Raw genomic sequence first — 235,944 nt, 5'->3', positions numbered from 1 at the left:
AGCCTTCCAGAAATAGATGCCACAGTGGTTGAGTCTCTCCCTACACCTACTCTGCATGGATAACCTATCCCTAGGAAGAACAGACGATGGTTACTTTTAAATGACACCCCCAAAGGACTGCAGTTTGATAACAGCTCTCCTGCTTGTACCCCTAATCTTTGATCACACTCTCAACCCCCATCTTCCCATGGGCCTCTCCTACCCAGAGCCCAGTCCTCTAGATTATAATCTCTCAAATGCTTTGGGCAATAACTTGGGTGGTCACATTGAGAAAATGCCCTGTTTTTGTTTGTTGGTTTCCACACATAACTTATTCAACTGGACAGTACTAACTCTGATTGAAGAGCTGTGGAGACTGGATTTAGCCCAGAGATCAGGAATAGACCCCACTTATACTGACAAGTTGACAGGGATACAGCAGTGCCATGCAGAGACCCCTTCCCTTCCCATAAAACACTCTGGAGCTTGGCTGTCCTTCATCAACTGGCACAAAATAGCAGGTAGCTCCCCACCAGAACTAGAAACCCTGCCTCTCTTCAGTCTCTACTACCTCCCGAGAATAATTTGCTGGTGGTAGCATGGCTGGTCTCCCTAATGGACTTTGTGTCAACCTGTTTCTATGTAGTTAGTTCCTCTTCAAGACAGCATCCAGGCACGAGAGAAGGTAGAGATGGTGGCTGTGTTTAGAGATGACTGTCTTGGGGCTGCCCACTTCCCCCACTGATGCTCCTGGACACTGAGTACCATAGAAAGAGGAGCTCCAGAGAGCAGGGGACTTCATTCAGCACTATTGCAACCATGCCTGTTGGGGGTCCCTCCTGGAGACCTTTATCTGAAGGACTTCATCAGCAAAGTGCAAAGTGCTCCAGCAAATAGCATGCACTGTGAAACCACTGTGTCCAGAGACAATCTGGCACCCAGCAATCAAAAGCATCTTCATTCACTGTCTTAGCTAGGGTTACTATGGCTACGGTGAAACACCATGACTAAAAGCAAGATGGGAAGGAAAAGGTTTATTTGGCTTACACTTCCACATCACAGTTCATCATCAAAGGAAAGTCGGGGCAGGAACCTGGAGATAGAAGCTGATGCAGAGGCCATGGAGGGGAGCTACTTAATATCTTACTTCCCATGGCTTGATCAGCCTGCTTTCTCATAGAACCCAGGACCACCAAACCAGGGATGGCACCACCCACAATGGGTTGGACCCACCCACATCAATCACTAATTAAGAAAATGTGCTATTATAGGCTTGCCTACAGTCCAGTATTATGGAGGCATTTTCTCAACTGGGGTTCCCGCCTCTCAAATGACCCTAGCCTGTGCCAAGTTGACTTAAAATCAAGCAGCACACTCAGTCCTCTTGTCTACTTGACACAAAATACTTTTGAAGGCATAACTTTCCCTTTCTTGGTTCATCCCTAAGATTTTAAACGAATATCACAAATACATTACAAACTTAAAAGTCCCACAGTCTTTACCAATTCAAACAGATTAAAAAGTTCAGTCTCTGTCAAAATCCAAAGTCTCTTTTAAAATCTAATTTCTAATTTCTTTTTTTAGATTTTAAATCTAAATCTTCCAGCTGTGGACTACTATAAAGAAAAAAAAAAACACTTTCCTACTTCAAGAGAGAAGAACCAGGGCACGGTTACAATCTGAACAAAGTAAAAACAAACTCCATCAGTGTAAATACTTCAATTTCCAATACCTGGGATTGACTCGTGATTTTCTGGGCTTCTCGAAGGGGCATGACTCACTTCTCCAGCTCTGCCCTCTGCAGCACACACAGCCTGTCTTCTAGGCTCCAGCTGGCTCCACTCCACAGCAGCTTTGCTTTCGGTGGTCATCCCGTGGTACTGGCATCTCCAAAAGGCTGGGGAAAGTGCGCTGTCCCCGATAGCTCTCTTTGTGCACAAGGCCTCAGCTTTCTCCAGGACCCCTCCAATCCCTTGTCTTCTCCACTACTCCATCTGAGGCTTTACCAATAGCCTCTCCTGGCCTCTCCTAGGGCCAAGCCTCAGCATTTCTCCAGGACTCCTTCATACCTTCGAAACCAGTACCACCTGGGTGAGTCTTACAGGTTACCAAGTTCAGCTGCGAGCATGAGGTACAACCTTGGCCCCCTCTGAGCACAGTCTGCGTGTGCTGAGCCTGAGGAGACACTTCCCAGAAAACTTCACCTCAATGATGCTGGTCTCTTCTTAAGCACAGGCGATTCTTTGACTCCAGCAGACCGACATCCATTGTCCCAGAAAAACAAAGGTTTTACTTCTGTGTTTCTGTGTTCTTGCTAATCACAGCTAATTCCTCAGCCCCAGCTGACTAATCACAGATTCTCCATAAGAAATGGCCCAACAGAGTCTTTGCTTCCTTCTGAAACTTCTCAAGCCAGGCCTCCATGGTCTGCAGTAATCTCAGCCTTTTTATCCAACATAACAACCCACTGAGCTTTCGACACTCAGCAACTTTTCTAGCCCCACGCCCTTCCCCAATCCTCAAAATGTCAGTCAGGCCTGTCAGAACAGTTCTCTTCCGTTCTGGTACCAATTTCTGTCTTTGTAGAGTTACCATAGCTATGATGAAATACCATGACAAAAAAACGTTGGGGAGTAAAGGGTTTATACATCCATAGACCATCACTGAAGGAAGCCAGGACAGGAACTTAAGCAGGGCAGGAACCTTGAGGCAGGAGCTGATGCAGAGGCCGTGGAGGGGTGCTGCTTACTGGCTTGCTCAGTCTGTTTTCTCACAAAATCCCGGAGTACCAGCCCAGGGATGGCTCCACCCACAATGGGCTGGGCTCTCCCCCATCAATCACTAATTAAGAAAATGCTCTACAGGCTTGCCTACAGCCTAAGCCAGGCATGTTCTCAATTGAGGTTCCCTCCCCTCAGATGACTCTACTCTGTGTCCAGCTGGCATAAAATTAGCCTGCGTGTTTGCTCTTACTGAAACGTGAGAGCCTGGGTCATCTTATTTTTATCTTTGTTTTGACCAAAGGTAAGATTTTTTTTTTTCAAAATGACACTGTTGGTTGATGATCTGCCTAACTCAGCATTTTTTAAGGCGGGAAGGGTGTATACTTGCGGCATGAAACAGAGCCAACCAGGGCTCCTGTCCATCTGGCCAGGAGTTGGGCCATCTTGGTGCGCACTACAACCAATGGAATCAGAAGCTTCAGGTTCATGGGGTGGGGGCTTCTCTCTGTCTCACTCTTGTGTCTCTTAAGTCTTCTAGCCTAACCTGCTATCACTAGCTGGGGCACCAGGGTGGAACGGAGGCATGGGCAGGTACCTGCTCCTGTCTTGGGGATCCTACACCTCATTTCAGCCTGCATGGGATCTTCTGTTTCTATGCTTTTCCAGGTGGCATGGTCACTCTCTTTCCTTTCTTCCCTTTCTGAGCTGCAACGGTAATGTCTACAGCCTGGGAGCCATGTCTCTTCATGTGACCTTCCCTCCCCAGACTTGCCACCATGACCAAATCTACAAGAAATCTCTAAGGATACTGGTCATGTTGAATTAGTGCTCACCTTAATAACCACATATTCACTTGCTGCTCTAGTCAAGATACTTTTCCCAACTACCATCACTTTGCAAGGTAGAAGGTAGAAGATCATAACACGTGAGTTTAGGTAAACACATTTCAACCCCAGATACTTATGATATAGCCTCACTGGCACCTGGACCTTCCCAGCCATCTCTACCCGCTCACAGTCTACCCTGAGTCAAGCATGCTGCACACTGCTTCCTGCAGTCCCACAATCCCCCAGAAGTTCCTCATTGCCATCTCCTTGTCCACCTAGGAACTCACCTCCCCCCCAGTAAGGATGAACCCTAAGGTTCTCCCTCTCCAGCATTGCCTGGACTCCAGTTGCCCCACCCCACCCCATCTCTCAGTTCATCACCCTGGATGACTTTGCATATGTAGACCTGGGGGTGGGACCTCCTTTCCCACAATGGCCAGCACATCTCACTTTACCTCCCTTCTGACTGGTACCTGGGTAGTCCTCTTTCGACAACAATGTTGATGATAGAAGGAACGGAAAATCACCCCACCCCCATCCCATCCCCCCAAATCATGGAGAAAGGCTTTGGTTTCTCCATCTACTCTTCAGCAGATAGAGTGGAAGCTATTCATCCTGAGGACCAGACGCTGTTCTCTATAGTGCTCACAATTCTGGGCTGTTCTGGGGAGTTACCTGCCAGGGAGGGAAGAGCTGGGGGTGGTGGAGAGGCTGCCCAACTTGCACTCACTTCTTACCTCACCCTTCCTCTGTGTTGTGCAAACCCTCACATTAACCCTGAGATTGCTCTTTCAACTCGTGGAAGCCACGCCTGAAATCACTGCTGTTCCAGAAATGACAAGATGCTGACCCTTTCCGGTCTCAGCTCCTCCACAGAAGCCTGGCTTCACTGAAGGTACCTATGCCTAAAAAAGACTCCGTGTCTGTACTGGTCTGTCCCTTGGAAGATCAATGACCCGGAGGTCATGGGTTTCCTTGGGGTTTATTACTGGCCATGCCAAACAACTGTTTCAATTGCCAAAGTCCAGAAGTTTTGCTCCAACCCAATCTCAAAGTGACCATTTTGTTTGTTTGGTTTGGTTTGGTTTGGTTTGGTTTGGTTTGGTTTGGTATGATTTTGGTTTTACCCGCTGACAACTTGCCTCCCCCTCACACCAGAGATGACTTGATACGAGGCACCAACGAACACGAAGCTCATGGGTGTTTGGTGGCAGGCACACTTCTAAAAAAGAAACGGGAAACTGCAAAGGAGAAATGAAAGATAACGTGGGAAGGACCAGCAACAGGCCGAGGGGCTGAGTGCCTCTCCAGGCACAGAGACGTGGAGAAGGAGCCACAGTGACTGTCGCTATCTCTGGCTGCTGCACTGCCCGCTGAGGCCATACCCACGTGGTGGCTGCTCTGTGAGGAGCGTGGTTCTCCCATCTCCCTTGTTTTCCCAGAAATAAGACACGTCCCCCTGCAGAGAGATGCTTCTCACTGAAAGCGGAAAGCCTTTCCCGCTCGGAATTGGTGCCATGTGCAGGTGGGTTCTCACTCTCCCCTCTGGCAAAAGGCACTAGAACACAGATCAGTTTCTGTTGCCCTCTCTGAGCCCATCTTCTCAGCCTTTCCTCCCTCTCCTCCTCTTCCCCAGCAAAGGGCCTATGCTCTGGGGAGCTGAAAGACAAGAAAAGCTTGAGCCGGTAGCACTTAAAATGCCTCGGGGAGTCCATGCTGCAACACCGCCACACAGAACACATGCCTTGGAGGGAAGAAGCAAGCGGGACGACACGAACCTACTTGGAATTCAAAAACATCAGACTTACTCTTGGCTCTGAGGACAAGCCCCCTCCCCTTCATCCCTGTCATCAAGACAGCTATTTTAGAGGTCACTGTGCGGAAGAACATTGCTTTAATCTCTCCTACACCCAAGCCATAAATATATCTTCTTCGGGAAGGGGGCAAGAAAAGCAATAATGCTGTCTCTTTTCTTTGCAGCAAAAAAAAGCAGCTTTTTATTTTTATGTAAAAGAGTTGTCAAGACACTAATATTTTTCTAGCATTAAAAGTTATTTTTTTATTCTGTTTAATTGTTCATTGAGATTTCAAAACCAAATCTGCCTCCTTTGCCAAATATCTTTGTAATATGTACATTTCCCACTGGCTTATTATAATAGGTTTTCTCATGGGATTCAACCACCCCGGCATCTGCTTTGTTATGATATTATAACAATAATTAACATTTCGCACTTTTACTGTATAGCCAGCCTTTGATCCATATTTTAACAAAAAAAATATAATAACAATGCTCTTTCAGAGAGCATCCTTCATCCCAGAGCCTCAAAACCCTTGGCAGCATCATATTATAACCAGAGAGAGCTGCATTCAGTCCTGAAACCCTCCCTACACCCCATGGGGTCCAGACACAGCAGGCGGCTTCCCTGGGGGAAGGAAGAAGAAAGGTCAGTGAGCTGCCAGGCAGTTCAGAGGGTAGAAGCAAAGTCTGGATGGAAAGGAAATAGGAGAGGAGGGTTCAGCTTTCTGGGTCAAGGATCCCCATTCAGTCCGATTTGCGTTTAAAGAGAATTGAGAGGCACTGAGTTTCCTGGGATGGGGATCTGGACAAATATCACAAGTCTGACTCCGTAGGAAGCAGCCTGTTCCACCGATGCAGATGAGCACCAACTTCCTGCTTGGTCCACATCCCCTAGACAGGACCCAAGAGACAAGACCAGCTGAGAAGTTCCTGAAGCTCCAAAGCTGATGTTCCCTCTCCCTTCCAAGCGCAGTTGGCAACCACTAGGAGGCACTGTTTGTACTCAGGCCAAGAGCGATCCCTGTGCTCAGAGCTTCAGAGAACAGTGACCTTAACTCTCTGGCTTCTTCCTGGGGGCCCTGGCCCCTAACTCTCAGGCTTCCTTACTGACTGAAGGAGTTTAGTTCTTTCTGAGGGTAATGCATTGTGATGACAAGTCAAGAGGGACCAGGGGCCACTCTTAAAGCCAGAAAAGGAGAGTGTTACTATTAGAGAAACATGCGCTGTCTCGGCACTCACCAAGCGCCTGGTAAACAGGGAACACTGCACCTTCTCTTTGGCCTATGAAAAGATGGGCCCGCCATGGCGTACATGATGGAACCAGCATGCTCCCCAAAGAGAAGAAACTCAGAAGGTACCTGGTGTGAGCAGAAACAAGGGCTGCAGTGTGAACAGAAAGGACAGCATGAATCCAGTATGAAGGTGGTACCTCAGCAGTCAAGGTTCCCAGGAGTCACCAGGGTTCCACGGAGCTCACCCTGGGCTGAGAAGCTGAAGGCGGCAACAGCCTTATGAGACGGTGCTATCGCATCCCTTCATAGATAAAGAAATGGAAGCCTGCAAGTTTAAGATTTCCCAGGGCAGGGAGAAGAAAAGGCATGAAAGCAGTGAGGTACACCAGAGTTGTGGGTTTCCACAGCTTCTGATGACATGTATGCAGACTCCAAAATGCTTCAGATATGAGTGAGGGAGAGAAGGAGAAAGAGGGAAGGGAGGATTCGAGGAGGACCGGTGAGGGCAGAAGGAGAGGAGACGGGAGGAAAAGGAAGGACCGGAAGAAGACAGAAGAGGGACGACGGTGCAGGAAGAGTGCTAACAGCACGTTTACGTTCTAGCCACCGGCTGGCTCTCTCTCTGTCTATGCATTGCCATAATGCCAATTCCGTGAGCCCTCACTGTCGTCCCCTATTCGGGGAACAAAATTCCAAGTTAGCTCAACTAGGAGTCATCTCTAGAGAAGACACAGCTGCCTGGAACCATCTCTTGCCCCTCCCATTCTCTGTCAACAAGGACAGAGGGAAAGTGTCAGCGTGTCTGAATTGATTGTGGTGAAGTAGAAGCTGGTCCATCTCCTGTCGGTTCTTCAAGAGATCCAACCCCACACAGCAGCAAAGACACCCCTCTACTGAAAAAAGGGCAAGCATCACGACACGGGTGTTCCCATGATGAAGGCTTCAAGCCAGTCCAGAAAGCAAACACTTGGCTCGATTTTAAAACCAACTTAACCCATCTCTGCACTTCACCGTAGGTATCTCAGTGGGGCCTTCTTTTAGTAGGTTTTTATTTCACGTGCAAATAACAGTAGCAGGGCCTGGCTGAGCAGACAGCCCAAGAGAGCGCCTCTCACAGCACAACACACAGTAGGAAAGGGTTTGGCTCTCCTCCCACGCCTGGAGACTGAGGATGCCCGTTGTGCTGTGCGCTTCCAAAGCTACTGTTCAACTTTTGTTCCTGTTGGTGCGATAAACACCAGGACCCAAAGCAACTTACAGGAGAAAGGGGCTCGTTGCACTTACACTTTGGGTTACACTCCATCACTGGGGGAAGTCAGGGCACATACTTGAAGCAAATATCATGGGAAAAGGTTCTTTGAAGGCTCCCTTCCAGCTTAGCTAGCTTTTTCTTTCTTTTTTGTTTTAAATTTATTTATTTATTAAGGATTTCTGCCTCCTCCCCGTCACCGCCTCCCATTTCCCTCCCCCTCCCCCGATTAAGTCCCTCCCCCTCATCAGCTTGAAGAGCAATCAGGGTTCCCTTACCTGTGGGAAGTCCAAGGACCGCCCACCTCCATCCAGGTTTAGTAAGGTGAGCATCCAAACTGCCTAGGCTCCCCCAAAGCCAGTACGTGCAGTAGGATCAAAAACCCATTGCCATTGTTCTTGAGTTCTCAGTAGTCCATAGGCATCTCCTGAATATTTACCTTCATCAGGCAATGAAAGGAGACAGAGACAGAGACCCACATTGGAGCACCGGACAGAAATCTCAAGGTCCAAATCAGGAGCAGAAGGAGAGGGAGCACGAGCAAGGAACTCAGGACCGCAAGGGGTGCACCCACACACTGAGACAATGGGGATGTTCTATCGGGAATTCACCAAGGCCAGCTGGCCTGGGTCTGAAAAAGCATGGGATAAAACCAGACTAGCTGAACATAGCGGACAATGAGGACTACTTAGCTAGCTTTTTCTATACAGCCCAGGACCACCTGCCCAGGGAATGGTGCTGTCCACAGCGGGCTGAGCCATCCTGTGTTTATATCAATCAAAACAACCTTCCACAAACACACCAACAAATCAGTCTGTACCCCCTCTCAGGTGATTCTAAGGCTGAGCTGCACTGGCGGATGTAACAGTCACCATCCCACACAGCCCTGGCCACTAGGCTCCGCAAATGAAAGTCCACAGCATTGAGAAACTCAAATCCATTGTCTTTTCTTAAAAGTTGGGACAGGAGGCTAAAAGTGTATAAATATGTTAATTTACACCCTGGTGCCAACAGGAGATGCTGAGCCAAGTCTGTTTTCACTGCAAAAAGAATTCTTTTCATTTGTGTGTAAATGATTCCAATACTGCCTGTCCCCGTGGGCTGGGGCCCTAGCTCTCACCCTCCTCAGCTACATGGCCTGACCTCAAATACTTTTTTTTAAAACCATTGTCTTTCTAGAAAAGGAGCTAATCCAATAACAGTGCTGGATCTCAAAAGCTTTACCATAAAAGCAACAGAGGGAATCGAGGATTGTCTAAATAAGAACCATGCGCTCTAGGCACAGCTACGCCGAGAAGGCCAGTCCTAGAAACACATTGGTGATTAATTCAGTCAGAAGAAAAATAAAACCTGCTGCAAACCCGCATGTTGGAATGGAGGTGGTGTCCTGGAACGTGGAGTCCTGAGCCATCAAACATCTGAGCTTCCTGTGTTTGCAGCTCAGATACTCATCCAGATCCTTTGGAGAGGTGTGAAAGTTCTGTCCCCTCCTCGTCAAATGCACACCAGTGACACTGGCTACATACACAGCTGGCAGGGCCTTCCCCAGAGCCTTCCAGGGCTGAGTCCCGTCTTCCTGGCTGAAGAAGGGAAATGAATACACCCGGAGAATACCCAAAGCACCCACTGTCTCTCTGGTTGCTCAGACATCCTATGGGGAAATGCAAACACGTGCATGGTTCGCTCAACTTTCTGGAGTTTCAGAGGGCAAATGCTAGCCAGTGGGAGAAATGAAAGAAAACAGATGAAAGGGAATGAAATGATAAAAGCACGCGAGGCCCAGGCCTTCCTGAGGGTCTGCAGGTAGCTAATGGTTTGCTGGGTAAATAAAGACATTTTCTTCAGTGGTGTCGCCACTGGTACATCACCCGTGTTCCTGCAAATAACCCCCAGCCTGGAACATGAGCCTATAAACCAACCCTAAGGGAATCACTGGGATGCACATACAGACACACACACACACACACACACTCATACACACAGACTCACACAAAAATAAACCCATGAAAGTAAAAGGGGTCTAGTTGGGAGGAAAGGGTTAAAGGGGGTGAGAAAGGGTAGTGGGAAATGACCTTGACTCTGCCCCAAGGCATAGCAACTCCAGTGAAGCCAGAGGACACCCAGTTTTCAGCAGTCGCTACCTGGGTGTATATATAGACCTCAGTATTCTGGTCATCTACATGGCTTGAGATCTGGGGACCCCAACTCCTGACATACTTCCTCAGCAGGTGGTAGATTCAAAGGGCAAGGTGGGGTGAAGGAGGAGGAGGAGGAGGAGGAAGCTCCCCGGCACATGACCTATTAATAAGAAAAACCGTGCAGTGTGAGAGAGGAAAGAGCCTTAAGATATTATTTTGTGGAATGCTACTGCTTCTCTCTCCAGTTCATAGCCCTGGGGAGACTGGAGGAAAGTACAGCTTCTGATCTGAGCCATAACGAACTGGTAAAGGACGCCGCTCCTGGCTATATAACGGCCGCATTAATTCACCAGCCCTGATGTTAAAGCCTCAGCAGAGGCCCTGAGGTGACAGTAGCAACAATTAATATTCTGAAAACGTGGTTCAGAAATAGCCTCACTGCTTACTCTGGTACTGTGAGAGTAAGTTTTGTTCTTGGGCATCTTTATCAATTCTCATAAAAATGCAGTAAATGTGATATGTGTGTGTGTATGATATATATATAATTTACTGCATTATATGTGTATATATACATATGTATGTCTGTTATATATGTATATATGTGCACGTATATGAGATATATGTAATTTACTACATTTATATATGTATATATACATATGTGTGTCTATGTGTATATATGTATATATGATATATATCATTTACTGCATTATATATGTAAGTCTATATATGTGTGTGTGTATAATATATATACACACACATAGAGCAGTTCCTATTTACAAACAAGTACAGTTTCAATTTAATTTCCAATCTCCAACCTGAAAATCACATTGAAAGTAAAAAGACATTTCTATATTATTTTCTTGGCTGTGATGAAGAGATTGGGTGTCTACCTGAGCTTGGCATTTCATCAGCTGGCAGACCCTTATCTGTTAATTCACCCAAAGATTATCCCCCTACCATGACACTATTTCCTCCTCGCAGTAAGAGAAACGCCTTTCCAGTTTGAGAGTTGAGAGACAGCTGCCTGCCCACGATGCAGTTGAACTTGTGTGTGATGAGGTTTACCACACTGTTGGCCCAGTTAACAGAGTCAGTATAGACAGGGCTCCTGTGGGGCTGTTTGAACTTTATAGAACTATGGGGAAAGACATCCTGACCTGCTCAAGAGGCAGCAGGTCAACCACAGTCACGTGGTGTGATTATTCCTTAGAGACGAGGGGGTTTCCGTTCCTGCCTGAGTGTAGTTGGGTTATGTTGAGAGTGGCCTACCAAAAGACATGTTAGAGCCCCAAGTGTAGAGCTGTGCCCTTAGGAGGGTGGTGGAAATCAGTGCCACACCTTCCTGCTTCCAAACTCTGGTCGAGGTCCTATTTTAGAAGTCCCCTACGAGGATTCCGCTTTCCAGGCTACTGACAGTGGCCTCAACAATCTTCCATCAGCCTGCCTTCCCTCTAGAAGGATCAATCACAGTCAAAAACAAGGTCTTTCCCTGGGGCCTCAGCAGGACCCTGTGAACATCATCCAGGACAGAGTGTACCCTGCAGCAACAGGAGACCCCTCGAGATCCTGTGGGCAGAAAGATCAGCATATGTAATAAAACCAGTTTCAAAACTTAAAATCAACCCTGAGGTCTGTCATGATAACCAAGTTATTCTATGCTGCTTACTCTAAGATGAGAAGTCCATGGTTTTGGTTAAAATCTCAGAAGATGGTATGTCTTTCAAGGAGCCATGCATATAGTCAGCATGGAACCTTCTAGGTTGGAGACCCAGGGTACTCTTCCACACAGCTGGATGGACGGAGCACGAGCTTTCTCTCTAGCTCGTCCAGTTTGGCACAGTGGGTATTCTGTCTTAAAAATTCTGGATTTTGCATTAAATTAATTGACTCCGGCAGTTGACTGATGTGGGAGGTGGTGCATCCTGTGAATATGTCTTATTGCCATTGGTTAATAAAGAAGCCGCTTTGGGCCAATAGCTTAACAGAGTAAAGCCAGGCTGAAAGAGATATAGAGTAGGCAGAGTCAGGGAGAAGTCATGTAGCCCCAGAGACAGATGCTGGACCCAGTAGGCCATAGTCACATGGTGATGCACAGATTAATGGAGATGGGTTAGTTTAGGATATAAGAGCTACCAAAAAATGTGCTTAAGCTATTGACCAAACAGTGTCACAAATAATATAGTTTCTGTGTGGTTATTTCTGGGCTGGGCATCCAGGAATGAATGAGCAGCCTCCAACAACAGTTGACATGACAATTTTTCTTTAAAAAAAAAAAATCATTAAACTGTCTTAAAAGAAAAACAACTTCATTTGATGAATGTAATCGAAGTGTCAATTAAAGCACAAATGTGAACACATGCTCTTGCTACAACTCCAGCCCACAGGGAATTGTTTCAGAGCGCACCAACCAATACAGCAACACATTGACTAAGAAAGTCTCATCAGATACACACAGCGTACCTGGGCAGAGCGCTGCACCTGAGTCCTGTAAGCCACGACACAGGAAACTGCTTAAAATTAATAAGTAAGTGAAAGCAAAATCCTCGCAGCTCGTAAGATAATCGCAGAGGGAAGCAGAGCAAAAGCACAGGTTTCGTCCTACGGAAATCCGCTAAGGCCTGCTTTTTCTTTACTTGATGCACAGTCGTAGTACAGGAAAGGAAAACAGAATCATGAGATGACGCCGGCAGCAACCGGCTTCAGGTACCATCTGTATATATTCCTGGCACCATTAATTTGCAATTAACAAGGGCCTTATGTTTTATCCCCTGCAACTCCCTGTCTTGAAGTGTGAGGGAGGGAGCTTAGCGGAAAGGAACATGCAGGTGGGTGGCGAGACTGCTCAACAACAAATAATAGTGAATCACTGGTATGTAAGCTGCTCTCTCCAGCTAATAAAAGGTTGTCTGTGGATGGGAGATGGAATTTTCCATTATGCTAAGACGTGAAACAACCCTTCAAAGTGTAGTCGAATATCATAGAGGTAGATGATACACAGTCCCACTTGGGTCGGGGGACGCCCTTTGCTATACCAGACACAATCCCTGAGAAAAGTCTTGTTGAGTATCCAAGCTCCTCCCCTCATAGAATAGGCAGAGAAGACCCAGATCTTCTGGGAGTGCAGAAAGAGATGCGTGAGGCTAGAACTTCAGTCACCCCTGGGTTCTGAGTCCCAGTCTGTCATCGGTCAGTTGTGGGACCCTAGACCAGCTGCTTAACCGCCCAGTAGGTCCATTCCCTCGCGCATCTAATCATATAAATGTTCACTATGAGGATTTAATAGAAAGATCACAAGGGGTCTGACACAGAGGCGGAGCAAAACTGTGAGTCACTGCGTGTCATGTTCATCAAGAACCCTATGTGGTTACTTCCAAGTGTACTAGGCTTTTCAAAGCACACCAGCCATGTGAGAATAGGCATGGCATCCCTGCCCATTTGACTGAACAGAATGTGGGTGTCCAAGTGACCTCCCGACACTGCTCAGCAAGCCTAGAGATGTGGGCACTGTGCAAACCTGGGCTTAGCCACAAAGGACAAGCTCTCAGGGACAAAAACCTTTACCGGAGGGTCAATGACTTAGGTAACTCTTAACTTCAGTCATATTTATCAGGTTTTCCAAAGAAACAACATGAATTTGGAGTAGGACTTATTTTGTTTCTCATGTATCTATGTATGTACATACATATTCATGTGTACACATGTGTGCTGATGCATGTGCACATGTGTGTGAGTGTGAAGGAGAATATAGAGGAGAGAGGCTGGTATGAGGTGTCCTTCTTAATCCCTTTCTACCTTAGATTTGTGACAGATTCTTTCACTGAACATGGAGTTCATCAGTTCAACTAGACTGGCTACTTCCTCGGGGTTGGCATTAAAGGAGCATGTAGGCCACCCAGCTTTCAGGTCACCATGCTTGCATGGCAAGCATTTTATCATCTTAAGCTGTCTTCCAGATTCTAAGATTGCACATACCAAGAGAATAAAATGTTGAATCACATCACTCTGGGACCTAGAAGTAAGCAGTGGATAGAAACTGATCATTTTTTTTTTTTTGCATGACATTTGCTCATACATGTAGCATCACATGCCTGAGAGAGTTGACTGGGTGTGAAAGCAAAACAATTCATCGTGGGCTAGAAAATCATAGCTTACTGTGACTCAAGAAAACAGAGGTTGCTTCAAGACAAGCCCAGAGCTAAGGATACATACAGCTCAGTGGGGGAGGACCTTCTTAGCAAGTGCAAGGTTTTGGGAACTGCCCCCAGCACTGAAGAATAATAAAATAATTTGTATCAGGTTCTGAACAAGCTGAGGAGTCTCGTCCTTTGGGCATAGATGTAGCTCAGTGGTAGAGTACTTCCGGGGCACGCACATAGCTCCGAGTTCAATCCTCCCCACTGTGATGGTTTAGATGAGACCGGCTCCCGCAGACTCAAATATTTGCTGGCTGAGGCCCCAGGTGGTGAACTGTTTGAGAAGGATTAGAAGGAGTGGCCTTGTTGGAGGAAGTATGTCACTATGGGTGGGCCCTATTCTGTAGACAAAAAGTCTCCACACCCCAGATGTCAATCAATTCCTGCTTAACAACCTGAGACTCCGCACTGGCACATATCTGAGCAAAAGCTTCCAGTTCTGTAAAGGCCGTGAGGAAGACAGGGAAGGCAATGGGTGTGTGTGTGTGTGTGTGTGTGTGTGTGTGTGTGTTTGTGTGTGTGTGTGTGTGTGTCAGTGAAACAATCCTTGAACAAGAAAAGCTAAACACTAGAGGATGCGGAAGGTCTGACTGCAGGTGATGGACACAAGATGTTGTGAAAGGAGATAAAAGTCATTGCTTTTCTAACTCTGTCACGGTGTGTGTTGTTGTTTTGGTGGCGGGTAGGCACATGTAATAATTCAATAGTGAATGTGAAGCTGACTTTGGGAGGGTTATTCTACCTGTACAGAAGTTTAGTCTTTGGGTCTGGTTAATTTCAGCATGTAATGCTTTTTAGTTGCAAGTTTTTTATAATAAAGTTTATAATACAGAAAGAAAATGATTCTTTCTACCAAGCTTTCTTTGTTGTGATAATCTACCACAATAACCATTACACATAATCAATATGAGGGGGATAAAACGTAACGAAACCATCCACAGAGGGATAGAGGGAGAACTCAATAGTTCTCACTAGAAAGAGCTGGAATATGGCCTCTGCTGCTTGATGTCTTTAAAAACTGTGACTACTAGCTCATGACTGCAAGCATCAATATCTTCAGATAAATCATTAACTGACCCAGGAGTTATGAATGAGATTATCTCAACAACGAAACACTGAAATCCCTGTCTCCAGAGCCTTCAATTTGTCTGTATTTGGAAACAAGGTCTACAGAGGTGGTACAGTTAAAATAAATGATCCAGAGTGGGTCTGGATGTGTTGTAATAAGAGCGGCGGGGCTGCATCCCGCCTGGCTAGCTTATGCCCCAAAATAACAACACACAAACTGTATTCATTTAAACACTGCTTGGCCCATTTCTATCTAGCCTCTTCTAGGCTAATTCTCACATATTAATTTAGCCCATTTCTAATCATCTGTGTAGCACCGGTCTTACCGGGAAGATTCTAGCCTACGTCCATCCTGGTCAGAGCTTCATCACGTGCGTCTGCCCGGGAGAGGGGAGCATGGCATCTCTGAGCTCACTTCCTCTTCCTCCCAGCATTCTGTTTTGTTTACTCCACCCACCTATGTTCTAACCAATGAGGCCAAACAGTTTCTTTATTACTTAACCAATGACCTTCCTCTATCATGGATGGAGTGACATTTCAATTGTATTTTAATAAATAAAGATTGCCTGAAGATCTGAGAGTAAACAGTCCCACTGGTCAGCCTTACAGACCAGATTATGGTAACTGACACACACCTTTAATCTCAATAGCCACACTAGTTGCCATAGAAACTGGGACCTGCTTGCCTTTAATGATGATGTTGCATTCCTTTAATCCCAGCCCTAGAATTATAAAATGGGAGGAACCATCTCTCAGACACACAGTCTCATTCTGAGAGATTCTGGGAGGCAGGATCGCCATTTCCGTCTGAGGTCAGAGCCAGTGGCTGGCTGTTTTACTTTTCAGATCTTCAGTTGAACCCCAGTTTCTGACCCTGAGTTTTTATTAATATGCTTCATCTGAAGAGGAGATAACCTGTGTCCTTGCATTAGTCTGGTGCTCTAGAGGATCACAACCCACATAATGAATCTATGTGAAATGGGGATTTATTAGATTGCTTGCACAACATGACCTGGGCAGTCCAACACTGGCTGTCTTCATACTGGAAAGGCTGAGAACCCAAGTCAGTCTATTAGGCTGGATACCATAGCACTCCCAACGATGCTGAAAGCTTGGAAGGATATTCCAGGAGCCACTGGTCTTCAGTTCATACTGGAAGGCAATGAGGCTAAATAAATAAATAAGGTGAGTTTTTCCCCTCTGACTTCCTTCTATTTGGGCTGCTTGACGGGTTACCCATTCTCAGGATGGGTCCTTCCACTTCAAATAATCTGGTTAATAAAATGCCTCCCTGGTCTACCCAGAAGTTTATCTCTTCCAGATCCCACCAAATTAAACCAAGTTTATCCATCGCAGTTCTCACAGGAGGGAACTCGGAGTGCAGGGACAGAGCTGCACAGGGGGATGCTGGTGGATGAGGCAGGAAACCCTCATGGAGATGAAGGCACAGAAGGAGGTGATACCTACAGTCAACAACCACCAGAGACAGCCAAAATGCCACCAGAAGCCAGGCAACAGGTTGCAACTGGTTCCTCCTTGGATTCTTTGGAAAGAAACAAGGTCACTAATCCTTGACCTCTGACTTCCAAACTCCATTCTGTCGCATAGGTGACCCAATCTGTGGTCCATGCAGTGACAGCACTAGCCAACTAACACAAGAGGTTTGCATTCTGGAAATCCATCCTCCTACGTCTAAGCCCAGATCAGTGTGCTCTGAAATCATGTGAGGGGCAGCATCTAGAGCTTTCCCAGGCTCTGCACATCTCTTGGGATTATTATCTCTAGCACTGCCTTTTATAGTCCTAAATTTCCCCTTTGGTTATGGAGTTTTGCTCTGTATTTTGCTTTTGCACATTGCAACCAAATATTGTATTGAAATCTGTCTCATTTCATCTATCGTGACTACCTTAGCTCTTTTAACAAGTTGATTGACAGTCCTTCGATGTCCTTGTTTCCTAACTTCATCCATTTCTTTCTGCCAACTGCTTATTTAAATAATGATTTTTGACCCTTTCTCCTGTTATTTTGTTTCATTGTCGTTATGGCATGTCTGTGCGCGCACACGCACATATGTGCACACGTGCCTAGAAATTGGTTTGTGTGTACAATGATAGTCCACACAAGTCTGAATGAAACCCCTTCCTAGAGGGGTAGAGTTTTGCTCTAATGGACTATCAACCACAAGTCCAGCAAGCCTTGCTTGCTAAAGTCTGTTTCTATCTGGGCTCACATCCTGGAGTTTACCCCTTAATCCCAAAACCGTCCTTTCTGGCACTTCATATAAATATCTGGGCATATTCGGCCAAGTCTTATCCACAAACTGAAGATATCATCTTTCTTGCACATCTATAATCAATTTTATTGAACAGAAAGATTTGTTTAAACACAGGAAACCAAGGTCTATATGTCTATTCCTTTGCCTTTCAAGAACTTACTTCTTCCAGATGCACACAACCTTCTGTGCATCTAAACTCTAAGCTTTCATAGTCATGGCCCTAAAGTCTATTATGATTATGCTTTTAGTGACCAAAATGGATGAGCATTACCTCCTGGAAGACCTAAGAATGCATACCAGGCTGTTCCTCAATTCCTAGAAAGTAAGAGCAATAATACATACCTTGGAATAGAGCTAGAAGAATGAATACAAGACACCCTACAGTGTCTGCCACAGACCCTCTCTTCCCTCAAAAACTCTCAGAAGGCAGCATAAAAGATGCCCCCATTGAGTCAAACCTGTCATCTCTCCCAAGTCCCGCAGGCTGCTCTGAATTCAAACTTAAGTCTATCTATCTCAGCATTGTCGTATTGTGAATGCCAGGACCCCATCTCCCAGCTGGCCTCAAAGTGTTGAGAAGCAACTGTGAACAAAGCTGTCACCTGAAAACCCCACCCACGGAGTGAACTTGCTCTACACTTTCAGTTGCCAGAAAGTGAGCGACCTGTGGAACCAGAGAAGGGGACACTTTGCCCATACACACACACACCCTCAGACATTGACCTGTACTCTGGCCCTCTGGAAAACGGGACTGAGCATGGGGGCTGGAGGGACATATTCTTCGTTCTCAGATCGATGTTGATATAAACAGTTTCTGCAGAGTGACTGCAAACCCAAGAATATTAAACATACCCTCTGGGAGGCTGCATTCGGAACAGGCTCTGAATTTGACGTAAATGAAACTAAATCGCGTTGTTTTTCATCGAGATACGGGGCCAAATAGTTGTTTCAGAATTTGTGCAAGCTTTGAATTAGTTCTGAAAGACACAAATTGAAAAATCTGAGATCCAACAGTTCAGCAGTTACTGAGTGTCTGCTCTACGCTTAATTCTAGGGAGTCAAAAGGATGAATCTGATCCAATTTCAAGGTGGCCCTAAAGAGTAAGGACAATGATACTGTGTAAGGAGCCGGTCAGCAAGGGGCCCACGCGCTTCTCCGCTCCCACATTCCTGTCACCCTGAGACGCACGTGTTGACATGACTCACCATCTTGCCTTCCATAGTATTTGTGTCTGGTGTAAAGTTGGTACCATGGAAGCCCAAGAAGTGACCATTGAGGACAAGGTACCTCGGATAGCTTGTGGAACAGACAGAAGGGGCTGGAAACAAGAAGACTTAATAGCTGACCTCACCATCTCAAAATGACACTTTCAAAGATTGTATTTTTAATATGTGTATGTGCACGAAGGAGAAGCCATACATGACTAAAGGTGCCTGTGAAAGCCAGAAGAGGGCGCTGAGTCTCCTGGAGCTGGGATTATAGGTGGTTGTGAGTCACCCAAAGTGGGCTTAGGGAATGGAACTCAGGTTCTCCCTGAGAGTGGTACACAATCTTCACCTCTGGGCCATCTCCAAGTGAGTCTTGAAAACCAAGCCAACTGTGGCTTTCATTTGTTGTCATTGTCATTTCACCCTTGTGGTCAGGCTCTCTGACCATTGCCACTGACACCAACAGAGAGACTTGTGACTTTAAAAAGCTGTATGTACCCATGGGACAACTGGTAGACATGAACCCTTAGTTTGTCTCAGAGTTCTGGCCCATTCATGACCTACACACACAAAAATGATCAGATCACCCCCAAAACATTCAGGACCAATTTGATTGAGAAAGCTCACCCACTGCAAGCTCACAGAGGCCATTGCCCTGACTCCTAGTATCTAGCTGGGGTACCACCACATCCCAGTCCCCCCACACACACACACACCCTGTGGATGTCAATGGGGAGTTGTTTGGGGAAGACAAAAAACACTCTTCTCGGCTCCTGTCAGAACATTTGCATTTCTGGAAGAATGTCTTTCTTTTTAAGTCTCAGAGAGAGTGAGAAGCCTTTAGAAAAGCTAAAAATATCTGTTAAACAAGAAGGGAACACCCGCCAGCCCGCTGTTCCTTCCAAGTAAAAGGCTCTCGCCAGCCTGGGTGTGAAGTCCTCTGCTGGGCTGCAAGGGCCTGGACGGAGGGAACTGTGTCATCTGCTTGGTTTCTTAGAAATGAAGATACAGGGAGGTGAAGCTGGAGGTAAATAAAGATAGCTAGCGGAAAGCCACGAGTGGCCACCAAGTCGCAGCCACCAGAAGCTGAAAATGGCCTGTGGAGCTCACTGTGTACGCATTCCTCATGCTATACCCAACAAAGCCAAGATAAGAATGGACTGAGACATTCGTCCAGAGCCACCATAGGGAGAACTGCACCTGGTGGGAAGGAAGACCAGGCTACCCTTGCCTGTGGGTCTCACTGTCATACCGGTGTACCCACAGCCCTCAGAGGACTTTACGGAGAGGAGGAAAGAGATAACCCTGACTGAGGGGTGTACTCATTTTTGCTTGAGTTTGCCAGGTAGCCTGGATGGGCCATAGAGACCTGCAGTTAGGATTCAGCTCCCAGGGATCACAGGGACAGACATTTTTAAACACTTGAGGTCTTCCTCTGGCCTATACATGGGTGTATATAGGCATGGGTAGCCTTGAGTGTGTGCATACATGCATGTGTGTGCACATGCAAATACAAACACACCTACTTTCACAGACACATCAAAAATGGTGTTTTACCATTGATCTGGGCATCCCTAACCCATCATATCCAATTATCTTCCCAACTCTAAGTATTAGCAGAAGCCCAAGGAGCCCCCTGCATGTCCGCCCCAGCACTGTTCTAATGTGACAGGGAAACATTTGGAAATGGTGCCCCGGGTCTCACAAAAATGTCAAAAAGGAGAGGCAAGAAGAAAAAGTGACTGTGTGCCCTTACCGGCAGGGCTTATCACTTTTAAGTTCCTCATGGTGGATTGGTTCATGACCCATTTGCTCACTAGGGGCACACGCGCGCGCACACACACACACACCTTAATCCCTGTATCATTGGCTGCCACTGGTTCCCTAAGAAGCTTAACAGGGCATGCTCACTTCAACAAGACCCACTAATAGCTTTACATTCCTCCCCAGCATTACAAGCTCCTATCTCCTAATGAAATCAAGAAATCAAAGGGACAGCAGGAGAGCAAGCAAAGGCACAGCAGAGCCAAGGACACGCTGGGACTCTGCGGAGCCACAGATCACCTGCGAACAATGGTCCAGCCTTAGCTTCCTCTTAGGAAAAGAGAGTTGCATCTCTCGGGGTGAGGCAAACTTCCTTCCACTGTGCTTGAAAAAGGGTAGTGCACCCACGGGGCTGTGATCTGGCTGACACCGAGCATGTTCTCCTCCGTGGGGAGGGTTGCTCAAGTGGCTTTCAGTTGGCTGTCAGTTTACAGTGTCTGGGGCCCAGGTCCTCCTCCGGGTGCTCATGTGACCAGTGCCCGGGACAGAGGCTCAAGGCCAGCTAATGCTCACTTTGCCTCAACCTTTGCAAGAGGCTCGTTCTTCACAAATCTCTCCCTCCTGGTTACACTTCGGTTCTGACTTCCTGGTGTTTTCCTGATTTCCTTAGCCATACAACACATCTGCCGGGTGGCTGCTAGCCACCATCTTTCGTTTCAACTCCCTCCGTAGCACTGTGAGAGGGAACAAGAAAGGTTTATCACAGGGCCCTACCTACTTCCCCTGCCCAGTTCCCCTTCCACCCCCAGCCGCATGCTGCCCTGTCCACCATGAGACCTGGCTAACTGACACTCTCGCATCTCCATCGCCCAAACCAGGGTAACTCCCTCCATTAACCCCTAGCCCTCTGTACCGGTCTCCTGCATTCACCCTTTCGCCCCTCACGGTTGCCATGGTCTCCCATCGACTTCATCCTCTGCACTGGACATCAAGTGACCTGTAGATCGTGTGGTAGACAGACTAGGTACAGATCCAAGCGTGGAACTTAAGGGCAAGCTCAAAACCGGACAGAGACTTGGGACTTAATAGCTTATAGACAGTGTTTGGAGCCTTAGTGAAGACCTTTGGGAAAGTTTGCCTAGAGAAGACTATGGGGCCAAGGACTAAGTTCCATGTGTTCCAAAGTTGATGGGGGAAAAAAATCCCAGGGGGAAAGACAAATTAGCGTCTGACTGAATAATGAACCACCACAGATGTCCACACGCTCATCCTCAGAGCCTGTCACTGTGCTATCTAACAGGGCAAGGGGATTTTGCAGACCTGATCAAATTAAGGGTGCTGAGGCAGGCCTGGTGGCATAAGCTCTGGCAACATGGGAGTCTGAGGCAGGAGGATCCCAGGTTCAAGCCTTCAGTGAGTTGTCGGGTGAGTTCAAGGCCAGCTGGGGAGCTTAGTAAATAAACTTGCCTTAAAAGAAAACCACAAGCAGAGGGTTGAGCGTCCAGGCCAGTTGCAGGGTGCTGGCAGAGCACTGATGAGGCCCTGAGTTCAATGAAATAATAAATAAATAATAAGTAAAATTAAGGGTGTGAATATAGGGACGTATCTGGGGTTGTGTGTGAGGGTTAAAAATAATAGCAACATTCTGAAGTCCCCAGAAAGGTGAGCCAGCATAGACCCTTCTCTCCCGTTGTTTGTGTTAGTGGTCTGGCCACAGTGACTCGAAAGTGCTATAGTCTGTGTGAGCTGAAAATAATGGTAAAGTTCTCTGTAAGGAACCTGGAGAGCCACAGACACACAATGACAATGATGTAAGCGGAAACAGTGGTTGGGGAGGAGAGACGATGTTGGGTCTATACAGAGACTGTTGATAGCAAGAGCGGCATTCCTATAGAATGAGCGCACATAGCAGACTCACGATTCCTGGGGCAGTGTCAAAACATTTTAAACTTAGTTTTCAATGTAACCGTATTTTTAAAATCAATATAAAGCATGGTCATCGGCCATATAAATCTATTATCTTTTTTTACTCTTTAGAGATTCCATTTAATTTAGATGTTCAACTACATTTAATTTCCCGCAGCCTGCATTGCTGACCATATGTTTCTTGAGGGTGGGGTTCTATTTTCACTGCCTCTCCTACCTAATGAACTATTTTACAGCCATGAAAAATGTGGTGAGTTTATTTATATTTAAGCAAAATATGCCACAAAAACTCAATAACTTGCTCCCGGGAGCTTTGCATCATTGATGACAGATGAAGGGGGAGGGGTGCGGGGGACTCAGCAACTTAATCTGATTTTACCATCATAAATATTCAGATCATGTATATTTGTTCCACAAAACAGTGGTTTAAATGGTTTTAATTTATTTTCAATTTTATTGTCTCAACTGTATTTTACAAATCAATTGCTGAAGTAATTTGGTAACATCATCACCCAATAAATGCTGAAGCCTCTCTCTCCTATCTATCTATCTATCTATCTATCTATCTATCTATCTATCTATCTATCTCTGCTCTCTCTCATATATACAACTGGACCACCTAGAAATTCAGCAAACATTGACCAAAGGTAGCTAGGGGAGAAAGGTATTTCTTTCATCTTGCCCCTTACAGTCTTCCTTGAAGGGAAGTCATGGCAGGAACCCCAGGCTGGAACCTAGAGGCAGGAACTAAAGCAGAGGTCACAGAGGGACACTGCTTATTAGCATGTTTCCTCCTTGTTTGCTTAGCTTGCTTTTTATACAACCCAGGACCCAGGGATGGCACTGCCCACATTAGGCTGGGCCCCCCCACATCAGTCATTACTCAATAAAATGCCCCCACAGACATGTCTACAGGCCAATCTGATAGAGGCAATTCATCAAGATCCATAGATGAGGTTCCTTAGGTGACTCTGGTTCATGTCAAATTGACAAACATTGATCAGCGTGGCATCCTCACAATCTAAAGTGGTTGCTATGACAATACCTGCTCCCTACAGCATCCATGTGAGTAAGATGTTAAATCTCAACATTATCAATAATTGGGGGGCTAAGAATTCGCCTCTGGGAATTCCGTGTTGTTGTGTGTAAGGCTGAGTACTCACAGTAGCACTACCTGTGACGGATAAATTAGGGAGTTGGTTTTTTGTTTGTTTGTTTGTTTGTTTTTTCAAGACAGGGTTTCTCTGTGGCTTTGGAGCCTGTCCTGGAACTAGCTCTTGTAGACCAGGATGGCCTCGAATTCACAGAGAACCGCCTGCCTCTGCCTCCCGAGTGCTGGGATTAAAGGCGTGCGCCACAATAGCCTGGCTAAGGAGTTGTTTTAATTCTCAAAATGAGGACACTCTAAGAGGAAGCCAGAAACAGAGGTGAAGAGATCCCTGAAGTCACTGTTGCCTCAAGAGTGACTGGTAAGCTGTTATTTTCTCTCTTTCTAACATTTATGCATTGTGTGTGTATATGCAGGGGCATGAGAGAGTGTGTGTATGTGTGTATATGTGTGTGGGCGTGCATGTGTGTGAGTGTGTGTGTGTACACGTGTGTGTGTGTGTGCATGTGGGGGGTGTATGTATGTGTGCATGTGTGTGCATGTATGTGCACGTGTGTATATGTGTGTGCATGTGTGTGAGTGTGTGTGTGCATGCATGTGTGCGTACATATGTGTGTGCGTGTGTGTGCATGCGTGTGCATGTGTAAACCAAAGGACATCTTTCGGGAGTCATCACTTTCCTTTGACCATGTGGGTCCCATCAGGGCTGGCAACAAACACCATTACCTACTGAGGTATCTCTGGCCCAAGTTGTCATTTTTACAGCCATTGTGAGTAGAATAGAATAGGAGATTCCCATCTCTGGGAATCTGGGGTCCCAGAGGACTTTAGTCTCAGCATTAGGGTATGAGAACAAGCTTCACACTCACACACAAGAGCAGGGTGCTGAGAAGTCGAATCTAGACAAGGAGGCTTTGAAAATTTCTAATAAGGCAGAATTTCCTACCCAAATAAACACTAACTAAAGCAAACTTTCTAACATGAAGTTCCTTGGACTTAGAGCAAAACCCCTCAAGTTCCAGCAGAGGAGGACAAAAGTAGATTATAAAGAAAAAAGCCATTGGGAGCACAGAAGGGAAGAACATAAATGAAACGTGACTGCAGGATTTGTCTACCAAGTTTCAGCGTTTAGTTGTTAGAGAGGGTCTATGGTTACTCTTGCTTGTGATCTGTCCCACCCGAAACCTTATACATTCTACAAACCTCTTCCATTCTGAAGGCCTGGCCTTTCAAACTCTGAAGCCAGCATAGGGTCCCTGGGAATGGATTCTGAGATGCAAAGCTACAAGAAAATCTCTTGGGAATTCCTGTTCCATCTCCCCAGGAGAGAAGAAGACGGATTCAAGCTAAGGAAGATGACTCTGGGGAAGGCCAGACCTCAGAATTCTACAAGACACTCTGGAGCAGGGGAGCCATAAGATCTGCTCCAAGCTGCGAAAGGACCAGGCCTCTCTATCCCTTCAGCAGCCAGAATCTGAACATGGTGCACACTCTGGAAGGAGATTTATGCTCGACTGAGGCGCTTCCTCCTCTCAGTGGAGGGAGCTGAGCTACCAGAGCCTGCCTGTCACCATGGTGCAGTGGGTGTGGAGGCTGTGGAGACAGGTTTGGGGAGATCCCATAGTTTGCACCTGTTTCTTCTAACACATGTGCTCCAGAGGGGAGCAGCTGCTTAGACTCTTGCTGGGAGTAGTTCCCAGAGAGCTCGCAGCTGACTAGCAAAGGCAATTGTGGCCTGCCCGCTGCCATTACCACCCAGCTCTCTCTGATACATGGCATCGTTTCCATAACAAGTTCAAATCCCTGTCCCATGGGCTGGGAACACAGAGCTGTAGATGAAGGGCTTGGCATAGTGCTTAGTGGTTGCAAGGTCAGGGTCAGGGAAGAGACAGGCAAAACCCTGAAACTGGCTGGCCAGTCAGCTTAGCATACTTCCCAAGTGCTAGGCCAATGAGAGATTCTGTCTCAAAATAGAAGGTGGGCATAACCAGTGATGAACCACATCTAAGGTTGTCTTCTGGTTTCCACACTCAGGTGCACACATTTGCGCGTGCACACACACACACACAGAGAGAGAGAGAGAGAGAGAGACAGAGACAGAGACAGAGACAGAGACAGACAGAGACAGAGAGAGACAGACAGAGACAGAGAGACAGAGAGAGAGATTCCCCCTTCCTTCAACTTACACCATGTCTGGTCTAGGACACTTACCTGTGGTCCAGATCATCATTTCTGACTTTTGATTATCCCTTCAATGCTACTTTTCTTCTGCTGTGACCAAACACCTGAAAAAGAAAATAAAGAAACAGTGATGTATGTGGGCTCATGGCATTATACGGAAGGGCAGAACCTTCGTTATGATGGTGGCAAAGACTGCAGTCTATGCTGGCAAGAGTGTAAGGCTGCTGCTAACCAGGAATAGTGGGCAAGATGTGGGGCAGAGATGTTACCTCAAGACCCTCCCACAGTGATCCACTTTTTCCAAAACATTGCCACCACGTGTTCAAATCCATGAGCCTACCGGGGCATTTCATGTTCGGAGCTCAGCAGCTCTCTTCTCAGGCTCTGGTTCCTGTTGTTGGCCATCGTTAGGGGCAGCTGGGGCTGAGGACAGAGAGGAGACACCTGGTATACCAGCTGAGCATAAAATACATCCATCCCTGAACAGGGCATCTTATCCCTAGTGCTTAGGACCAGATCTGTCTGCCAGATGACATCGCCTTTTCTTGCCCACTGGTCATCATCACTGGGATTCTCGGTGACCAGGTGGCTGGAGTAAATTAAACTTCAATGGGACTCTTACTGCATCTTCCTCTGGAGGCCTTGTCCTTGCAGAGACCTGTACCTCCCCACCCACAGTCAGTTGTGGCAGAGGGGAAGGGGCAGATCCTCACGTAGGGCCCTCGGGGCGATGGTGAGCATCACTGGTCCACTAGTCTCCCTTGGTTCCCTGGCCCACGTAATCTCCCTCCCAGGAACACAGCCAATACGGGCATCATGTATACACTGTCCAGCAGGGTAACAGCTACCCTTCATGGGTAACATTCCTGCCTTCCTTTCTTTTCCATTTGCTGTAGTGAAAAATACTCCAGTAGAAGCGCTTTAAAGGAGGAAGGGTTTGTGGCTCACAATTCCAGATTGTAGTTCAGCATGGAGGGGAAGTCCACACAACAGAAACTAGAAGTCATGGGTCACCTCACACTCACAGGCACGAGCAGAGACAGATGACTGAATGGGTCCAAGCTGCTGCTCTCTCCCTCCTTCTTAGACAGTCTACGAACGGAATGGTATCATCCCTGGCTAGGGGTGAAGGGTCCTCTCTTACCAACTAACATAAGGCAATCCTTCATAGACATTCCTAGAGACCCTTCCCCCAGAATGTGTGTCAAGCTGGTGTTTGAAGCTAACCAAGACAATCCCTAGCCTGACACCTCTGCGCCATTTCCAGAAAGCTTTCCCCACATCTTGGTAAGGCTAGCCGTTTCCAGGTAATGCCACAGAGAAACTGTGGATCCTGTGGCCATGTGTCTGCGGCTGTACTTCCCTTGTGATAGAGTGAGTCACTCGGCCCCTGTTCATGGAGAGTGGTGTTAAGGATGCTGTCCCTGCAGGCAGGAAATGTAAACCTATACCAAGACAAGCTGATGACCCCAGTCAAGAGGAGTCTCTATTCCTCACACGTATCCAACTTCCTCCTTGAAGACAGATGTGGAAACTCGGCGTTGTTGGTCTCTGTGGCTGGCAGGTTAGACATTTGGAAGCAACGGTATGTGCAGATAAGGCCTACATAATTGAAGCCTCTACCAGTTACTGATGAAGTCACGCATAGCCTTCCTCTCCGCCACTGGGACACCCAGACCTGTGCTGGGGTGGCTGATGACAGACAAGACGCTATCAGCTGCCAGTCAGCCTGTTTTCTTGATGACTTACTGCCACTTCTGCAGAGGTGGCACACAGATCTTTACACTCTCTGCTCACTTCCAGGGGTTTTTCCCAAGACCGCTTCGCCATCTGCTTTCTATAAGGTTCTGTCTTCAGAGCATTGCACCGACAATCAGGTTTGCTGCAAACCTCTCACACATATAACCTTAGCTCGAGGTACTTCGTTTCTCCTACAAAGAGGATGATCAGATGACCTCCCCAGATATGTGTCCCTGGAGAATTTCTCCTAGCCGCCATCCTTCCAGGCAGTCCTCGGGAGGAGCTGCACGCGGTCCATTTCCACATACACAAATGAGTCAAGCCACCAGCCTCACAGAAGCTGATGGGGATGAGCTTATGGGGAAATACAAGACCAGAGTGGGTGATAGGAGGGATGGACCAACCCTCTGCTACTTCCTTGTTCTCTCTGGCTTGCCTTGTTTCCAGTCCTGGAGAACTAACTTCTCTTTTTGATGGACCCACCCAATCTTTCAATACAGTGATTCTGACAGTTCCCAGTGCAGCCGTGTGCTATTTAACACCCCAAAGTCACATGCGACATCACTGCCACGGCCAAAAGGCATGCCAGGGGCCACTCATCACACGGGTGCTTCTACTTTCCTGAAGCTGATGACTTGGCCCTTCTCCAGAATGCAAGTGGTTATGTTGAGTTATCCTCTAGGCTTGACCACAGCTCCCTTTGGTATCTGTCATGGTTCATATGGGTTGACAGTTTGATACGAGCTAGGACCACCTGGAGACAAACCTCGGGGTATGTCTGCAAAAGCGTTTCGAAATTAATTGAGGTGGGAAGATACACCTTAAAAGTGCCCAGCCCCATTCCCTGTTCTAGTGTCTCTGACTTAGCAGAATGCAGAAAGCAAGCTAGGCACCTGCATTCATCTCACTCTGCCTCCTGACTGCAGACACGATGTGACCAACCGCCTCCTGTTCCACCTGTGATGGCTTCCCTGCCATGGCAGACTGGAAGGCCCAACTGCGAGTCAGAAGATGTCTTTCCTTCCCTGTTTATTTTTCAGTAAAGCAGCTAAGGTGGTGTCCTTCCCTAGTTTCCATACCCTGAGTGCCATTGGGATTCGCCGCATTGTCGCACACCATCCGAACAGAGCTGGACAGCATCCAGATGGCGCTACGGGTAGACTGGTAAAAACAGCAGGCTCCCTGTACCCGCGGTAGGAAGTGGTGCTCTATCCTGATCAGCCTCGGGTTTCCTGGTGACGAAAGAGATTCACAATTTCACAAAACTTTGCAAATATAGAGACCTTGAATTTTCCTCAGGCCTTATCCCACAGAGCATACAATCAAGCCTCTTGGCCACTACTTGCTTCTCTGCTCCAACCACACAATACTCTCATGTTCTAGACAACGATGATGTACAGTATAATGTCCAGACAGCCCCCATGGCTTCAGATGAAAAAATACCAGACTCTATCAAGCATAGAAAGCTATTGGTAATCCCATACTCCCTAGAGACAAAGAAATTTGTCTGTTTTAAAAACTACAGGCACATCATTTAGAAATGCGATCTCTCCCAGTCAAAGACAGATTGCTAGGGCTTTATCTGTTGTGTGGATTCTATGACAAACAAACAATAGATGTTTTAATGACCAAAGTAAGAGAGTTTATGTGAACCTGGAACAAGACCAGACAATTACTCTTTGTTCCAGATCAAGTCAAAAGGCGCTGACCCTCCTTTCTTCAGAGATTTGAACTATCATTGTCTTAGCTTGTTGTGATGAGATATCCAGCAAGAAATGGCTTCCAGAGGGAAGGGTTTCTTTGGGCTTCTAGTCCACAATGGGAAGAAAAGCATGACACTGGGCATGACAGGCTGCTGGTCACATTGCATTCACACCCAGGAAGCAGAAAGTGAACAGGATGTAGGGTGGGGTTACAGGAGCGTAAGGCCTACCCACACCCAGGGATCCACTTCCTCCAGCCAATCTCCACCTCCTAAAAGTTCTATAATCTCCCCAAATGGCACCACCAGCTGGAGATGGAGTGTTGAAACTCCATGAGCCTACAGGGGCCCTCTCACATCCAGGCCACCACAGCCCTGGGCCTGCCAGCTACCGTTTCCCATGTGTTAGCCATGCTGAGCTCATCCTGTCCCATCATGCTCTCCCCTCCATCTTCCCATGTGCAGTGGATCATCAAAACCGTGTTCACTGTCTCTGGATCATCAAAACTGTGTTCACTGTCTCTGGATCATCAAAACCGTGTTCACTGTCTCCGCCCCGGGTGCCGCCGGTGCTAGAAATGGCGGTGTGCAGAGGGCTCCTTAGGACCACCTGGAAGATGTGAGGAAATAAGAACAGCTGAGTGTGGCACCCACTGAGGACATCAGTCAAGTGTTCTCGCGTTCTCCAGAGTGGAAACGCTCACAGTGTTGCCTCGAGCCAGGTGAGGGGCTGAGCTTTACATGGCTGCTTCAGCCAGACCCTAAGCCGGGAAGACCAGGGCCATTCAGGAACTGCAGCAGAGGGTGACAACCGAAATGCAGTAGAAGCAAGCAGGAGTCAGGAATCTGGACTCAGAATAGGAGAGCTAGATAAACCACCCTAGTACTTCCTGCACCCAAAAGAGGGCAGGCTGCTTCCCCTCTAGCACCTCTACAGAGACTGCACAGTTCAAGGCTGTGGAATAGGGGAACAGCAAGGGTTTCAGGATGGCCAGGTTGGAGGGGGAAACTCCCAGCCTTGGTTTTCAGTGAAAACCCATCAGCTCCCTTCATTTCTGAGAGCTCTATCTTTGTTCCGCACCCTCTGCCACCACCCTGACTGTGTCTGTGCTGGGGTCTCACACATCCCTACACTTAGTGCCTAGCCCAGCAGCACCCAGTGAGTCCTGAGCATATAATAAAATCATTGGGCAAGTTACCCATTATGATTACTTACATGGTCAGCTTGACCCTTGCCTGAGGCCTGGTGTCATCACCAGGCAGAGACCAAAGTTCTCAAGGGAAACCTGACCTTCTTAAATAGAGAACCCTGCTAAACCATCCCAATACTAGTACAGTCCCAATGAGCCAGCACCCAGGGGACCCACCCAAAGGTTGCTACATCTGACCTATCCAGAAACCAGCTGGGACCCTGCTTCTGTGGTAAGTGACAGGAAACTAGGGACATACAGAGGTCTTGTCGGAGTTGATAGGGAGGGTCCTGTTGAGGCCAGACCTCAGGTTTCTGTTCCTCCCAGCTCGCAGCCTCTCCTGTGAGTCAGAAATCACAACAAAAGCAAGAGGCAGAAGAGCCGCAGGGGCTGCCCTGAAGGGAAGCCAGGACTACATCAGCCCCCCTGGGCCCACAGTAGGGGAAGTATTGTGGGGGATCTTCCAGTGAGGTGCCAGGGTCATGTAGGGTGGGCATGACTAGGCATTCCTGGAGTTGGGAAAGCTCTTATTTCATGTTCCATGAGAAAGGCAAACTCAGAGGGGTTAGGGTGTACATTGGGCAAAAGCAAATAGACAGACAGACAAGGGCAATGGATTTTGTGTGTCAAAATCTTTACAAACCCTCATTTTGGAACTCTGACTTGCCTACTTACTAATCATGTTGTTTCAATAAGTTTTCTCAGGCTTCCAGAACCTACTTCTACTACCTGTGAAGTGTCAAGGACTTGAGCACTTCCTGCCTCTCAGGTGGGAGGGGAGGCTAGCCAAGTGCACCCCCGCCGCGTCTCAGTTGCTGGGTCAGAGGCTCCAATTCACTGTGTAGAATGGAGCTTGTGATCAGCAGCTACATCCTCCAGAGCTGTCTTTCAACGCTGCCCAGGCAGTCCCACATTCCTAAACCACAAAGCACAAGGGACATACTCTGCCTGGAGGCCAGGACCCTGGGTTCCGGCCTCTGGCCTGCCACAGAGTTGCATTGTGAAGCCTTTAAATGTCACTTTGGAGGAGGGAGATGGCACTGTAATATCTCCTCTTCTGGCCAAATAACTGGATGAGCCACCTGGCAGAAGTTAGCCTCAGGATGGCTCCTCTGCATTGATACAGTCCCACTGGGGGGGGGGGTGTTGATACAGTCCCACTGGGGTGTGTGTTGATACAGTCCCACTGGGGGGGGTGTTGATACAGTCCCACTGGGGGGGGTGTTGATACAGTCCCACTGGGGTGTGTGTTGATACAGTCCCACTGGGGGGGGGTGTTGATACAGTCCCACTGGGGTGTGTGTTGATACAGTCCCACTGGGGGGGGGTGTTGATACAGTCCCACTGGGGGGGGTGTTGATACAGTCCCACTGGGGGGGGGTGTTGATACAGTCCCACTGGGGTGTGTGTTGATACAGTCCCACTGGGGGGGGGTGTTGATACAGTCCCACTGGGGGGTGTGTGTTGATACAGTCCCACTGGGGTGTGTGTTGATACACTTCCACTGGGGGGGGGGTGTTGATACAGTCCCACTGGGGTGTGTGTTGATACACTTCCACTGGGGGGTGTGCGTTGATACAGTCCCACTGGGGGGTGTGCGTTGATACAGTCCCACTGGGGGGTGTGTGTTGATACAGTCCCACTGGGGTGTGTGTTGATACAGTCCCACTGGGGGGGGTGTTGATACAGTCCCACTGGGGGGTGTGTGTTGATACAGTCCCACTGGGGGGTGTTGATACAGTCCCACTGGGGGGTGTGTGTTGATACAGTCCCACTGGGGGGTGTGTGTTGATACAGTCCCACTGGGGTGTGTGTTGATACAGTCCCACTGGCGGGTGTGCGTTGATACAGTCCCACTGGCGGGTGTGCGTTGATACAGTCCCACTGGCGGGTGTGCGTTGATACAGTCCCACTGGGGGGGTGTTGATACAGTCCCACTGGGGGGGTGTTGATACAGTCCCACTGGGGGGGGTGTTAATACAGTCCCACTGGCGGGTGTGCGTTGATACAGTCCCACTGGGGGGGGTGTTGATACAGTCCCACTGGCGGGTGTGCGTTGATACAGTCCCACTGGGGGGGGTGTTGATACAGTCCCACTGGGGGGGGTGTTGATACAGTCCCACTGGGGGGGGTGTTGATACAGTCCCACTGGGGGGGTGTTGATACAGTCCCACTGGCGGGTGTGCGTTGATACAGTCCCACTGGCGGGTGTGCGTTGATACAGTCCCACTGGGGGGGTGTTGATACAGTCCCACTGGGGGGGTGTTGATACAGTCCCACTGGGGGGGGTGTTAATACAGTCCCACTGGCGGGTGTGCGTTGATACAGTCCCACTGGGGGGGGTGTTGATACAGTCCCACTGGGGTGTGTGTTGATACAGTCCCACTGGGGGGGGTGTTGATACAGTCCCACTGGGGGGTGTGTGTTGATACAGTCCCACTGGGGGGTGTTGATACAGTCCCACTGGGGGGTGTGTGTTGATACAGTCCCACTGGGGGGTGTGTGTTGATACAGTCCCACTGGGGTGTGTGTTGATACAGTCCCACTGGCGGGTGTGCGTTGATACAGTCCCACTGGCGGGTGTGCGTTGATACAGTCCCACTGGCGGGTGTGCGTTGATACAGTCCCACTGGGGGGGTGTTGATACAGTCCCACTGGGGGGGTGTTGATACAGTCCCACTGGGGGGGGTGTTAATACAGTCCCACTGGCGGGTGTGCGTTGATACAGTCCCACTGGGGGGGGTGTTGATACAGTCCCACTGGCGGGTGTGCGTTGATACAGTCCCACTGGGGGGGGTGTTGATACAGTCCCACTGGGGGGGGTGTTGATACAGTCCCACTGGGGGGGGTGTTGATACAGTCCCACTGGGGGGGTGTTGATACAGTCCCACTGGCGGGTGTGCGTTGATACAGTCCCACTGGCGGGTGTTAATACAGTCCCACTGGCGGGTGTGTGTTGATACAGTCCCACTGGCGGGTGTGTGTTGATACAGTCCCACTGGGGGGGGTGTTGATACAGTCCCACTGGGGGGGGTGTTAATACAGTCCCACTGGCGGGTGTGCGTTGATACAGTCCCACTGGGGGGGGTGTTGATACAGTCCCACTGGCGGGTGTGTGTTGATACAGTCCCACTGGGGGGGGTGTTGATACAGTCCCACTGGCGGGTGTGTGTTGATACAGTCCCACTGGGGGGGTGTTGATACAGTCCCACTGGCGGGTGTGTGTTGATACAGTCCCACTGGCGGGTGTTGATACAGTCCCACTGGCGGGTGTGCGTTGATACAGTCCCACTGGCGGGTGTGCGTTGATATAGTCCCAACAGTGGGTGTGCAGGGTGTTTCACTTTCACCAGGCTTTCAATTCACAGCTGAGAGGGGGTTTCAGTCCACACTCCTTGATTCAAGGCAAGTGCCCACCTTCTGCAACAACTCTAGAAAGCTAAGCCATTAAGCAAAAGTTCACCTTTTCCCCTCTCTCTGCTCCCTGTCCTGGGCCTCTGTCATTTGTTCCCAACACATCAGCCAGAATGCCCACCCACACCTAAGGACCCCCAAGTGTGGCAATTTTCATGGCCGAGAGGAACTACACTGGAAATTCCCATGGGCCAGGGTTTAATTATGTGAAGGGCATTTTCTGGATCGTCCTAGAGGACAAAATGAGAATAAGTCTTGGAGCGAATGACTCAAAAAGGCCAATATAAACAACGTCCAGTTAAAACCTCCCATGCCATTCCCACTGTGTAGGCATGTCCCCTCAAAAATCTGTCTGCTGTAAGGTGAGGGACAACAGAGGGTGCCTCTGGGCACAGGGTGTGCATACAAAAACTCAGATTTTTACAGCAGACTTCCCATGTATTTTGTTGACCTGGAAGAAATGATAGTATCTCCCCCTAGCCTCAGTTTCTCCATCTGCAAAATGATTGGAGGGAAGATGTACCCAAGGTCTATGCCAGTTTTGAAATCCTGAGAAATTTTCAATGACAGCTCATTCCTGATGGGGCCTGGGGTCAGTTTAAATATCTGATAAAAATGTTAGCCCAACCATGTTTGCAGAATTATCTAGAAAGTTCATGAACATGGGTGAGTGTGTGCCTCACATGTGAGAGAGGATTCAGACATGCCCTGGAGTCTTTCTTAGAAGGTGGGCTAAAGCTTCTCAGTCCTGGAAGATACTGAAGATGAGGTCTTTGGAATTGAAGCAGAAAGGGGGGCAGCAGCTAGGGGGCCAGTAGAAATGGGAAGGCTCCATCTGGAAATCAACACAGTTGTAAACTTTTAAAGACTGGGCCGCAGTTCCATCTTATCCTTGGAAACAAGATGTTCAAGGAGATTCTCGGCTGTGATCAGCCCCATGCTCTGCCTGGGAGGCCAGGTGGAACTACAGAGGCAGGTTCCCAAGGATTGGGAGCCATAAAGGTGGCCAAGGCAGTGGTCTTAGTTCAGCGTTTCCCCCAGATGTTCTAGGTATGTTCCAGAATAAGAAGGAAGCTGGCTGAAGACCAAATCCGATGTTTTTATTCCTTTAAAGGGGTGCCAGGCTAGCTCCAGTTCGTCCTGTCTCTGGAACCAAGGCACCAGGTCAGAGTCAGATAGATCTCTGTTCAGTCCCACTTGCTGAAGTCGCGGAGCAAATGAACTCAGACAGTGGCTCGTGTCAGAGTGTAATTTAAAAATCTACACTTGCCCGAAACATAATCTAATGCAAGAAGAGTTCACAGAGTCCAAAATTCTCTATGTTGAATGCTGCTTGGGCATTTTAAAAAAACAAAATGTAGGAGGGTCGCCAGTCACACATAGTCACAATTTAAATACTGCCCACTCTAAGAAAGGGGAATAGAAAAAGAGAGAGCAACTAAAAACGTCCATGTTATTTAGAAACAAAGTACAATCATCTCAGACATGTGAGCTGTAAAGTGATGCATTGATGAGAATGATCTGCCACCTGGTCACCGGCTCTCAGAATGCACTTTATAGGAATATCTCTTTCCTAAGTCACAGTGCCATGTTGGCAGTCATCGGTACCTATCTGTCCCTAGCATGGTAGTCATGAAGCCATGAGCCCCGAATAGCAGTAAGCATGGAGCCTTCTCCATCTGGACATCAGCGCACTCACCAGGGCTCTGCAGCCCCTCCTAGAATAGCCCCCACCACACCTAGAATGATACTCGTGTGCAGACAACCACAAATGATAAATGCCGTCAACCGCGGCTGCTCAGAGGATCCCGAACCCTGCAGCGTCAAGAACTCAGCTGAGAAACAGGTCAGCGAGCTCCGCTGTGCCACAGTCTTGTTGCTTCAACTCTTCTTTGGAGTTTCCTTTCTAGGTTTCCTCCCCTATAACACTGAGAGCACAGACAAAATGCAATAGCCCCACTTAGCCTCACACCATGCTTCAGAAGGGAAGGGCCTGTAGTTCCTGCCAGCCAGTCTCCACTCACACAGGGAATGAAGTGGTAGACAGTTCTCCAGGCCTTCTTCTCTGAGGGGATCTGAAGTCTAAACAGGAGACCACATGCATGTTACATTTTCTTTCAGACATCTAAGGACTGCACTGGAAACTTGCACTTGGGCCCACTTTGCTTTTCAAAGACTGTCTGCACAAAGGCCTGCTGGGAAATAAAATGGCCTCCTCCAGAGGAAGAAGCCTTAGGAGGACACGACAGCAATGGGGACAGCATAGAGGAGTGTGGGATTGCAACGCGGGCCTTTCTTAGAAGGTGCTGATAGAGAAGCGGGGAGAAGACAATGGGGTAGAGAGGCAGAGGCCCAGCTTCAGGAGGGCTAAGTGACCCCTGGGAGCCAGAGCAGGGGGGCTTTGATGCGAGACTGGCACCCAGAGAGGAAACACTATCCAGAAAATGCTGCTGGTGGTGGCACTTAAGGAATGGGGTCTTGGGAACCTACTAGGGCCCTGATCCCTGACTCTCTTGACTGGGGTGATCTCTTTCTCTCTTCCACCCCTGTATATGTGTACTGCTCTCTGTCTCTCTCTGTTTCTCTATGTGTGTTCCTCTCTGTCATTCTCTCTGTCTCTGTCTCTGTCTCTGTCTCTGTCTCTCTCTCTCTGTGTCCCTCTCTGTGTCTATTTCTCTGTGTCTCACTTTCTGTCTCTGTGTGTCTCTCTGTCTTTCTCTGTGTGTCTGTCTTTGTCTGTCTGTCTCTCTCCCTCCCTCCTTCTCTCCACCCATCCCACCTCACTCTTTTTCTTCTAGAGAAGCATCTTCACCAGCCAGCCCTTTATCCTCCCCCTCCTTGCCTTCACACCCACCGTGCCTGGCTCTTCTGGATGCCTGTCTGGCCTTGGGTGTTGCTCTTATCTCACTGGTCAGACTTCCACCTGTTTGGAATGAGGGTTCTCTGAAGCTGAGTATGACTCTAATTGACAGCTAAACATTCAGTACAGTACACAGCTGGTGAATAATAAAGGCTTAATGTGAAACTAGACATGGTGGTGCACCACATGGGATGCTGAGGCAAGAGGATAAAGAGTTCAAAGTGTGCAGGCCTGGCCCACATAGTAAGACTCTATGTCAAAACAAAAGTCTGATGATAGACTAAATAGATGGATGTATGAATGGATAGATGGATGGGTTAATGAATGGATGGATGAGTGGATGGATGGATGGATGGATGGATGGATGGATGGATGGATGGGTAGATGGATGGATGGGTGAATGGATGGGTGGATGGGTGGATGGATGGGTAGATGGATGGATGGATGGATGGATGGATGGATGGATGGATGGATGGATGGATGGGTGGGTGGATGGATGGATGGGTAGATGGATGGATGGATGGATGGATGGATGGATGGATGGGTAGATGGATGGATGGGTGGATGGATGGATGGGTGGATGGATGAATGGGTAGATGGATGGATGGGTGGATGGATGGATGGATGGGTGGATGGGTGGATGGATGGGTAGATGGGTGGATGGATGGGTAGATGGATGGAGGGATGGGTGGATGGATGAATGGGTAGATGGATGGATGGGTGGATGGGTGGATGGGTGAATGGGTGAGTGAGTGAATGATGGTGATGATCTAGCAAACTTGAAGAAGCAGAGGTGACACAGAAGAGCCCTCATCTGCTGGGCACTTGCCAACACTGCTGTTAGACTGAGGATCGTAGGTCTCACCGAGTAGAAGGACGGGAAATGATCAACCTCTACCCCTCTGAGGAGGCTCGCCCCCCTTCTAAGCACTTCTTTACTTTCGCACATGCCCAGTTCTGTGTCTGTCCTCTGCCCTCTATCTATGTGGCAGAACCGGAAAACAGAGCAAATGTTGACGTGGAGAGGGGGACCCTGACCACTGAGGGCTGTTGCTAGGCTTCCATGGGTAAAGGATAAGACTCCCCTCAGGGAAAGGGCAGGGGGGCCCACAGAACCCGCTCACTCAGGGAAAGCAGGAATGTTCCTCAGAGGACAGGTGAGGTCTGGGTAGGGCCAGAGCAGCTAGCACACTGTGCTCCCACCCATAAGTCACGCAGAAAGGACAGGGATAGCTGTGCCAATGAACAAAATGCAGAAAAAAATCCCTGCAGCAGCCTGCTTGGTGGGGAGAGAGCAACACACAGCTGGAGATGAATCCCAGGAAGGAGCCAGGTGCGGGCGCACAGGGGCTCGCACATTTCATGTTGTCCACAGACATGGATTTTTTTTTAATTTTTTATTGAGAAAAAAAAAGTTTCTGCCTCCTCCCAGCCTCCCATTTCCCTCCCCCTCCTCCCGCTCCTCTCCCCCTCCCCCTACTCCTCTCCCCCTCCCTCTCCAGTCCAAATAGCAATCAGGGTTCCCTGCCCTGTGGAAAGTCCAAGGTCCTCCCCACTCCATCCAGGACTAGGAAGGTGAACATCCAAACTGGCTAGGCTCCCACAAAGCCAGAACATGAAGTAGGATCAAAACCCAGTGCCATTGTCCTTGGCTTCTCATCAGCCCTCATTGTTCGCCACGTTCAGAGAGTCTGGTTTTATCCCATGCTTTTTCAGTCGCAGTCTAGCTGAAACCTCCTAAGCTCAGACTCTCACTGTCATGAGCTCTGAGACTCCGAGCAAGATCTTTAACTTCTCTGTACTTCAGCCCCCCCCATAAAGACTGGGCTAGTGACAGTACTTCGCTGGCAGATTTTCCCTTGGGAACTAGTAAGTTAAGACACACAAAAGGTACAGAATTGTCTCTGGCATTCAGTCAGTACTCTGTGTGTGTCCTATTTGTTATTATCAGATTGTATGCTATTACCATATTGTATGTATCATATTGTATGTTAATATAGGTCACACTCCATTTCATTAAGCAAATGACAGAGCAGCACACTTGCCTAGTTAGTGATGATAAGGTGAACAAAGACAAGTCACTCTTCTCCTCTGTGTAAACCCAGTGGCAGCCAGTATTGGGCAGTGGTAGGGAAGTGTACAGGTGTGTCTGTACTCACGCTGGATAGTGGTAGGTAAGTGTACAGGTGTGTCTGTACTCACGCTGGATAGTGGTAGGGAAGTGTACAGGTGTGTCTGTACTCATGCTGGATGTTCACACGGAAACGGGTTCCAATCATTTGCGAGTATGAAATTGCTTACTTGCAGAGTAAGTGAGAACTGGCCAGCCAAGGCACCTGCGTTTGGGAAGCCTATGAGACATCAGGTCATCCTCCCAGCCCCACCAGCCAGCCTGAGTATGACCTGGTGATAACACATCTCTGGTTGTCAGGTTCCTCGTGCAAAATACCAGGACTTCCGAACAGAAAGGACAATGGAGAAGGATGAGAGTCAGTTTAAGGACACTTGGTGCTGGGTTATGGCCTGGGGTCTAGGGACATGCTTGAGGGTGGGTCAGGCAGCTGTGTAGCTCGTCTGTCTAAACGACATACGGATCAGAAGTCATTTGCCTAGGCTGCTTTGGACGTAGCAGAGTTAGTGGCTGAGTCTAGGCATCTTGACTCTTCAGGAATGGGGCAGGGGGATTACTAAGTTATGCAACTAAACAAGAGAGGCAGGGAGTCTTTCTGCCCCTCTTAGGCCAGTGTGCTAGGCACTTGGCTTCTGTGATTGACAGCAGCACAGCCTTGTGGGGTGGAGTTTTTTTTGATGACGCACAGCCTTGTTCTGGGGTGGAGGGGCTGTGTAGGTGGGGGAGAGTGGCATTCTGATGGCTTTGTGCAATAATTTTCCAAGGCTAACAGAATGCTTTTCTCTTCAAACAAGTCTGATGTCCTTGTGTCCCGTTGCCCTTGAAGCCGATCAGTTGCAAAGACAACTCCGCCACAAGACGATCAGGCCTGTGATGTGCTAGCCAGCAACCCACCCCCAGCCCCGGGCACATTTTTCTTGGCTCAGTTATCAAGTCTGTTTTGAAGTGGTATCTTTCCAAAGCGGTTTCTTTGAAAAGTGGACGTTTCAAAGAATATTTTCGGCTCACATGTCAGCAAACAGCTGTATGGCCATTGAAGTATCTTATCGCATCAGCCATCGGGCTGCCTCTGGTAGCTAGAGGCAATCCAGGGTTATCACGATCTCCAGGTCCTGCTGGTGCAGAGAGGGCCAGCGCCGTAGGTCACTGTGTAAGAGTTCAGCCGTTTCTACTTTCCCATTCCTTCACTACAGAAAGACAGCGAGCTGCAGAGCCAGGCTGCACTCCGTTCTAGAGAGGAAGAAGTCAACTCCTGCCCCAAAGAGGCTTGCAAAGTACAAGGAAAAGCGACATTGTTACTGTCCTCAAGACAAACATGTTCTGAAGAGGATGGGTGGAAGGTATTTAGAAGCTCCAAAGGAGAGATGGGCCATCCGTGGAGCTGGAGAAGGATTCCAAGATGGAGACCTGAAGGCTCACTGGGTCTGTTCTATGTCCCTTGTCTCTAGAAGGTAGCAGCCAGAGGTGTGCCAGAAAGAAAACACCATCATGATGTCCTTAGCGTTACATTCCCACTTAACCCAGAAAATTTCAGACTGCTGATAAACATCACAGTGACATGGCTGAGGAGGAGCTGCCAGCAATCGGCATGTCACCTACAAATATAAGGGACATAGTACCTTCAGGACAATGGATAAAAGTAAAATGACAGTTGGGGAATGGCTAATTTGAAGACTCGGCTTCCTTAGGGAAATTTTCCCAATCCCCAAGAAGAGACTCCCTCTTTGGTGCCCTCATCGGATCCCAGGCATGAGGCTTCAAAGTTTCTTCAAGAGGACTCGTTACCTAGTCTGGCATTTCCACACTGAGCATGAGACATGATTCAGACTGCATGAGTGTGACCCTGGCTCTGTCACCCACTAGCCGTGTGTCCTGGAACCACCGTGCCTCTGTTCCCTCTGTGAAATGAGAAAAGGGGCCGAGTGGAAGAATTAAGCTACATATGGTTATGTGAGCCTCGAACAACATCACGAGCAATGGGCGTGTAGCCATGGATCAGGCCCACAGGGAGTCTGAAATAACTGGGTTGATACCAGCCGGTGCTCACTCTTATGTGGGTAGACCTGCCCGTGTCGACTTGCTCCTGTCTGCAAAAGTGTAGCAAGTGCTGGGCGTACAACAGGGGCTCAGCACCCCCTCTGGAGTGAGACACCCAAAGGTTAAATGGATTGGTAGAAGGCAAAGCTGCTATACTGACTGCTGAGGGATACTGATGGTTGGAGATGGGCCTAACTGGCAGGGCCCAGGGGTCAAATGGAGGGGTGTGGGGGAACTAGGGCAGCAGCAGAAAACCTCCCAGAGTGCCCATAGGCAGTGCCTAGCTTTTGCTATTCTTTTTAGAACACACATCTTCGTTCCACAACCTGTATCAGTCATCTCAGGCTGCTGTACCAAACACACACACACACACACACACACACACACACACACACACACACACACTGGATGGCTTAAGTTGCTAGGCTTTCTTTCTCCTGGTTCTAGAATTCAGAAGCTCAAAATCAAGATGGAATGAAGTGAGTTTCCAGGGGCAGCATGGCTACTGGCTTAGAGAGGGTCTCCTGTTTCCTGGGTTCTCAAACAGCCTCCCTTGGTAGGTAGGTAAAGAAAGAGAGCACCAGAGTTGTTCTGAGGACACAAACCCTCCCGATAAGGCCCTACCCTGAGGGCCTCATTTATCCCTAATTACTTCCTTGGAGACGACAGTTCCAATTCAACGTACCCTGAGGATTAGAGCTTCACTGTAGAACTCAGAGGGGACACCAGCACTCAGCCAGTGGCATCCCCTTGGTTCCATGTGATCTGGCTCTTCGCTCAGGAAGAGCAGCCCTGCCCTTGCTTCTGCTCGATGACGGCAATGTGGAGAGGGGAAGAGGGGAAATGGTTTCCCAGCATGCCTGCTTGGCCATCTGCTCCCAGCCTAGCTGCTAATGGCAACCTCAGTATGTCCACCGTGACCACAACCTGAGGAGCGGCTTCTAAACTGGGGACCTTATTAGCTGCTAACCTGCTATGCTGAGAAAGCGAGGTGGGGCCTTTGAGGGCTGGCCTTTCCATGCAAGTCCCCTCTCTGGGGTTTGTCTGGGCCACTGCACACCCCGAATTTTCTATCTTGCTTCGTTTCTGTCAAGCAATTACTTACAAATTAGCCTCCCAGGGAATACATGAGCAGAGGAGGCAAGCATTACATATGTAAATAATAACAAATGGTTTTCCAGTAAACAGCAGACCTTTCTCCAAATGCCCACTGGCCATTAGGGAACTTGGGGACCTGCCACAGTGACGTCCCTCCAGCTGAGGGCATGGAACTAGCTCCAGGTCACCCTGCCTCCAGAACAGGGGTTGGGGGAGAGGAGCAAGGGAAGCTCATGCCATGAAAATGACCATCAGACTAGCTTACTATACTTGGAAGGCTCATGAAGCAAGGTATCAAAAATCAAGATCCCTGCGTGCTTGGTGGAAAGGGAGTTTCCTTGTGGCTTTATTAAAACTATAGCAACTACTTGCTTTAGAGCATCTACTCTTTTCTCTAGGGATACAGGCTTAGTCTCTGAACAACACAGGCAAGATGTCACCCAGTGGCTACCTTTCTTGGATGGACTTTGAGATTATCTGTGCCCAGTGGAAAGATTACACTTGCCGGCCTCCCTCCCTCCAGGCCTATCCCATGGACCTGTAGCCAGAGAGGCACAAGATGGCTCCCACACAGCTGAGGGACCAAAGAACTTCCAGAAAAGATGCCCAATGCAAACACGGGGAAGAGAGTCAGGTGCTTTTCCCTCTTCCCCTTTCTTGCTCTCTGAATACTGTGTGACATCAAGAACACCCCCACACATAGTTTGAGCAGGAGCTGGTCTCATGATTTAGGCGAGGACAAGGGCTGTACCATCAGAAGAAGGGTGTGGTGACCGTGGAGCGGTCCACCCTGACTGCGGTGACCCATACCAGCAGCAAACACCTCATTTTCAGTCTACCATTGCGCTTTCTCTCTCTCTCTCTCTCTCTCTCTCTCTCTCTCTCTCTCTCTCTCGACACCCTGGACATGGGGTCCAGAGTCCATTAGGTAGTGCTTTGGCGATCTCTTTTTCATTTGATAATTACTTGTGGCTAAAAGCTTCCAAGAGGTAATTCTGTCCCGTGGCATTCCCAAAATAGTTTATATTGTAGCATCAGCCTGAATGTTGTTAAATTCCAAGGGGTCATATCCTGAGCAGGCCTCAGCTTGCTGAAATTTTTGAGTGTCAAAGTTGAGTGTGTGGATTCATCCTCTCCTTTTGGAAGGCTGCGGAGATGGAAATCTTCAAGAGATGTGACTGCAAAAGTACACAAACATGCATGCATGTGTATGTATATGTGCGCATGTGCAGACATATAAGCACACTCAAATGGGTGAGCATGGATACATCTGTGTATGTGTGTGCTGTGTGGGTGTATGCACATGTTCACATGTGAGAGCAAGGCTTTGTGTGTAACTGTGTTCATATATGCATATGTATGCTTGCATCTATGAGCTCTTTTGAATGCCAGCGTGTTGAAGAATAGATACAGCAGAGGGCATGTGTGAGTCTCTGTGGAAAAGTGCAAACAAATTAACACTTCTTAGCCAAAGCCCACGATTCTGTGGTTTTGTTTTTTGTTTGTTTGTTTGTTTGTTTTTAAATCTTGAGACAGGGTTTTTCTGTGTATCCCTGGCTGTCTTGGAGCTTGCTCTGTAGATCAGACTAACCTCAAACTCACAGAGACCCACCTGCCTCTGCCTCCCATATCCTGGGATTAATGGCATGCACCACCACCCATCACCCAGCTCAAAGCCCATGATTCTTAACATTCACATCTTAGCACGAATTTGTCTGCATCTAAGGGCTGTTAAAAACACTCACCACCAAAGCAAAAAAAAAGAAAAAAGAATAGTATAATGGCTCAACTCCATATAATTTTATTATTTCCAATAAAAGCAAAATAAATGTTAAGCATACAACAAAGTGTGATTGAGTTTTTAATGTTTATGTAAGACGCTGTATATAATTAGACTCCCGACGATCCCTAAACTTCGCTTTCTTCCTTGCCTCCAGTTTCAGTGTGAGATGGAAGACACTAGCTTCGTGGCATGGCAATCAGTTCAGAGCGAGAACACCATCTCAGGAAAGGGGAAGCCAATCTTTACACTGCTCCGACAGGTCTTGTATAATCATCTCACTTAGTTGTCCCATTGGTTGGAATGAAATAAAAGCCGGTGTTCTGTGCCTAGAAAACCCACTGCCATGTGCACAGCCCAGAGCAGGCAGCGATCACATGTGTTTCTCTTGAACTTCGCTTTCTCGGGAGTGTGATAGTGGCCTCTGCCTGAAAGTCTGGGACCTGAACTCTTTTGTCAAAAAAAAAAAATGACAATAATTAAAGCAGGCAGCTGCTGCCCCAGCCATAGGACAACCTCTCTGCTCCCTGGAATGTGCTGGAATCACCCTGTCTGTGCTCATCCTGTTCGAATTAGTGGCTCCCTCCCTGTGTCACAGCGATCTGGGCGAGTTCCCATCTATTAGCTGAATTATTCAGATGTTTCCCCACAACGGGCACAGCAGTCACATAACTGGCTCCTAAATCATCAGCGAATTACATTATTGACAATCTGAGCAGATTAATTAAGAAATCTGTCACCATGACACAAAGAGAGCTGGCTCCTTTTCAAGGCAGAGCTGCACCGTCTTCAAGACAGGCACACCTGACCAGATTCCAGAAGAGAAAGAGCGGCCGTCATGGCCCCGGCACCGGCACCATGGCTGGAGACAGTTCCTGCTGGAGTTGGCAGGGGAGGCGAGGGCAGAGAATCCCCGCCTCCGTGATCGGGCAACTGCCCTGTTGGGCAGACTGAAGATGGGAAATATATCCCATATTCGCCATACAGGGAAGTCCTTTTCAGCATGAGCCTCGTTATAAATGTGTGGTAGTGACATCCTAACCCTATGAAGAGGCTGCTTGTCCCCTGAGCTCCCCAAAGCCTTCATGATCTGAGGGTCTAACAGGTTCCAAAGAGCAGAACTAGCCTATGAGAATCTTCCCTGTGGCTCAGCAAAGAGAAAGCAATTTCTATATTCGTCTATTTTTCCTGCACGTAATGAAAGCTTTATTGGTTTCTCCAGAGTCTTGCAACAGAACCCAACATAAACACTAATGAGTAAGTAAATAAACATCAAAATCTGAATAGCACACTTCGGGCCCATTTAACCGAGAAATGGCTTGATAGTCTGCTAGACCCAGCAGCCATAATTTTGCAGGTTGACAGCGGATCCTGTCCATTTTCTAAGATCTGAAACCTTTTAAGGTTTTAATTTTGTTTTAACAAAGCTGTACTCAACCCTTCTGTAACCTGGTGGGTGGCTTGGACCTTCCACCCTGGGCCCAACAACATAGACATCAACAAAGCCTAAGGAAGGGTTGGGAGATCGAGGACATTTGGAGAAACAGTACAGTTGGCAGTGGCTCTAGCAGCCAGCTCATGTGCTGAACGCGGGCTTTCAGCTCAGGCTGACACACTCCCAAGAAGCTTCTGCTCAGGAAGGCAGCAAGGGATTTGGTCAAAGCCATGCATGGGAAAGGGATGCTCTGAAGGCACCCTATGGGGAAGGACCACAGAGAAGGAAGAGGTCCTAGATGCCTGCCTGCGTGCCCAGAACCAACAAGTGTCATCTGAACCAAGCCACATCACTGGAGCCAGAGCAGAGAGAGTGGCTGCAGCTGTAACACCAGCAATGTAACAGGGGCAATGGCTCGACACTGCCTGAAGAAATCTGTGGGGCTGGTACCGCTCTGGCTACCCTGCATGGGCTCATTCAGCCAGGGCGACCGTTTACTGCTTGTAGTTGATGGAAGGGACACGCGCAGGGCTTGGGCTCTGTGGCTGAACTTCGAGAGCCTGTGAGAAGAGGGGAACATGTGACTCTTACACAGCCTGAGATGACATCAGACGGGTCTACTGCCTGGTGAGTGCTACCTTCTGATCCCCTGAAGATGACAGATCGGCGCTCCTCACAGCAGCCAGAGGCGAAGATGCCTAATCTCCCCTACCTGCATCTTGCTTAGAAGTAGGACGCGTCTCAGGTCTGCGGTTTGTCACCGTCTCCATCTCTCACATCTGATCTAGCAGATCCTGGGATAAAACACTGGATGGACTTCAAAACAACACCAAAAACACAGAGATAAACTTCAGAGGGATTTCTTCTTAGGCCAGAGAGGGCCCTGTCTAACCCGCATGATGTGACAGATTAGAAGAATGAAGACAAGGATCATAATTGCACATCACAGGACACTTGCCTGGAAGGAGGGAGCAGGAAAGAGATGACCTTGCCAGACTGGCTCGGACTAGATCAGCGGGCCATGACTGGAAACAGCCAGAGGAGCACGCCTGCCACCGTAAAGGCCTCATGCGCCAGCATCGCGCTCTTGCCATCCTGAAGACCCTGTAGTTCCAGTGACACAGACACCATTTGACTGACACACCCAGGGCTGTGGAACTCATCTTAGGATCAACCTAGGGCTCCAGGCATCCTTCCCCACTGCTCCAGCCTCAGCCAGAGCATCATCTCAGGGAAACTTGACTCATGGGGAGGATTGTCCTTGTGCTAGCGTTGAATGAAATAGCTATGAAATATCTTCTTAGCATTAATATCTGATAATTGTTGCCAACCAACTACACACACATACACACACATCCTTAATTTCCTGCACTCTGCTGAAAGCATTTTGACAAGAAAAAAATGACTTTAACAGCGGTCAAGAAAGACAACATTAACAGTGGGTCATTTGATTTCACCTGGATGCTTAGATTCTGTAACCCCACCCTTTCTAACTGCTCAGATCCCCAAGTCCTGATCAGGTCGTGTGATAGGTCATACCCATCTCCTCACCAAGATTTTGCTGCTAAAAGCATTTCCTCCCTAATGAATTGAAAGAATTTTTGAAAAATGAGAGGCTACTAAATTTTCACAGCCTATATACAGAAAAAAATATTAAGCCCTGGGAACAGAATGAAGATCCTCTTTTGCTTAGTCATATGTTCCAAGTACGGCAGACAGCCTGAGGGACCCCTAAGGCCTCCCCCAGTAGTGGGGACAAGAACTTAGCTCCTCACACAGGAAGCGTGACTACCATAAGCCCTCCCAAGTATACATACAGCCTAAGGCTTTCTGTGGAGGAGATTGGATCCATCCCGAAGGTACTGGGGTTACCTTTAGCCATCCCTGAAGATCACTTTGACCAATATGGGTCATAGATCTTGGGCATTCAAGCTGAGCTCAGCGCTGTGATGCTCATAGTACAAATTTAGTACTAATGTGGTTTTCCATATTTCAGAGTGAAAAGTAAATCCTTAGGAAGTCACCCCCAGGGAAACCAACCACTCAAAGGAAGTATTTCCTTGTCCCTAGAGATTTCTGTCTGCTGTCTCCTTTAGCCCTTTCATAGAGGAGTAACTCTGATCATCTAGATTTGTAGATATAAGAACCAAGGCTCTGCATGCATACATGAGGTGTTTGTCTAACAAACATTCAATGGTTTTTGTCCACTTCACAGAGCAAATACAGTGGTACCCCGAAATGACTACCCCTCACCCAAGACACCTGAAGCAAAGGGATCTGAGACCCCGCCTCGGAGCTACTGAATTAGACTCTCCAAGAGAGTCATAGGACGGAAGTTTACAGCAGAAGGCTTTAAGAGAGCCTGTCCACACTCATGGAGACTGGTGGAGTAAGCAATGACCTCAGGCAGCCCCACTGATGGCTCACACTGACTTTGAAAGGCTCTAACTTCAGAGGCCTCATGTTTTCATCGGTTTGTGCTCATTAACGCTGTGCAGTTAGTTCATCAAAGGCTTTTCTTACTATAACACTGCTTGCCCCATAGTGAGACAGAGGTCACTTATGGTGGTATTGACTTTGCTTTCCTCCATGAGAGGAGAGATGAAGGTATCTTTGAGTATCGAAACTTGTCAAAGACAAGATCATTCCTCTGCGATGAACCCCAAGGGGAATTACATCCTAACAAACGCTCACATTGACAGTTTCCATTGGTGTATGCAGGTGTTCGGCTTTAATGTCCACGGGGAGCACTTGCTCACAGTTCACACAACCCCGGTACACCATACATACTTTATGAGCCTATGTTTTTCTCATCCATAAAATAAATGTCACTGTGCTAACATCCTCCATAAACTGTGTAACCTGCCTGGTAACGCTGGTGTCATATTGGTTGTGTGAGTCTGTTCTATGACATTTAGATAAAGACAGAACTGTCTTATGATGCATTTCTCAGAATGTTTGCCCATCAATCTATCGGACACACACACACAAAGAGAAAAGATGACTCACAACTCAATATTTAATCCTGATTGTCAACTTGATTGAATCCAAAGAGTTCCGAATGCATACACTACAGTTTGGGGAAATGCCTATGAGGTCACTTACAAGGTCCCTCTTAGTAAGACAGCAACCAAAAGGAAAAGCCCTTCCTGCAATGTGAATGGTGCTACCCAATGAGCAAGGGGTGCAGGGAGAACAAAAGTAAGAAGGAGGAGGAAGTGGACACAAGCAAACCCTACTCTTCCTGGACGAGTGTGTCTATGTCTGATTCCATCTTCCAGGGACCTCAGACACCAACTTCTAGATGCTTTCCAGGAAGGGTCAGCCCAGTAACTCTAGATCCTAGATCTTCAGCCCTGGACGGGGTTGAATCATTGGTTGTTCTGGTTCTGTGACTTCCAATGTCTTGACATGAGAAACTTCCGGGTTTTTTGCTTCTCCAGGATGACAAAAACCACTGGGGGACTACCTGTCCCCATTATGTAATCCAATCAAATAAGTGTGTGTGTGTGTGTGTGTGTGTGTGTGTGTGTGTGTGTGTGTGTGTGTTACTGGTTCCATTCCTCTAGTCAACCCTGATAGTAGTTAGGATGTCATTTATGATGCTGAATTCCAAAATTGGGGAGGAGTATTACTTTATTATTCTCTCTCTTTTTTTTTAAGCTTTTCCACAACTACCCCTTGCTATTTGATAAACCCAAATGTGGTCATTTGAATAAAAGTGAACATCAATACAAATGGCTAAGAAAAAGCCACAAATGCAGGGAAACTGACGGTGGAAGCCCCACGGCACAAGGAGCGTTTGCTTCACGTCTGCCTCCCCAGGACTGGGACTATACAATGCTGCCAATACCTGGGTTTTCAGACAGGCTCTGGAGACTGAGACATCGACTCAGACGTTCATGAACATGTGGTGTGCTGGTTTGGATGAGAATGGCCCCCATAGGCTCACATATTTGAACTCTTGGTTGCTGAGCTGTTTTGATGGATTAGAAGGTGTGGCCTTGGTGGAGGAGGGGGTGGGCTTTGAGGTTTCAAAAGCCAAGGCCATTCCCAGTTCATTCTCTTTCTCCCCCACTCCTCCCTTTCTCTCTGCCTTGCACTTGTGGATCACATGTAATCTCGTCTCTTTCTTCTTTTATACAGAACATTTAATCCTTATTTTTGATATTATAATACGACATTTCTCAGTTCCCTTTCCTCCCTCCAAATCCTCCCATCTACCCCTTCTTGCTCTCTTTCAAATCCATGGCCTCTTTTGTTCATTAACTGTTATTACATTGATATATATATATGTGTGTGTGTGTGTGTGTTCCTAAATATAACCTGATCGGCCTGTGTAATTTCTCCGGTGCCATGCCTGCCTGCCTGTTTCCACGCTCCCCACCATGACTGTTACAGACCCACCCTCTGAAACTGTAAGCAAGCCCCCGATTAAATGCTTTCTGGTATAAATTGCCTTGGTCATGGTATTGCTTCATAGCAACAGAACATGGCTAAGACATATGGCAAACATTTTACCAACCGAGCTAAGCTCTCAGCGCTTCTCCCTGGTTTAATATAAAACTATAGAACTATAGACTATTTACTCAGACTGGGAGATCCTTCAAGGGGAACACTGTGCTCCAAGAAGCACTCGGGTCTCTGGGAAGTTGTCTTTTATCCTTATGACCTTAATATATCCAAATGAAACATTTGGTTTTCCCTCACCAAGTTTAATCTTGTTCAGAAACGCTAAAACATAACCATGTCAAATCATAACAACTCTTTATATTAATTATTATTACTCCGTAAAGCTGCTATGCAGAATGTTTTCTAACCCCACACTCCAAATTATAGCAAAACATTGTGTAGAGCTTCTTAATTTATGATTAAAAAGCATGCGGTTCCGGGCATGAAGTCTTGTGTTGATTCTATAACTGAAAAACAGAGCCTCGTCATTTGAGTAGTATTGATGAGCCCCAAAGTGGTCATGTTTGTCAAGTTCATTAACCTTTCAAATTAGGTATTCAAAATGTGTTAATGACAGTGAAACAGTCCATCACATTATTCAATGTAATTTCATGGATATTATGTATAGCTGGTAACATTAGCTGTTGTCTTTACAGCTGTTAGAAAATGTTATACTTTCCAAATCCGTCAGGGAGGTGTGAATACCAAACAGCTAACTCCACAGTCTGAATAATGACCCCTGGCCAGCTCTGAATCTAGATCAGGGCGTGACTACAGCCCCTGACAAGAGGGCTTTGCTCCCTTTGGGGGACAGAGAGCAGGAGAGAACCAAGGAGGAGTTTGAGAAGCCATTCCATTAAATCCCCTTCAGACTGGCATGTGAAATTCAATTACTGCTTAGCAAACAGCCATTACCCATCCCCTTGGAACAGAGCATATTTGCTTCCAGTGACCATGGGATTCGGCACCAGCTCGTCATCGTGGCCAGTGAAGTGCAAGGAGGCAATGGGGATGAGAGGTGCAACTGTGCCCCCTGTGGCTCAGTGACATAGTGGTGCTAGTTCCAAGTCCCACCCAGGCCCGGATCTAAGTCCACTCACACCTAATAGAAACAGCAGAACTCCAGCCCCATCACTGGGAAGCATAATCTTTATCACAGGCCAACTGAGAATTCAAAATGTCTTGTTACACAGCAGCGTTATCAAGGCAATACAGACTAAAGCAGAGGTAGAATTATTTAACTGTTCTAGCTGATCGCTGCTTCCCTGTAGACTAACAAAACTTTCCGAGGGTTGACTCTTGGGTGCTAAATTTTTGCCCCTTTCACTAAAATCATGATATAAATGCCAAGTGGTCATATGTGTCATTCCTTAATGTTCTGTGTGTGCTTCAGTTTCTTCCTAATTCATTTGGCAAATCGGTCACTCGTTCACCTAACTACTCTGCAAAGGGTGCTTAATCCCTAGGACTCATTCACAGCTTCACAGCCTATAAAATGACTAATGCCTAAGCTACTAACATCTTAAGTGGGAAGACAAACTCAGACCATGACCCTGACCCTGCTTGGAAGTACTGTAGTCATTAGCAACATTGAGAAATCTGATTTTATGCCCAGAATCTGTATTAGCTACCAACTGTTAGAAGATCCACATGTCTATCTTGAAAGGGAGCAAAGCCTGCAGTCCCACTAGAGTTTAAAGGAAAACAGATATGAACTTGTGTCTGTGTCGGTGTTTGGGAGCAAGCGTCTTCTGAACTTAGCCAGAACACAAATCTCTTGTCTCATCCCTATTGCAAAAGTCTCTATTGCAAAAGTGCAAAGATGAATTTTCTCTTTCCCGCTTCTCCTAATTTGTTTATAATTTTCAAATTTATGTGTGCACTGATGCTAATTCCTCCCCTTTGGCAATTGTGTAACAGCAGAGATTCGACGCGAAGGTGTTGGAGGGTGACGAAACGGTCTAGTTAGTGAAAGTTAAAGTTAAGGACTGAAAGGGTGGCCTAGCAGGCAGCCTCTCATGCTCTGCAGAGAACAAAGATGGCAGGGAGCAGCCTGGCGCTGCGCTATCAGAACCCAGGCTCTAGAAGCATGAGGTCCAGGCGGTGTGGGAAGTACTTCTGACTGTGGGAAGCAGGCTCCTGGACACCCATGGAAGTCACAAGGTCAGGCCAAGCTGCTGTGTCAGGCCAATTTGCACATCTGGGGTGGGGGCATCAATCTGTCCAAGAGAACCAAAGCTTCTTAAACCAAGCTCCAGAGTCAGAGCAGCTGGAGTGACGGGCTGTCCTAACTCTTGACCTTGTGGGGACAGTCAGTTAAGAGCCTAGAGCTGCTGTGGGCTGCCCTCCCCACACGTGGGATGAGTCACTCCTCCTAGGCAAGAGAGCCATGAATTGCAGATGAGCAGGTGCTGGAACATGGCCTCCTATTGCACACGCGCCTGAGGGGGAGACCCTGAGTGTGCAAGAGCAGTCCCAGCCCAACCCCCACCTCTGCCTACTTACCTTGGAAATGGGAAGTGTCCAGTCCAGCCCCATGTGGAAATTTTCCTTGAGGATGGAAGGAGGCTGGAGTTGGTGGAGGAGTCCAACAGTTCTTGCAGAAGACCAGGGAGAGTTCACACCCATGGCCTCAAAGTTTGTTCCCTGCTTTACACCTGGGGGAGACAAGCCAGGCTTCTGAAGGCTCTTCTTGCTACATTCTGAAGGGATATGCTTGAAGACCACTGGTCTCCACACCAAAAAAAGACAAAGAAGAAAAGAAAAAAAGAAAGAAAGAAAGAAAGAAAGAAAGAAAGAAAGAGAAACAAGGAAGAGAGGAAGGAAGGGAAAGAGAGAAAAGGAAGGGAAAGAGAGAAAAGGAAGAGAGAGAAGGAAAGAAAGAAAGAAAGAGAGAGAGAGAGAAAGAGAGAGGAGGGGGAGGGAGAGAGGGAGGGAGGGAGGGAGGGAAGGAAGGAAGGAAGGAAGAAAGGAAGGAAGGAAGGAAGAAAGAAAGAAAGAAAGAAAGAAAGAAAGAAAGAAAGAAAGAAAGAAACAAAGAATTCTCTAAGTCCCTTATGAGTTAAGGCATGTCTACCCTGACCCTGCACCCCAGTCCTTAAGAGCCAAGTACAGCAGATTAATAGGGCTGGATGTGTACCTTCCCAAGGACTCTAATACCACCTAGACCAGGTCTCCAGAATTCCTGGTCCAGATGTCACCAAACCATGGCCTGAGTCTACCTCTGGTGATACGGAGGCCCAGTAGAGTCTAAGCACAGACGCTAGGGTATTTACGCTGAGGCACAGGCCCTGGAAGTTGGGGGGCATGGAAGGTGCCCTGCTCCCCGCCTCACAAACTCAGTGTCACGTGTTGGCAGGATTCCACAAGGAGTCTGAACTGCCATCAAGGCCAACAGAGGAGGAAAGCTGCTTCTTTACCCAGGGTCTCATTAGCAGTGTGTCATTGTTGACTATTAAGAGACAACAACTATTATGTGAGTCTCCTATGCACTCTCTCCCTGGAGACCGGCAGCGTGTGGGGACATGTCTCTTCTATGCTCACCCTATCTATGACTTTCTACCCTAGCAGACTCTCTTGTCAGTGGGGATGAGGATGTCTCCATGGGTGCTGACTCTCCCGGGCTCCGAACATTTCCTTTCCCCAGCTGTGTATTCCTAGAACACATTGGCCTCACTCTGATAACGGAAAGAACGGGCTTCCAGGAGGCTGTGCTCCACAGTAGACCCTACCAGTCATTTCCTCAGTCATTATGGCCAAATCCTTGTTGAGTATCTGTCCTATGCTGGCTGGGCTATGGAAGGCCAGCAATGAACCAAAGTGTCCCGAACTTCTTCTGACTTAGTGGAAGCCACAGGGCAAACCAGGGAACCTATTGCCCCAGAAACAAGTGCCCAGAATCTGCACACACAGGATGGCTGGCCTACACATTTCTCATGACAGGATAATGAAGCCCCCAGAAGTCCAGAGAGATTAAGATGCCTAAGTGACCTATCAGTCAGGATTTCCACCCAGATCCAGCTGAGGCCAAAACCCACCACTAGATCTGGGATGGTTAATCTCCTAGGAAACAAATCTCTGGGCATGCCTATGAAGAAGTTTCTAGACTGAGTTCATTAAAATTGGAAGACTCGTTCTAAATAGGAGTAACACTTGGAACACAGAACTGAACAAGAGCAGCAAGCTGGGCACAAGCCTCTACCTCTCTGCTTCCTGATTGCAGAGGGAACATGACCAGCTGCCTCATATTCCTGCTGCCCTGCCCTCCCTGACCTTTTGGATGTACCCTCAAACTGTGAGGCAAAACATACACACCCTCAAATTGGGATCCGCAATAAACGCTTCCTGTGTTTTGTTTCCTGTCGAGTATGTGGTCACGCCAGAGAGAAAGATGCCACAAAATCCCTCCTGAGTCAGAGACTAGTATTGGTTCTGGGATAACAGCATTCAGTGGCCACTCTCGCCTCCAAGATACAACAGCTTTCTCTGGCACACTGTTAGGAAGTAGATGTAAAAAAAAAAAAAAAAACACGAGCCTTACATGGTCTCCCGGGCTTAGAATTACAGTTGCTTGGGAGGCTCAAGGCCTGCTTGAGTCACAGACTGAGTTCAAAGTCAGCCTAGGCAACTTAGAGAGGTCCTGTCAGGAAATTCATAACTAGCTCTCAGAATCTATGAAAAAGCCATATGGAAATCTAATGTTTCATATAGATGGAGAAGTTAGGGGGTTGGACTAGACTCACCCTACACAGGAAATTATGATTGTCACAGAAGCCATAGGTTGTCAAATACAAAGGGCAGTGCAGGGGGTGGGATAAACTCCCCTCCAGCTGTTGATCAAGTGACCTCAAAGACCCCTACAGCAATATAGGCTACTGCCATTGCTCTTAGTTTCCCCCCCCCAGAATTTGATGGAAAACTCTACTGCTGGAGACACCACACACGTGGGTGGCAGGACAAGGAGAAGCCACACTAGTACTGAAGCTTCCTCCCTACTAGCCGGCTCTCTCGGCACTGGGTGGTGAGGGGAGGCTGGGGTCGGGGGAGGTAATCAACAGACTTACCCAGCTGTGATACCTATGAACCACAATAATGAACAGGGCGGCGAGGTGTGCTCACACATGCAGCATTGGCAGAGGGGTGTCACAGGGTCAGCAGCCACTTTCTAACGGGATCTAAGGTCCACAAAGAAGGAAACGCATGCCTGGTATTGAAGATCTTACCAAGAACCCATGGATGGGGAATTCATAGGCCCTAGGACGCTGTATCGAATTGTGCTTGCTCTAAATTCATCTCTCTCTACCTAACAGGTGAGCGGTCTCAGTAGAGGAGTTTCTTTGTACAGCAGGTGGGTAAGGCGGAAACTCACAGCTGGCCAAAGTGTGGAAAATACATGACAAACAGGACACCTATCTCGCACCTCTTCCCAAGGCTCAGGGACTGCAGTAGATCAGAACCACAGCAGGGGAGCCAGATGTCAGGGGGAACTGGAACAAAACAGTGCCTTCTGGACAGGACCACTGCACTCATGACCCCACAGCAACTGCGCTTACCTGCACTGGATCAAACCAGTCAACCTTCCCGCATGGAGTGAGAAGGCCTTCATACTCCCCCACCCTTTGCTGAAGAGATGGGGACAGCTGATGGTTTCTGGGGAAGGAAGAATTCATTTTGTAAGGGTGTGGCTCCTAGTAAGTCAACCACACTTCAGTAGAAGGCCCACACCCGGAAGAATATGGATAGCATAATCACAGTTGATGAGTTACTACATTTAATTTTAAAAAAATAAAAGTAAGAAGAGGGCTATAGATGTGGCTCAGTAGAAGAATACTTGTTTGGCATGCACAGGGTCCTAGTAATCCCCAGTACCCATGAAGCAGAACAAAAAAAAAAAAAATAAAGATAGCCTGGTACCAAGGGTAATAGTGGTAGCTTTAAAAAAAAGCAGCTGATAAACAGGAAAGGAGTTTGGGTTTTGAAAATCAACCAGTTTCCTTACTGTGGCTGTATCTAGGTTGTGTATCAAAGAAAACAAAAATAATTCTGGGCACAGAAGAGAGATGGAATATTTCCGCACTCAGCACCAGGCCAGCTTGGCTCCTTCCCAGGCATAGAATTCTGGTGTCTCTTTTTAAAATAATAATAAATAAAATAAAGCAGTTCAACCCCGTGGTGGGTGCCAGCACATGCAACAATGCCTGGGGAGTGGGTGGGAAGTGTGAACATTTGGCAATTACTGACAGCAGCCTTGTTGTGAAGCAAACAGCTGGGAGCATAAGGCAGCCATGCTAACACAGCTGGGCCATACCCACGCCCCCAACCCCCCCCCCATAAGCCTGGGCTCGGCTGTCCACAGAGTCCTCCCCCAACAGACTTGAGAAGCCAGCCAGCACCCACCCAATGCTCCCCATGGGGGTCAGTCCCTGCCCCTCACTTGGATGCTCTCCCAGATCCACCCCGCTCCCCCCCCCCCGACAGCCCAGAAGACCCATACACCTGCTCCCAGACCAGAGGTTCAACTGTCTGTTCATGTTGTCCAGACCACGGACAGGCAACTCAATCCGGTGAAAACCACTAAAAGCCCGACATGCACAAGGTCTGGGGCCTTGCAAAGGAGTGTGGAAATTTCCACGTTCAAACTCTGGCTGGGGAAAGCTGGTGTCTCAGACTCCACCTTACGAGATTCTGGGTACTATACACATTTGGGGGCGGGGGGCGAGCATGACTAGGAACAGGAGTAGCCTCTGATCAGCCGTGGTGCTGAGCAAAGTGCAAGAAGAGCTTGCGGATGTTCAATCATAATCTAAACCTTGTCCCTGATGATGACCTTTGGATGACCTTCCAGGTTCCTTCCTTAATGAGGCTTTACAAAAATCTCAATCCCATCAAAGCGGGGGAGGAGAGCAGGTAGCTGTAAATTATTGGCATTCCCAGGGTCATTTTGTGTGCATGAATGTGCATGCATGTGCCTGTGTGTTCACTTGTGAATATGTACACACACACACCTGCATCTGGGCTTGTGTGTGCATACATGTATATGATACTTATGTGTGTGCGTGTACACATATGTCTGTGTGGCTGAGTGTGTGTTTGTGTGTGCAGGTGTATGACTGAGTGACTTAACCTCTGGGGATCCTGGGTTCCCCGTCTGTAATGAGAATGCTTCTGGACATCAGAGGCTCATCGTGAGAAAGCCGTGGGACACCTGGGTAGAGCACAGGTGCAGGATGTACACACACAGCATGAATTTTCTACCTCTGCACAGATAGCATCAAGGTTCACGGATCCCACAGGAGTGTCTTCTCTGGGTGCTGATAAAGCATACCGCAGGGAAGCAGTCCGCACTGGTACTCAAGCCACAGTGCAGAGCAGCAATGCCCTGGACAGCTGAGGCCTTGGCTGGGGGACAGGCAGACCACCAAGTGCCCTAGAATCTGGGTAGCGTGTGAATGATGCATCAGGAACTGAGCTGGCTGCAAACTGTGGAGGCCAGGGGAACATCTGTGACCAGAAGCAATTGGTGCCAGAAAAGATGGCCCCAGCTGTGCAAGGGTTTCTTCCCTCACACAAATCCTACACCCCTGCTTGCCCTCAACACTCTACCCCTTCACACACCCACTCACCCGGACCGTCCTACCATGTGCTCCCAAGCAAGCTTGCTCTATGGCTATCACTCTGATTTTTACAGCCAAAAGACAGTTATGGAAGCATTTAAGTATATAATGTTATAATGGGGGGAAAATCAGGAAATTTCTCCATGGCAGCAAGTGCTCTTTTCTCTGCCTAGAGGAGGTTTTAGTAGAAAGGTCACCCTGCCTCTTATTCAGACATTGAGCCCTGTATGCTTACGGTCACCCACCACCATAACATTAGCACACCTAGGAGCACGGGGCAGGGCCAGAAGACACTAGCAAAGTGTTGTTATGGAGCCAGTGACATGAGCCCACGGTCCTTTACCCAAAGGGAAGCATTGTCAGCTGGGAGGCGGCTCACCCAGTGTTCTCCTCTCTGGGGGCCCTTCATCATCCTGTCTCTGCCCAATCTGTCTGGATGGAACCCTTTTCTTTTTCTTCAGCAGTTTTAATCTCAGAAACAAGAAGGGACGCATGTACTACATGTGGGTGGGATATATGCCAAAAATAATAAATATTCCAGCTCATCTGCTGCAGAAGCCACACAGATAGTGAATATCTAGCTCTGTCTTCAGTCATGCATAAAGAACATGCATGAAGATCATATGGGTGACCTTGAACCACATGGGCTCCATGATCCACCAGGTAACCCATGATCTGCTGGGTTCTCTGTATGGGAAGTAGGTGCCCCACCATGACACTGTATGGCTATGATCGTGGGTTTTGTATACGTGCATAAATATATGTGTGCATGGTCATGTGTGTGCTTCTGTGTATAACAGATGCATGTGTGCATAGATTTGCATACACCCCTTCATACCCGGATATATTTCTCAGGAAGCCTTCCACTTTTTGTTTGAGACATTCTCTCAAGTTGCATGCCTGCAACTTCAGCAAGTGGGCCAGGCTGGCTGGCGAGAGCTCAAAGGATCTCCCAGTCTCTGCCCACCACCTCTCCATCCCTGCACTATAGAGGCTCGCCATCCTCTGCCCACCACCTCTCCATCCCTGCATTATAGTGGCGTGTCATCATCTGCCCACCACCTCTCCATCCCTGAACTATAGGGGTTCGTCATCACCTGCCTACCTCTCCATCCCTGGGTCTATAAGTGAATGCCATCATGATCAGATTTTACAAGGGTTCTGAGGATCAAACTCAGGCCCTCAGGCTGGCAAAGCGAGTGCTTTATGGACTGAGCCATCTCTGAGCCCTTGACCATGAGTCTAAGATGAAGACGACACAGTGAACAAAGCTATGGAGCCCTCTCATAGCTCATCTCGAAAGTGGGAGGAAACATCTCCACCTCACAGGCTTGCACTGAGGACTAAAGGGATTCATCTGAGAAGGCACTACCTGGTTCCCTAGAATTTGGATATGACTTTCAAGCCAAAGTAAATCTTAATATTTACACACACATGCACACACACATACACTGCACAGCTGTACACCCTCCATGTAATTTTTATCATTATTTTTATGGGGAATGCAAAGGAGAATGAAAACGATATATTTATTAGGTAAGGCTAATGACGGTTAGAGAGGTAATGATGGCAGACTACGAAGCTGGCTTTGTAAAGAAACATCTTTTCTTTACAAACATTCTTTGTAAAGAAAGCACAAAGGCCTGAGTTTGGATTCCCCAGCACCTACATGAAGACCAGGGATAGCAGCACACATCTGTAACCCCAACACTGTGGATCCCACACAGGCAGATTCATGGAAGCTCATTGGATAGTTCATCAAAATGATGAGACTCAGGTTCAGCCAGCAATGCCAGCCTCACCAAACAAGGTGGGAAGTGGCTGAGCAAATAAATGCCTTCAACCCGTGGCCCAAAAACCCTTTGGGGTTCAGATAACCCTTTCCCAGGGCTCACATATCAGATAGCCTGCATACCAGATATTTACATATGAAAATTACACTTATGGAGTGGTGATGAAATACTTTCATGGTTGGTAGAAATGAATAGATGAAGAACTGTATTAAAGAGTCATAGCATTAGGAAGGTTGAGAACCACGGTCCTAGAGGAAGATATTTAATGTTGGTCCATGACCTTCACACAAGTATCCTTATACAAACATACCAGCACACACACACACACACAGAGTGTGTTGACAAGCCCTAAAAACATACATTTCTACACTCGCCCTTTCACAGAACGATGGAACTACATTAGGTAGAAATCTATGCTACTCACCCAGTAGTCAAATAAACCTTCAAGCCCTGAACGTGACTCAGACAATTCAGTAAAAACTAAAAGAAGATAAAAATTTCCCGCGGGCTAACTCAACGGATAGTTTCAGTCTTGAATTTTTAGTTCACAAAATTATTGAAAATGTTCACTTATCCCTCCATCTGTATAATTAACTGAAAGTTAAGAAAACTAGGTCATGCATTCAACAGAATGGAGACTCTGTGACATGAGCCAAGGGTGAAGCAGTCTTGAGACAGCTTGGGTGGGTGGCCTCAATGCCTAAGTGACAAACACACAACCCAGAACACAGTGGATAGAGACATCGACCTTGAAGGGTCGCAAACAGGAAGTGTCCATTTCAAAGATGAGCAGAAGCTAGAGAGGCAGTGAGACTGAGACCACAGAAGCCAAACTGTGCCCTGCCAGAGAGACCTGGCTACAAGTGGCGCTGCAAGCCAGGCGGCCGGAGATAGTTATCTGCTCAGAGTGTGGCCAGCAGTCACCACAGCAAACCCACAACCAGCTGCATACCACAGAAGCATCGCCTCTCAACCACCTCTGTGTGTCCCTTCCTGGAAGACCGAGCCTTGTCTGTCAGACTTGTAAACAAGGTATTTCATACTGCAAGGTGGCAGCCATGTTGATAACTGCCCCAACAATTGAAGGGCATGAATTCTGACAGCCACCCAAAGCTGGGCTAACCATTGCTCTGTTTCTCTCAAAAAGAGAGACAGATAATCCCCACAAAGAAGACACAGTGAATTTATACCAATCTTCACCCACACAGCAGCCATGCCTATGTCTATCAGCATAGGTCAGAAATGACCAAACATTATGGTCTGAGGATCCTTGCACACTTAAACTCTGAGAAATACCAAGGGGAGATATGTACATATGCAGGTTAACACGGGGAGATGCACACGTCCACAGATGTGTGCTTGCACAGAAGCTGGTGATCATCTCAGACATCATTCCCGGGAGCATTGTCTGTTGCTGGATCCTGTTGTCTTCCTCAAGGGAGAGGGTGAAAAGGTGTGACATCAACAGACCCAAACACCGGGAGTCGGTGCTTACAGAAGACTCTATTTAACAGCGAGGAAAAACTTGTATACCCTCCCAGCACCCAGGCTGAGTGACAGTTGACAGTTGACATCTCGTGGTCATCTCTCATTGGCTAGGCACAATCAGGATCTCTGACTGTGTCTATTGCTAAGCACTCAGGAAACACTGCTTGGTAGCCCCTTATTTTTGGCTTGGCACAGACAGGACTTTTGACAGCTCCTGGCAGACTCCAGATTGGCTCCTTTTTGTCTGGTAGGCCTTATCTTTCTACAACTATCCACCCCCTTTTGAGACTGGCTGGCTTACAAGTCCCAGGATCCTCCTGACTCTGCCTTCCTGGAACTGTGATTACAAGCATGCACCTGGCATTTTTATACTGGTTCTGGGGGTTGAACTCAGATCTTCATGTTTGCAAAGTAAGAGAATCCCCCTCCCCCGTGGGGATTGTTAATAACATCTTAGAAATAAAAGCGACATAGAATGGAGAGTAAAAAGCTCACTGTTAAACCAAGCTTCCTGTAGACAAAATGAATAAACAAGACATTTCTGGAAGATTTAGATACAACTTTGAAAAACAAAAGCCAGTACCTTGTTGAAACTCCCTGGGACCATCTAGTGTCCAGCTTGAATAATTCAGAAGGAGGACACTACATATGTGAGTGTCCCCTCCATCATCAGAAACCATCCCACACATGGAAACCAGTGAGATGGAATTAAGGTTGAAAAGCTGACAGAGGCTTACAGGGATTCATCCCAAACTCTTGTGTGTCTCCCCTGGATCAAGCTATTTCCCTGAAACAGATTGTTCCAGTCTCCCTGGCCTCCTGCCCTGACTACTCAAAGGTGAACAGTTCCTAGCATCATACTCCAAAACGATCTTTCTTTGGTCGTTGTTCCTCTCCACAACATTGTGTTAGCAGTGAACAGGGCCATCACACAGGGAGCCTCAATTCAGAGCCTACAGCTTTAAAATGCCCGAAGCACAATGCAGTGGCGGAGCTAGTCCCTGAACATGGACATCCTGGTATGTGTTAACCTCCTCCAGGGCTGGAATCATGACTCGTCCATGTGGCCTTAGGGTTACATGGTCCTGTGATGTAGATAGCTTCTTTTGTTTGTAGAGTTGTCTGATAAACATAGGCAATATATACAGAATATACATGTATGCAACTGAATAAGCTGTCTGCTTTAAATTGACTTCTTTTTCAACTACATTAGAGTGAAAGTGTACGGAAATTATGGTTGATACTGATCTCATAAGGACAATGAAAAGTTTTCAGGAAAGCATTCTAGTGTTCCTTCTCCTTTACATGTTTCTTTTATACATAGCATGATGATGGTGGTGAAGATGGTGAAGGTGACGATTATGACGTGATGATGATGATGGTGGTGGTGGTGAAGAGAGTGAAGGTGATGATTATGATGTGATGATGATAATGACGGTGATGGTGTTGATGATGATGATGGTAGTGAAGATGGTGAAGGTGATGATTATGATGTGATGGTGATGGTGTTGATGATGGTAGTGGATGGTGATGGTGTTGATGATGATGATAGTGGTGGTGGTGATCGTGATGGTGTTGAAAGTGATGATGTTGATGATGATGGTGATGGTGTTGATGATGATGGTGGTGGTGGTAGTGGTGGTGATGATCGTGATGGTGTTGAAAGTGATGATGTTGATAATGATGGTGATGGTGGTGATGTTGATGATGGCAGTGATGATGGGATAATGGTGGTGGTAATGATGATGACGATGATGGTGATAGTGATGATGGTGGTAATGATGTTGATTGTGGTGGTGACGATATTGATAGTGGTAGTAATGACAATGATTCACAGATAGCGTATTTGAACCCTTCTATTTGCCAGTTCCCTCCCACCCACTCACTCCCCACCCCCAATTTTGTAAAATAATGTCTCACTATCTTGCTAGGTTGTCCTTAAACTCACAATCCTCCTACCTCAGCCTCACAAGTATTGGGATTATAGATGGGTGCCACCATACCTGACCTATTGTCATGCATTATTTCAACACATTTATGTTCACTTGTGCTGTCTGTTGTTAGCCTAGACTTTCTTTTATAAACTAGCCAAGTATGTTTGACTTGAGAATAAATATAGAAAAAAAATTAGGCATAGAGGAAGAGGGCACTCAAAATCCTAAAATAAAAACAATATGAACAGAGCATTTTGCCAATACCTTAAGATGAACATTTCCTTGGTTGTGATAACTAATCTCACCTTAGTGAGATCTAGAAGTACCTGGGAGATGGATCTTTTCAAATGCCTGTGGAGTATTATCTTAACTGGGTTTTTTGAGATGGGAAAGGCTGCCCACTGTGGGTGGCACCATTCCCTGTGCTAGGGTCTCTCTGCTCCCTGACTAGGAACCACAGCAACTAGAAAAGCAGCTAAGACCCTGGCTACTGTCCAGAGGGTTCCACAGGAGGGAAAGGCTATCAACTCATCTTCAGTTAAATTCTTGGGTACCAGAAGCCCTTCAACAGAAAGCGCACCTTAGATGGAGGTGAGATTGCTTCAGAGAGATTGGAAGCTTGTCAATGAGCCAGGTACCCATGCTTGTGACCCCCCCGCCATGAGTCAACATTATTATCAGTGCTGACAGAAGAGAGGGGAGAATACTGGGGCTCCCTAACAACTAACTATCATTTCTTGAATATTTCTAAACCTAGAAAGAAAACAGATTATACCTACAAAAGAAAGATAGAGGGGAAAAGAAAAAGATGATTCATCTCGAAAAAAAAAAACCCTCACCCTTCATTTCCTACTGTGAGGCGTTTGCTGCGCCCTTGCTGTGATCGACTCTGTTATTTTAATGTCATCATTCTTTCTCTTTTCTCTCTTTGATCCAGAGATTAGCGGAGCGTATTCTATGTGTTTCCCACATCCTGCCCACATCCTTTTATCTAAATGTCTTCAAGGTCTCAAAATGAGGTACCAGCAACTTTTCTAAAACACCTTTGTCTCTTTCTTAGCCAGCCTTTCTGGAAATATCTTTTGTCACTGCAGATGGCATAAGCATTTTCTTCCGCTCAGCAAATGTTAGACAGGGTGACAGGAGGGCTCAGAGCTCAGCAGGCAGCAGCCCTTGCCCTCAGGATGCTTGTGTTCTTGTTGCGGGATCAGCTAATAGAAAAGATAACACCGGGATCAGGAAGCAACACATGCTCTAAAGAACTCACCAAGCACAACAGTTTAGCCCAGAATTCTGTTTCACAGGACGGTCTAGATGCAGAATGGGGAGAAAGAACAAAGCACGTGACAGGCTGTAGCAAGAGCATGCCAGAAGAGATGGAAACTACAGAAACACTCTGAGCGAGGGACCAAGTTTGGCGTATTCAAAACATCTGAGATTCAAATATGGATGAAGTACATAACAAACCCTCCAGAACAGGATGGAGCAGGGAAACAGGCTGTGGGCAGATCTTTCAGGGACTCACGAGTGTGGAGTCCACAGCAGAGCCATGGAAGCAGGAGCTATCTTAAGCCATGTAGGAATGAATAACGACTTATCTTGATTGTTTGGCCAACGCTGCTGAGAAAAAAATGGTCCTAGGTCCAACTTCTGCCATTAGGGAATCAACAACACCAATGCCCTATTGGTTATGGGAAGTTAGAGGGAGCCATTGGGACATAATAGTCAAACTTCCATTTTTAATGTATTTCTGATCCCCCCCCCACACACACACATACAAAAAAATAGCTCTAGGCTCCCACTCAGTTTTGGCATATATTAAAAATCTGTTTGGAAGCAAACTGTTTTTTAAAGTGCCTTTGGTTTTAATTAGTTTAGCATTTTAATTTTAAGAAAGGACAAGAAGCCTCAATAAGAAGCATCTTCCACTCGTGTGTCTGAGTCTGCAGCACGATGCTGCACTGAGACAGTCGCTGTCGCGTTAATTAATAATTATCTGAGAACCCCACAAACGTGGAAGGCTGCTGGGACTCACCCAGCTCGCCTTGCGTTCAGTCGGCCTTGAAGTCCTACTAATCCTTTACAAATGACAGGATCATTTAAATTCTTAAATGCAACATTTTTATTACCCATAGGGCCTTTTATCTCCGTGACTTTATGGGTTTTGACGGGCCCTATTAGGGCCCATATATATTTTTCAAAACACATTTTGTTCCATGTTTTACCTGTGTCTAATCTGACCCATGTATATGAATCTAACTGACCTGCTCCAGATCTCCCAGGGTTCTAAACAGCTTTCCATGGAGCTCAAGGTGGATGGGAACAGGAGCAAGCAGGGGTCAAGTGCAAGGTATAAATGCAGACTCCAAAATTACAGCCAAAGCAATTTTCCGGAAATGTATTTTGTGTGCAGAAATGAATGGTCTTACATTTTTTTTTCATGGCGCAACAAACTTTCCTAGAGAAACAAGAAGGAAAGGGTCTTGTTTTGGCTTGCAATTGGGAAATGCAGTCCACCACAGTATGGGGAAGGCATGGCAGCTGAAGGCAGCCAGTGACTGGTCACACTGCATCCACAGCCAGGAAATCGAGAGATGAATGCTGGGGCTCAGCCCACTTCCTCTGTTTGACTCAGCTTGGGAACAACACTGCCTTCCCTCCTGGAGGGTCTTCCTACTTCAGTGTATCCTGCCTAGAAAGTCCCTCACAAACATGTCCAAAAGTCTGTCTCCTGGTTGACTCTAAACCAGTGTTTCAAGGAGAGGGCCCACTTGTTTGTCTCCCTGACTCTGCCTTCTTCCTCCCAGAATTCAGTTCTATCTTCCCACCCACCTAAGTTCTGCCCTATCAACAGGCCAAGGCAGTTTCTTTATTCATTAACCAATGAAAGCAACACATAGACAGAAGGACCTCCCACATCAAACCAGTGGTTCCCAACCTATGGATGTGGCCCCTCTGAGAGTCAAAGAACCCTTTCACGGAGATCGCCTAAAAACATCAGAAAACACAGATACTTACAATTCATAACAGTAGCAAATTTACAGTCATGAAGTAGCAACAAAAGCAATTCTATTGTTGGGGGGCAGTCACCACAACATGAGGAACTGTATTAAAGGGTCGCAGCTTTAGGAAGGGTGAGAACTGATGCCCTAAGCCTATCAAGCTGATTATCAGTATTAACCGTAACTGCTCATATACTAGGATACACAAGTGACGTTGGTGTAATAAACAAAATGGCACATCTGAAATGCTAATAAGCAGTCCGCATTCACAATAGTCTTTGGAATTTTGGAAGTTACACTAATGGTTAAAGAAAATCCGCGTACTCTGAGAGGCCATGGCTCCATCCAGTCTTTTGCCTCTATCATCAATGATTCGTATTAAATTAACAGACATGGACTGACAAGATGCCTCAGTGGTAAAGGCACTCACTTCCGAGCCTGGTGGGCCTGAGTTAAACCCTGAAGCCCCAAGTGGTAGAAGGAGAAAACCAGCTCCTTCAAGCTGCCCTCTGACCTCCACATGCAGGTTGTGACATGCATGTGTGTGTGTATGTATGTGTGTGTGCAAGCACTGATGCCTATACAAATATAACAAAAAAAAATCCTAAAATAATGTTTAAAGTCCTGTTCCTGCAGAAATCCCTTGGAGAAAGACTATAAGAGCGGTTGAAGTCACTTAACTTCAAGGCACGGGCAGTGCAACCTAGCCATTGGATGAACTCACAGACTAGATGCTACCATCACTCACCGGTAGCTCCGCTCCCCGTCTCTTGGTCAAATGGCAGTAGACACAGCAGCTCCCACTGACGGAACACACCATGTACCACACTACCTGATGGGTTCAGATGTCTGTCCATCACTTGGGACAAAGGGTGCCTTCAAGTCATTAAGAGTTTTAGGACATTAAGGAAGGACACAGAGAGCTTCAGCAGGGTAAGATCCTGACTCCAAAGGATGACAACACACAGAGAGGGCACTGTTGGTGGGGAGTTAGAGGGGCCACACAGCTTTCAGCCCTTCCCCCGTGCACAGCTGGGTCCTATTGCCCTCCCATTACATACAACTGATCTACAGCTGTTGTGAAAAACCAATGAAATAGGAAAGTTATTCCAGAAAATGCTTGGCAGGAAAAAAAAAACTCACCCCTCTACTCAATGTGGCTTCAAGTCACTTCTGTGAGTGTACATCCCACACAATGATTGCTTATACGAAGTTCAAAGGGAACTCGGTGCCATCCAAATTCATCTGATGCCCCAGAGATAGGTCAGCTCCCAAGCCAGCTTTCTGTCAGCCATGGTTGGCATTCCCAGTTGGCATGTGAGGTGTCTCAGCTGCCTTGCTGGAGGGTTCCCTTTGAGAAGCCCCAAGAGGAGCTGGAGGTGGGGGCTGGTTTGCTGGACTTAACCTACTCAGGCACCCTCATTGGGGCTTTCAGTTTGAGTTAAATCACCTGGGATGGTTCAAGTAGGCCGAGCACAGGAGGATTGCTGCAGAGACCTCTCAGGCTATTCATGCGCAGCGGAAGATGTCAGTGAAGTCCTGCCTGGATTCCTGATCACCAAACCCTATTTACCAGCCAATGCTTACCAGGCATTGCCATTCCCTGGTGGGGGAGGGGTCACAATGCCACAATAGAACCGAGCAGAAACAAAGAAGAGAAGTCAACACTGAGGCCCACAGACGCCAAGGTAATGAAAACTTCAGCTGTCTTCAGGCATTCACACGGCTAATTATGCTGCCTTAATTTTTAAATGAAAGGGTTTAATTGATGGGAGCTCAGCTCCTGCGTTAGCATTTTGAGGGAAAGTTGATCATTCTCGGATACAGTCTCTAGAAAACACCCCGAAACATAAAAATAATTCCAAGGAACATCCTCGGTCTTCTCTTGCACGAATAGTCCTTCTACGGTGCAATTCTTCCTCAAAAGCAATTTGGAACAGCTTGTTGACGAGGCTGCAACAGCTGTTGGTCCGCTTGCTAATTAATGATTTGGGCAAAACCAGTGTAGACGATCCAGCGACAACCAGTTTACAACGATCGGTTCTTTGTCACAGACCTTATAAATTATAGACAGTTCTGGAATTTTTACTCATCATTTGTTAAGGAGGAGATGCTTTTGATGTTTCAGTCACTGTTTTATCGATTTCATCCAAGCCAGCAACCTAGCATCCCCTCCTTGTTCCTCGGTGGCCAGTAGAAGTGGACGAGACCCTACCTCCAGGCCAGTCCACGCTCTCCACTATGGCGCCAGACCCTGACGACACTCTCTTGCATCTGGATGATGATCATCCTCTGTCCCTGAGGTCCAGTGAGCCACTTTTCACATCCTAACCCTCAGCATCTGTGTGTGCGTCCCTCCCTTTATTACTTTGTCTGTCGCTGTGACAAAAATCAACCTAAAAGAAAGAGACTGACTTGGAATTTGAAGGTATGGTCTATCGTGACCAGGATGAAGCATGAGGAAGCTGGCCATATCACATACACAGGAAGTAGAGAGAGATGGGAGCTGGTGCTCAGCTCACTTTCTCCTTTCTTCTACGTTAGAGACTCCAGCCCTATCAGACAACCCTCCTCAGTTAAATCTCTTTGAAAACGCCCTCACAGATGTACCCAGAGGTGTGTCTCCTAGGTGATCCTAAATCCAGTCGCGTTGACCATGACAATGAACCACCACGCTTCACATCCAAAGGGAATTGGTGACAGTAACTAAATTAAGGATCTGGCAGTACAGTTTAGCCCCATCTATTTGGACCTTGAGTCATACAAGGTTTGGAATGGGTATTGTACAGTTGAGGGGTGGGGGTGGGGAGGCAACAGACCAAGAGTCAGAAACAATACATTCTGAAAATGATGGGCAGGAACTAGGAGCTGAGGGACTCAGAAGGCCTCCGGGAGCTAGAAGAGGCAAGGAAACAGGTTCTGCCCTGAGGAAAACACAAGCCCTAGCTTTCCTTAGACTGCTATCCGTCTCCTGGTGGTAGTGGGTATGAAAATGGCTCTTTACGCTGCCATGCCACCGAGTGATAGGAGGCTAAGAACGCCCCCCTCACCAGCAATCAGATTCCGCCCCAAGGGTATAGTTGCTCACACCTATAATACCAGCACGTGGAATGTTTAGGCAGGAGGATTGCTGCCAGTTCGTGGTTGTCTTTGGCTACAGAGTCAAATCCTGTCTCAAAATAAAAACCAAAATGAGACAAAACTGATGGACAGTTTTTATAGCATCTGGGATAAAACTTTTGTTGTTGCTGCTGTTGTTGATGATGATGTTTTTGTTAAGGCTGACATTGAACAGGAGCCTGAAACTGGATTCACTAAGCCATCACCAGCTGCTCCAGTTCACCGTGTTCCTCCTTCTTGTTCTTCCCGGAGCCCTTGCCTAACAAAAGCCCATCCGTGGTGCCCTCGTCCTGTCTGAGTTGAAATGAGAATGTGTCTCTAAGTGTGACTCCCCCACCTGAAGCACTATAGACATAAAACAGAGAGGTTTAGTAATTTGCCAAGATCACATAGCCAGTGAGCAATTGGAGCTGCTTCTCAGGGAATGTGACTAAGGCCAACTCCAACACTCCAAGTGGCTTCTTCTTACTTTCAAGGACTGTGGCAACCCAGGAAAGAGATGGAGGAGATAGCAAAGTGAGGAAAGAAGTTTTCTACAAGACCCCACAATGCTTAACCACAATAGACACAAAAGAGCTTCTATAAGCTTGCCCAGTTCTTAGTGGTGTTCAAGTCATTCTCATGCCAAATCTCCTGGGCAAGGGCTGGGGAGACAGGCGGGGAAAGCGCTTGCCGTCCAATTGTAAGGACCTCAGTTCAGATCCTCAACATCCTTGTAAAAGCCAGATGTGCATCTATAACCCCAGCCCTGAGAGGCAGAGATGGGTAGACTGAGGAACCTACCAGATAGCCATCTAGCCAAAAGGGCTAGGTCAGGGTTCTATGAGAAAACATTCCAGAATAAAGAGAAGAAGCTCAGCACCGTTCTTAGGTCAACTTCTGGCCTCCACACATGCTGCTATGGAGAGAGAGAGAGAGAGAGAGAGAGACAGAGAGAGACAGAGAGAGACAGAGAGAGACAGAGAGAGAGAGAGACAGAGAGAGAGACAGAGAGAGAGAGGCAGAGAGAGAGAGACAGAGAGAGAGACAGAGAGGGGGGAGACAGACAGAGAGAGAGAGACAGAGAGACAGAAAGGGGGGAGACAGAGAGAGAGAGACAAAGAGACAGAAAGGGGGGAGACAGAGAGAGAGAGAGAGAGAGAGAGAGAGAGAGAGAGAGAGAGAGAAAGAGAGAGAGAGAGAGAACAGATTCTTTAACAGAAACCAAGCCTTCTAGATATGTATATTGAGTAACAACCAACCATGGAGATCCTCAAACAGAAGCAGAAGCTTGGCTACTTCTCCCAATTCTCCCAATGCCTTCCCATTACTCTGATCGAGGAGACTCTGCAAGAGGCACTAGGGTGCAGTAGCCCAACAGCAAGAACGAGGAATCTCGACAGACAGATTTGGGATTCCCGCAGATTCTAAGTCTCCTAGGTTATTTTTCCATTGCAGAGCCGAGGTTGGAGGTGACGGGATTAAAATGAAGTCCCTCACACTTTCCCTGTACTGAGGCTGCTGCTGATTCCATTCGGAGGCACAGCTCACTTCCATGATACCGGTGTCCCAGCCATTGTTCTTCTCCCTTTGGCCTGCGAGAGCATTCCTGTGGGGGCACAATTTAGCTGGACGCATTAAATCATGTCATCGGCAGTCACGGGCTGAATGAATTATTGATCAGTGGCTGTGAAATCAAAGTGCATCTGTGGAATTACATTTGGAGGCCAGGAGCCATTTACAGTTAAGTTTATTCTAAAAGGTCTCTGTGAGACCAGGCACGGTCTGGTTCGTGCCTCCAGCCTTCACTCCTTATTCTAATCTGTGTGTTGACGTTGAATGAGCAACGCCAAGTCTAAAGAAGATTCTAACGCTGGGATGAGTCTCAGTTCTAGACATTGTTCTGTGTTTTCAGTGACGATACAAAATTGGATTTTCTACCTGTGTGTTACCCAGAGCCCTGGCTTCCAGCATGCCTCCCTAATCATTCATATCCACTGAATGGCGTTGTGGGAAAGTTCCATACCTCACTGTTTCCATGCCTGAATTTGACTGGGTTTCCCTTCATGGACTGGCTTGCCTCTTGTATATAGGGCTGTTGAATAGTTTTTGGTCCTGTGATGACACTGGCACCCTTATTGAGCCCATGTCCCAGAAGAGGAATAAAATAGGGACGAGGAGGTTGGGGAATATTCTTTTCAGGTGTGTGACTTTTGTTTACGCTGTGTTTGTCTAACTCTGTGAAGCTGTGTCACTGTGCCTGTCTTAACACCTGATGGTCCTAATAAAGGGAAGAATGGCCAATAGCAAGGCAGGAGCAAGAATAGGTGGGGCTGGGAGGCAGAGAAAATAATTAGAAGGAGAAACGAGGCTGAGGGGAGAAAGGATCAAGGACAGAACAAAGAAAGGAGGACTCCAGGTACCAGCCATCCAACTACACAGCAAGCTATGGAGAAAGAAGTAAAGGAAAGTGTAAAGAAATAGAAAAAGATTAAAAACCCAAAGGCAAAAGATAGTCGGGATAATTTAAGAAAAGCTGGCAAGAAACAATTTAAGCTAAGCCTGGGCATTCATAACAAAGAATAATTATCTCTGTGTGACATATTTGGGAGTTGTGGGCCCCTCAAAAAGCCCAAACTGCAAAAACATACAACACAAGGGATGTTCCATATTGCACAGTAAGGGGTCCACCCTCATACACCCTTCCTCATCTCCAGTCAGTACATGGATCTCCTTAGAACCAAAGGGGTCAAGCAAACAGTCTGAGCTGTACATGAAACATCAGGTATTGCATCCAGGCTGGGGTGGCTCTCTCAGGCAAGGCTCTAAAGGTCAGCTGGAGGAGGAGGGGCCTCAGCATCCTTGCAGAAATGATGGGCACACTCAAAAAGCCTACTGCAGAGCTTAAAGAAGAGAGAGTGCAGCCACTGGCCTAGGTAGGGAGGAGCCCACACTAGGACTAAATAAGCAGCTGAGTAAACCAGTCCTATGTCTTCAGGTAGACGAGGTAGATGTCAGGTCCAAAGGAAACTCCATTTCCCCAAATTCTGACCCTCAGATAAAAGCCAGCCCTCCTTAGGAACTGGTGAAGCTGGTTCCCTCTACCAAAGGAGCTAGTTCCCTTATCTTCAGCAGAAGGGACAAAGGGTGTCTATTAGTGTGCCAAAGTGCATGCTGGCCTCCAGGCTCCCTCAGCACTTTTAATAGAAACCAAGCCTTGCTATATGCTTATGTCAAGTAACAACCAACCATTGAGTCCCTACTTCTTCCCACCACATTCCCAGTCTAAACTTCTCCAGCCCGTGATAGGCTTTTCTCCTCCCAGCTGTTCATCTCTCCTTATAACCCTGCTATTTCGGTTCTTTGCTCTCCTGGGCCTCTCTCTGTCTCCCTCTCTCTCACTCTCTCCCCACTTCCTCTCCTGGTCAAGTTCAGTCTTCCACTTTCTCTCTCCATTCTGGAGTTTTCCAGATGCCTCCGCAAACTCTTTCCCTCGTGTAGACTGTTGGGACTAATGAGTCCTGGCCTTCAGCTGGATGTTGGGATTAATGAGTCCTGGCGTTCAGCTGCTCTTCCCTCCTAGAACCTTCTAATTAAAGTTACTAGAAGCTGTGCCTAGCTTAGAGGATCAGAGGATGGGGTTGTCACCTGTTTGCCGTTGACTGCAGTGTATTTAAGCCTACATGGTGCTAATAAAGAGGGGATTTTGATATCAGTGTTTGAAGGTCTGCGTGTTGGTCTGTCTCTGCGTGTGTATTCTCAACCTCCAGCCCCTTGCCCGAAGCTCGCGAACTGAGGTCTAGTTCTGCATAGAGCGCAGACCGGGGCCGTGGTGCACAGCAGTAGACAATGAAAACTTTCCCCTTAACCATACATTGGAGTGGTCAGATTCTCATCTTATACATCTAGTGCCAAAACCTCTGATTGGGTGCTGTCGGTTTATACAGCAGGGACTCAGGGCGCAAGTATCACTGATGCTGGATGCTGCAGCCTCAGGAAAGGACACCCCTCCCATGCTCGGTCTTTTTTTCCCCATTTTTTATTAGATATTTTTTTAAAAAAATACCAATCCAAATTCCCACTCTCTCCCCTCCTCCCATTCCCTCCACACATCCTCCAACCCCACCCCCCTCTAATACTAAGAGAGGATAAGGCACTTGGCTTTGTGGAAAGTCCAAGGCCCTCCCTACTACATCTAGGCTGAGCAAGGTATCATCCAAAAAGACTAGGGTCCCAAAAAGCCAGTACAAGCAGTAGGGATAAATCCCAGTGCCACTGCCAGTGACCCCTCAGTCTGCCCCAGCCATGCAACTGTCAACCACATTCATAGGGACTAGTTTGGTCCTATGCTTGTTCCTTCCCAGTCCAGCTGGAGTTGGTAAGCTCCCATTAGCTCAGGTCATGGTCTTGACCACTTTGCTCATATTCTCATTCCTTCTACTCTTCAACTAGACCTTGGGAACTTAGTCCAGTGCTCTTATGTGGGTATCTGCCTCTGTTTCCATCTGTTGTTGGGTGAAGGTTCTATGGTGATATTTAAGATAATCATCAGTCTGACTACAGGACAAGGCCAGTTAGAAGGGGAGGGTTGAGGAGAACTTGAGGGAATGGGATAGTCGAGATGGAGGAAGGACAGATATGAGAGCAAGGAAAGAGATATCTTGATTGAGGGAGCCATTATGGGGTTAGCAAGAAACCTGGCTCTAGAAAAATTCCCAGGAATCCACAAGGATGACCCCAGCTAAGATCCTAAGCAATAGAGGAGAGGGGGCCCGAACCGGCCATGCTCACACTTACAGGGAACTCCCCTATGGTATCACAGCTGCCTCTTTCAGTTGAACCTACCTCCCACTACTTAGCCCAAGGCATGAGTTGTGTCTAAAAGGCCAGAGAACAGTTGAGAAGATGAAAGAAACCTCTCCAGGGAAAACTATCTGCCACGACTTGCCACACAGGCCTGGCGGGTATCTTCGAGTCCTTTAGGTCCAGCCTGGCTTTTACAAGCTCCCCCATTGAGCCACACCTGCGAACACTCACAGGCCCCTGTGGTCTCTGTTTAGTGGTGGGGACAGCAGTGATCAAAGCAAAACCATCTGCTCTTGATCTTATTCACTGGTGTCCGGATCAGGAGGAACCCAGAGAACTGATAACCACTTGACAATGTCAGGCAGAAACCACCATGCAGGTGGGGATAAAAGCATCTCTCTAAGTAAAATGGCCTGAGAACACAGGTATAAGAAGGTGACATATTAGACTGAAGTCCAGGGATAAGCATTGGATGCACGTGGAAAAGTGGCCAGAGAGCCAGTGTAGCTGCACAGTGAGGTACCAAGAGTTCCGAGTACCAACTCACTTCCATATTCCTCAAGATGGAGACATGATCCCAAGGAACTCCTCTATGTCCTACAGTGACCTTGCAGAGCTAGCATAGAGGGCCCTCTCTTTCTCTCAGGGCCGACGTTGCTTCCTGACTTCAGAAACCCCTGGTCCCCAAGCAGGCACCAGTCCCTAGAGTCCAGCACATCTTTAACAATCTGTGACACATCCTTCCAAGAACTCACTGAGCTCCACCCCGACACAAGGATCAGATGGGTCCAGAGACCTGCAGATATTACCAGAGGATGAGCTACCAGGCTGGGCTGGCACGTACCCACCTACCCTGAAAGTTTCCTTGGCTTGCCCTGGACTTGAAGGCAAGAGAGGCCATCTCTCTCCTTTCCCCAGACCTCTTCTCAGAGCCTGAAGGTGGGTGCGGTAGATAGTGGGTGGTATTGGGCCTATGGAAGGTGTCCAACCTAAATTTCTAGCACTCTCTTCAGAGGATGAGCACACTTCACACTTCGGGTGTTCAGCCAGGGCTCCTTGTTGTACAAGAAAGGCCCTGCTCATGTTCTGACTGCAAATGAAACCGGCACATGTCCTGAGGTAGACTTGTTAGCAACCTTGGTGAAGTGTAACTTCCGGGAAGCTACCGCATCTTCTCAGAGAAAAATGCTTTGGCCTCAGGTCCCATGTAATTCTCAACTTTGCTGCCGCCTTGACCAAGTCTCTTTATGGACCCTACGTTTACTCTTCCCAGGTACCATGTATAAGACACACTGGCAAATTTTTTCTGACATGTATAATGCAATGTTATAATAACCATATTCTTTGATAGGTGGGCCTTAGGCGTGGGGGTCAAAGAATCATCATTGACCAAGCAGTGAGAAGCAGGGAACCAATCTCTACCCTCTGAAGCAGCACTTCCTCAAAGGCTCCATAGATTGTGGGATGAGCCCTGGAAGTAGAGGATGAGTGAGTAGTCCCACATTCTCCAGCCACTCCACACGGGCCATGGGAGGGGTGAAGGGTGTCACTCTCAAAATATGTCATCATGCGCCTCCTAACACTGAGCTAATGGCTGTCATGCAAGATTCGTATCATGAAATCTGGGACTTCTATATAAAATGATTTTTAAAAAAAGCACCTGCAGTTCTACAAAGACCCTATTTCTCATATGTGGTTAGAAGGCATGTCATTTGGGGCATCCCAAAACCTCTGGGGTTTTGGCTTCAGGCTGATTTTACAGCTAGTGATTCTAATCCAGGCAGCAAGGAAATCTAATCAATGAAGCATTCACTACTGGCCATGGCCCTTTGCGAGCACCACCCCAAGCTCTGATGGCCTGTGATGACAAGAGAAGCCAAAGATGACATGAAATCTGTCCTGCCAAGTGTTACCTTTGAGCAGGACCCAACTTGTATCTGGGTTGTTAAGGAAAATGATAGGGGTCATGAGATCCAACACTGTGTTCTTCCTGGACAACAGATACTCATTCAAAGACAAATAATAATGCCTTGTTTCATTGCTCGTCTGACAAGGTACAGATATGGAAACTCAGGCACAGACTTGAGTTTGTCATAGAAAACAGTGACAAAGTAACTCACGGAGACAGTAAAGATGGAGGAGTTCTGAGCCTGCCTGAATTCCCTCACTGCCCAGCTTCTAGAAATGATTCTCGCCTCCTTCCTCCCTCCTGACAGGCATGAGAAACCTAACATCATACCTGGAAATCAGAGTCTCTAAAGTATTCACTCATGGTCCAGTTTTACTCCATCTGTCTCACCGTGCAGCTTCTTTGGGGACCACCACACAAGGGCAGAAACGGTGCAGTCAACAAAACAAATAACCCACGTTCGCAGGAGCCAAAAATTGCTTTGCCTAGTAAAGCATGACTTTAATAGGCTTTGAATGTTGCCGTTGCATAATTTACAGGGGACATTTTTCTAATAGTGCCATTTCTAACAGCTAGCGCCCTGGCAAAATGTCTAAGATGTAATTTTCGTTGAAGAAATAATTTTCTTCTCTGCAAATGGCCTCTAAGTGAGAAAAGAATTGGAATCAACTGTTTGACACCGGACACAAAGTACTGGTCTATAAAATGAATTTTCTGAAGGGAGCGAGAGGGAGGGAGGAGAAATAAACCATGAGCTGCGAGTGATGGAAGGCTCTCTTGGTCCCAGCAGTGAAATCACCTACTGTGCTCTTCAGCCTGCTTTTCTTTAGCCAGCAAGCCCAAGGCTCTGAGAGATGTTGGTTACCCACTGTCCTAGTCAGGGTTTCTGTTGCTGTGATGAAACACCATGACCAAAGCAACTTGGGGAGGAAAGGGTCCATGTCACACACACTTCTAAATCACTTTTCATCATCAAAGGAAGTCAGGACAGAAATTCAAGCAGGGCAGGAACCTGGAGGCAGGAGCTGATGCAAAAGCCATGGAGGGGTGCTGCTTACTCACTTGCTCAGCCTGCTTTCTTATAGAACCCAGGACCACCTATCCAAGGGTGCTTCCACCCACAGTGGGCGGGGCTCCTCCCCACCAGTCACTAATTGAGAAAATGCTTTACAGCTGGATCTTATGGGGGCCTTTTCTCAGTGAAGTCCCCTCCTTTCAGATGACTCTAGCCAAAACACACCAGCACACCCACGGAGCCAAAGCCAGTAAGAGCGGAAGTGGACACGGGCCTTTCTTGACAGATGTGATCGTGTGAACAGCTGCAGGCTGTGTCTCATACATCAAGTCAGTCCACAGAGATGAAAGGGAGAGAGGTGCCTCCTGCTGAGAGGCAGAGCCCAGGCCTAGATCAGCTGTGACCCACCTGGAGTGAGCAGGTGAGCAGAGAATGGTGTGCTGAGGGGCTGCCAACACCCCCCAGATATGCTGTACAGGAAGAGAATGGGATTGGTGATTTGCACTTGAAGCTGGCTTCACGGTGGCAGGTATCTTGAGAACAGGTATCCTGAGGGCAAGTACGGATGGTCAGATGAAAGGAAATAGCAACAGTCCAAGCATGCAGCCATGGAGACTACCAGGCAGGCTATAAGTGACTATCAGGCAAGCTATAGGTGACTACCAGGCAGCCTATAGTCTCATGTAGCTTGCTTTTACCAACTGTGGGTTAGAATGTATCGTCCATAGCTATCTGAAAACAACTCTGGCTATGAGACTATGCAGTAGACTCTGGCTTCTTCACTCTGCTGACAGGAATTCCACACAGGCCACTCAGCCAGGATTTCAGGGCCACACTGAGACAGGGCCACCTTCAGAGGCTGAGCAGCTACAAGCTTCTGAGTCCCCAAGCTATAGATGGCAATCCCTGTCATGTAAACCAATCTATTAAATCCCCTTTCGGAGTTGCGTGCATTCTATCTGTTCTGTTCTTCTAAAGAACAGTTGGGATATTTTTATTCAAGGTACAAAGAAACAACAAACAAAATCAAAATCAAATTTTTGCTTGCATGAGTTTTAGTCAGGGACAGAATTTCTAAGTTACCAAGAGCTTCCCAGCACATTGACATGATTTTCTGGGTCATTTGACATTTGGCTACATGGAGCCTCCAGAGACTCCCTCCTAAGTATACAAAGTGCCCACAGTTCAGACTTGGTGTGCCTGCAGCAAAAGAAATCTGCTTGCAATAGGGGTGGGTTGGGGTAGGGGATAAAAACAAGTGTCACAAGGGAAATGGTACAAGTCAAGCACTGTGCCTATGGCCAGAAAGATACGAGCCTGAGGAATGGGTACCAGAAAACAGGGCCTGGAGGAGTACCGGATGAGGCTGCATGCAGGAAGGGCAGACCCTGCTTACCTGACACCTACAACTACCTCCAAGTGACCTGAGGCTGTGTTCGTAGTTACCTCATGCTGTCTGGATGGCTGAACTGCACCTCTTTGTTATGTGTGTGTGGAGGTCAGTGGACAAGTCAGTTCTCTCCTTCAACCCTGCAAATCCTTGGGGATTGACCTCAGGTCACCAGGTTTGGCAGCAAGCACCTGGTACTGCTGAGCCATCTCACAGACTGTGCTAGTTTAAACAAGAATGCCCCCACAGGCCCCTATATTTGAATGTCTTTTTTCTGGTTGGTGGGTCCTTTTAGGAAGGATTAGGAGGTGTGGCCTTCATCAGGGATGCCCACCGTGCTGATTGCAGCTCACCTCACACCACTTTAGCTACTTGAAAACCCTGTCTCCAAACAGCCTCACTCTGAGACGCTGGAGTTAGACGTTTTCTATCGAGGAGGCAGGCACAATTAAATCTATGACAACGTCTCATTCCTCACTGTGTTTCCAGATCTTGTCAAGCAGGTGTTCCAGGCAAGGGAAAACAAGAGGAAAGGAAGCCATGGAGGAAAGGTGGGGATGAAAAAACCCAAGGGGAGTGAAGGACAGGGTCTGGGAATCAAAAGAGAGCAAGAAGATGAATCTGGAAAGTAGGCTGTGAAGCGCCTCCACTGAAGCATTGAAGGAACCAATCAAACCTGCCCATGATTTGGGGAGAGCGGCTCCTGTTGTTCCCCTTAATCCAGAAGAACAGGAAGACAGGGAGCAATAGGACAGAGGCGACTGATAAACAAGAGGGAAGGTGGAACTTCGGGAGGACATAGCACATGGTGGGATAAGACTCTGGATGAAATCTCTTGCCACCAAGGCTAAGGACCTGAGTTCAATCCCCAGGACCCACATGGTGGAAGGAGATAACTGGCTCCCTAAAGTTGTCCTCTGACCTCCAAAAATTTATGTGCCATGGGAAAACACACACACACACACACACACTGCGGGGGGGGGGGGGAGGCAGAAAGGGAAAGACCCTGGGAGCTCCACAGGGCATTGCTAAGAAGCCATCACAGATGGCAAAATGGAATCCCCTGCCGGCATCACTGGGACAGAAAGCATCTGTAAAATAAAGAAGAAAACTCAGGCAACAGCCTCTGAGTCAACAGAATTGTTCTCCACAAGCACAGACAGACAGACCAATAGGCATGTTCAAGGCACACATATCTGGATGTGTGTGATCCTGGCTTAAAGACATCCTGACAGTCATAATTTTACTGCATTTAATTTTAAATGATATTCAGGGGCTGGGGACATGGCTCAGTCAGTAAAGTGCCTGTCAATCAAGCGCAAGAACCTGGGTTTAGATTCTCAGAAACTGCATAAGAAGACGGGAATGGTGGCAACACGCAGTAAACTCAGGACTGGGATGATGGTGGCTGATACAGGAGGATCCCTGACTCTTGTGATCGAGGAAGCCCCTCTGTACCCATGAGCTTCTACTTCAATGAGAGAACATAAGGTGGAAAGCAGGCAAGAAGGTTTCCTAGCAGCAACTTCCAGCTTACACGCACACGCGCACATGTGCACATACACACACACACACACACCAGAAATAGTCACAAACACTTTAACTGGATAATCAGAATAAACTGAAATATTTTGAACTGCAAAGAGGAAGATGGACAGAAGTTAGATACACCTCTCCCTTTAATTCAATAAAAAATAAAACAGAAAACAACAAGAAAAGACACCAAACAACCACCTCTAGCAATCACATCATGAATTGGGAGCTATAAACACAGCACCAAGAAAGTGTCTTGATCTGTATATTTTTGTTCCCCAAATTACTTAAACTTTTTTTAATGTTAGCAAATTATCCCCACAGAAAAGACACACTCTACAGCTGTCCAGAAAGGGCATGAAAATACCCATGGATGTTTAAGCAGCATGGACTCAGCTATTTCTCAGCCAGTAGGTAACACGTACCGTGGTTTCTCAGTAAACAACAACTTTTTAAATGAAACCCTCTTGTCCACCAAGAAAAAAATAATTTTAAAGTAATTTAAACCCAGCAGCAGCATATGTTCAAAAGCATCTGAAAGCTCTCAAGAATGCATTTCACTCTTTCCCAAAAACTCTGTTCCCCTAGTCGTCCCAATGCAACCACTTGATAGCAGGAGACCCTGGCGTAAAATAGTCTCCCAGTTCCGTGCAGGCCAGAAGCAAGGGGAGAGGAGAAGCTGCTGGAAGAACTGGGAGACTTCTCATTAGGAAAATTCTCAGTTCACCTGTTATGTCCAAACCAAACTGCTGGGGTTGGCACGGGCACCGAGGAGCAGTTGCTGTCTGAGCGGTGGGCAGCTGGAACCTGCAGCGCATCTTCCCTTGTCAGGGATGAATCAATCATGGCAAGAGATGTCAGCATCTGCCCAAACCATTTCATATTAGAATAAATGGCAGATGGTGGTGTTTTTATATTTAATCAGTTCCACCAAATGCGGTTTCATCTCATATAAAGCAAAGCCATCTGCGGCGTGTAGGTGTGAGAGCTCGCTGAAGGCCCGCTGCAGAACCCTTCCCAGAAAGGTAAAACCTCCAGCTAACGCTCGTTGTTGGGAGGCACAATAAGCCCAGCGGCCTTTAAAATAAAGCCTGTGTTGTCAATAAATACTCGCATGCAATCGTGCTAAATATTGATGGTGGAGTTGCCCTCTATCTGAGGTTCAGGACACAGGTCACACTTCTAGAAGTGTCCAAGCTGTCTGGATACACTCTGAAAACAAAAACATATTTTCCCCTCGCCTGTGGATCATTCTGACTTAGTGTTTGCCTTGTTTTCAATTATTTTTTTAGATTTATGTCCTATGTGTCTGGATATTTGCTGCACATGTCTGTGTGTGTGTACCATGTGCAATGCCTGGTGCCCTCAGGGATCAGAAAGGGACATCAGATCCCCCGAGACTGTAGCTAAAGATGTTGTGAGCCTCTGTGTGGGTGCGGGAATTGAACCTGGGTCCTCTGGAAGAGCACCCCATGCTCTTAACTGCTAAGCCATCTCTCCTGCCTCCTTTTTGTCTACTTTAATGTGAATTCTTTTAGATCAAGTGGGCTATGGCTGTCTCAGTAATCAACCCATATAACACAGAGTGCACACACCTACAATACCAACATAAAAAATTGTTAATGTGTACACTGTATATCCTATCCCAATGAGGGCTAACCAGCATAAAAAGTGAAATTTTTTTAATATTAGCAGGTAAGACCTCAATATTTTTGACCACGGAAAGCCACACACAAGTGGCAAATTCACACTCTACTCCCCATAAGGTTGGAAACCAGAGTCAACGTAACATAGGGGTAAGGCGAGAACTATGTTCCCACCACAAGCAATGACAGGATGGAGACACTGAAGAGGTAGATTGCTCCAGAACCTTCTATCCCACATGCATTTCTTACCAGACACGAGGCTAGTCAACTTCCGCTATCATTTGAGAGGTTGACTGATATCTCAAAGTTCACATTCCTGAGCGTGGTGTCCCCAGCTCTCCCAGCATGGCCTAGGCTATCCTGGCTCCGGCTCTGCTCTACGAACCCCCATTCTTTAAGGAAGCTCAGGATCACCTCTACCCTGAAGCTGCTGCTCCGCTGATTCTCACTGCTGTTTGTGCACCCGCCACTGAATACACCAGCTCTTTCTTTATTTTTATTTTTTTTTAATTTATTTATTTATTAAAGATTTCTGCCTCCTCCCCGCCACCACCTCCCATTTCCCTCCCCCTCCCCCGGTCAAGTCCCCCTCCCTCATCAGCTCGAAGAGCAATTAGGGTTCCCTGACCTGTGGGAAGTCCAAGGACCACCCACCTCCATCCAGGTTTAGTAAGGTGAGCATCTAAACTGCCTAGGCTCCCACAAAGCCAGTACGTGCAGTAGGATCAAAAACCCATTGCCATTGATCTTGAGTTCTCAGTAGTCCTCATTGTCCGCTATGTTCAGTGAGTCCGGTTTTATCCCATGCTTTTTCAGACCCAGGCCAGCTGGCCTTGGTGAGTTCCCGATAGAACATCCCCATTGTCTCAGTGTGTGGGTGCACCCCTCGCGGTCCTGAGTTCCTTGCTCGTGCTCTCTCTCCTTCTGCTCCTGATTTGGACCTTGAAATTTCAGTCCGGTGCTCAAATGTGGGTCTCTGTCTCTGTCTCCTTTCATCGCCAGATGAATATACCAGCTCTTTTATACTCTGTCTCCTCCATGCCCTCTCCACTTCCTCATACCTTGCTTCTCTCTTCTTCAAAGCTACCATTTCCTTTCCATATTTCTTTCTTTTGTTTGTTGTTGCTAATTTGTTTAGGTTTGTTTTTGTTGTTGTTTGGTTGATTTTTTTTACGGTGGTCACAAAGGTGGTAGTGATGGTATTTCATTAAGATGGTCTCCCACAGCCCAAGCTGGCCTTCAACTTCTTATGTAGCCAAGAATGACCTAGAACTCCAGATCCTTCCATGTCTACTGACAAATGCTGATATTACACCTATATACAAGTACATACTACCACATTGAGCTAATAGCTACCATCCTCAACTTCTTCGTGTTACTTAAAACAGAGCTAGGAGGTCAATAAAAAAGCAATAAAAGAGACAGGACACTGGCGATGTAGCTCTCCTGGTAGAGTGCTTGCCCAGCACACACTAACCCCCTGACAGCACCGCACAAACTGAATGTGCTAGCATATGCCTGTAATCTCGGCCCTCCAGAGGTCAGGAGAAAACATGGCAGCGGACACCTGGCGCCTGGCGTGGCATATGTAGTTGGGAAGCATCAAAGAGGAGGATATGCTGTGGCTCCACCCACTTTCTCTCTCTAGGACCTCAGTCCCTTGTTAATGTCACCCACCACTCAGAGTGGGCCTTGCCTCTTCAGTTAGACCTTTCTGGAAACAGCTTCATAGACTTGCTCAGAGGTGTGTTCCCATGGTGACACTAAATCCCTTCAAGTGAAGAGTATTAACCATTACATCCGTCAAGCGGCTCATCTCCTTGCCTAGAAGGCCATGGCTTCCTGAAGAAGCCCCACCTGCAGAGGCAGACACCGAGGAACAACAGGTCTTGTCACGGACTCTGCTTCCCCTACCCCCACCTCCCATCTGGTCCTCAAGGCTTGGCTCTCCCAGTCATCAGCCATTTCCACCCTATGGTACTCCCCTCCTCCATCAGCCTCCATCCTTCCCACTGATATTATCCAGGTGTTCTTTGCCCAGCGACTAATATCCTCCTGCTTAAAGTCTTCTAGTGACTTCCTGGCACGGCATGAACTGTAGGCAGGGGATCTTCCTGCTCACCACCCTCTTCTTGTGGCCTTGGACTTCTCCCCACTGGGGCCACACTGGTCTTCCTTTCGTATCATACACACCTACCTCCTGACTGTCCTGAGGATACACACATCCTACAGAAAACGCTCCGGCTGCTTCTCCTTCACCATTCCTATGCCAAAGCCCCTCCTCCCGCAACAAGTTCCACAGCCCTCACACTTATATGAACTCTTGTTCCCAGCCCAGCCATTCCTAAGGTCCTGGGGTTCTAACACTGTCCTGGTGCTATTTATAGCTGGCTCAGTTTACCTTATTGTTTGGTCCTGCGAAGGACTGTGGACCCTGCAGAAGTGGGAAGCTTGTCTTTTGGCTGCATCCCCTTTACCTAGAATTGTTCGTGCTCTTACTAAACATTCGGGAACATCACAGACTTCCTGGTGGGATCTTTGAACATCGCCAATATTTGAGGTTTTTGTGGATGAAAGGTGAAATAATTCCATGATGAGAGTCCTGAAAAGTTAAGACCTCAGACTCCCATAGAAATTGCACTTGCCCTAAACATGCCATCAAACTCGAGATCCCGTGTCAGCCCCCTGAATTGACCTAAGTAGACCCATTCGCTGTTTGCTAAGGTTCATAGGCCTTTAGGCTGGGCCTGTCTGTCAGATACTTGATTACTGAGTGAGAAGGTTTGTGCAGACAGGTGAGGCTTCTGAAGGTGGGGGGCGGGCATGGGCATGGAAGACGAGCTCCCAACCTGGGTGAGATCAAAGCCTCCCTGGAAGTGATATTTGCATTTCAGGAGGGGAACATGGCCTGTTGTCACACGTGGTGATGGGGAATCACTGACGGACGAGAGCATAAAACTTAGCCCAAGGGGACCCCAACTATCATAAATACTGGCAAAGGTATCTTATCTTCTCAAACCAGTGACCCCTCCCCGCACAGGTCCCCCACAACGAAGTCTATGTTTGGAACCAGAGCTAGACTGGCAAGAAGTTCTTTTTGAGCCAGACACTGATGGTACAACTTTGTTTCCCATCAGTAGGTGTCACTCAAATCTGTCATGTGTAGTCTCTTGCTGAAGACAATGTCTTCTATAGATCCCCTATACAGTTCTGAGATTTTTCTTTAGGTTCATTTTATTTTCACTTATATGTATGTGTCTATGTGTTTATACCCCATGTATATGCAAAGGCTAGTGGAGAAGAAGATATTGGATCCCCTGGAGCTAGAGGCATCGGCTGTCATGAGCTGCCCCTTACAGGGGCAGGATAACTGAGCTTAGGACTTCTGGAAGAGCAGAAAGTACTCTTAACCGCTGAACCATCTCTCCAGCCCCTGAGATATTTATATAAAATCTCGGACATCCTCATATATACTGAATATAACCCAATTCTTTAAAAGTGCCATAGGAAAACTCACACATGTAGTCTGAATGTGGTCCCAGAAAGGGTGACTGTAATTGTGCCTACCTCTGAAGGGAAACCATTCTTTCTCATGATAAACTGTATTTCTCCGTGTCCATATGTATCCTGGCTTTCCTTCCACTGCCAAGAGCCCACAGCTGAACGAGAAGGGAAAACCGTGATGACAATTATCACCCTCGTTTTTTGTTTTGCCACCTACTTCCTTCTTTATTCCCAGAAGCTTCTGTTTCTGTCTCACCTTTGTTAGAGTTAGCAACAGCGGTTGTTGGGGCTGGCTTGTTGTTTTTCTGTTTGTGTGTATCTCACCTATCTGGCTACCTGTTAGTGGTCAGGTTCATTATGGCCAACGATTATGTAATGAATTGCAATGTTTCAAATAGCATTTCTTTTCGCCTGAGCATGTGTTTTGGGGGAGTAACGAATGTATTCCTCCTAGACAGTGGTGTATAAAGACCTCCTTTAAACCCTGATGGTCACCCTGCCCTCTGAATAAAGTCCTGTAGCTACTGAGTGTCTGCATCCACCCAAGGGAAGAAGTCAGAAGCAGCATTGAGAGACGACACAAGTATGAGGAAAATACTTTTTTTGTAAAAAAAAAAAAAACGTGGGGGGTGGGGGTGGATATAGGGAAAGAGGCAAACCTTGGTTGAGAGAAAACACTTATATAACAGATAAAAATGGCACATATCCCTGAGCTAACTCTTGGATTCAGTGACGACTCTCATCCACCCAGTATTCGAGACTCTCTCCCGTCCATGCTACAGATCAGCTGTAAGCAGGCCCTTCCCTGAGAAACTCGTGCCTGGACACTCAGAGTGGACAGCTCTCGTCGCTGTGTCCTTTGCTAGGGTGGGGAAGCCATTAGCTCTGGCTGCCCTGCTCCTCCCTGGGAGAGCAAGCTGTTCTTCAGGGAAGAACAGAGAGGAGCTTAAACACCATTCCCTGGGCTTCCGTCACTGGCACCTGACACACACCCCTTTTTACAGGTCAGGGGACTGGGAGGAGGAGTTCATGGACTCCCAACACCCAGTCAAGGCTCTCCCTGCTGGGTCTACCTCTGCAGCTCACCTGTTCAGAACCTGAGGAGGCAGAGGGCTGTTTTTCAGAGTAATTCCATGAAGACGTTGCCACGATCTTCAGGGGGTCTCCTGGCTCCTCCCCCATCTCTCCCTTCACCCTAAGTTCATGGGGTGTGAAGAATCTATATGTTCCCAACCTGTCAAAACCACCACAGCCGTGCCCCAGTTCTGCCCCTGAGAAGTTGGCTGCACTAATGAAGCTGTCTTCTTTGGCTGTGTTCCGAGGAAGACATCTCTTCCTCCCTCACCAAGAGCAAACAGAGATGTGGGGGGACTCTGTGCCTGCCTTGTCCTCTGTCTTAATGAAAGCTTGCAATTTCATGGCAAAACTGACAACTAGATGCTCCATTTTAAACTCCAAAAGGATGAAAATGGGGAAGGGGCAGAGATGGGTTATCCCGGGTCCTCTTCTGCCTTAGACAGAGCAGCCTTGGGCTTGACTCACATTGCAGGAGGAGCCTTGGCGCGAGCCCTGGGACTTAGTCAAACCTGATGGCGCAGACGGCTGCAGGCTGAGGCCCAAGCATCACAAGTTCAAGGTTGACATGGGCTACAGATTGAGCTCGGGGCCAGCCTGAGTAAACTTAACAGGACACTGTCCCAAAATAAAATAAAGGGGTGGAAGCACAGGAGATGGCTCAGAAGGTAAGGCACTCCTCACCTTGCAAGCTTGATGACTTGGGTTCAGATCCCCAGCTTCTGTGGAAAGTCCATGTGGATAAGGCACCTGCAACTCTAGCACTTGGAAAGCAGAGATGGGATCCAAAGAGCTGGCTAGCTAACCAGGCAAGCCATGAGCTCAAGCTGTCGATTCACCCGAGAGAGACCCTGGCTTACGGAGTGAGACCCTGGCGTCCAGGAGAAGCTGGAGGGTCTGAGGATGGCTCAGCCCTCCCATCTACTCACACACACACGCAAATGTTCACACACACATACACACCATACAGTCACAGACACGAGCAAAACACACCTTTTTTTTTTAAAAAAAAAAAAGTCAATTAAGGGGCTGGGGTTCCACACAGTGGTAGAATGTTTATGTGGTGTGCACAAGGTCCTGGTATAATCCTAAATAAAAAAACTGAAAGCTGGACAAGAAGACTTGACTTCCGGGAGTCACAGAATACATGCTTCGACTTGCACCACTGTGGACACACAGCTTGTTCTCTCTCTGCTGGATGCCAACTCCTCCTCCTTCCTGTCTCTGCCAATTAGGAAAAGAATGCTTCACGAACTGCCTGGCCTACCTGCTCCCAAGCCAGTCACATGGAATTACCATGTCTTCTCGGGCATAAATATACATCAGATGCCTGCTATAACATTATTAGCATAATGAATATTCTAACATTAAAGCTGGTGGCAAACATTAATCCTTGGGGAATACTAATTGCCAAGAATATGATTATCAATCTGTAAGGGGCAGAAGGGATTGAACTTAGGAAACCAAAGAACCATAGTGCTTTTCAAGACACCCAGTCTGTCACAGCATGGCATCTATCCATGTGTGTGTCTGTGTGTGTGTGTCTGTGTCTATGTGTCTGTGTCTGTGTGTGTCTCTGTGTGTTTCTGTGTGTGTGTCTGTGTCTGTGTGTGTCTCTGTGTATTTCTGTGTGTGTCTGTGTGTGTGTTTCTGTATGTGTGTGTGGGTGTGTCTGTATGTGTGTATCTGTGTGTCTGTGTGTATGTGTCTGTGTGTCTCTCTGTGTGTTTCTGTGTGTGTCTGTGTGTGTGCCTCTGTGTGTGTCTGTGTGTGTGTCTGTGTGTGTGTCTGTGTGTTTCTGTGTGTGTCTGTCTGTGTGTGTGTTTGTGCCTCTGTGTGTGTCTCTGTGTGTCTGTGTCTGTGTGTGTCTCTGTGTGTGTATGTGTATGTGTGTCTGTGTGTGTGTCTGTGTGTTTCTGTGTGTGTGCCTCTGTGTGTGTCTCTGTGTGTCTGTGTCTGTGTGTGTGTGTGTGTATACCCACCCACTGTCCCTCCCCTAGCTGGATTCCTACTAACAATTTTTTAGTTTATTTTTTATCATGTTACTGTAGTAATAGAATTGAAATCTAATCGTGTCACTGAGGGAGAATTTTGAAGAACCAGGAGCAGCCTGGGAGCTTCTTCACTGCTGATTTCAAAAAAATATATGGTCATCACATCTGGGACATATAGGAAGGTTAAGCTGAGTAACTGTAACTAGAATAAGATCTAAGTTCCAAGTCTTTTTTATTGTGGTGGTGAGTGAGGGGTGAGCCTGTAGCTCACTATGTATCTTAGACCAGCCTTAAACTTGGGGCAATCCTCCTGTCTCAACCTCCCAAAGCTGTGATCATACTATACCCAACTAAGAACTAACTTTTGAGTGTTTTTTTTTTCCGCCCACTACATTCTGAGGGCAATCTGTGTGGATGCAGTTATCCCCGCCTTGTTAGACACATGAATGCGAATACTTACTAGAATTGTGGAGCTAACGCTGAGGTAAGCCAAGAGCTGTGTGGAGCTTATCTGCAAAGATAAACAAGATATAAAGAAGAGAGGACCTATGCGGGGCTCCAGAGGAGAGTCACGCCACTGCCTGGCCTTTTGGGGGAAAGCCTTGGAAACTAACTCAATGCAGACGTAGGTGATTAGAAGTCGCAGGTCCTCCTCCTGCCCCTCCCCAAAGCAGCCAATACCAGACAGCTTCAGAGGCCAGCATGGCCCAGGTCTCCAATGCTTTGCAGGAACAAATCCAGAAGGCTTCGAGATCAAAACCACCCTAGCGGCCCTCTGTCAGCTACCCCCTTCTCTGCAATGACTTTCTAAAGAGGCTCAGAAGGATGCTCAGGGTGTGGAGAGAGGCAAGAAGCAGGTCCTGGGTGAAAACCCAGGAAAGATGTCACCCTGACAGGTTTGAGGTTTAGTGGACTCTTACTGGCTCAAGCGTGGAAAATGGATGAGAGGCAAGAAAACAGAAGACAGAAAAGACAAAGTAGGCAATTTGGCTAGGAAACCCAAGCAAGAGGCAATTCAAGAAACCCGAAGGATGTGAAATTGATTAGACTTGCTGATGGATTAGGACTTGAAGGAAAGACAGCCATGAGGGAAATTCCCAGGTATTGGCTTGGCAGCTGAGTAATAGAAAAATTCTATAGAGATCAATCTGAGACGCTGCCGCATGATTACGGGAGTCCTCTTACACAAACTTCTTAGCCTGTGTGCTTGATGTCAAGATGATAAATTGGTGACTCAGATCTTAATTCAATACTCCATGGTGACATGTGTGAAACAGGGGCTTGCCACTCAAGATCCACAGAGAAGAAAGGAAAGTGGAGGCGGAAGATGGAGAGAAGGGGGTGTGTGCACACGGCTACTTCCTCAAACGGGTTACTGCAATGAGTCTTTGTCCCAAATAATGGCAAGAAGACATTATTAATTATGAAAGCTCGCCTTTGGCGTAGGCTTGTCCCACTAGCTCTTATAACTTAAATTAATCCATTTATATGAATCTACATTTTGCCTCTTGGCTTTTTGCCCTTCTGTCATTCTGTATGCCTGAGTCCCTCCATATCTTGTTGGCAGCTCCTCTCATGCCTAGATTCATTCCAAGTTTCCTCTCTCTGCCCAGAAGTCACACCTATCTCTGCTGCCTAGCTATTGGCCATGTGGCTCTTTATTAAACCAATCACAACAATATATCTTCGCGCAGAGTACAAATACCCCACAACAGGCAATAGCACACATTCGCTCACGTCAGAGGAGGCTGCCTGCCACAGGGACATGCCCTACCCAGCTTGGCGGAAATGGTAGCCAGGATGGGGTGGGTCACACCACTTGTAGTACAATATCTTCTATTCGGAGCCAGAAGAGAAGTGATTATAATGGTAAGGGTGACATTGAAGGGTGAGCCACAGTGCCACCAGGGATGAAGAGAACTATCAGCCAGGGTCTGGGAACCAAGCCCTTGAAGCAACACGATTGAATCGGCACTGCTTTAATGTTCTGTACGGTGCCGCACCCCCAACTGCTAGATGTTAACACGTGGTAATTTACATCTGAACCATCTCATAGGGCCTCTGCTCAGGCTTTTTCCCACCTCCAAGGTTAATAGCTCCGCCTGTTGATGTCCCCAGTCGTCCTCTGCAATACACCTGAGCCCACTCCTGGCCTGAGACATGCAAGAAAAAGCGAAATCCAGAAGCTTAAGATATAGTGGATGCTGCACTGGCCTAGATAAATAATTAACACACGGGGCCAAGTCTGGGATTCACTACCAGACGGTAAGTGTGTCAGCACTGGAGGTCATGTGGCTGATGTTTTGCCTTCCCTGGATGTCGAACGAGAGGATTTTAGATCCACAGAAGCCAAAAGTGTATTTGTCTCCCTCGGTCTTACCTGGCTCAAAATCCAAATTGGTCCTAGCAGCCCACTCACTGGTCCCTCATTTATTCACGCTTTAATCATTCTCTCAATGTGCATCCTTAACCCCATGCCCAGGGTCTGCAACCCAGATCGACACAGAACCCGGTGGTCCGTGAGGGGTGAGGCAAGCTAGACACAAGCAGAAGTGTTCGTGGCCATTCCTAGGAGCCATCTGAAAAGAGACCCTTGCTTCCCACCATAACCAAGAGGATGCAAGCCCAGAGTTGCCCTGGTGACAGGGAGTTGCCCAAGAATGATGGATGATCTGGGAGAGCAGAGGCAATGAGGAGAGCAAGCTGAGATACGATTCTATTGCTGTGATGAGGAAATTTGGCTAAGAATGGCCCCTGTAAGCTCATGTGTCTGGCTGCTTGCTCATCTGGAAGTGAAACTACTTGAGAAGGATTAGGAGGTGTGGCTTTGTTGGAGGAGATATATATGACCTTGTTGTGTGTCCCTGGGTGTGGCTTTGGGGTTTCTAGAGACCAAGTTAGACCCAGTGTCTCTCTGTCTCTCTCTGTCTCCGTCTCTCTCTCTCCCCCTGCTGCCTGCAGATATGGATGTAGCACTCCCAGCTACTTCTCCAGTATCACATCTGCCTGCAGGCTGACATGCTTCCTGACATGATGATAATGAACTGACCCGACTGAACCTCTGAAACTGTAAGCCAGCCCCAATTAAACATTTTCCTTAATGAAAGTTGCTGTGGTCATGGTGTCTCGTCACAGCACTAGATCACAGACTAAGACAATGTCTAAGGCAGTGTTAATAAAGTATTTAACGGGGGACTTTCTTATTCTGTTAGGTGGTTAATCCATGACCATCATGACGGGAAGCAGACAGGAGTGGTGCTGGGGCAGTAGCACCATCGATGATGAGATGAGAGCTTTACATCCTGATCTGAAGGCAGCAGGCAAAGAGAGTGAGGCTGGGGCCATCCCGAGCTTTTAAAACCTCAATTCTCACCCCAGTAACCCACGTCCCACAAGGCCACACCTCCTAATCATTCCCAAACACTTCCACTAACTAGGGACAAAGCTTTCAAACATATGAGCCTATGGTGGCCATTCTCATTGACACCACCGTACCAGGTCTCAGGGACACCGTGCCAACACTGCCTTCCTGCCAAAGCACCCTGGTGACTCCCAGTAAGCAGCTAGCACACAGCTCCTCTCCCTTCCTCTCTTCAACCTAAACCTGCTTGGGATGGGCCACTTGTCAGGGTTTCCAGAAAAATCGTCACTGTTAATTCAACTTCCAAGTTGCAGTTCATGACCCAACCTCCCTCAAAAATCCCTTGCCACAAGTCGGATGTTTCCACCAGTGGCCCCGAGCCACTAGCCTTACTGTATAACCTTGCAATGACATGAGTCAGCCAATTCCCTGCCATCAAAACAGTATCTCTGTCACGTATAATCAAAAGACCTGCATGAAGCATATGCAAAATTCACTCAACTCTGAGTTGAGAAATGCCATGGATCTTTCCCTGTGTCCTACAGTGGCCAACGCTCAGTGCTCCAGGAGGGACAAACTCAATGAGGATGAAACCCTCAGAGTGTGGCTGTAGGGTATCGCACACGACATCTACAGGGTGGGACCCACACCAGTTTCCAAGTCCTCCCTCAGAGGGTTCTCCATGGCAATGAGCAATGCCATCTCTGGACCCGTTCCTCAGCCTGGAGGCATCTCCCAGGTGAGAGCAGGCTCCCCAAAACTAAAAGGATCAGATGACACTCCCAGCGGGGAGGACTGAAGCAGATGGCAATGTGCTAATAACCGCACCAGCTGCCAGTCTTTGGAGAGTTACCACAACGCTGGCTCCAAGTTACACGGTAAAACATCGTATTTCCGTTGCCCTGCTTGAAGCTTGAGAAAGAACCCCTACAGCCCTCATATCTTGTCTGTCAAGGGGGGTGGTCACAAAGCCATGGGTTACCTTATGAGAAACTTCCATCAATGTATACAGATTAATCAGCAAGGACCCCCAGTTAAAAGGCTCCTTCTGTGGTCCTGCCTGTGCAGTTCTAACAAATTTAGTGGCTTTCTCCCTAGTGATAGTTACAATGATGGGGGAGTCTTCAGCCTACAGTACTGGCCCTACATGGCCTATCCCTGCATCGTTCTGTCCTGACTGAGCATCCAGACCCTGCCACTGACCTGAAGTGAAGAATATGACCAAATAGTCATTTTGGGTAGGCTGTGCATTTGGGGCAATCATGGTTCGATCTAAACAATAAACCACCAGCAGCAATGGGTAGGGTTGGGGGTGTTCAGTTGACCTGCCAAGGACCACACGTAAAGAGATCCACAAGCCTCTGTGTTCCACAGTCATTGCTGGGGACCAGATCTGACCACACTGGATCCACAAGCCTCTGTATTCACTGTCATTGCAGGGAACCAGATCTGACCACACTGGAGGCTGCAGGGGCAGGCTGCACAGGTGCCACCCCAGGGAAGGGGGCTGTAGCTGAAAGTCCTTTGCTCAAAACCACCAATGCCTGGTGACGCTCAATCCACTTGGCCAGAAGAGAAAGCAAATTGCTACCAGAGCACTCACAAGAAAACAACATTGTAAAACTGTGTAATGAGAGGCAATCTCTGGGGCTGGGGAGATGGCTCTGCAGGTAAAGGGCTTGCCGCACAAGGACCAGAGTTCAGATCCCTGGTACCCATGTAAATGCTGCATAGGTTAAGTCCCAGGATGTGGGAGGCAGAGATGGGGAAGCCCCAGGGCAAGCCGACTAGTCAGGCTGAGTGGCTCTGAGAGCTTTGGGTGTTGTAAGAGATCATCTCAGTATATAAGGTAGAGAGTGTGAAGGAAAACACCTAATATCAACCTCAGGCCTATGCACGCAGATTCAATGTACCCACACATGTGAATACATACACGTGCGCACACACACACACACATACACACACACACACACACTAGAATATACCTCTGTGTTTGTAAGTGAGTAAAACCCCCTGCTAGACGAACCAGTCCTGAGAACAATGACCCTCTTCCAATCTGAACCCACTCCTCGGCTTCTGGTGACAACGCTGGCTCCGTGGCTGGGATGGCGCTAGTTTTTAATTGCCAACCTGACACTATGTGGAGCCTCAAGGAGAGACTGACTAGGTCAGGTCAGCCTGTGGGCATGTTATCCTGTGGGCGTGTTATCCTGTGGGCGTGTTATCCTGTGGGTGTGTTATCCTGTGGGCATGTTATGAGGGAGCATCTTGATTGCCTTAATTGATATGAAAGTGGGTGGCACCACCCCCAGGTCTGGATACAAAAGAGTAGTGAAAGCTAACCGTGTACCAAGCAAGCATTCCCTCCCTGCTCTTGACTCTAGGTGTCATGTGACTGGATGCTTGAAGCCCCTCCCACTGTGACTTGCCCGCAGTGACAGTCTGTCCTCTGAAGTTGTAAACTAAAACAAATGCTTTCTCCCTTAGGTTGCTGTTTTGTCAAGATATTTTACTACAGGAACATGAATGAAGGACAATGGGCTCCCACCCAAAGGACAAGGAGAGCGAACCTCCCTAAGCAGCTCCTTGCCCATCTCTAGTCCAGCCAGGGTGTCCCTTTCTGGTTCCTGCCAGCAGTCACTGGTGTGTCCTTCTACCACCCCAGTCTAACCCTGCACATTCTCCACGCTCACATTTCCACCACCATCCCCTCGGCCTTCAAGTCCAGACCCTGTCCAGATCCACTGGGCCACCCCCACTCTGGGGCAGGAACGTTAGAGGTCGGTGTTCTGCCTCTCAGTCCCTCTCTAATTTGCCTGAGGGACCCTCCCCCTCATTCCTCCAGTCTCATCCTGGCTTTCCTCTGCAGCCAAGCTGAGCTCCTCTGGGTTTCTTCTCAGACCACACAGAATCTGAACCTCACTCAGTCCCTCCATTGACTGCTTCAGAAGCAATTCCCAAAACACTGATGCAAAAGAAAGCCCAACACTCAGTCTAACTAGTACTGAGTTTGTTGGTGTCAGTCTAACCAGTACTGAGTTTGTTTGAGCCATCTCAGAGAAAGGTAACCACATACTGTGGGAGGACCCACACACACACCAGCTATTGACCCGTTGTGAAATTTCACAGCTCAGAGGAACAGAACATTTGCTCAAAGGGGCAAGCAGTTGCCCAGGGTGTGGTTCAGAAGATGCCAGGAAGCCACTGTGCTACCTTTCCCATAAGGGTGACACAGCACACTGGAGCAAGGAAAAAAACTCCATTGCTGAATCAGAGTCGGGATAGACTCAGAGTCCCCGTCTCTGGGCTTCCCCTGGAGCAGGCATGCACCAGACCCAAATGCCATTAGACTCAGAGTCCCCGTCTCTGGGCTTCCCCTGGAGCAGGCATGCACCAGACCCAAATGCCATTAGAGGTGTCATCATGTTACACATCATAGAGAGGAGTGCTGGGCTTCAGGGGACCTTGGCCCTCCCCCGGTCCCCCTTCCTTCTCCTCCCCACCCCCAGGAATCATTGCACACAGCACTGAAGGTAGCCTATACCCTCTCTGCTTCCACCGCCGACAGTGGGTCATTGAGGGTCAGGTTTCTCAGAAGGCTAGTGAGCTGGAGAGGGAAGGAGACGGGCTTGTCCAGGCCCAGAGGATGGGGACAGGGAGCTACCAGCTATGCTGAGCAACCAGAGGCAGGGTGGCTCAGGGTGTGGAAATTAGAAGAGGAGAAAGGAATGGTTTGTAAGCCATTCTGTATGAAGGGCGAGACTGAGTGTCATGGTTCACAACTCCTGCAGGACTCAGTCTAACACTTTATTACGACTTCCAACATTCACCATGTGAACTTGCGGCCCACCACAAGGACTGCTGGACCACAAGGTTACGGAAGCCTTTTAACAATTCAATAGACACCCATTTAAAAGGAGATAATGAAAATTCAGCAAGTGTTTGCAGTCAGCTATACCGTCATTTTGGAGAACATGAAATGAGTGTTTACAGGAGAAAATCCCTCTCCAGAAATATGCTATCGAATGAATGTGAGCACTCCTTGGGGATTTACAAATCAAGAGTGTGTACCCTCTCTTCCCCTCCCCCCACTAAAGAAATTTAATAATTATGTCGCGGCTAAAATCAAAGTCTTTGGTGGACTGTCTGGCCACTGAAATTCAATCAAGACCCACGCAGAGTCACCTGCTCCCCTTCGGAAGGTCTATTACATTTCTCCCTCCTCCGTAATGAGCGGAAGTGTAAATGAAAGAGGAAAAAAAAACTGTCGAGGAAGGCAGTTACATGAAGCCTCTCATCTGGGGTCCTCAGGTAAACAGATTAAAGGGACCACCTTTATTCCAAGGGTGGAGAGTAATGTGATAAGCCTGGCTCGAACAGGATATGGAGACATCGGAGATGCCGATGAGAGGGAGACATAGGAAGCCACCCCACCCTTACCAACGTGCAAGAGAGTGATACAATGCTAAAAGCAGGCTCTATGCATCTGTTAGATGCAGAACCTGAGTCTCCTGAACAGCCCTTTACAGTACTGCAGGCTCACTCTGCCTATGGTAGTCTTCTTCCTTGATCCTTACCGACTGCTGGTGTTTCGCAGAGCTCTACAGTGTATATAGTGACAAGAGACTCTTATTATTTTCCAATGATGCTATTTTAAGATTTTGGTTTTATTGTTTTTAACTATGTGTATGTGCATAGGCCCATGCATGCCCGTGCAGGTGCCAGCAGAGGCCAGAGGTGAGGGACCCTCCCAGAGCTGGACTCACAGGCAGTTGTGAGTTACTTGACACGGGTACTAGGAACAGAACTCAGGTCCTCTGCATGCGTGGTGTGTGTTCTGAACTCCTGGGCTATCTCTCCAGCCCCATAATGCTATTTTTAATTCTTGTTAATTAATCATCTCAACCACATCAAAGTTCCTAATTCCACTATGTATAACAGAGAGAGCGTTCTAGAAATTTTGATCATAAGAATGACGGCATACTTAGCACCACCTCATGGCACAAGTGAGAGATGAGAATGAGCCCCAATATTTGAATCCTAGAAAAGAAACAACAGAATTTTTTTAATCAGTGTAATTGTGTACAGAAGAAGCCATACTGAGAATTTCAGAAAGAACCATTGATTTTCTTATCACTGAAATTTTCAAGCAGATTTTCATGTAAATCAACCAAAACTACTTAGATAGAAAATAAAACCTAATTACCTGAGTTTAAGAACTCAGAGATTATGCCCTGCAAGATGGCTCGATGGATGAAGACAGATGGCTCAGAAGGTAAAGGCGTCTGCTGCCAAGCCTACGGACCTCGGTTCCATCCCATGCGGTAGAAGGGAACAGCTAGCTCCTGCAAGCTGTCCTCTGACCCACACATACATGCAATAAGTAAATAAATAAAAAAACATAAAATTGTTAGGAAATTCACAAATCACATATTTTCTTTATAACAAAATGCCTTCTTTGACTTGATAACCTAAGGAACAAATAACTGATAAGCCATATGCGATTTATATAATTAACAAAATTCTTGAATTGTGAAGTAACATATGCCAAGAGAATATGTAAACACCACACATACTCTTTGGTGCCAGAATTCTTCCCCAAACTTGAACTTTTCTATATTTAAAATGCGCACATTGTAGAGGGCGATGAGAATTCGGGATATAGTTCAACAACAGAGCGCTTTGCCTGGTGCATGAAGCGCAAGAAAAACAAAGTACCTTAAAGTAAAATAAAGATAAAAGACAGAGAGAACAGTTTACGTTTTAACACGGAAAAGCGAAGGAGAGGTACCAGTCACCTCGTAAAGCCACCTTGAAGTTTCAGGGATCCTCAGAGGCAAGGCACTGACAGCCTCTCGGGACATGGAGCCTAGCACAGTGCTCTCGAAGGAGGAGACGGTTGTGGCGGAGGATCTCAAGCAGATAAAAAGACAAAGAGCCCAGAGGGACTGATATCCTGAGGGCCAGCCAGATTCCCTTGCTGGGGCACAGGTAAAGAGGGGATGGAAAGGACCAGCTTGTACCAACCGAGGCACACAAAAGGAGGCAGAAAAGCTACGAGAGGCATATGCCAGAAGCAGGGGAGACCTTAGGCTTCCGGCTAGAGCAACAGCTGAGCATCTCGACAGACTTTGGATGTCAGGAATGGATGGAACATTCCCAAAAATGGCCTGTAGCACAAGAAGAAATCCTGCTCGCTTATTCACAGCCTTCCCACCATTGGGTCACTTCACACCAAACTAGAGCAGAAAAAAATTTACCTTGGTCATATGTAACCAGTGGCCCAAAATAAGGTAGCTCTCATATCAGTCAATAAACTATACCACAGAATAAAGAGCTTAAGCTTGAGAAAATTTTTAAAAATTGCTATCACAGAAAAAAAACACACTATCAGAGCTGGAGAGATGATTCAGCAGTTGAGAGCACTGACTGCTCTTCCAGAAGGCCCAGGTTCAATTTCTAACACCCTTACGGCAGCTCACAACCATCTGTAACTCCGGTTCCAGGGGAACCGACACCCTCACACAGACATACATGCAGGTCAAACAACCAAAGAACACAGAATAATAAATCTTTTTTTAAGAAAAAAGTCATGAAATTGTCTTTAACCCAACATCGTGTGGTTGCAAGAATTCAGATATCGATATGACAAGATCTCGAAGTGGAATGGGCTCAGGAAGCGGTGGCCCAGCAACCACAGGAGGCAGACAAGCAGTAGCACCTAGAAAAGACGTGAAGAGAAAAGTAGGAGCATCCAAAGAGAAGGACCACAGAGGCCAGTTCTCAGAATGCAGAGGACCTGCAGGAAGTGGCAGAGGAGGTAGTGATGGGAAGTGAGAAGCACAAAGAAAATGGCATGTGCAGAGAGTCACGGAGGGATAGAGAGGAAGTCAGAGAGACTGACCACCGGACTCAGCCTGGGTCCTGTTGGTGTGCCAATGTTGATTGATACTCAGAGCACAGAGATGGATAAAGACAGTGAGACACACAGGGAGAGATGGAGAGACAGACAGAGAGACAGAGAGTCAGTGGGAGACACACACACAGAGAAGGAGTTGGAAAGAGAGAGCTAAGGAGAGAGACAGGGAGTCAGAGATAGGGAGATATAGACACAGAAGTACAGAGACAAAGAGATGCAGAGAGACAGAGAGACAGAGAAAGATGGAGACAGAAGGATGGGTGAAGGCAGACCCACAGAAACAGACAGAGAACGTCAGAAAACTTTCAGAAATGAAAGGTTTTCATTTACAGAAGCAAAATATAAGCCCCGGGGAAATTTGACAGAACAGGATTAGAAATTGATGAGGAAAGTAATGATGAGAACTAAAATCCTACCAGCAGGAAACTTACAGGCTCTTTCTCAATTCATAGTCAGATGAGAAATACAAACTGGAATTGTATTGCGAATGGGAAATAGCAATAACTAAAAGGTTCCGTGGTGGAACTGATTGATTGTTCATATTTATAGCTTAGATCAGGGAAGAAATGAATAGCCAATAAGCATATGCATTAATAACTAGAAAATATGTGAATAGCTCATCAAAAGATGACATAAGATGGATGGAATAAGGCAAAGAGTAACTGCATTGGCTCAAATCAACATGAAATATAAAATTAATCATTTAGAGATTTAGAAAATTGAAAAGAATCACCATGATAAATCAAAAAGCTATGAATAACTGGATATATAAATATAGAGAACAAATATTATCTAATGCAATTTTTAGAAATACAAAACCACCCATAAACACCATAAGGAATGTGGAGAGGGACATTTGAAAAATCACAAGGCCACATTCCTGAGCTTCCTGCAGCGATGAGAATCTAAGCAGAGGGGACTGGTTCCTGGCAAACAGAAATCATCAAAACTCCCATAAGAATGGGAGTTCAGTGCTTACCAATTGCTGTTCAAGAAAGAGAGGACACTGTTAAAGTGTAACCCAAAAGCAACACCTCCCCTGGAATCAGTGTGTTTACATGATTTGATAGAATTCTAGCAAATCTTCACAAAGTCCGTGTCTCCTGTGTTCCTGCAAGTCTCTGTAGATTGTGGGAAGGCTCTCGACTGTGTCAGAGCATGAAAAAGGAAACTCCATGCATGGTAAGAGTGCAAAACCCTTAACAAAATAATTAAAAGAATACTACGTCATCAGTTCTACTATCACAGACCTGCAACCCCAGCTACTCGTGGGACTGAGGCCGGAGGACACAAGTTCAAGGCCAGCCTGGGCTACAGAGTGAGTTCAGCGCAAGGCCAAGGACCTAATAATACTCTGTTTTAAAATTTCTTAAATTGTATGTTGATTACTATAATATATTATACTACTGTGTTATAGTATATACTATAATATACTAGATAACATATTACTATATATATAATACATTACATATATTTATTATAGTAATCTCAAAATATAAGCAAAGTTAAATATTATTCAATCCATTGACATAGAGCATTATACAGATATGTTAAAATTAGAAATGAAATGATAATTTCCATATATGATGCAGCCATTTTACATATTAGTAACTATTTTAATTTTAAAAATCCCTAAATATAGGCATAGATGGATGATTTAGAAGTATAACATGCACAAAACCGGAGCAAGCTATGGCCTGACAAAATCCCAGCATGGAGCAGGAAAGGCGGGCACACAATCCCACCGCTCTGAGGACCTATTGGCATTTGTGAGCCATTGGGAGAGAAAAGATGAGTTTTATTTAATTATGTGTGCCTGGTAGGCTGACCACATACCATGGCAGACTCGACTACTCCCTAGATTAGCTAGGCATCTGAAACAGACAAGGAAGGAAAGAAGCAAAGAGGAGGAGGAGCAAAAGGAGGAGGAAGAAGAAGAAGGGGAGGGGGAAAGGGAAAGGAAAAGAAGGGAGAGTGGGAGGAAGAGTTGTTGGGAAGGGATAGCGGCTTGCTGTCTATGGCATACAGGCAGGACAGGGCAATGGTTAGAACACAACCCTTGTCGGCAGTGACCAGACTCTAAGGAGGCCATGCTCAGCTAACACCGACCACCAAATGCATTAACTTCCTCCTGTTGCCTAGTCCTCACTCGGGACAGCAGACCATTGTCACCCACCTTGTGAGTCTGCGGGGAGGAGGAATGAGCAGAGCCATTCTTACAGAACACCGGGACACACTTCCAGATAAGTGGAGGAAAAGTAGAACTGCCCAGATTCTTCCAGGATAGAAGGTCTCACTGCATCAAAAGGGAAAAAGATCAAATTATAATCTTTATATATCATGGCAAGGCGCTTCATAGGTCAATATTCGTTTTTAATACTTTTGGAGACAGACAGGCTTTGATTAGCCAAGGATGGCCTTAGACTCCGGATCTTCCTGCCTCCCTTGCCCCAGTGCTGAGATTTCAGGCCCATTTCACGGTTTCTGTGGTGGGGGACATTCAATCTAGGGCTCCACGCATCTGAGGCAACCAATACTATCGACTGAGTTTTGATCCCAATCCCAAATCTTCTTGGACACGGGACCAGACGTGTGATCCCTCAGTGCAGCCTAAAATATAAGCTCTATTTGCGTGAGCTAAGCATGTGTGCCCGTGTTTACCATGCACTTCATCTTAGCTGAGTACACTGTCTCTGCTTGACTGTGGCCACCCTGAGTCCCCACAAAGTAAGAGGAGACAAAGGCAAAACACCAGAGTCTATGTCCGAGCATACACAATGGAATCCTCGCAGCTTCGGGCTCGCATCCAAGGTCCTCACTCATTCTCCAATACAGAAACTGCAGCTGCTTTCCCTTGAGTCTGCAGAGCAGCCGTGACCACAGCAAAAGGAATCCCAGGGCCCTGTGCACACCATGCAGACAGCGAATGTTCTCAGTGGCGCTGTTTGCGTTGTTGGGTAGTTACATATATCTGTATAATGAAATTTGGTCATTTTGGCCTCCATTCCCCTCTCATCCCCCTTCTTTCGTCCGAGTTCAGTCATCCGATTACAGACCTGTCACATTCCCTTCTAATCCTCTCGACTGCTCGCTGTTCAGGGGGGTCAAAGAAGAAAAGCGTGAGGTATGATGATTCTTCCCCAAACACAAAGTTAGCTTCGTCTCTGTGCCAGGTGACGGTGCTCACGATGAAGTAACACAAAAAGGGGGTCAGAGCTCACTCCTCCACACAACTCACAGCCCAGAGCCTCCCCCAGGGTGCCACTAATTGACTTTTGAAGTCAGTAAATCAAACAGGTTAATTTGCATCTTATTTACATTTTAGGAAGTGCATGTCACTCAGATATCTTCTATACAATCTATCTACACAAGGCTAACGTGTCCCCTACTTTCCTGACAAAAAGGACAAGTCAGTCTAAAGCAGGCCATGCTCTTTCCTCAGAGCCTCCCCACCCTGTTCCCAGGTGAGCCAGTGCAGGGCCCAGTCCTGGAGGGTCCTCTCCACCGCCCAGAACAATCTCGAGATTTTCTCTGCCGTGAGGGTACCCCAGGCCACTGAGAGTGCCCCTGCATGGCCATGTCACAACAGGCACTTCTAAGAGCCCGATGAAGACATGTTTGAGAAGCTCCAGAAGTTTCCGTCATTCCTTGGATGCAGCACAGGCTCTATCTCCTCTGGGAGGTACAGTGTTTATCACCCCCAAAGCATGTGGCATCATCTGTGGTCTAGTAGTCTAGGTTCTGTCAGCAAAAACCTGGAGACCTAGTGTGTGTTACCAATTGGAGGTAGCCTGGAGACCTACTGTGTGTTACCAATTGGAGGTAGCCTGGAGACCTACTGTGTGTTACCAATTGGCAGGTAGCCGAGGTCCCAGCTCGCTCCATGATTCTACTAGAATCAGAACATCTGCATTCATCTGAAGGACCACTGGGGGAAGGAGGTGGAAATTTCCCCCAAACACCCGAATCTACAGCAATGAATGCAGATAGCTTCCCTAGTTCCTGGCCCTGGAGTTTCCTGTCAGCTTGCCCTTTGGAATCCCCTTCTGTCCTTTCTAGGGTGGACTCTTAAACTTAACCTGAAACCCTGATGTGTGTGTCTGAGAAGCCACATATGCAAATGGCAGAGGTGAGCCCCCACCCTGGGTAAACCCCAGAAGAAGCTGCTATGGTTGGTAGACTCTGAGCCTGCTTTTAAGAGAAGGAGGCGTCTGTCCCGCCATCACCCTAGACTTGGCCCCTGGCTTGAAGCCCTTTGTCCCTTCCCTCTGCCCTGTGCTAAGCACACCCCCTTTCAGTGCTGGAGGCAGGGGGATCTCATTAGCACTAGCTTCCTACTCTTTTATTCTAGCAGTATTTTTAATAAAAGGCTTAAGGGAAAAGAAAAGATTGGCTGATGTCCCCATCAAGACGCCCACTAAAGCAACTGGAAGAAGCAAGGGCTTGTTTGACCTCACAGTTCCAGGGTACAATCTCTCCCAGAAGGAAAGTCATGGTGTCAGGAGCTTGAGGCATCTGCAGGCAGGAAGCAGAGAGGCGCTGCTGCTCAGCTCACTTTTCCTTTAGATTTAGTCCAGGACTCCAGCCCGTGGAATGCGTCTCAGATGGGGTTGCTGTTGCGGAGAAGAGACACCATGACCACGGCAACTCCCGTGAAGGAAAACATTTCATTGGGTGGCTTATGGCTTCAGAGGGAGAGGAGGAGGATGAGAGAGGGAAGGAAGGAAAAGGAGGAGAATGGGGATGAGAAGAGGGGGAAAAGGAAGAAGAAGGAGGAGGAGGGGAAGGGAGGGAGGGAGGGAGGAAGGAAGGAAGGAAGGAAGGAAGGAAGGAAGGAAGGAAGGAAGGAAGGAAGGAAAAGAAGTGAGAGGAATCACAGTGTTAGGTTGCTACAGTGACACCAACCAACAGTGGTGTTTAGTTTCACTGAACTAATGGTTTGGTCCACCCTCTTCATGGTGGGACATGGTGGTATGCAGGCAGACACGGTGCTGGAGAAGGAGCAGAGAGTTGATACATCTTGATCCACAGGCAACCAGAGCGAACTGACTCACTGAGCATAGCTTGAGCATAGGAGACCTGAAAGCCTACCTCCCAGTGTCACACTTCCTCCAACAAGGCCATACCTCTTAATAGTGTCACTCCCTTTGAGGGCCATTCTCTTTCAAACCACCACAGGATGGTACCACCTACCTTTAGAGTGGGTCTCCCCACCTTAGCTAACCTAGTCTAGGTGACTAGAGGTTTGCTTTCCACCAAGCCTAGATCCCATCAAGTTGGCAAGTGATTAACTAAACTTAATCACTGAGAAGAGGGTTTTAGGGAAACCCACTGTTTTGAGTACCCCTTCCACGGATCCCCCTGTTCCCTGATAAGAGTTGACAAGCACATTCTGAGACGTTGCTGTTACCAAACAAAGTGCCAGGAGCCAAGAAGAAACATAAGATATTTCAACTCTGTGCTCAGAAGGTCATCAACCTACACAGGTTGACGTGCATGAAATGGCTGGGAGTGACTGAGACAGACATCATCAAATGAGCAATGACAGCAAATGCTAGAAACTCCAGTACCCTCAGTGTATCTGAGTCAGAACTTCTCTCACACCCAGCCTCTAGCCTCCCTTCCAGATGTGCTCGCACTGAGGGCCCAAAGCTCCAAAGACCAAATATGGTAGGAACAACAATGACCAACAAAGATTTCTGGCTCCCTGAACTCTGGGCATCTAGTCACAAAGGCATCGTTAATTCCTTGTTTCCCAGCTATGAAGCCCTCCATCCAGGGTCTTCCAGTCCGCCTTCCTGTTGACCTCAAGATCCAGCCACTCACTCTTGTCTCTGCCTCCCACAAAGGGCTCCACACAAGGGCCCTCAGCATGCAGTAGTATGCAAACTGTCAGTAACAACCCTTTGTTCCAATGTGAAATCTAATTCTGTGATACTGCGTGCATTACGATACACTGCAATTTTTCCTAATTCCAGTTGCATGTAAATTAATCTGCTGCATGGAAACCACTCCTTAAGACAAAGGAGACTGATTTCCCGCCACACTCGTCACTATCAATTTTCCTGCCTCATGGTACTACAGCCTGTGGCCTGTGGCAGCATCACCTTTCATAAATGACCTAAGGTGACCTCGTGCCATATAGAAGGTAGCATAGCCACTCCTCCACAATTCCTCCTGGCCATTCCTGAGGGGACTTCCCACCTACTTCCTTGCAAGCATGGTAATTTGTGTGTCTGGCTTGTTTTTATTTTGTAAATTAAGAAAGTGTCCAAATTTAAGTTTTGGGCTTCTCTCCCTATCATACTTTGCTCCCTCTGGGAATATAGATGTGTCACCTGTGACCATCCCCTACACCAGTAAGTAACCGACCCGAATCATGCGTGAAATCAGAAAGGCCTGAGGCACAGAATAGCAGAGGACTCTGCACTGTATCGGAGAGGCTGGCTCCATAGGGAATTCTGGGAGAGAAGCTCAAGGTCACTCATTTCCCACGTTATCTGCGTAGGCCATCAGAAAACAGGCAGAGGATATCTAGAAGTAACAGCCTGCATTCACGAGGGCCAAGACGCAGGTCAACCCCCAAAGGTCACATCCTTTCCTAAGAGAAGAGGCCTTCAGAAGAAAGGACAATGCCATGTACTCGAAGCCTAAGTTAGTGGCAGTGTATCCCTGAACGTAGCTTGAAGATTCATCCTCTTCCCAAAGGGCCAACTGTTTGTGATGCAGCCTACCATTCACCTTGCACGCCACAAAGGAGAACTTTCACTTCCTAATGTGTACCAGCAGCACACAACACCTGTCGTTAATGGTAAATGTTATCTTGGGAGCAGTTTTAGTAAAATCTGAACACGAGTTCAATTTAAGAGCTAGACTCAATAAATAAAATAAGAGTTGGGAATCGGGCCACACATAGAACAAGAACAATAGATAAGACACTCAGCTCAGTGACTTAGGCAAGCTGTATTTAGGGGCTGGAAACATGTAAAGGAGAGAGAAATTTGGTCCAAGCTCTGGACTGACCTTAGTGTAAAGCATTATCCCAAGGGTTGACTACTGTGATTGATGGAAGCCCAGCTGTTGTGACTGGATGAGATCTGGCTACATTCTTCAAAAGTGCACTGGGGGCATGCTTCCTGCTAGTTTAGTTTTGATGCTGTTCATTGCACAGAAGCTCAAAGTCAAGCCAAGTGGATGGTGTAGGCAAATCATCTCCAAAAACTTGCCTAACTTACAACGCTCAAGACTCTGGAAGGAAGAAAAGAAGGGAGGGGAAGAAGGATCGAGAAGGAAGGAGGGAGGGAAGAAAAGGTCTCTATCCCTATGGAGTTGTGCCCTCAGAGGCAAGGCACTCTGAGTCTTTAAGGAGTACCTTATATAGGACTGGAAAGATGGCCCAGTGGTTACGAACACAGACTGCTCTTCCAGAGAACTGGGTTCAATTCCCAGCACCCACAAGGCAGCTCACAACTGTCTGTTCCAGGGGATCCAACAGCCATGGCAAAACACCAATGCACACAATATAAAAAATAAATAAATTTTAAAAAAGAAGTACTTTCCAGCTCTAGGACATAGGGGCCATGGTTTACTTCCCTTCTAGCCCTGCAGATAAGTTCTTCTGAGAGTTATGTAGTCTGATGCTGGAATCCATTAGGGAGTGCTTTTCTCCACAAAGCCGCTTCCCTCTTTTGAGTCAGACATGGGTTGGGTGGTTGGGGGGGGGGGGGGTGTCTGCTAAGTATCTAAGGCTGGAACTCTCAGAGCTTTTGCAAGACTTCTTGTTTGAATATTTTTATTAAGGTTTGAGCTTACAAAGAATCAGTGTGCTCCTTGTCAGCAAATGACACGGATGCAAACTAAACAAACATAAGCAATCCACCATTCCCCGCACCCTAGGTCCACACGAGGTAGCCGACCTGAATCTGGCGATTCTGCATCCTCCCTGCCCTTCAGTGCACTGTGGTCCTTTAGGGATGGGGCTGGGAAGGGAAGTTTGTTTTCCATGAATGGTTTAATTATAACATCATCATTCACAGAGTATCCCACAGGCCCTCCTCTGTGGGAATGCACTTCCGGCTGACATTCTGAGGGAAATCTGGAAGTGAGGTGGAAGATGGCTTAAAGTAGAATTGGATTATTTTACCAACTCGGCAAGAAATCCACACAGATCCTGTTGAGCCGCCAGGTCACATGATCTACTCACTCTTAATAACATTCGGAAGAATTTATAAATAGCATTCATGCCATAAACAGATCCTTCCCAAAGAAGCACTCTGAACAGGCACCGGAAGCAGGTCCTGTCAAGAGCAGCTCTCCACCTGGGCATCCTCAGGGTATCCATGCAACAGGGAAGGAAGATGAAACAACTCAAAAGCATCCTGCCATTCACGAAAAGGCTGGCATAAGATATCATTTCCATCTTTATAATCCTAACTTGAGAAGCCCCTGGTTACCAGGAGGCTCCAGTTAATAAATACTCTTGAATTGTCTAATGAATAAGTATAGTATTTGCTAAGAAAATGAGAAAACAGCAATAGAAGACCATCGCATGCGTCTGGCATCAGTCAGACCCTCTGCCCTCCACCTCATTTGCGCTCTCTAATATAATCCACGTGAACGCCCACTCCACATCCCTTGGGATTATCCCCTTTGGCTGAGGCTTCCAAATGGCATGAGCAAGACTACAAAACCTCTGCTCTGTGTGTGGACTTTGATTAGCAGGCGGACGGCCCCCGACTACCTGGCCACTGTCTCTACACTTCTCTCCTGCAAATTTAAGACTGGTCCTGTGGATTTGAGACAAGAGTGGCCAGATGCAGACAGCACACCCCTGAGGGCCAATCCAGACTGGAGGGTAACTATGTGATCTTTGGCCTAAATCACTGCCAATGGTTTGGGCTCCAGCAGTTCTCAAAAGGCACAGCTGGTGCGATTCTACCTCCCCACCCCCACTGGCCCTCGACCTCCGATGTATTCTTAAAAGGAAATCCATCTGCTATAGAAGCCATCTTGGACTCTCTCATTGTTTGAGGGCTCAGTCCATACCAGTGAAGAAGCCGTGATATCAGGAACCTGAAGCTGGTCACTGCATATCCACAGAGCCGGAAGCCCAGCAGGACAGGAAGTGAGTTCAGCTATAGACCTCAAGGCCCGCCTCCCAGAGAGCCACTTCCTCTGGCTAGGCTCCACTTCCACAGGCTCCATAACCTGCCCAAACAGTAGCCGCTGGGAACCAAGCTAAACACCGGAGCCCATGGGGGATATTTCACAGCTAAAGCATGACGCCCCGCAGTGGAAACTAAGCCTGGAGCTTGTGTCATTCAGGTAGGGGTGACTCTTCCATCCACCTTCCTTAACTGCCCATTTTCCTTTTCTGTCACCTGGATCCAGGGCACTGTTCATGGTGAGAACGGAACATTTTAAGCACAAAGTTCTCCCAAAGACAAACTAGTCCATGAACTTTTTAATGACTTCTATATTTAGCCCACCTGGTTTTCCTAATCACTTAATGATTCTAAAATTAATATGGATCACGAAGGGCTGTTTTATCTTCCTAGGGGAGAAGATAAAAAGCTATAGAAGAAAACGTGTCAGCGTGGATACGAACAAAGGGAAGTAGGCCACATGGAAGAACTCTCGAGTTACAGCTCGTTCTTAGAGACACAGCTATCCTGTCTCTCTAACCACAGAGGAGATCAGCAGTCGGGTGTCTTGATTTAAGGGTGAAAACAAAATACGGATCTAGTGCAGTCAAAGGGTTTCTTCGCCCACATCCTTCTCCTGGGAACCATGGGCTTGTGGATGCATACGGCCAGAGCTGTGAGCATATTGACATCGGTTCACCTTGGCTGAAGATGTGTGTCTTTATAGAGATAAATAGATCTATAAAGATAATTTTGCCCCTGGCCTTTGGAATCAATGGTGGGCATACAAAATTATCTCAGTAAAAGACGCAAGCAGTAGGCAGGCCCTGTTGGATGGATGTGTGGTGTGGTCTGCTACATAGAAGGAAAGAAAACAGGAAAAGCAGATGAGACCATGGGAAGAGAAAGGGCTAAGGTGTGGGAAATAAACAAAAGAGACGCTTTGGAGATGGTGACGTAAATCATGACTTAAAAATCATCATAGCCAGGCAGTAGTGGAGCACGCCTTTAAGCCCAGCACTCAGAAGGCAGAGGCAGGGGATCTCTGTGAGTCTGAGGCCGGCCTGGTCTACAAGAGCTAGTTCCAGGACTGGCTCCAAAGCAACATAGAGAAACCTTGTCTCGAAAAACCAAAAATAAATAAATAAATAAATAGATAAATAAATAAATAGCAGTGAGAGAAAATAGGATAAACTCCCACAGAGGTCCAGGGGGGCCTCTGAAAAGGTGACCTTTGAGTTGAACTGTGACCCTCCAGAAAGAACACTCTAGACTGGGGGCACAAGTCCAGTGTCTGCACAGTAGGTGTGAGCATGGTCTCTTCATGAACAAACAAGCAACAGGGGGTAGGGGTGATGTGGCGGGCAGCAAGCGGGCGGGCACAGAGTTGGAAAGAGAAGCTGCTCACATCACACAGCCATTTCAGGGCACAGGGAGATGTTGAATTTTTTTATTATTGCAGTGCAAAATCATTGAAGATTTTGAATCAAAGGATATTACACTCTGATGTGCATTTTTTCCCCAAAGGTCACTCTGGATATTTCTGAAGAAAGTTTGGAGGCCAAGACTGGATATAGGAAGATGGCCTGAGCACAAGAGACACGGAGAACAAGCCAAGAAAGAGCTGCAGTGGCGTGGCCCAGGGTAGTGACATTGGAAACTCTGAGGATGCTGAGCTGGGCAGACATGTTGGAAGTGAAGTTAATAAGAGCTGTGATTATAGCTGGTGTGGAGGATAAGGGCAATCATGAGGCCTGGGCCTCTGGGTGAAGGCTCCCGATAGACGGTAGAGCCGGGACATGCGTGAGTGCAGTGGGGCGAGCATTTCAGAGGAACACCGTGAGGTCCTGTTAACTCTGAAGTGGAATACAGATTTGAAGACATGGAGCTTCCTGCCAACCAGGAGCGATCTCCTTTAACCCATGTAGAGACTTGCTTCAGGCCATGACATTCGGCCTGCATTTTCAGGGAGAGCTGAAGTTGATACGGGAGACACTGCAAAAACTTCCTAAGTCAGTCGCACACTGAGAACACAGCCTGTTCTTAGGTCGAGGCTCTTTCTGCCACTCTGTACAAAAATGAGGAACAGAGCATGCACAAGATGCTCCTAAGAATCACAAATGTCTCTGATTCTCTCTGTGTGTCTATGTGTGTGTTGGATTCTTTTTGGAATTGGTTGCAGCCTCTTACTGGTTCTCTGATTAATAAGCTGAACTAAAACTTCATTTTTATTTACAGGCATCCTTTTGTATTTATATGGATCATGACTTTATAATCTTTTCAAAAACTGACTTTAACCTAAATATGTCAGTCTTTAATTATTAAATTTCAAATATAATTTTAAAATATTCCTTCAAGTTTTGAATCATTTTGAAAAGGAGGGACTTCAATGCCAGAGACCAACTTTGGAGCTTTAGAGATGTAAGTCAATTTGCCAGCAAATGAAGACTGAGCAGCTTTGGCCTTGAATGGTGTGCAGAAAGAGCAAGACCAATGTGGCATGCAAATCTCAATCTATGGGTGCTGAATTTCCCAGAACTGAATGCCTAACACTGGTTGCCACCTATCCCCCTATCTGCAGTCAGAGCCAAACACTTTGTCAGGGTAGAGGCACCCCATCCTGTTCAGGGAAGAATCGCTGGGGGGCCCTCCCAGACCCAAGGAACATTTTGCATTGAGTGTAAGCAAACTGCCTCTCCCCGTGGTGAGAAAGTGGTCATTGAAAGAGAGCTACCCACACCATAAGCGAAGCTGGGGGAAGACGGATGCAGACACGGAGAATTAGGGTCCGTCAGAAGGGCTAGAAGCCCAGCTAGCAAGTCAGCAGGCACTCACTAAGGGACATGTGTTGACTCGGATTCAATTCAAAGTGTGATGCTCACTGTGGCAGCACCCACACATTCCTGGGTTGGACTGCTATAGGCATAGTTTACCCGGGTACCTCCTCTGAATGTAGCCCAGTACTGAGCCCTGTTCCCGGTAAAACTCGGGAAGCCCATCTGTGGGACCTGAGAGAACCATATCTCTGAGTAGTCACCATGGGCCATCATCTGTCTCTGCAGGGACAGAGGACATGGGACCTCAACCACCAGTACACGGGCCACCATGGAGCTTTGCAGGACCATCTGTCTCCAAGAGTGACACTCAGAAGGAGCAAAGTACAACCATAACAGAGGGGCACTGAGCTACTTCCGTGCTATGGCTGAAACTTAAAAACGGCTGGACCTTTGTGCTGAGTGACCAACGCCCCTGCACAAGTGTGCGTTCACATCATAGAAGACCTTCAAGAGGGTGCTTTTGCAAGGGCAGACATGAGCAGAATGCATTTATTAGAAACATTAAAGTAATATTACCACATTTTTATCTCAAGTGGCTGAACCGGTTACACTAGTTTTCCTCTAATCAAATTTTGTATTACATTCTCACTGTACCTCGGGCAAGAAAAGTTAGAAAGCCAGAAATAGCAGCCACATTAAATATTCCAATCACCTTCCAGCTGCTTTAGCTGTAGCTTTGCCCTTCCTGAAGGACAGAGGAGACAAAGGGGGCAGTAATTAATTACCAGGGAAGACTGAGAAGCAGGGAAGATTTGGTCCAGGAACGGATCCTATCAGGTCAGAACTCCTAGTCTCTGAAACTCCCCGGAGCCTGAGACTCAGGCCACACCCAGGCAGTAAGACAGGACTCAGTGACATTCTAACTGTGACCCCCTAAAACAGGAAACAGCATACCAGTTCAGGATAGCGATGCTGAAGGTTCCCAGTGTCCACAGAGCTTCTGGGGCCAAATGGTAAGAGCGTGAAGAAACCTTTGCCAATTTCTATAAAGGTAGAAAGGAAACCGCATTAAGCCAGCCCTTCAGATAGGTGAGAGAGGAACTCAGGCAGAACCCCCAAAATAGACGTGGGTGGCACCCAGGGCAGCTTTCACTTCCACTAGACCTGGAGTTGCAGTTCCAGGTGGGCCCGGTGGTTATTGGAAGGGGCCCACCGTGGTGGCCTGGAGCTCAAGCTTCTCTGTCCATTCTAGGGCCACCTGCGACCGCAGTCAGGTTTGTAGAGGAAGTTCCAGAGCAGCCAGCAGCCAGAGTGAAACTGGCTGAAAGCAACCGGTTCTTCCCCACGCGGTCACCTGGTTCACGCGGACTCCGGGGCCAAGTTCCTTCTGTTTTCTCAGGAGCCTACCCAAGGGCTAGCTGGCCTCCAGCTCTCTACAACAGAAGAGAGTCCAGGACTCACCAGTTCAATCAGGAGGCCCGCATCTTCTTTACTTTCAAAGAATTTAGGGGTTAGTGAGATGGCTTTGAGGGAAAAGGTGATTGCTGCCTAACCCGACGACCTGAGTTCCATCCCCCAAGAATCAGGTAGTAGAAGAAAAGTACAAACTTCTGCAAACTGTTTTCTCATGTCCATACATACACATATCAACACACACATAAATAAATGTTATTTTTTAAAAAGAGCTTAGGATTATTGGCATATGTCTATAATTCCAGCAGTTAGATGGGAAGCTAAAACAGGAGGATCATGAGTTCAAGTCCAGTCTTGACTTTTCTGGGAGACCCTGTCACAAAAACAAAAGGATCCAAGTTTTTTTGAGGTCCGTAGAAAGAAAAGAAACAGAGTCACACATCAACGACAACACCTCATATGCTAAAATTTAAATTTTTCCCTTAGGTCCTTGTCTAGAGTAAAGAGTTTTAGATCTTTATCTGTCATAAATCTATCCAAACAGATGTTCTGTGAAGATGTCCTTATAAATGTTTGCTGGCGAGAAAAACCCTTCACAAAATTATCAGGAGAGATGGGCAGGAGGAGATGCAAGAGAAAAAAGGTCTCGGGGAGACAGCAGGGCGGCAGAATGGAGGAACTGCTTTCCCTAGGTGGATGGAGACATTAGTGAAGGGAAGGGGAGGCACCGCTGTGTTATGACAGAAGTGGGTGTTCCAAAGACATGTAACTTGATCCCTTGCCACCCTCACAGACGCCCAAGGATCAACAACCTAACCTTTCCGAATTCTCAGGAAAAAGAAGGATCTGAAATACAATCCTCTACAGAAACTTACATTTTTCCCTCAGACAACTGCTAAGATGAGAAGGCATAGGACTTGGAGGGGAGGCTATTCCAAAGGGGCAAAAATTGATGAGTAAGGAAGTCATTGCAACTTGACCCCTTTACCTGATTCAACCGATCCACTGTCCTAGAATGGAGCATTGAGGATGGGCGTGAGGGAGTCTCAAGTAAGCAGAGGCCCCAGATTCTGCTCAGACTCCAGGATGGTAGAGCCCCAGGTGCATCCTTGTCCATGGCCCCGCGGCCACAAAACAGCGACTGTCATGAATTCTGCTTGTGCCCCAGTAGCTGATGTTTGGATCCTTGCTGCTGAGCTTAGCTTTGCCAGCCCCCCTTTCACAGGTGAGAAGGCCAAAGCGGGCAGACCTCAGAGCAATTCCAGACTTAAAGCCATGCCTTGGGGAGACAGCAATCCTAAGGAGTGAGGAGCGAAGGTGCAGCCTGGAGGGAGGGTCATTTAAAGCCCTGCCTATTGGTCCTCTTCCCCTTCCCCTGTCTTGGAGGTTATACTTTCATGGCCCAGGGCATAATCGTTTATGGAGCTAGGACATTAAAGTAGGCTATAAGGTATATTTGGGGAAGACGATAGATGAATTTTTTAGGTAGGGAAAACAGCATTCTGCTGATTTGAAGGAGAGAATATAGAAGAGAAAAAGTTCTCCACGAAGTAGGTCTGGATTTGGCAGTCCCCACTGTTGGTATACACCTTGACATTGACTTTGAAGCCAGTAATAGAATAGATTATGTTAGACCCCGAAGAGAGCAGGGGCTATTGACACATGACTGGTGTGTACGGAGGGCTCTCTTGGAGTGTGCCCTCTCCCGGGGTGAGCCTACACAGAAAAGGGCTGCAAGGCAGACATGGCTCAAAGTACAAGGCTGAGACTTGTCACAGGTAAGCAAGATATCATGCCCGGGGACTCGGTTTCCTCACTGATCCAAGTCGCATTTTATGGGGCTGTGAACAGGATGTAAATTACAGCATCTACGGGCCTCACATGACATGGGTACTATTCCAAACTGGCACACATTAACTCTCTTAATCCACACACAGCACGGGTAAACCCTATCATAGACCCCATTTAATGGATCTGAAGTCCCCGTTACCTTCTGGGAGGAAGAACCTTGTCCACTGACTTACACGGGGGGGGGGGGGGGGGGGGGGGCTGCTTAGATTTTCTTCTAAAGTAGAAATTCATGACAATAAGACTACATCTCATCTACAATTGATCGGCAGCCTGTAGGAGATGCCCAAAAAGGATTGGTTGGTTTAGTATAGCTATTTGACATCCCGAAGAACCTAGAAGGAACCGAACAAGTTGATCATTTCTCTACAAGAAATTTATACTCGCCAAACAGAATCATTGAGTTGGCTCATAACCAAAATGAGAAAATTTGTAAATGCTTCCTTTGCAAAAGCCTTGTGTGCGCTGTAGTGACATCTGCAAGGCCATGGTGAGCTTCTGTGATGGTCTTGCTGTTCTGGGTGACACACCCTCAAGAGCAGCTTTTCCCTGAAGGACCAGCAGATATCTCAGGAGTCCCTCAGAAGCTGTGGACAGGAAGCCACCTTCAGAAGCAATGGTGCCTCAGAATCTACGGGTGCCTCAAACTGCCAAGCAAAGGTTTGCAGACACCAGCCCTCTCCCTCTGCCCCTTTCTCTATTCCCCTCTCTCTTCCTCCTTCTGTATCTCCTCCCCTCAGTCTGCAGAATCCTATAGCACACTCTCCAGGATCCCAGTATAAGAAGAAGCCACTCCACTGGTCACATGCTAAGACCAAAACTTCCAGACAGAGCCAGGAGACACTACAAGTTCATTTACTCAAGGGACACACTTCTTCACGCTGCTCTGGAAAAGGGAGAAGAGAAGGCAGCCTCAGCAGAACTCGGAACCTCAGGAGCCCAATGTCCCAGCTGCCAAAACCCGAATGTCCCAGTTCCATCTTGGTGTGAACAGCTTTCCCAAGAAAGGAACCCATCTTTGCTATCTTCTTGGAACATGCACTCCCATTTCCAAACCAGCCCATCCGCTTCCTTCCATCGGTATGGCTCTTGTTAGAGTTCTTTCAGGGTAAGAATGGCCCATTAAACACATGTCCCTCCACAGCTTTGCAATAGAACAGGAAATTGAAATGACCCGTGCTCTAGCTCAGAGGAGCGCTGAGCCAAAGGAGCCCCAAATTTTAAGCCCCCCTCATCCCCAACTGCCACTTAGGCTGGCATTATTGCATTACTGTTCAGCGGGATGTGTGCGGTGCTAGCCTCCACAGGGTTTTTATTGTCTGCCTTCCTAATTCTGTCCCACTATCACAAGACGGAGTGCAGCATCTCTGCGAAACCATTTGGTTTTAAGCTGTGAAATTTGTTTGCTGAAGTCAGCGCCACAGCATCAAGAATTCCAATAGCACAGGGTGTCCGAGATAAACAGTGCCACCAGCCTGTGGCGTTGGATAAGATTTATTTTGCAAACTCTGCCAACCCCCAAACAGAGCTTATGCCTGGGTAGCTACAGCTCCACTCTGTTAACAATGCTCATTTAGATTTAGATTTTGACACCGAAGGGGCCTTACATCTTCTTCATAAATATTAACAAAAGTTTGTTGAGGAGCATAAGCCCCAAAGCAGGAGGCAGCCAATTGACTGAGCCCAAAAGAAGAGCGGATGGTGATGCCCAGGGAGAGAGGCTCCTCTCTCCTGCCTGCATACTTTGTCCATTTGTTAAAACATTTCAGGTTAGCTCTCCCGGAATCAGAGTTTTGTTTTTAATAGTAACTATTTGATGGAATCTGATGTCTTCAGACCCTAAATCAGTGATGTTCCTGCTGACTGGAGATCATATTTACAGAATGCTACCCAGGCCTTTACATATGTTTATTTAAAAATAACAAGAAATGTGATCGCACCTCTGCAATCATCACAGGCCTATATTCCCTTCAGGGCGCTTGGATCCCATTAGCTAATATCTCCCACTAAACCTGCTTTTTAAAGGTTCCCCCAACTCCCCACAGCACCAAGCCTTTGTCATGTGAGGCCTTGGGGGGATACTGCAGATTCAAACTACAGCAGGCTCTGAAGTGTTAGCATGGCCCTGTCCTGCTAGATCTTATTAAAATGGGATAAGAGAAAGTCACCTAAAAGCAACCAAAAAAAAGTCTTCTGATGTGGGATTCCCCTTTGTATGCTGTGAATATGTTTTATTACCATTCGCTAGTGAATAAAGCTATTTTGGCCTATGGCAGGGCAGAATAGAGCAAGGCGGGAATTCCAAGCAGAGATAGAGGAGAGAGTAGGCAGAGTCAAAGAGATGCCATGTAACTGCCGAAGGAGACAGACACCCTGGAACCTTGCCAGTAATCACGAGTCTTGTGGTAAAACACAGACTAAAAGAAATGGGATAATTTAAGATGTAAGAGCTAGTTAGAAATGTGCTTAAGCTATTGACCAAACAGTGTTTTAATTAATATAATTTCTGCGTGATTATTTCAGGTTTGGGAGACCAGGAAACAAACAAGCAGTGGCCGTCTACAGTCTATAACACATAAGCTAATTTCATATGGAGCAATGCTTTCTCCTTTTGAAGAAAATGAGATTGAAAATGAACCCAGAGAGAGAATCAGTATCAAAGCAGATTGAAGAGAAAACACTTTAAAGATACAGCCATGAGAAAGTGAGGTGGTTCTGACTCAACTGTTTGTCCAGTTTCAGGTCCTTGAAAGTCCCCTAGCAAAGTCACAGTCCATGTGACCTCCTATCCTATGACCAGCCAGCCACACCCCCACCTTGCAGTGGCCAGTGTCACTCAGGTGAGGCCGCCACGCAGAGCGGAAAGTGTAACCTTCTGAGTTTGATGACGTGCATTATCGTGACCTCAGGTGAGTTGGCGATGCCGCCACACAGAGCAGAGAGCTCAGCCTTGTGGTCTCAGTGATATACCTTGCCGCCACCTCACTAGAGTAACCAGAAGTCATCACAGAAAGGAGAAAAAGGAACAGCGCTTGGCTCTTAGCAAATGCTAGGCGACAGGTGCCGTGACTTCAATAGCAATGGCATGGGGGAACGTGTGAGTTTCCTATTCAACCTTTTCTTTCTGCTCTGAAAACCCAAACACTAACATGAGAAGGGATGAGAAAGTAAGACTCATAGTGACCAGGATGTGAAACTCACTGCACAGGCAGCTCGCCTGCCGCCCTGACGGTAAGTGAAAGGACAGAAAGTCCAGCAACTTAAAAATTCTTCAAGGTTTCTCACAGTCTCCGAGGTCCTGGGATTGCAGTACGCAGATGCTGCGCCGGTGACAGGAAGCACAGTCCGTACATGCAGCTTGGTGATCTCTGATGCAGTAGGGGCTCTTTGGGGAGCGTGAAAATTTCCACAGCAGCTGGAGTCTCCAGTCCTGGTGGCATTGGGGAAAACACTTGTCAAAGCCATATCTGGAGCCAAAATTGCCCGCGTGCAAACAATTTTTTCCCTCTATTGTTAAGTGAAAATTCCATAAGAGAAAAAAAATTCTTGCATTGTGTCCAAGAGAAATGCATCTTTCCACTGAAAATATTGCCCTCGTGAGCTTGCCGGTCATATTTACACTGAAAATGAGTAACAAAACATGTGGTCTCCCCCCTCCCCCAGTTATCGGTTTACAGACTCATCTTCCACCTTTTACTGAGAACGGGAATACGCTGGAGGGATATCAGCGGTGGCAGATGCACTTCGCCTCTATGGATGATGGGGAGCCCTTCAGAGAGCACCCCACATCTGAGCCACCACAGCCTTCTCCTCTGTACGTGGCTCTCGTTAATGCTAAGAAGGCTCTTCCTCTGAACAGTGGCATGGGCTTCTGGCCCCACACATTTGCAGGATCTGGCCCAAATGGCTGAAAGAAGGCTGCTAATTTATCCTCTGGTTCAGGTCTCAGCTGCAGCTCCCGGCTTTGATCATAGCCAAAGCCCATATCGTCCTAAACGTCATGTGTGATCCTGGGGGTCTGGATCAGGGGAGGCTGGGAGGACCAAGAGGGGACAAGGAGGACAGTTAGGCCACCTGCTCCCCTCATTAACATGAGATGAAATGGCACAGCTGATTGGCCCAAGGAGAAGAGGGGGTGTAGTGGGACAGGGAAAGGAGGCTAGAGGTGTTCCCAAAGGGGCTCAAACTGCACCCCACCTGCTGCCTCTCATTAGCCTTGACTATGTACAAGGCACTGGACTTGGCTCTCAGAGGCGGAGCCCAGCACCCAAGGACTTGGGTCCAGTGGGAGACAGACACAGGGAGCTAGCTATTTCACATAATGTCCGGCAGACAGATGAGACAGCGTGATCGGGCAGGAGAAAAAGAACCATAGGATCACAGAGACAGGCTGTAGAGAGGCCGGCTCCCTCTGAAGGGAAGACTAGAAGACAAAGGTATCGACAGCCTTATTTTCCTTATTTGGATCCAAGTAGATGCATGTAGTTCACACCGTCTAGAACTCCAAGGTGCAAGGGAAAATGTATTTCTATGCATCCCTCAGTAGGAGATGTTCCCAGGGAAACTGAAATCCTCAAGGAGCCTTCAAGGTGAGAAAGGACTTCAACGTACCAAGATAGGAGGGGGCTCCTGACAGCCTTGGGAGCTGGACAAGGTAGCTCAGGCAGGTGCCCAGCTTTCTGCCTTTGGCAGCGGGCCTGAAGAAGGGGAGGCTTGCAGCTTGCAAGCAGCACATCTGGGGCGGTATCTAGGGCCCCCTTAGGACAGATGGGTCACCTTGAGATGCAGTGCCCTTTCTCTGCAGGTGTAGCCACCTGACAGGAAGAAGCTCCTCATGGAGAAGTACATGTGTCTTTAGCCATCAGACTACTAAAATCTTTGTCTCCCCAGAAATTGGATTTCCTTAGAAGTTTCACACTGGAGAAGGAAAGGAGTCTATTCTTGGTCCCAGCCAAAGAGGAAGCCTGTCTCTGAGAAAGAGATTCCATTCCATTCTGACAGCTTATCACACCGCGCTGTAAGAGAGACTGAAGCGGAGGTGCCTTGACCAGGACTGCTAACCCTTGTTCCATTTAAACACGAATTTCATCTGAGGACCCCAAAGATGGACCAAAGTCCAGTTGGGGGGGTCCATTGGATGTCTTTGCTCTTCTTTTCAAAGCAGCCACATTAAATAAATCCCATCTCTGCTTCTCTCTGTGACTTGACGCCATCTTCCTGTGAACACCAGGGTCCGCTGAGGCCTGCAATGGCTTCCTACTTTCCCAGAGACTCCTGATCTGTTAACAATGAATTAACCTGTGAGAGGATGGGCTAAGTGCCTGTGGTGGAGTATAAACAATGCCCGCAGCCATGGGGACAGCACACTGTCTCCTTCTCCGCCTTGGGTTTTGTTTCCACAGGACTCCCCAGCACATGCCACCTGCTGGCTCGTGAAGAGTAACCAGGCCTTGCTTGCTGGGTTCCCCTCGTTTTTACACCGGACTAACTTCGTTCTTGGGCTCATAAACAGGCCTTTGGAAGGTTCCCTTTCATTTCAATTTCTCCTGGTGATTCAAGACCATAACTGCCACTGAACAAACAGTCTGGTTTCACATGGAGAAAGGCAACCAATATTCCACTAAGAGAATTTCGGTGCTGGCAGTGAGAATAGCCAAACAAAGTTGATTAAGCATTGAGTAGTGAACACAGGGGACACAGACCCAGAACACCCCGGGTACTACCAGAGTTACACGGTACGGAATGAGACCTTCCTGTCGGGGTCTGGGGAAATCACACCATCAACCTGCAATAGACGACAATCTAAAGCAACAAGCCCACAGTTACTTCACAGTGGCAAAGGCGTGTGACCATGAGGGTCAGTCATGTTCCAGGGCTCCCGAGAGATTGGCGGACTTGGCCTTTGCCCATCCCTCCAAAGGTTACTACATCCCAATGCCTGCATCAGAGCAGGTGATGCATGGGAGACCCTGGGACAACTGCCGTGAGGTCCCCGGCTTTGGGAGATCCAGAAATAATCCCTGTGCGGGAGATTTTCCCACATGGCGGACAGGCCTGGTCTATCTCAAAGGCACAGAGGGGCACCCATGGTACCTGAGGAGGTCTTGGGAGCCCAGAAACCAAGGAGAGAGCTGGTTAGACTGGGCCTGAGGACAAGCTAATGGGCCTTTGGAATACATCCAAACCCAGAGTGCTGCTATACCACTCGACCCATGCTTTAGAAAAACCATGTTTAGACACTGGCACAAGCATTTTATCTTTTACCCCAGCACCCAAGAGGCAAAGACAGGCACATTTCTGCATTCAAGGCCAGCTCGAGCTACACGGTAAGACCATATTTCAAAATGAAACATATAAAAATGAAACAAAACATTTTTGTAAGTGGGGACAAATGATAAAGTTGAGAAAATATACTTCCTACTCTAAGTTTGCAGCCAAAAATCAAGAGGAAACAGAAAATGTATGAGTGTGTATACTCACATGTATACGTACATGTATCGTCATGAGTACACATTAGGGGTCTCTATAGGAACAGAACTGGTCGCATGGATAAACACTCTACATGGAGGTTGCAGATTGACTTACATGGTATGGTCTCGGCTAGAACAGTAGCTGTCTGCATACTGGACAAGACGCCGAGAACTCAGTAGCTGCTCAGCCCACAAACTGGATGACTTGGTTGTCCCAACCTGGGCTGAAGGGCTGGGAGATTCCTGGAGAGCCCTGGTTTTCAGCCCACATGAGAAAGCAATGGATTTAGTTCTGACATCAGTGAAGAGATGTCACTGCTGCCCGCAGCAATGGCAACAGTGGCAGCGACGGCGGCGACAGGGTAGATGAACTCACCAGCAAGATATTATGGCAATGAGGCCAAAATCAGAACGTTTTCTCCAGGACCTCTCTCTCTCTAGGCTGGCAATGAGAGGCCGCCCATACTCAGGGTGGGCCATCCACTTCAAAGAGCGTGATCAAGAAAAGTCCTTGCAGGCTGTCCAGCAGGGTGTCTCTTAGCTGCTTTTAGATCCAGTCACTGACTACCATGGCTACACATGTATATGTATATGTGTACATATATATGTGTGTGCATCTATGTGTATGCATATATTGTGTACATGTTTATATGTAAATGTGTGTGCGTGAATGCATATGTAAATATGTGTGCTTGTATGTGCATGTAAATGTGTATCACACATCTCTGCATATGTATGTCTGCAGATATACATCTATGAGTATGTAAATGGATGTGTATATGTACATCTATGTGTATATATGCGTGCACATCTATGTGCCTGTATATGTGTATGTGTACATGTATGTGCATATAAATGTTTGTGTGTATGTATACATCTATGTGTGTTATATATGCATATGTACATGTATATTCATGTAATTGTGTATGTGTGTATGTGCGTATGCATATGTGCATTTTCATGTATACATATGCATATATGTGTATGTGTGTACATTTATGAGCCATGGGCTAAGGCTTTGGTCGCTCTACCACAAATGACTTTGGAGTTAATAGGACGCTTCCTCTCCCAGGACCAGCAGTAACAAGCAGCCACTGTGTGCAGAAGGTGGACAAAAGCTCCAGCTTTTCAGAACATTTCTGAGCAAAGGTGTCAGGGGTGGGCCCTATGTAGATGAGCACATAAGGTCTGGTCCGATCCAACCATATGGTGAGAAACAAGTTATTAATACTATCCGGACAGCCCAGTGCAAATCACACTGCCAGGCTCTAGGTAAGGGAGGCACCTGTGGGGAAAAGCAGATTATGTGGGAAGAGCCTAGAAGTTATAAATACCAAGGCTTTGTCAGACATTACCCTCCCCACAATAATTCGTAGACTTTTCCCAGTCCTAGTCACAGAGACTCCCTTAGCTGCTGGCTTGCTAGCTTAATATAGGGTCTCACATAGTGCAGACTGGCCTCAAGCTGTAGCTGGGGCTGGCCTTGAATCCCTAATCCTCTTGCCTTTTGCCTCCTGAGTGCTTCCCAGCGGTCAGGTCACAACCACGTGCCACCACACCCAGTTCCTCACACGGGTATTTGCTATCAGCCAGAGCAAGCGATGGCAAGGGGAAGGAACCGTCAGAGAAGCGGGCCAGAGCACTTGTGAAACTCTTTCAACACGCCAGCACACTCTGCAAACAGGAAACTTTCAGCGAGCAGCATGCTCGCTGCCTGTGGGTGCAGCTAGGCTACTCAAAAGCACCTCCCACATAGACCTGCTGCGCCCCACTTTCCACCCTTGAAACAGAGACCAGGAAAGTGAAGCCCAGAGGTTACTGTGTGACAAAAGTCATATGAGTCCTGCTGGGGTGGTTTCTGAAGGAGCGACCAGAAAGAGAACAAAATGCATCCACTCTGCTGAGAAATGTCATCAGGGTCTACAGGACTTCTCTGGTGTGGTGGCCACCTCAAGGGAAGGCCACTGAGGGGGGCTGCTTTGGATAAAACCTCCCTGAGGAATCAGAAATCAGTATGGCCAACATTTAAAAACAAGCAGATTCATCCAAACTGCCTAGGCTCCCACAAAGCCAGTACATGCAGTAGGATCAAAAACCCGTTGCCATTGTTCTTGACTTCTCAGTAGTCCTCATTGTCCGCTATGTTCAGCGAGTCGGGTTTTATCCCAGGCTTTTTCAGACCCAGGCCAGCTGGCCTTGGTGAGTTCCCGATAGAACATCCCCATTGTCTCAGTGTATGGGTGCACCCCTCGCGGTCCTGAGTTCCTTGCTCGTGCTCTCTCTCCTTCTGCTCCTGATTTGGACCTTGAGATTTCTGTCCGGTGCTCCAATGTGGGTCTCTGTCTCTGTCTCCTTTCATCGCCTGATACTAGGCAGTTTGGATGCTCACCTTACTAGACCTGGATGGAGGTGGGTGGTCCTTGGACTTCCCACAGGGCAGAGAACCCTGATAGCTCTTTGGGCTGACGAGGGAGGGGGACTTGGTTGGGGGAGGAAGAGGGAAATGGGAAGCGTTGGCGGGGAAGAGACAGAAATCTTTAATAAATAAATAAACGGGGAAAAAATTGAAAAATAAAACAGATTCAATAAATAGCACCAGAGGAAAACAAACTAAAAAGTTTCCTGCAACAACTTCTCTTCTGGGACCAAATTTTCCCTCCTCCTGTATCCAAAGGAAACGTGTGTGTGTGTGTGTGTGTGTGTGTGTGTGTGTGTATGCCTGAAAACCTAAAAGAGGAAGACAGTGAAGTCAGGGAGATGGCTCTGTGGGTAAAGGTTTGTCACGCAAGCGTGGGGTTCTGAATTCAATCCCCAATACCCACACAAAACTAGCCACGCCTGTAATCCTAGCACTGGGGAGGTAGAGACAAGGAAATCCCTGGTCCAGCTGAATCAACATCCTCAGACAGGGACACCAAGCAAAGAGCAGATTGTTGGAAGCAGCCAGGTTTGCCCGCTTTCAGAATGTGCACCTAGATGTGTGGCCAGTAAAGGAGACATGAGTTCCGTTTCCACTCACTGTCCCCACGAAGTCCCTTAGTCCCTAAAAGATTGCCTTCCCCACACACAGTTCCCATCTGACAGAGAGACCCTGTCAGAGCGAAAGACTGCAACATTGTATCAACCTTGAAAAACACTGCTTTGGAATATTTCACACTAGGCTCACTTTTACCCAGCAACCCCCCCCCCCCCCCCCCCATGCAGCAATTGAAACTGACCACAGCATCAGTGGGAGTCCCAGTTCAGTCTCTGTTGTGATAGGCAACTGTGGCCAAACAAAGCTTAGGAAGGAAAGGGTTTATTTCAGTTTATAGCTTCTAATTCGTCATTAAGAGAAGTCGAGACAGGAACCTAGAAGCCAGAACTGTAGCAGGGACCTGCTTGCTGGCTTGCTCACTATGGCTCCCTCATCCACCTCTCTTATATTAGCCAGGATCACCTGCCCAGGCATGGCATCGCGCATGGTGGACTAAGCCTTTCTGTATTAATACTTAATTAAGGAAATGCCCCCACGGGCATGCCCAAAGGCCAGTCTGATGAAGGCAATTCCTCAATGGAGAGGGCATGGCACTTCCCGGACACTAGATTGTATCAAGCTGACAAAACAGTAGAGTAGGGGAGCATTCAGGTACATCAGACATCACTTGGACACAACCCTGGCACTCACTCGCAGATTATTACAGGAAATAGCCATTGTTGACTATGTAGTAACTAGAGCTCCCTATAGACACCGTTTCTCACATGCTTGTGTTCCTTGTTACGGTCTAATACTCACTTCAGAGATGAGTGGTTCCCTGGGTTGTTGCAAATGGGAGTCAGCTTGTTCTATCTGAAGCTGGAAAAGTCCTCTGTCTAGTAAACATTAAAAATTGACTTTTAAACTGTTTTCTGTGAGCCCTCAGCAAGAAGAAGGCTGGAGCTACTTCCGCTGCAGGAACTAAACGGCTTCCAGTCATGTTTCCTCAATGCCCCATTCACGCTCTACAGAATGGAGGAGCTTCAAGAAGGAGGGAGGGAAGCGAGGACTACCACACAGAATGACTGAATCCTCACTCCAGAGTATGCCATGCTCTGTGTGTGCCCCTAGGGCTCAAGTGTTGGTGACTTAACCTTCAATGTCACGGGACTGGTTGGGTGTGAGAGGTCGGTTGGGATCTCCAAGAAATGATCAGGTGAAAAGTCTCTGCCCCAGTTAGCAGCAGAATGCCTTTGTCATAGTAAGTAAACCAATTTGTTAGTGTGTCTAACAGAAGAGCAATGTGGACTCCTTCCTGTCCCCCCAGCATCTGCCCAGGCACGAGTAAACCTCACCAGATGTGGTTCCTGACTTGGACTTCACAGCCTCCGAAACGGCAGTTCAAATATACTGCTGTGTGTTAGAGATGTCCCATTCTCTGGGCTTCTATTAGAGCAGCACAGAATCCAGGTGAACAAAAGCTCAGAGGCAAGGAAGAGGGCAAATGAAACCTGAGCTCAGCAGACTGCTTCAGACCCAGCGCCCTCCCAGGACTCTGAAGACATGGTTTTGCTGGACCTGATGGCCCTGCCTGCCTCTGCTTCCTGCAGCCACCTCAGTCTCCTTTTCATATTCCAACACAGCATCAGCACCCCTGCCCCCCTACCTAGTCGCGGTTCCCCTGTGCCATGACACAGGGCTCTTCCCATAATCCTATGCTCCTAAACTGTACACATTTTGAGGGCAGATGCCCAGCCTATACTTCTGGAAGCTGCCAGCAGCTTGCAAGGAACTGGGCACAAAATAAGCTCTCGACAGAGATTTGAGGAATGAATGTGTGAATGTGTGAATGTGTGAATGAATGAATGAATGAATGAATGAATGAATGAATGAATGATGGAACAAATGGACAGACCGAGTCCCATATTCATTCCAATATTAATTCCTTCCTCTTTGTGAAGCCCACCCAGCTTTCAAATAACCAGTTGATCCTATCTCTGAGTGTATAACCTCGGTGAGTGTGGGCATCACTGTCAGATACCAGCATCACCAAGAGGCTGCCAAGTGTTTCTGTTCTCCCAAAGCGGCAGGTTCGTCCCTGAATAAATGTGAAAGCATTTGGTTCTGGGATGCCATGGACAAGCTCTCTGTCACAGCGTAGCACACAGAAGTGCATCCTGTGCTCTCAACCGACACCTTGTCTTTAAGCCATCTACCGGGACTCTCTATGGCTGTGTTTCCTATGGGACTACATTTGTCTTCTGGAAGGAAAATTCTTAATTTTGTCAATAACAAGGGCAGAAAAGATCACTGGTGTTGCTGTTGTTCTTGGGGTGAGCATCCATCAGAACCCTTCGAGATACTGCATGCATTTTTAGCCACTTCAAATGAGTGGGGCAGGCACATACAAGGAAGCACTCCGTCCTCCTCCTCCTCCTCCTCGTCCTCCTTTTTCTCGTCTTCCTCCTCCTCCTCCTTCTTCTTCTTCCTCCACCTCCTCCTCCTCCTTCTTCTTCCTCCACCTCCTCCTCCTCCTTCTTCTTCCTCCACCTCCTCCTCCTCCTTCTTCTTCCTCTCCTCTCTCTCTCTCTCTCTCTCTCTCTCTCTCTCTCTCTCTCTCTCCTGTTTTCCCTTGTCTGACCCACTTCATTGGCTGGACCTCCTTCTTCTCTGACATCTGTTTCTTTATTGTTACTCTCACTGATCCATCCGTACACCAATCTGAAAATCTTGTTTTATTAATGAACGAGTGGACTTTTAACCTCTACAGCTTCCTGTGCCATTTCATTTCCAAGGTTTGGTCTGCTTCTTAATCTTGGATAAATCCTAACTTCCCATATTCCGACTCAAGTTGATTCTGACCTATGTGACAAGAAAACATGTCCTTGAAAACCCACCAGCGTGCATTCTGGACATGCAGGGAGCGGGATCAGGCTCTGTCCATGGTGTGTGGTGCTGCCACCACCAAGAGATGACTGGTCTCACGCTCCCACCACCTGCTCCCCTCCCCAGAGCCCCAAACACAAAAAAGACCTGAATGCCAGCTGAAACGAAGAGGCTCTGATGGCCACCAAATGTCCGTGGTGACCACTATCTCTCCAACAGGCCCTTGATCAAATCCAAATTCTGGACTCACTTTAGAGATGAGAACGCTGAGCAGGGAAATGGGGGAAGACAAGGTACCTGTGTATGGGAAGAGGCATTGAGTTCACGGCATCCAACGTGACTTTGAATTCTGGATTTCCTAACTGTTGGCTGTGGGACTTGGGAGAGGGAGTGCAACCAACAACAGTATCAGTTATTCGGGTGTAAAAGAGCAATAATAACAATAACAGCAGCAAACATCTACCCACAGGAATGTGTGTATGCAAAGATGAAGATCTCACGACATGTCCCCAGGGCCTAGCACACAACCCACTATGCAGATAACCCTATATTTTCTCTTTTTGTCTAGCTATATTTTTAAGCAATTATCAGTTCTTGGAAGTAGATACCTCTCCTAATTCATTACCCATCTGAGAGGGGATTTATTGAGTGCTGATGAATCCCTGTTGTTAAATTCATACTTGAGTCCAACTTGCTGTCTTCGCAAAGGGATTCTGATGAATGTAAGACATTGATGGGCAAAAATATGAACTTTTCATTTTCTTTCCGTACCAAGATTTCTGGGGCTGTTTTGAAACCTCCATATAGCTGCTTTCCTCTTACAAAAACAGTTGCAGTCAAACACAGGAAGGGGTTTGGAGACCAGCCTGGTGGGTTGCCCTAATGCATGTGTGACAGGGTATACAAGGAAGCTATGGGGCCAGAGACAGGCAGGGACAGTGGGTTGCCACGGTAAGCATTGGCTGACAGTCAGGTGCTCTCCAGGGGCTTCACACTTCAATACCACACTGTACCCGGCAAGAGTGGTGACCTGTTGTCTGGGCAGTGTGGAGGCAGAGTGTGGTTACATACACACCTGAGTTTAAAACTCAGTTCTGCTTTAAAACAAGAGACAGCTAGAGTCCAAGTGAAATCTTTCGTTTGGAAAGGCTGGGAAATCAAAGTGCCCACCTACATCCGCATGGGAAAGCGTTGCTGGAGCATCTACATGGAGAAGACATAGCAAGTCTCTTCCGACGGTCCGAACAGTAAACTAAGGCACAATTGCACCACTTTATTCTGGGGAACCAATGATATTATTTATTAGGCTACTTATAGAGCAATGGATGAGGGGCTATAGGCAGGAGAAAAGATGACCTTAAAGCAACCATACTGTAAGACACGTACCCATGTGGGTTATGACTATATAGGTGATTATGATTTTATACATTATAATTGAATAGATGAAGCCCTATCCCCTACTCCTTTCCAAACTATGCACTATATACTCTTATACAAACTATATACTCTAGATCTTCCTAGAGACCCAGAGGCCAAGTGAAATCAGGGCAGAATTGCATACAACTAGCTGAGAGTGGTTGCTGGATACTGAGGTAAAAGTCCCATGCCCCTCGCTAATACCTCCTTCCAGGAGGAAGTGTTAACAAGCTCAGCTACGGTGATCATCTATAGCAACTCCCGCTGAACTCCAGAAGGTGTTGTCTTGGAGGATAGTCTTGTCCAACACAAAGAAACACAATGAAGGCGTCTTCCACGTCAAAGGCATTTTCTGCTAAGTGCCTGAGTGTGGGAGAGGCGTATAAAGTGTCACACAGAAAATATAGGCGTCGAGACAGCCATGTCTTACTCAGCAGAGGAGAGGCGTCAATGCAAGACGGGTCTGAAGTGAGCCAGGCATGAGCCAGACAATCTATGATGGAAGCTTCTACACTGTGGGCAGAAATCAGAGAGAGGTGGCAAATGAAAGTCTGTTGATGAGCTCTGCAAATGGGGCGGGAGCAATGAGGGGCTCTACCTAGCTACTGTGCTTATGAGAACCACAACAAGGACCAGCATGGTCCGATAATCCTAAAGGGAACAAGAGTAGCACACATACTTAGGCAGTAACCAACAGTTCTCTAATTAGGGCCACTCAATGAGCAGCAAATCATGCCTGGTACTAGACACGTAGACAACCATCTGGGGCTAGCAAAGTGTTGGATCCTGGAGGAGACCCTACAGTAGCCGCTTTACTAACCCAGCATAATCTCTGACTACATCCAAATTATTTATACTTGTGCCTGTTAAGTTGGGAGCGTAGCCCCCAGGCCTGGGAGTTGTATTGGTCTGGACTCCAAATCCCAGCATGCCAAATCCTGACCCCTCCCTGGGGGGGGGGGGTGGAGGGTCACGACCACTCCCACAGGGTATTTAAGTGAGGTCACAAAGGAGAAACAAGTGGTCTCATTCCCCCCACCCCCCATCCTCTCCCCATCCCACCCCCGTGGTCATGTTAGTGACCTCCCGGTTCCCCCTCGGTGCCACCCTAGAGGGCAGAAATCCCATTAAACCTGGATATTTTTTAATTTGGCTTGTTGTGATTTGGCTTGATTGGGAATTTTGCATCGGCAGAGAACCCGCGCATTAGGGAAAAATCCTGACAGTGCCCATCTCATCAAGAAATCTTCTCTTTGCAACAGATAGAAAGCATCACAGAAAACTACAACCTATCAAAATTGCAAAGCAGTGGAGCCCAGTCTCACTGATATCTCTACAAAATGACTCCACACCTAAGGCGGAGAGATCATAGCAGAAGAGAACTCAGAAAGATTTTACGAGTCAGAGGAACGGGGAGTTTACTGTAAAATTATATCTCCTAGAAAGGTCAGAAAACATACCCATAAGTCTCACCAAAAGGGCTGCCTAAACATGACCCAAACATGGATGACACCAATAGACGTGCTGGCATAGAAAGGAAAAACCTCAGGAGACCCCAACTCTATGTAAAGAACTGCAGGCTACTAAGAAACGCTGATGTAGGAGAACCAGTCTCCCCAGGGAAGAGCACAGCAACTGGTGATCCGATAACAAATGGTCAGCCCTGAACACACGCACGTAAGAGTAACATTAAATGGACTGAGCAGATTGTATGTATGTATTTAGGAATATATATATGTGTATATACACATATATGTAACAGCAATTAAAGCAAAAGAGGCTCTGAATTTGAAAGGAGTAAGTGGGGTACATGTGAAGATTTAGAGGAAGAAAGTGGAAAATGTGATTATATTGTACTTCAAAATATCTTTAAAATACTTAAAATTTTTAAATAGAAAGAGATCAAATAAAATTTCAGACTTGGGCAAACAGAATGAGATGGCACACCCCGCGAAGGCATTCTTCGCCTGGCCACCTGAGTCTGGCTCCCAGAATCCCATGAAGGTGGCAGGAGAGAACTGACCCCACAGACTTGTCCTCTGACCGCCACACATGACCGTGGTACATATGCCCACACCCCACATCATTCTTGCACACTCACAGGTCACTAACTCTAGCCTTCTTACATTCAAGTTTATTCAAAACCACACTTGGCAAATGTCGGTTCTTCAACTTGGGAAACATTGAATAGAGGAAATGTTTATGAAAACCAGGTTTTCCCTCCCAAGAAGAGGAAAACTGCCAGAGGGTAGGTTCCCTGTGTGACCATGACTCTCTGCACACACCGCTTCTGTCACCGTTGTGACCCCTTCCAAATACACCTCGCTGGCACCAGCTGCTGAGAAAACAGAGACTAAGGAATTTGAAATTTTGATTGAAGAACACCAAGCTTGAAAAATGAAACAGCCCAATTAAAACCTACACACGGGCTGGGGAGATGACTAGGGGGTAAGCCCTAGCTGGGCAAGCGTCAAGAAGGGAGTTTAGACATCCAGCACGCATGTAAATGTTGAGTGTGTGGTCATTCCAGCTCACTAAGACTAGCCAGCGGGTAAGCTCCAGGTTTGATTGAGTGACCTTGCCTCAGGGAAAAGGTGGGAGAATTATGAAGGATGAGTTCCAACATCAACCTTGGGCCTCCATACGCATGTGCACACACATGTGTACTGACACACGCACATGCCAACACACACAAAGAGACACACACGAGTGTAAACAGGAGAAAACCATATACTTTCTGACACCAGAGTCCCACCCATCTTCAGCTTGGCATCTCCTCAAGTAAGTCCACTTCCAACCGCACGATTATTTCTGTTATTCACAATGCCCCACCTATGTCTGAGAAAACCTGAAACAGCCACACACACAAACACGCAGACACCAGCTGCCCAGAGAGAGCTTCCAGAGACAGTGAGGGTGCTGTGGTTCTTATCAAGTCCAAGAAAGATGCAATGACCCAACTCCTATAGCAGGACCGTCTCCAGCGAGATTGAAACCCTCCCACCCACCAGACAGCTCAGGATTAGGAATGGTGATGCCAGCAAGATAAAACTTAAGGAGGATAGCCGGGCAGTGGTGGCGCACGCCTTTAATCCCAGCACTCGGGAGGCAGAGGCAGGTGGATCTCTGTGAGTTCGAGACCAGCCTGGTCTACAAGAGCTAGTTCCAGGACAGGCTCCAAAGCCACAAAGAAACCCTACCTTGAAAAACCAAAAAAAAAAAAAAAACTTAAGGAGGAACCCACACTATCAGGAATCAAGAAAAATGACGTTTTAAAAATAAAGCACAATGCAAAAAATCCAGGGGGAAGAAACTATCGATTTCCATAGAGACTAACACAGTGAAGTTTACTTCTTTGGTAACCCAGTGTTATGACCCAGGGTTTCAATCAGCAAGGCCCCGTGGCCTTGGTGTCCATTCTAAATGTCTTTCGCAACCGTGACCATGGGCAGTGCTGGACTTCATAGCTACTTTATTACAGAATTTCTGTTCTCTTTCTCCGTTTTGAGCCAAAATATGAGGAGCATTTCGACAAGCACACACAAAGTATGTGGTTCTTCCTTTGGCCTTGGACCCCAGCATGCAGCTCCAACCTCTACCTGGTATCACTTTGCTATTGTAGAAAGGAGACCGGAAGCTGAGCATGGAGAACATTAGAAGGCATTAGCGAATTCATAGCTTCCTGTGGGTTAACCCCTTCCGCACTTCCTCAGCAAGCAGCTCTTAGCTACAACACACTTTGCAAATGGGAGACGTTGTGAGTTTTCAATGACCTTAACGGTGTCGAAATGACCTTGTGACCCTCAACAGGGACACTGATAATTACTTTGACAGCAGTAGAGAAGCTGGAAGGCTAGAGGCCAGGTCCAGGACAAGGTAACCAGACTAGAGTCATTTGCATTTAAAAGGTTGCAAGAGCAATTAGCACCTCATTAATATGACATAAATGCAAATTTACAGAGCTCCCTTACGGTGACCCCTGACTCTTTCTGCCCAGCCAAGGAAAGCAGTCTATTAGGAAACACCTCTAGGAGATGCCCTTGCAGCCAGACGGGAAGCAGTTCCCCTGCCCAGCCTGTTTGAAGAGGTCCAGATAAGAGACTTCACTCAGGGCTGAGTGGCCACTTAACAGAGACCTGGGCAGCCCTGTCAGATGAAAGGGGCTGTGGGAATTCCACAGCCACCGTAAGCTGTGTTCAGAGAGGAGCTTGGCTGACTGCTGCGCGTGACAGGAAGGTGACAGAATGCAGCGGCACCTAGGTGGCCCTCAGAAGAGCTGCTTCCATGCTGAGAAGGCAGAGGTGGGCAGGGGACTGCACAGCTGAGGGTTTTTTTTCCATCAAAACCCCACAGCTGATGATCAAAGCAATCACCTTAAATAATTGATTTCCTTACACCAATACTGAAAAAAGGGGAGAAAGAAAGAAGAAACCCCTCCTGAGGGTTATGAATAGTGGGAGATATAATCACACCACTAGATATGAGAGGTGCTTTGGAGAGATGAGGTCTGAATGCCTGAGGGTGTGATTAGGGCATCTCACATCAAAGGACTGTGTCCTAAAATAACTCGCCCTGAAATACATTGTAAATAGCACCACAGATTAGACTATCCCCCAACCCTAAGAGCATCATTCTTCCCCTCATATTTATCACTAGCCTGACAAGTCAGGAGGGGAAGAGAAGAAAATATGAGAAGGAAAAGCAGATAATTGGAGACAATTACTTCCTGTAGGTACAATGTCTACTGCTACTGCAACCTCTGAAACCAACACACACACACACACACACATACACATAAAAATACACTCACAAACATAACCTAACACACACATAATACATACACAAACACATAGACAAATATACAGATATGTTTGCAAACCAACACACAAATACTTTCATGCATACTTACAAATCTGCCAAATATAATAAAAATCACACAAGCATGCAGAGAACTACATGCAAAATATGCTCACATGTATACAAGTTCACAACACATACTCTCACATGCAAACACATACCAACATACAAACATACAGAACCTGTGCCAGAATATGACTCTACCCACAGTGATGGGTATTCCCCACCATGTTGGTGTGGTTAAGGTTTTATGGCAGTCAGTCCACAGACATGGAGGCAACAGCCCCTAAGCCCAGACCCTATGTGGTATCTCTCCAATTGCATGGTGACCCACGATGGAAATCAAACAGTTTTGAAGGGAAACAGTTTTGCTGTTCTGTGTGTGTCCAAACAGTGCCGGGCACCATGGGGGGTTGTGAACAAGCATCCTCTTGGAAGGATGCTACATGGGGAATGAGACAGACAGCTCCCAGCAGGCATTCACAGCCATCGCCAGAATAGAAAGAACTAAGCGAAGAGCTGGTGCCTCCAAAGGGTGAGAACATTCCAGCAGCACCAAGAGGAACAAGAGGCAGCCTACCCTGGAAGGAGAAACCAGTGTGAACAGGGACGCAAAGCTGTGGCCATAACACGGGTCAGAAGCCATGGTGAGAGGTGTCCGTGTGGAGCAAAGTGACAAAGGAAGTGGAATGTGGCCAGGAGCATGAGTCACAGCTGGAGCTTGGTGCTCACTATGATGGGCCCCAGGATGTCTCCACTGGGGGTGGGTCTGAGAACCCCAAGATCACCTGCTTCCACTATGAGGACCCTGTCCCTCATGTCCTAATGACCTGGCCAGTTTCACCACTCTGTCCTGCTGTGGGATAACCCTTTTGTTTGCTGTGAATATGTGTTATTACCATTGGTTAATAAAGAAGCTGCTTTGGCCAATAGCAAGGCAGGCTAGAGCCAGGTGGGAAATCCAAGCAGAGAAACGGGGAGAAGGGCAGAGCCAAGATAGATGCCAGAGAGCCACCTAAAGCAGTAAGATATGCTAGAAAATGGGTAACATCATGAAGTCACGTGGCAAAATATAGATTAATAGAAATGGGTCAGCTTAAGCTGTAAAAGCCAGTTAGCAATAAACCTGAGCAATAGGCCAAACAGTTTGTAATTAATATTAAGCCTCTGAGTGATTATTTTAAAAGTGGCTGTGGGACAAGGTGGGACAAAAAAAAAGTCTCCTTTTTGACTGTCCCCTGTGTCTGCCTCACTGGGTCCGCATAGTTCTGTCTTCATAGGCACTGAATCGGAAAAGACGAGGGTAATGCCATGTATTGGTAAGCCAGGAGAATGGCCAGGTATATCACAGAATACTCCGTGACTGAATACGAGCTCCATAAAACCTCAATAGAGAGAATCATGCTGGAGAGCAGAGTCACCCAACCCACGAGAGCCAAATTCCTCAAGAAGCATCACAAAATGTGTGGTTTTCAGTCTGGTGAGTGTTTTATTAGGAAAAGGTTTGCTTTTCCCTAATTTTGTGTGTGTGTGTGTGTGTGTGTGTGTGTGTGTGTGTGTGTGTGTGTGTGTGCATAAAAAAGAAAATTCCCAGATGCGTGTTTGTGTGAGCAGGATTTTCATACATCACTTGGCCTGAGTGTCTTGGGTGTGGGCATTCGATAGGAGATAGTGCGCTCAGGCACCTGAGAAGAGGTCACATTGGGAATCGTGAAGCACACAGTCAAGGTCAACAAGGTGGCCAGGGCAACCTCTGTTTAACTACGGTAGCTTCCAACAGCATTCCTCATATGACTTTCACCATTCAAGTAGCTAGATGTCGAGGCCAGCAAGTCTCCCAGTAGGACTAGCCCCTCAGGAAGGCAGAAGGGAAGAAATGAGCAAGATCTTGTGTTTTTTACGTGAAAACGCACTTTGGTATCTTGTGGAATGGAGGATGGTTTAAAAGAACAGGTACATTGGAATAAACAAAGACTTCATAGATTCCATAAGTAAGAAGAAGCTGGGGAGGGAGACAGCAGAATCAGGAAAACTTTGACCTTAAGGACCTTCGTGGAGAGAGTCCCACTAGTAGAGAAGCCCAGAGGACTGGCAGGAAGCTCCCAGACGGACGGACACTAAAACAGCCTGCGGAAAATGTGGACGCAAAGCTAAGAGCTCCCAGAATGGGACTAGCCTTCACTCCTTCCAACTTTCTGAAGCCCAGGAAGTGTTAAAGAAGACAGAACAGCTAGCATAACCCATGGTCCAAAGATGTGGAAAGCAGGTAAAGAGAGAGAGAGAGACCCAGAGACAGGCTGCATGCAAGACCAGCCATCGACAGATGGCTGTAGGATAGACAACCTTCCAATTTCTGCCAGCAGGAGCTGCCAGTCACCCAAGCCCAGGTCTGCAGCAATGGATTCAACCAGTGCTTCTCTTCCCACAGACTCAGCAAGGAGGATCCCTGCCCATGACCCTGATTTAGGGTCAATATCTACCAGAAGAAAAGCATTAACTGTAATAAGGACCATAAGCACCTCATCACTCTTGATTGGCAGCCAAGACCAACAGGACGAGTAATTTTCAGTGGTGGGAATAATGCCCCACCCCCAAAATAGAATCTACATCCAATTCCCAGACCCCACAAGTATCACCGTCTATGGGACCTGGCAGGAGTGACTAAGGATCCTGACAATAGGCAGTCATTCTGGGTTATCCATAGGGGCCCTAAATACTCCCTTGGGTGTCCGTCTGAAAGGGGGTAGGAGGGCAAGGGAGGCCAGGGAGAAATAATGTGGTTGCAGGGGAAGAGCCTGGACAACCCAGCCACAAGCCAAGGAACGACAGCTACCACCAGAAGGCAGTAGAGTCTGGGAAGGCTTCCCATCAAGAGTGCCCTGAGAGCATGCAGCTCTTGATACCGACTTCAGGTCTCCTGGTCCTTGCTCCGGACCTTTGATGTTTAGAACTGAGACAGAATAACCATTAGCCACCAAGATGGGTGGTGTATCAAGACAGCAATGGGAACTTAACAAGTCTTTAGACAGGGTCTCATGTAACCCAGGCTGGCCTCAAAGTGTCGAAGTAGTGGAGGATGAGTTCGTGGTCATCCTCCAGCCTCTCTACCTCCTGGTTGCTGCCATCACCATAATGTACCACTATGTCCAGTTTTGAGGGTGCTTAACTTTGACTCTAGGACAGTGGTTCTCAACCTGTGGGCAATAACCCCTTTGGGACTAAAAGGACCCTTTCACAGGGGTCACCTAAGACCACTGGAAAACACAGACATTTACAGTATGATTCATAACAGCAGCTATGAAGTGGCAATGAAAATAACTTTATGGTTATAATACACAGCATGAGGAGCTGTATTAAAGGTCCGCAGCATTAGGAAGGCTGAGAACCGCTGCTCTAGGACTTTCCGCATGTTAGCAAACTGTTCTACTGACCAAGATACATGCCATCCTTAACAAGCTATGGGTAAGTGTCTGCTCTCGTGTCTAACTGGGCCAACGGCATTGATACCAAAGCAGACCGCGTCCTCAGGCAAGGACTATAGTTCTTATGGGGGAATCAGTCAGATCTGATTAAAATCCCAGCCCAAAGGATGAGAGTTAGAAAAAGACTCCCATCATGCCTCAGTGCTGGAGCTGTAGAAGTCAAGTACACCTGTTTTCACTCATCCTCTCTTTGAACTGCCTGTCCTTTTTGTTTTGGTTGTTTGTTGTTATTGTTGCTGCTGTTGCTGTTGTTTTGAGTTTGCAAGAGAGAGCCCCAAAAGCGCATTGACCATCAAACACTAAGGTGTAGACCTCCCACCCCTTCCATGACTCACACACTATGGGTAGGCTTGGCTTGGGTCATCACTTCCCAAGGATGGAAATCAAGCTTGTCTGTTTCTCAGAGTGGGCAAATGTAATTAAAGGAATATGCTCCAAGGGAAATCTGTGGGAGACACACGGGAAAGAAGAAAGCTTCGAACATTGCCCCGCATCAATGCAAACTGTACGACCAGACAGCTACTGCCAGGAGAGGCCCTTTCTCTACCGCTTCTGTTGTTGCTGTTTGTCGTTGTCATTTTTAAAACTCTGGCCCTAAAGGGCTGTTCACACGTGTCAATCCTGACCTCAGGCATCCTGCAGGACCCGTGGTGACACTGGAGTGTCTAGATACAGGACTGAGGTTGAAGGGAAGGCAAAGACTGAGATCCAGCCCCCACCACGGTGAGGCCGAAATGAGTGGAAACACGGATTCCACTTCCAGGGAACACTTCTCAAGGAAGGGGCCAGCCAGACTGCCTCCCAAACTTGCATGCGAGCTGCCTAATTCACTATGGCAGCACCACTGTTCAGTGACAAAGGAGCGGGAGTGTGGATGTGGAAATTAAACATTGGGAATGTGCAAGTTTCCGGGAAACAAAAGATTAATTACTATATGCACTGACTTCTGCATAGAAACAGATCCCAGGCCTGCCTGCTTCTCTGTGATTTCCTGCCGAAGGGCTAAAGCTAAAAGCATGAGTTTTTCATGGTGAAGTACTTTTTTTTTTAATGTGAAGAAACACATGCAGTTGGCAACATTTCCTACCATTTACACTCTACTTGTTCAACAGCACACTTAAAATACTAACTAGTGTTCTTAAAAATTGATGTAAATGGGCGTGTCATGCATGACACAAGGACATCTTAATGCTGGATCACACCCCCCAAGGTGGGCCCATGAGATTAGACCATCTATGACCTCAGAGGGCAGTGCTTCTCAACCTTCCTAATACTGAGACCCTTTAATACAGTTCCTCATGTTGAGGTGACCCCCCAATCATAAAATTATTCTCATTGGTACTTCATAACTATAATTTTGCTACTGTTATGAATCCTAATGTAGATGTCTGTGTTTTCCAATGATCTTAGGTGACCCCTGTGAAAAGGTCATTCAAACCCCCAAAGGGGTCATGACCCACTGGTTGAGAACCACAGTCACGGGGTCTTGGTTTACAAATGTGTACTCTGTGATGCTTTCAATGTAACAAAGCTGTCTATAGACACACATCTCAGAACCAGCAACCAGAGTCCTTGGAGCCTGGCTATCTTCCACACCTGCAGGGAAAGGAGGGAGAGAAAAGAAGTTGGGAAGGAAAAAAGAGGAGAAAGAGAGAGTAAGGGAAGAAGAAAAAGAAAAGGGGGAAAGGGAGAAATGGGTAAAATGGCTGATATAGGGTGAAGCAGAGCATGGCTTATCTTGTTAGGATATGAAGACATTTGCCGTACAGCCCAGCGGTTAGAAACATGGCTTTATTTAGTCCTTAATTTGTTGGTGAGAAATAAAGGGTTGTATAATTTCTAAAAATCTCTTGGGGGAGAAACGTCAACATCTATGAAACAAGGATGCTACATCACTTAGCAGATTCTCCAGATTGTGTCTTCATCTCCATTTAACTGTTTAGCCGCTTTCATCTTTTCAAACGGTGAGCTTGAATCTTAGGATCCCAGCTCCCAGGAAGACCCTTTCTCCTGGCTCCCGATTCTCCAAGCCTCTTCTCTCCACAGCTGCTACATCCCAGGCCAGTCCTCGCTTCAACACGGCAAGCAAGTGACATCCCCGCCCCTTCACAGACACATGGGATTCACAGCGGTGTCGGAGAGCAAAATGCCCGTGTGTCGTGCACTCTTCATCAGAACAGGTCTGAGCAGGGGTCTCTTTCTCACCACCCTCAGATATCCAGCCCCACTGTCTCAGGTAGGGTGTCTATTGTTGTGAGGAGACGCCATGACCACGGCAACTCTCATAAAGGAAAACATTTAACTGAGGTGGCTCGCTTACAGTTCAGAGGGTCAATCCATTATCAGCATGGCGGGAAGCACGGCGGTATGCAGGCAGACATGATACCGGAGAAGTAGCTGAGAATCTAACATCTTTAAGGCAACAGGAAGTGAAGTGAGACACTGGGTGGTATCTTGAGCATACATGAGACCTCAAACTCTGCCTCCAGAGTGACACACTTACTCCAACAAGGCCATGCCTACTCCAACAAGGCCACACCTTCTAATAGTGTGACTTCCTATGAGCTTGTGGGGGCACGGGGAGCAATCACATTCAAACTATCGTGCCTACTCCTTAGAGGACAACTAGAAATTGCCATTTTGGTGATGCTGCATGTAGGGCAAGACCAGAAGAGGACCCAGAGCTGGAATAGGTGCTATGCCGGAAGCCCTCATCAGACTACAGAGGGCAGCTGCTACCTCTCCCTAGCGGTGGAACAAGCAGAGCCCAGAGACAGAAGGAAATACACACACTGTTGAGAACCAGACCCTGGGACACCAGGAGTGCTAGGAAGAGGTCCTTCTAAAGACAAGGGAATTAAAAGGTCATCTCCCAGAAAAAGATAAACAAAGACCAAGAGTTCCTAACCACGAAATTAGGGTAAACACATGTCAACTCTGGGCCTCCTGCAAGGAGAGAGAGACACAGAGCAAGCTTTAAGGCCTAGGAAGATGAGCAGCATCCAGAACAGATCAGGCCTCGGAGGACATTGGTTCAAGATGGGATGATCACAGGGCTGAAGGAGGGAGACTTGATTAACGCACACCTCCGCTCCCGTGACACTGGGCATTTAATTCTGACAAAGAACTGGAGCAGTGCTGAAGGCAATGATGCCCAGTGGGCAATGTGGAAAACCAGGATGTTATCCAGATAGTGAAGAGGTGGGAAACGCCTAGGCTCATGATACTCCAGAGCACACGTCCACGTTAGGTGAAAAGTGCGGGTCAGAAAACCAAGTGTATTCTTTGTGTATGGGGACGGGGTGCCTACATGTGTGTGGGGAGGTATGGATATACGTGTGGAAGCCAGAGTTTGACCTCAGATGTCTTCCTCCATCATGCTCCACCTTATTTTTCGAGTTCAGGTTTTTCGCTGAACCTGGAGCTCAACGACTTGGGTATACCAGGGATTGCTCTCCCGCCCCCCATCTTAGCTTATCAGCCTGAGAATCACAAGCAAACACTACTTACCCAACACTGACATGATGCATATCACATTCCGGTCTATTTTCCCAGACATGAAGAGCATCCTTCAATATTAGCCCCAAACCACTCCACTTGTGAAGCTGATGAAGAAGCCATTGTTCCAAGGAACACAGCTGAATGGTCCAGTGGTGGCCACCCTGCATTATAGAAGAGGGCTCCCTAATGGAAGCCAGGGTCACTTTTACTTGGAAGTGACGTAGGTACCATTACAATGAGCATGGAGCCTGGGTGGTAACCAGAAAACCCTCCAAGGAAGGACAACACAGCAAGCAACCCAGGAGTATGATCTGGGCAGCCCGAGGAGGCAAAGCTACATACCCCCAAATCAGTTCAAATCTACATACCCCCAGATCAGTTCAAATCTACATACCCCCAAAATACTTTCTTTTTCAAGGGGAAAAATGATCAGGAGGCTGAAAAAATCTTCCCAATAAAAAGTTAAATGTCATCTCAGGAGTTGCTGTCTAACCCAGGCAGTTTTCGGAGCAAGAATCAGCTGACTAGGGAGGAGTCCCCAGGGGACCGATCCCATAGACTACAGGCAGGATATCTATCAAGGGTTTCCATAGTTCTTCCACAGACACCCACAGTCATGATGCCAGGCGATAGCTTACTGAAGAATGTGATGGTGTAGACAGTCTGCGGACTGCCCGGTAAAGGATAGAGATGACCCGGATAGCTGAAGATCTGAGGCATTGAAGGACATCACTGATGACTGAGTCCTCTGGTAAGGGGGGGAATGGTTTACAGAAAGAAGTGGCTAAGTCTGGCTCAGAGTGCCTTCCCTTGGTCCACGGACATTCCCTCAGTCCCAAATGTGTGACTCAACAGGACTTGGGAATGTTCAGAATGGAAGCACTGAGGTCTTGGAGCAGGTGATCAGAAGGGGCCAAGTGGAAAAGATCAAGCAACACCCACAGCCCCATGGCTCCACCCCCACTAGCCTCTAATACCCCCACCCCCCATGGCTCCGCCCCCATGGCTCCCTCAACACCCCTCCCACCCCAATGGCTCCACCCCCACTGGCCCCTAACCCCCTCACCGTCCCCATAGCTCCACCCCCAATGCTCCCTCAGTGCCCCTCCTACACCCCAATGGCTCCACCCCCACTGTCCCCACAGCCAACAAGGAGACACACATACTGTGGTAGGTGATACTGATTGTCAACTTGACAGAATCTAGGATCACCTTGTCTCTGAGCGAGCTTCTAACTTGGATTAATTGAGGTGGGAAAAGCCACCTTAAACGTGGGACTCTCAGACTGAATATAAAGGAGGAAGTGAGCAAGCTCTGGCATCCATCTCTCTCTGCTTCCTGTCTTGCATGCCATCCGTCCAGCTGCCTCATGCTCCTGTTGTCATGCCCTCCCCACCAGGACCAACTGTGTCTCAAAGTAAACCCAAGCCCAAGTCGTTTCAGATAGGTATTTTTGTCACAGCAATGAGACAGACATGCATCAAGATAGGAAATCAAAACACCAGCATATCCCAGGAGAGAATATCAGATACCTAGAGCCTTGATGGACATGGAGTCTAACAGAATCGGTGAGCTCCAGGTTCAGGGAGAGACCGGCCTCTTTGTAAGGTTGAGCTCACTGTGAGCCCAGCTCGAGGCTGATCATAGAGATCTGAGGCCGCCAGCTCTGCAGAGGGTCAAAGGGAAGCTGAGGGCTGCCGAAGAATGTCTCCAATCAGAAGCATGCACTGTATGACAGAGCTGGAAAGTCTAGAACAGCAGCTTTCCAACGACCCTTTCACAGGGGTCGCCTAAGACCATCCGAAAACACAAAGATTTACATTACAGTTCGTAACAGTAGCAGAATTACAGTTATTAAAATAGCAATGAAAATAATTTTATGGTTGGGCGTCACCACAACACGAGTGTATTAAAGGGTCATGGTGTAAGGAAGGTTGAGAATCACTGGTCTAAAACTAAAAATGCATTATCTCTTCTATAAATGGTGAGTTAGTGTCTTAGTCAGGGTTTCTGTTGCTGTGATGAAACACCATAACCAAAAGCAACTTGGGGAGGAGAATGTTTGATCTTACAGCAGATTTTAAATCACTGGATCAAAAACTATTACTTAAATATGGAAGGCTACAGACAAATTTTTAATATATATATATATATAGTCAGCAATAATCACCACATGCAAAAGAGAGGGAACAGAGCAGGCAGACACTTCTGTTTTGTTTTTCAAGACAGGGTTTCTCTGTGTAGTTCTGACTGCCCAGGAACTCTCTCTGTAGACCACGCTGGCCTAGGACTCAGAGATCCACCTGCCTCTGCCTCCCACATGCTAGGATTAAAGGTGTGCACCATGACGCCCAGTTCAGACACGAGATTCTTCACCATTCCCAAAGAAGATTTCAAACACAGAAGACTGCAAACCAAGACTAATTTTAGGTGAAATGATGATATCTCCTGGGAGACACTAAAGCAAACATGCTTCTCTTTGTGGACACTGAGGAAGGGACTTCCGCTTGCTTTTTTCTGGTACCCTTCTTTTTTGAATGCATATTATTTTAAATTAAAAAAATTAAATTAGCATCAATTTTCCTGTTAGAAAAGAAACAACTGAAGGATGGTGTGTGTGGAAAGTGTTCTAGAAGCTTATTGATAGATGTCAGTAACAAAGCGTGGCCCTAGAAACAATGAACATTTAAATTCTGAAAAGCCTCGAAGTTTCCTCAATTTGCAAACCTCCCTTGAAAGTGTTCCTCCAAGTCCGACTTCTCAGACGCACCACTAACTTCAAATTATAAAAATCTTACCTGTAATTGGAGCCAGCTGCAACCTTTTTGACAAGGACTAATTGCCGATAATGATTTAAGTGCCGTGAATTCGCCTGCCACAATTGTTTTAAATAGGGAACCCTCTTCACGGCTTTCTCCGAACAGAAGCGCTAATCTTTGCTGCTGACTTATCAAATCCTCCAGTCAGCTGTTTGCCATCATTTTTCACGAGCTGATAACGAGTTTATTAGAGTCATAATGTGCAGGTGGGAGAATAAAGGTCTCGTTTGATGGCACTGGAATTTCATCTAACACTTCTACATGGGAAAAGTTGGCACGAGCCTTAGCCGGGGCTAAGCAGAGGAAGACAACAGAGGCATGTTTTTGTGAGTGTCCCCCACCCCCCGCCACCCGAGGGTAATGGAAAGTAAGCGTTTGTCTAACACGACTAACTCTTGAGTTTTACAGCACAGAGGTTGTCCTTTCTGCCTGCTACATACATATCAGGGCCTCATGGACTGAGGACCTGCTTGGGACTGGCTGGCACTTGAGGAATGGAGCCATTCTTCACGACCTGCCTCCTGATACCTACCCCTCTCCCCACCCACACCCCTCCCAACATATCCATCTGATTCTCTTCCTTTATGTGACTTCACCCCTGTTTAGCTACACCATCCAGGGACACTCCTGTCCTGGCCTCTGGTTGCCAGAAGAGTGGTCTGGCAACATAGATACTGGGGTCCTTGACATTACGATTCTGCATCTAAGGATTTAATCCTGCAAAAGCAAGAACGGAACATGTGCAAACTTTTAGCGTGAATTGAGACCATTCTGGAGTGGGGACAGTCACAGGTCGCAGTGGGATCCCTGGACATCTGGGTTCACTGCAGGGACAGTGACATTCAAGAGTGTGCTCTCCAGCAGTTCGTCTAAGTGTTTTCAGCTTCGGACTCCACGTTTGAACACAGGAATCCCAGGACCTACCTCATCTGTTCTGCCGGGATTTAAAGAGCTCCACTCGAAACTACCTGGCCCAGCGCCCAGCAATTTGTAAATACTTGATAAATGATACGTAGCAATAATAGTAATAACAATAATGACCACGGTCATTACTCTAAAGCATAAAATTTAGGCTGAAGAGGAAGATGGACTTTTCGGGAAAACTACATAACCTACAAGAATTAGATGAGAAATGAAACAGAAGCTATTCCTTTTCTGTCTGGGGACTGCATGCACGAGAGAAATTTAATTACCAAAGTTCAACATTAATGATGATTACTCCAAACGGTAGAACGATGATGCTTTCCTTTCCTTTCTTTTTATAAAGAGTTCTAAAATACAAAGGGTATTTCTGAAAACCCGCTTGCTGTTGTAGATTACCCCAATTCCTACAACTCTCAAAACGGGAAATATCACCTACCCCAGCATTGCCACTCCACCAATAAAGAGAAAATACCAGACCCCAAAACAGGAGAGCCGACCTCCTAACTCTAAAGCCTTCTCCCCATGCTCTTGCCTTCCCCCACGGCTCATGGAAAATGAGCATCAGAAAATGAGGCTCACGGTGCAATGGTACCTGGGTGTCCCCCTAGAATGAGACCTGCCTTGGCTCTCATTTATTCCAGATGCATGGCATTGTGCCTAGAACGTGGTAAGAGCTTCATAAATGGTCGTTGATTGAATGTGTGTAAGCATATTAGGCCTCTACACACCAGAGCGATTGCCGTCTGCTCCCACAAGAGCCAGGGGAACCGCCATGACAGTTGAGTTCTAGAGAAGTGGCCCACAGATCTGAATATGACTTGGGAGAGAAGCTGGGTCACTTTTGGCAAAGTCAAGAGTTTAAATGATATGACAGGAGAATTGAGGAAGAAGGAAAACACAAAGATACCCACTCTTCCACTGATGTGTAGGTCAGTGCAGGAGGCCAGCTATGGAGACATGGTTTAAGATAGGTGGCTGAGAGCTGCCCAAGGCTTAATGAGTCTCTCTTTTTGGGTGACATTTGCATTTCTGTCCCTGGGGCCTCCACCTGTGCCCCTCAGTTCTAGGGGAGCAGCAGGCAATCCAGGTTGGTCATCAGGCATGGTTTTCAGTCAGGGAGTGCCTCTAGGGCCACCATAAATCACCTCCCCTGACAGCACACTTCCTCACCGACCCACATTTCATGTTTAGCCAGGGAGACTGTAAAAGCTAACCCCCCAATAGTGCAAACCCCAGCCTCACCCTCCAGTCCACAGCTGATGGGCTCTGAGGAACATTTTTACAATAGTTTTTTAAAAAAAAAATTCAATCACATCCTTTTCATCTGCTCATCTGTACCTCTCACACCTTAAGAGAAGCTCGAAGGAAAAAAAAAAATACTGTCACTGATTTCCCAAGACTCAATTCCTCACCGCCAGTCTTGATCGTAAGCGCTTAAGACGTGACACTTTGTACCGTGGGAGCCCATTATGTCCCTGGGAGATTCGATGTCTGTTTTGATAGGAGCCATTTATCACCCTGGTGAAATCATACTGCCGTTCTGAAGGCAGGGCCAGGATTTATGAATCCCTGTTCACACAGAATGAATTTAATTCCCAGGAGTGGAAATGGTATTAAAAGATTTGGCCTGCCACACCTGTGGCATCTGACACGGTTTCGGAGTGAGTGGTACACCCACCTCCGCAGCGCCTGCTGTAAAATTCATTGCCCTCCTGAGCACAGAAGCAGCTCCAGTGGGGCGTGAAATCCAACAGAGTAGGGTACAAAACACTGGGTTTCCTTAGCAATGGACAACAATAGGCTGGTCCTGAGGAACTTTCTCTCCTGCCCCACCCCTGACATGTGTGTCTGAGTGTGTCTGCATGTGTGTGTCTGTGTCTGTGTGTGAGAGAGGATGTGTGTGAATAAATGTGTAAAGTGTGTGTTGAATGTGTATGCATTAGTGTGTGTGAGCACTATGAGTGGATCGGAATGTGTATGAGTATGTATGAATGCGTAAGTGTGAGAAAGAATGTGTGTGTAAGAGAGAGCCTGTGTGTGAGAGAGAATGTATGTGAATGAGTGTGTGGGGTTGTGTGTTGAATGTGTGTAGTAGTGTGTGTATGAGTGCTGTGTGTGAATCAGAATGTGTGTGGGTGTGGGTGTGGATGTGGGTAGACATGAGGTCAGAGACCCACCTCAGATGTTGTTTCTCAGACATCATCCTCCTGACTTTGTAAGATTCTCTCTCTCTCTCTCTCTCTCTCTCTCTCTCTCTCTCTCTCTCTCTCTCTCTCCCTCCCTCTCTGACTAGGACTTGCCAAATAACCTGGCAAGTCCCAGGGATCCACCTCATCAATTCTTGGTTTTAATCCAGCCTGTGGGTCATGACCGCTTTAAGACCATCAGAAAACACAGATCTCTACATTACGATTCATAAGAGTAGCAAAATTACAGGTATGAAGTAGCAATGGCATAATTGTATGGTTGGGGTCAGCACAGCCTGAGGAACTGTGTGACAGGAGCACAGCATTCGGGAGGCTGAGAACCACTGAGTTACACATGTAAACTACCATGGCCTGCTTTTCAATTTTTTTAATGTGGGTGCCGGGGATCAGACCCAGGTCCTCACCCTTGCCCAGCGAACGGTTTACCGAGTGACCCGCCTCCCTGGCTCACATTCTTCCCTCTATTCTTCATGTAAATGAGTTTTAAAATTATGATTGACGGCTTTTAAAAAAATATCTTTTTATAAAGTGTTGAGCTAAGTTCTTGTTACATGGAGTTGGGGTGGGGTGAAATGGGGTCAATTCCTTCTTGCGGTTTAGTACCCAGTTCTCATGTTTCCAAGCAAGGCAAGATGCCACAGATAAATACTGGTGTCTCCTGTGGACTCATTGGAACCACTGAGAAGGGGTTTCTTCCCTGAGGGAGATGCTATTTGAAACACAGTCCAAGCGACGGGAAGGTTTTAGGTCTCCCAGATGATTCTAGAATACAGCCCTGCTTGGGAACCTCTGCTCTATAACATTAGACACCTTTCTTACAACCTGGCCTCTATTTTCAGTGAACCCTACCCGGCATCACTGGTTACACTGGCCTCTTTTCATGGATAGAAACCACCCTCCACTTTCACAGACAATGTGGGCCCTCATTACGAATACCATTTATGGTCTTCAGCTTGTGTGCAAGTCAACAATTCTATATACCAGCAGTCCTTTCTCATTTTTAAAATTACTGCTGTATGGGTTCATGTGGATGTGTGTGTGCATGCGTACACGCGTGCATTCTTGTGTGTTTGCCTGTGCCTGTGCATGCATGTGTATATCCAGGGGCACATTGCAATGCTTAACATGTGGATGGCGGAGGCCAGCTTTCTGGAGTTGGTTCTTTCCTTCCACATTACCGTTGGTTCCAGAGATAAAGTCAGAACACCAGGCTTGCTGGGTGAGCTCTTTCCCTTCTGAGCCATACTGCCTGACCCTCTTACCACTTCCTTTGCTCCACAAATGGCTTCCGGCTACTCCCTGAGCGTCTTCCTTGCATCACTGATAAGGCCTATTGTGACATGCTAGTTCCCTGAATCAGAAAGTGGCCACTCATTTTCTGCTGTGCGACTCCACGGCTCCCACATAGACACCGAAAGTTAGGACGGCTTCCTCGACACGGGGAGGTTTCAGTAGGAACCCTCCTTGACTCTCCAAACAAGGGTACTGTGTGAAGACAGAGCCCCGGACAACCTCAGACCTCTCTCTCGGATTCTCTGGGTTTGTTTAATCCAAATGTAACCACAAGCACAGCCCACTTCAGAACCAGCTGTTCTCCAGGCCTGAGCCGAGCCTCTGCCTTGCTGTGTCTATTACACTTCCCCACCCCATCCTCAACCTTACAGCTGTAAAGTGGGACAGGGCAAGCATGATTCAATCTTACCAAGATCAAGAAAATCCCTCCGTGAGCCTGTACCTGTCTTTCTTTACAGTGGTATGTTCCATGATCACCCTCAGCCCCAGACGAACTCAGACACAAATGCAAATCTCACGGGGAAATCGCGGCAAGAGAGGGACATGGAGGAATTAGAGCTATTACCCATCATGCATAGAACGCTGGCCACAAATGTCTGACGTGATGGAGCAGGCCTGTAATTCCAGAACTTGGGCGTTAGAGACAAGAGAATCAGAGTTTCGAGGTCATCTTTCAACAACCTATAAAGTGCCAGACCAGCCTGCGGTCAACTGAGTCCGGGTTTCGCAAATGGAATAGCAACAAGAACAAGAGCGAAATGGCCTGAGTTGTAGGTCAGTATTTGCCTCCACTCTTAGCTGCAGCTCAGTGACCTTCTCCCCTCTCTCCGTGGGTTTTTATCTACATGGGGCAGCACAGGAGGTGTACTAACAGGTTGCTATGATGATGGCAGATAAGAAGAGGAAACCCTTCCAGGGGACCGGATCTAATTGTCACGGCACAAATGGCCACCATCCTTTGAATCTGTCCCATTTGTTGCACTGTCAAATGCCCCTGAAGAATCGCTAGACACCACCTGACCTTTCAAGGTTGCTTTCCCAGTGTCAGAGGGAGACTTGAGTCAAGACGGTGATGCCCACATGGGTTTGGTGGAGAAGGAAGGGCTAAGAAAGGCTTGTTGGGGACTATTATTTTAAGGTATGTGACTTTTGTTTAAGCTGCATTTGTTTAACTCTGTGAAGCTGCGATTCTTTGCCTGTCTAAAACACCTGATGGTCCTAATAAAGAGCTGAACGGCCAATAGCGAGGCAGGAGAAAGGATGGGCGGGGCTGGCAGGCAAAGAGTACAAAGAGAAGGAGGCACTCTGGGGACTGAAGGAGGGGGGAGCAAGATAGAACAAAGAGAGGAGGACATCAGGGCCCAGCTACACAGCAAACCATGGAGAAAGTAAAGAAAGGTCTACAGAAATAGAGAAAGATAAAAACCCAGAGGCAAAAGATAGATGGGATATTTGGAGATAAGAAAAGTTGGCTAGAAACAAGGAAAGCAAAGGCCAGGCATTCATAAGAAAGAATAAGCCCCCATGTGTGATTTATTTGGGAGCTGGGTGGCAGGGCCCCCCAAAGAGTAAGAGCAAAGAGCAAAAAACCAAAAACCAGCAAAGGCTGGCCCTTATAAAAGTGTCTAGGAAATATGAATGGCTGCTAACAAAAGCCACCTGGTAAGAGTTTGAATGACTCAGCAGGTGCCATTTCCATCTTTAGAGAAACACACAGACCATGTCACCTCACCTGGACCTACCTGGAGACCAGTTGTGAGTTATAGCTGGAGACAGAAGCTCCACAGAGCACAGTCCCAAGGCCGCTCCCTAGAACCCTCCATTCAGAAGAATAAGCAGGGGGTTTCGGGGGAGTGGGAGGATGAGGAATGCCAGAAAGGCTCTGACCTGAAATGCCTTCAACCGCAGGAGGCGGTCCAAGGGTGAACAGGTGCAGCCTTGCGGGGCTGCTCGCGCATTTCCTGCTGGCTGCATCCCAGCCTGACTTGCCAGCCAGCACCCATGTTGGTCAGGGCATTCCACAAACCTCTGTGCAGCCCTGGCTTCAGCTCTCTGTCCCAGAGGTTTCCCTTTGAGTCTGGCCACTTTCAGAGACTCAGACTGAGCAGATGAACAGGCGTAATTCTTGTTTTATTATTTTTCAATATCCCTGGGTGCTCAGGGGGTAGTTCGTCCGAATCTGAAAGTGCATTTTATATAAAATTGAAGCAAGAAGTGGTGACTAAGCTCCATCCCGTGCCCTCAGTAAGGCTCATGCCAGGGTAAAACTTGACAGTAGTCCCATGCCAACCCAGTTGCCTCCAGACTTCAGTCTCACCATGTCACACTGTCTGAAAGCAGCTGGTCATTCCAGCATGGATCCAGCTAAGGAACTGGGAACCCTGGAGCCTATATGAGCCAATGACTTCCCTTTGGCTTAGCAGTGAGGTAGATTCGTTATGTTTTCCTCTCCACCACCTCTTTCCACTGTCCCTCTCCCTCCCTTTCTGTCTTCTCCCTCTCTTTCTCCCTCTTCCCATCTCTTTAAAGAAAAGAAAACTCTTTTTTAATTTTATTTTTTATTATTTATTTATGTATTAAAGATTTCTGTCTCCTCCCCGCCATCGCCTCCCATTTCCCTCCCCCTTCCCCAATCAACTCCCCCTCTCTCATCAGCCCAAAGAGCAGTCAGAGTTCCCTGCCCTGTGGGGAGTCCAAGGACCTCCCACTTCCTTCCAGGTCTAGTAAGGTGAGCATCCAAACAGCCTAGGCTCCCACAAAGCCAGTATGTGCAGTAGGATCAAAACCCAGTGCCATTGTTCTTGAGTTCTCAGTATTCCTCATTGTCCGCTATGTTCAGCGAGTCGGGTTTTATCCCATGCTTTTTCAGACCCAGGCCAGCTGGCCTTGGTGAGTTCCCGATACATGGGGGGTGAACATCCCCATTGTCTCAGTGTGTGGGTGCACCCCTTGCAGTCCTGAGTTCCTTGCTCGTGCTCTCTCTCCTTCTGCTCCTGATTTGGACCTTGGGGTTTCAGTCCGGTGCTCCAATGTGGGTCTCTGTCTCCTTTCATCGCCTGATGAAGGATAATATTCAGGAGGATGCCTATATGTTTTTCGAAAAGAAAACTCTTATACTAGCACCCATAGCTGGATTAGGACCAGTGGATCAACCAAATGCTGCGAACGTATGAGCAGCCTGGATCCCCACTTCCACCCGACTGCTTCCAGGCTCTATGCTGACGAGATTTGCTCATTCATTTCTTCTCTCACACTGGTTCTATGTAGCTGCTGCTCTTCTTCGCCCCACTTGGCAAAGGAGGGAAACTGGGGCACAAGAAGAACGAAATCACACGGAACTGCAGTCCTTGAGATTTGTGACCCGGTCTTTCCTCCATTCAATATGGCACTGTGCCGGGGACATGCAGTGAGCAGTCACATGGGTCACTCTGGAGATGCCCCGGGATTGTAATATGTCTTCATCCAGAGCTGCTGGGGCCACAGTGCGCTTCCTTTATGGAAACCGCAGAAGTTAGTGGCGCTTATGTCCCCAAGGGACATTCCCAGTGAAGGGTACCCTGGAGCCCAGTGTCCTCTTGTAAGAATTCCAGGATGAAGCCTGCTGAGCTAAACATCCTGTGGGCAGCAGAGGGGCATCTCCAGGCCAGTGCCCAAAGGCAACTGGCTAAAGTCTGGGCATGCCTTGCTGTGAGCCATTACCAGCGAGAGGGAAGCATGCCCCCCTCCATCCAGTGCCTCATTCCTACCAACCTGGACAAACCGGACATCCCCAGCCACTACCTCCTTCCTGTCTGAAAACACACAAGTGGGGGGGGGTTATCAAGACAGAAAAGGGGTTGTTCTTGGAAGATCTGTCAATTAACAGCAGTCAAGGAGATTTCGTAAAGTTGATGGGAAAACCCACCCTACACTCCCGCCATCCCCAGCCACCAGTTTAACCCAAATGCACAATGGCCACAATAGTCCTCCTAACAGGGACTACCAGGGGAAGTGCTCAGCTCTAGCAGTCCCTGCTAGGGACAGCACTTGGGCTGGTGTCTGCGTGATGAGGACAGCTGGGGCCTTGGCTTCCTGGCTCCTGAACAATACAGACGTCCGAGTCAAAAACACAGTGATGCCAGGGGCCATTCTGGACTTGAATCTATCTCTCCATCCCCCACCACTGGATCTCCCTGGAGGAGCATACCGATCTTCTGTGGTTCGGGTCAGAGTAACCCGAGGGCGGCTAAAAGCGCGCCGTCCTAGAGCTCCGTGCACCTGCTGCCGGGACAAAGAACCGTGATTCAAAGATTTCTGAGCAGGAAATGTCGAAGAATGAGGTATCTTGATGAAGGCAACCGAGAGAATGAAAGCGAAGCCTGCGCGCACTTTCAGGGGCTCGAGGCCCACGCTCCTCCAACGGGTCCCGCCCCAAGTCCTTCAAAGGCTTGGCGGAGCCCTATGAAGGCGCCCTGGCAAGTGGATGGCGTCCTCTTGGCTCTGCCTTTCAGACAATCCACCACCCACCAGACACCCAGGAAAAAAAAGGGAGAGTGTTGCGGGCAGGCAGTTGTGAGATAGAAGCGCCTCTGAGACAGTGGGTGAAGCAGCTAAATTTCAACCTAGACGTTCAAACTCCGGCCCAGTTCCCTTGCTTACTGGGGAGATCTGGCTGGGAGATGAACATTGCACAAGTTGCCTGCCACGGCCAAAGAGGGCATGAGGGAGCTCAAAAAATCCTACGTGTCCAGCAGGACTGAAGATGGTGTCCAGCCAAGGACACCTGTTACTCCACGATGTAGTTGCCAGGCGCTGCCTGCAGCAACGTGGCCCACTGTGTGATTGCGCCATTCAGCATCGCGGGCTTCCCATCCGTCCAGAGCTTAAAGGCCAGCGTTAACGAAGCCCTAGAATGTGGGCTCTGAATCGACAAGACTCTTAGAGCTGGTCACCTGTATCAACAGCTCTTGGCGCAGCGCTGGCGTCGTGGGGGAGTGGGAGGGTCCACCCAGCTCTTGTCCAGGCGCAGCCCTGGCACACACTTCAGGAGTGGAAGCCGCTCCTGGGGAGGTGGCTGAGGCTCAGTGACAGAGGGAAGGGAGTAGGGACCTGGGGTTAAGGGGCCTTGGTGGGACATGAAAGGCTGTCTTCTGGCTGCACCCACGCCTCTGGTGACAGCAGCACCTGCCTTGCAGCTGGGCGCACTCCCCTCCCCCACCCTTCCCTCAGAAACCCCGCGTCCTGCCAGCAGCGCCTGGCTCCCGCCCACACCCATCTGTGCAGCGGTGGGACCTAGGACAGGACTGCTCCTGCCGGATGCGGAGGTGGGGACTGGTGGGTTGGGGGATGTGGGTGGGGGCAGGGAGAGGCTGAGCACCCAGCACAATCCTATGCAGTCACCAAACATTCTGAAGACAACAAAGAGTACACAGAAATATACCTGCCTTACAGGTGTGCGAGGAAGTCGGCCGTTCTTCTATTTTCAGAGTATATTCATTTGTTTATTTAATTAGCGTACAAGTAACAGGCTCTCTGACGGCATTTGCAAGCATTTTTTTGGTAGTTGATTCTCATCCCCATCCCTCCTATTTCCGTGTCCCTCGCTCCAGCGCCCCCTTCCCTCTGGCCCCCAAGACTATCATTCCCACCACTTCCTTTAAAGCCCCCTCCCCCAACTTCCATCTCAAGGGTCCTTTTCCAGCTTCCTGGCCTTTCTCCGCATTTACTCCCACCCAGATACACGTTTAGCAACAAGAACGGAGGGCCCAGGATGGGCACAAGAGAGAGAGCACAGGTATTTGTGTCTGGCTTAGCTCGCTGGACTTCAGTCCGTTCAGAAAGCAAGAGGGTGGGTTGAAAAATGAGTGAGGTCACAGGGGTACCTCTCAGTGTCACAAGTGACAGAAAAGCTACCCCGTGTGCACCCATAGCTCGGGTTTGAGCAGCCTCTAGAGATTACCAGAAAGTAAAATCGAGGTTGCAGAGCTGAGTGAAGAGGCCCCATATAAGGGAGTGCAGCGCCTGCCCACAGAACTGCTGGCTCCCACAGAAGTGCGGGCTCCTGGCTGGAGGTGTGTATAAACAGGAACCTGCTATTGCATTCTTGGGAGGTTAGCTAAGAGATAGGCGCAGGTGCAGCCTACCTGGTGCTTATCTTCTTGGCTTTTATCCGCTAGGAATATTTATCCTTTGGTGCCTACTGTATTGCCTACTCAATGCAGGAGCCTACTGAGTCTCTGGCCCTTTTTGTTGGTTAGGTTAGTTTTGTTTGTGTTTTGTTCTTCCTTATGACCTCCTTGATCTAAGGCAGCGTTTGAAAAGTCCTTTAAAGACTGTGACCCATCCTGACAGCCCCCCCCATCCCACTGTCTGCCCTCTGAACAGGTCAAATCAACTTCCCAGGTGTTAAATAACATAGAATAATAATTGTGTAATCAGCATAAAAGGTAAGCGCCGTGATCCAAGGCAGGGAAAGTGCCTTGCATCTGCTGCCACCTTCTGTACCGCTCCCTTGAACTCACAGACCCTGTCCCTCCGCTATAGCCCTTGCCACATCACGTTTTGGAGTATTTACTTGAGAATCTCAATTTCCAACTGAGGGCAGGAATGCATTTTAATGTGATTTAATGTGAGCGGTTTGAAGAGCCCACAGGGCAAACTTTCTCCTTTCTCCGCCTCTGCATTTATTCCTCGGGGTGGGAAGGGCAGCTGCTCTAATGGGGCTAACTGGCCATGCATTTGCCTGGAGTATTTCATACTAAAACAGGGCTGATTGCCTTATTCGCGCCGTTACAACACACACCCCGGTGTGGGGGCAGGACCTGAGTCTGCAGGACTCCTGTGCTTTCAAGTGTCTAGAGCAGGGCCAGCAGAAAGCCAGCCCTAGCTTCCCACCTACACCAGCCCTTCTGCTTGGCGACAGGCCTACCTGTAACAGCTTGGCCTCTGTAAGCTGGCATAACGGAGCCCTGACTGAAATAGTGTCAAGATTCAAACCTAAGCCTCCAGGCAAGAGCTGCTGGTTACGAAATCCCACCCACCTCAGCCCCAAGCCCAGGTTGCAAACCACATGGATAGAGCCAGGTAGACTCTGAGGCACAGACCATAGACTATACCATTCCTACAGATGGACTTCTCAAAGGCCACAGCGAGTCCCGGGGCTTTCCTTTGGCTCTCCCAAGGCCATGTGCCCCTTCTCTGTTAGAAATGTTAGAAACCTGCCCCTTCTGGGCGCAGGTGCCTTGCCACACCTGCAGGTAGGTACACAGGCATCTGACACACCAAATTCACTGGCAAGTCCCTGCAGTCCTTGGAAATAAGGAGCCATGACTTTGGGCCACTTCTCAATGTCATTTGGCCCTCGTTTTGGTGAAATAGTGTCTTCCCTTAGTCACTTGGGTTTTGTCTATCCACAGTGCACGGCTCATGTTTGGAGCCCAGCAGCCATTCCTCTGACCACAGACACAGACAGATTCTACTCCGATTCTCCCTACAGCTCCTCAGTGTGGAGGTCCTAAGCTAGGAAGTCAGCTTGGGTTTCTGGTTCTCTCATGCCCCACACCTTTGCTTATCCTGGAGAAGTTCCATGTATGAGGACAAGCCTCTGACAGATAGAAAAGCCAATCCCTGAGGACACCAGAGGACACAGATCCAGAGTCCTCGGACCAACACAGGGGCTCAAAGAATAGCTGGGTTCACCCTTCAGGGCCTCAAAATCTTTCCTGGCCCAGACTGAGTAAGAAGCACACATTCCAGGGCCCAAAAGTATTTGCCGTGTGAACGAGGAAGCAAAGTAGAAAGGAAAGAATCAACGGGGAGATTGTCAATTGTCCCCTTTCCTGGCTGTCCTTGTTTTTCTGTGTTCCCAGGCCAGAGGTTTTTAAACCTTGTGGGTTACTTGATTTTTTTTTAACTCACATAAATTCTACTGTCTTAGTCGGGGCTTTTCCTACTGTGATGAAACACCATAACCAAAACGCAAGATGGGGAAGAAAAGGCTTTATTTAACTTACACTTCTGTATCATTGTTCATCACTGAAGGAAGTCAGGACAGGAACTCAAGCAGGGCAGGAACCTGGAGGCAGGAGCTGATGCAGAGACCATGGAGGGGTGCTGCTTGCTGGCTTGCTCAGTCTGCTTTTTTTAAAAAATAGAACCCTGGCCCACCAGCCCAGGGAGGGCTCCACCTACCCCTCCCAATCAATCACTAACTGAGAAAATGCCTTACAGCACGATTTTATGGAGACATTTTTTTACTTGAGATTCCCTCCTCTCAGATGACTCTAGTTTGTGTGTCAAGTTGACCTAAGACTAGCCAGAACATCTATCTTTAATTTTTGTCAAGAGAAGCTACATTTGAGCAGCTGTCATTGCTATCACATCAAAGGATAAGAGGTGCTTCAGGGGCGGGATAGATTTGAGGAAAATAACTGTTTATGATTTTTCTTCTCTCAGAGGGACCCCTTAGAACTCTTTCAAGCATTGATACTGGCACAGTGACCACAGGGACATAGTCCATTGGGTCACGACAGCTACTGTGGCCTTGCTTCTCACCCTCTGCTGTTCCACATGCCATCCCCTGGCTGGCGATTTCTTTGTCAACAATAGCCTTCCCTTTTCTCTCACCCTATCTGACTCCTCTGCTTGAAGCCCAGAAAAGAAAAAAAGCCCCTCACCCAACAACCTAGACCTGCTACCTGCCTGAGGCTTCCTGCCACAGAGGCAGGACCAAGAGGATTCCAAGCCCACCCATGTCTGTTTCTCAACAGTGACTGTTCATTCCTTCCCCTCCGTAGTCCTGTCCCCAGCAGGAGGCCAGTGAGCCATCGTGTTGTTGACCTGCAGAACCTTTTCCATTAAATACACAACACACACACACACACACACACACACACACACACACACACACACACACCACATGCAGGCAAACATGCATCCACACGAAAAGCAAAAGAAAAACAGAACCAAACCTTCAACCTAATTGCTAATCCAAAGAAGATTTCTGGTAACTGCTGTTACCAGTTTTGGAGTCTCGGTAAATATCTAGTCCCTTTTTGGCAGCAGAGAAGCTTACCTACCATGCCATCGCATGCCCCAACACCACAGTGTCAAAGTGAAGCTCTTGGAAAAGAGGCAGGCACATGGGAGTGACGTGCCTCTGGCCTACAGTGCCACTGCCTTCCTCTAACTCCTGCCCCTCTTTCAAAGTTCCCATCAGGTGCTGCGTTCTCCAAAGAGCCTTCGTCACCTCTCCCAGCCTTCTCCAATTTCTTCCACTTTGAATTCCAACCTCACTTCTAGGCCTTCAAATTAGCCTTTAATTATAAGCCTGTCTTGTCTGTTCCCCCACAGTTGCACATGGGTTATTCTGGTCTTCCTAAGTGGATGGTAGTGGGCAGGGCCAATGTCTTCATGTCTTTCTCTTTCCTGGGTCCTGCCCAAGGGGACCAGGTGTAGTGCTAGGCACTCGGAGGAGTGCTAAGCCCTCACCAGGCGGTGGCTTAGCTCTTCCCAACCACAGTCAACCTCTCTGGCATTCCCTTTGTGAGCAGAGAGAGGAAGCTGCAGAAAAGTGAGATGCTGTCACTAGCTGACAGGGATTACCCTGCCCTCCTTTGCAGCAGCGTGGTGAGGAGTACCACTTTCCCTTTCCCATAGGACACTTGTTGGGAAGTTCAAGGAGAGACAAAGTAGGCAAAGCTGTGTCACAACATCTTATACCATCTCCCTAAATACATCGGTACAGGGTGTCGGACATAGCTCTGAAAAGAACCCCAGTGCCTAAGGGTGCAGAGGAAAAGAAAATGCTGTCTCAAAGTAGCCCTGGGCAGTATCCCCAGGGGAGGTCTAAAGAATAGGCTCAGTTGGGCTGGATGGAGAACACGTGTGTCCCCAACATCCTCTAACAGCGGGACACTAGCGCTGGTACCCTCCATAACTCAAGGTGCCATATGGTCATGGGCATCACCAAGGACATTGTATATCAATAGCTGCTCTCAGTAGGTGATATGAACCCTACCAGAAGCCCGAGGCTGGGACTCCACATTTTTGATGCTTTCTGAGATGTTCTCTATGGACTATAGATCAGTGCACGGGGCTCTAGAAGGTGCTAGCTCTACCCCATCCACTATCATGCCTTATGATATTTAAAGCCTTGCGTTCTCTGTTGAGGAATGACCCTTGCCCTTGGGATTCACCCACCAGCTGTTCTGTATTGGACCCAAGCTAGTGGTTCATTCATGTCATCTCCTAGACCAGAAGAGCTGGTCTACAGGTGGCCTTAGGACCCAGGTCATGCCAACTAGGCAAAGCCTAGTAGGATCAATCACCCTGGAAAGTTGATTTTGTTTTTTTCAAGGTGAAAGTGAAAAAGGATGTTGGGGCAGGGACTGCTGTGTGCCACCCCACACAGAAACCATTACTACTGTATGGCATCTTAGAGAAGATACTGGTGTTATCAGCACTGTGCGCCATCCTACAGAAGATCCCAGAACTACAGTCACTACCAAGTATCAGCTCTCAGGGTGAAAGGGTATGATTCACAGTGTATAAAATACCATGGTTACCAGGTACCTGAAAGTGAACTCAGTAAGAACAACAATGGAGACACCTCTTGCCATGACCTTAAGTCTGGATAGCAGAGGGAGCCTAAGTCTGGATAGCGGAGTAAGTCTAAACAAACTATTGCATTACATACGACTAAACTCTCTTCAACTTCTGTCACCTTGCTTGGGTGACTTGACAATTAACTGAGCTCTTGTGACCGCAAGGTCCGATGCTCTGCTCTGAGTCACAGGAGGTGCTGGGTATGGAGAGTGGCTATCACTAAGGCCAAGGCTTAGGCTATGCCCTGGAGTGATGGCGATGGCCCTCAAAGCTGCCCTTTAAAGTCTGACTTTAAAGACTTCCAGGAGCTCCAGTTTCATGATGGAGGAAAAGCATGAGGCTGGCCATGCTGACCCGTCTTTGACTCATCTGAAAGGAACTGCACCTTGAGGACCATTCCCTCACAGAAGATAAAACTGCAGAGATGAAAACTGAGGGCTGGATGGCTCTGAGTAGCAGACTAGAGAGAGGCACACACTCACATGGCATAACCCTAACATAGCATAACTTAAGTTCAGTCTATTCTCTTAAGGGGGAAATATCCTTCCTCTGCCAATGAATCCTACCAGCTTTAAAAGATGGAGAGCACCCAACTCGAGGGGGGTTAGTACCTGCAATGGGCCAAACGTGGATCAGTCTTGCTTTTCCCTTTATTCTCTGAAGCGAGCCTCTCCACACAGAACATGAGTCCTCCGTTATTGCTTCAAACCCTCTATCACCCTGGATTCATCTCTCCATCAGTGCACACCCTCCATAGACAGTCACAGATAGACGTGCCCTTCCATCAGTACACACCTGTCATAGGCAGTTACAGATAGACCTGCCCCTCCATCAGTCCACACCTGTCATAGGCAGTCACAGATAGACCTGCCCCTCCATCAGTCCACACCTGTCATAGGCAGTCACAGATAGACCTGCCCCTCCATCAGTACACACCTGTCATAGGCAGTCACAGATAGACCTGCCCCTCCATCAGTCCACACCTGTCATAGACAGTCACAGATAGACCTGCCCCTCCATCAGTCCACACCTGTCATAGGCAGTCACAGATAGACGTGCCCTTCCATCAGTACACACCTGTCATAGGCAGTCACAGATAGACCTGCCCCTCCATCAGTCCACACCTGTCATAGACAGTCACAGATAGACCTGCCCCTCCATCAGTCCACACCTGTCATAGGCAGTCACAGATAGACCTGCCCCTCCATCAGTCCACACCTGTCATAGGCAGTCACAGATAGACCTGCCCCTCCATCAGTCCACACCTGTCATAGACAGTCACAGATAGACCTGCCCCTCCATCAGTCCACACCTGTCATAGGCAGTCACAGATAGACCTGCCCCTCCATCAGTCCACACCTGTCATAGACAGTCACAGATAGACCTGCCCCTCCATCAGTCCACACCTGTCATAGACAGTCACAGATAGACCTGCCCCTCCATCAGTCCACACCTGTCATAGGCAGTCACAGATAGACCTGCCCCTCCATCAGTACACACCTGTCATAGGCAGTCACAGATAGACCTGCCCCTCCATCAGTCCACACCTGTCATAGGCAGTCACAGATAGACCTGCCCCTCCATCAGTACACACCTGTCATAGGCAGTCACAGATAGACCTGCCCCTCCATCAGTCCACACCTGTCATAGGCAGTCACAGATAGACCTGCCCCTCCATCAGTACACACCTGTCATAGGCAGTCACAGATAGACCTGCCCCTCCATCAGTCCACACCTGTCATAGACAGTCACAGATAGACCTGCCCCTCCATCAGTACACACCTGCTATAGGCAGTCACAGATAGACCTGCCCCTCCATCAGTACACACCTGCTATAGGCAGTCACAGATAGACCTGCCCCTCCATCAGTCCACACCTGTCATAGGCAGTCACAGATAGACCTGCCCCTCCATCAGTCCACACCTGTCATAGGCAGTCACAGATAGACCTGCCCCTCCATCAGTCCACACCTGTCATAGGCAGTCACAGATAGACCTGCCCCTCCATCAGTCCACACCTGTCATAGGCAGTCACAGATAGACCTGCCCCTCCATCAGTACACACCTGTCATAGGCAGTCACAGATAGACCTGCCCCTCCATCAGTACACACCTGTCATAGGCAGTCACAGATAGACCTGCCCCTCCATCAGTCCACACCTGTCATAGGCAGTTACAGATAGACCTGCCCCTCCATCAGTACACACCTGTCATAGGCAGTCACAGATAGACCTGCCCCTCCATCAGTCCACACCTGTCATAGGCAGTCACAGATAGACCTGCCCCTCCATCAGTCCACACCTGTCATAGGCAGTCACAGATAGACCTGCCCCTCCATCAGTCCACACCTGTCATAGACAGTCACAGATAGACCTGCCCCTCCATCAGTCCACACCTGTCATAGGCAGTCACAGATAGACCTGCCCCTCCATCAGTACACACCTGCTATAGGCAGTCACAGATAGACCTGCCCCTCCATCAGTACACACCTGTCATAGGCAGTCACAAATAGGCCCACTCCTCCATCAGTACACACTTGTCATAGGCAGTCACAAACAGGCCCACTCCTCCATCAGTGCACACCTGCTATAGGCAGTCACAAATAGGCCCACTCTTCCATCAGTGCACACTCACTTTGGGTAGTCACACTAGACACACTCATCCATTTATGTATATCTGAGCCCAGGCAGTCACAGCCAGACCTGCCCCTCTATCCCTGTAAGTCTACCATGTGCATATGCAAAGGTCAGAGGACATCATCAACATGCCCAACTCTATCACCTGATGTGGGAGTCTGCATGCTATGAATATGCTCTACTCTCATTGGTTAATAAAAGAAGCTGCTTTAGGCCGGGTAGTAGTGGCGCACGCCTTTAATCCCAGCACTCGGGAGGCAGAGCCAGGCAGATCTCTGTGAGTTCAAGGCCAGCCTATTCTACAAGAGCTAGTTCCAGGACAGGCTCCAAAGCTACAGGAAACCCTGTCTCAAAAAAGAAGAAGAAGAAGAAGAAGAAGAAGAAGAAGAAGAAGAAGAAGAAGAAGAAGAAGAAGAAGAAGAAGAAGAAGAAGAAGAAGAAGAAGAAGAAGAAGCTGCTTTTAACAGAATATAGCCAGGCTGGAAGATATATATATGGAGAGAGAGAGAGAGAGAGTAGCTAGAGTCAGGGAAGCCATGTAGCTGCCTCAGGACACAGACACCGAATGGAACCTTACCAGTAGGCCAGAACCACATGGCAATACACGGATTAATAGAAATGTATTGATTTAAGATGTAAAAGCTAGATACAAATACACTAGAGTCATTGGCCAAGCAGTGTTTCAATTAATACAGTTTCCATGTGATTATTTCGGGTCCAGGTGGCCAAGCAGCCTCTGCCTGCAATTGCTCTCACCTTTCTCCTTTGAGACAGAGTCTGTCTCCTGGGCTGTGCTGGGAGCTAACAAGCCCCAGCAATCCTCCAGTCTCTGATGTCCCTCAGCACTGGGGTCACAGGCACATGCTTGACCATGCCCAGCAATCTTAGAGAGCTCAGGTCTTCAAGCTTGCCCATTCCTGATGCTCCAGACTAAGACTTCTGTAGTCCCGATGGTTTTGCGAAGACTCTACAAGGCCGGTTGATAGACATTATTTTCCCAACAGTCTTCACTTCAGGAGGATTTTCTAGATGCCTGTGCTACATGGTCAGTATAGATTCTCATTTAAATCCAGAATGAGTGTTAGGGATTAGCCAGGATCACAGACATCATGGAGAAGAGGCTCAACTTTCAGTGAACAAAAAAGCAAAAGTTCCTCATGTATCCTTGACATCCCATCTCATTATTCACTCCCCCCATTCTCATTACTCCATAAGTAATATATACTATAATATATACTACATATAACATATGCTCAATAAATGTACAGCCTTCCACTAGCCATAGTTAGTCAGATAAGAGAAGTTTATGCAGCAAATCCATGTTAACACATTATTCTTCTCTTCCATGCTAAACTCACTATTTTCACACTTCTGCACTACGTTGTATCTGTTCTCTGATGTCACTTGAAGAGCAAAGACACACATCTGCTAAACTGACACCCTCGATCTTCTGTCCGCATCTCAACTGCTGAGCTAGATCACCGTTGCCTGCCTCCATAGTGGGATTAGGAGCAAGCGATGGGGCTGAAGGTGGCTGCCAGCTTCAGCCTGGGCCTCCTGGGCTCTCAAGACCAGATATGCCAGGCCATCAGTGGGTCTACTACATCTTACAGCACACGTATAACAAAACAACAAACCACACACACATACTTACACACGTATGTGTACTCCTAGAACACCCTCCAAAAATCGATCCCATCCCTCATTTCCATTAGCAATCACCTACCCCTTGCCCATGAGAAAAGTATTGCATCAGCAAGAGGCAAACAGAATTTTTCTTTCTTTCTAGCACTTGCAATTAAGGACTGTCATGCCGCTTAGCCTGGCGGGAAATCCACTCTTGTCCACTTCAGTACAGGGTGCACGGTTTCTAGGAGAGGAGAGTTGATTGGGGTTATATAGTCTTTCATCTGAGAGTACGGCTTCAGATCCCACAGTTGCCCTAAAGAGGTTGCCAGTGCACATGGGGTCAAGAAGCACCTTCCTAGTGAGTAGGTAACCCTGCTAATGCGGCCCCTGGAGCAGGTAGGTTTACACTGTAGTCTGAACTAGTGGACAGAGGCTTTAGATAGCAGAATAGCTTTAGATTCCTGCACGCAGAGTGTACTGAGCGTTTCCAGGCTTCCCACCGAACCTCAATCAGTCTTTCACCTTGCGGCCCGCGCTGCCCATGTTCATGCCATGTCCACATTTTGGAGTAGCCATTGTCACCCTCCATCTCTTTCCCAAAATGAAACTCTTACCCCACTAAGCACTAACTCCCCATCCCTCCTAGCCCCTGCCTGTGAAGAAGCCAGCTTTCTCTACCAAGCACTGGGTTTGAAAGATCTGTCCACATGAACACTGACTGCATGTAGGACCTTTTAATTGCTACATAGTAACCTACTTAACAGCATGAGAATTTGTGTATGCCTCAACCCAGCACTGGACTTTTAGGGTGGCTTCAAACTTTCCTCAAAAGGAACAGTGGTACCGCAGTAATTCTGGGCATAATTTCACCACAGGTGTGAGAAATTCCCTAGGGTATGGCCCTGGAAGGGGACGCTGACACAGAGGTGTGCTACTCTCCACATCTGCCAGATGTTGCCAAATTGTCCTCCAAAGACTCTGTAGGGAGTTGTTTCTTCACACATCACCCGTGACATGTGACAGATCTTATTGCTTCACTCCAGTCTGCAGGCATTAGGAGACCTGGGTTTCTGCAATCTGATAGGTGTGAGATAGGATCTCATTGTTGCTTGGCTGCACATCTGTCTCCCTGGAGTGAACATATCCTCCCATCTTGACTGGTCTTTCAGGTTTTCCTCTCCATGAACTGCACCAGAAGTGGATTCTCGTGCGACGATTCTTCTCGTGACTCCGTGTGCTCATGGGGCAGTGTCTTCAAGGTTCACTCGTGTTGGAGCATGGGGCAGAATGCCCCTGTGCCAGAAGGCTGACTCATGAACCATTGTGTGTCCATGCTCCATTTTGCCTGCTCGTTCATCTGGGTTGTTTTCAACTGTTTGGTTCTCATGAATAACAGTGCTGTGAGCTCTGGCATTAAAAAAAAAAAATCTACCCGAGCTTCTGCTTCCTGTCTTTTAGGTGTGTTCCCAGATAAATTGTATCATAGACTGAATGTCTAACTTGGAGATTTGTTGGCATTCTGAATGCTGGTCCTTCGCTCTTTGTATTTGCTATAAATACCCCATTATATATCTGCGTCCATGTTTATGACCCAAGGATTGGAATGCTAGCTCAAGGTCCAGTAGCTTGGTACATCTTGCTTAGATTACTGCCCTTGCCCAGTGCTGGAAGACACACTCCTGTGTTTTTCCTTGCTTTATTTCTTCATCTGTATTGACTTTGTGTGTGTGTGTGTGTGTGTGTGTGTGTGTGTGTGTGTGTGTGTGTGCTGTATGGTGGGGATCTGGTGTAATCATTTCTTCTGATATGATAGACAGATGACTGAAGAACAAATCCCTATATTTCCCAGTGGTTCACAATCCTACTCATCCAGGGCCAGCAGCCCTATCTAACTGGTGTCTAAGCACCCATCCCTGTGATTAATACATTTGCGTTCTTGGCCCAGCATTACTGTCTTCCCTGCCACAGCTTTTCCATACATTTTATTCCTCACAGAACAAATCCCATGCCATGCATTTCCTTTCAAGGTTTGGGTTTGACCCTTCACTCCTGCATGTAAATTCAAGTTCCATCAGCTCAGATGGACAGTTTACACTGAAAGAGGTGCTCCCATACCTTCTCTCCCATGACATCAAGGTCTCCCCACTACCACCTTCATTTTCTGATTGCACGTGACATGCCCCTGACCACGACAAAAACGAGTTAGTTCCAGGCCTAGAGCTTCCAGGATAGCACCCTTCTATCAACTTCACAGACCCGAACTCACCCTGGTAACTTCTGTTGTCTTCCTTTGAATGGCCAGGTATTCACTCTTTCCATGGGCATGAATCAAGGCCAGTGGGTCCCTTGGTTCTGGCTGTAGCTATATTATCTTCTCCTAGGACAGAGCTTTGGGGCCTGAAGGCTTGGCTGAGCAGCTACGATTACTGGATGCTCTTGCAAAGGATTGGGGTTCAGTTTCCAGCACCTCACATGTTGGCTCACCTGTAACTCTAGTTCCAGGTGATCTGATAACCCTCTTCTTGACAGAGAGCATGCGGGTGAAGGCCTGGCTGACTCCAGCTAAACAGCCCAAGAGAGAGCAAAGCGCAGAAGACAGACAGACCGTCAATTTCACCAGTGTCTGCCAAGACAAAACACAATAGCCAAGTCCATTTCCAATGGCCAAATAGCCTCTCTGTGAAGGCAAACTGCAGATTAGCCAGGAAGCTGAGGTCCACAGCCTGACTGCCTTCCTGCTGCTTCCAAGACAGCCCCTTCTCCTCCCATACCCATTGTAAGGCAGGTTGTAGTGTGACCGAGAAGAGGCGGAGTGAAGAGTTAAGTGGCTGAGTTTGACATCTAACCACATAGGTCTGTGAGGTGAAGAGCTCTGAAAAGGAGACACCAGTTCCTGCTCTTAGAACGTCCATTGTGCTTGCCTAGTCTGTCAAAACGTGTCCAGGGTTGGGGTGAGGGGATTATTCCGCAGGACAGGTCCACACAGCATCCCTTTTTGGTGCCAGAGTTGCTGTCTCCCTCCAGGGCCTGCTTCCTGCATTCTAGTTCCGCTTTCTTCTGAGTCTCCATCCCCTGCCTGCCCCATGAAGTGCCCCATCAGAGTCCTAAGGCCGATGCTCCATTTCTTTCCCTGCTGCCATGATAAAATACCCTAACAAAAGCGGCTGAAGGGGGAGAGGATTTAGTCTGACTCGCAGCTCAGAGATACAGAGCCACCAAATGGCAGGAGCTTGAAGCAGCTGGTCACATGGCTTCCACAGCCAGGAGGCAGAGACAGAGAGATGGATGCTTGCTGTTTCCCTTCCTCCATTCACAGAGCCCAGCATCCCATGGTAGGTGAATCTTATCATTTCCGTTTTCTTAACCAAGATTAAGCCCCTACAGTCATGTCCAGAGGCCTGTCTCCCAAGTCACTCTTGATCCTGTCAAATTGACAACACTGACCATCACAGTGGCTGATGACCCTTTATTTCTGGTCCATCCCCAGAGGCAGAGATCCACCCGACCTATGGTCCCAACCAGAGTCCTTTGCTTTCACCATCAAGTATCCCTTCCTGCCAAACACAGTGTCTCTATGCTATCAAAGCCTCCATCCCTGCCCACTAGGAAAAGGCGTCCTGCCTTGCAGCGCCTAAGAGCACAAGGAAAAATATGTGATGTCTACTTAACACTTATTTCTTGAGTCCTTGTGGGGCAGATACGTCCCAGTGAACTGAGTCCTAGAAAAAAAAATCAAGACACCAACTCTACCATGCACTGAACAGACAACCTTGAGTCTGTTGGGGTAACTTCACTCTGATCCTGTTTCCCTATCTGTAATCAGGGGGGTATATGGCCTCTGAATCCCCTTTCATCACTGATAGCCTATGGTTCTCTAGACAGGAACATTTTTAAGTACTGTTGGAGCATAGGATAAAATCATTAACAAACTTAGCAGAAACATAAGGAAAATCTTAATCCAATGAGATACAAACTATGTTGAGGTTGCTCTGATACTGTACAGTGGTTCTACATAGCTCCTTGGAAGTCATCCCTCTGTAGTTGTGAGGCTCTATTTCCATCATCAACTTGATTAGGGAGACATATTACAAGTTACATTTCTCCTTAGGAATAGTCTCTGTGAAGATACCCTGAGAGCTGTCTGAGAAACTCCATAGCCAATGGCCAATCTCCAGGCTCCAGCACCTTCCACAGGAATCCCTCACTAGAAGGAAGATGGCGGCTGCATTCACCCTAGACCTCCACTCTGCTGCTGTCCTGCCTACCTTTGCCAACAAAGCCACTTCCTTGTCCTCAGAGCCACCTCAAGGTCCCACTTCTTCTCCCTTTTCAACTTTCATTTCTCAGACCTGGTCTTGAGCCACGTCCTTTATGGCAGAAACAGTTCCCACTTCCTGTGGGCCCAGCATCTTCTGAGTACTTCCCCTACATACAGGGCTAGCTGCAGGTTTGACCCTTGCATCTCGGGGAGCTTTCCAAACACTGATGTCTACGCTGACTGGAAAACTAGCCAAGTCAGTGGGTTCTCTATAAAACATGAAGTGTTCTGGGGATGTAGGACCTGTCTTGTGTCCCCCTCTCCCCCAGGGGCAGTATGAGACAGATGGTACAGACCCTTGGTTTCTACCTCAAGAGAACAGACTCTCAAGTGGGGGAGAACCCTAAACTAGCACCTGACACTATTTTTCCCATTTTTCTGGGATAAAGGGCCACGGGTCCCTGTTTGGATCCCAGCTCATTGTCGTCAGCTCTTGACCTCTGTCAGCCTCGATTTCATAGTCAAATGAGAGCCTTCTCTTTTACAAGGTGGGTCATAGATTCTGTGGCCAGACAGGCAAAGTACTTCAGAGACAGAGAGACAGGACTGCTTCCTGGGTGAGGAAGGAAACACCAAAGCAGAGCCCACCCAGGTGCCAGGAGCTCAGGGGGACCTGGGGCAGTAGACGGAATGGGGGTTACGGCAGCCAGATAGCAGCAACTATGATGCCAATGGAGTTTCTGCTCTGCGGGGATGCTAGGAGGCACACTGATCTTTACTCTGGGAATATGGGCCTTTTCACTCTCCTTTTGGCAGACATAAAGAATGAGACCGGGCTCTCAGACCTTAGTAGAGAGGTTACTTCGTGCAGTAGACAGAGGTTAATGCAGAAACTCAAAAGTAGCCAATTCTCTCTCTCTCTCTCTTTCTCTGTCTGTCTCTCTCTCTCTCTCTCTCTCTCTCTCTCTCTCTCTCTCTCTCTCTCTCTCTCTCTCACACACACACACACACACACACACACACTAAGGCTCGGGACCTTTGTGGAAGAGGGAGCAGAAATATTCTAAGAGCCAGGGGTCAGAGAGGACCATCTGGCTTCTGGTCATGACGGACAGCTGCAGTCAAGAGCTCACAGCGGCCATGGGTGCCTGCAGGAGACCCGCACAAGACCAAGGCAGCTGCCATTCCTGATGGGTCCCAGGTGTAAGACATTCTATAGCGCTCAGGAGCCCCTGCCTGTAGCTAAAGAACTATTGGCAGTTGGCGAAAGGGTGTGGCCCCCGGTAAACCAAACTCAGCCCAGTAGAATACATCCATGAGTATATGGATAGCAAAAATTCGACACTGTTGGGGGTCGGTCATGAAGTTGGGACATCTTTAGAACTCTCAAAGACTTCATAAATGTAATACATTTTTTTTCCTTTCCTTCCTTCTCTCTCTTTTTTTTCTGCAAACACTAAGGCTGGGGTGTAAATGCTTTCCATCTCTACTCTGGGAGAGCCAGGGCTGTCTGGCACACTGCCATCCCACAGTCCTCTCCTAACGTGTCCTTTGTGACTCTGGAAGAAAGAGCCTGCTTTCTCGGGACTCCTTTGCCAAAGCCCACGGGTACTGCAGAGAGGCCCCTGGCTTTGCCTCCTTCTGTCATGTAACAATTCTCAGAAGTACGGCTGCCTCTCAACCTGTCTGTGGGCCTTCCCTTCAGGACAAAGGAATCTAAGTTCAGTTGGCAGTGACCATGGCAGCCAGCATCCCGTCCCCAGGGCTGTGAATACTGCTCCCAAATGCACTAAAAGGGCAGCTCCTGCCTCCCCATATTCTAAATCTCCGGCATCCAGAAAAGCAACCCGAGTGCCGGCCTTCTCCATTGAAAGACAGTCTAGAGTCAGGGCCTAGCAGTCCAGGCCAGCTCTTCCCCAAACCCCAGGCTCAGTTGGCTACAGAGCCTCATGGTCCAGGCCAGCTTTTCCCCAACCCCAGGCTCAGTTGGCTAATCACATGGACTTGGCCCTTGGCAGTGCCCAGGTGGCCAACACCTGAGCTTTCTGACCAGGTGTTTCTAGGTGAAACGGGCCTGGCTGGTCCCTTTCAGGAAGTGGAAATACAGCAAAAGACAAAAGCTCCAGAGAACTGGGACAAGGAGTGGACCAGGTCAGCCCCAAGGAACCATGGGAGCTGCAGCGGAAACAAAACCCAATGCCCACCCAAGGGGAAAAGCGAGGGGGGTGGCCCTTTGGCACACCTCTGAGCAAGCACTGTGACAGGGAAAGATGGCCAATGCTCTGACCTTTGTAAACTCTATGACCTTGAACTTCTGCTCTCCCGTAACTCAGGAGACAATACAGCCAAAGATTTTCATGATTGTACCGGTTCCTTCTCTCAGGGTTGTCTCAAACTGCCTGACAGAAGCAGGTTAAAGAAGACCAGGTTTCTTCCAGCTCATGGCGTGAGGCAGAGAAAGCCCCGCAGCAAGGGCATGACCACACAGCATCTGCCGTTGGGATGAGAAATGCATGCTGGTGTTCAGCTCAGTCTTCTTCAGCCCCAGGACTCCAGCCTATGGGATGGTACCAGTCACATTTGGGGTGTACCTCCTCTCAAGTTGGTAATCAATATTGATCCTCACAGCTGTTAATAATGGAGAGCTGGCATGATTCTGGAGTGAGTGACTAGAAATTCTGAGGGTTCTCAGGGCAAGTTGGTAGTTGGGCCCCCCTGACTGAATATGGCAAGAGGCACCTTCCGCTTCCTGGACACCCACAAAAATCACCCTTGGGTTCTGTGGGCCCCTGAAGAATTGCGAGAGAACCCGGAAGCCTGAATTTGGTACATTTCCTAAGAGAAGTCACAGTGCTTAGCTTCCCTTTTGTTCCCAGAATCCAGTGCCCAAGTAGCCACCAACAACGACTAAGGACAGCCAGGTTCCAGGCTATGTACACCAGGTGCCAAGACATTGGTAAAAGGCAGATGACTTCTTCCGGGGTTTCTCACCTCCCACCCCTCCCAGCAGGTTTCCTCAGATGATTGATAATCTCCATGGCAACCTGGAAGTCCTGATCACCCGAACTCCCCAGCACCGCCTACCCAGCCTACCCAGCCAGCTCCTAGGATAGTTCCCACTGCAGTCGGTCGCCAGAGATCCCTGAGCAAAGGTGATTTTGCAATGGCTTGCAGAGCTGCTAGGCAAGAACTTTGTTCCTGAAACCAGGTGCCGAGATGACAAATGCTTACTTCCCCTTAACGGTCGGTCGGGGTTTTATCAAGCAGGGAATCAGGTCTGATGAAGGCTTAGAATAATCAACCGGATTGAAGCAAGGACATTAACAGGCCAGAATAGCAGGGCATGGCCCGTGGGTAGTTTCCAGAACACTGTGAACCAAAATGGCTGCTGCTTTCAGCCTTTCTGCAATAGCTTGACCTGAGAACACAGCCGCGTCTCATGGTGGCTTAAAAGAAAGAAATAAAAGAAGAAGAAGAACTGCAGGCATCACCTGCTGATTGTTGGGCCACAGGAAGAGGTTTTTCCATATGCACGGTGATGATTCTAAGTGCTTTTAGGCAGGGAAAGCAACGGAGGAAGCCATCAACTCTCCCTGGACATGGGGACTCGGGGTGGGGGAGCACCAGGCTTTCCCAACCCCTCCGAACAAAGAACAAAAGCAGAAATTGAAACTTAAGGACAAAGACACAAGCCCTTTTCATTTAGCTTCAAGGGCGAGTTCTTCAGGTTGGCCAGCAACGTCTGCCAACCCCTCACCTAGGCTTCTCCCAGGGGAAGGGGAGACATCGTCTCCAGCCTCTCTGAAGAACCCATCAAGAGGCTTTTGAAGTGGAATTGGCTTTTCACAGGGTGAGAAATCTGGCTTCCTCTTCAGGAGGAAGGAGAATGGCAGGACCCAAGGCTGGAAATGCAGTACCAGGACCGACAAACGAAATGAATAGCTTCCCCCAAAGACCCTGTCTTTTCCGCATTCATCCATTCATCCGTGAGATTTATTAAATAAAATCTTCCCTCCCCGAGACTGTGGGAACATCAAGGCGTTAACACGTGTGACTCTGGTCTGCATTTTTGGGGAGCAGCTGCAGGGAAAGATGGACACCAGCAGACAGATGATTTTAACTTGGACTAGCTCCCTAGCAAAGGTGGAACAAGGGGAAGGGAGCCCATGGCTATGCTGAGAAGTCAAGACCACGGTCAGGGGATTTCGCCATGTGGAAAGGGAAAAAACAGGATTAGGGAAGGAGATGACAGAGTGTAGCAATGGAAATTCTAGCCTCCCGTGTCCCTGGGCCTCATCAGAGTGCCTGTCACTGAAGTCAGAGCGATGGCTCCATGAGTGAAGCGCTTACCTGTAACATGATTCAGAGGCCACAGGGTCCACTCGGTGTGAGCATGGTGGCCTCTGCCTAGCTCCACATCCTTCTAAGGTGAGAAAGGGGGAGGAGGCTCCCCAGAAGCTCTCAGGCACTCACAGACATCACACACACACATACACATCACATGCATATCACGCATGCCACACCACACACATACATACACATTATACACATGCACATATCACATACATACATATATATATCACACCACACACACACATCATACATGCATATCACACATACCACACCAGACACATAAACACACTACACACATGCACATATCACACACATATACATACACCTCAGACCACACCACACCACACATACACCATACGACACATGTATACCACAGACACATACTCATGGATTACAATGCCTGTTGTCCAATAATATAGAACCAAAGGTAATAGCCAGAAAAAGGAACACTCATTCATTGTGAGAATTTTTGTTTTTGTTTTGTTTTGTTTTTTGAGATAGGGTTTCTCTGTGGCTTTAGAGCTTGTCCTGGAACTAGCTCTTGTAGACCAGGCTGGCTTTGAATTCACAGAGATTCGCCTGCCTCTGCCTCCCACATGCTGGGATTAAAGGCATGTGCCACCACTGCCCGGTTTCATTGAGAGAATTTTCAAGAAAAATATCTAAGGCCGTTACCTTTGCAGGGTATTTCATTTTAACTCTCTCTGCTTTTGGCCTGAACCAACATGCCTCTATCTAGGGTCATTTCTGCTGCAGACTACTTTGAAAAAATAAATAAATAACCAAAGTACCTATTTCCTTCAAGATCTTCAGATTGACTTCCATGTTGTAATCAGTTAAGGAGTATTTACTGAGCTCCTCCCAGGTGCCGTATCCTGTTTGACATCTGTAAATAAATCAGTGGAAACACAGCTAAGGAGGTGGTGGTGGTTAGCATCGCTGTCTGCCTTTCCTTCTCCTTTCTGTATTCCTGTCACACTGGAGCCCAGGAAACAAATTCCTCAGGAAAAGATTTAGCCAGCCCCACTTCTCTGGAGGTTTATTTTCTATGCAAGGAGGCTTACTTCTGGGAAAAATTAGGGTAACAGTATATGACAAGAGCAGCGTATGGTTCCAATGGGGTCTAGGTTTTCTCCATCCGCAGCCAATGGGGGCACACTTAGAAGCTAGGGTGGTAAACTCCACATAGAAAGTTTCCCCCATCATGAAAGAATTGAGAAGACCAGTTGGTGAATGGAACCAATAAGAACTGGACAATTTGCCCAAAACCACTCAAACTCAGCCACCCAACAGGACATGTCCTGGGGCTCTCTGTTCGGAGTGGCTGAGACCTCCTGGGAGTGAAGACCAGGGACTGTGTTCTGTCTCTCAGCTTGCCCTAGCGATGTGTGTTCTCTTCCTTTAAGGGGACAACAGGGTAAGCATGCCAAGACTACTAGTGCATCGAATGGTTAAGGAACGTTGGCCCCTGAAAGCTCTTTCACTTCCTGCCCGATGCCTCAAGGCAGCGCTCTAATTCAGTTAGGCTTTGCTGCTGCTAACGCCGCTGTGGGGCTGCCTCATTCTGCCCAATTTTCAATTTCAGAACTGGGCTTATGATAATGGAACACTTGGTTTCTATTGCTTACAATTATACTTCAAGGCAGTCCGACTAGGGGCAAGAGTCAGCGATGTCAGGAGGAGGACAGAGTGAAGTGGGACAGAATGAGAGGGCCAGCCCCTGGGGACAGAGCCAGCAGGCAGCAGCAATCTTTCACCCTGCTTGGCAAAGGCCTGGCTCTCATGGGCTGACCTTGGTCTATGGGAAACTGAGTCCTTAGACCTTCCATCGACGGAGCAGTTAGCAGCCACCCCAAGAACAAGGGTCACCTCATTTGACTTGTGTCTTTACTCACTAGGCCCTAGGGTCAGCAAATGACTTTCCCCAGTGACAGACACCAAAAGAAGCACCCAGGAGAGCTATGTGTTCTCCAAACACTGCCAGAGTCCTGTGATGGGAGCTGCTGGGGGCTGAAAGACCCTGTTCCTACTAAAACCCGAGTCTTCCTGATTGCTCGCAAGGGTCTAGCTTAAAATACAGACAGCTGCTGTGTCTTTCAAGCGAGCTTTGTGCCAGGTACACAATATACGATGTACACCTGCTCCTTTAATCTTCCCATGACATACTGAGAAAAGGTAGACACGAAGTGGCTGGGGACATGACCTGGGTGCTGCCAATACGACTCTACCTGAGGGATAGGTGAATAAAAGTCTGGGTTCCTGAGTCCCAGCATGCCATTCCAGGGCTTTCTGGCCTCCTTGCTGCCTTTATGTTGAAGAAGATCCCTTGCCAGCTGTGTGGATGCATTTGTTCATTCAGTGAACAATTCGTGAAGGGTCTCCCACACTGTAAGATATAGAGACTCCTCCTCCAGATGAGACCAGGTACCACCGAGATAGCATGATCTGATTTTATTTGTATCAGAAAGGAGCCCAGGTTTATATCCCCCTCTCTTTGAGCCTCCCGGAGAGATTCAAAATCCTACCTGTCTACCTGTTACAAACCACTCCCTCATCCCACACTATTTGCAAACCTGGCATGCATCATTTGTCTACCTGATGACCTGTGCTCCCTTGCTCCTTGCTAGAAGAATCCTCTTTGGACCAGAGCAGCTATGGACCAAACCGCAAGTGCTGGGCACAGCCTCCTTGGAAGCCAGCAGAAGAACATCACCCAACTTCAACCAAGAAACCAAAGATCTGGGGTTGAGTGTATAGAAAACTTTGTTTTCTGGACAAAATGAGATCGAGTGGGTGTCAGAATATCTCTCCTTGCTCCCCCAAGACCTTCATCCTACTTTTGACTGCTAGGGCTGCAATAGCCACGAACAGGCCTTGAGACTGCACAGGCCGACACGGAAGCGGATCCCCAGACAGAGGTTCCTGGTAGACGACATGATGTCTCCTTTTCTCACCCCCACCATAGCCACGCCCCATACCACCTGTTTTCCTACAGCATCCTACGTCCTTCATGGCTCCCTGAGGTCAGGAGCCACATCACAAGCCCGAGCACACGTGCACACTCTGAATGACTAGAGGGCTCCCAGAACCGAATCAATTCCAAGGGTTCAGAGTGACAATTTCACAAGGGAAGGAGAGCCCGCAGATTGCAGGTTTGATGTGGCTTCAACAAAAAAGCAACTCAAAGCAGTTGAGCCAATCAGGCTCGATCTGTGGCCTGCTTTCCTTGACAGTATCTCTTAAAAGCACAGCTTAACGACTCCACGGCCAGCCGTGCTTTCGTTGGCTGTGCAGGGGGAAAGGGCACGAAATAACTCTCTGCTGAAATGGAGAATTCTTTGGCAGCACCTGAACCAAGCTCGTTTGTGCATTTTAAAACAATTTGCACTTGGCCTTGTGTGGTGCTGCGCTTGCCCACATTGCCCCAACAGTGCCAGTGCAGGCTTACTCTGCGATGGCACATCCACTTCCTGCCAGGACGGGGCCATCACCCATATGCCCTTCTTCCTGGCCAAGTCACCTAACAGCAATGGCAGTGGTCTCTTGAAAGGGGCACTGCAAGGTGAGGACTTGACAGCTTCCAAGTACTTTCGAGTGCAAAAGCAAGAGCAAGGATGAAGGGACGATGTGGACCACACCAAGCTGGAGCTGATGGTGGTAATGATGTTTGGTGACGCTGGAGATACTGCTGGTGATGTTGGTGATGCCGGCGATGGCTGTAATGGTGATGTTGATGGTGTGATTCTCCTCACGGTCGTCTGTCTCTTACTGGGTGCAGTGAAATTATTTTTGTAATTGCTTACTTCCTTTCTGCTGATCAAGTGGACTTAGGCTGACGTCCATGGAATCTACTGAAAGTAGATGCAGGCCTGAGAAGATGGTTCAGTGGGTAAAGTGTTTGCTGGACAAATATGAGAACCTATGCTTGGATCCCCAGAACCCACATGAAGCCAGACACGGTAGCATTCATCTATAACCCCAGCACATCTACATTGAGATGAGGGATGGAAGCAGGGGGATGGTGGAAGCTTCTGGGCATGGTGTACAATGCAACAAACAGTAACAGTCCCTGCCTCATGTGAAGTAGAGGGCAAAAACCAATTGACTCTGAAGTTGTCCTCTGACCTCCACAGGTTGCACTGTGGCAGACATCCACACGTGAGCCAGACAAGAAAGTGAATTCAGAAAACACTGAAGACTGTTCCACATCTTCTATGGAGGGAAAGCAGACACAGTCCTGTCCACAAAGAACCAAGGGACTCCATAACCCTCTCCTGGTTCAGGGCGAGCAGGTTGTAAAATAGAACCCATAAATTCCTCCAAAGCTTTCACAAGTGCATGATAAAACCCATCTTGGATGCTTCATCAGATGAGAGACCACACAATTCACACAGACATGCAGGAATACATGCACACACCAATCCAGGCTCGTTGCTATATGGGTGTAGTCCTAAACTCTACCCCGCCTCTCGTTTAGGATTCTAGGAGTGGAATTAGTCACAAATTTATGGATGAGGCAAAGTCTTCAGAGGTAAAGAGGCTCTGTAATGGTGCTGATATACCAGCTCAGACTCGGCTAGATCCACAGTGTAGACTTCTCTCTTCCTGATACCCTCTAGACTTGTGACTGGTCCAGGAAAGGAGGCAGAGACTAAGATGTGGCCACATCTTCATTCTGGTCCCAGGTGTCAGGGAATGGTGGCCTGGAGGCCCGCCTCTGCTCAGTGCCAAAGTCAGCATCACCAGGGCGAGGGACCCAGCTCCAGAGGTTTCTGTGAAGGAGATCTGAAAAGACACAGGCTTCATTCTCCGTGGCTGAGTCATCTCTGTTGGCTGAATCATTTTGAAATAGTTTCTATGTCAGACATGATCATTACAGAAAATTCGAGGCAAGCAGATCACTCTGGGAAAGGAAAAGGAAATGGCTTGCAAACATCTCTTGACTAGGAAGAACTGTTCTTCATGTCTTGGTATATCCTTATACACACATGCACGCAGGTGTGCACACACACAGACATGCTTATGTTAATGATAGAGATTCATCCTAAGAAATGCACTTTACACAATTTTGTCTTTGTGTAAACTCCCCAGACACTCCAGGCCTTAGCCGCAAGGTCCTGCCCGTTTCTCCTAGGTTGTGAACCCATACAGTGTGCTGCCCCACTGGATGCTGTAAGCAGCTGGAGTGCAATGTCAAGTATTCATACATGCAGCCAAGTGTGTGATGACACATGCATAAGTCATGCTAAGCAGTGGGTTGAACTACAGAGAATGCGACCGTGCTACTGGCTGATAGGAATTTTCCAGCTACATATTAACCCTATTGGCACAGTGGTCACTAGCCAAAAGCTTTATATGGGAGTGTCTCTCTCTCCCTCCCTCCCCATCTTTTCACTTCATAAATACATATACATGCCATGTCTGCACACATATTTGTTTTTACAGGTCTCATTAGGTTTAGTAGTTTAAATCTAATATTATAACATTAACATCTTCCTGTATTATTAGCTACTCTTTAAACTGATTCAGCTTTTTTTGTTTGTGTGCTTGTGTGCACATGCATAATCCACACATGCAGGTGTGCAGGTATGTATGGAGGTCAGAGGTCGATATCACATGTCTTCCTCTATCACTTTCTACATTACTTTTTAAAACAGGGTGCTCACAGTGAATTTATGCTCACTGATTGGCTAGACTTGCTGTCCATCAAGCTCTAGTGCTCTGTCTGTTTCTGACCCCAACTCACACCATGCTAAGCTTATACATTTATGCTGGGGAATCCACATGCAGGCCTTCAAGCTTGTATTCAAGAGACCTCTGACCTCCATACATACCTGCACACCTGTATTTACCAGGTGAGTGACCTCCCACACCTCTAAATGAGTTGTAATGGCCTTAAAATATTCCGTATATGTTTATAGCAGAATTTATTGATGATGCCTCTCTTTTAGATATATAAAATGTTCATTCCCTACACATTTAAGGATGGAAATCAGTGCCACAGACCTGGCCTGTTCTTGACACAAGTCTGGGAGTTAAAGTTATGAGATAGGAACATTTTTAAGCCCTGATCAACATTGTTGTCTTGCTCTTTGGGAAGACATTACTAAGTCATGCTGTCTTTGTCCCTTGTTAGATGGGACAGAGTTGCTGTAGAGTTCACATAGGAAACAGGGGGTTTCAGCTGGATCTGAGGGAGTCAATATTTGGAACAAAGATACTGGGGGGCCTATTTAGTAGTGTAGCCAGGAGAGAGAGAGGTGACCAGTGGTGTCTTCACTCCTTAGCCTTTGGGGAAGAAAAGGCACAGACTTGCTCAATAGAGCAAGGGGCTCTGGGCAGAAGACCTGCTTCATCACTAGGGTACCATGACAAGGCCACCATCTTCGGGAAGTCAAGCCCCTCTGTCCCTGTAAGGTGGGAAGGATGGGTAGTCCGCAGGGTGACATCTGTCACAGAAGTTAGGGTGGACAAGGGCAGCTTGTTTGTATGGCATCAGCAACCTTGAACAAGGAGGCAGATGACTTGGTTCAGGGGAACTCCAGGCTAAAGACAAGTGGCAACCCCCGGGGTGGGGCCATACTGTCTCTTAGATAGCAGTTCAGACCCAAGAGTTTTGAGCTATGGACAATAGGATCCATTTTCCTAGGCTTCTCCAAAGCTTTTAAAGATTTCATTATGTTTTTGTAGATGGGCCTCACATCCAACCAACCTTACCTGTAACTGGCAACCTTGTGGACAGTGTTTTTCCTTACTCATGGGCCTCAGTGGGGGACAAAGGTGGGGCTGCAAAGATATCAGCTGTCAGATCTCAAACTCACTCCTCACTCACTGCCCTAGACCCCAAACTTTCCTGAGTCTGCAGGTGGGAACCCCAGAGTGCCCCCAAACACTGAGCTGAGAGTGTTAGCTCCGTAAGGTTGAGAAAGGGGCCTCAGTTTACACTTCTTAAACATGTCATTGTTTAAAAAAGATTTGGTCTTGTTGCCTGAAATTAGCAAATAAAAATGTATATTGAGTTTTTAAGTGAATTGGAAATACATAAATCTACTTTTCCATAAGAGAGACAACATCTCATCAATACTTAGATTTATGATGGTCAGAGAGGAAAACATGGGGCTGAACGAGTGAGTTAGAGGTTGGGGAGATGATTCAGTGGATAAAGCACTTTTGACACAAACACAGAGATCTGAGTTCGAAACCCCAGAACGCTCATAAAAGATGTCTGCCACAGCCCCTCTGTGACTCCAGCACTCCCACAGAGACACAAGGCAGAGACAGGAGAGGGTCTACAAGCAACAGAAGAGGGTCAACGCGCAACAGAAACAAGAACAGGAGAGGGTCAACGCGCAACAGAAAAAAAAAAATAACAAAGAGACCCTGTCTCAAAGAAGCTGGACTAAATCCTGACCTTGAGATGGGTCACGTGACTTGGGAGGGCGCAATCTGATCTTTAAAAGGAGTGAATTTAGAAGTCCAAATAACTCCAACTTATGCGCCGTCACCTGGCTGAATATTCCTCTTTCAGTTCCTCTCCAGCCGCTTACTAGCACACACAGCTCCCAGCTAGCAAATGCACCATATCATTGGCACGCTGTTTTAGAATGTACACGCTCTGTGATGTGGGTAATATTATTTTTCCCATGCAGATGACTTTTTTTTATTGTGGTAAGAACTCTCGATATGAGGTTGTCTATATTAACAGACACGTAAGCATTCAAGAAATTAGTGGTAACTATAGGTCCAATGTCTGTAGTTTGGCTGTCCTGCTTCAGGGAAACTTCTTGCCCGCTCCCTTGTCTCCCCACTTCCTGGTAGACAGCTACCATTCCTCTCTTTGAGTGCATGAATGTGGTTATTTTCCAAATGCTGCGAGTACCTGGAACAATGCAGCGTTTGTTTTCTGTGACGGGCTCATTTCACTTAGCACAATGTCCCCAAGGCTTACCCATGCTACCAGCTGCTGTAGAATTTCCTTCTTCTTGAGGGCTGAATAATATTCCATTGTTTGTAGATGCCACGCTGCCTTTATGTGTCATTCTGCCAATGGACATTTATTTGGGCTGTTTCTACAGCTTTCCTATGTGGCCATTATGGTTAAATCCATGTAATGAAAGAGCCGACTGAGAGCCAGAGAAGTCAAGAAACCCTCAAGTTCACACAACCTGGTCAGACCAGGTCTTAACCAGCTCTCCACCTCACCTCCACCAATGCCCTGTGGACCTCAGCATTTGCAGCCACACCTGTGTGTGAAGCTGCCAGAGTCCCCCGTCTCTGCATGCTTCCCATGCAGCCCGCAGATGCTGCCACACTGGTTTGCAGACAGTGAATGCAGAGGGAGGCAAGCCAGGCTAAGCCATCTCCTCTAAAGGCCTGTTTCTAGTCTACATTGTCCTCCTCCAGCTGACCACTAAAACTCTCAAGGGGTGGGTCTGTCCTAAACTCTGGTTCCTGCAGGGTGGGCTGTAGCCTGACATCTTTTGTACCTGTGGGATCAGGATCCACAGGTCCTCTGCCTTCTTTGGGCTGACAGTGCTCAGTAGGTTGCTGGCTTCCAGGGATGTCCTCACAAGAGAGAACAGACTCAGTGAGAGAGAAACCACAGCCAATTACGAAGGTTTTTATGGACAGGAGTCCTAGGAGAGAAATCTGGGCCATCCTTGTAGAGCGGGGCTGGAGATGCCCTGGGAAAGAGGGACACAGAAGGAGGTGCTCTTACAGAGTGAAGACCCGACAGGAGAAAGAAAGAAGAAGCCGGTGGCTGGGCCGGGCCGGGCGTCTCTGCATCTCTCTGGGGCTGGGTGAGCTAGAGAGTGTGCCCACCTCGATGGCCCACCTGCAGTTCCTCCTGCCAGGGATACTGAGATGGGAGGAAGCACTTGCACTGACCCAGATGTCCCAACTAGCTGCTGACCTCATAGGGACCCAGTTCAAGGAAACTGAGAGTCTGATTTTCACCGCCACTCTAACACACAAAATGAGTACTTGGGTAAGGACCCCTTTGGGATTTTTTTTTCTTTCTAATTGGGACATACACCCAAGAAGGTTGGGGCGGGGGCAGGTGAATGTGACTAGGCGACCTTAGCTGTCCCCCTTCTTTAGGAACTTACCAGATCAGCAGGAAGTCCCTTCACCCAGACCACTTCCCAGCATCAGAAAGCACAGAACATCCTGTCCCCACAGCTCTGCAAGGTCAAATCAATCAGTGGCATCTCCGTCCCCTTTTCTCATCAGAGGCCAGCATGGCCTTCCTCATCAGCATTCTGTCGGCTGGGCGTTGAGGCTACAGGAACTGAGAAGTAGGTCACCCCACAGACTGGGAAGGCTGCTGTGTGGTTTCAGCTAACTAGGCTGCTGGAAAGCCCCCCTGCCCACAGTTATCCCCTGAGTCACCACCCCTCCGTGAGGCAGCAGACTGCCTCTGTCTGCAGCTAGCTTTGGTAAAGAAAGTTGTGCTGTGTGGGGTTTAGAGAAGGGGTGGACGTCGCCTCTGACACCAAATCCAGCAGCCTCACCCTCATTCACTGGAGACCTTCTAGTGCCTTCCAGAAACCAGCCTCGGTGGGTGAGCACCCGGGAGCACGGCTGAGGATGAATCAGCCCCATCCGAGAGTCCTGATGCTCTCACAGAGTCAAGCACCAGAGCAGCAGGCGCTAGCGCAGAGGTGTCCCAATGGCCTACTGGGCTACAGGTGGCATGGTGGGGGTGTACAGAGGGGCAAGCCTGGGACCAGATGACATCAGGGTAAGAGTCACCCATATCTAGATCCCCAAGTGGAGTTGGGGCAAGGGAGGAAGACAACACAATACTGATCCTCTTTGGACCCTTGTGTTTTGTTAAGGAGCTTGCATTTTACCCTGAAGATGCTGGGGATGGTCTGGGTATTTCCTGATGGAAACATGATCAGAATCTATTCAGAACGATGCCTCCGGGGCTTGGGAGTCCGTTCATTCAGGAAAGCACTTGAAAGACCTGAATTAAATCTTCAGAACCCATGACAAAGAAAAAGCACCTGTTAACGGCTCATGTTCATAATCCCCACTCCAGTTAGACAGAGGCAGGCAGATCCTTGGGGCTTACTGGTCAACCAAGCTAGCCTACTTGGAGAGTTCCAAGGCAGTGAGAAACCCTTTTTCAAGAAGTGGATAGCATCTGAGGGATGGAGCTGAAACTTTTTCATTTTTGGGAACAAATATCTGTAAGTACCAACATAACAAACTTCACACACACACACACACACACACACACACACACACACACCTCTGACCACAAGGATGTGGGGTCAGTTTAGAGACAGGGAGCCAGAGGAGAGGCTTCAGTGACCCACTGGGGACCAGTTGGGCCTGGGGGAGAGTGACTCAGGACAGAAATTGCTTGGAGGGACACAAACTCACCCAGCAGGTGACAATGTGAAGGAAGAGGGACAGGCAGAACTTCCATCCTCACCTAAGACCTGTTATGTGTCCCTGGGTACGTGACCTGCATCATTTTGCCTAATCTCCACTGTTCCCTGATATGGGACCTGGGCTTGTCCACATTTTAAAAGAAAAACAAAACCTGAGACACAAAAGGAATCAGAGTGCAGAGCTTGGAAATGTTGTTTGAGGGTACCTAACCCCAGAATCCCTTGTTAACCCCAGTCTGCCACACCCAGCTTCAAGTGTGAACTAGATGATCTGAGTGGGTGGCATAGGTAGACACAGGCAAGGAGGATGTCAGAAAAAAAATAGACATACCCAGAGAACATTCAGGGCATCGTTACCCTATAAACTTTTCTGTAATATGTTCTAGAACGTTCCCTTTTTCTGTGCTGTCTAAGATAATACCCAAATGCAGCTACTGTTGCCATGGGTGCTTGAACTATGACAACTGGGAATTTTCACTTTTATTTTCTTCTCACTATCTTAACCTTGAGCTACTCTATGAGGGGGCCGATGGCTAGGATGCTCAAGGCAGATCAGGCACGAGGCCAACATAAATCATGCTTGAAGCACAGGCAGCTCTATCTGAGCTAGAGCCACAAGACCAATGATTTCCACTTAACAGGTCTAAACCTACGTGACTAGCTCTTCTCACCATTTCTTGGGGTAGCAAAGACTTACAAAAGTGGGGGAAGAACCCACCTTCGTGTGCAGAAAACCAGGGCCCTGGACTGGGCAGATGACTCAGTGGGTAAGGTTCTTGCCTTGCAAGCACAAGAATTAGAGTTGGAGCCCTGAAACTCACGTAAAAATCTTGCTGGCTCACACTTGTATGCACAGCACTGGGGAGAAACCAAGATGGGAAGAGCTGTGGGGCCAGCCAGTCCAGCCAAACCAGAAGCTCTAGGTTTGGTGGAAAACCCTGTCTCCAAAAATCAGGGTGGAGAGCTCCCCAGGGACAGCCTCTGCTCACACCACCACGCGGACACGCACACGTGCACATGCATATACACACCCAAAGGAAAACGGAGCACAGCACTCGGTTATGGAGCCTGGGTACTTAGCAACCCCCATCCCCCTCCCAAGTTCCCCACAGAGTGGGATGAGCATGCCAGCCTCAGAGTCTGGGACCACAGGTCTTAGATGAATTCACAGCCTGTGAGAGATTTCCTTGGGGTGCATTAGAGTTGGAGGAAAGGGAATCAATGTTTCCTAAAGGTGGGTAGATATTTGGGGGCAATGAGAAGATAAAGGGACTCTCGAGAAATTCAAAGGAAAGATCTAGAAAACTAGGAGGAAATTATCTCATTTATTTTTTCCAACCACCACTTCCTTCACATATTCATTTCAAACCAAAGGAGAAGAAATTCCTTGGTCATCACGAAGTCCATCAATACTGAGAGCCACCATGTATGACAGCGACTGCCCAAGGCAGTGACCCATCAGGCCCAGACAAGGGCAGAAAGGTGAAGGCATCCCTGAGACTCTGGTCCTGGAGAGTTTCAGGGGATGAGAGCAGCTGCTGCTCTGCACACAAAAGAACTCCCCTGGAGTGGAGTCCCCCTTTGAGTGACTTCAGTGGGCTCCAAGTCTAGAAAGGTCCCCATGTTGGTTCGGCAAGCTTGGGGGAGTAGCCTTGGAAATGCAAAGATTCCACATGAGAACCTGAATTCAATCCCCAAATCCATGTATAAAAAGCTAGATGTGGTGGTGCACGCTCATAACCCCAATACAAGGCTCCCTGGCCAAGCAGCCTAGAGCCAAACTGACACACTCCAAATTGACACACTCCAAACTGACACACTCCAAACTGACACACTCCAAACTGACACACTCCAAACTGACTCACTCCAAACTGACACACTCCAAACTCACTCCAAACTGACTCACTCCAAACTGACACACTCCAAACTCACTCCAAACTGACACACTCCAAATTGACACACTCCAAACTGACACACTCCAAACTCACTCCAAACTGACTCACTCCAAACTGACACACTCCAAACTCACTCCAAACTGACACACTCCAAACTGACACACTCCAAACTGACACACTCCAAATTGACACACTCCAAACTGACACACTCCAAACTCACTCCAAACTGACACACTCCAAATTGACACACTCCAAACTGACACACTCCAAACTGACACACTCCAAACTGACACACTCCAAACTGACACACTCCAAACTGACACACTCCAAACTGACACACTCCAAACTGACTCACTCCAAACTGACACACTCCAAACTCACTCCAAACTGACTCACTCCAAACTGACACACTCCAAATTGACACACTCCAAACTCACTCCAAACTGACACACTCCAAACTCACTCCAAACTGACACACTCCAAACTCACTCCAAACTGACACACTCCAAATTGACACACTCCAAACTGACACACTCCAAACTCACTCCAAACTGACTCACTCCAAACTGACACACTCCAAACTCACTCCAAACTGACACACTCCAAACTGACACACTCCAAATTGACACACTCCAAACTGACACACTCCAAACTCACTCCAAACTGACACACTCCAAACTGACTCACTCCAAACTGACACACTCCAAACTGACACACTCCAAACTGACACACTCCAAACTGACTCACTCCAAACTGACACACTCCAAACTGACACACTCCAAACTGACACACTCCAAACTCACTCCAAACTGACACACTCCAAACTGACTCACTCCAAACTGACACACTCCAAACTGACACACTCCAAACTGACACACTCCAAACTCACTCCAAACTGACACACTCCAAACTGACTCACTCCAAACTGACACACTCCAAACTGACACACTCCAAATTGACACACTCCAAATTGACACACTCCAAACTGACACACTCCAAACTCACTCCAAACTGACACACTCCAAACTGACTCACTCCAAACTGACACACTCCAAACTGACACACTCCAAACTGACACACTCCAAACTCACTCCAAACTGACACACTCCAAACTGACTCACTCCAAACTGACACACTCCAAACTGACACACTCCAAACTGACACACTCCAAACTCACTCCAAACTGACACACTCCAAACTGACTCACTCCAAACTGACACACTCCAAACTGACACACTCCAAATTGACACACTCCAAATTGACACACTCCAAACTGACACACTCCAAACTCACTCCAAACTGACACACTCCAAACTGACACACTCCAAACTGACACACTCCAAATTGACTCACTCCAAACTGACTCATTCCAAACTGACTCACTACAAACTGACTCACTACAAACTGACTCACTACAAACTCGCACACTCCAAACTGACACACTCCAAACTGACACACTCCAAGCCATGAGAGAGATCCTGACTTGAGAAAACAAAAGCAGCAAAGTGGATAGCACCTGAGAGGACACTTGAGGTTGACCTTTGACTTTCATGCATGGGCACGTGCACATTCATGCATACACACTCAGGCGCATGTGTGCATACACACAAACGCACATATACAAAGAAAGATACGCCTAAATGGTTCCCTCAAGTTCCTATGGAATCCTAAAAGAGCAAGTTGCCCCATTGTTCTTTCTAATGGGGGATAGCTCAAGATGTGAACTCGGAGCATCCAGAGGAGTTCATTCACTAGCTCCCTTCACTGCCGCCTGCCAGGGGCAAGCGCGTCTGTAATTACCTTCAGGGTTCATGGCATGCCACGTGTCAGCTGTTAAGCCAAGCCCCTTCTAGTCCAGTCTGCGTCTCAGCTGTGAACTGAGCCTTTTCAGAACAGCCAAAGGAAGAAAAAAAAAGAAAAGAGAGAGAGACTGGAACTCACAGATAAATAGTATCATTGCCCTGAACTCATTGTTTCAAACACAAGATTTTATTTGGAGGGGGGGAAAAAGTATAATTATGTTGGGGTGGATTGTTAAATTCTTTGACTTCAAACTCAATACTTTCTGCAAGATTTCACCTGTGAAATCTGCAGCCTTTAATTACTGCCTTGCGTGTTAGAAAAGAGATGCCTTCCTTCTGAGTGGCTAATAACTTTATCAGAAGACATAATTACAGATCTGACAGCAGTGGTCAAAACCACAGAAGTGTGTGGACGGGAACATTCTGGTGTTTGAACCTTGGACATGGTGCAGTGGGAGACACTTTCTCCTCCAGCATTCATCTGTCTGTCTGAATTTGTTGGGTTTTCTTATTCCCGCCCCCCGCCCCACAACACCATATCTTTCTAAGGGGTGGAGAGAAAAAACATTTAGAAATCGGTCCATTCCTGGATGGATTTCTTCCCTTCCCAGAAAGTGGGGGGAAACCCACTCTTCTGTAATTGGACAGTTTGATTGGAGGCAGGTGGTGCTGAGCAGAGGCAAGCACAGCCACAAAGCCAGTTTTGGCTTCAAGCGCTCTTCCCCGGCTCTGAGTTCCAACAGTACAAGATGGAAATTGGCTCCCCCAAACGCCAACAATAAATTTAGTCCCTGTTTCTCTAACAAGCACCCTATCACTGAGGACAGTTTTCAGCAAACTGGACAGCGGGCAGGCGCAGAGCTGGCCTGGGATAGCCCCACCCCCACCCCGCCACCCCCCTTCCTCGTCTTGATTTCCCAAGGCATGTTCTTGCTGCCACAAAACCAGGGCTTATGCGTGATGCTGGAAGCAATTGCGCACTGTCGTTGGAAAACACAGCGAGATTTCCTTTTTCCGGGTAAACTGGCCTCTGCATTGCTCGTGTTGCATTATCTTGAGCTAATGTTTGCTTGCCATGTTTTTGAGAAGCAAGCCAAGTCAGCGTGGCATTGCAGATTACAAATGTCCATCCCGAGAAGGGGCCAGAAAGAATGGCCAAGGGAGTAAGTAAAAGCTGTATCCTGTTCGTCTCCTGCCTTTAGGTGAAGTCCCTGAGACCTTTATTTCTTTTCTCAAGGGCTAACTCATTCATTTTTACCCAGACCCTACACATCGGCCAACAACAGTATTCCTCTTTTTGTGCAAAGATGATGATGGAACACCTGAGCCCCCCGAGAGGGTAATTGCTTTGACCAACATCACACAGGAAAGCTGCAGAGAAGCCACAGACTCAGGCACTGACTCCCCAGACCCTGACTCCAGCTGTCAGGTTCCTCTTTGTAGCAAAGGTGTACTTTGAAAGTACCATTTATAGGGATTCTAGAAGTAAAGGAACATGGGCCTATAGCTCAGTTCGTAGGATGTTTGCCTAACAGACCTGAAGTCTTGGCCTTGAGTCCCAGCCCTGCAGAAACCAGGCCCGTCGCCACAGGTAGCTCCAGCACTCGGGTGGAGGCAGGGGAATCACAGTCTAAGGTCATCCTCAGCCTCAGCTGCATAGTGAGCCGGAGGCCTGCTTGGGGAACACAACATTAACAGCTTTATGGAGTGGTTGACCTTCGTCCACTGTGACAACTCAGTCCCTTCATTCATCTTCCCAACGACAGGTACAACCAACTTGTCAGACCCCCTTATAGGAAGAGATGGAAGCCCAGACAGGAATGGGTCAATGGCAGTGGAACGACACCTTGGTAGGACTGCTTAGCTACATTGTCCCTTACCTTCTATTTGAGCTTTCTCCTCATTGAAGGACCTTGAAGACGGACTTGGTGAAGCATAAGCCACTGGTCTTTCTGTCCCTCTTCTCAGTTTGGCCTGAATAGGTCTTCTTCTTCTACTTTCTAATAATAATAATAGTAATAATGATATAATATGTAATATATTATAATAAATATTATTAGTATCAGTTCATCCCAGCTTTGACATGCTCTCTGATTCATTTCATCCATGCTCAGATTTTTCTAAACGCACTCTAGATTAGTTTCGAGCTTCTCATTCATTTGCAGAACTTGAAAATAACCTCTGATCTCAAATGGATGCAGGCAGAAACAATCATCTACCTCCCCTCAGTGTGTCTCCTAACAGTTGGATATCTGTATCAAATTATTCTGGGAAAACCAGTTAGAGAGTTTGTTCAGAGCCTCTGAATTGCAACACTCTTGTTTGCCCTTCCGAGCCTGTGGCTCACAATCTTGACCTCACTCATGGGGGGGTCTTAGAGCCTGAGGCTCTGGGGAAGACGCTATGTACCCTTGACTGGCCAGGCCACTTCTCCCAGTCTCACTGGCAGGCAATATTCCCTGGAGACTGGATAACTAGTGGGAGGCATTAAGGACGAGTTTCTCCTGGAAGAACTCTTCTACCGTAAATGAACAGCTTCATGGGGCTGCCACCCCAGTGGCAAGTATCAGGAGGGGTCTAGCAAGACCAGGGACACTTTCTCAGAAGGACTACTCACTGACTAAACCTGTCTGAAGGCAGACTGCATTGGCACAAGGAGTGCTGGCTGGGAGATAACTCTGAAATCTTGGCAATACTACAGGACCAATATTTTTACAGAGGTGACACCATCTTAAACAATGTCCCCAGTGTGCAGGCTACAAGCGGCCCTCTATCCACAGCCAGGAAGGGTGACTGTCCTTCCCACCTCTTCTGGGCAAGGAGGCTGAGGGGAGGGGGCCAGGAAATAGAGGTAGAGAGTGAACGTGTTAGAGACACAGAGACAGGAAAGCCATCGCGGGGCTCTCCTATAGTGAAGCCACCTCTGTCAACCTGCCCCAAAGCTGGCTTCCCAAGGTAGAAACAGACCCAAGTGATGCCATCTCAGAGGCCACATACTCTTCTCTATTTGTTTTTCCAAGCCTGTGTGGAAACAGCCGGGCACAAAGGCCACGGCGCTCTTCAGTTCCTCCTCCTGCGTCCTGCTGTCCCAGCACCTCACAGACAGGTGGACATGGCCCGTGGGACGTGGCCTCCTCCCACTCTGGCCTGAGCTCTTTGTCTGGAGCATCGCCACCTGTCCCTCACTCTGTCAACAGCAACCTCCTGTTTCCTAGAATTATTACTCCTTCCCAAAGCCCGTGGCATTTCCCAGCAGAAAAAAAAAAAGAAAAGAAACGAAAAGAACCCCAGCACCTGCCAGGCCAATGCACAGGGTTGTCTAAGCAGGGTGGCCCAGCTGGGGTGAGATGGAAGTGTCCCACACCCTCCTGATATGCAGCCCCAGGTGGGCAGAGAGTTGGAAAGTGGCCCAGGCTGTGTCACAGGGTCCTCGGCTGAAGCTGAAGGCCACAAGACATGCCCAGGGGACAGTGCTATGGGACATCCATCCACTGTATTTGTTTGCTGAGCCAGTGTAAGCACAGGCCATGAACGGGGTGACCTGTATAACAGACATGAACTCTGATCGTTCTGGAGTCTGTAATCAAGGTGTGCCGTGAGTTCTCTCTGGGGACATGCTGGGGGCCCTCATTCACCTCACCATAAGGTTAACCTGACTTTCTTTTCTTTTCCAGTGAGGTACTATGAGCCATATTTTGATAAATTGTCTGAAGCACCTTCTCTTTCCACAGGTAGCTAACATATATTCTAGGATATATGTTATTCTTCGGGCAGGCCCCAGGTCTTCCTTCACCAGCAGTGTGCCAAGTTGGTTAATACCCTGACATTGACGATCTCACCAGTAAAATGGTGCACTATGTTGGCTAATTCTCCTGAGACTAAGCCAGCGCCTGTTATGCAGTTAGCACTTAGTGTCCTGTAGTTCTTGATAATCTCTGTGCATATACATTTTTACAAAGCATCAGATGTAGGTCCAAAACCACAGGAGAAGTTAAAACCAACTGTGTCCCCATGACAGACAAGCAGGGATCCCAACCAGGCACTCCCTCTCTTTATTCCCGGTGGCGGAGTCCTTGGGTGAGATCACACACTTACTTGGGAAAGCAATGTGTCTGTCACGTGTGTCAGACAGGGTGGGGAAAGATGCATTTGAGCAGCAAGGCAGCTGCTTTCTAGTGATTAAAACATTCCAACTTTCTCAGCACAGCCACCAAAAGCCTGCATATCCTTGAGGTCTATGAGCTGGAAGAGAGGTCACCCTGAAGCCTCAGACTGGCTTCTGCCTCAAGGAGGGCAGCTTGGTGCTGCAGGACCTGCCCTGGGACCAGGCAGCATCCTGCTTCCCTCGGGCCTCCTCTCCTCCTCTTCTCCTAGAACCTGTCTGCCTCCATACAGTAGCCTCAGGAGCCAGATCCTGCCTCCTCCACATCCAGTCCTGTGCAAAGGTGCTCCAAAGGACAGCCACACTCCTGCCTTCGCTCCTCAGGTCCCCAAAGGACAGCCACACTCCTGCCTTCTCTCCTCAGGTCCCCAAAGGACAGCCACACTGCTGCCTTCTCTCCTCAGGTCCCCAAAGGACAGCCACACTCCTGCCTTCGCACCTCAGGTCCCCAAAAGACAGCCACACTGCTGCCTTCGCACCTCAGGTCCCCAAAGGACAGCCACACTCCTGCCTTCGCTCCTCAGGTCCCCAAAGGACAGCCACACTCCTGCCTTCGCTCCTCAGGTCCCCAAAGGACAGCCACACTCCTGCCTTCTCTCCTCAGGTCCCCAAAAGACAGCCACACTGCTGCCTTCGCTCCTCAGGTCCCCAAAGGACAGCCACACTGCTGCCTTCGCTCCTCAGGTCCCCGGGAGGAAATCTGTGTGTTTCCTATCGCCCGTCAGCTACCGTCCACCCACCATCCAACTGCACTGCCACGGCACCAATGTCAGTGCACCCCTATACATGAATGCCCTAGGAGCTGAGAACACACAGAATATATATTCTTAGCAAGAAACACAAGTAGGGGAAATTAACGGTACTGTCGAGGCAGGAAAAGCAAGGAGGGAAGGAAGCAGGCGAGGATGAAGTTCCCTGTGAGTATAGTAACCCTAACCCTTCGGCCTCTGGATGCCTCACCACCCACACCCAGATCAGCCCTTAGGATTCTTTGTTTTCCTCTGTAGAGATCGGTCAGGATGGTTCAGGCTGCAGTATGTCTATTAGAGACTTGGTCTTACTATGTACCACAAGCTGGCCTCAGCCTCCCAAATGCCAGGAGAAAAAGCTTGAACACCTAGGCCCAGTACCTGAGTTCTCCATGGCTCTCTCATTTGGCAATGTGTGGGAAGCCATGAGCACTGAAGCAATGAAGGCTTGTGGGCAGGCTGGAGCACAGACTTAGGATGGAGTCATTGGAACCGCAGCTCTAGAGGGGCCAAGGCTCCAGTTTTACTGGGTTGAGGAGGTGGGCAGACCAGCCTGGGGGTGCTGTATACCTGTGTTCCTGGGGGTCACACGACTATCCCAGGTACCAGACACTTGTGTTCCAGGTATGTACACCTGTGTCCCTGGGCGATGCATGCCTCTGTTCCCAAATCTCACACACCTGTCCCAGATACCGCACACCTGTGTCCCTTAGTGTTGTACACCTGTATTCCTGAGTCCCACACACCTGCCCCAAATCTTACACATATGTGTCCCTGGAGCCCCGCAGTACTGTGGGCTTGGCGTTGGCCATCCCTTGATGAGCGAATACAGGCGCATTCTCTGTGAAGCCCCATTACCAACCCCACCAATTCGACTCTTACCAAAATTCTAGGCGCTATGGCCATCTTACCCATTTTCATCTGAGGAAAGAGAGGCCCATGGAAGTTAAGTCACTCGCCCAAGATCACTGATGAGGGAAGTGGCAAAGCCAGTTCCAGACCAAGCCTTGGTTGTAGGCATCACATTCTGCCTGCCTGAGCCACTTACCCTCCTGGCAGAAGAAGTCACCGCAGGCCTGGGAGAAACGTCTGCAGCCATGCTGCACTGAAGCATTTGAAGAGACTACATCCTACCCTTGGACGAATTAAGTACCTTCTGGGAAGCCACCCAACGGAAACAGCCCAGAATAGGAGAAAAGCCACTTTGCGTGAAGATGTCCGCTGCTTTATTGTTTATTGAGCACGCACTACATCCTGAAGTCCTGGGAAACCTATAAATCTCCGTACACAGGCAGACAGTCCAACTCGTAAGGATATTAAGCTATGTGCTCACTTAAAGGATGCTAGGCAGAGGGAGTGAGAACGTGGAGCAGAGTATGAGAATTCTTCAAGGGGACAGGCGCACACAATGCCTGGGTGTTCTGTTTTCTCCTACCGGTCCCCCGTGGGGGCAGCTGAATGGGGACTGGACGGGTCATCAGGAAGAAAATGAGGAGAACCAAGGTTCTGTCTGCTGAGCCCACAGTCGCTGGATAATTTCAACTGCTCAGGAAAACTGATGCGTAGGGGAAACAGAACAAAACAGAGCGCATTGGTAAGCACCAGGAGCCGGCTGCCAGAGGAAGTCGAGGTAACTCGCTGCTTTCCTCCTGGCCTCAAACCTTTTGCATTTTGAGTTTTTCAATGGTGAGCATTGTAAGGTTGGTTTGGTTTGTGAATAAAACACAGACTTCAGTTTCTGGAGACAGTGTCCCTCTCTGGCTTCCCATCAGTTCCATGCATCCATGGTTCCGAAGGACATTCGATGTCAGACTGTGGAACCTCTTGAAGTCTCTATCACATAGCTCGGGACCTGCAGGCCATAAAAATACGTAAATACCCCTGTAACAGAGACACTGTGGTCATATAAGATGACTGATCTTAGATCCAGAACAGACATGTTTGTGGACCCCAGGGGCTGGGTGACCCTGGGGCACACCAGTCCCTAAGCCCCATACGCATGTCGCAGACAGGAGACACCCAATCACTGGCGGTCATGGTGCCGCTAGATGTTGAACCTATGTTACTTGGAGCAGTCGTGAAGTTTTTTGTCACGTTCTCTATTTCTGTTCAGCAAGTGTCACCAAGTCCCCCCCCCCATCCTGTAAGAGCAACTCTGCGCATCTGATGGAGGATAGGATACTGCAGAAGAGCCTATCAAGAGACAACATATCAACCACTGCGTCTCTCCCAGAGAAGGACCCGGAAGGGAAGCTGCCATGATGGGAGAGCCCTGGCTGATGCCCTCAGCTCGGGGAGCAAGCACCACACCTGACCGGGCTGAACTTCCTGGGGAAGACAGGCATGCTCTATCCTGCTTCCAGTTTGCTTTACCTCACAGGGTGACCAAAGAGAATGCCAGGAGTAAAGAACGCAAGTGACAAGGACGTTATCAGATGGCTGCGGTTACATGTGCATTTCCCCCTGACCCTCACGGTGGCTGTCACATGCTAGGTGGTGGCAGGAATTAATTGCCACGATCGGTACCTCAGACAGTGACGTCTGAGGCCCCAACTCACAACTGCCAGAGCAATGGAGGAGATTTTGCCTCATGTTAGAAGCATCAGAATGTGCAGAGTCTGGTCCTGGTGTATCCCCCAAATGAGACTGACCTCCTGGACAAATAACAAAAAGCCGGGGAACTAGCCCCAGATCCTCCTGGGGCAGGGGCCTTGTGCTTCTCCAGCCTCATGTCCACCTGGCCTAGATGACCCTTACTATCCCACCATCACGCGTCTCCACTCTATCCTGCCAGCTTCTCTCCCTGCCCCTCCAGCAGCTGCGGCACCTTGCATCCTGCCGAGTTTACCTGCCCATCAGAAAGAAGCTTCCAGAATAGGCAGAAACAGAAAGGCCACCACCGCCTCCAGAAGGCAAGCGAGAGGAGAGTGTGGTTGTGAGCACAAAAAGGACCAGGGTGTATCTCTCGGGTGGGCAAAAGTCAATTCCAAGATCCAACATTGTCTGTTCAGCTTATAGCCAACTGTGGGCTATGGGGAGATCACAAGACCTCATTGGCCAACATCAGGGGCTGTGCTCGCCAGTGATTCCTATCGGTGGAATCCCCATGATGGAATTATCTCATCTCTATTAGTCTGCGGGGACTTCCATAATAAAGACATACGTCAGAGGTTTACACAACTGTTAAATCCAAAAGCAAGCTTCCTCTCGGAGCCTTTCTCCATAACTGTCCCCCTTTCCTCAAAGGCTTACACCTTCTGATGTGTCTCTATCCTAATCTCTTCACAGTAGGACCACAACCAGACCCAGAGAGGGCCACCCCAATGACCTCATTTTGACGGAGTTTCTTTAAGGCCCTAGTAGGTCTCGTACATCTAAACACAGTCACATTCTAGGGTTAGAACCCCAGCCTGCGGTTTGAAGGGGAGGACGCAGCTCAGGTTCCTTAAATGACCAAGGGAAACCAAAGGTCAGGGACCTCTCCTGGGTTTTAGATAGCTTGGTGTCAGAAGCAAGAGTAGGGCATTAAGTTGCTGACCCACCACCTCTGCTTAAAGCAAGCAGTTCGAGGCATGACATGTTGGCCATCTCTGTGGCTTCTGGCAGCTCATCTTAAGCTCTCAGAGACCGACTCTTTGCATCTGTGAAGAAGAAGAGATAATCCCAAACTCACAAAGCGTCATCTTGGATATCCATATTGGGATGTACAATGGATTAAGGTCAGGACGGTGGGACCCATCACATAAATCAGTAACAGGAACCCAACCAACCTGGACCCCAGATGAAACGCACTTGCTGCGAGCTGTGGAAGCTTACTTACGATATCATGGTACGGCAACTTCCCCTTGTGTGCCCTCATCACTCTCCCGGATGTCAGAGAGGTGATGGACTCACTCTTCTCTGGGACAGTGAGGTAGAGAAGGAAGAACATGGTCTAGGGGACACTGGGACAGGAGTAGGACCTCTGCGTTTTAACCGGTGACTGGGGACAAGCGCTGAAACTATCCCGATCACGAGCTCGTTGGTTGACAATGGATGATCCTATGGTAACTGCTACCACAGTGAAACTGCTGGGTTCAGTACGAGACGGGGCATCGAGCTGGCTAGAGCGAGTGTCTACCAAGTGTTAGGTGGAACCTAGGGAGCAGGTCTGTCCAAGCGTGAGCCTGTAGCTCATGTGTGTCTCAGTGTCCCCTGTCTGTCCTATCAGGTGGGATACCCAGGCCAGGCCTTCTCAGCTTTGTGGATACTCCTTCAGTGTACACTTAGGATATGTATCATGGCCACAGCATCCTGGACACACCCATTGTCCTCTGAGAGGGCACCATGGCACTCAGCATTCTCTAGGCGATGAGCAAGTGTGGCTGGTTAGTTCCCTTGTCTCGGCCAGCACCTCGTCTGGTTCAATACTCAGACAGGCAGAAGTGAAGTGAGCTGGTTTGATATCTTTGCCCCTTATCTTCTGAGTCCAGATCTGGGTCACTTTCGATAGCAAACAGAAACTCTTGCTTTTCCCTTGCGTGATATATGGTGGCCTGCACTTACGGGAGCTGCAACGGCATTCTAGACCCTGGCAGAGAGCTCTCCACTGGCACTGACCTTCAGGTGACTTGGTGACCGCTTGGCTGGCTGGTCGGCTCCGTTTCCTTAGTTGCTGACATTCTACCACAGTCTCACTCCCTGCTCTTATGCTAAGTATAGGAAGGGGAGAAGAGATGGATGAAGTTGCTGTGCTTTTAAATATGCATAGAGGTATATAAGACATATCACAGTGTGGCTTATATGATAAATGGGGAAATAAGAATCTTAACAAAATATTGTTGCCTTGATATCTTATTTTTTAAAAATTATTACAGGCCAGGCATGGGGTGCACATCTTTAATCCCAGCACTCAGGAGGCAGAGACAGATGGACCCTTATGTGTGGAAGGCCATCCTGGTCTACAGAGCAAGTTCCAGGGGAGCCAGGGCTAAGTAGAGAGACCCTGTCTCAAAAACAAAACTTATTACGTTGACTTCTAATGTATGTTGGAGAGGAAGTTCATGCACATGGCACAGTGAGGGGAAGACAGGGCAGAGGACAGCCTATGGAACCAGCTCTGTCCTTCTACCTTCCACACAGACAGAGTGACCAAACTCAGGCCATCTGGCTTAGGGGTCTTCTTGTGAGAACCCATTAATTCTTTTATCTACAAACAGCCAAAATAAAATCTAGCTGCCCCCAAAGTTTCTATCACCCTTTCCTGCTGGCGGTGAGGAGGTACCAGGGTAGGATTGTGCTCCGGATGGCATGGGAGCCGGCTGCAGGCCTTCCTGGCTGGCGCTCTACAGCGTGGGCCAGGCTAGGTGAGCCGTAGTTCTCTCCCGGCTGTAACATGCAAGGCACACAGTGCATATGCGGTCTTTTCCTCTCTGTGGAAAGTCTTTGATCACATGGATTTGAGCTCAAAAGGGTGTTATCCCCCGCTTCGTTGGCTTCCTCTCGGGATGCTGGGATCTCGGAGCAGCCTACACAATTCCAGCCCTGCCCCAGCCTACGGGAACTCAGTAACTTGGCTCCAACAGGGTGTGCTCCAAAGTTCAGCATTTAGTCTCAGGGACCAAATTCAGTAATAACACCACAATTTCACCCAAAAGCATTATAGTGATTATTGAGTTATATCAGGAGCTTGTTTAAGATAACATCTTATTTGTACAGTGCAGCTCAAATAGCTAGTTAGTACAGCCCGTGCAATTGTTAGACTCCTTCTGCGCATTAGCATAACTGCCCTGGAAGCGCCTGGATGCTTTTTAAACATGCGAGCAGCTAAAACCGAAAGCATAAATATATGTCTCCTAAGGTGGTGGCAGAAGGAGAATGAGAGGGTTTAGGTTTTCATGTAAACAGAAATTTACTTGTCTCTGGTATAGTACAGTAGGATGTGGAAATGCCTCAGAGTTGGAGAATTGGTTCCCTTAAGGAAGTTAGAGCTGCTACCTGAGCCACCAACCAACTTTCTGCTTCTCTGGGAGCTGTGCACCTTCGCCATGCTATGCACCTGACCTACGTGTCTCTGTGCGTGAGACGATCTACTGGACCCTAGAGAAAGAACTTGTCTGGGGTCGCCTGGCTCGTAACAATTCACATTTGTAAAACTCCAAGGTCAGATGTAATTGCCAGATGTGGAGGAGGAGATTTTCCATGGCATTCCAAGCAAGCTTCAAACCAGGAGGGCAATCGGGGTCAGTGCTCCAAGAGAATCTCTCTCTACAGGACAGATGGGAGAGTCTCCTGCCAAGGGACATGCACTTCTCTTCCTGGGCTTTGTGTCCACACCTCCCTGCCTCCCTCTTCTGGTGACTGACAGGGTACTCAGCACTAGTGGGGCATGGAGGAGTCTCCTAACATCACCAGTCCCCAACTCACCATCACCCACAAGACTCCTGCCCTGCAAACCCAGGCCGCCCTTTGCTGCTAACAGCCATCCTCGTCTCCCAACCTGGCAGCTGGCTTTCTATGTTGGAATTTTCATCCTTGCCAAGCAATGTGGCTCTCTCCACAATCAAATGCTCAATTCGAGAGACCTGAGCCACTCTGGAGGAGCACCCCATCCAGATGTCGGGCGAGCATCCACCTTCCAGGCCACACAGCTGGTCACACCTTTGTGAACTATCCCAGTGCCAGGGCTTAGCTGAACCTCCTCCCAATAACAGCTGCTTCCCCCTCATCCCTGAACTTGGGAGATTTGCTCACCAGTGACCAGTGTGAAATGGACCCCGACCACCAGGCAAGAATACCATCGCTCTAGAAATTAAGCCAGACACCAGTAGCACATATTCTGTTTCATCCATAGTGGGAATTTATATGATAAATCACCCTGAAATTCTACCACATACAACCAGTAAATCGACTCAGGATCTTTTGAATTCTTTCAGTGCACTGAACATTTCATGGCTAAGTCACCATGGCCTCTTCAGAGATGCTGCCAAGGGGTCACCAACTAACCCCTACGATGGCACATGGAGGACGTAGCTCTGTGGGCACATACAGGATGAAACGGGCACCAAGCCAGTCAGTACTGCAGCTGGATAGCATAGATATAGGAGCAGACTGCTCCCCAGTGCCTGGGGAAGGGAAGCCTGGGCTACCTGAGCTGGGGAAGATGTCCTTTAGGAGTCCCATTCCTTCTCTGAGGAATCGAACTGTGCCCTTGCCAAAGCTGAAACACAGTATCCCACCTCCACTAGCTTCTAGTATGGCCTTATTTGGGAAGAGGAATGATGTCTGATGTCCTTTTTAAAGGGGGAAATATAACTAGGCGGTGGTGGTGCACGCCTATAATCCCAATGCTCGGGAGGCAGAGGCAGACAGATCTCTGTGAGTTCAAGGCCAGCCTGGTCTACAAGAGCTAGTTCCAGGACAGGGTCCAAAGCTACAGAGAAACCCTGTCTCAAAAACCCAATAAATAAATAAAAATAAGGGGGTAGATGTGAGGCTAGGTTGACGGATCAGACAGCAGAGCTCTTGCAGGCATGGGGACGTGAGTTCAATGCCCCACCCAGAACCCACTACTTAAAAGCCAAGTGTGGTGGTGTATGCTTGTAATCTCCTCACTGGGGAAGTAGAGACGGTCATATTCCTGGGGCTCACGAGTCGGCCAGCTAGCCTATGTGGGGAAACCCAGACAACTGAGAGACCCTATCTCAAAAATATAAGATGATGGCTCCTGAGGAACAGGACATATATACATATGTGTGCACACACATTGACACACACAGAAAGAAAAGAAAGACTCAGAGAGGGACCCTTAGAGGAAAGACGACACAGAGAATGTAGGAGATGCCATGTGAAGGGTGGGTTGAAAGGTCCATTTGCCAAGTCAAGAATACTCAAAGCTGCCAGCATGGGGGACCTGGAGTACATCCTTCCTGAAAGAGCCAGCTGCCCACACCCGGATTCAGACTCCTAGGGTCCTAGCAGTACCTGCTTCACAGCAGCCCAGACACAGAGGCCCCAGGCACTCTCACCTGCTCTGGGCATCTCTTCCTCCTGGTATCATCTCCCCAGGGCATTTCACAAAAATCTCTGTGTCCACTTCTGGAGGAACCCAAACTTAAGTCATATGAAAAAAAAATCCAGATATTGGCTTGTGTGAGCTTGGGGTAGCACTCAGGATGGGAACTCGCGAGCTTGGAGTTGCACTCAGGATGGGAACTCGCGAGCTTGGAGTTGCACTCAGGATGGGAACTCGCGAGCTTGGAGTTGCACTCAGGACGGGAGCTCATCTGTGTAGCTATCCTCATAGCTCCAGGTTGAGTGCCAGGCCTCTTCCCAAGCCACGGACTTGGCAGGGTGACAGAGCTACAGTCTTCGAGGACAGGAAAGTGACCTTAGCTGGGGACCCTCCTCCTTCACTCTCTGCGATCCTCAGCCACAGGACAGAACCCAGTCTTCAAGACAGCCCTGTCTCGTGAGCCCCATTCCCTAAAGAGGTTCTTTCTCTAGTGGTCTTTCCACCTTTTCCCTCCCTGAGGAAATGAATTCCTCTGACCTTGCACCACAGGGAAAGAGGTGACCCTGAACATGCTAGAGATGGAAAAGTTCCCAACAAAGCTGGGTCTCCTACCTGCTCCACTGGGATCCCTTACATCAGGCCAATTTCCCCTTTAGCCAAATGGTGAAAAACCAGAAAACCCCAAACACCCGACCAATTTATTCAGGGAATGACCACGACCCTGAAAATGCCCACAGATGGAGAATTCCTCCACAAAGCAGTTTTTCTTCTCCAGGGCACATTCCCCTTGCCAGGCTGTGATTTGTGCAGCAGCCAGGAGAAAGTCTGAATTGCCACAGCCTGGGAAACGGGCGTCCAGCAAGAGAAGACTGACCACACAGCCTCTTCTGCTCCGTGTCTCCTTTTCCTTCCCACAAGCCTCCAAGGCTGAACTCAAAGGCAGGGTGTTGTGGAATATTTAACGATGTGAAGATGTGTTGCATTTGTTTATGCTGCGGAATATTACTTGAACTGTGTAAAGGAGTGTTACATTTCTTTCTGCCACCTATGTTCGCAATATAAAGAAAGATGTCTTACATTTGTCTTAAGATACCCAATTAGTCTAATAAAAAGCTGAATGGCAACAGATTGGCAGAAGAGGGACAAGTGGGGCTGGAGGGCAGAGAGACTAAACAGGAAGAGGAATCTAGAGAGAAGTGAGAAGAAAGAAGGGAAAGAGGGGGAAATAGAGGGCATGACCATAGCCAGAAGCCAGGCAGCCACCAGCCTTCCATGGAGCCAGCAGGAAAGTAAGACAGAAAGAAAGAAAGAAAGAAAGAAAGAAAGAAAGAAAGAAAGAAAGAAAGAAAGAAAGAAAGAGAGAGAGAGAGAGAGAGAGAGAGAGAGAGAGAGAGAGAGAGAGAGAGAGAAGGGAGGGAAGAGAGAGAGAGAGAAAGTTGGGGTGTAAAAAAAGTCCTGAGACAAAACATAGATAAAGAAAAGCAAGTCAAGTTACAAGAGCTACCAAGAAACAAGCATAAGGTAAGGCCAAGCATTCATAACTAACATTAAGTCTCCATGTCATGATTTGGGAGCTAAAAAGAAAAAGCCTGGTACAGCAGGGCAGGGCTGTAACCTTCCAGCCCTTTATATTGGGAAAAACAAAAACAGGCCCTAAGATGTCACCAAGCATGGGACACTAGCTCCTCTGGTTGCTAGGGACCACAGGAGATGCAGGAGGTTTACCACCAAGGCAGCAGCTGTCGTAGAGGCCACAGGAACCACTGCTATCAGAAATGGACATGATCACCAAGGACAGCAGGAAAGTCCAGCTTTCTCCCCAAGTAGGTACAGCCATAAGAGTCCTCTGGAGAAAAAATGTCAGCAGCAAGCTGGGTCACGTGTCCCTGTCTCAGAAAGGGACTGTTCTCAGGTGTCTATCTTGGTGGAGTCACTGGGAAGCAATTACAAATGCTGACCATGAAGTTGCCTCTGCCTCTGTCCACCTGGGCAGGTTATTGTTAAGAAGGACGGATTCAGGAAGGATCTAGATAACTCAGAGTGACAGGTGACCTTTAGCTATGTGTACCCAACCCAAATGCAACCTGAAGCCTACTTATCTCCTCATCAACCACTGAGCGAAGCTGCCTAGCCCAACACTGCAAACCGGGGTGTCAAATGATACACATTTATGGCTTGTTGATTGGAGGCTGATCGATATGTGGTGAGAACGTGCGCCCTGACTTGGAGACACCCCCATTTTCTCAGCAAGCCCACAGAGCCTGTGTGTGTAGAGGAGCAGGGATTAGGAACACCCAGCTCTCTTCTCAGAGAGCCATAATTTCTGCTGCACTTGGCAGCCCCTTTACAACCTCTCTATGGTTTAATCACATCCATGGGGGTCCAAATACAGTCACACTGGGTGTTAGGATTTCAACATGGGAATCGGGCAGGGGAACTGGGCAAACCTCATATGTGGTCTGGATCACGTTGACCTTCCAAAGCAAGCGAAGCACAACCTGGACCTCAAGTCAGAGCCTGGGTTCTTACAAAGGCATAGTGCCCTCTGCCCCCACTCCTTCCCTGCTTTCAAGCCCTCTGAGGACCTAGTCACCAGTTTGCAAAGCACCAGCTCCAGGTCAGACTGCCAACAGCCCTCAGATGCACCTGCTTGGCTGGTCACAGCAACTCCAGGGCTGGGAGGATGAGTCTCACTTCCTACAGTAAAAACAGAGGCCGGAAGGGGTGGCAGCAGTGCCTGGCTGCTAAGTGGCAGGATCAGGACTTGATCAGAAGAGATGTCGTTTTCTGATTCCAACAACACACTTCCAGTGTGAAATGAGTGACAGACAGAGACAAAATAAAGACAGAACGAGCTCCGCTGGCGAGGGAATCTCAGCTAGTGAGAGGCTCAAAGAAGGAGGGAGGTGAAGTGGGGGGAAGGGGTGCACAAAGACTGTTGTGGGGTTTGGGAAGGAAGCATCATAGGGGATACATCAGGACCCGAAATAAGAGGAGTTGGCTGGACAAAACAGGAGACAGGACAGGGTGTATGCGAATGACAGGGTGGTAGGAACAGGCCCCAGTTTGAGCAGTGACCCATGAAGAGCCCTGCAGTGCTGAAGCCCAAAGCAAAAGTACAGGTTCTTTCCAGAGGAGGCCAGAGAGGCAGGCAGGGCCTTCTGTGCGTTTTGTCCTGAGAACACCACGGAAGTATCACCAGCAGCCACAGAGCGTGGATGTTAAAGGGAACTGATCAGAACGCTTCTGAGATGATCAGGAGAGAAAGGACAAGACCTGGACTAATAAGGGGCAGTAGGCAGCTCTGGGTTTAGGATTGAGAAGGGGCCTTGGAAGAGGAGAGACGGCTGAGACTCAAATTTGCAGGGATGTGGTCACAGAGAGACCAAAGAACTTAGGGTGTTCCCTTGCTGCTGGTATAAACCCTAGGGGTTTCCCCAGAGTGGGAACGGCAGATGCCAGCGAGGCAGGGCCAGCTTCAGGCTGGGCGGATTCTGCTCTGACCCCAGGCTTAACTGCAAAGCCTTGGGCAACATTTCAACCCCATCCCTACGCTAGAGACAGAATTGTGAGGAAGCCCCAAGGAGAGATCGCATAAAGCTGCGTGCACAGTGTCTGGCACTCAGTGGTGCTGAGGTGAGAGACGCCGCTATTTATATCAGACGCATAGACGTGTTTCTTCCTCGGGATGTACCACCTTCTTCAGGGCCCATCCTGAGAGAGTGTCCCCACCCTGAGCCCTACCTATAGACATGCCTGATCCTTCTAACTCTGTCACATGTTGGGGGGCCTCTTAGCTTTCCATAGCAGACTACTGGTTCACAGACCATCTCCGAGCTTCCCTGGGTGAGTCAGGAGCCCCTTCCCTGTCCCCAGCTACCGCTCCACTTGGGACCACTTAGGCTTGTGCCTCTCCAGGACAGAGGTCCTCCAACCAAGCAGCAGGGCCACTCCCTCGCTAGTTGCCTCAACAGGGCTAGCGTGGAGAGCTTGGCAAGTGTGTATTCCCTAAGCACAAGTTGCCAACTTTGCCCGGGGCTGATGACTTAAGTACAAGTTTCAGTCTATTCCTCCAGTAGCCGACCAAAGGTGGATTTTTAAACAGACAAACACACCTGTGTTTAGCACCAAAGGGGAATTTGCCCAACTCCCTAGTGCTGCTGGTCCTGCAACAGTATGCTTGATGGGCAAGAGAACCAATATTAACTTCTCCCGGGGAGCAGATTTTGCTCCTGGGGAAGGCACACTGTCCCATTCAGCCCTTTGCCCCAAAAGGTAGGTGATATTAGCCCCATTTTATAGCTGAGCAAACTGGCACTCCGTAAGTCCATTCTGCCGAACGCCTATCTTCTTTTGAGCCCAGGAAATCGATGGGTGTTTATCTTTAGGAACTAGGAAGGTGTGACAGACACTTAAAAACAGACCCGTGCATGTTTCCTCTCTTAAAACAGGTATTATGAAGCAGGTACACAGGAGGAAGAGGAGGAAGAAGAGGAGGAGGAGGAGGAGGAGGAGAAGGAGGAGGAGGAAGACAAGGAAGAAGGAGAAGGAAACAGCATGGTGATTCAGTTCCTAGCAAAATGTCATTTCTCCCCTTCACCCTGACAACACCAAGCCCACAGAGGGCAGAGACAGACAGAAACAGAGAAAGATAAAGGGAGAGAAGCGGGAGGCAGAGAAGCGGGAGGCAGAGAAGGAGGCAGAGAAGGAGGCAGAGAAGGAGGCAGAGAAGGAGGCAGAGAAGGAGGCAGAGAAGGAGGCAGAGAAGGAGGCAGAGAAGGAGGCAGAGAAGGAGGCAGAGAAGGAGGCAGAGAAGGAGGCAGAGAAGCGGGAGGCAGAGAAGGAGGCAGAGAAGGAGGCAGAGAAGCGGGAGGCAGAGAAGGAGGCAGAGAAGGAGGCAGAGAAGGAGGCAGAGAAGGAGGCAGAGAAGGAGGCAGAGAAGGAGGCAGAGAAGGAGGCAGAGAAGGAGGCAGAGAAGGAGGCAGAGAAGGAGGCAGAGAAGGAGGCAGAGAAGGAGGCAGAGAAGGAGGCAAGCCCCCTGTGCCAGACTAAGTTCCTCCCTGCAGGGGCTGCAGCCCTGGTGGATTTGGGGATGCAGAGGGGACTGGGGCAAGCTGGGGAGCTGCTTCCTGCTCGTGTTCTGATAGTATCTCATCCCCTGCGTCACCCTGCAGAAGAGGGCCATCAGAGAGGAGCGGAACCTCTGCTGGAGCCCTACCCAGGACTGGGTAAGGCTACTGCCCCCCCACACACACACTCCCCCAGCTCTTCCTCTCACTCTCCTAGGGCCCTTGCCAACGTTTCCCTCCTCCTCTTCAACCCCCTACTCTCTTCTTCCTTCCCTTCCCCCAGGGCACCCCCAAACCCTCGGGAGGTGGGAGCGTCCAGCAAAGTGGGTCTCTGTGAAATGTTATCAAAGGAAACACTTGAGAAGAAGTAGCAAACAGGAGCCACCCCACACCTGCTGCCACCCTGCTTCCTGGACCCCCAACCTCCACCCAGGTGTCCCCATGGGAAGAAAGGACCTATTCAGGACTGCGGCTGGTATTTTTTCCGTCAAGTTCCTCAGATATGGCCAAAAGGAAGGACAGACCGGAGGAGGGAGCAGAGCTCGTCCAGGTGCCTCGGGCACAGAGCAGGCCACCCACTGTCCCTTATGGTGGCCCTCATGAAGCAGGGTGCCCTGCAGGGTCACTGGCACTAGAACTGCCTCCCCGGACTTCCTGAAGACACATGAGCTGTTGCCTTGAGTCACGGGCATGGTATATGGTTCTGTAGAGCCAGGGAAAGCCCACGAACCCTCTAAGCCCGGCAAGTTCTCTCACTCCATTGGTGGTCTACTGCTGTGGCACCCTCCCCTCATCACCCAAGCACACAAGAGAGCATTCCAGACGACCCTGATCCAGCAGGCTTCTTCACGTCTCTCTCCCTGGGACATCAGCCGAACACCTGTCCGCCCACACGCAGGCGCCGCACCTGGCCACCTGGCCTGCAGAAAGCCTCTGGGGCCTTTTCCCACGGTGTCTGACCAACTTCTGCCCCCACGCTGCCCCGCCTCGTCACGCTTGGGCATCATTCTTTAGTGGTCATCTTCCCCCCAAAAGATTTCAAGTTCTCTCAGGCCCACAGCCTGGTGTTTCGTGCTTGCTACATAGGCGAATTCTTACACCTGAGCGAGAATGCAGGACAAGGTGGGTGCTTGATCAAAGCTCGCCAAGCAAACACCCTAAAATACAGCCCATCGCACTCCTGCAGAGGGGTGCCAAGGCTAGGAAGGGAAGCCACCTTCGAGATGTCCAGAGTTTGTATTTGGAATTCCAAGTTCACTTGCGTTCTGACCACACACACCCCAAAAAAATCTTCCGCCAGGTAGCGGATGCACCTTGGGGACAGCCAGGTCAGCAACTGCTCAAGGGTGCAGTGGACCCCAGAGCTCACAAGCGGGAATTTGGAACTGCCTACTGTAAAAGGACCTACCGGTGCTGTGATGTGCTTACCCCCGTGTCCTTCCATGGGACATGTGACAGGGAGACAGGCTGGGAAGCACAGTAGAAACCACCATAGAACACTGGAGGAAGCTGGGTGTTCAGAGCCCACCGAGAGCATGCGCTCATCGGCTTCTGAACACGCCAGGGTCTACTCCCAGCACACACGGCTGAAAGTGGAGCAGGAGTATAGAGATGGGTTGGTCACCAGTTGTATGACCCTAGACAAGACTCAAGTCCCTGGGGACTGTGTGGCAAGCCCTTAGTGACCCCTGGTAACATAGACATGAAGCCATTTGGACATGGTCAGTTTATAGGAGTCACCTACCTGGGGGGCAATGACCCTGTCTCCACAGTGCAGGCCCTTTGCCCGGGCCCTGGGGCCAGTCAGAGCACATCAGTGGCAGGCTGGAGCCCCCTCTCTCTGTACGGCTAAAGCCCAGTGTGAACAGACTTGTCAATCAAGACCCTTAGGAGGAGCTGTGAGCAGCACGGGAGAGTATTCTCAGCACAGAAAGGGGAAATGCTGACAAGCTTAGCTCTTTATTTCGGGGGCAGCGGTGGTATCGGTAATTAACCATTCACCACATTCCATGGCAGCCATGGGTAACCAGGCAGAACCATCCCAACCTCCACTTGTCCTGCTCCTCCCTTCCCTCCCCTTAGCACCAGGAAGTCCTGGGAGGGACCTGGAGAGCCCCGGGTAGACATGGCCTAGTGACCACTGCAGGGTCAGAGCACTGGACCCTGTTTGTCCCTGGGTCTCTGAGCAGCGTTCCTAACCTTGTCACGCCTATTGATCCTTTTTTTTAGTGTTTGTGTGTGTGTGTATGTGTGTATATGTGTGTGAGTGTGTGTATATGTGTGAATGTGTATGTATGAGTGTGAGTGTAGGTATCTGTGTATGTGTGTGTGTGTGTGTATGGGTGTGTGTCTATGTGTATGTATGTGTATGGAGGTGTGTGTGTTTATGTGTCTGTGTGTCTATGTGTGTGTATGGGTGTCTGTGTATGTGTGTGAGTGTGTATGTATATGTTTCTGTGTGTATGTGTTTCTGTAGGTGTATCTGTGTGTATGTATGTGTATGGGTGTGTATATATGTGTGTCTGTGCATGTGAGTGTGTATGTATGTGCAAGTGTGGGTGTTTGTATATGTGTATGGGCATGTATGTATGTGTGTCTGGACTGTATAGGTGTGTATCTATGTGTTTCTGTATACATACATGTGTACAGATGTGTATATGTGTATCTGTGTGGGCTAGAGGCTTTCCAGATGTCTTCCTCCAATGGTGTCCACCTTATCTTTTGAGGCACAGTCTGTCACCAAACCAGTAGTCACTAACTGGCCAGAGTGACTACCCACCAAGAATCCTCCTACTTCTCTGCCTCCCTGGTGCTGGGATCACAGAGCCACACTGCTGGTCTTTATGGGAGCTCCGGGGATCGAACTGTGGTCCTCATGCTTGCTTGGCAGGCACTTTACTACCTGAGCCATCTTCCCGGCCTCTGTCTATTATAGAGAAGGCAGCTCCATAACTGCCCACTGAGCAAACACCCTTAGCTGCACCCTATCCTGCTGCTACAGACAGGACACCAAAGCTGGGAGGTCCCGAAGCCTGGGAGATGTCGCACAGCTTATAAGCAGCAGGTAGCCACTGGAAGCTAGATGATATTTCAATGAATGTCCAGATTCTGCTCCCCTGGGTGTCCCTGGAAAGGCAATGGTCATACCTGGGAGTAATCAAGGCAATAGAAAGTCTGGGTATCAGGGCCACATGGTAATAGAAAAAGCTGTCTCAGACCTTTGGGTTAGGAAGGAGGCACACACCGGACACAGCAGTTTGGGCAACACCCTCCCCCCTTACCCTTGTGCACACCAAGCTTCCCCTGTGTTTTCCTTCCTCCTAACTCCCTTTGATCCTTAGGAGCTCTCAGAGAAATTGCCCAAGTGAAGGGTGCTTGAGGCCTGGCAAATCCAGGAACAAAGAGCTAGTCCTCCAGAGAAGTGCTTCTGAGACCTTCCTGGCTAGATGCAAGCATGAAATGCTGCCACAGAGCCGGAGAGCCCCCTCTGGCTTATCACACATCCTTATCCCACGGTTGGACAGCTGGGACTCTTTAAAATCACTTATCTGAGGGCTATAGAGTTGAGACTGAAAGCTTCCAGTGTCAAATTGGAAACTGGAGACAGTGGTCACTTCCCACCGTCTGTCCATCCAAAGGAGACTGCATCCCTGAACCAAACTTCTCTTGAGAACATCCATCCACTTTAACCTTTGGCCACCTGCTGTCCCGAGCTCTGGATTTCCTGGGAGAACCCGCTTGTCTTTGTCCTCATTGGATAGGAAGATTGAAAGGCATTACCCCAAGTTTCCTTCTGGAAAAGGTTTAGAATAAAAATTAGCTTTCACAAAATAGATGTCTAGAGAAGACAGTGATCAGGTGAGTACCCTCTATCCGGAATGCCTAACAATGCCTCCCGAACCATCCTCTGTGCCTGGATGGCTGTGTTGGTAGCGCTTGGCTGGAGACAGGACTCGATGCAGCTTCTTCCCTCGGCCCTTCCCTAGGCACGGCCTTGGGTAATAAGTAGTTCTCCCAACGACCAGACTTAGAGCCTCCTAGGTTCAGCAGTTCCCAAGGCCTGGGCTAGAGCCTGATCCTTCAATCCCTCCGTGGATTTTGTAAATAAATTCCCTACAGTGAAGAATTCCCAACAAACATTCCTGGCAGGCTTTCTTTTTCTCCCCCACAATGAGCTCTGACTGCTACATCTATTCTTGGGTTATCGGATCTAGACAATTCGCTACATGAAAAACCTATGTGTCTCTTTATTCAAATTCCTTCCTAGACTCCACAGTCAGAGGGTTCTGGTGCTCCCTCCTGCATTGGCTTCTCCTCATGGGTGAGCTCCAGGAGCCAGGCTGTGCTAGGACGCTTCTTACACACAGTAGGTTAATCAAATTCACACTGCCACAGTTTGACCCTCTGTGGAGGACCATCTTAGGGCCGACTAACTAGCATATATCCCAGGGCCATTCCCCTTCTACAAAATCATGTGATCTAACTTCAAAACTGGACAAAGGCCAGAGATTTCTGTCCCTGACCAATAGAGCAAGTCCCTAAGTCTATGACTTTCCCCTCCTACAAGGTCATTACAAGTCACTTGGCCTAGGAAAGACATAGACACAGTGCTGACCAGGGCAAGAAAAGACCCAGGACCTCTTTGAATGAGGCTATTCACGTGTGCAGGAGTACACACGCCTCCCCATCCTGGCCTACCACACATGGTAAGATCACCCTCGGGAAAAACACACTCACACACACACAATTACACATTCCTCTGCTCTTCTGAGTTCATCCTGTCATCTGACTCAGGCGCTAATTTCAGATCATCTTCCCATTTCTGCCTCATGCTGTGTCGTCAGAGACACATGTCTGGTCAGCTGGCAGAATTAAAAGCATACGTCACTATGTCCGTCTCAGCCGCGGAACACACGGGGTTTTCCTGACGACCTCATTTCAACACTGCTTTCTAGATGAGGCAGCTGAAAGTGGCAACCGCTCGGGCAGCAAAGGTTTAAGAGATACCTCCCTCCCAACACAGCTCTGGACTCCCCGGTTTTCGGCTCCACCCATCTCCTCTCCCCAGGATGGCTTCCACAAGCCATGTTCACATGCTCAGCACCACAGCGGGCTCTAGGACATACCCAGAGAGCAAGGAAGAGGTCCCCTCAACACCAGTATCAACCCCAGAACTATCCTGGTTTGCAGTCCATGCCCCACAAGCTCCGCCACAAGGCCTCCTAAAGGGCCTTGCTCCCTGGGCACACACAGGATGCTGGGACCTCCCTAGAGACCCTTTCTCCTGAGCCTGCCCAGTATATGTCACATGCCCCTCATCTTGCCATGGCGAAGTCTGTCTTTAACTTTTCTTTTTCATTGAATCAGATAACTACACGGTCACCAAAACATCAGCACACAGAGGTTATGTAATAAAAACACACACCACTGTCCCTTCTCAGAGCCCCACATCCAATCAGCAATCAGCTGTTACCCAGAGTCCCCGGGTCCCCTCCCAACAAATCCTCTTCATGTACAAGCTGTGACAGGGTAACTGAACCACTTTTTACAAGTGGTGCTCTTGCTCTCTCTCTTTCTCTGTGTGTGGGGGTGGGGGGTGGGGGGGGCTGGCCAGGCTTGTCTCTTGTCACACTTGGGTGTGATTGTGTGATTTTTGTGGCTACAGCAGCCATTTTAGGACAATGAGGGGAAAATAAAATAAGGGAAAAAAATTTTCATGAGGGAATGGCAGAAGAAGAGCCCAAATCTTCAAAGATGCCCTGACTGCCTACCTCCAGACTGTATTGCACGTGGAAGATGCCCTGACTGCCTACCTCCAGACTGTATTGCACGTGGAAGATGCCCTGACTGCCTACCTCCAGACTGTATTGCATGTGGAAGAGCTAACCTTCGTGCTTCCTGCCCATCCATGTTTATCGGGTTTCTGTCAGCCTACAGGATGACCTCAGGCCTTGAGGGAGACTGTCTCCCATAGGCTCATGAATTTGAACACTTGATCGGCGGCTGGTGGTGCCATGCCACTTTGAGGTCACTTTCTCCGCTTTGTTTGCGGCTCTAGAGGTGAGCTCTCTGCTTCCTGCCTTGGCTGCCATGCCTGCCATGCCCCTGTCGTGATGCACTCTTGTCCCGCTGGAACCTTATGCCCAAGTGAACCCTTCCTTCCCTAAGCTACCACGGTCACGGTGTTTTAGCACAGCGACAGAAAAGCAGCTAAGACAGTGAGCCTCCTAAATGAGACAGTGTGCAACACAATATACCTGTATAGCTTCCCCATTCTTTATGGTCATCAGGGTGACCTCACAATGCTTTCTACACAAACCTACCCAGCTCAGCCTCCCTACATCATCAGGATATTCCACTATGCAGATACCCATCCTAAAGCAAACAGCAAGTCATTGCAACCGGTAGCTTGCAGTATCGTACTCCCACAGGGCAGCAGACTTCCCGGTACCCCTCTCTCCTTGCTTCTGCACACTGCCTAAAGTAGAGTGAGGCAGGACCATGTCCTTTTGTCTGTCCATACCCTGGACTTACTGTTACTGAACATGCTGACCCCTTCCTGGCTGTCCTGGGAGGAACATGAGGGCTCCTATCTCTGTCCCCTTTTCCTCTACTCATGTCCTTGCCTGCCTGAGCCCTGAGACAGTCTGCTTCGGCCAGAGCTGTGGGATTTCCTAACCTGGAGCCCAGCTGGGCTGAGTGGCTCTTAGCTTCTTTCTCCAGGACGCAAATCCAAGCTTGTTCTATCCTGACCTCTGTGACCCAGGTATGTCCCCTGCCATGCGCCGTCACACCACTTCCAGAACCTGCCCCTTCCTGCTCTGGAGGAACTGGCTCATGTCAGGTTGAGGGGGATCAGGACTATGACAACTCCCACAGGACACAGTCTGCACTGCCACACCCCCTATCAGTCAGGCTCTGGTTTCGGTACCTAGAACCAAGCTGGAAAGCGCACAATAGAAAACCAGCTTCACACCCTAATCAAAATCCCACTTGCTGACAGAAGTTGACTCGCATCGCTGCTGGGAGGAGAGGAGCTTGTGAGAGACAGATATCTAATAGCAATGGGACATTATTTGCCTGCCCACAAAGGCAAGGGAGTCAGCGTACCATCAGATCAGCCTGGCTTCCCGCCACAGCCGCCACTGGCCTGTGCTCAGTCAGCCTGGTTATGCAAAGAGCCCAAGAACCCAGCAAAGGGCTTGTCTCCAACAGGCAGGGTTTTGGGGTATAGTCCTGTCTCCTAGGGAAAATGGCACGCTTTTAACTTGCAGAATTACAAAGCTGATTCCGGCCTGTGGCCCCTCCCCAACCGCCTCTGTTCTTCACCTACCCCTCCCCGCTCCAGGGAACCTGCAGGGAACATCAGGAAAAAGGGACATTTCAAAGCCCATCGGGTACAATCTAGGTCACAAAAGAGCAAAAGGTCACCCGGTCACCTAGGTGGATCCCTAGGGCTCTCGGGACAGCTGGCCTAGCCCAGTGGATGCCTTTCAGACTACGGTAGGCGAACCTGTTTGAAAGATGGCTCCTGAGAAATGTCACTGAGGGCTGACCTCTGACCTCCACACACGCGCACAGAGTCTGAGGAGCCTGTTCCCAGATGCACAGCTGGAGAGAGATAGAAGTAGAGTACAAACTTGGTTACTTGCCTCCCCGCCTCAGGTATCCCATGACGCCACAGTTAGGCCAAGAGGGAAGACTGTGGGTCTGAGAGGAAGAGAGGGGTGTTTGGGGAAGGGATGGGTAATACTGAAAATGCAAATAAAAGGCCCAAGCAGGTGTTCAGCAAAAGCGCCTTTCCCTTGAGCGAGGAAGTGCTCAGAAAGAGAAAGGGACTGTGTCACCAGCAGGATGGAAGCTGGGACAATTAGAGAAACAGATTAGGGTAATGACAGGTGCTAGCCCCAATAGAAAACAAACACCTCTGAACCCCTGCCCACCGTTATAAACTATTGGGTGAGTAGAGAATGGGGAGCAGAGACCCTCTGAGTGTCCAGAGGAGACAGTCTTCCCTCCAAGGGGTAGAGAAGGGCCACCCTTTCCCCCCAGGTTTGGCATTATTTGACTTCTGAAGAACAGGTAGAAGAAAAATCTGCGCTACAAGGGAGCTCTTGACTGTGAAGGAACCCGGCGCACAGCGCTCTCACAAGGAGACAGAGGTCAGCATCCACGGCGACAGGTCAGAGTGACACTGGATACTCTCGTCAGGATCCAGGAAAGACAGCACTTCACTCCTCCCACTCGGACTGTCGGGGGGGGGGGGGAATGCCCCAACAGTGCTCCCCCAAACGGTCGCAGTCATCCCAGACAAGGAGAGTCTGAGAAACTGTCACCAGCCAGAGGACAGGTGATGATCCAGCCCTCAGGGGATCCTGGGACAGAAGAAACACTGAGGGAGGAATTAGAGAAGTTGGAATCAACTGTCAGATGTAGTTGTGTGTTCCGGGTGCCAAACTCTCCTCAGTGACAGTGCTGGAGGGGAGAGGGTTCTGGCCACCGTCCCCACACTCATTCTGTAACTATGTAGCTATTTTGAGAAAGAGGTTTGTAAATAAACATTCAGAATAACCATGTCTCACTCTCACCAGGGGGGTGGCTGTCTAGTTCCTTGGACTGGAGGCCCAGGCTAAGAGAGAGATACCCGGGGCCTGGGGCTGAGTAGGGGCCACTTCAAGAATCCTGAACGAGTCGGTGTGCACCTACGGTTGAGGCCAGGAGCCTGAGTAAGGACATCTGTGGACTCAAAGGGAATCCAGAAGAACTCTCGAAGTCTCAGGAGGAAGCCAGAGAGCTGACCTGAACAGCCACTGGCTCCCTGGTCACTATTCTCCTAAGAAGCCTTCATTGTTAGGCCCCGGGGGCAGCTCCACCTACTCACTGATGTAAGCAGGTGGACCAGGGGTTCAAATTTCCTCAGGGTGTAAAAATGCAAAATGACCTGGGCCAGCAGGTGTCCTCTTTCATCCAGCTGGGGTCACTGTCCCCTCGGAGGCCCCAGGCAGGCCCTCCCAGTCACAGGAAGCCTGCAAACCGCAAGCTCCTAGAGACCCGAATGCATTCCAAGAGGCTGACCCAATAGCCCCAGAGCTCAGCTGAGGGCCTGACAGTCCCAGCACTACCTCGCTGGGCAGAGGACACAAGGCATTTCCGAGGCAGCTTGGCCTCCTGCCAGTGGGTCCCCAGATACCATGCGCGACACACCTGACCGAGGTAAGAGAATAGGTGTGTGTAAACAGTGCTTGAAAAAGAAAATAGCTGTACAAACAGAGCGCCTGTGAACACAGGTGTTTACAGGCGGAATTATTTTTCCCGGGCTGCTATCTCTCCCCAGCCGCTTTGTGTGGCTCGGCACACCTGCAGCGACTTTCTCAGACGGGGAAGGAAGGAACAAGGGGGAAGTGGCTGGTCCGGATCGATTCCTACCTCACGGGAGGTCAGTGATCAGCCTTGGGCCGGCCGAGCTAGTGAGCAGTTTCGCTGGCAGAACTTTCTTTTTCTCTGCCACCCCCCTCCCGCCACCCCTCAGCGTGCTGGAACAGGGTCCAGCCTGTTCACCACTTCCTGCTCGGCCAACGCAGCTGCTCTGTCAGCCCCAGGGCAGTGGCAGTAAGAGGCCCATTTCCGGGGGGAGGGGGGCAGCCACTCTCCAGGCACGATGACAGTCCCAGAGGGGAAAGGAGTGATTTGCATGTTATAGACAGAAACTGAAGACGTGCACCCCCAAATCACAGAAACACGAGTAAGTGAAGAATACCGGAAGCACACTGGAGAGATCTCTGAAGTGGGGCACGCAGAAAGGTAGATGCATTTGACGTGAAGCAGGCAGAAGGAAGCACCTTGGGGAGATGAAGCATTAAAACTATGGGGGAGAAGCATAAAGTCACAGTCCACGTATTTACAAATGCTTACGACGGCGAGTTTCGTTATGTGTATTTTATCACTATTTTAATTCTCATTTTTTAAAAAATGCAGAGAAGAGAGGCTGGGCGTGCACAGATGCCAGCTAGGTCCGCATGAGGAGGTCTAGGCTAGGCCAGGGCTACGCAGGGAGATCCTGGAGAGAGTGAAGCTGAAACCCCACACTGAGCGCATGCTAGTCTATATATGAAGCCTACGTAAAGCTGATGGTTTCTGCCATAATTAGGTGGTTGTGGTCAACACCCCAGCTGAAGCATCTGAAGCAGTGAAGTCTTCAGGGAGGACTGCGGGGGGGGGGGGAGGCAGTGTCCTGGTTCCCCCTCTGTATGGGGCAGCCTGAAGGTGAAACACCCCAAACACAGGTTCGCTTAAGTTTCAAATTCAAGTCTACAGGCAAAAAATAAAAAATAAAAAAAATAAGAGAGGAGGGGAGAGCAAAGGAGGGAGGTGGGCAGGGGAGAAAGCAGGCCCCTGACTGCAGCAAGAAATACCCCCACCCCATCCCCACCAATCCCAGGGCTCTCCTCGGAGAGCATCGGGGGACCAGGACAGAGGAACTTCCAGAAGAGGCAGGCTAGCTTGCTCTCAAGCCTCAGTAAAGCCAGGGGACACAGCAACTTGAGATGCAAGGGGGATTCTGTCCTACTTGGGAAAACTAGCCAGAAAGAACAAAGAGAACACAGGCCACGACTGGAGCCCTTGAAGAAATCCAAGAGGGCCAGTATCCTGCAGGAGCCCAGGGCAAGTGAAGAAATACCCTAACTGTTGACGGCTTTGACGTCACTGCACCTACACACCAGGAGAAAAGACGGCTTCCCGATTTGGGCAGAAAGCTGTTCTGTACAAGATGAGGAACAATAAGGCTTCCTGGAAACTTCCACTGAGAAACCTCGTTCCAGCACAGCCTGACAGATACTATGTATGCTGGAAAGACAGATTTCTCTCCCCAACTGTGGCTATCACTTAGAGGCCGTGCTGAGTTTTAATCCGGGCACACTGGCTTCTGGAGTAGCTTTTCCCTCCTCTATGATGCTATCAGAAAAAGAAGGGTCACTTTTTTTCTGAAAGGAAGGGCCTGGCTACCCTCCAGGTTCCTCCTGTCTCTTCTAGGAGGCCTCCACACCTCCACTTCTCCTCTATGCAATAAGGGACTCCAAGACTGACCAGCATGGGACAGAAGCGTGGGAGGGGAGCAGGGAAGAGGAAAGGAACCAATTGAGAATAAGATTTGAAGGTACACCAATGAGAAGCTAAAAAGTTTTCTGTTCGAACTCTGACAAGTCTCTAAAAGAAGGGACAGGGTCTAATCAGACGCGCTCACGCCATTCTAACAAAGATGCCCTCACGCCCTAATTGCAGATTCGCGCATTTCCTTGGAAATAATTAGACTCTGCTCTGTGGCTGCTAGTTTGGAAGTTCTAGGCTCCTTGATGGCTCGATCCCTTTCCCTGGCCCTCCAGCCCACTGGTCCCCTGAAGTGAGGGTGTCATGCAGAGTTAAGACAGAGCAGGGAGAAACCAGATCCACACACATCCTCAGCGGGCATCTTTTCCCCAAGTACTCCATCGCTTTGACTTTCCACAGGATTAAGAGAGCACCAGTGTTACAGCTTGAATCTAAAATATGTTTTGCAGGCTCATATTATAAATGCTTACTCTCCAGTGAGGAGCAAAATGTGGGGAGTGTATAGAAAGCCTTCTGTGAGGTAGGGTCGAGCTGGTAGAAGTAGGTCACAGGGTTGAGGGCACAGGCCTTGGAAGACTGCAGTGTCCCCCTACCCAGTTTAAGTCCAGACTCCGTGTGCCCTATCCATCACCACGCGAACTCGCCATGCCTTCTCTGCTATGATGGACTATATCCCCTGGTATTGTGAGCCAACATAAAACCCTTTCTCCTTAAGTCAGGTATTCTGTCAGGGAGGTGGAAAAAAATAATAAAAGTGACATTGTGCATAATGTCTCCCCTAGAGTAATATCCATGTGTATACACACACACACACAGGGCAGTTCAGTGACAAGACTCCTGTGTCAAGGGTGTTTTTCAGGGGGGCAAATATGGTGTACATATATGCATGCATGTTTAGACGATATGTGCTTGCATGTAGAAGACAGAAGTTTGCATCCGGTGCCTTCCTCCCTCATTCTCTACTGTATTTACCGAGGCAGAGTCTCTTGCTGAACCTGGAGCTTGTCAATTGGACTTAGTCTGTAGCTCTCTTATCCCAGGAACCTCTTGGCTACACCTCCTACATTCTGGGACTATAGGCAAACCTCCATGTTTGCATGTGGGTATTGGGGAATCACTGTGGTACCTACATATACAACCCCTCCTATACTCAGTTTTAAATACCTGCACCTACACAAACATGGGAAACAGTGGGAAGGCTCCTGGTTCATCTTTATTTACCCATAGAGAATCATTGGGCCTATACCTCTTCCACCACCGGGAACGCAATGTTGTCCTTTCCCAACCACATAGAACTGTCCCTCTTCTAGGGACCCAGGCACAGGGGAAGAAGAGTAGGGAAAGGCCAGGGTCAGGAAGATAGAAGTTGAGAGAGAGAGAGAGAGAGAGAGAGAGAGAGAGAGAGAGAGAGAGAGAGAGAACACAAGAGAAAGTGAGTGGCAAAGAAATAGATCAAGACTAAATAATGGGCTAGAGACCTAGATAGACAGAGAGAAAGGGGGATGAATACAGGTGGTGCTGGCTCTTCTCTATTGCATACATGGAACAAAAGCAAAGCAATTGCGGTTAAACCTCACTCATTGAAGAAGTAGGCACTGACACCAAACAGCACTGATGGTCACTTTGTTCTCTTCCCTGGACAAACACCAGTGTCCCCCACTCCAGTGTCCCACCAGTGGCATGCAGACTGTCCTTGATGAAAGAGAGAAAAGTATCAATTTCATTCTTGATTACATTTTAATAGTCTGTGTTAGAAAATGGGAAAGGCATCTGACATGAGAAGTTTCCTGAGAGAAAGCAACCGCTTGAGTTACCAGCTAAACTACCTATTTTTAATCTCACTCCAGAGCATTTTTACTCAATATCTTACAACCTATGGCTCTTCAGACTTAGGTACTTGGCTGAATAACAGTAAGAGCCTGTTAGTTTAAGGAAAACAACTTGTCAATGAGAAAAATCTGTAATTTAAGGTAAAAAACAAACAAACTGAATTTTGGAAAAGTTCTACCTGTCACCATATGCTTGACGGAGTGCTTTCTGGGGCTTTTCTGATAAGATTGATGGTGATGTTAATAAATATGGCTCCTGGATGCCAAACAGTAAAATGTGTCAGCATTTGGAAGTGCTACATAGCTCAATAAATTAATATTTGCCAAATAATAATTTAAAATCACGCATAACTAAAAGATCCTAAGAACCAAGAGGCCTTAGACCAAGAGGCATCAAGGAGACTTTCTCATTGTGAAAGTCGTATCTTCCTCTGGAAGGAAGCACAGCACGCTTCACCAAAAACAGTGCCCACAACTCTCCTACACTGCAGAGGAAGTCTGTTAAGATTGCATAGATAGTGAATACACTGGGGGCCTTTATTTCAAAGCACGCCCTTGTCGGGACATACTACCCCACATCATCTCAACCCTGTTTGGATGACTGCAGGAGCCCATTTCAAAGCAAGATTTCAATAGCTCGCGGCTGACTGTCTAAGGATCTTCCCTCACGATTGAGTAAGCCACTGATGTCAAGGACCGAGCCACGGGCCCAAATATTTACATTACCCGAGTGCCTTTGTCACATTTGAGGAGTTGGTGCGGTGTGTATGCCTGACTACAAAGACCCAAGCTGGATTTTCAGATCCACTCTGTTAGCAATTTTAAAATTCTCAATGAATTGTTATTTATTATAGCTGTCATTCTGGATAGAAAATAAGTATATGAATGAGATAATGGATTGTTAATGAGCTTGAGCTAATCATTCTATAATGTAACTGTACCTCAAGATGTCACATGGTACCCCCATAAATATGTGCAGCTATGATTTGCATATTTAAAATACTTCTTTTAATGTAGAAAGCTTGGCAGAGTACAGCAGCCTGCACTACTTACTCTTCTCGTAAGGGATATTGAGAAATGACCTCAATGTCTTTCTCAAGGTTGCCTTCCTGATGAGCACCCCAGTCTGACCCAAATTAAGGAACAGCCCTTACTTGACTCAGCTAAAGAGACCAAGAGTTTGTCTACCCCTTCCTCCAGGCTCTCTGAAGTCTGGAAAATAGATACACAGCCATAAGACATGCTTCTGTCTTAATGGAGGCCACAGCCTTGGGTGGAATAGGTAACTTCATAACACCCTGACCCCCACCCCCAAAAGCAGGGATGTTTGGACAGAGGCCAGGACAGTGCTTCTGCCAGTGACAGAGCACCAGAGATGACCACGCCAGGGCAGGAAGTACAATCTTCCTCACAGACACACACCGATGATCCTCTGACCTCAGACTGTTCGCCCCCAGAACTACAAACAAGGCAATGGATTCCAGGGTTGAAACCACTCTGTCCTGCTTCCGCAGCAGGCCCTGGAAAATACCATAACTGCTAGGACCTACGACACTTTCTCAGTAGGCGAGCAGACTGGAGTTCCAGGGAGCCCAAGGTCACGCGGCTAAAGCTGCTGCACACTGGAGTTGGAGAGGGCACCACACTCAACAGTTCCTGTCTGTACCACCTCCCCCTCCATCATATGAGTGGACGAGCAGTGATTTAGCCTCCAGAAACCCCGCGGTATTATCCCTAGTCTTGCTGAGCACTCTGCCTCGTCATTGGCAAACCCCAGGGCTCTCGCAAAGGAGGGAGCGCCCCACCTTTGCCCTTAGAGGGTTTCACCAACAAGGGTGCAGCTCCGAGTCCTGAATCTGTGTCCTGGATCTGCTCCTTTCCCATGGTGGGGCTTCCATCAAGTGTTTGGACTTCTCTGCGCTCCAGTGTTCTCCCCTGTCAAATGAGGCTGCTTACAGTTGTGATGAGGGTGACAGGAGACTGTGGCGCAGTCGGGTCCCATAAGTGACACTGAGGATGTTTTTACTATTCATTTTCTCTACGCTATCAAATGTATTTATAATAAAGTTGTGCTCAACCAGGCATGCAACTCAGGCCTGTAATCTCAGCCACTGGGGAGGCTAGGGCAGGAAGAGAAAAGTTCAAGGCCAGCCTAGACTCAAGTTCAGTGACAGACTGAGTAATTTAGTGAGTCTCTGTCTCAAGATAAAAAAAAAGAGGGCTGGGGATATAGTTCAGGTGTAGAGTACTTGCCTAACATGCTCGAAGTCCCAAATTCAAGTTTGTACTAGTTATACTCAAAGCCCTGACCAGCTCCAGGTTCCCAGAACTACAGAGGACTTTCAGGATAATGAGGCTGGCAAGGCAGTCCTTTGGAGAGGACTTAAGAATAGGGCCTAGAAACTAGCTTGCCTTCCTGTCCACTGAGGGGCCCTTCTTTCTTGGCATTCCCAATCTGAAAATAGGACCGACCGTGTTTTGTAAACTCAAGGCTCCGGTGATTGTGGCCAAGCTGGAGAAATAAGTAGACCATTCAAAGGGACCCAGAATGAATTCCTGAGGCCAGGAGAGTGCAACCCTGGGCCCAAGTCTGCATGCAAGGAATGAAGAAGAGACACAAAGAGAGGCCTCCTTCACGTGGGGTTGGGGTTCCTGCAAGGACCTCCAAGAGCTTCCTGAGAATATATGCAGAAGAACAAACTTCCTGGGGAAGTCACTTCTGCCCCCAGGGAAAGCTCCTTGCTGCCTTTGCCTACCAGTGATGGGAGCATTAATAGCCCTTCCCAGGTGGAACTGTCCTTATCCACTCCAAGCCCCTTGTAAACAGCACAACTGGGGATAAGCTACCACCACACCGCTGGTCCTAGACTCCTGCAGGTCCTTTTGTCACTAGGAGGCTTGACCTCCAAAAGTCTTGTTCTCTAAATAGGAAGCAGTCAATGCTGCAGGGGAAAGCAATTGACCCCTGATCACACTCAGCGGGCAGCCACCCCCAGCAGGGCTCACACAGCAGTCAAAGGAGCTGAGTCAGCAGGTGGGGGGGGCATCTGGAGGGAAAACCTACAGCTTTCTAAAAAGGAGTGGAAGGGGAGCCAGAGGCCAAAAGCCCTCAGGCACCATTTCAGCAACAACAAGGAGAGAATTGGGAACTAGAGCCCCAGCTAGGAGACTTCTTCAACTTCCCCTACTTCCCCTCTCTATCTCTGCCACCACCCTTCCACCCTGCAGGGCAGCTGATTAACCCTACCCCTCAGAGGCAAGGTGGCCTGCTGGGTCAGCCAAGACACCAGCTAGGGGAAAGCCCTTCCTAAGCTACACCACCTCCAGAGAGACCAAGCCAGAGGACCCCCTGTGGAAGGCTCCAGAGACTTGTGGTCCCTAAGTGCCCTCTGGGCTGTTCTCTGAGAACCAAAGAGTGTTGCTCAGCCAGGGTCACCGCAGTGGGAAAGGAAAAGAGGTGTGGCTTTGGACCACGACTTCTGCTTTGCTGAGTCATGCTCTGCCTTTTCAGCTTTGACTCCTTCCTCCATGTCCAAGAGAGCATGAGAAAGATGGAGAGACCAGGGCTGATGGTGAGCCACCCATCTGGCTTCTACTACGCTGTAGGAACTGTCAAGGAGAGGTGGTGGGCTCCGGGAGGGGTGAGTTGCTCCTGAGGGCATTGTAAGGCTTCTGCAGGATCTGAATACCATGCCCCATAGGCACCTGCCGGGGAGGTGTGAAATGCACAGTATTTGAACTGGAAAGCACAGGTTTTGTTTGCGTACATCATTCTCTCCGATGAAATACTAGTTATGTGTCTATAAGCAGAGAGAGAAACTGAGGCTCAGACCGGCTCAAGACCTAGACATGATGCCTGCAGAGATCCAAGGATCTCCTCCAGACATCATGTGTCCTGCAACTTCAGATCTCCTGAAGGTTGGGGATGACTCAAAGATCTGGGGTTCTCCAAGAGGTTAGGGATCACGCAGGAGTCTGAGATTATGCAGGGAGATCTGGGATGATACGGGGGCCTGGAGTCTCCCACAGAGAGTACAGATACTGTGGGGAATGCCCAGAGAGGTCAGGCTTTGATGTGGACTTTGTCCCTGGTGGTGACCCAAGACAGTCTTCTTGATCTAGTGGGTTTCTGTTTCCTTTTCTGGGAGAATGCCACAGTGGCACATGCTGGCCCCGAGAGATCTTGAGTGGGCACAAATGGAACATTTGTACATCGTCTTGAATGTTTTCCTTATCTCTGTCTTGGGCAGTTTTGGCTGGAATGCACCTGAAGGGCCTCTCTGGAAAAGGAGAGCAGGAAGGGTGGGGATAGCCAGGGACTCCCATGTCTGAGTGGTCCCTGGGGTCAGGGATTGATTCTGTGGGTAGTCATTCCCTCTATAGTCTGGTAAAGAGGCCAAGAGAAGGTGACTCACAGCCCAAGAACCCAACCCTGGTGCCCCCTCATGGGTGATCTTTTTTGTAAGTGACCCGACATGTTTCTACTTTGAGTTCCAGGACTGGGAGAACCTGCCTCTACCCACCTAAGCCTAGATATCATTGGGCATTGTCTTGGACCACTGACTTCTGACCTGGTTGCCCCTGGCTACTTGCTACATGGTGTGAGTCTGGGAGGTGACCCAGGCAGAACCTCCTGCATGGCACCAAGTCCCCCTGTGCTGACTCCCCCCCTCAACTTGTTCCACTTTCAAAAATAGCTAATGAGGAAATTAATTTGGTCACCCAGATGAATGTGATAAAAGCTTGTCAGGGAAAGGCAATTAACCTCTGCACTGATAAATCGTGCCCAAATTAATGAAATTCATTTGTAGATGCTGAGAGATTCGGTTGAGGTGAGGACCACTAAACCCAAGCTTCTTCCAGGCTGTGAGAAGAGGCTGGAAATAGAAAAAGAAAGGGGAAGAAAGAAGTGGGGTGAGGGAAGGGAGTGGGGAAGAGAGAGACACACACACACCTTGGCTTTGATATTTACCTTGTCCAGGATATTCTCTAATAAACCAAATAAATGAAACCAGAGAATAAAGATTAGATTACTTTTAAAATGTGGGCTTTTTGGTCTTAACCTTGACTAAGTTGCCTTCAAGCTGAGTCCTTCTGGATTCCTTTTTCCTGGGATCTCCAGGCAAAAAGGAGTTGCCTAGAGACCAACCTGGAAGATGGCCTCATGCAAGCGTGAGGGTCTGAGTTCAATCCCCGGCACCCACATACTGATGGCAGAGGTGACTGTCTGTAGTTTTTGCTGGAAGAACTGAAGTCAGGAGAGTGACTGGGGACTGCTGGTTAGCCAGTCCGGTTGAATCAGTGAACACAATTCTCGAGGACTAAGGTGAAGGCTGAGGAAGACACACAGCCTAGACCTCTGGCCTCCACACACGCTCTCACACATTGGCCCGTGTTCCCTCCACCCCACCCCCCCAACACACGTGCATGCACACACGGGTCACCTGACCTCTGCACACTGGGCTGGAAGCAGCCGTCCTTATCTCTCCCTATAGTTACCAGATCCAGGAAGCAGATATAGGGTGCACGGGGCAGGGTGGATTCTATTGTCACGCTCACTGGACAGCTTGGAGGCAACAAGGAAATAAGGGGAAAAGGCTCCGCAGCCACCTAGGGTTTCTCTCTAGAAAACAGGCCACCGACAATAGCCAGCTAGCAAGATGGGGAAAAACAGGAGCTGGGCCGTTCAAGACCTAAGATAGCGGGAACTAAGCCTGGGCCACCATACTGTCAACTTGCCTGGCGGAAGTGCGTGTGGAAGAGTCCATGGAAAGGGCTGGAACATGCCAGTCATTTGTCTCACAAACACTGCTCACACACTGTGAGCACGGACAAGGGGGAAGGAGATATTAGGCATCTGGAGTCTGCTGACCAAACTCTCACTATCTAATCTTCATAGACAGAGTGGCAAGGGTGCAGATTGGAGGCCTCGATAGATATCACCTATCTTGAGATCCGTTAGGCCATTGTTCATGCTTCATGAGGAACCTCCCCCCACCCTCAAGCCCGGAAATGGAAGAGATTTGTCCAAGTCTGGCCTAGACAAGCATTTCAAGTGCCACCCAAATAGGAAGACCTCAGAGTGGCCTCCTAGAGCTCAGGCTGGTTGATGGGGGTCAGAGGATGGGGAACTATTAGGCTTTCCAAGGGCAACTAGGGCGGTGGCCAAAGAGCTCGGCAAAGATAGAGGATCAGGGTCCATAATGCCCAAGGAACCCATAGAAGGGATGGGAGATGGAACCCAATGAGGGGCCCAGGACATAGCAGGCAGAGAGCTTGTCTTCCTTCTTTCCTTCGTTCCTTCCTTCCTTCCTTCCTTCGTTCCTTCGTTCCTTCCTTCCTTCCTTCCTTCCTTCCGCCTTGCCCTAAATTGGGTTGTAGATAAGCTCATCCCATCCACCAAAGGAGAAGGAGGTTGGACTGGTAGGGTTTGGGCAAACATAAACCCAAAGACAGCCTCAACAGCAGCACTGAGATCTCTGCCCACCACATTCTGCCTACTCCCCAGGCTGTAATCCCAGGGTGATGAGTCTGAAAAACCTGGAGGACAGAGGAAAGGTTAGGGGAGGTGACATGAGAACGGGCTTAGGTCTGAATGTGTCCTTGGATTGGGGCTTTTCCAAACCCACGTTTCCTGGCTGCCTTTCTCTGGACTCTGAACGAAAACTAGGCAGGTGGCTCAGTCCGCAGCCTGAAGCCTCCAAAGTCAGAGAGCAGAAAGATTTGGGCATTGAAGGTGTGGGTTAAGCCTGCTTACTAGCTACCTGGTGAGTACTGCTATCCCTGATCTTCTAAGAAATCCAGACTCCTTGCCATCACAGAGCTCCTAAAGAAAGAACCCAAAGCTTTGTGCCAAACTTGACATTCTGGGAGATCCCAGTTCCCCTGCTAGAAGCACCAGACCCCCTGAGTGATGCCAGTTCAGCATGGCTTTCCCTGCTCGTCTAGAGTGTCTTCCGGGACCCTCCCTTCCCCAGCACCCTGCACAAGCAGGAACACCAGCCTTCCATTTAAAGGGAACTGTGCTGAGCCCTTCCTGCCAAGCCTTCTCACTCAGCCCTCGTCTGCTTTAAGCCTCCAAAGGGCATCTTCACAGTCCCAGGCTCCATGACAATGTCACTGCTATCAGTCTCCTGTGTGGTCTCTGGAACAGAATCTCCAAGTACTGTGTAGATCCTACACTGTAGAGAGATGGGGTTGGCAGTGATATGGGACCAAGGACCAAGTAGTTCCTGATCTCTCAAAGGGGGGAGCACCCTGCTTGCCTGCCCACTGTGACCATAAATGAGCCTCACAGCATCACCATGCCTTGAGACAGCCTATGGATAAAAAGAAATAGCCCCACATTATGAGACTAAAAAGATCTAAGGGAAGTCTTCCTTGATGGAGGAGGGTCATCTGTCTATCTGTTGCTTTCATTGGTTAATAAAGAAACTGCTTGGCCTGATAGGTCAGAACATAGGTGGGTGGAGTAGACAGAACAGAATGCTGGGAAGAAGGGAAGTGATTCACAGATGCAATAGCTCTCCTCTCCAAGATGGACGCAGGTTAAGATCCTTCCCAGTAAGCCACCACCTCGTGGTGCTACACACATTATTAGAAATGGGTTAATTAAGATGTGAGAATTAGCCAGTAAGAGGCTAGAGCTAATAGGCCAAGCAGTGTTTAAAAGAATACAATTTGTATGTTGCTATTTCAGGTGTAAAGCTAGCCGGGTGGCAGGACACAGCCCGCTGTTCCTTCAACACTTCCTGGAGGTGCCATCGTGAAGCTGGGTTTATGAAGAGAAGTCTGCCATCAAATCTGAGAGGCAGAGTGTGGCAAGGACCAGAATTCCCAGTAGCCCTGATACTGGTCCCTGCTCTGCTCCCCTTAACCCTTTGGGCATCTGAAATGGCAGGCTGACGAAGGAAGTACCCTTGGGTACCAGGAGGTAGCAGAATCCAGCTCAGTGAGAAGCAACAACACATGAGGTTGTACTGTGACATCTATATGCACACAAGTACACGTACACACTCACACGTGTGCCCACACAAGCACACACACACACACACAAGACAATGATTGCAGAGAAACTGGCAGGCACTGGCAGGTGACATCCTGGACAGCCTCAGGGGGGAAATTGGAAGATACATCTGGAACCCAGTGGGTTTATGACATCCTGGCCAGTGAAGTGGCCCAAGAGATTTTGTGGAACCAGATAAGATAGATATCAGCACACGGCAAAGATGATGAGTCCAGACGGAGACAAGCTGTGTATCACAGGGAATTGCACTCACACCAGGCAGAGTCTAACTACCCAGACCTTCCAGATGGACCACACCATCTGATGTGGGGGACAGCTCCACAGGTCTATCCAGACAGGCACCAATCGGCTTATGTTAACTCCAATCAAGGGCTTCTGTGAGCTTCCTGATGACCTGACACATTGCCCTTCCAAAGCCAGCAGAGGATAAACTGCTCAATAAGAAAACCGGTTGTATAAAACCTAGGGCCTAGAAAGAAGCCTGCTAACATAGCCTTAGGACTTGGGACAACCCTGTCTGACTCTATAAAACTAAGATCTGGGAATGCAGATTTCAGTCCACAATCCAATGTATATGATTTCTCATTTAAGACCCCCTTACCAGACACTAGGCTGTGTCGAATCGACAGTTAGAACTAGCCAGTCCACACAGAGACTTGGTGTTAGTCTTTCCCCCTCTTCTAACCCCCGGCCACCATCTCACCAAGCTGATGAGCCCAGTGTGGCCACCTTCCTCCATCAGACCCCACCGGGACAGATAGGCATGGGACATTTTTCCTCTTTACTCCATCTGCCTGCTGTAAGCTAAGAGACCCTGATACAAAGGACTTGGCTGGACACCAGGTGTCGGGAAGTCCTTTGCTAGGTCTTGTCCAGAGTTTGGTAACCAAGAGTTGGCGGTAAATGTGTAGACTCCACTGTGCAATTCAGTTTTCTTCTTCACAATTCTCATCTACTAACAGATTAATAAAATCTACTAATGATGTAATATGGAGGGCCGGGTAAGAGGGAGGTAGAAGCCAGATGGCTGACCCAATCCTCCAGACCCTGGGCCTGAGACTAGGAGCCAGGCCTGACACCCCGCCATTTACACAAGTTCCCAGGTGACCCCCCCTCTAGTCCTTGTTCCACCCTCAGGGGATTCTGCTGTCCACCCAAGGCCCCACCCCTGCAGAGAAATCTCCGGATAGAGAGATACCCTTGAGTGGTGACTGCCAGCATGTGGGCAACTCCAAACCCCAGATTCACGGAACAAAATGAGAATAATGAGTAGATACGTTCAAAGTGTTCAGTCTGGAGGAGTAATTTGCTCCAGTGAGGGAATTTCCTTCTCTTCAGGTTTTAGAAATGCCAAGAAACAAAAATTTGTGTATGATCAGATAGCCTAATCAGAGCGTGGCACGCTCACCCATGAACACCTCAGAGAGAAAGCTTAGGGTTCCCCTTCAAAGGAGCCATGCTCAGACTTCTCAAAAGACCATTTATTTTGGCTTCAGTTTTTTTTTTAAAAAAAAAAAAACCCTTATGCCACAGATATATAAGCACCAGCATTTGGCTCACAATGAGTGTGTGCCCTGTGTGGTCTTCTCTGTGTTACTCACAGAGGTCCAGGGGACAGACCCAGGCTGGGGGGCGGTGCCCTGCTCTGCCCTCCACAGGGTATGCCCCGGTCTCCACGTCCCGCCTGCCTGCCACAGCTGGTGAATCACTCGGACGGTAGTCTGTGCACTTTCCCCATTACCCTAGCCCCGGGAGCTGACTGAAAAACCAGTAGCAGCTGGCAGGAAATGGGTGCGAAAAACTGACCACAGATAAACTGCAAAGCTCTACAAGAGAAGCAGATAGAGTCCAGAGCAGGAAGTTAGGCCAGCAGGACTCCAGGATCCACCATGGGGACTTCACAGGAAGGCCGGGCTCCACCCGACACAAGCTCAACCAGGCACAGCCATATCCACTGGAGGAGAAGGGGACCTCAGAGAAATACCCAGCCCACTCCTGGCCTCTGGGGCTCCCAGGTTCCCACAGTCACAGACAGAGGCAAAAGCTACAATAATTTGCATGAGATGGACTAGTAAGGCCGGGACAGACACTCACGGAATCAGATTAACCGTAACCCATGAACTCTCTAATGAGGGTCCCTGCAGAGGAAAAAAAAAAAGACCTGTTGTAAGGCAAGGAAGGACCAAGGTTCAAGAAGTACATGGGGACGGTGAAAATCCAGAGGCTCTGACCCCCAGCTCCCCACAGTTTCTCAGCAGACTCAGCACCATGGCAATTCAGAATTACACAAACCGTGATCATTGGGCAGCAGAACAGACCCTTCCCATCTGTGGTCCTTGCTAACACTCATAAGCATCCTAGGAGATGGGTCAGGTTATCCTGTATGTACAGAAGAGAAAATAGAGACCAAGGGCTCTGGTAGCTGTAGCTCTGCACGGCATGACCTGTAGGCCAGGTGTGTGAGCAGTATCCTCCCTGGGCTCTGTACGGCATGACCTGTAGGCCAGGTGTGTGAGCAGTGTCCTCTCTGGGCTCTGCACGGCATGACCTGTACACCAGGTGTGTGAGCAGTGTCCTCTCTGGGCTCTGCACGGCATGACCTGTACGCCAGGTGTGTGAGCAGTGTCCTCTCTGGGCTCTGCACGGCATGACCTGTACGCCAGGTGTGTGAGCAGTATCCTCCCTGGGCCCTGGATGCCAGGGGCCTCTCTTCACAATGAGCCATCAGTTGCTAAGGAAGAGCAGCCAGCTGGAGAGCTACTTCTTATGTCTGGACCTATAGCTGAATAGCACCCGGAGGCACTAGTATTTCAAAGCGTCTTCTCGGTGGCCCAAGTAAACACCACCACTGGCAGCCCCTTCTCTGATGGCATCCACCCTTTCCGCACCCAAAGTAGATCCAGTCGCTAGCTCTTCCAAGAGCCTCCACAGCAGGAAGTGACCAAGTCCTGAGCCACCAGCTTCACTGTGACACTGTTTGTGACAAGCTGCCGTAGCAAGGAGCTGCAGCTGCGCTTGAACTTGTGACTGGCTGCTGTCCCTTGGAAAGAGAAGGGGCACATCTGGAAGGGTGGACCTGAATGCCCATGAGGCTTAGGGTGAGATCCCTTTTCTGTGTGGAGAGGGTTGCAGAGAACACCTGCCCTGTGAGCAGGTGGCCCCCTGTGCTGGGCCCCTGGGCTATTGCTTGGGTTAACAAGACAGGCTTCAGCTGGGTCTGACTCACTCTCGTTCCTGGAACTGTCTGAAGGCGGGAGAGGATGCTGTGGGTAGGCTCCAACTGTATCATCTGGGCTGGGGCCGGTAGCAGATGGTCCTTAAAAAAAAATACTTCCATGTGGGCTTAAAATAGCACAGTGTTCACCAACAACTGAATGGGGAAATGTATGAGTTCGTTCACACGGGAGTGGGCATCGTAGGCTTCTGTGAAGGAATAAGGGACCTAGGCATCAGCTGTGGCCAAGAGAAATCTTGGTGCCCGCCCCATGCTTGGCCTCACTTTGTTAGGTAGCTCACAAACATAGCAATTCCAAGACCTCAGGACCCTTCCAATTGCTGGAGTGCACCTCGGAGTAGCCGGGGATTCATACACAACTGAGAAGTTAGCCTTGGAGAAGCCGGGGACCCATACACAACTGAGAAGTTAGACCTGGGGACAGCAATGAGAAAGCCCGCCTTCATCAGAGTCAGGAAGGTGCAGACACCCACAAGGGGTCCGAGCATTATTGTGCTGGTCCGGAGTCTATCTCTGTCCTTGAGCCTGGAAGAATGTGGAAACCAGACCCAGGTTCTACCCCCACCCCTCCCTGCCCCACCACACCGGGGGTCAAGTTACTTCCTCTTTGCACCTCAGTTTCCTTATCAGATGGAGCAAACACAGGGACCTGCCCTGGGAGAACCCCGGCATATGCAGGTGCTCTTCAGAGGGAACACAGCATGGCCTGTCTCTTGGGGACCGGAGGGGCCTCTGCCTCCCCTGTCACTTTAAGCGACACCTCAGTCCATCCTTAATTCGCACTATGTGCTGGCAAGCAGAAATGTCAACTCTGAGAGGATGGTGCCCACCACACCCTCCCTCCCTCGTGGCTGCTGTGTTATGTGGAGGGAAAGAACCAGAGGTCACTACAGTTTACTCCACACTCAGAAAGGGTGTGGTAAGCAGCCCTAACGCCCTCCTGCCGCAGACCCCAAGAGCCCAGAAAACAGGAGTCTGGGCCACCACGGCCTTTGAGAAACAGAAGACTTCCAGACCCACGGCATAAAAGAGAAGGCTTCAAGGTTGCCAGAGGCCTCCTGATACCCAATCCAGACAGGGGGCTTGTCTGAGGTAGAGGTTTCCTCTGAGCAAGCCTCAGTGTTCCTAGGTCTTAGGGGTGTGGCGTGGATGTGCAACTGTCAGCTCCAGGGAGTAGGGGAATTAAAAGTAGCTCTGCTTGTAGCTTGTGCCAATTTATATGGCATAAACCCCCCTGCCTCGGCCAATTTCATCACTAAAGGTAAATTTAGGACTAGCAAAGCAGAGTCAACTGCCCTGAGCACCCAAGTCTCATGCTCAGAGCATATTAAAAGATGGCTCTTCCTACTTACAGACTTCCTATCTTCTCAGGGGACCGAGAAGAGGCAGTGACCAGTCTCGGCTCGAGGCAGGAGGACCAGGGGGTTACTAAGTGTTACAGGTTGGATGTGAGAAGTCCCCCCCCCAGGCTCCTGCGTTAGAACACTTGATTGCCAGCTGGGGGTGCTATCTGAGAAGTTTCTGGAACCTTTAAGAGGCAAGGCTGTGATGGCTTTAATAAGAATGACCCTCCTGGGCTCCTATATTGAATACTTGGTCCATTGTTGGTGGAACAGTTTGGGAAGGATTAGGGGGCGTGGCCTTAATAGAGGAGGTGTGCCACAGGGCTCTGAGGTTTCAAAAGGCTCCCAGTGTTCTTTCTCCATCTCACAGTTGTGGATCAAAATGTGAGCTCTCAGCTGTTCCTTCTCTCCACCATCACAGATTCTATACTCGGAAACTGTAAGCCAGAATAAATGCTTTCTTCTCTAGTCACTTTGGTCATGGGGTTTTATCACAGCTATTATAAAGTAACTAAGACAGGGGCTTCGGTGGAGGAAGTGGATCACTGGGGAGGCAGGCCTTGAGCGTTAAAGTCCTACCAAGTTCCTGTCCTGTCTCAGATTCCTGGTCCACTGAAATATGAGCAAATAGTCACATGTTCCTGCCACCATGTTTTCTCTACCATGACTAACTATATTTTCAAATTATCAGCCCAAATATGTCCTTTCTCCCTTAACTTCTGATCAAGTATTGGTCATAATAGCCAGAAAACTATGAAACCAGATAACTATGACCTGGAATGAATGAGAGGTTAAGGCACAGGCTCTCAGGTTGGGCTCCAGTTAGCTGTGTCTAGGTAGATCTCCAGTCTGTGGACCTATATGGCTTTTGGCCCTAAGTCACCCTCAGCCTTTCTACAAAAACAGAGAAGACTAGAATCTAGTTTATCATGTGGATAAAAACGATGGTTGATCACAGCTATCAATTAAATGGGTTGAGAAATGCCTGGGAAATTACACTTCTGGATGTGTCTCTCAGAGCATTTCTAGAATCTCCAGAGAGGATACACTGCAAATAGAAAGCTTTCCCTGAATGTGGATAGCATCATTCTCCAGGCCAAGCTGGCATCAAAGAGAAGGAGTCCAGCATTGTCCTGCTGATTCCCCGAGCTTCCTTCCCAGTCCTGGTACCGTGTGACTACTCATTTGTGTAGCAAATTAACACCTGGCTCTCCCGCTGGGCTAAGAGTTCCCAAAGACATGGTTGACCAATATTTTGAACAAGGTCACTCTTTGCCATGAGACACTGTGAACTATAGAACATCCTCAGCTTCTACCCACTAACTGCTAGGAACACTCCAAGTCACTGAGCCAAGAATCCATGCCCTTGGTCAATGCCATTCATTGTAGGATCTGGGACTACCTATACTGAGATCCATCTTCCTAGATGCTGGGAGCCATGAGCTCAGGCAGTCTGTCTCAGTTTGTTCAGCCCCTCAGCATCCTGTAGGAGCTCAGAACAAAGTAGATGCTCAGGAAAGGCATGATGGGAGATGGTTCTCTAGCTCCTACTCACAGGCTGCTAAGTAGGCAATTCTGATGGCAGACAGGGCGCTACAAGGAATTTGATGACCGAGGTCTTAGGAGCCCAAGACCCCAAAAATGTTGTTATCTCCCCAGGGCTCAACTGGGAAGGACCTAAGCCAGCCTTCCTGCCACTTCACCTTCCCCAGCATCCCAAAGCTTTGGAGATGGGGCAGGAGGTGGAGCTGCCGATGTCTGTCTCTGGCAGCCAAGATCCTTGTTCTCCTGCCTGCTGCCAATCTTCTTGAAGGCCTTCCCGGTGAGCGACTGCCCAGTAAGAAGCAAACTGGAAAGCAGAGCCATGCACAGACAAGCAGTGAACCCAGCTGTGGGAACGCGGATGCCGCTAGATGTTCCAGGGCAGCGCACAAATTCTTGATTCAAAACCCTTTCCTCTGGCTTCCAGCTCTCTGTCCATCACACTGTTGAGTTTCATCCCATCATCCAAATGCCAGACAGCCACTTCAGGGGTCCACAAAGAGCATCTGGCTCTGTGTTCCACTCAGCCAACAAGCACATAGCCAGCCCTCACACGTGCCATGCTGTTCACTCCAGAACTGATATCCATCCTCCTGCCGTTGGCCTCCCCAGATCCCTGTCTGGTTATCCATCCAACTCGACAAGATGGCTTCGCACTCGACAGTGCTGGGCCCCGGTCCCACAGTATCCAACAGGTCCCCCATCTCCAGCCCTGATCCATATGGGATCAAAGCCGATGCTGTCTCTTGCCATGAGCTTGTTTTATTTAACTGAATGCCTTAGCCCATGTTGCATGTTCTGCAGAGCCATCCTACAGAGTCAAGCCGTCCATGCATCAGAGACCTTCCAAGAACAAGTTAGTGTTCTGCTTTGAGAACATGAGTGTGGAGTGAGGAGGCGAGACCAGGGAGGACTGAAGTCCAAAAGAGACATTAGACCGGGTCAGACGTAGTGATGGTAACAAGGGCAACGTCTTCTCCGGACTACAGTATCCAAGACAGTTTATAGGGACTATTTCACAGAATCTGCACAATGACCCCATGGCATAGTCACTACTCTTGGTGCCATTTTACAGAGGAAAGGACTGAGACACACAGAATTTAACCTACTTCAGACCATGTGACTTGCAAACAGCAAAGGAAGCATTTGAACCCCTGCAGTCCAACTTCAAGGTCAATACATTGAAACAGGGAGGACAACTCAGGTGTACCAGTTATACGTAGCTGTGCAACAAATATCCCAAATGCCACAGCCAGATACAAGCAGTATGTATGATTTCCTTGTTCCAGAAATCTGGAAGTAGCCAACTGGTCTCTCTCGCGTAGGATGTTCAGGAACTGTGGTCAAGACAACATGAGGTCATCTCAGAACCGATGAGGGAACATTCAGCTCATTCGCGTGGCTCTTGACTAGAAATCTGAGTTCCTTACCACGTAGACATCTCTACAGCACAGCTCACAACATAGCAGCAAACTTAAGAAGCCCAGACAAGTGAGCCAAACAGAAGTCACAGCCATCCCACATCCTCATCATAGAGGTGGGGTACCACTGCTCTCACCATGGTCTGTTCGTGAGAGGGGAACCTAAGTCCAGCCCTAACCAGAGGAACAGAATGCAGGATGAGCAGCCAATGTGCTGTCCCTGAGAGGGGACCACGAGACACTGCCCTCCTCAGGTCTGACACAGAGACAAAAGTCCACGGAAGTCCACAAGAACAGGGAGAAACTGAGTCTTTGGTTTGAGGCTCTACTATTCACCCCAGGAATCCCAGCCCTCGCCCACCTCTGAGTGTGTGTATGTGTATGTGCATACACATGTGTGCATGCATACGCATGTGTGTGCATACGTGTGTTCATATGTGTGCGTGTTCGTGTTCACGTGTGCATAAGTGTGAATCCGCATGTGAAGGCCAGAAGTCAACCTCACGTATACTAACTATATCAGGAGCTGTTCACCTTGTTTCTTTTTTTTTTAATTTATTTATTTATTAAAGATTTCTGCCTCCTCCCTGCCACCGCCTCCCATTTCCCTCCCCCTCCCCCAATCAAGTCCCCCTCCCTCATCAGCCCAAAGAGCAATCAGGCTTCCCTGCCCTGTGGGAAGTCCAAGGACAACCCACCTCCATCCAAGTCTAGTAAAGTGAGCATCCAAACTGCCTAGGCTCCCCCAAAGCCAGTACGTGCAGTAGGATCAAAAACCCATTGCCATTGTTCTTGAGTTCTCAGTAGTCCTCATTGTCCGCTATGTTCAGCAAGCGGCAGATGCCACCTTGTTTCTTGAGACAAGCTTCCTCACTGGGACTCGAGGCTCACTGATTAGGGTAGTCTGGCTGATGAGTGAACCCCAGGGGATTTCCCTGTCTCCGCCTCTCTCCCAAGCACTGGAATCACAAGCTTATACCACCACACTTGAGTCTTTAGGCATGTGCTACTGGCTGAATTCAGCTTCTGCGGTGTGGCTGTGAGCCTCAGTCTTCCTTGGAAAGGGTAGCAGCCTCCAGGCAAACTAAATACAGACAGCCCCTCCCCCCTGCCCTTCCTACAGACTAAGTGCTGAAGACTCAGGCTCCTTTTTTTGGTTTCTCTGTTTGTTTGTTTTTTTTATTGTTGTTTCATTTGATTGCGTTTGAGGGGTTTTGTCTTGTTTTGATACAGGATCTTGCTATGTACCTGACCTCACACAATGCTCCTCCCGCCTCGGCCTCCGTCGTGCTGAGGTTACAGGTGTGCAACACCACAACACCGTGCCTGGATTTTGTCTTAAAGACACATACTTCCTCGAGGCCATCTACACACTAGGCTGTGTCCAAAACAAACCAAAAATGTTTATGTTGTTCCAGCATCGGCCGGGAGACTTGGCACCATATCCGTTCCTCCGGTCTGCCCCCACTCCTCCAAACAGACGCCTGCTGTCTCTCTTGAAGACACGCCCAAGGACTCCCAAGCTATGGGTCCTGATTTCAGTGCAAGTTGGGACCTTGGCAGGTGGGGACTGCGGAGAAAGACCTTTGCAGTGGGTGGGTCCAAAGCGTGGCTGGTGGCAAACATGATATACAGACAGTTTGACTGTGGAGTTTATTGAAAAGACAGTAGAAGGGAGAGGAGGAGAAAGGGGTGGGGGTAAAGGCCAGCTTGCCTCTTCAGAAGAGCAGCTGGGAAAAAGAAATCAGGAATGGGTTCGAACTTGTCTCTTAAAGGAACCTTTTGCACCTGCGTACGGACTAGGACCCTGGCTGGCTACTGGATGACAGGGCAGGCTAGCATAATGCCTGAATCCTAACACTATGGTTTTCCATCACTCTCACAGTCTCCTGTGAGTCAAAACTCAGACAGCCAAGTCATTTGCTCAGAGACTATCCATGGCTCCCCTTGGCCAAAACACAGGACCCCAACTGGAAACCGGTGTTCAAGATCAATGACCCTGTAGCCCAAGCCGCACCCTAAGACACATTACGTCATTGAACTGATCTGCAGGCTTCCCGACCTCCTGTCTCCCCACGGTTCCCTAGCTTCCAGTACTTTACCTGACCCTTTTTTCTCTTGTGGGTCCTGGTCTTCCCTGAATGTCCCATCTTCTCTGAGTCTCTACCTAACACTGGACTTCACAGGACCCAAGGTGTGCTCAACTGTGTCATCTGAGCCTCCGCACTACAAGAAGACACAGAAGGGTCTGTGTGAGTGTCCTTCCCTATACCTGCACTGCCTTGACCTGGCTGTCCGTCTGAGGCACCTGCACTTGGACCCCGAGTCCTTCCTTCCTCAAGTGACTCTCAGTGTCCTTCTCTGTGAATGCCTGCTCCTCTGCGGCTCAAGGCTGGACAGTCAGATTTCTGTGTCCCCTAGCCTTTCTCCCCAGACACGTTCTCCTCTGTCACTCATGCCAGGTACAAAGACATCTTTTCAATTGCCAACCACAACTAAAAGTCCAAGGGTGTTCATGGCATCCCTAGAGAACCATACTGAGCCGTTGAGAGAGCACTGGAGGGCAAGGTCAGGGAGGGAAGATGAGTCCCTGGTGTGGGAGGTCCTTCTATCTATGTGTTGCTTTTCTTGGTTAATGAATAAAGGAACTGCTTTGGGCCTATAGCAGAGCTATAGGGGAACAGAGCTAGATGGGGAAAACTAAACAGAATGCTGGGAGGAAGAAGGTGGAGTCAGAGAGATGACATGGAGCTGGAGATAGATGTGCTGAAAATTGCTGGTAGGCCATGACCTTCTGGTGATGCACAGATTACTAGAAATGGGTTAAATTAAGATGTAAGAATCAACCAATAAAAAGTTAGAGCTAATGGGCCAAGCAGTGTTTTAACTAATATAGTTTCTGTGTGATTATTTCAAGTCTAAGCTAGCTGGGCAGCCGGGAACGAACAAGCAGCCCCTCTGTCAACAAGTCCCTCGCCTCATGCTGAGGAGAGTCTGCTCTGTCTCAAGGGCAGGTGCAGGTAAGCAGGGTAAGGGCTGAGCAGATCCACAGTGGCCCTGTCAACACAATTACAGCCCCCTCCTGTCACCAGCCTCCTGAGCCTCCTGTCCACCAGGCATGTTCCTCGCTGCCAGGATGCTTTTGAACCTCACACCCATACCCTGCTCACCCCTAAACACTGGTACCCATGTTACATTTGCTTTCATGTATTTTGCCAAGGAGAAGGCAGGTCCAGTGGTCCCTGAGTCAAATCCCACCAGACCGAGACAGTTTTCAGAAAAGGCAGAAGTTGGGCCTGGGAAAGCTCACCGCTTGAGCAGATGGGGTGTGCCTTGGCTCCTGGAAAGTCCTCAGCGCCCAGGTGACTTTCTGGAAGTCCCCTAAGTGTTCAAACTGAGGCCGGCAGCTTCTCCCACATGGTTTTGGTCTCAGGACTGCTTGATAAAGCTCTTTAAAGTACTGGGCAGCCCAAAGGGTTTTTGTTTGTATGGGATGTTTGTTAACCCATATATATATCAATTTGGGTCAAAATAAAAATAATTAGAAGGGCTGGGGTATGGCTCAGTTGATAGAGTGTTTGTAAAGAATGTGTGAAGCCCTGGGTTGTTTCCAGTATTGTATTTGCTAGGTGTGCTGGTGCATGGCTATAATCTCAGCATACAGGAAGTCAGCCCAAAGGTTCAGAAGTTCAAAACTATCACCACCTACAAGATAAGTTCCAAGCTGGCCTGGGATACATGAAACCCTAATTCAAAATATAACAACAACAACAACTATAACTAGAGCTGGGCCTGATGGCACAGGCCTGTAATCCAAGACACTTAGGAGCTTAACACAGTGGGATCACAAATTCCCAAGTTCAAGGACAACCTAAGCCACTTCCCTTACCTCAAATAAACAGATGCTTGGTTTGGTTTGGTTTTTTAATGAGCTCTGGGAGACGGGATGTAGCCAAGTGGCAGCATGCTCATCTAGCATGTGCAAGACCCTGGGCTCAATCTCCAGCACCCCCAAAATGATCGGTCATAGCCATGATTAGATCCATTACACATTTGAGTGAATTTTGTATTCCAAGAGTAACCATTCTCCAAAGTGCTGGTGAGAATCATTCTTGTACTCATGCTCGTCCAGAACTTCTAAACATACGACTCATTAGCAAAGCCCTGGTCCTAACTCAGTTCAGTCTGCAGGATTCTTCTATGTAGCTGCAGTGCAGGAAGAAAACTGAGCGCCAAACAATAGGCACCGGTAGATTCTAACACTGGCAAGGTGGCATCTCTTACAGGTGAATGATACTCCAGAATTCCTTCACTTGTTGTCCCTAATGTTAAAACAGGGCCTCGCATAGCCCAGACTGGCCTTGAACTCTCTTTCTTGCTAAAGATAACCCTGCACTTCTGATCTTCCAGCCTCCACTTCTCATTCAGGTGCCCAGATTACAGACATGCACAACCACACCCGATTTTACACAGCATTAGGGGGACCCGAATCGGGCCCTCCTGCATACCAGGCTGAGTCACAACCCAGCCCTCATATTTTCATACATGGTGACATTAAAATCCATTAGCCATTATGCACTGTGAATAGGCTGGTTTTATCCATTCATGATTCTGCCACATTGTGAGTTAGTCATTGGGCAAATATTGATTCACTGAGTTATGCAGAGCGAGGGGAGTGTTGACACATTCCACTACTCAGTCGCAGCACTCACAAACACAACCACTGGTGTGTTGGGGGAAGTCTCTGCATGCTAGAAATCTCTTACCCTCGCGGGGTGAGGAGGGGCTTTCTAAAAGTCAGGTCTCAACTTGAAACCTTCGCTTCTCTGATTGACAGCAGGTGCTGTTAGTGATTTCTCTTGAATCAGCAGGCTCAGTTTCTTTTCAAAAGAATGCCTGAGCCAGGCTTAGTGATGTAAACTTGAATCCCAGGTACCTGGAAAGCTGTGGCAGGAGAACAGCCTAGACAACCTGGTGAAACCCTATAGCAATGTTTAAAGGTGGGGGCTAGAGAGAGAGAGAATTCAGTGGTTAAGAGGATATACTGCTCTTGCAGAAAACTCAACGCCTACAACAGGCAGCTAACAACTCACTAAAACTCCAGATCCAGGGGAATCTGACTCCCTCTTCTGGCCTCTGTGAGGAATTGCACTTGCATGCACATACCTCAACATAGACACACACACAGACACACTTTTTAAAATTAAATCTAAAATAACATTTTTAAAAGGTTATGAATCTAGACCCATGATAGTGTATTTCCCTAATATACCCAATACCCTGGGAAATGAGGAGAGAGATAGGGAGAGGAAGAAGGGGAGAGGCAGGAGGGAAAGAGGAAAGGGGAGTGAATTTCTGTGAGTTTGATACCAGCCTGGTCTACAAGAACTAGTTCTAGGACAGCTAGGTCTGTTACACAAAGAAATCCTAGAGAGAGAGAGAGAGAGAGAGAGAGAGAGAGAGAGAGAGAGAGAGAGGAACAAAAGGCAAAAGGAAAACACAAGATTTGAATAATCTAGCTTGGTTTTGTTTGTTGTTTTAGTGTTTGGGTTTTTTAAGATTTATTTTTATTTTATGAATATAGGTATTTTGCATGCATGCGTATGTGTCCACCACATATATGCAGTGCATCAGGAAGCCAGGACAAAGCTCTGGATCTCCTGAGAATAGAGTTACACACAGTTGTGAGCTGTCATGTGGGTGCTGAGTTTTGAACCTGGGTCCTTAGGAAGAGCAGACAATGTTCTTAACCACTGAATTGTCTCCACCCACCCCTCCCCCCACCTTTCTGAAAGGGCCACTCACTTGGTCATGGCTGAAGATCCCACCACTGGAGATGCTGGAAAGTACCACCAAGACCTCTGTCTCCAAGACACACAGATTAATCTTGGGGTAGAGATCTAGAACAATTGTCTAAAGTTTCTGTCCTGTCCAGTCCTGTAGCCATTAAGTTCCAAAGAATCACACAGAGGTCTACATTAATTATAGACTGATTGGCCCATTAACTCAGGCTTCTTATTAACTAATTCTTATAATTTACATTAGCCGATAAATCTTGTATGTGTTAGCCATGTGGCTTAGTACCTTTTTTGGTGAGGCAGTCACATTTTGCTTGCTCTGTTTCTTGCTTCCTCTGTGGCTGGGTGACAACTGCAGACTGACTCTTTCCTCCTCCCAGAATTCTCCTGTTCTCCTTGCTCCACCTCTACTTCCTGCCTGGTTGCTCCACCTTTACTTCCTTCCTCGCTACTGGCCAATCAGCATTTACTTAAAATACAAGTGACAGGGTACAGACCACTGTCCCACAGCACTTCCTCCCTTATTTTT

At 48.3% G+C, this 235,944-nt stretch overlaps 2 long non-coding RNA genes across 3 annotated transcripts; both read right to left on the bottom strand.

Annotated features, from left to right (window-relative positions):
* Positions 1-29,648: 29,648 nt before the first annotated feature.
* On the bottom strand, positions 29,649-110,825 carry LOC142856543 (uncharacterized). Of its 2 annotated transcripts, XR_012911656.1 has the most exons (5): positions 110,674-110,825; positions 110,464-110,552; positions 99,766-99,885; positions 87,770-87,820; positions 86,392-86,539 (listed from the first exon to the last, which is right to left on the bottom strand). It is a non-coding gene; the product is annotated as an uncharacterized LOC142856543 (long non-coding RNA). The 2 variants fall into 2 exon arrangements; XR_012911657.1 differs by lacking the exons at positions 86,392-86,539; positions 87,770-87,820 and adding an exon at positions 29,649-29,722.
* Positions 110,826-116,064: 5,239 nt separating this feature from the next.
* LOC142856542 (uncharacterized) lies at positions 116,065-178,304 on the bottom strand. Its single transcript, XR_012911655.1, has 3 exons — positions 178,150-178,304; positions 169,831-173,942; positions 116,065-116,200 (listed from the first exon to the last, which is right to left on the bottom strand). It is a non-coding gene; the product is annotated as an uncharacterized LOC142856542 (long non-coding RNA).
* Between the last annotated feature and the right edge of the window lie 57,640 nt (positions 178,305-235,944).

The sequence above is a fragment of the Microtus pennsylvanicus genome, chromosome 8 (assembly GCF_037038515.1).
Source record: "Microtus pennsylvanicus isolate mMicPen1 chromosome 8, mMicPen1.hap1, whole genome shotgun sequence".
In the NCBI taxonomy this organism is placed as follows: Eukaryota; Metazoa; Chordata; class Mammalia; order Rodentia; family Cricetidae; genus Microtus; species Microtus pennsylvanicus.
The sequence above is the reverse complement of the archived record's forward strand: the minus strand, read 5'-3'. Positions and strand labels throughout refer to the sequence as shown.